The sequence below is a fragment of the Rhinolophus hipposideros genome (assembly GCF_964194185.1).
Source record: "Rhinolophus hipposideros genome assembly, chromosome: 18".
NCBI lineage: Eukaryota > Metazoa > Chordata > Mammalia > Chiroptera > Rhinolophidae > Rhinolophus > Rhinolophus hipposideros.
In genome coordinates, this window is record NC_138064.1 from 32884231 (window position 1) to 33172588 (window position 288358).

Consider the following 288358-nt stretch of genomic DNA (forward strand, 5'->3'; position numbering starts at 1 on the left):
TCATGCCCAAAATCTATGCTACCATCCTTTTTATCTAATCATGATCTCTCTTCATGGTCTCCTGAGGATGTAATCTAGGAGCTGAAAGAGCAAAAGAAGAGTCAAAGGAGAAAGAAGAGGCATTTGACCTTTAATAAGAAAAGCAAAAATCTATTTTAGTTTAAAAAAATGAAACAATATAAAAAAAACCATCAAAATGCCTAAAACTATAAGAGTCAAATTCATCTAATAATGGCTAAATACCATCCAAACAACACTTCAAATTGCCAATGTTGAAAACTCCTCTAATATGCTCAAAGGGATCAATAGAACTTCAATGATAAAGATCTTGCCTTTTCTCTACAAGATGGTTAGAAAAGCATTTAAGCTGGCTTCCAACAAGCGAACTTTTAAAGATGAAGACAAAGTATTTACTGAAAAAATGTATATCAGGTACTGCCAAATCTCAGTCCCTGGGTGAGCACTAATTAGAATCTCATTTAGAATTTTATTACTGACACACACTTAAATCTTAGAGACAATGCTGCAGTTAGTTTGCTTGCAACAAACCTGTCTCAAAGATTAATGACTCAGAAGACACAACCAATGGACCTGAGCCCAAATAAATTTCAAAATAACCATCCCGTTATCTGAAGGAACAGATACCAGGCAGTGCATTTGTTTCATTTGTTTGTTTAGTCATTGAAGTTGGGGTTGCTGGAAGATGCGTGAACATATGAGCCAGAAGAGGAAAATATCAGGTTTTTGCATTTATGAATTTATAAACTACAAGGAATTCTACTAAAAAAAATTGAGAATACTCTCCTGACAACCTTAAGATACTTATAAAAGACAGGGCTGTATCTCCTTTAATGCTCCTGTTCGTTTTCTGCGTATTTCCCTTTTTGTGTTTCTCACTAGCATCCAAGAGTCATTTTTCCTCCTTCAGTCCTTAAAGAAGCTGAAATAATGCATCTAAACAGTTGACCTAAGTGTGGGGGAAAAAACATGGTCACATCCAGAACTACTTCTGTCCCCCAAAACATAAGAGTGGGGCTAGAGAAAGGGGCTGCAGTGGGGTGGCTGGGAGGAAAGAGAAAGGCATGGAGAGACCAAGGCAGAAAAGTGGAAAAGGTGATTCCACCACGTGGGCAGGAGAGCAGAGGAGAGGGGACTCGGTGCCCCAAGTGTCAACATGTCTATTACTTGTGGGCCGCCTAACACTCAACAGCCTCAGACTTACGCCCCCTGAATAGAGATGGGGAGGACTGGAAATCTTGTTAGAGAAAGGAGGAGAAAGAGAAACCTTCCCCACCCCTGAGGAGGAAGGTAAAGTGGCAGCAGAAACACTAGCACTGTCACATGACTCATCCCTGAATTTCTTGATTTAAGAGTCAGAAGAGGGTCCCATGGGTGGTTTGTGTGATGGAAAAGACTCTTGAGCATTCACCGTCCCAATGGCACAAATAGGGATTCTCATGTCCCCAAATAGGGACACATCACTCACCTGCAATAGGCTCTGCTCTTCATTTGCAGGTGCTCGAAACGGGAGTCGCACTGAGGACCAGCATGCTTTGTGCAGGATGCCAACTAACCCCTTGAGAAGGGGGCACACGTACAGCCAGGAATTGACACTGGGATGCAATCCAGGCAGACTGGGTTCTGAAGGAATGCGATGCGGCCCATCAGTGACCAGTGCGTGGACCACACGGCTGCCAGAGTAGTGATGGGCAGAACGCTGGAGTCAAGTTCTGGTTCCGTCCCTCGCAGTGTGACCTAGGGAAAAGTGCTTCAGCCTCCTGTGAGGGTCCCAGTTACCGTCACCACAAAACAGGTTAATAATAATCACCACCATGTATTGAACTCTTACTGTACGCTAGGCCATGTTCTAAGAACTTTTTCTCACATTTTCTTTTATTCTTACACTAGCCCTATAAAGTAGGTACTATGAATCCCATCTTAGAGAAATAGAAATGTTTTTGGCGGCACAGAAAGGTAACTAGACACTAGGCAAGAATGAAAGAATATAGTTTTCTTTTTTTGGATGAAAGAAAAATTTTATGTGTAGAATGAAATATACTTTTCCTAAATTAATCAAACAAAAATTATTTGCTTGGGAAGGCTTACAGTGTAGAGTTAAATGTACCAGCTACGGAATCAGAGTGGATGCCTGTATATGAGTCAAATCTACCTCCTCCGTTTATTGGCTGACATTGAGTTATGCAGAAGTAAGGAGAACTTCTGACATTAACATTGAGTTATGCAGAAGTTAGGAGAACCATCCAATTGCCTCATCTATCGAATAGGGATGATAATAATAATGGTAGCTTCCACATAGAGATGTTAGGATTAAGTGGATACAGGAAAAGCATTTAAAACATGCTTTGGCCAAGATAGGGAAACAACCTAAGTGTCCATCCACGGATGAATGGATAAAGAAGGTGTGATATGGATATCTATATATATATAAATACTAGGGGTGCCAAAAAATATTTATACACATTTTAAGAGATGTTATCTATGCTCAAGCCATAGTTCACCATCATCAGAAGTGTCTGGACATTGATGGTAACCACTTTGAGCATCTTTTGTAATTGCAGAAGTCAAACATGACTTGTAGTCATGTTTTGTTACCGGTATATATTACTACAATTAATACATTTTTTCTTTTCTTAAAATGTGTATACATTTTTTGGCACCCTCTTTTGTGTGTGTGTGTATGTATATATCTGTGTATGTATATATATATATATGTGTGTGTGTGTGTGTGTGTGTGTGTGTGTATACATATATGTCTATATATGTATATATATGTGTGTATATAGATATATAGATATATAGATATATAATATGTTTCCCCGAAAATAAGACCTAGACGGACAATCAGCTCTAATGCGTCTTTTGGAGAAAAAGTTAACATAAGACCTAGTCTTATATTTTGTTAAATAAGACCCAGTCTTACATTATAGTAAAATAAGATCGGGTCTTATATTAATTTTTGCTCGAAAAGACACATTAGAGCTTATTGCCTGGCTAGGTCTTATTTTCGGGGAAACATGATAGATATATAAATATATATAATGGAATACTATTCAGCCATGAGAAAGAGGGAAGCACTGCCATTTGTGACAACTTGGATGGAACTTGAGGGTGTTATGCTAAATGAAATAAGTCAGACAAGGACAGATACTACATGATATCACTTACATGTGGAATCTAAAAAAGCTGAACTCACAGACGCAGAGTGGAATGATGATTACCAGGGGCTGGTGGGTGGGGGAAATCAAAGGGATGTTGGTCAAAGAGTGAAAACTTGCATTTATAAGATGAATGTGTTCTGGGGACATAATATACAGCATGGCGAGTATAGTTAATAATGCTGTACTGTATACTTGAAAGTTGCTGAAAGACCTGAAATGTTCTCACCACAGAAAAAAAATGGTACGAGGGAGGTGTTAGCTAATGCTATGGTGCTATCATTTTGCAATTTGTAAGTGCATCAAATCAACATGCTCTCTATACACCTTAAACTTCCACAATGTTATAGTCAATTATATCTCAATAAAACTGGGAGAAGAAACGTGCTTAGGGAATGTTATCTATTTAGATTGTTACAATTAACTGGTCAGTGCTGGCTGATTGTGTGAGATACACAAACGCAGTTTACAGCCCATCCCACAGGAGCCCAAGCCAATGTCATGTATTGAAGCTAATGCAGTAAAAGCGCTCAGAAGGTAGTATGGGGTGTAGGCTGGGAAGTGGAAGTGATGACAGCGGCTGAAGTAGCCAGGAAGGCATCACTGACATGATTCCTGAATGTGGATAGGGACACGGAAACCAATGAACTGCGGGAGAAGCTGACGAAGAATGTCGATACTGAAAGGGATGGGTCAGGGCAGGGTTGCTTTGCAGGCTGAGTGCAAGACAAAAATAAGTTGCATGCATATTCTTTTCAGAAAGGATATATCTTTTAAAGGTCTCAGAAAGTGTAGTTCTTTTATTTCACGGGAAACATACAAAAAAAACTATGTACTCTGTCCCATTATCCTCTCCCCCAATAATTCTGACTGGTCGTCCTAAAGTATTTCATCAGGAAACAAACGACGAGTCTCTGTTGTGTAGGTCTGCTTAGAAATCTCAGAATAACTCCAGTTTAATAACTCCATTTTCATTTTTAGCACTAAAAGAGATGTTCTCATATATTTCCTGTACAGAGTCCAGATATGGCTTTATAATAGTTCAGGGGGCCTCCACAAACCCTGAAATATCTGCAACCACAGTTATGCATTAACCCATCCATCAGATGTTTCACAACTTCCTAGATTTGGGGACTGTCAGCAAAGTGAAACTTGACAACAGGTGACTCGCCAACAAATAACCACCTGTCTGACTAGCTTTCCTTACATCATCAACTGGCTTCTCTCTGTGTCTGATTTAGTTAATTGCTAAGAATCAAAGACCACATCTCCGTAAAATATGATACATGATATTAGTTAGTCCTGAGTCCCACGTGTCTCACTGGTCATGACTCATGCACCAATTAAAGATCTCTTGGGAGAATCTTTCTCCATCCACTCAAGTCAGCGTGAGGGATTCCCACATGCCTCGTGACCTGTCCAAACATGAGTCACGCATAGAGGTTCATGGGGGAGGACCGTGCTCTAAGGTTTATTTCACGAAAAGGTAACAATTCTTATACTAACGGGAAAAAAAGAAGTCTTGTCTACAATCAGAAAGAAGGGCCTTTTCAGCTGTCTGGATAGCTATACTTTATAGTCCTTTCTGTGAGGAGAAAGAAAACTCCAGGGAGCCACTTTCCCAGGGGTCACTTACTTCCAGAGTGTGTGTGCTTGAAGGCAGTGGTTCTCAAACATTAGCATGCATCCGGGCTTATGAAAACACCGATTGCAGGGTCCCCCCTCCAGCATTTCTGGTTCCATAGGTCTGTGATGGGGCCTGAAAATTTGCTTATCTAACAAGTTCCCAGGTGACACGGAGGCTGCCTGTCTGGGAGCCACACTTTTGAGAACCACTGGTCTAGAGCAATCTATTAAAACAAGTTACGCTTCATATCAGGCAGCCTGCAGCTATTCAACACGTTTTAAGGAACTGAAGCAAGCTATTGTTCCTTTTCAAACTCCTGTTTCAGCTTCAATTGCTAAAGTGCAACTCTCTTCAACAATCCTTGAGTAATTCATCCTCTTTCCACAATACTGAGAGGTTAATAAACACCAGTTGTGTCTGACCCAGTACAAGGCACTCTGGACTGTAAAGTATACCCAGGACAGTCCTGCCCCAGAGAAACTGACTAGCTGTCAGGACACTTTAGGGGAGAATTATAGTTCAAGGGGCCCGAGTACTGGCATTTCATCCATCTACTGTGTGGTTTTGAGCTCAGTAAGGTTCTGTGCTAAGTGCTGCCAAGATGCACATGGGAACACACAGATGGCTGTCCTGGGTGGGCCACTGCCTCCTTATCCCCGTTGATGAGGGAGGCCACTGCCTCCTTACCCCGTTAGGACTCCCTCCTACCCCCGTTGATGGACCACTGGAGGTGACTCAGAGATTAAAATTGTAATCTGGGTGCCTGACTTGCATTGTTCACATCTCAAAACGCTTGTCACTCATTAACATCTGGTGCGTTTTTCATTGTCTCCTGCTCAGCCACACACGGCATCTAAGTTTGCCACGTCTCCTCTGTCTTCTCTGTGCCAGTCCTTGCCCTTCTGGGTGCCAACCACACTGGCCTTTCTGATCCTCATCACACTCTTCCCTTAGCCTCCTCACCCACCTCCTCCTCATCCTCAGTTTCCTCTTGCACGTTTCTACCTCAGTGGTGTCTTTCCTAATGCCCACTTCAGAGTTTTCCTTTGGAATGAAATGTATTTGTCTTACATCTGCTGCTAGATTGAAGCTCCCCGAGGAGAGGCATTATCTGCCCAATCCACTGGAGCCCAGCCAGTGTCTGACACAGGGGACACTGGTGTGACGCTGGAGCTCAGGCATGTTGCCTGGATGACAAGCTAGCGAGGGGGAGGGCTGCACTGGAACTCACCTTCCAGAAGGCAATGGCTTCCTCCTTCCAGCCAAAGGAAATACGACGTCCACAGGCCGCAGGTCACTAGGTGGTGAGCTGCTCTCGTATTTGCTAATAATAATAAAAATAAAAAAACCCACCATCCTCTGGTACTGTCTCTCTATTCTGCTAACCCTGTCTCATCTCTCATGGTGACAATGGCAAGGGAGTGGGTCCCAGGCTTGTAAGTTTCCCCAAGAAAGCCTATTCCTTAACCCATCCTGTGAGGTGGAAATTGTCCTGAGCCCAACTGCAAAGCAGATCGCAACTCTGAAAGGACGGAACCTGCATGACTAATACTCATTTACGGGCCAAGTATGATTTTTTTGTCCCCTAAAAAGAGCTTTGGCTTTATGTAATATACTGATGACCCACGTTTCCATCTGCAGCCCTGATCTCCTCTCCACACTCATGGGGGCAGCTGCCTCTTCTACACCCCCAACGCTGTATCTCAACGTCTGTCAAACTCACCTCTCTAAAACTGGTGTCTTGATCTTCACAAATCCAGTTCTCCCAAAGGTTTCTATCTCCTCAAGCAAAAGTCTTAGAATCATCTTTAATTCCTTTTTTCTCAAATCACAGCAATCAACAAATCCTATCATCTCTATCCAGAGTCTAACCACCTTCACCACACCCACCAACACGACTGCAAGCCAACCACCCATCATGCCTCTCTTGAGTTCCTGTATGACCGTGTATCCCAAAAGTAAGACCTAGCCGGACAATCAGCTCTAATATGTCTTTTGAAGCAAAAATTAAAACAAGACCGGGTCTTATATTAATTTTTGCTCCAAAAGACGCATTAAAGCTGATTGCCTGGCTAGGTCTTATTTTCGGGGAAACACAGTAGCTTCTTACTTTGTTCTTCTTACTTTGGCCTTTTCTCAAATGTACAGGTAGAGTGATTTTGCTAAAACCTGAGTCAGAAATCAGGTGTCTGCTCTGTTCTCAATCCTCCATGTGGTTCCTGTCTGAACGTGAAATTGAAGGTCCTCTCCATGGCTCACAGGCCTTCACTGTATGAGCCCTCCTGCCACGTCCACTCACTGCAGCAACACTGGTCCCTTATTGTTCCCAGAATGGTGGCCCTCACCCTAGGACCTTTGCACTCAGCCTGTAACACTCTACCCTAGATAACTGCATGGCTAGGCCCCACTCTTCCTGCCAAGTGAGACCTTTTCCAATCTCCCTTATTGAAATTGTATTACTAGCACAACTACCGTTCCCTATGGCCTTTTCTCCATAGCACCTACTCCTGGGAAGGATAAGTTTCATGGAAAGGATGCCATCTTGGCTGGATTCTTAAAGGTGGAGTTGTGATTAGGACATAGCGATAACAGAAGTAAGATAAAGTATTGATAGCAGGTAGTCAGCAAAAATTGTCTTCCAATGGTCACCTGAGGGTCACCTGAGGGTGTAATTACACTTTAGTATATACTCTAGAAGTGACCTCTGTTGAAAGGGAAATCCTGACCAAAATGCCCCTTCTGTTTAAGGCAAAGATTGGTATGCTGTTTGCAGGAGCTGGATAAAAATGCTCTCAGTATGGAAATGTCTTCTCTTTAAAACATAAATCTTTTTGGTTACTGATAGGCAGAATGAAGAGACCAGGGATTGTGAAAAAAACGAATAAAATATAGGTTGTTGATCAAGAAAATCCCTTTCTGGATTGAACAGCTCAGCTCTGTATGAAAAACTCTTTAAAGAGCAAATGTGGAAATCCTGAGCAGGACAGAGTCTTCTCAGTCTTGAGATCAAGAAGTGATTGCTGAAGTAATTTACAAAAATGGTTCTTCATCAAAACCAAAAAATGTTCCAAATAAATCATATCTTTAAAGTACAAAAATTGCAGAGGGACACTAGTTCTCCTTCTTCTCCAAGTTCCTGTTCCCTCCCCCAACATTCCTACCAAGTGAAGGTGAGTAATTATGGTTGTTTTCAAATTAAAAAAAAAAAAAATGAGGGAATCAAATATATGGTGATGGAAGGAGAATTGACTCTGGGTGGTGAAAACACAATGGGATTTATAGATGAGGTAATACAGAATTGTATACCTGAAGTCTATGTAACTTTACTAACAATTGTCACCCCAATAAATTTTAATTAAAAAAAAGAATATAGAATTAGGAGGATTCCTTTAAAACAAGTTTTAACTGTACATTCCCATAAAAGACAGAAAGTTGTTTTTCAGTTTTACATCTTGGTTTGGAATGCTTTTAATAGTTTATGGTATATTGAAAAAATAAAAGAATCTGAGAGAAAAAAATGATGCAGGTATACTTCACAATATTTACAAAAGGATGTCCTGATCAAGAAAAGTAGTATCAGAGCTATGAACTACTTTCATCTGCTCATTTTGAAAAGTTAAGAATTCTCATGTATAAAATCTGACATAGTTTTGTCCTTGGGAGAGTTGCACAGCTTACACTTTTTGATAGCCTTGAAAAAATTTGTGGGTGAAAAGAATTGAACAAATAGTTTTCATAAAAATAAAAAAAATCTGTAAAGAGCTGTGCTGGTCTTAACATTTAGCACGCTTACATGAAAGTATTAATAATTCTCATCATTAATCATTGTCAAGAGTTAAATATCATTTTGTAAACCACTAAGACTGTATTAAAATTACTCCAAAGGATAAACATCAAATATAAACATTTCTCCCCTAGACCACTTCTTTTTGCTCTGAGCACAACTTATAATTTGTCTTCAGATCCAATTTTTTATTACAAAAGATAACTATGCTTTCAAAGTTAATTGAAGTATAAGCCTTTTTTCATGCCTACATTTTCGTGAGTGGGTAAAAAAAAAAAACCTATTTAATTGAACTTAAAAGTTTTACTTTAACACTCAGCTAAATAGAAACCTCTCAAGGGAAATTCTGCTTAACAGTATGATAAAATACCACATGCCCGGCTTCAAGAGAAATTCTATATCAGTTTGTAAGTTCAGCACATGAGCTTGTTAGTCAAAGGAAACTGATAAGAACTCTATAGGTTTTATAAACTAGTTCACTTGAATTGCTATGTATCTCCTTAGCATTTTTTAATGTAAGACAATGTATTTGTACAAATAATCATTCTTTCTCAAGGGATAATTTACCATGCTCTCATATCAACTTAAAATCTTGAATTCTACGAGATACTTTCATATAAACTGTCAAAGTTAAGGAAAACAGACACAGAAAGACATTTTTTATAATAGTAAAGTTTTTGGAATATGCAGTGTTTCATTTATATTCTCAAGCTTTTCAATTCTATTCATCTTTAAAGTACTTTCACAAAATGTTACATGGTTATAATTCAATATCACTGCATAATGTATTTGAGACATGTCTGGTAACTCTTGTTATTAAATAATTTCATAATTCAAACCTATTATTGTTTTGATATTTTTAGCACTTATTAAACTATTTTTTAATGTAAAAAACCCCCCACTTTTTTTCAAAAAGCATCAAAAAGATTTACCACTTTTATTTTGAAGATGGAGAAAGCAAAAGATGGATATGTTAAAAGGTCTGACTGTATGGCTGAGGCTCTAAAAGGGTACGTAATTCCTTAGTATAAACTCCTAACCCTGGAAAACACTCTAACAGGCAGACAATTGCTGTTCATACTATCTAGAGTGAACTAAGCAGAAATTAAAGGAAGCCAATTATAAAATCCATGTAAAAAAGAAGAAATAGCAGTTCTAATCAACTGAGAAAGAAATGAGATTGATTAGCTCTTTATGTGCCAGTTGAATATGGCATTTAAACAGAAGGACCAAGCTTATCCCAGGTTTGCTTTCTTCTCGTGGCTGTGTATGGACAAATAATGGCTACTGGCAGAATCTACCATACAGGTGCACACTCTAGTTCCACAAATGGATCATAATGGCAACAAACCCATACCTTTTTACAAGAGAAAAGATTTACTCTCAACATTAAATTGACAGTCGATGAGCAGCGAAGTGAGAGGTTGAAAACAAAAAATTCATCCCACGGACCCAAACACGAACCCCCACATACAAGACACATTCTAACAGTGCTTCACATTGTACTGTGCTGGTCATGAATACCTACAGGGACTGATGGATAATGAGTGGCAGTCATCTCCTTATCACCTCCATGCCTGATCGTTTGCCACCGTTTGCCCATCACTTCAGCACCTCAGCTACCAGAAGACTCACAGGATACAAAGTACATTTCTCATGAGATGCTTCAGGATTCTGTGAGCTATTTATGTTATAGGTCATGTCCAGTAATCCTGGACCAACACTACACAAGCTTTGACGTCTTATACTCTTCAGTCAGAAACAACACGCAAAAAATTCCTTATCAGACAGTTGGCAGAAGTGCATGGGAAACTGATTTTCATGTTATGTATATTGGTAGAAAATTCCTGACTTCAAAGCAAAGTTTAAAGCAAGAGTACACATTTACTAAAGACTAACTGAGTTCTGAAGTTCATCATTGGCTAAACTCACATTATTTTACATCTGTGATACGAAATAGATATTTAAAAAAGGCAAACATATGATCCTAAACTTATGCTTGATTAACAGACAGTTCTTTCCTGAGTCAGCCAAAACAGGTTTTGCTGTCCAAAGACAAAAGTTGAATTCAAAGAGAACAAAACTTATATGAAAAAATCCCCATTTAAAAAAAAAAACCCACCATCACCATTCTGCATGTTATTCAGTGGGCCTTGAAAAGGTACACCCTATGAAATTACTTTTCACCACTGATTTCAAGATATAAGATGATTAAAATCAGAACACGCGAAGAAAATTTCACTACAGTTTTATGAAATCTTCCTGCCATGGGAAAATATCAAAATACAGTCTCAAAGGCTGGTCATGTTGGAGTATACCATTTATTACATTTTATCATTTATGATCACTATATTACAACCAAATTAACCCTGACATAAACTTTTGACACTGAAAAACAGAACATACTGATTTTTCAACTATTTTGCTTACAGGTACTTTTCAATTCTCATGCAGTGCTCATAATTAGAAGATACTGTACATTACCCCTCTCACATTATTCTTAAGAACCAACTTCAGAGCATAGATAAATGCCAACGTAAATTCATTCTCCAAAAACTGCCCATGTATTACTGTTCCATATAATTATACTTACAGTCCATTTTTCTATAAAATGTATAATGGTAATCATATAACAATAGTTATGACGAGGCAATAATATCATTTCAGGAAAGGAATACAACAAATGAGACTAAAAGTTGAGGAGAAGAGATCACAGCATATAAAAGTCATTTCAGAACAGCACACACAACTTCAGTGTTTCCCACTTTCCAGTTGGAAAAAACATGCAAAAAGTATTCTTAGCAGACAGTTGTCAGGAGTGCATGAAAAATTGCTTTTCATGTCATATACGTTGAAAGAAGACCAATGTCACTGAGGAAAAATAATTGTGTTCATTATCTTTTGGGTCTGTCTATATCATCTATAGCTGCTAGAAGTTTCTGTCTTGCTTTTTTATTGATATGGGAACCCAGGCAAACATTTACCAGATTGGTCAGCTGCTTCGTAGAATATTCCTGCTCGAAAAAAGAAGATCCAAATTTAGTACACTGAAAGACATGCATTTGATCAATGCAGTGAAAGGATAGGCACACATTCTGGTCTCAGTAGATAGTTACTGAGCATTACAAACCAGTGAAAAACAGTGGAAATTATAGCTCAGACATGAAAGACAAACTGTTTACTGAGATGTAATAACAGGGAATAAAAATACCATTTGAAACAGGAAGTACAAGAATCTTTTTAACATGGCACATAATCTGACATGCCTATGCTTTTTGTTAGTTTTAAGCTCACACACTTTATGACTGTTTCTGTGACAGTCTTTGTTATTAAGTTATCAAAACATACTGACATTTCAAATTTTTAAAATGCTACTAAGTATTTTCTGATACTCTACATTTTGCAAACATTTTATGTTAAAAGACAAAAATCTCCAACCACAGAACAACTCCTCTTCTGAGATATGATAAATGAATAAGGTAACAAAGATCAGAAAGTTACTGGTTTTTAAACCCTCATGTTGTAATTGGCAGCTACAGCAGTAAGTAAAATTGAGACCATACGTATTTTTTTGCAGTACAAATCTATTTGGTTCCTGAATTTCAGATAACGAGTTACTGGGATGAGAATGAAAAGGGACTCATCAGAAAGTTTTACATATTGATGAGGTTCTGGAGGTTGAATGGCAAGAGTTTGGACAGGGAGAGAGAGTTGTGTCTATCACCTAATAAGAGAAGAACACGTCTTCACTGGAGGTAACTACTAAAATATGAGAAAAAGATCATTTTAAAAACTCAGCCAACTACTCAGTTTGTGTACCTGACCTCTGGGAGCTCCTGTAAGCACCTGGTAATTCTCTTAAGTAAGTTAGTCTACACTTAGCGAGTACCATTGTCATCGAGCACTGGACTAGACATTGTGGGGAGTTCCCTTGAAGACAGGACAATCCCTGTTGCTGGGAAAATTTCACTGAATTACATATATCAGTTATCTAAAGCTTCCAAAACACTAAACTAAAAATTTCAGTCCACTATATTAAAAGAGGAAAACCTAACATGAGCATCATTCTTGCATCACATAATAGATCTAAGAGCTATGCTTTTTCTCTTCAACTACTTATACTCTTTTCCCAAACTCTTACTTCACTCAGTACCAAGCCCGAGTGTTTCCTGATTACTTTACTAAATGGATCCTACAACATTCAGCAGTCCTTCTGCACCTGGGTTAGCATTTTGGTTCTCAGCTGGCAGAGGTCAGGGGGACTACAAGTGGTGACATTTTTCTCCCTTCTGAAATCACTGAAAATAACATGTACATTTCTACCTTGCGCCCAAAGATCTGAAACTGACCTACAAGTAGGCACGTGTACGCAAAACTCAGGCTAATAATCATTTCATTTTTTGAGAGTGGTGAAACCAGAAAAGATGAGCCTGATAAAGTAAATAAAATTACTTATTTCATTACCCAGTCAAATAAAAATTTACCTGGATTTTACTGATGATGTTTATAGCATAAATAAATGTGAATGTTAAGAGTTACTGAAGAAATAAGATTCGGTGATAATTTTCACATTTCCTGTATTTTCTAAATTTGTCTTTACATGTTGCCTGTCTAGACAAATGATATATCATACAGAAAAGCTCCTGTATTAGGCATGCTCTAGTGATACATGTTGATTTGAACTGTGTCAATAATTCCACACCTTATATAGTACTTAATAAACAGCATTTTTCTCTACTTATCTATGTATCTATACACCCACAAAAATAATCTCATTGATACTTAAGGTAAAATCTCTAAAGACGGATGAAGCTACATTTGGCTATTTAAACATGAATATATTTAATCATCACTACTACATGTCAATGCGTTCAGGATGTCACCAATTCATTCATTGTTGAGGGCTGAAGGAAGATTTAAGTTACATAAAGACTTTAGCTTGTATTTCATTTCAATGTCACTGTATTCAATTTGTCTTGATGTTAACAACTTCAGCCTTTTCCTCCATCACAGTTGCAGGATAAATATAGCTAATGTTCAGACTGTGGCTATCTTTCCAGATAATTACTGTTACAGTTCACAAAGGTGTCAAAACGATTTGATTAAGCAAAAGGCATTGTACAGACATAGTGTGAACATGGTAAAGAAATGGTTTATGTGGTTCATGCTAGGACAGCAAATGTTTCTTTTTATTTCACACTCATGACTTTGAATTATATAGCAGACAAGAACAGAACAAAGGAAAAGAAATAAAAACTTAATTAACTGTTTTCCAGCTCTTACCCTGTGCTCTTTGATCCAGCGTTCCATGTCATTCTCAGTTAGGTAGTAGGCCTTAATATAGGTTTCCACAAATTCTTTATCAGGAATGGGTCTAATATCTGTTAGTTTTTCAAGTTTCATTAAAAACTGTTGAAAATCCAATTGCATCAAGGCACGACCCTCATTACTACACTTCTTAACATTGGCATATCTAAGATACAAAATAATAAAAAAAACACAAATGATGAGATGATTAGAAAAACAAACCTTTCGGTACTTAAGCTTTTCTCTAACCCCAGACTGGACAGATTCTCTAGAAGAGGGTTACATACAGGTAGAAGAACACAGGGGCCTCGAGTCAGAAAGACTAGGTTGTGTTTGGACCCTGTCACTTGGCAGTCATCTTACTGATCTGGGCCTCAGCTTCCTCACTTGTAAAGCATAGAGCTCAAGCAACTTCTAAGGTTCTTTGCTGCTCTAGAGACCATAGTTTGCCATACTAATTAACATAATCACCTGCAAGAAAGTTGAACTGGTATTCCAATTAATCTGCCTGCCAAGATTTATAAAACTAAGCTATATATACTGCAACGTAATCTTGGTTTCATAAAACTATGCAATATTGTAACTACTCAATAGAGAGAGAGCAAATGAAGTAATTCTCCCATGAACATTCGGCAAAACTAAAAACTACATGAGCATATAAGCATAGAAAGTACATATGTATTTTTCATCATAAAACACTTTATAGACTTATTCTGAAACCTCACACAATTGAAAACTGGTGTGTTCTGAGGTTGACTAGTTAATATTAAGGATGAATATATTAATCTCACATACACTCATAAGTCAGTGTCTCATTCTTTCAAGGATACAAAACGTGGGGAATCCAACCCTCGGGAAGGAGGCACTGCCCCTAAGAAAATTTGCAAGAAAACTAAAGCTTATATTACTTAAAGTCACCAAGCCTTTTTTAAAAGAGTGTTTTATACAGAAATATACATTTATTTTTCATTTTTCTACTTCATTAAACAAATTTATTACAAATGCTTTTCAGTCAGGACTGTGGACACAGTCACCTTGTGATTTGTAGCACTCCTGGTTTCAATATAGTGTAAAGACTGTTGTCAGCTTGTCATCGTCATCTTCCCACATTCTAATACATTCTTTTTTATAACTAATAGGAACTGAAGAGAAGTCTGATAACTGACGGCATGAAGATTCAATTGACGTGCAAGTCCAGATCACGCTGCACGGTCTTGGAAACAGTGATTTGCTTTCCAGGGATATTTTTAATGCATTACTGATTTTTATTTGTGTTCTAGATGTTATGGGCAGAGTAAGCATGGTCTCTGAGTCAGTGGGAAAATTACTATTGATAGATCTGTAGAGTCAACATGAAAGATTAATACAGGTTACAATGATCTAATCCTATTATTAACTGATGTCGTGGTTGGAGGACTGATTTTACCATCAGAAAATCAGTTCATAAGCCTTCTCTGCATTTAAAAACTGTGAACTTGGACAAGTTATTTAACCGCTTTAAGCCTCGATCTCCTGAGGCAAGGTTTTCTCTCTGATATAACAGAGAGAATAATAGCACTATCAAAGAGAGTTCAGGTTAGGATTTGATGATATAATCCTGCGAAGTCCTTGGTTCAGAAAATGACACATAGTGCTCAATAAATGTATGTATAAGCATTTCATAATAATTATATTTATTATTAGGTAACAATAATTATTATTAGTTTAACTTTCAGATAAGCATTTCATGCTGCATTCCTCTCTCCTCTACTAGCTGGTTCTGGTCACCAATAAGAAACAAAAGCATGGAGGCGGCACAGTGGGCTGTAAGGTTTCTTCTCTAATCATATCCCAAAGTCAAATTTGAGTTACTATGAGATTATCTGCTGTTTATCACTATCTCTACCTATTCTCTCCATCCATTAGTGTATTCATATATTATGATTTGTCATTGAAAAATCAGATAATGCATTCATGAAAAACTTACCCTTCCACAATAGTTCTATTAGCCAGTCGTATACAGTGCTCCCAAAGTATATTAGACACGGGCAAGGGTATCCGAACTCTCTTAGAAACCTCATTTAACCTTCTGTTAAACTGCTCAAATTCCTAAGAAGACAGAAATCATGGCTACATGTGAATACAATTAGAATGCCACACTGCGTTCCCATCTGAGTGGCAAAAAGGAAGACTTAGAAAGACTCAGAATCAAACCAAGTAAAAGAAAAAGAGATAATGCCAAACATAATATAAACTTAGTGTAGAGGTGAAGGTTCTTTTTAAGTATATCAAATTGAATAATAATACAATAATAATAGTAATACAGAGTATGCATACTACACTTCACATCAAAGGAAATTAAGTGTCATTAACTGATTTAACAATGCTAACACAGTTCAAATGTTTTTACATCTCAAATTTTTCTATGATTGTCAGTATGGATTAAGAGGGTTTCATAATCTTGGTCTTTAAAAATATTTTCAAGAAACCCAGTTTTAATAAATGCTTTAATAAACTTTCAACTCAAAGTTAACTAACTATTTGTAATTTGTGGCTATCCTCCTTAGAAAGCAATATGATAAATTATTCTTTCTTAAATAGTCTTTGAAAGTAAATAAATCATTATATAATTTGAAAGTCATGTAAATTTTTAGTACATAGGAGAAAATAAAACATAAAATACTTTCTACTACCTACAGAAAAACTAAACATTTTTATTACTTATTAGTAACTTTTTGATACCACTCTACTAAAAATAAAAATGTATGTAACTAATTTAGACAATTCTAACAATTACACGAAAGCAGCAGATAGTTCACACTTCAATAAATGTATTTCTGGTTTCTTTGGACTATTATCATTTAAATATGTTCACTTACAAAAGTAAATGTTGTTGATTCTTCCTTGATAATGTATTTCAAATAAATTTAATAAGGCTTAAAAGGATATTATTTTCTTCAGTTTCCTAAAGAGAGTAGCTACACAACGTTTAGCAAGTCACAACTGATATGTGTTCAAATTTTCTAATAACACACAGGAAAGAAAACTCTAATCTGACCGTCACCAGTCAAGATACCACATAATGATAATTGGCTTATCCTTTGGTACTTCCTAAACCATAGTTTTTTGGTTTAAGTTATTTTTGACAGTCAATGCTGTCACTCACCCCTTAGATCTCCCTTAATTATTTATGAAAAAAAGTGGATCTTCAATCCACTAAGTTCGCATTTGAAAATCAAAGTTAAATAAATAATTGACCTTCATCTTTTTCATCTTATGAATCTAGCAGAGCAGGAGCTTTTGCTACTGTATTTATGCTTCACTGCAGTAGGCTCTGCTTTGGTTTTCAAGAGTCATGATTCAATACTTTTCATTCGTATTTGAAAGATAAAAGTTTATGAATACTGTATAAAACATCATTCTACATATTGCTAAATTCAAGTTCAAAAATGCTTGTTGTTAAACGAATAGTAAAACTATTTCACTTATGATTCTTTTGAAGCAACAACGAAGACTGCTTTTACCTAAAGGTTTGGGCTTAGAAAATAGAACAAAAGTGATCTTAAAACTTTCTTTATGGAAGGTTTTAAATTGCTAAAAATTGGGTTCAGATTAATACTCTGAATAATGCTTCTTTTTCTTATAATATTGTTTCTTGGAATTAAGAATAACTATAGCAAGTAGCCTCCTTCTGATATGCATATTCAGAGTGCAGACCTCTCTTGTTTCTTGCGTCCCTAAGAGTACCATGGTTAGCACGTCATTAAAAAAGAATCAATTTTTCAAAAATGGAACTGTTCAAAAAAGAGAGAATGTGATTATTTGTAAATTACACATATCTTTTACATTCCAAATTAAAATTCCCAATTGAAATCTCCTGGGTGCTCTAGAAATCAAAGGTCTTTTAGGGTGGCAACTGCAGAGTGCCTTGTTGTCACTCACGCCTTAGGTCTCCCTCTAACTCCTAGACAGGGTGAACTTATCTTGGCAACTGTGCACCTTGATTGTGAGGACAACCTCTCAGTCTTCAACCCAGCCTTCCAGAAGGGCACCATACACTGCTGGGAATAGGCACATTAGAAGAATTCCGATCTTATCTCTGTTTCAATCTCTGGCTTTGTTTGCTGGTTCTCAAGTGTCCAAGGCTATTAGTTATTGCTTTGGAAGCAGGTAAGGATGTATAAATGACATACAAGTCAGGAGCTTAAGAAGGGCCAATTTTCTTTTCACGACAAATATGAAAAACAAAATTTTTCTGAAAGTTTTCTCAGATGCTCTTTCTTCAGCTCACACATTCCCCATGGCTCATTTCCTAACTTCCTTCAGACCTCTCTCTCCCCAATTCTCTCTTTATCAGAGTCCTTCTTTGAACACAAGTGAATAAATGGTATTCCTCCCCCACCCACACCCTGCCACTTTCTATCCCTCTTCTGCTGGCTATTTATTTTGTCACAGAACTACTCCTCACCTGACATATTATATCTTAATTTATCTATTTACTACCACCCTCCCTGCACTGACATGCAAGGTCCTTGAGGGCATGGAAGTTCCTTAATTCACAACTACATCGCCAGCACCTAGATCAGTGTATAGCACATGTTAGGTGATCTATAAATAGCTCTTGATGCATAAATTTAAAAAATAACTACAATTTTTTCCAGAAAACTTACAAATGTAAATCATTAAAGACGTAGGTGTTTGCATGACACATTGCAAAAGTACTGTGATTTCTGGAAAAAACAACTAAGAGTAATTCAGGGGCATGGTCACTTGCTAATGAATATACACAACTGTGGAAATATCTTATAATTAAACAGAAATATCTTCTTGTCAGGATCGCCATGGCTATGGAGGTTACATAACATGACTTACATAAAAGTCAGCCAACACAGGCCAGCCAAACTCTAACTCGATGTGGAAAATCAGTGAACAAAACAAAAAATCTACAAAGTATTCGTGGGTCTAAAAGAACACAAAATTCAGAGAGTAAGCCGAATCCAATTCAGGGACTTTAATATCATGATGCTAGACATGTGGTAATGCTGTAACGACAATCTCACGACTTCAGAGCAACTGCAATGATAGGAATCGTTCTCTTAGTAAAATCTCCTTTAACAAAGATGTTTCCCAGAGTTACTTGCCTTCAACAATGCATCTACATATATGTTGTGCTGTGACATAATTTCTTTTACATCCCATTTCACGTTAGCCATCAGGAGCAGCATCTGTTCATAGTCAATGGCTTTGCCAGCGACGATCCAATAAATTGGTTTGCGGAGTTCACTGGCAGTTGAAACTGTCTGAAATAAAGTTCACAGAAATGAAAACAAGTATTTTCTAAAAGAATCAAATTTATAAAGGATATTTTGCTCCTGTTTCTAGTATATATCATATCTAAAAACAAAACACCATTCAACATTTGGAGATTTAAATTATGAAAATACTTTGTAGGCAAAGGTCTACCTCAAAACATAATTTTGAAACACAGAATAAACTTGAGTCCACAAACAACTACAAAATAACTACAAACTTTCATGCAGTCTAGGAAATTCTTCTCAAATTCCTTCACTTCTCTCCATTTTGATGCCCACCACCCCACCTCAAGATTGCATCATGTCTCAAATGTATTTCTGCAACAGCCCTCGAGCTGGTCTCCATGCCTCAAGCCTTGTCATCTAAAGTCTATCCTTCACACTGTCCTCAAAGTACTCTTTCTGCAACGCACACCTGACCATGCCATTCACCTATTTCCAACCCTCCAGCAGCCTCAGAACTAAGTCCCAGTGAATACATCATGTGGCTCCTGCTTAGGACTCCACCATCGCCCTCCTCACTAGCCCTCCTCCCTGCTCTGACAATCAGAGTTGTCTTTAGTTGCTCACACGAAACCACACTCCCTCTCACGTGCTGGTCTTCCTATGAGCCGTTCCCTCAATTTGGAATATACTCCCCACTCACCTGACTGGTCACGTTTAAACATCACTTCGTCCAGACAGTCTTTCTAAACAACCCGCTTCCCACCCACCCCTTTCCTTCTGCCGTCAAGGTTAAATACCCTGCCACTGTTTCTTTCCCCTTCTCACACTTTACTCTAAACACAGTTTTATTTGGCTCTTTCTCTCACTAGACTAAAAGTTATATGAAGTACTCAAAAAAGTATTAGGTTGATGCAAAAGTAATTGTGGTTTTTGCAATTATTTTTAACCTCTTAAACCGCAATTACTTTTGCACCAACCTAATATTTTATACAGGAATTCAGGGGTGAATAAAGAAATATTCTAATCCAGCTCTCCTGGGATTTGGAGACAGACCACTGGTTAAACAAACAAACAAATAAACAAAAGCAAAAACAAAAACTAAATAACATGTGACATTCTTATCTTGCTCCCAGTTGTAATGATACCATTACGTGATGAGACCATCTCTGACCTGAGAATAAAACTGCTGAAGAAAGGGCTTTTTGACTGCGGGCATCACAGCATCCAGATGCGGCTGGAGGAACTCAAACTGTTCGGCCAAGAATACCCTAAAGGGAATAAATAACCCCTCGTGTAAACAAAGTGCAGGATTTAGAGCCTATCACTATTTTTTGTGTAAGTCAACTTTCCGATCTCTACACAAAAGTTCGACAATTAAAATTACTTTCCCCTGTAGGGAACCACCTTGTACTACCACTTGACACTCTCATTTACAATCTACACAAAAATTAATACTGCGCTTATCACTGAATGTGAGGTAAACTGGAAAAAGGGTGACTTCAGAAGAGCTCATCTGGATACCAAGGTACCAGAGCGCACCAAGATACGCTCCTTTGCATGTAAGATATGGGCACAAATGACACAAAGTACTAAAGAAAGAATACAACAGTATTTATTGAAAGGATGTCTTTTAAAGATCCCATTCCATTATACACAACCGACCCTTGAATTCACAGATTAAACATGTGACTTTTCAGAAGTCACTCAAACATTCATAACGTGCAACCCTCTAAGTTGGCTGAGACATTCATGTGAACTTCAGGGCAGGAGGCTGGCGTGCAGGAGCGGGAGTCACTCGGCAGGAAGACAGCCGCAGCTGCACTATTTGTTCTCTACCCGTGTTACGTACACATCCACTCTTAAAGTATAACTGGGTACACTTTATGGAAGAACTTACACATTTTAATTGTATTAAAAATCTGGGTATTTACAAGGGTGAGAAAGCATTCTTGCTGATGTCAAGGTCGACTATATTTAACACTAGACTGACAATGTAACTGTTTCTCTAGAATCACAATTCTATAGGAAAACAGAAAGTATACTATAACATGCTTTTTCAAAGTTGTACTTAAAGCAAGAACCATGTTGCTAAAGATGGAAACTTAAAAGATTTCTATTTACCTAACTGAAAAAGGACTGTGGAGTGTTAAAAACCATTTGGTAATCTATTTAAGGATATACTTCTCAGAAATACATAAATCATATTTAGAAGTAGAAGATACATACAGCTAGAAATATAATTATACAACGTTTACTTTCATAACCTTTCTTAAAGATTAAATGACAAAGCAACTGTTTGCAACAACTTACAAAGATTCTGTGGCCACCACTCTTTCTGCCAACCCATACAATGTGTCCCCAGATGTCAAAATCACTAGATGACTGAGGTGTGGGCTCGGTACCTTCTCCTTTCTCTCTTCTGCTGCTGTGAGTGTGGCAGTAGGATCAGCTGAAACTTCCTGAAAAGAACAACACACATATACACACAGCCTGAAACAACAAATCTAATAAACTGTGTGATGTGACAAAACTTGAACTATAAATTAAAATACTCTTTGGCATATGTTAATTACATTTAATAGCTAGTCTCTTCTTCCTCATTTATATTTTCTAACAACTGCAACGTTCCCTTGTATACTAATTGAAAATGATCCAACTCTACACGCTATTATCTGTGTGTGATCTAAAGTTGGCCAACACAAGGAATCTTTATGAACTGAGATTTTCACAGAGACAATAGTGAGATGCCCTTCAAGAACTTGTAAGGGAGGGAAAAGAGATTGCCCCTTGAGAACCAAACTCCCAAATTAGGGTGTTATTAACTATTTCACACCCAAACCTTAATTAAGGTAACCATGGTATAAGCTCAAGAAGACAGGGCTGGAATGTAGTTATAAACTGAAACAGAACCAACTATATTGTATATGTCTAGGGACAGTTTACTGATAAGAAGGAAGATGGTTAATGGGAATAAAAGAAAGGGATGCCCAAAAAGCAGAGTGTGTTGAGCTTTAAAAGATCCTCCAAGAAAATTATAGCACAAAAATTAGATTAAAAAAAATCTTAAGTGTACAAAATGTAAATCTAGATTACTTTTTAAATCAATTACATAGTCACAAATCGACAACATTTTCCTTATGAATGAAAGAGACATCAAATGCATAGGACTCTGGGAGTATAACTTAGGTTAATAAATTTAACAAAATGGAAATAAAACATTATAAAACCTTTCAGGTCAGCAAACTGTTTTATTCTTCTTTAGTTCTTTTATATATCCTATCTTCTACTAAACACATTATCTCTCTTCAATTTCTAATTACTCAATTAGCATTTAAAAGTTATTTGGGGAACAACTGTGCTTTCTCTAGGGAGAAACAGGATAAGGGAACTATGCACATTAATCAATATCACAGCTCCATTATTTATTGCCTTCTACTAAAAAGGAAAACAATCACCCCACTTCTGCCAAAACAAAAAACAACAAAATCACAAAATTACATACTGTTTGGTACCAGTTGGTTGCCTGTGCTATTTAATTCTAGTGGACATTTAATCACCATCTACCAGACTGCCTAGGTGAGGGGCCTTGCACTCGTTCATGACTCCCCTTCCTTCTCACCTCCATCCCCTTCCTTCTCACCTCCATCCCCTTCCTTCTCACCTCCATCCCCTTCCTTCTCACCTCCATCATGCCTAAGCAGACACCTCTCCTGTTTGTTTCTCCTCATGTCACTACTTCATCAGGACCCAGATCACAACATTCTTGACTGGACTATTTTTCAAGTCCCCTAATAGAGACCTCTCCCTCTAGCTTCTGTTTCTACTCCACCTTCCACACAATTAACTGGCTTATTTTTCTATAATACCCAGGTGATCTTTCTAAAATAAAGACATGATCAGACCACTCCCTAGTTTAAAACTCTCAAAAGACTATCCATTCCTTACAGGAAAAAGCCTAACCCTGTTACCCTGCTATTACTCCTTTACGATTGACACCAGTTACCTTGCCAGCGCCTTTCGAGGCAATCTCTGTCCCTGAGGTCTAACTACACTGGCCTACTTGCCATCCCTGTCCTGCCTACACTCTTTTCTTACCAGCTCTCTTCCCCTTGTCTGCCTAGTTCTCTCCACCTCATTTTTTAAGTCTGAGATCATAGTCACCTCCTTTCCCTAACTTTCTCAGTCTCCCAAGAAGAATTAGTACCTTACCTATGTTGATGTTATCAGCACATATACATTTGTCTGTGTGTGTGGCATCAAGTGTACTTTACCTGTTATCCCCGGCCTCACTGGGAGTTCTCAGCGGATAGGGACCAATTTCATCATTTTTGTATCTCAAGACCTTGGCTTGCCTTCTGGCATTAGCAGGCCCTCCATTAGCTGAATTGATGAACATGAGTGTCTTCATTTCCTCTCCTCTTGTTCTCTTTCATGCCCATTCCAGGCTTTCACTGACCCCACTCCAAAGAAACAGTTATCAAGGTCCCCAATTGCCTTCTTATGGCCAAATCCAATAGTCAATTCTGAATACCATTTTATTTAACCGATGTGCGGCATTCAATCTACAGGCCGATGCTGAAAAATCCTTCTTCACTTAGTTCCCAGGACACTACACCCTCCTGGTTTTTCTCCTATGCCACTGGCCACTTTGCAGACTCCTTCGCTAGTCTGTCCTCCTCTCCTGACCTTTAAACATGCAGTGCCCCATAATTCAGTCATCAGACGTCTCTCATTTACAGTCTACTCCCTAGATGATTCTATCCAGTCCCACAGTTTTAAATGCCATCCACATGCCAATAGCTCAACATTTACATACTATCCCTGACCGCTGTCTCACTTCTATAGTGTATTTAATATACCTGAAACCAAACTCCCCAAATGTGTCCTTTCTAAAAGTCTTATCCATCTCCAGTTATGCATCTCCATTCTCCAGAAGTTAGGTGTCATCCTTGATTCCTCTGTGTCATACCTCACTTACAATCCATCAATGAACCGTCATAGGTCCACCTTCAAAACAGATCCAGAATCTGACCATGTCTCGCTCCTTCTTCCACTAACTCTTTGGTATAAGCCAGCTCATCTCTCTCCTTAACTGTTACACACTGCAGTCAAAACAATTCTCTTTTGCTGCCTCCCAGATGGCTCAGTTGGTTGGAGCGCGGGTTCTCAACCACAAGGTTGCCAGTTCAATTCCTCGAGTCCTGCAAGGGATGGTGGGCAGCGCCCCTGCAACTAAGATTGAACACGGCACCTTGAGCTGAGCTGCCACTGATCTCCAGGATGGCTCAGTTGGTTGGAGAGCGTCCTCTCAACCACAAGGTTGCCAGTTCGACTCCCGCAAGAGATGGTGGGCTGTGTCCCCTGCAACTAGAAAACGGCAACTGGACCTGGAGCTGAGCTGTGCCCTCCACAACTAAGACTGAAAGGACAACAACTTGACTTGGAAAAAAGGCCTGGAAGTATACACTGTTCCCCAGTGAAGTCCTGTTCCCCTTCCCCAATAAAAATAAATAAATAAATAACTGTTAAAAAAAGAATTCTCTTGTAAATAATTAAGCAGATCATGTCAATTCTTCTGCTTAAAGCTCTCCTCAGAGTAAAATCCAAAGGCTCTACAAGAACTAGGCTCCGCCTACCTCTCTGGTTTCACCTTTCACTGACACTCTTGCTTACTCCATTCCCGTTTATTCGGGCCTCTTTGCTGTCCCGGAATAGGTCAATTTTTGTTCCAACTCAGGGTCTTTGCATTTTCTGTTCCCTCAGTTGAAACATTTCCCCCAAAGTATCTTCTCCCTACTAGAAAATAAGCCATACATGGGTAAGGAGTTTTGTCTGGTTCCCGCCTCCCCACCAAAATTGTGTCCTTAACTCCCAGAACAGTGCCTGGCATCACGTATAAAGTGTTCAATAAACAGGCACTAAATACATGTTTGTTGAATAAATGAATTCTCATCCAAATGGCTCCCTCTCCTGTTTCCTCCAGGGATTTACTTCAGTGTTAGCTTCTCAGAGGGCCTTCTCTGATCACCTAAACCAGGGGTGTCCAAACTTTTTTCAACGTTTTTTACCAAGGGCCATATGCGGTAAAATACACAAATAGCCGGGCCAGTCACTCGAGGTGAAGTACATATTGCCTCACCTGGTTTATTTAAGTAAACTAAATACATTTTTTGGAATTTGCTGCAGGCCAATTAATAATGGATTGCGGGCCGCAGTTGGCCGGCGGGCCGCAGTTTGGACACCCCTGACCTAAACAAAATTACGCACTTTCCCTCCTCTTCCCATCCTTCTTTCCTAGGTCTTCATTACTCTCAACACAATCCGACATGAAATGGGATATGCGTTTATTCTCTATCTGCCTCCTGCACTGGCGGGACCCTCAGTCTTCCACAAAGTACTGAGACACTCAATACATACTTGCTGAATGAACAATGAAGATTGCCATCCCACTACCGTGAGTCGCCACGTCTTGTCTGCTCAACGCAGAGTTCCTTGCCTTCTGCATTGCCGACACCTACTATGGCACTCTGTATCTTCTTAGTTCAGAGTTGTGAATATCCATCTCAGGTAATTAAACGAACACAAACTGACAAACTTCTGCCAACACTGTACAATCTCAAATTCAAAATAACTCCAGGATAACCATGAACACTACACGTTCATAATAGTAGAGCTACTTTTGAATTTCATTCTTTTATGATTATTAGTAGATATCACCATATATATAACTTATCAAATTAAAAGTTTCTTTGAAACCAGATACTAACTGGTTAATTTAGGATAGAAGAGGGAGGTGGGGCTAGAAGGTAAAGGAAGGCACAGAGGCACAGAGTATTATCTGCAGCCTGAGGGAAATGCGGTTTATCTCTGGGGTGACAGGAGAGGCCAAAGCACTTACCTAACTATCGTGTTTCCCCGAAAATAAGCCTTAGCTGGACCATGAGCCCTAATGCGTCTTTTGGAGCAAAAATTAATATAAGACCCGGTCTTATATTATATTAGACCCAATATTATATTATATTATATTATATTATATTATATTATATTATATTATATATTATATTGCCGGTATTATATTATACCCAGTCTTATATTAATATATATTTATATATATTAATATGTTTATATATGTTGTTATATAATAATATATATTATTATTATATATTATATAATATGTAATTTTTGAGCTATTGGAATGTGGACAGCATTTAAAACTGTGGGACTGGACGGAATCATCTAGGGAGTAGAATATAAATCAGAGAAGTCTAACGACTGAATTATGGGGCACTGCACTATTTAAAGGTCAGGAGAGGAGGACAGACTAGTGAAGGAGTCTGCAAAGTGGCCAGTGGCATAGGAGAAAAACCAGGAGGGTGTGGTGTCCTGGAAACGAAGTGAAGGAGTCTGAAAATGAAAATGAAGATCAGGATTAAATAAATAGCAAAGCCAAGAAAATAAGCCACAGTAAGCCCGGAGACATGAAACTCACAGATTGGATTTTATTCATTTACTATATGAACATTTACGGGTGAAATGCTGTTTGCCAAGGTAAGTGCTATGAAAAAAAAAATATATATATATAATACATAAGTAGTATATGTTATATAATATATAATATGTATTATATATATATACGTATATATAACACACACACACACACACACACAAAGGATGCCAAAAAGATGCATACACATTTTAAGAGAGGAAAAAACTGTATTAACATATACTGATAACAAAAGATGAATGCAAGTCACGCTTGGCTTCTGCAATTATAAGAGGTGCTCAAAGTGATTACCATCAGCATCCAGACACTTCTGATTATGGCAAACTACTGCTTGAGTAATGCTGACCAAAGTGTTAACCTGTCTTACAATGTGTATACATTTTTCTGGCACTCCTGACACACACACACACACACACACACACACACACACACACACACACACACACGGCAAAGGGATCTCTAAATGGTAAGGGAAATGGATACAGGTTACTTCCTGCACTTACTTGGGATATCAGCACATGCCTCTCACATTTTATTCACATCTCCGCTCAAAGATACACCTCCTATCATTCTCTGCATTTTCTTCTAGCACTTGTTAAGTGCTAGAAGTGTTAAGTGTCTGACACTATATTACACATTTGTTTATCTGTCTCTGTGTCTTAATAAAGTTCCAAGAAGAGAGGAATTACCTCTTGTTCACTGGTGAATTTCCAGTGCCACCACAACGTCTGGCATATAATAATTATTTCAGCAAGTATTTCTTAAAAGAACGATCACATTGAATTTATAAAAACTTCCATAACAGAAGTCTGCACATAATATAGAGCTTATGAGACAAGAGGAACATGATTGCTTGCTTGGGTAGGCGAAGGAACAAAGGAAAAGTCGGAGAATGCTGGGGTGAATGGAGATGCAGAGAAACACTGAACAACAAAAATCTCTGGCTATAGCGACCAACCACAAGAAAAGTATGTTTTTATTTTAAGTGCTTATCTTAGCTTAAACACTATAGAGGGTCAGCCCTGTTTTTCGACCAACCGGTCTTCTTAAAACATGCAGTTCGTCACGTGACACAGTCAAGAATCTAGACCTCCTACTGCACAGCCAACTAAACCCAAACTTCTTCAGTTTCAAGGCCATTCAAAAAGTGGTCCTAAACACTCTGCAACACAACTCTTCAGCATACACCAGTGCCCCATCACAAAGACTCACCAAACTCTGGGCCAGGCCTGTCCCACCTCAAGACCCTTGCTCAGCCTCTGAACCTTAATCTGAATGTCGTACTCTCTTCTTTTTGCCACGAACCCATCCACGCCTGTTCTTCAAAGTCTAGCATAAGTCTCACTTCCTCCTTCGGTCGTTCTCTGACATCAGGCCTGCACAGAAACCTTTCCTGTCTTTGAACGTGTACTGGATGGATAGGCAGTATCACATTCTTTCATGTATACTACTTTTCTCTCTCCAACCAGACTATAAGAAACCTCCATTTTACTTGCTACCAGCACATAGTGCAATACTAATACTCAGGCACTCGGGATACATATAGATATACATTTATACCCAAAAGAATTGATTCCCATTGATTACTTACCAGATCAATAAGGCTCTCTTGTATTCTGTTCAGAGTTGTTCTTAGTCTACTACTACTAAGGCCTAGTCCTGTTGATTCCAACTGAAAAAGAAAAAGAAAGGCATGTTAAATCGCTCTGGAGAGCACCTTGCAAATGTTTTAACTTCAAATTAACCAAAGTGAAGTATCTGATGAATTCTCACATTCAGATACTTAGCCTTCAGAGGTTTTCCAAACTGCATTAAAAATTTCAAAACATCAAGCAAAGAAGGCAAACCTTCGCCCTTTAGGGAACAAGAGAACTATTTATACATGTGCATATATAGGGCACAGTAACACCTATCAACCTAATGAATTTATCAGGAAAGAGTTCATCACAATTTCTTTACCACAAGTTACTATTTGTAGTTATAAAGCTTGAGATTTTAGATATTTAAAGATAGTATATTATGTTGTATTTATGTAGAAGCATAATAATACAGTGTTGCTAATTTTTTTAACACAAATTAGACACAGCCTAAATCCTCATTCAAATATTAATGAAATTTTTTGTTAGGCTCAGTAAACATTTCACACTATAGAATTCTCTTCACTACAACAAAGCCAAAGCATTTATAAAAATCTTCACAAAAGAAAATAAGTGGGAAGTGAGACTTGACTGTTAAGACATGAAAAGTTGGCTCTTTGTGTGATGATTCAATTGTCAAATATAAACTTAATTTAAAGGCAATCACAGATACACACAGACATCTGGAAAAATGTTTAAACAGCTTATATGAGCCAATAAGTTTAAAACTTTATTAATAGTAAACTACAAATTATATAACCACACTGATTCATAGAAATTATGTGTATATATACATAAATATGTTCATATATGTGTATATATTATATATACATATATATGTATATACATATGTACACACACACACACACACACACACACACACAGAAGCACACACACATATTATTGTTCCTTATCCTTTCCTGAGATACAAGAATGAGAAATTACTTACAAAACATGTGTTAGAAAGCCTCAAGCCAAAATAGTTGTGTGATGACATGGTGTAGTAAAACATGAACCAATTTTATATGGTAATTTTATAATACATTTTATTTTTGCTAGGTTTATAAATTTCATTAATTCATTTTCCTCTTTTTTTCACTAGGTGTTATTTATATATAAATTCCACCATTTCAAGTATACAGTTATGGTATAGTCTTGTAACCAGCACCACCATCAAGATAGAGAAGAGTTCCCTCATCTTTAAAAATGTTCTCATGTCTTTTACACTTGATCCCCTCCCCTATCCTTAACCCCTGATCTGCTTTCTGTCACTGCAGTTTTGCCTTTTCTAAAATTCCATATAAATGGAATCATGCAGCATGTCGTCTTTTGTGTTTGACTTCTTTCTTGTGTTTAGCATACTTCTGAGATTCATCCATGTTGTAAATCTAATTAATGAAGCTCATAAAACCTACTATTTCATGCTCTTTTATTGCTTAATAGTTAGTATTCCACAGTATGGACACAGCACTGTCTTTTACTTACTCACCACTCAATGAACATTTGGGTTCAGTTTGGGCTACGTGAGCAATGCCAATATGAATATCCATGTATAGTCTTTATGTGGACATACATTTTCCGCTTTCTTGGGTAAATTCCTAGAAGTGAAATTTCTGGTTCATATAATACATTTTTAACTTTACACAGTACTGCCATACTATTTTTCCAAAGTGGTTGTGCCATTCTGCATTTCCACAAGCAATGCATGCAAATTCTACCTACTCTCTATCTCAGAGACTGAATGTTTGTTGTTACTCCACCCAAATTCAGATGTTTAAGCCCTAACCCCTAATATAATGCTATTTGGAGATGGGTTTTGGGCAGTAATTGGGGTTAGATGAGGTCATGAGGGTGGGGCCCCATGATGGGATTAGCACACTTTTATAAGAAGACATACATGAGAACTTGTGCTCTTCCCCTATGAGAGCACAGAGGAAAGGCAATGTGAAGATACAGCTAAAAGGTAGATGATTTTCTGCTTGTTCTATTAGTTACTGTGTGATGTTAAAATCTACAGATATGAATCTATTTTTTCATTCTCTTGAATTCTGTCAATTATTGCTTCATCTATTTTGAAGCTCTGTGACTAGGCACATGCACATTTATGATCAATATGTCTTCCAGTTGAATTGACCCTTAGATCATTATGATTCCCTTTATCTCTGCTAATACATTTGTTTTCAAATTTATTTTATCTGATATTAATATAGCCACTTATGCTTACAGTTTGCATGACATATCTTTACAGTCCACTTGTTTTCAAACTAGACGTGTTTTTTTATTAAGTATGGGCTTTGTTTTTAATACATTCTGGCAATCTCTGTCTTCTAATTTGAGTGTTTAGTCCATTAACATTTAATGTGATTACTGGTTGGATTTACATCTACCATTGTATCTCTTTGTTGTTGTTCCTTGGTTCCTCCTTTCCTGCCTTTTCTGATTGCATGAATTTTTAAAAACTTCTACTTTAATTTTCCTGTTAGCAAAAGAGTTCAAGTTCTTTGTATTATTATTCATTGTTTTCCTGTGAATTACAATATACATTCTTAACATTTCACAGTCCATTTACTGTTAATGTACTGCTTTACATAATACATAGAAATCTTGCCATCTTATAGGTCCACATATCCCCCTACATACTTTGTTATAGTGGTTATATGTCATACATTTATATTTATTATGAACTTCAGAAAACAATGTTTTGATTTCAGTTTTAAACAACTATATGTTTTATAAAGAAATTAATGGGGATAAGAAAAAAATAATCTTTTGGATTTCCCCAAGTAGTTTCTATTACCAATGTTCTTCATCCTTTTCTGAGAATCCATGTTTTCATCTGGCATCATTTTCCTTCAGTCTGAAAAACTTCCTTCAGCATTTCTTATATTACATACATGTCTGTTGGTGACAAATTCCTATTTTTTTCATTTAAAAATGTCTTAATTTCACCTTCATCCTTGAATGGTGTTTTTGATGGATATAAAATTCTGGATAGACATTTTTTTTTTTCTTTTAGTATTTTAAAGGGGCCTCTAGCCTCCATAGTTTCTCATGAGAACTCAGCTGTTCCTCAGATTACTGGTCCCTTTTATATAAAATCATTCCTCAGTACCAGCAGGGGGTTAGTTCCAGGACCACCCACAGATACCAAAATCTGTAGATGCTCAAGCCCCTTATACAAATTGGTATAAGATTTGCATAATTGGTATAAGATTTGGTATAAATAACCTACATACATCCTCCCGTATACTTTAAATCAGTTCTAGAGTACTTATAAATCCTAATACAATGTAAATGCTACGTAAGTAGTTTTTATGAAGTATTGGTTAGGGAATGACAAGAAAAAAAGTGTACATGTTCAGTACAGACAAAACTATCATATGCCTAACTAGATAGTACACATCAGCAACAACATATTTGATATTTTTTGGAAAATTTTCAACCTGCACTTGGCTCTATGGATGCAGAACCTATGGATATGTAAGGCTATAAATCCACTGCAGTTTTCAAGAGACAGCTTTACCATGAGGTACTCCATTGTATGTTTCTTTGTGCTTATTCTGCATGATGTTTGTTTGGCATCTTGTGTAAGCAAATTTTTGGCCAATGTTTCTTCAAATGTTTTTTTCTACCTCATTCTATCCCTCGTCTCCATCTGGTATTCCAATTACATGTATGTTTGACCACTTGGTATAACTTAACATGTCCCTAAGGCTTTGATCATTTTTCTTTTCCAATTTTTCCCCCTCTATATTCTGAACCAGTTTGAAAGATTTTTATTGGTTTATCTTCAAACTCACATATTCTTTCTTCTGTCACATCTATTTGGCTGTTAAGCACATTCAGTATTTTTGTTTGTTTGTTTGTTTTTTAATTGCAAAATTGTGTTTCTCAGTTTTAGGATTTCCCTTTGGTTTTTTTATCACTGTTTCTACTGGACCTTCCTATTTCTCTGAGATATGTATGCACTTAGAACATGCTTTGTATTACTTTATTGATGACAGTTATAATAGTCCGTTTAAAATCCTTATCTGTTAGTTCCAAGATCTTGGAGTCAGACTACATTGATTTTCTTTTTACTTAAGGATGTGTTCCACTGTTTTGATTCTATGTATGCTAGATAAAGTTGGATTGCATCATTAATTTGATTCTGGATTGTTATTTTTCTCCTGTCAGTACTGTTTCGTTTGTTTTCAGCGTGTAATTTCGTGGCTGGGCTTAAACTACAAACTCTCTCTTCTGCAGCAGCTTCAGTCCTTGTTTATACCTTTTCTCTTCAACTGCAGTCAGTCTGTTCACATGAACATGTGTCATGGATTAGTCAGAGATGGGAGCAGACAGAATGGGGGGATCCCTTCTCTGACTTTCCCTTCTGAATTTCTTCCTACTCTTATCAGTTTCCTGGTTTTACTTTTCTGATTCCCCAATCCATAAAGACTGCTTCCACTTGTGTGCCATGTGGACTCCATTTAGTCCTAGTTTAAAGGCCATGGAGATGGAATTTATTTTTATAGCTTCACTTTCCCCAACCTGCACACTAGCATGAACTCCCCACCAGTCTTTAAGCTCTTGTTCACACTCCAATATCTTCGGGTAGTTGCCTTTTGTATAGCATCCAGGTTTTATAATTATTTTTTGCAGGAAATATCATCCAGAAAGGTCTGAGTCCATCATATCCAGAAGCAGAAGTTAATTCATTTTTAAAAGTTTGGATACTGAATCACAAATGCTGTGTAAAGAAACAGTTTCACTAATAAGTGTTAACTTTAAATGAGGCTCACAAACTCTTGTCAAGTAAAAGCCCTCATAAGATTTACTTGGATAAAAAGTAATTAGGACCATCAATCCACATGTTCTAAGAATGTATTACGTGTTTACTGCCGCTAAGATAAGCTACAGAATCGTCTTCACTACAGAATATGAATACAAAGAACCAAGGAAAATATAACTCAGGTGATGAACAATGGGAGGCTAGGGACAAGGCAAGATAAAGCAATCCTACGAGTTAACATCATTATAATAGAATTAAATGGGCTAGACATAGAACTGAGCATGACGTAGTAGGTTACTACCAGCTCAGAGTAGAGCAGGAACTTCTGGAGGAAACAGTATGAGGAGAAGGAGTACCTTGCCTAATGCATACACTGTGTCTCCCCAGCCAATGACTTTCTAGAAGTCCTGGGAAACAGATGCTTATTCTTCCACAAGCAGCATCTATCTAAATTCACTCATACAAGTGTCTTTTTTCTGGGAAAGAAAAACAGGAACAACCACATACCTGTTCTTATCATTCTACTATTACCTGATTCCCCTGCCACTCTCGCCCACCTAAAACTCAAGAGCTAACAAGACAATTTGGAATATTTATTTATTTATCCGAATATGGAAACTTCTAGGATTTCTAATGGGTTTGACAAGCTTATTTTCTTAGGAAATTAAAAGCTGCCTCTTCAATCTTAAATGCTTGCATAGGCATATTTAGGCCATTTATTTAGATTGTCTTGTTCCAAAGGAATTTAAAGTAGCAAATTAAGAAGAATATAAACTTGCAAGGTTAAAAAATACTTTAAATATATATAAAACTTAAGCAAAATATGGGTAGAAAGTAAAATGGACGGTTTATACCAATTTTACAGAAAAATCCCTTTTTAGAGAGACGCAAAGTCGTTGTTTAGCTTTAAATAGTGTTTCCTTCAATTTTGCAGAATCAAAAACAGTAGGATCTGAACTGTAAGTTGATCTATTTGAAGATGTGCATATTTTCAATATTTAATACATGAATACATTCAATATTTAATACATGTTAACTAAAAGCTAGGATTACTACGTATAATCTAATAATCAGAAAAGTCTTTGTTAAAAAGTGCAAGTAAGAGGCAGAGCAAATGCTGTATTTACTCATACATACTCATTCATATGCACATTTTGCATTGGTTCATATAATACAAACTTCTTCTAACGCAGTATATTGGTAGATACCCAACTTAAGGACAGAAACCTTGTATCTCACAGCTAGTTCTTTGAACACAGTGAATTCGCAGAATACAAACTGTTTCTAATATGACATGTGGTTAAGGACGGTAACCTTTTATCTTATAGCCAATTGTTTGTATACAATAACTTTTATTGAGTCTTAACAGGATTGAAATGCTTTTAATCTAAAATATCAGATTAACGTGTTCTTTAAAATATAGCAGATTTTAAATAAAATATGAAGCATATTTTAAGTCCCTAACTGTCTATACTTGCTAACTTTCTCAGGTTGTACTAATAGTGAACCTCACTGTAAAGAAATCTGTGCCAGTATATTATCAGCTGGAAAGTCACGTCTAAAAGCATTTAGTTCTCCAAAGTTTCCGAAGGACACTATTTTTTTTTCTTTTAATTGGGGAGCAGTGTGTTTTTCCAGGGCCCACCGGCTCCAAGTTGTTATCCTTCAATCTAGTTGTAGAGGGTGCAGCTCAGCTCCAAGTCCAGTCACCATTTTCTATCTTAGCTGCAGGGGGTACAACCCACCATCCCACGGGGGAATTGAACCGGCAACCTTGTTGTTAAGAGCTCGCACTTAACAGAGCCATCCAGCCGCCCGTCTGGCAACTAGATTGTGGAGGGTGCAGTTCACTGGCCCAGGTGGGAATCGAACTAGCAACCCTGTTGTTAAGGGCTCGCGCTCTAACCAACTGAGATAATCCGGATGCCCCGAACGTATTATTTAACACATCTGATAAATAATGTGGTGCAGAACTGTTTTATCCAATATGATAGTCACTAGCCATGGTTGGCTATTTATATTTAATGATAAATTAGGTAAAATTAAATACAATTAAGAATTTGGTTTCTTAGTCACACTAGTCACATTTCAAGTACTCAACAGCCACATGTGACTAGTGGCTACCATATTGGAAAGTACGAACACAGAACATTCCATTACTGTACAATTTCTCCTGGACAGCACTGGTCTAGAGGCACAGCCCGGAAGACAGTGCGAGGCTCATCTACAAGACTGAAAGATTAGCTAAAACTCTACAGACAATTAGCTGACAATTAGCTAAAACTCTAACATGTCTTCCTAAATATTTATTTATTGAGTTTCCAAATTCAGAGTGATAAATTAGTGCATATTTTAAAATAACAAATTCTGCAGCAGCACTTTGTCTCTGATTACATGTATTACTTCTAAGGAACATTTTGGAAAATTAATAACATGGGAAATTCAGATCCCATATTAAAAGATCAAGTCTTTGATATACTTGTAATCATAGCAAGGATATGAACATTTATTTACACAACGAATATAGCTATCCATTAAAATTCACACTTTTAAAGCATACGAAATATAGTGTACGGAAAGTTAGTGTTATATTTATAGGATCAAGCAGTATGCTTTTACTCAGAAAATTGTCAAATATCTAGAGGAACCACATAATAATTCCCAAATATCAGGTCATTACCTGCCTACTACTATGTTGTTCTCCTTAGGAGTAGAAAAAAAATAAACTCAATAAGAACTTCGGAAACACGAAGAGGAGGAGTATGAAACATTAATTCTGTGGCAGGCAGATGGTTCCATTCAAAGATTTTTCAATTATTTTAATAAATATTTACTATTATCTTCTGTGTGTAGTAGTGCCTGCTAAGGTTGCCATGCTAGCCAATATTTAAAATGTGTCACTTACTATTAGTAATTACACCTTGGGCCTGACCTAAACGAGGCGACCTGCACATTTTTCATTGCCAACATGTGTCAAGGTTAGCGACAGATGCTCTACTTTCTATGCCCAAAATCTGAATAACATACAATGTATTTATCATATCAAAGCTTAACATTAACATATAAATTAGGCCATTAGGCAGACAGAAGCTGATACCAATAATTTTGTTGGATTTTTGATGGATAATTTTCAAAATAATGCTATTTGTGTATTTTATACGGAGAGAATGAAGTGAACGTTACATTTAAAAAATAGACCTTAACAGAAACAGAGTTTCCCCCTGAAGGTTGACTTACCGAATCATTCCGACCAAAAAAGGTATATATTGCATACATGTAATAATCAAATAGCTGAGACATGAAATGGATAACATCAAAGGCAATCGGCTTAAGAATGTTCATCATCTGCATATATTTACCTGAAAAGAACAAAAAATAAAAATCAGGCAGAACAAAATGAACATCTGTTCATCTATAATCATAAAGTGGTAATAAAAATAGTCTACTAAAATATTTTTAACAAATGAAGTATTACATTCCTCATACTAGTTACATTACCAGTCCTCAATACTCATGTGTGGCTCGTGGCTACTGTATTAAACAGCACAGATAACAAAACAGTCACATCATCTTGGACAGTCCTATTGGACAACACTGACAGAAATAATCCCTACAAAGATTTTTTTTTTACATCATTATTTTTACTGTTTGTCAAATATTCATGGAACTCCTATACTGTGCTATCAATAACACTGTACAAATACAACACAGTTCCTCATTTTCTTGGAGATTCCATTTAAAATAATTTCTTCAAAAAAGTTTAGGTGTAGTAAAACAGAAGACAATGTGCTTGAGAAAAAGTGGGTTTTTTTTCAATAAGTGTGTACACACAGCAAAAGCAAAATATCAAGAAGAAAAAGGACCCATGGAAGGTACTTCCCATCCCCTGAATCCTAGCCCTGTGAAATCCTGCGTCAGAGGCCAAGAACATTTCTTTACCACTACATCACTCAAGAGCTCGATACTCTCAAAATGCCAAGAACATATCTTCCTCATTCTTTCTTTCAGGAGATGCCAATATTCCATTCTCTTTCCCCTAATCATATGGTATAGTTACAGAAAAAAAATTAAAACCCAAAATTTCTGCATTTATAAGCTTGTTAATGTATTTGAAAGGTGCCTGGGAGATGGACTCAATCAAATACCAGTAACAAGGCTCTAACCGTGTTTGTTTTTTATGGGAAATAATAGGGAAAGAAGCATATCTATAAAAAATGCTCTTTCACAGTAGGTACTAAAACAGACTATTTGCTTAATTTCTAAATGAGCAAATAATTCAGGTGCTGGCTCTACTTCATGTAACTGCTATACATTTTAATTGGTACTACCGAAGACACCATGACTTAAGAGAAAACACATTAATGGCAGTAGAAAAAAAATGACAAATATACTCTGATGGAAATGTCTACTGTCAAAACCATATCTTTATTACCTAAGAATTCAGTACATCTGTCTTAATTTATATGAGAGATGATTCTAAATAATAGTCAGGAAGAGAAACACACAGAAGAAAAAACCATTCAACTCAGATTTTATTCTTACAAGTCTTTAGTTTTAGAAGCATCTTTTGTAATTATTTCACACAATCAGACATTCTTTTTTTTAATTAAAACACAATTGAAAAATATTTGAAAAATATACTCCGAGAACATGCTGGACATATACAGATATTTTTACCAACTACAAACATATATCTGTTTAAACTGTAACTATTTACACATAAAAAAATGAGACGCTGAGAAGAAAAAATGGAAAAACATTATGTTACATTACTTTAACCTGTAAAACAAAAGAAAGGGAGATACACAGAATGGGGAAAAAGGCAAATATCTGAGTTGACACATATGCAAAATACAAAGCTCCTCTCTATTCCTAATAATAAGATTAAGCATTGTCCATATAACTAATCTTAAGGAAGAATAGAAAAATAAATTATTAGTAGGTAAAAGCTATTCTAAATGTACATTCAGAAAGGGGAAAAAAAAACTAATGTCCCCCACCCACTACATTGGAAAAAAAAAATTAAACATAAATTGTTATGTTTAAAAAATAAGCAAAATATTCATTTATTCAATAAAGTCTACAAATATTTTTTGAAGGCTTACTCTGTACTTGGCCTTATGTTAAGTCACAGGAATTACAGAATCCCTGCTCTTGCATCTTAAATGGTCATACATACAAGGCAGCCATTGATAAGCAGGCTGCCATTATAGTTAAATGTGAAAGAGTAAGAACTCTCGGGTTCAAGAGAGCAGAGTAGGCCTTTGGAGGCCTAAGGGGGCTTATGTATCTCTTCAGATCAGATTACCGAATTAAAAGAGACATTTACAACAAATTAAGCCTATATCTATGAAGTGAAGAGAGTGAGGAGGCAGAGATGAGTAGGTATGATTACCAGAAAATGAGAAATCTCAAAAAATTTCTAGATCAGGAATGGCAAACCTTCCCTTTAAAGACCAAAGAGTACACAGTGCACAGTGTAGGCTTTGCATGCCATACAGTCTCTGAGGTAACTATTCAGCTCTGCTGGTCTCTGTTTCAACTACTCAACTCTGCCTTTATAGCACAAAAGCAGCCACAGGCAACATGTAACAAATGAGCTGCCTGTATTCCAATAAAACTTTATTTACAAAAACAGGCAGCCAGACTGATTTGGCCTGCAGGTTAGTTTTTCAACCCCTGTACTAGATGACAGACAGTAAATGGGAGCAGGTTTATGGGAAAATGCAAAGATGTCAATAAACGAGAAGAGGACCACAGAGGAGGTAGAAGCTATTAGATAAGATGGTGACTGCTCAGAATCAGTAAGTACAGCAAAAAAGGAGGAGAAACGAGGTTAAAAAACAACAGATTAATTGAAGGTCCACATATGGAACAAACTGTACAAGTCCGCATGCCCCCTCTACCACTATTCCTTGCCAGCAATTAGAGTATAGGCTGCCAGACTTTTCCAGTAGACAAATAAAAAAAGAAAAAACTTTTACGATTCCTTTCTAAAAGGATTAAGCATGAGAATGAACCCAAGGAAGGATGTTCCTTATTCTTATTACAGTGCACTAAGTTGAGAGATCATCAATGAATATAAACAGCACAAAAAGGCACACTGGAAATGCTATAAATGAGGCATTAAGGAAGGAAAAGGTAGTTCAGTTCAATTTAGAAAAATGTATTTAGAATGTATTTAGAAAAATGTATTGAATAATGAAGTGAAGACCAGAGTGAAAAATTAATAGGTCTGTTATGTGGGCCCTGGCTACCAGTTTTTATTCTGTTGTTTGAATATTGTATCTTAGGCACACAAATCTCCAACATAATTTTGTTGTTCCATGTACTGAGAGATGATAACACTTCTTGGATTGTCTCAAAATGTCATGTAGTATATTAGAGCTATCAACTCAGAAAGTGTTTTAAAACTGTTAAAAATAAAAATTCATATAAATAACATATGACTATTTTTAGAGAAATAAATATTGGAATATAATCTAATTTAACGATAAATTTTTCCTTAAACATACAAAAATATTGTTTCTTAAAAAAACAGCTTTTAATTTCATCATAAAACAAGGTTTATGAAATGCAGTATGGGGAATATAATCAATCATGTTGTATGGGTTATGCAGGGTGCCAGATGGGTGCTGCACTTATCAGGGGGGTGGGTCACTTCATGGACGGTGTAGATGCCTGACCGCTGCGCTGTGCACCTGAGGCTGACGCTGAATAATACTGACTGTCCACTATATATATACATATATATGTGTGTGTGTTTGTGTGTGTGTATATATAGACATATATATATGCATACATATATACGTATGTGTATATACATACGTATATATACACATACATATATATACACATATATACATATATAAATATATGTGTATATACATACATATACATATGTGTATATACGTATATATGTATATGTATGTATACATGTACATATATATTGCATATATATACCTATGTGTATATATACATATATACGTATACATGTATACATACATATATATATTAGGTTGGTGCAAAGGTTATTGGGGTTTAAAAGGTTAAAAAAAACTGCAAAAACCGCAATTACTTTTGTACCAACCCAATATATATACACACACATATACACAAACAATTACATATATATGTATATATATGTGTGTGTACATATATACGTGTATATATATATATATATGTATATATATAAATGGGAAGTAAAGTACCGCATAGGGAATATAGTCAATGGAATTGTAACAGCTGTATACAATGTCAGAGTGGTAGTAAATTGGGGGGCTTATCACTTTGTGAAGGGTGTAAATGTCTATTATATTGTTTTGTATACCTGAAACCAATAAATAGAAAACAAAAAAAACCCAAGGTTTTAAAGTTTTAAAACAAACAAAAAAATATATTATGATACTTCTACATAAGATTGGACTTAAAATTTCATTGACTCTGTAACTTGATCCTAGTATTTGAAATAAGTATTTTGAAAACAATTGATATGATTACTTGTATTCATAAAAAACAAAGCAAGCTACCATATGAGTTGACTGTTATACAATTGAAAATGTTCCTGTTATTTAAACACACATTGTTTACATTTCAATTAGGACAAAACAGAAAGGAACCAATGGTTCTCAGAGTTTGTTCCTCAGATCAGTAGCATTAATATCACCTAGAAACTTGTTAAAGATGCACATTCTCAGCTTACAGCCCAGATCTACTGAATAGATATTCTAGGGTGGAATCCAACAATCTGTGTTTTAATAAGCCCTCCAATAAATTCTGATGCTGCTAAAATTTAAGAATCATTGGCTTAGATCATCATAAAAGATCAATCAAGAATGGCCTTCTTGACAGGCTTTTTTATCCATTGGTTTTCAAGGTCTCCACTTTACCTCCTCATTTGTCTCCTGCCTCTCTACCATTCATTCATGACCTCCTTCACTGGCTTCTCTTACTGTCTGTCCCTCCAATGCACCCACATAGCACCACAGTATATCCAATGGATGCGGATATATCTGGATTCTCTATGAACCCAAAAGGTTAAGATCCTCTGCCAAGATAAATGCATACACTACCAGGATTTAACTCATTTTATACCAACAACTCCAAGTATATATCCTGAAAGTGTTTAATTTCCTGACCTCCAAATCCATCTGTTGAAATGCCTATAAACCATTTCTATTTAAATGTCCCATAGGTACCTCCGTATGTCTAAAATCAAACCTATCATCAGCTCCCCAAACTTAGTCTTCCTCTCATCTTTCCTATTTCAGTTGTGACATTGTAACACACAGATCTAAAATTTAAGAATGATCTCCCATAATGATTCACCAATCCTGTCTACTGTATTTCCAAAATCTCTCAAATCTATCTTCACCTCTCTATTACAATGGCCACTGCTTTTAGCAGACTCAAAGCCTTCATGTCTTGTCTGGGAGATTTCAACAGCCTCCCATCTAGACTTTGACCTCCCCCAGCTTCTCCTTTACTCCAAGTTTCCATTCTTTACAATGTGGCCAGAGTAATCTTTTAAAAAACAAACAAACAAGCAAATCTACTTGTGTTTCTCTCCTGTTTAAAACCCTTAACAAATTCATGTCCCCAAAACATTACATTAGGTCCTGTGAAATCCACTTCTTCCCACTTTTCTTGCCAAGTCTCCCCTGCTCCCAAGTCCCATTTCCCATCATGCTTCTCATATGCAGCAACCTAAATTGCTGTGTTCTCTGAATACATCACTTCTTGCACACATTGCTCTTTGCACTCTGGCTAGAATGCCTTTACCAAATTATTCACATTTATTCATCTTTCAAAGTCAGGTGCGGTGTGAGCCTTCCAGTGAGTCAGCCCTTTTATTTGCTACCCAGAAGAGAAAGTTAATCATTATTTCTGCATCTTTTCTGTTTATTTATGCTTTTAACACTAAAATGTAATTTTTTTTTCTTTTGTAGGTTATTTCCCATATTGGGCTCCTTAACTATACAGACTATGTCCTGTGCATGGCTATGTTTCCAACAGCTGGCAGAGTGCCTGGATCAGAGCTGTAGCTTTAAAAAAAATCTGTTGGGATTGAAAAATGAATGAATACAACACACATGGCAGAAAAAGACTAACTTCCTTAATGTAGAAATTAAAACACATAATTTCCTTATTATAAAAATGGGCAATGAATACGAATAAGTAGTTCACAAACAGAAATATCTTTTAGAGCATACTAAAAGATGTTTAAACTCACTCATCATTAAATACATTTTGAATGAGATGACATTCTCATTCAAACCAGCAAATATTCTCATTCAAACGTGTCAGACTGGCAAGGATCTGAAGCTGGACAATGCTGCTGAGAAACTGGGAAAAGAGAGAACTCCCATATGTACACTGTTGGGTAAACTAACAGAAGCGCTTTAATAACTTTTTTGGTAAACTGAGAATGTCTCCCCAAACCAAAAGTGTATGTACTCTTTGATCCTGCTTGAGGAAACATTTGTAGGAATTTGTCCTACACCTGTATTTGTATATGGACAAAGGTATTTATTCAAGGGCATTTTTTGTGGCGTTGTTTAGGTAGCATCAAATGACTTAAACAACCTAAATGTTAAACAATAGAAGACTTACAAAAGAAATTGTGGTACATCTATACAACAGGATCATTAAAAAGAATGGAATCTATGCACACTAAGACATGGAAGTTTAACCTTAAGATAGTTGAAGTCAAAAAAGCCAGATGAAGAACAGTATATATATAGTGTGTGATCCAATTTTTGAAACAAAAACAGAAGAGAGGAGATTCACATAGCAATTTACTTGTAAAAGCATATTAACATTTCTCAAAGAAAGAGGGAAAATTGAGTAGTTTTCTCTGAGACTTGCAGTTCAGGGGGGGCTCTGTTTATACCCTGGGTTATTTTCATTTTTAACCATCTTTATGCATTACCTTTTCAATTTAAAACACTCCACAATAAAATGATAATATTAGTGTGCCACCTAAAAGAATGTACCAGTGAAGGGGTGGCTCTCTTCCCTCTTTCTGTGTTCCCTCCAACCCACAAACTACCTCTCAGCCACACTACGCCTCAAAATTCCTCAGAGGTTCCTAGTCTGGTTAAATCCCGATGCATGTACTGGTGTGTGTTTTTCCAGCTGCCAAGGTAATCATTTTGTTGTAAGGTCTGTAGTTTTTACAAGCACAGATTTTGGAAACGGATCTCCTGCCGCGTGGCCCTATCCGCCCTGCTGCAGTGACCGCTGCCTCCAGGAGAGACCCTGAATACCAAGGTTACTTCAGTGATGCCACACAATCCTTAAAATTTGTCAGCTTCTGTCTGTAAGAAATTGTCAGGCTGACAGAATTTTCTCTTTACACAAAAGCAAGGTTTGGATTAGTCCTCAGCACTTGTGAAGGACTCCCGGACGGAGCTTTTCTAACAGATCAGGCACTGACACTTTTGCTTAATCTCTCCTAATTATCTGCCGAATAAATACTCATTGAAAAGGCCATTTTGAATATGCCTTTAATGTTCTAAAGTGTGTCTCCCAACTAATGAATAATTAGTTCCTTCATCTTCCCGGGCACCAAAAATTAATCCATCTTATTTACACAATTGTACTTCTGTCTTTGTGTGTAAGAGACATTACCTTTGCCAGTTTATAATCTTTAAGCATTTTGTGCAAAACTACAGAGAATGGAATAGTGCATTTACTGGTTGGAGACCCCTTGGTGAGTGGATCCCTTAAAGCTCCATTTTATGAATATGTACAAACTGAAGATAAAGAGAAAGACATCTCAGGGAGGGAGAAAGTGGTCAGCATAAAAGCCTACTGGAGGAATAATGGCAGCACTTAATCCCAACCTGAAATGGGACATGAAAATTCAATTATCATACTAGGCACTGTTTCCTAACTTTAGGCAGCTTTAGTAAAAGATCTGGTGGGGGAGAAGGCTGAAGTTGCAAGGGTCAGAGTCTCTACGATGAGGAAGGGCTCATCCAGGGCTGCTCTGCTTTCCTTAGGGCCCAGGAGAATGCAGTTCCTCTCAGTTTCTATACATCCACGGTGAGAAAACAGGGCCCACTATGTCGATCAGTCATCCTTACAGAAGACTTTGTTGTTACTGTCTCCTAATTTCGCCCCAGCAGCACTTTTCTATCATTATTATATCCCTTTCTTAGATAATGAGAATAGCAGAATGCATTGTTTCTTCATTTCTTTATGACTACCAAGTGAAGATTTACATTTGTTGTTTGCATTTAACTGAATGATATACGATAACCTCCCTCCTCAATTTTGTTTTAGCCTTTGATTTGATTTGATTCTATTGAATATATGTCTTTTAGAGTAAAAAGCAACATGATGACCTCTAGTTCTTTTTGAACTAGGTAAATTAAAAATAAAAATGTAGTTGATTGCATTATTTCCCCCAATTATCTGCCCCCGCCCCAACCCCATTCACTGTAAAAGGATCACGCATCCTTGTCTCACTACCTGGAGTTGAAGTGCCTTCTTGGGGTAGAGGTATACTTCTCAACCCCAATGTCAAGCCTGACTTGCTAAGGTCGGTGACATGTCAGAGGAAGTCAGGGTGCCACATCAGAGTGGAAGCTTTAACTCATAACATGGTTCAGCTCTTACTCTCCTCTCCATGCTCAGATTGATGCTAACCTTTCAGCTTGCATGTGAGAATGAAGCACATGGAGCAGAACTAAGTTGATTAGGAGCCAATAGGTGTCATGATAAACCTTTGTGACTGAAAGCCACTGATGTGTTAGGGTGGTTGGTTACTTCAACATAATGAAGCAAAAGCTGCGTCCATTAAAGTACATGTGGAGCAGTGTGTTCAGACACTGAAAACTACAGTGAGTCCCGAAGGCTGAGGAAGATGATAAGAATTTTGGAATATCCATCAGTGAGGACCACTAAAGGGCACTGAGCACACTGACCCTGAAGAACGGACTGGGGGACAAGGGACTAAGGAAAGGAAGAACAGTATTAACCACCAGCACACATCCGAAAAGTGACCGCATGGAAGAATAGGAGTGTGGGGACAGAGCCCCAGAGAGCAGTTTCCAGGCTCTCGGCCTCACATGGAAAAGTGCTGGCTCAGGTAGTAAATGGCCATCAACTGTGATTGGATGGCCATCAGCTGTGGCTAACTGGCTGTAAGCTGTCAGCTTAATTGGCTGTGGCTGTCAGCTGTAACCAGTGAGCCATTGGCCACTAATATAACTGCCGTGGTTACGCTAGCAGAAAATGGGGGCTAGCAAGAAGATGGTGGCTGAGCCTGCAAGCGGAGCAGTGAGGGTTGCGAACAGTGTGGTTCCTGCTTCCTGTTTCTCCAACCAAGCCGCAAGTGAGAATATAATAGTAATGACTCCCCTACCTGTGGCTCCGTGGGTGTTCCTTTTTGGCCTCACCATGTCCTGCGTTCTTATGTGGGGAGTGGGACTAAAGACCCTGCAGGCCGCCCCGCATGACAAGGAGGAAAAAAGTAGACTTACTCTTTCTGCTTTTAAGGGCAGAACTAAGGCAACAGAGAATTACACACAGAGAGAGATTTTGGTATACCATAAAATAGAGATTCCTACCAATTAAATCAATCTAATAGGATGAGTAGTCGTGCAAAATAATATGCTTCCAGTGACTCAGACATAAAATGAAGGCTAGATGGCCACCACATATTAGGGGCATTAAAGAAAGAAATCCTTGCTTTATGGGCATTTATACCAGATGACCTCTCAGAGCCCTTCCAATTCTGATTCTATGAATTCTAGAGAGTACATCATGACTCTATGTTCAGTTAACTCTTTGATAAAGAAGAAAAGCTAATTTTTTTCTGGCAATAATCAGCCATAGAATAAATCTGTCAGTTTTCTGTGTGTCATGAAAATATATATCCATTCTTTTCCTCTCAATTCACTATTACTTTCCCACTTTTTTCCATAAAGAAAGTGAGACTTCTAAAAAATAGTTTGTCAACTTTATCCTATTCATTAATGAAACTTAGAAATTATCTTCAGGAACACAGGCCATTTTATCAGAGCAAAGTGTAATCAAACGAGGCAATAGGAAATGACCATCTCCATAAACAGAGTACAGTGATTTGTATAGAAAACCACTAAAATTCCTGACCAGCATTGATGACTTAGTGTGAGAAGACATTTCTGCAACTTATTTGTCAAATGTGAGGACTATTCATGAGATATAAGGGCTGAGACAGCATATAAAATGGTGAAATACTGACATTAAAAAATCCACATCATCTTCAAACCTAAACATTTTACATGACAATTCTTCATGTTTTTGCCTTCTACAAATTCATCAATAAAGGTCTTGTCTGTAATAATAACACTTCCTATGGCGTGAATATTTAGCTTGTAGAACTCTTGTGTCTGAAAATGCCAGAAAGTCACTATTCATAGTGCCTACCTGACAGAAAGATTGTGAAGATCAATGAAACAACTAAGTAAAAACTACAGTGTAAATGTGAAACTGGTACTATCATCATCCTACCCATACCACTAACTCACATAGAAAATTCTTCATTACATTTCAATTAATTGGGAGATTTTAGAAAAAGTGGAAGACACAAATACTTTTTAAGCAGTCAACTGAAAACAAAAAACTGACTAACATAAGCATTAGACTATTGGGAACAATTTAGATGAGAAAGCACTGGCATATGATAATCTTAAATCCCTCACTGCGATGGGCACTGGAGTGTACAATAAAAACCCCAAGTTAAAATCGTTTGGTAATAAAAGTAGACTAATTTAACTGCTAGAACAATTTTTTAAAAAGGTGTAGCTACTTACCAACAAGTCTTATTACATTCAGTGTTGTATTTGTTAAGATGGGTGCATTCACTTTATTTAGACTGTAATCTGATTTCTTCCTGCTCTTTAGGGTTTCCCGAGAAACGCTTAATTTAGAAAAGCAAAACAAAGTTGCAATTAGGGTTGTCAAGTAGTACATCAGTGAGTAATTCAGCTTACAATCTATCCTTCATTCACTAATTAGTTACTGAAAAATCTTACCATGTAGCAGGTGGGGATATAGAGATTATCCTCCAGTCCTTACAGTCCAGAGGGGAAGAGAAATTAGTAAGTAAAGAAATAAAGGGCTATAATGTAGTTTTTGATTCTAAGATATTAATTATCAACCATTAATAGAAGTTATGCCACTTTATAAAAACAAATGTTCTAAGGAAATTAATCATTAAATGTACCAAGCATCCTGATTTCAGACTTATAAATATAAAAATACCCTCCTTAGAATCTTAAATAAGTATAAGATATGATGGACAAGTCTGGGGTAGGGGGTGCACTAGATTTAAAGGAAAATAAGTTATATGGTAAGTACAGGAAAAGAGGGGCCAACTTGTACGAAGGTCAGAGGTAAGAGAACAGAGTATGCTCAGAAAAGCACAAGGAGTTCACGAGGCTAGCATGGAGAGTAAGTGGGCAGCAGGAAGTGACAAGAAGGGAGGTAAGTAAAGGGCAGATCACCAAAAGCAATCACACCTAAGGAGTATGAATCTTATCCTTCCTGCAGTGGTGAGCCATTAAAAATTTTTAACCAGGAAAAGGACATGATCAAATTTAAATATAAGAAAAAAAAAAACACCTAAATTTGTATCCAAGAATGAATTAGAAGAGGGTTAAGGAAGCCAAGGTAAGGGGGCTGATTCAATAATCTGGCACAGAGATGGTTTTTGCATGAACTAGGATGGTACAGTGAAGTACATGGAATTTTGATAAATTGAAGAGACACTTAGAAGTAGGAATTGATACTGTTAATGGATTGACTATAGTTGACAGTTCACATTATTCAGACATCTCAGGAGTAAGTTCAGACACTGTCGGAGGCTGCATAACCCACCAAAAATGCAAGTACATACACATACACTGGCAGCCACTCGGTTCAGTTTAATTAGAGCTTCCCTTCTGGACACAATACACCCTAAACATCTAATGAAGAAGTCCAACAGAATAGTTCTACTCAGTTCCTATAGATCACAGATGTAAATACTTAAACATCACACATATGTGAAAAGCATTGCAAACAAATTTTCCCAATTAAAATGTCTACAACTACATCGGACACTTACTTTTGAGGAGAGAAATTATATCAATCAGGATTTTGAATCAATCAAGTATTAACTAGGTACTTTGGGGGTAAAGGATAGAGGAGAGCACACTTAAATTTGTCATTAAAAATAAAGTATATTTGTGGTCATTAAATGTCTGATACTCATGAAATTAATTCACTCACATATTAACATCAGGCCCATTTACCTGGGAGAAGGTGACAAATAATTCTTATATAATTATCAAAGTTTTTGAAGAGAACAGTTTATCATAAAGCAAAACCCAAGTACAACAAGGGAGCCTATAACAGAAGGTTCAAACAGTGAACATAAATGACATTGGGAGGATAAATGGAGACCTTCTCTACTTACCAGATTGAGGCAGAAAGTCCACGTAGAAAACAAAGGACTATTTTCCTCCCTGAGGTTTTCTGATCTATGTGAAGCATAAACTGCCTCCAAAAGCAGCACTGATTTTATAACTCAAAGGTTCATTTTTCTGCAAACATCACTGATCTCTAAGTTAAGAGCTCTTTATGTCCAATATCAAAAGAACTTCATTTGTAGCCTTTCGGGAATCATTTTTTAAAACATATTAACTTCTGTCACGTGACATTATAACCAACAGAAAATTTTAATTTTTGATGTTTGTTTTTCTTTCACCTTTAAAGTAAATCCTATATGCTCAGCTCGCAATGTAAAATGCAAATCCCGTAAAAGCGAAGACCAAGTTTACCTTTTCACAGGCGCGTCGCCCGTCTGCTCATCCACATAATCGCGTTTCAGTTCTTCAGGGACATCGCTGTCACTGTCATACTCCTGATAGGCACTTTTTTCTGGTTCATCAGATTCATACTGAAGAGAACACAGCATATTTAACAATTGGTATGAAGAACCAAAACATTTCTTGAAGTCTCTCAACACAATCAAAGTATCTAATTTTATAAGTAGCTTATAAAAGAAAGTTCTTAATAACTTAGCTTTAATTTTGCCATCAAGAATCATATTACCCTTCCATTTTCCTCTTCATCATCCTCCCTTAACCAGCTCAACAGAAAAAAGGAAAACAAAATTCAAACATTATACCTCCAAAAGCTTGTACATGTCCCTTCAAAAATCAAATCTCCATATAAAAAATATAAACAAACAAACACACACACCCTGTTAGGTCTCAGGAGAAGAGTGTACATTTGACTAAAAAAAAAATAACAATAAATTAAAAAAAAAATTTCTTCTCTTCCTCCAAGTGGTTTCATCAGCATTTCCAACTTGCTAATTCATTGTAAGAAGGTTTATACAATTGTGGCACTCTGGAAGTGCTGATTCAGCTTAATCAACACATGCGACACACATGCTAATGTTCTAATTCACTATGATGAGATTTAATTCCAAAGGCAGCTTAGAAAATTAGGCTCAGCACCTAGGGCCTACTGAGAGCAAGGGTAAGAACGGTGGATTTACTCTTGAGAGGAAGGGTACCGTCCTAACATTTTCATCATCTGTATGGCACTATGGCCCAGTGCCCACATGGGAGAGAAATGAAGTCCACGCACAGCACAGGAAGCAGTGGCAGCAGCGTCATCGTCATCATCATCATCACCATCGATTAACATTACAAATTAATATGATTAAATAATGGCTAACATCTATTAAGTTTTAACCGAACACTGTGCTAAGTGTTTTATCCCCATTTGCCAGTTGAGGACACCAGGAAAGAAGTTAGCCTAATTCAACAACTATTTTTTGAGCCTCTAAAGCATTATGAGAGGCCACAGGAAGATGTGGACCCTGACTCCCAAGGACTTATTCTGTACCTGGAAAGGTCAGGCTACACATTAATACCTGCAAACGAGCACTGCAGGCAATCTCTCCCACTTGCACACTGTGTGATCCTGATACAGTCAGAAAGACGTGCTACACAGAATCAGGTCTCCTGGTTATAAGAACAAGGCTTCATGAATCAACAGCATAATCGATCCTCATTTTCCAGGATTCTGTATTTGCACATTTTCCTACTCCCTAAAATGTATCTGTAACCCCAACAACAATAATTCACGGCACTTTTGTGGCATTCATGGATATGTGCAGAGTGGCAAAAACTTTTGAGTCACCCAGTATGCATGTTCCCAGCTAATCATATCAGCTCTCCTACTGTAAATAAGTGTCCTTTTCACAGTCTATTTAATGCCACGTTTTAAAAATTTTTTGTGCATTTTGCTGTTAATTTCACTGCTTAGAAAGGCCACTAAATCTAGTACCAAAATGTTGTCCAGTGTTCCTAAGTGCACGAGGACAGGAATGTGCCTTGTGGCAAAAACACACGTGTTAGATAAGCTTCATTCAGGCACAAATTATAGTGCTGTCGGGTGTGAGTTTCATGTTAATGAATCAACACTATATATTAAATTGGGGGTCTTTAAGCAGAAACACACATAAAACAAGGTTGTGTATTGATCAGTTAATAAAAATGTGTTGACTAGAGGCTCGTAGGAACCTAATCCTGTATTTCGTCTAGGAACAGTGGTTCTGATTTGCTAATTCAGTGTTCATGGTGACTATAGAAAACCACTGCCACAAATAATGAAAATCAGATGTTATGTGAAATTTAAATTAACAAACCACCTGTACAGAGGAATATTATTTTAAAAATATTGGAATGACTTGTAATTCCTTTTGGTTTAGTCTACTTATAAAGGCAAAATTTCATAAAGAATCACTAAACTGTAATTTTAAATATGGCTTACCATAAAATAATTTCTACTGTATGATAAAATGTGATAATGGTATACTTTAATGGCAATGTTTTTTAAAATTATATCTTCACTAAACAGAAAAGGCCAAAAGTAAAATACAAAGGCAAATTCAACAGATTTTTGTCAAATCTAAACAGTTTTCAATTTCAGCTTCATCAAATCTAAAAGAAAAATCATACTGGGTCCCTCTGGAAATTATGAAGACCAGAAGGACCCATCCAAATTAAATACTGTGAAAAAACCCTGAAGGTAACTATGATGTAAGCATTTCCTCATTGTAAATATGGGGAAATTGAGGGCCACAAAATTAAAAATAATTAGCCAAGGGCCACACAGCTAATAAAAAGTTTGCCTTCAAACCCTTTCCATTAACTCACACTGCCTCTAGTTTATATCATTTTTTGAGCTGCTCAAAGTATTGTTAAAACATCATACATTTAAATCCAAAACAGCCCTGCCAGGTAACTAAGTAAGACATTATCCTCTCTCAGTAAAGGGACATGGAAAAAATGACACTTAGGTGCCCAAGAGTGGAGTTGAGAAAAAAGTACAGAGATCTAGTCCCTCATCCATCCATTCATCCATCCAACAAATCACATAAATATGTAGTAAAGAAACTAAAGTCCTACTCAATTAATAATCTAGTTAAGAATATAAAATAATATAGTAAGAATATAAAGTAAACATAAGGGAAAATTTTATCATTCAATAGGACAATGTCAACAAAGCATACTGTAAAACCATTACCTGTACAAGTAGTATCACAGGTACATAAGTAATAAGTGGGAAGACGGGTGGTGAATGGATAAACAAACCTAGCTGATTAACTTGCTCATTGGGTACAAAATTTTGCAGTAAGAAAATCTCACTTATGTTCCACAATATGTTTTAAAAACACCACATACGCCATTAGAAGCCAGGACATCTTCTGTTTCTTCATCTTTGTGGTTGGCCTGAATTTCAAACGGATTCCCACCACTACAGTACTGCTCAAACAAGGTCACTGTTTTTGAGGAAGCTGAGGTTTGCTGCTTACTAGGTGAAACTGATGGGGAACGAGACTGTTCCATGAATTTAAATTCCTAGACATTAAAAAACAGAAGCCAGGTAGTCAATGTAGTAGAGAGCTGGACCCTTTTAGCAACCTTTTAGCAACAAAAAAATTCAAATACATAAACATTCTATATGTAAATGTAGAGTTAGTGAAAAACAAATTAATCCTGATTCTTCTGGTTATTCACTTTTAAATCTTGAAAGCTGTCTGAAAGCACAAATTTAGAAATACATATTCAAAGCTTTTCCTAAAACAAACTCAGTTGCTGATATCACTTACAACAGTGTTATTTGCATCAAGCTACTTTTGACTTACTTTATGAAAGCGCACAGAAAACTTTAGAAAATAAATTTGAATGATAATTCCAAAAATTTTAACATAGCAGGAAAAGTACTAGTAGGATATGGCTTTAATCAATAGAGTTATTTATAAAAACTAATTGCTGTTAGGTCAAACACCTTGTGTACTTGTGTACTTATATGCTTGTACTATTTAAGATATTCTGTATGAAAGCATCAAAAACAAAGCATAAAGGATATATCTTTCTGTTATACTGCTGTCTATAAACTTTCATTTATTTTTCTTCATGTACCAAGAATCAGACAACACAAACACACAAACTGAGGTCAGATGATACATCTTATAATCCTAGCTTGCCATTAATCCATTATATTCCATTAACTTCCTATAAATTGTTGGGAATATCATTGGATTCTCTGTGTCTCAATTTCCTCATCTGTAAAATGAGAGTAAATCCTATCTACAATGAGCGAACAACAAATGCTAAAGCAAAAGAGTTGCAGCAACCAGTCCAAATCATGCATTTCCCAGATGAGGAAACTAAACCAGTCCAGAGAAATTCAGTACCAAGATCCAGATCATCATACAGCTTATTAGAGGAATAGATGGAAAAACTCTAAAGTTGCTTGGAATTACAAAACTATTGATTTGATGATTTTCTTACAAAAATTTATTATACATTTTTCTTATACCTTTTAATTTTTTTAAAATATTAATCTCAAATTAAAAATTTTTCACATTCAATTATAATCTTCTTAAAAATTACATTGGCTTGCTAATTTTCAAATGACATGCTTATTTTCTTTTTAAATTGCAACTATACATTAAATCAGATCCATCACACTGCTTAAAAATCATGCCATTGTTTTTATAATTCTAAATAAGGGGTGCTATATATTAATTAGAAAATTTTTTAAAAATCTACAGAAATACGTGTCAAGTTAGCACTATCTCAGTGGTGAATAGTTTCCAAGATAACTACTATTTTGTGTTTAGAACACTTAACATGGGATCTATCCTCTTAAAAATTTTTGAAGTCTACAAACAGTATTGTTAACTATAGGCAAAATCTTGTACAGTAGCTCTCTAGAACTTAGTCATCTTGCATAACTGAAATTTCAAGGTAATTACTTTAAAGGAGATAATGCTCACTTGGATGAAAATGTTTCGGTATACCTTGGAAAAAACTACACCAAGGATATGTGCATGTGAGCACACACACACACACACACACACACACACACACACTTTGATGGTTAAATATAAATTCAAATAAAATTACTTAAATAGGGATTCTGAAAATCAATGTTAGAATTCTAAATAATGTTAAGGAATCAACTTAATATAAGAATTCTAAAATAATATTCACATTAATGTTAATTTTGCTGTCTTTAAAACATCTATTAATCAACATGTTTCAGTGTAGTTAATATTTCCACATTAGGAAAGCAATACAATTTAATCAACTGGATAAGAAGCTATTATACAATATGAGCATAAAGACTATCCCTGTAAAAAAAAGTTTAATCATGTATTCTTTACATTTATACAGAATAAGAAAATTGTTTCTGGAAAACCATTTCTTCCAAAGGCAAAAGCTAGACATTCTAATTTAAACAGGAATCTAGGTTTATATATTGTATTTTACATTTGGTATTTGCAGGACACAATCTATCATAGAAGGAATATTTATCTACGATGTGTTTCAACTAAGGGAAAACTCAAATCAATTAAAGATAGTTTCACAGATTATATATTCTATAAAGATTAAACGAATAACTTAACTAACAAAAATTAGTTAAGACTACTTTTTATAAGTGTTTCTTTTATTTCTCAGGCATTTTCTCATTACGGGTAAATTTTTGAGTTACAGCATAAATTAAGAAATTAGTCCCTTTAAGAAATTATAAACATTCAGCAAATATAAGCATTTTCACTGAAGATCATCAAACTGTAACTAATTAATTTTCTACAAAATTTAAATAGAGCAGAAGACCCTCTTCTGAAATCATTAAAAAATTATTTTGTGATTCTTCTTAGGCAAAAGAGTTTTCCTGAAGTGTATAAACTGAATTTGTAAAAAGAGACAGATTTTGACATCCAAAAAGGATCACTCTTGTAAAAGAGGTTTGTTATTAATCACTTTTAAGAAAGGAAGGAAAGACACTATTCCTTAATTTAATTATTTTATAAATGCTCTCACATATTATTTTTTAAAGATGATTAAATAAAAGATTTATTTGCTCTTAAATACTTACATGAAGTTGCAAGATGCTGAAATTTGACTTAACAGGACAAAGTTCCCAGGTTTCATTCTCTAGAAACATTCTCAGTTCATCAAGCCGTGTTCTTAAAAAACAGACAAGCAAAAACAAGACATTCCAAAAAGTAAGAAGAAATGTACACTGTATACAAGAATTAAGAAAATGACAGTACAATTATAAGATTATCATCATGATCATAATATAACTTTGAGAACTCATTCAGATCAACAATGTAAACAAAAACATTTATAGTTAATATCTTATCCTTAAAGAGAAAAAACTCTCATATTTACTAAACTCAGAACACTTTTTACTATATAGCAAAAATAATGAACATGATGACATTTTTAATAAGGAACTTAAACTAAAAGCTACTCACCAACTCATGTACTTAAAATATCCTCATCTAATCATATATCAATGCCTAAAAATCAGAGAAAATATTTACAGGGTTCATGAGATTATAAATACTAATAAATGCTTTATGCTAAACAGCATAGATCTTAATCATGCTTACTAAACCATAATATCAGGATGATTACCACTCTCCAAATCTATTAGTTCAGTGCCTATCTCCACACAGCATTTAATTCACAGCAGGAATTAAATTAGCAAGTGTGGCACTTGTATATCCAACATTGCACTAATCACTTATGTCATATTGATTTCTTCTTTCTTTAATGTTATTGCTTTTATGTATATCCTGAATAATCAGTACCTTATATGGACAATTACAAAAAACAAATACTTCCTTTCAGTTAACCCAAGAAACAAAGGGCCAAAAAAGCTAAAACAACAACCAAAAAAAAAAAAAAAGTCAAAAGCAAAAACAACCCAAATGTCCATTAAATCTCCAGTTCCTGCCCTACTATTCCCATTCCTGTAAGAAGCCTCACACTAAAACAAAATTCTAGAATTTTTGTTTTTTAAATCCACAGGTTATAAAGAGACAATAAATTGATGAATCTGTGAAAAGCAGAAATAGCTCCAAACATTAGAGTTACCAGACAGGACTTTAAAATAATTATAATAATTAAGTTAAATAAAATTAAAGAGATATAAAAAATGAATAGAAAGGAGAATTTCAAAGAATTTCAATAACAAACCAAAAAAAAATCAAATAAACACTCTATAACTGAAAAATACCTCAAATTAAACATTTATTGGATAAGTAAAAGAAGACGGGACTAATGAACTCAAAGAGTCCAATAGAAAATATCCAAACTGAAGCACAAATTGAAAAGAAGTGGAAGAAACAAAAGATCATAAGAGATGTGAGACAAAGTCAAAACACCTAGTCTGCATACAATTGAGTGAGCAGAAGTAATATTTGAAGAGGTAATGATCAAAAATTTCCCAAGTGATTGTGCCCATACCTTTCACCATATACAAAAATTAACAAACATGGGCCACAGACCTATTGTAAGAACTAAAACTATAAAAGTTTACAACTCTTACAGTTCAATAATAAAAGGACAAATAACCCAGTTAAAAAATGGGCAAAAGCTTTGAACAGACATTTTTGCAGAGAAGATACATAACTGACCAGTAAGTACATAAAAAGATGCTGAGCATCGTCATTGATTGGGGAAATGTAAATCCAAACCGTAATAAGATACCACTTCACACCCACTAAGATAGCTATAATCAAAGAAACAGATAATAACATGCATTAGCAAGGATTTGGAGAAATGAGAAGCCTATACAGTGCTGGTAGAAATGTAAAATGGTGCAGCCACTTTGGAAAACAATGTGGCAGTTCCTCAAAATGTTAAACATAGAGTTACCACATGACCCAGCAGTTCCACTCTGTATTGGTTTCCTTCAGCTACTGTAACAAACTACCACAAACTGGGTGACTTAAAACAATAGAAATGTATTCTCTCACAGCTCTGGAGGCCACAGGTCTGAAACCACCAGGCAGAAATCAAGGTGTCAGGAGGGCCACACTCTCCAGAGCACTATGGGAGAATCTGTTGCTCTTGCCTCTTCCAGCTTCTGGTGGTTGCCACCATTCCTTGGCTTGTGGCTACAGCACCACAACGTCTGCCTCTGTCTTCACATTACTTTCTCCTGGAAGTGTATGTCTTTTCCTCTGTGTTGGTGACAAATCCCCGTCTCCATCTTTACTGTAATGCCATTTAGGGCCCACCCAGATGATCCAAGATAATCTCCTCATCAAAAGATCATTAATTTACTCACATCTAGAGAGACTCACTTCCAAATAAATTAACATTTACAGTTTCTAGGTATTAGGACTTGATTTATTTTTTTTGGAGGTGGGGGGGTTATGGGAGAATAGGGAGAATCACTTTTCAGCCTACTATACACTCTTAGATACATACCCAAAGAACTGTAAACATACTCTATGCAACAACTTTTACATGAATATTCACAGCATTATTCTTAATAATCCAAAATCAAAACCAACCTAAATGTCCATTAACTGAGAAATGGATAAAGAAAATATGGTATAGCTATACCATGGAGTATTAGTCAGCCATAAAAAGGAATGAAGTTCTGTTATATGCTACAATATAGAGGGACGGTGAAAACATGCTAAGTGAAAGCCAAATGCAAAAGACCACATAATGTATGATTCTATTTATAGAAATGTCGAGAATAGTCAAGTACATAGAGACAAAAAATAGATGATTTTCAGAGGCCGCAAGTGGAGAAAAGTGACTATGGGTACAGGGTTTCTTTTTGGAGTGATAAAAATATTCTGATGAAATGGCTCGGCGTGAGGTCGGGGTGGTGGTGGATGCGGGGAGGGGGGTTCACGGTGTGAAGGATGTAAAAATAAAATAAAATAAAATAAAACTATAAAAAAAATTCTGAAATTAGACAGTGGTGATGGTTGTTGCAGAATTATACACTTTAAAGGAATACATTTGGGGTATTTTTGGTATGTGTATTACATCTCAATAAAGCTATTATAAGAACAAAATATTGAGGTAGGCAGGATTCTAAAATGTCCCCCTCAAGATTCTCTGCCCCAGTCCCCAAGACTAAATATGATCATACCCATGATTATGTTACCATAGATGGCAAAAAAGGATTTTGCAAGATGCAATTAAGATTACTAAATCACCTGACTTTGAGTTATTCAAAATGGGGACTTATCAAGGTGAAACTAATGTAACTGAAGGATCCCTTTTGAAGCAAGAGTGTGTTTTTTTCTCCTCTGGATTGCAGAAGAGGAAATCAGAAAGAGTTGAAGCATGAGAAAAATTCAGCATGCCATTGCTGTTTTTTTAAGGAGAAGATTCAGGCACAAGGACTGGAGAGTAGCTTCTAGAAGCTGACAGCTAGCAAGAAAAATAGGGACCTAAAACAGGAAACTGCATCCTGCCAGCATCTTGAATGTGCAGATGTGGGCTCTCCCTCAAACTCTTCAGGTAAGTGCCCAGCCAAGCTAACACCTAGATTTTGGCTTTGTGTGAGACTCTAAGCTGAGAACCCAGACAAGCTGATCCAGACATCTAACCTATAGAACTATGAGATAATAAATGTGTGTTGTTTTAAGCTGCTAAATTCATGGTAATCTATTACACAATAATATAAAACTATCACAGTGATGAAAGATACCCACTTACAGACTGAAGAAGCTTAACTACACATAAAAATATAGAAAATAACATAAAAAGTAAAAGTATGTGACAAAAACACTAAAAAGGTAAAAGAAGGTAAAGGCAGCTACAAAGTTGGTTCTTGCATAATTCTGGAAGTATAACCTTAGGTTGTCCATAGTAAAACAGGAATGCATATCGAAATGTTGATGGTAACCATTAAAAGAACATATTTTTAAAAGCTGAGAAAAAGTGATATAAAAATTTAAAATACAAATGATCAATCCAAAAGAAAGCAGGAAGATAAAAACAAATGAAAAAGTTACACTTTTAGAACTCAAACAGCTATGATGAGTTTAAATTCAACCATGCCAACAAATACGTTAAATGGAAATGGAAAAAAACAGTTCAACCAAAAGACAAAAATCATCAGACTAGATTTAAAAACAAAAAGAAAACAAAACAAGACCAAACTATATGCCGTTTACAAGAGGCACATTTTAAATATAAGATTGAAAGGAAAGTTAAAGGGAAAATATCAAAGAATTAGAACTTGTGGGAGACTCAGATCTTTGACTTAACCTGATAAAACACTGTGGCAATAAAAGATAGGTTCCAAAAATGAATGACAAAATCACAGAGTTTAAAGAAGGTAGAGTGTTCAATATAAGCCTTTCACATTTATAAGAGAAGGAACTTGATGCTTGAAGTACAAAATTTGGTTAAAATCACATAGGGAGTAAAACTAGTGAGCAACACAACAGAGGTGGAAACCCAAGGCCACTGATAACCCCACTCTGCTCCAAACTCCTCACCAGTAGGAAGAAAAGTGGAAATCAGTAACATAGTATAAACTAAGAAGTTGAATATTGGTCTACCCACTATTATTGTGTGTGTGTGTGCACGCGCGCTGTGTATGTGTGCAATAATATAGTAAAGTGAGTAATCTAACATAAGATATACACTCATGAGAACATACTGTTCCTTTTGTTCTCATTTTAACTCCAAAATTTAAACCCTCTTGTATAGTTTAGACATGGAAAATAGTATTTTGACTTTTACACAATCTAATTTTCAGTAAGATCTTTTAAATATTATAAATAAATTAAATAGATTTATTGGTGCTATTGTCACCAAGTCCCCCCCAAAATTTGTTTTTTAAAAGTATTTGTCCCTATTTTCCCAAGAGAACTGCAACGGTATCTCCTATCCCCAACACATGTTCTTCTACAACATGACTTGACCAACTCCCCAGTCAAAAGATAAAGTCTAATTTTCCTCCTCTTGAATCTGGGCCAACCTTAGGACATGCTTATATTCAATGGAATTTGGTGGAAGGAATGCAAGACTTCTGAGCCCATATCAGAAAAGGCCATGCAGCCTCTGCCTGGTTCTCTTGGAAAGCTAGTTCTATGGGAAGCCATCTGCTATATAAAAAGTCCAACCACCTGAGATCACCACACCGGGGAGGCCACATGCAGGCACTCTAACTAACAAACCCAGCTGTGTACATCCTTCTAGCGAGCAACTCCAAGGGGCAAGGGAAGCCATCTTGGATCCTCTGGACACTTTGCCACTTCAGTCAGTGACATGAGCAGCAGAAGAATCTCTCAGTTCATCCCCACCTAAATTCCTGGCTCACAGAATACATGAAATCATGATAAAATGGTGGTTGTTTCAAACTTGTAAGTTTAGGATAGCTTGTTACACAACAAAAGGTAGCTAAAACATATGCTTGGACACTTGCAAATTGAAGCTATTGTATTTGTTAGTTATTGTTTCCATAAAAATAATCTCTTTCTGAGATCTAATATAAAACAACTAGAACTATTGCTGACTTATTTACTCCTCCCTCTGAAGCCTTAACCAAAACAACTTATTTGGCAGAGAATAAACAGGGGGCAATATGGAGGTTAGTTCTAGAAGACGTCAAGCCCAATAATCAAAACAGAAGAGATGATTACATCACTTGGTCCAGAAAGAAAACAAAGATAAGTATATGGATAATAAACTTGATCCTAGAAACACACATTTTCAAGATAATTAAAGAATAAACCCTTCTTACTTAGGCAAGGGGAATCTTTCTCCCTAAAAGACTAAGTGACCTCTCCCTTCTTCTAGTATCAAGACACCTTTAGGATCCTTGAAAACATTTTATAAACTTTGATTATCAAAGTAATTCCAAAATAAAATGCACTTGTTAAATAGAATGTTTTGGCAATTATACATTGCTACACAAGTTCTATTTCATTACTCTTTAGATTATTTGTGTTTTGGGGAATTCTGTAACATCTGGCAGAATAATAGCTTTGGGTATACACAAACTTAGAACTTAAACATAAAGGAATTTGGGGAAATAAAATTTATATTTTGGAAAGGTAACAGTTCAGATTATGGAGACTGTACTCCCTCTCATGTGCATACAATTTTGCCCAGAAAAAGATAACGGCAAGCAATCTTTAATATAACTACCACAAGCAACATGACTACACTTTATAAATAGATGTTCCAACAAAGAGTAAAATGCTTCTATTTTCACTTTTTATTATGCCTACATCTTCAAATCAATATCCTACACAGATTCCAAGTCAGAATAACTGGGTTCAAGAATTTCTTCATTCTCAAGACCTCTATTTGGCAATGGAGGATCATGAAACAAAGTATAAATATGTTTAAATAGTTTTATTAACAAAATTAAAGCACTTGATCTATATTTCACCACATTTCATACTGTTTTTCAGTATTTATGTATGATTTGATGAAGGGCATATTAAATTGGAATTTCGGAGATGTAGATTCATCTCTGGCTAATGTAATTACTTTCATTGATTTAATATATGCAACTGGCATCATTTTTAAACTCAAATTTATCTTGCTTTATAAAGAAACAGGTGTACTTCAAAACACGCTGATGGTTGGGGAAAAAAGAGTACTTAAAATTTTTAAATATTAATTTTTAACCTATTCATTTTTTTACAAATGTAGCAAGAAAAAAGGGCAAAAATCTATAGGCAACACTTATAGAGACCTTTTAGTCCAGCCACAGCATTTTACAATTGATGGAACCATAGCCCAGAAGGGTCAAATGATTTGTCCAATGTCAGAGAGCTGGCGAGCAACAAAAGTGGGATAAAAATCCAAGTCTACAATCTCCCAGTCCAGCTCTTCTTCTAACAATACACTACAGCCTCTACACTGGGAAACAAGTTTCACAAATGTTTCCAGGAGAAGTTCATTAAAATGTTGTGTTTGGGGAACATTTAGTAATTCATTTCCATATTCTCTAATTTCATCAGGGAGCAATTTTATGAGGAATCGCCATTATGGTTAGAGTCTAGAAATGCCCATGCCTGGTTGCCACAGATGACAGTAGAATACAGAATGGAAACCATTAAATAAGTCAGTTTTTGCATTACGCACATCTGGAACACCAAAAGTTCTCCCAGTTTTCCTGCTGAATATAAAGCCATCTTTGGAAAATGAACATCTGGCATGCCTTCCTTCTAACACAGTAAGTGAGGTTTCTGGATCCATAATAATTCCTTATTCTTTTCCATGTGATTAAGAAGCCTCTTTCCATATATGTGCTCCAATGTTCACTGAAGCTTTATTTATGGTGGCCAACACATGGAAATAACCCAAGTGTCCTTCAATAGATGATTGGATAAAGAAGATGTGGTATATATATACAATGGAATATTATTTTCTTCCATAAGAAAAGATGAAATCGTGCCATTTGCGACAATATGGATGGATCTTGAGATTATTATGCTAAGCGAAATAAGTCACACAGAAAAAGTCAAGAACCATATGATTTCACTGACATGTGGTATATAAAACTGAAAACAACAAAATAACACGACAAACAAATGAAGAAACAAAAACTCATAGACACAGACAATAGTTTAGTGGTTACCAGAGGGTAAGGGGGGTGGGGGTTGGCAGATGAGGGAAACGGGGATCAAATATATGGTGATGGAAAAAAACTGACTCTGGGTGGTGAACACACAATGTGATTTATAGATGATGTAATACAGAATTGTACACCTGAAATCTACGTAACTTTACTAACAATTGTAACCCCAATAAACTTTAATTAAAAAAGAAAAAGTAAAACATTAAGATAGAACTCAATTCAAATGATAAATGCATGTAAGGGATACAGCACAGGGTCCAGCTTCTATCAAGAAAGGTCTAGTAAATGTTAGCTCTCTCAATTTAATGCTGCTTTAAGCATACAATCACATTGCTATACGAACATTACTTCCCACCTTCCTCTACTCCACAAACCCTTTTAAAATTAGTAGTAATTGTTTCGCAAAGCAATGCAATACATAATCTTGGCTTTGTAGCAAGATTCTGAATATCATGCCCTCTTCTCTAGAAGGCTTACGCACCCTCCCTCACTGAGTGATGCCTCTACTGATTTAACTTCCTTACTAGCTCACACCGATACATGCAGGCATATAATAGTGGCCAATTCCTTTTAGTGAACCCTGATGTAACAATCATTTTTTTATATGTATAGAAATCAGTTCAATATTTAGTTCGATATTTTGAAACACTCAAGACAAAGCATATATTAAAATTGACGATGAATAAGTAATGAGAATATTTTATAAGATTTTTATTGACAAATCCTTAACCATACTAAAAAGAGCTATAAAGAACATATTCTTTCAAATTCAAAAGTAATTGTTTTAAAGCAATGAGTGCTAAAGCATTAGACAAAAGTATTCTCCGCACCTAAATAAATCTGTTCCTATTTTATTGGAGTTCTTACCTATGGTAGTTCTTAAAATAATTGACACTTTGTTTTCTAATAGACTCTTGCAAAACTTCAGACTTGCTACCACAAAATTCTTCTCCAACTTGCATCAACCTTTTTGGATAAAAAGATTTATATAAATTTCAGCAACATTCTTATTATAGCAAAAAAGAAGTCCAGATCATCTTTTTCAAAGATAACAGATCATAAAGTTTGGATGTTTGAAGAAATTCTAAAGATCACAAATCCATTATGGTTTATAAACATCCAAAGGGCAGAAATATTTGAACACAAACCCAGCAGAAATTAAATTATGAATTTTCAATTATCTTCATTTCCATGAAAAAGTCGTATGAGATAACTCACTGGTTTATTTCTTTGACCATCATGGTTGAATGAATCAAATTAGAGAATAAGACAAGATCTCAAACACTACCTGCTGATTATATCCAAAACGAAGATGAAGTCATCATATTTGAATATAGACAAATCAGTTCCAAGTAAGTAGGTTTTTACTTTTAGTTGAACATCCTGTAAAACAAAAAAATTTCAAGTAAACTCAAAATTTAGAAAAGAAGTTCTTAGAAATATTTATTCTATAGTTACACATTAAAATGAGACAAGAATACATTCTTAACTTGATAAAGAATATCTACTTACGCCAATAGCCAACATCACAGAGACAAATCCATGAACCAGACATAATATGGTAATTGTCATGACCATCATTGTTAATACAGACACCACATATGCAAGGTAAGAATTATATCCTCATACAGGATATGAAGATAAAAATCATTGTTATTTACGCATGGCTTCGTACGCTAGAAACTCCCCCAATAATCAATTCAAAAATAATCACATTTAACAAGATAACTATGTGATTATATACAACATAATGTAGAAAAATTGACAGTTTTCATGTATAACTTCTTAGTACTTTAAAATGGAAAGATTCCATTTAAAATATATTATACTTAGACATAACTTTAATAAGGAATATCAGACCCATAAAAAAACTAACAACTCTAATGGGATACAAGAGAAATTTCAATAAATTGAGAATCAAGGAACAGGATGGTGACCAAATAGTGTAAAGATGTCAGTTCTTCCAAATTAATGTAGAGGTTCAATGAAATTCTAACCAAATTCACAACCAAAACTTTTCTTCCAAATATCTATTCCAAAATTCACCAGAAATAATAAACTGGCAGGAACTGCTTTTTAAAAAATAAAGCTTTGAAAAGATGGAGTAAAAGTTAAGTGTAATATTGGAGGACTTGTACTACCTACCTGTATTAAATATATTAAAAACTAATAATAATAAAAAAAGAATGCTAGCAATCCACAGAGAAATCAACGTATCAGGACAAATAACTCAAATAGCACTAATGTATACATACTAGAGCTTAATAAAGAGCAGTATAAACCACTGTTTTCCCATTGTTAACTTTGTTTCAAGCATTTGGATAAGAACTTTACATATGATCCTTAATCCTACCACAGCCCTGTGGAGCAAGCATATAGTAATCCCGCTAAGGGAAGAGAAATTTAAACGAATGACAAAGCTAACACTTGAATCCAGGTCTGTCTTAAAAGTCTTCTCTTTTCACTGCACCTTTCTACAGAGAGGCGTCACACATAAAGAAGGAAGAAAAAGATTATCCAAAAGTAGTGAAGGAAAAACTGACTAGATTTTGGTGGGGTGAGGGGGTGTCCTCTCTTTATATCAGATGTTAAAAGGAATATAAAACAGATCTAATAAATATGTTTTTATATGTTTTCAAAAGATTAAAAATTAATTCCAAAAAGAAAAACATTACCTGAGTAGCTAGTAAGTTTTCTAGGCAGTACTCTAAGTATTAGAGATATAGCAATTAATACAAAGTTTAGATAAATATATTTATAATTACAAGTATCCGCCTGAGTTTTACACAGGAAAGAACATTTTAAGAATAAATGTAACATAAGTCACAAACAACAAGGGTCAATAGTTTGACCTCGTAATATTAACCATCTGCATATTGAAAGTATAAGTGAAAATAGACAAATGATATACAAAGAATTATCATTATCATATAAATTATTTAGAACCTATAAGCAAAACACATAAGCAAATAATTCACAAATCAATAATTAAGACTTTTAAATGTTTAATTTCTCTTACAATTAGAAATATGAATTAAAACACTAATAAAAATATAAACAGTTTCAAATGAAAGATCAAGTCTGTCTCTTGAAAAAAAAATGTTTACATGTACAGGAGACACAACTACAACCTGATCCAAAAACATTTAAAATAAAGGGATGGTCAAAGATTTACCAGAAAATATGAACAAAATAAACACAGCAATGGTAATAATAAAATCAATTAGAATTCATGGCAAAAATGCCTGAGGACAAAAGAGTTGCTTGTTTTTTTAATTAATGAAGGGAATTATGTACAAAGAAGGTAAGTAAAGTGGTTATTAGCATGGCAGTATCAATCAACATAGCATCCAAGTATAAAAAAGCAAAAGCTATTAGAAATAAAAGAAAAACCTGACAAACTACAATCATTCTGGAAGATTAAACCTCCTCCCTCAGAATTGCACAGACCAAGAAAACAAAAAACAAATAAGGATATAGATTAGAATAATACAATAATAAGCTTTCTTTAATATACATATAAAATCTAATTCTACACAAAAAGAAGAAATACAGGGTTAGTTCTCAAATGCCCAAAGAATATTTATTTATTTATTTATTTATTGAAAACAACTGTTTATTAGTTTTTAGAATGTCCAATCTACATGCCATCCTTACAGATGAATGCCAACTACCCAGTGGGCCAATGCTAAGTATTAACTTTTAAAGCACTAAAGAATTTTGTTTCTCTTAGTACAACATGGAGACTTAAAAACCTAGGACTCTATTGAGTCAAATTTTGGAAGTTTTCAATTTGCCTGTTCTGGGAAAATCCTCATTCTGTGTTCCACAATAAGCTAACAGAGTATTTGTACTTATAGAAAAATAACTAATTAAAAAGTGGGGAGGCAGCAGTTTCCCAAACCTGGAATTTCTCAATCAGGTGTCATTCTATGTACTTTCAAACGAGGTGGTGAGCTATGGAGGAATGAATTCCACATCAAATCATAACTTTGGATTTCCAAACTGAAAGTACAATTGGAGGAGATTTGACTTTAAAGAGCTAGCAAAACAGCTTCCTATTTGTTTAGAAGAGGAAGGAGGAGAAAGAGGAGGAGGAGGAGAAGAAAGGAAAAAGAAAAAGAAAAAAAAGTTGTTTAAAAAGCTTTCTTGGATGTCCGCTATTTCTGACAAACCAATTTTCTGATGATCTCTTTCTTTGCTATCAATCCAAAATACCTTGATTAAATTTCCTTTTAAGGATTTACTGGTTTAAATATTAAGTATTAGAAAAAGAAATGCTTGGTAAGAATGTACTGAACTCAAAAGGTTTAAAAATCATTGGAAATAAAATCAGTGAGGCTTTAGCTATCCTTTTTTGGATCCTGTGACTGGCCGCACAAGCACACGCACTGGGACCTTTCGTTTCAGCTTTGGGCCATGTTCCTCCCTAACTTCAAAGCAGCCTAAGACTCGCTTTAATGGCTGGTCTCACTGTTCTTAAGTCACTTCTTGACTTCATCCATGTCAACTGAGGACATGGATGGCTTGCCCAGGTGGCCACAGTTGACTCTCAGCAGATTCCAAAGGGTGGCCCTCTGGTTCTTATCTGCTAGAGAAATTACTGCAAACCCATTTTTTTCCCTCAGGCCATTGAGAACTGAGGCTGGCTGGAAGGGATGGCAGCTTCTGGGCGGCTATCGAATGGTCATTCTTCTCCAAGAGAATCGTAAGGTGCTGAGTGGAAGCACCAGTTGAGATTTGGGCAAATTGACAACCTAGATTCCTCTATCTTCCCAAAGAAGAATTTTCAAAGTGGGTGGGATACTAGGATGAAAAGAAAATGTCAAATTCACAATAAGTAGAAATATTACAACTCTAATTCTCTAAAATAAAAAGAAATTAACAAGTACTTTTAAATGTCATTTCTCACATATCAAATATTTAAAGATGAAAAGAAAATCTTGGAAGACTAAAACTTTCATATGTTGTAGATGTCATGAGGTCAAGGAGGAGGGGTTCACTACCAAGTTTTCAAATCCAGGAACAGTGTCTGCTCCACACAGTAGGACTGATACAGCCATTTTTTTTTTAGAAGATAATCTTTCTTAGACGATTCTGGTTGAGTCCAAATGCATGGGAAATTTGCAACAACATTCTAAAAACTTTTCATATCAAAAACCACGATGATTATCACTGACTTTAGTTTTATGTGAGAAAGTTTAAATATCTTCTTATGCTTTTTGATAATCATTTATCATTTTCTATAACTAATAAATATACGGTAAATGTCTCCAAATTGTCACATGCTCACTTATGCTTTGCAATTTGAGATTTCAGATGTTAGAAATGGATTATGGTACATATAGCATATATTATATGACACCCTGGGAGAGGTCTGGGGCAGTATCCCAAGATAAAACACATTAATATTCTTACAACATATGAATATTCACTCTAATGATATAAACAAATACTATAAAAAGCCTAATACTGGTCAGGTTCTGCTGCCAAATGAATTCAATTTAGGTCAGGTTTTGCCTGCTAACTGTGTTAGCAAAAAATTTGTTTTTTAGAGCTTTCGCTTTTTTCGATTGTCTTGTAATTTCAATTCAACAAACATTCAATGAGTTCCTAAAATATGCAAAGTCCTCTTCTATAGCTGCTTGAGAACTCAGGCTGGGGGTGAAGAAAGGTCTTAGGAGTGGTGGAGATGAAGATATTCTGAAGCTTAAAACCTACAATATAATAATCTAAACTCAAAAGAATGATGATGTCTATTAAATTGGTCAAAGGCTTAAACGAGAATAGCTTTACCAGTTGTATATTTAATAGAGTTTTCTATATCAGGAATGACATCAGGTTGCCAGACTAAATGGAAACTATCTATACAAAATGCCAAGTCAATATTTCAAAGTACATTGAATTATCAGAAAAATTATAGATTCTACAATTTCAACTAAGTACAATAAGAGTCTATTATGAGACTAAAAAACTCATATCTGACCCTGGATATATATTCAGTGAGTATGAGATTTCCCTTCCAATTATATATAATAGGAAAAAGACCAAATTCACAATTAATTGTAAATTAAAAATTACTTTAATATGGGCATATCAGAAAATGTAGAAGTCAAAGCTCTTATAACCATCACATGAACATATTTGAAATATTAAAGTAAAAATTCAAGTAACACATCCAACATAAAGTTATCAAAAGTTAGACAAGCACTAAATTATAACTGCTACTTGATTCTTAAGAAAGTTTATGTTTCAGTATATATTTATCTAAGCAATTTTTTCAAAAGAAACCCTATAAAAGATGGTCAAACTAAAAATTGGCCTCATTAGAAAAATCAAAAATACATTTTAAAAGACCATAACATGGTCAAAGGGTCTATATATAGTCTTCTAAGTTTCAAGTCCAAGGAAAAAAACAGTTATCTTCAAAGAAATTACACTTTTATCTAGGAAGTAACAAGTTTTAACAAATTAACAAATTTAATGTCTAATAATGACAATTGAGCTACTAAACTGGAAAATAAAACCTTAAGAAGAAGCATTCAGCCAATAAATGTGAAAGATTCCCTCAAGGCACAAAAATCATTGACTTAGAAAAAATTCTTCATTCTATACTAGATTCCAACCCAAGTATGTCAACTATTTAGTTATCCATTTAATTTACTTTAAAAATTAGAAAGAAAAGAAAACAAATAAAATAAAGACAGAATATCTTGATCAGAAAGCAATTTCTTGATGAAAGCATAAACTTGGTAGGACACTAAAAACTATAATCAAGGAAAATATAAATATCTTCAATGGAGATTTTCAAAATAAAAGACTTTTCTACTGCCATTTATAATCAACTATAATTGTCAACTAAATTACAGAAATTAAAATAAATGATATATTTATTCCAAAGAAAAATTAAGATGATTAAATATGCAAGAAATACAAATAAATACAGAAAATTTAAACACAGAATTTCTAAAACAACGTAGAAATGAAAGTTTCTATTGCTTTTATAAAAAAATAATTTTAAAAAAACCAAACCTGCCATATTCGTGTAAGTCCATGTTCTAATTTCTTTTTTATGTAGCCACGATCAAAATCAGTTTCTTCACTACCCATCATATTACTCACTTCTGAAAATAAAAGATGGTATAAGTTTTCAGATTTGCTTCGCAACATTTTTGTTTTCCTAAAAAATTCACTTGGACTCTCACGTATAGTAAGCCTATGTAAAATATAGAAAATACATTCAATATTTATACAGCCAAAACAATGTCAAAAAGTAGGTATTAGAATTAAACCCATTTGTTAAGACAGATAAACTTAGACCCTGAAATATTAAAATATTAAGTACTTTACACAGAAGACCACTCAGCTCATATATGATTGGAGCTGGGTGGGACTGCAGCTTGGGTAGTGTGATCCCAGAGACCAGGTTCGCAATGACCCATTCACTGCCTACTACCAGGGTATTGCAGGACCAATTAACACAATTATTAATTACTATGCATGTTAACAACAGTACAGATTGCAGAACTGCTCATGCAGTGGGGTAATGATGTATGTATTTTATATTTTTCACAATCCAGAATAGTTTTATCCATTCCAGACAATCAACAATGTCCAGTTCAACAGATCAAATCAATGACCTACCTCAAAACAAATATCCCTTTGAAAGTAACGGAAAAGACACATACACATTTATATTAACAGGAGTATGGCTTTTTGCTGATAAACTGTGTGGGACAGTGTGTCCACAGTAAGATTAGCAGGGTGTCCACTGGGAGCCATCCAAAGCCCTGGCATAGGCCAGGTCCCAGATACATGCATAATGTACGTATGACCACTTCTATAGCTTCAGCCTTATCTGTATGGTCTGGCTCTTAGGGCCCCAGAAGCTCAGGGCAGTGCACCTCAACTGCAGCTTTAGAGTTTGATTTGAGAATGGTAAAGTGTTAGGATACCAATAGTTAGAACTACAGAGCTACAGCAGAGGAACTCGAGAGATCCTTTCAGTTGTAAATTCCCCTCTCCCAACAATATTTCTAAAAGGATGAAAATGCTTCCACAGAATTTTCCTCTCTTCTTTTTTGCTATCTATATTTAGGAGCTTCTTATGAGTCAAGACAAATATTACACTTATGTCTTCTATACTACCAAAATCGTATGTTTAATCAAACGGTAAGATTTCGGTGTTCCTCCAACCAACCACAGAAATCAGGAAGCTCAGAAATTAGGAGTTACTAAAATAAACTTGATTAACTAGTTACATTAAATTTTATGTAGTACAAAAAAAGTGTACAGTGTAGTTTATTTTGCCCATATTAAACAAAATGCTCATAAAATCATTTATTACTTTTTAAAGTATTTTGAATACTTAATCTCAGTTATTGCTCAAGGATAATCATTTAAGATACATAATTATGCAAATGAAGTAATTTAAATATAATGCTTCATAAATACAATTTCTCAAAGATTTGTTCTTTATTTAACTGACTATACCATAGTCAGAGTTGCATTTTCCATTCAAAAACAAATATTTTAAAACATCATTTTTTATGAAATTTAAAGTCCTGCTAAATTTTCAGAAAGAAAAGTGTCAACATAATTAGTAATTCTTAGAATCTAGCTTCATTAGTATAACTTGAAATTTAGCAAAATAGGTTTAATATTGAATATTCAGCATTAATTTTACAGAAAATCTGGACAGACCATTGTCTTACCTCGTTTACAACTATTAGTACTTTTTTTTTTTTAAAGCCCTTTCTTAATAATCCAGTCTGAAAGCTATCAGCACATATTCCTGGAAACAGGTAATATCTGCCACTTCAGAACTCCTTTGACCCAGCTAATCCCCAAAAGTAATGGAGCTTTTATAGTAGCTGAATCACTTTCTTTGAACATTTAACCTAGTATGATCACTACAGTCCCTGAAATTCTATAAGAATGGCTAGTCCTTTTTCTCTCCTTACTCCAAAAATATAGCATATTTATAATTAAATTTAAAAAAAGATTTCAAAGTAATTTCCTACCAGAAGCAGAGGTAGTATCCTCATTGTCATGCTTTTCATGCCATTCCATAGTCCTGTAATAGCTGAGCATAACCTCCCACAATGCTTTGCACAGGTCAGCAAGGCAGGGAATATAGCTGTCTGGTGTAACGTGCTGAAGAAAATGACAAGAGCCAACTTTCAAATATTACATTTACTTTAACACGTAAAGTTAATAAAAATAAAATGGTATGTTATTAATCAAATTCATTAAAAAATTAGAGATAATTAAGAAAATTTCTTCTTCTGACATATCTAAAGAGAAAATTCAATGGCAAGAAAATTTTGTTCAAGTAATTCTCATTTCAACATGGCTTTTAGTAGTCATCAGGGATATCAGTCCATATACTAATTATCGAATTATAGTCAGAGAATCAAAAAGTCTACAAATAATTATTGAATTGGCAAGTGTTCCCATAAACAACAGTGTAGACTTCCCCAAATGTATTTTTTCAAAGACACGCTTCTTAGCATGCATGCACAGCTGTGTATTCATCCTTGGACCTGAGTCACAACTTATAAAAAAGAGGCCAGATTTACAATTCAGTTATGTCATTTGTATAAATTAAGTAAACACCTTTGATAATCTCTAAATCCTTTAAATAACATGGACACAGTTATTTCATATCTGACAATAACATTTTAAAATAATTTTTTATATATCATGGCTATGAAACAGTATGTGGTTCCTAATCTTCTCCCTAATGGAAATGCACAGATTCTGCCTCCCCCACTCTATTCTTTGTCATTCTGCCTGTTTTTCTTGCAGGTAGTGATGTCTCCATTCTATTTTGCAGGTTTCCGATGTGTTATAATGCAGCCTTTGCTCCATCATTTGAGGATTTCCTAGCATTTCTGCACTTTGTAATCAATTCACCACAACTGATCATGCTAACAAACACCGAAAGCTGCAGACTCTGGTTGGTGTATGCGCTCCGAGGTAAACAGCTAGGAGAAACAAGGTATACAGCCATTTAGGCACAGTGATGGCTGCGCAGGATACACAGTTGATAGGGATCCCCTCCCTTTCAAAAAGCTTTTTATCTGCATAATGGCCTCTCCCTCTTCTAACCTCATTTACTAATACATTCCTCTAGCAATTAATAAAAATACTAATTTGTATACTACGCACACTTTTGTGTAAGCATGCCAAATCTCGGAAAATCATGAGGAAGTAGTAAAATAAAGGAGTTGTTAAGCTCTGGAGTCAGGTTGTCCAAGTGGGGTTTATGCCAAGAATGGTGGCATAGTTCAACCTTATACAAATTTATTCATATAATCTGCCATATTAATAGGTCTATGGAGAAAAACCAGATGATTATCCCAATAGATGCTAAAGAAAACTTCTGAAACAGTCAACAGCCATTCCTAATAACAACTCATGAGAAAATAAAAAATGGACGGCTATTTCCTTAAATGAGGAAACTCGAAGGCACAGCCACTGTGTCAGGAAGAAGTTGAGGCTGCCCACTGTCTGCACTACTATTTACTAGCCAATGCGGCTCGACTAAGGAAGCCAATGGGAAGCAAAAGAACAGGAAAAGAAGAAATACAACTATTTCTATCTACAAATGACATAATAGTAATACACCTGGAAATTCCTGGAGAATCAGTGGTAAAGCTAACTAACTCGAACAACAAAAGAATCCTGCAAGGTAGCAGGTTATAAAGTTAATAAGCAAAAAACAACAGTATTCATATAGGCAAACAATAACTATTTAGAAGACACACTGAAGGAGAATTCTTCATTTATAGTAACGAGAAATGTAATTTTGGGGAGAATAAACTTAACAAGAAACGATTCAAAAGTCTATCAAGAAAACTGAAAGACATGAAGTAGACGTGAAAAATGGAAAGATATCCCTTATTCTTAGTTGCAATGTCTCAACATCATTAAGATGTCAGTTCTGCCTAACTTAATTTATGAATTACTGAAATACCAAAAGAGTCCAGAAATAGACCCAGCCTCATATAAATATCTAATATAAAGATAGCACCTCATATCCCTTAGGTGGAGATAGTCTTTTTCATAAATAGTGTTGGGAGTAGATAGTCAGTCAGACAAAAACAAAATTAGACTCATTCCTCACACCATACCCAAGAATGAACTCCAAATGAATAAGGAATCTAAATGTAAAAAACTAAAACTATACTATCCCTAAAAGAAAACACAGGTTAATTCTTCTCTCACTTTGATAGAGGGAAAGTCTTTTGAATTATGATTCAAAATTCAGAGGTAATAAAGGTAAAATTTGATAAATTTTACTATATAAAAATAAAAAAAGAACTTGCATGGCAAAAAAATACCATAAGTAAAGTCAAAAGACAAACTTGAAAAAGATATTCACAACATATCACAGTAAAGAGCTAATATCCCATATTTATAAAGAACCCTTAAAGTTTGAGGGTGGGAGTGGGGGAAGACCAAAAATCACACAGAAAAATGAGAAGGCAGAAACACACATCACAAACAGAGATATAAAAATAGCCCTTAAATATAGGAAAACATGCTCAACTTCACTGCAGTAAGACAAATGTAAATTAAAACTATAACAACATACTAATTCTCACCCACCCAACAGATTGGTGAAAATTGTAAAGCTAACCACTGACAAAGATTCTGTCCTTGACCAAACTCCAGCCAGGCTCCTCTGAGCTCTCTTCTCCACTAGGCCTCAACCTTGGCCTATAAAGATTTGAACAAAACTAATACAGTTTCTAACAGCTCAAGGCAGCATCCTTAGAATGACTCTAGCCCCCTTTAAATTGCTTGCCTGAGAAAATTCAAGGCTGCCAAAATAATTTACTGTTTGATCCAGCTAACACTTAAAGATAGGGCCCTGTCTCCCAGGCTCTAAGGGAGGGTAGGAGCCTAACTTGATAAGCCACAATTGGCAAATCCAGTTGGGTTTTACATGGACCAACCACCCCCTTCTTGTTTCTTGTAATTTTTCGCTTCCTGACTCCACTGAATCCCCACTCACACCCTTCTCTATTCCCTCACACTCCCTTTAAAATGTCCAGTCACCTCTGTACAAATAGAACTTGAGTTCTGCTAGATTCGCTTCCCTATTGCAATAATATATTACTAACTAAAATCTGTTCTTACTTTAATTAGTGTGTGTCCAGCTTTGCTTACCTTTGAAAGCATGTATACTCTGTTGCGAAGGCTGTGAAAAAAACTGGCACGCTCATATATTGCTGGTGGGAATGCAGAATGGTACATGGAGGGGAATGTGGCAATGTCTAACAAAACGACATGAGTATTTTCCCTTTGACCCAGTAATCCCACTTCTAGGAATTTACTCTTACGCTATATCTGAAACAATGGGAAAATAATATGCACAAGGTTATTCATTAAAAGATTATGTGTAACTGCAAAATATTGGAATCTATCTAAATGTCCAAATGCAAGAGAGTGGTCAAATAAACTATCGTTCTCACACATAAGAGCAGTGTGCAACAGTGAAAAATAATAATAGACTCACACATTTTTTAAACTTTAAAATAAAACAAAATCCCTTTCATATGACATATATCTATGAAAGCAAAATTTTTAAAAATTATATATATATATGTGTGTAATAATAGGAAAAATCTAATGTCTGTATCTTCTTATCACAAAAATAAACACAGGGAAAATCAACAAGGAAGCCTGAAGTTAGTTACTTACAAGAGGTGGGATGTGGGATGAAATGGAAGGGATGCAGAAAGGAGGGACACTTCTCTGAGGATACCAAATTGGCTGTAGGTACCTATTTACAGAAGAATTAGAATAGCTATCTCGATTTACACATGGCTTGCAGGGATCAATGTAAAATATTTTTGCATACTTATGCCATAATTTGGGATAACTTTTATCTTTACTTTCCATGTCTACTTTTATATTCTTATCTTTGCAATGAACCAGTGTTGATTTTTTTCCCTTGGTTCATCTTTACCATATTATTACATCTGACATATGTCCTATACCACACATGCCATGAAACCAATACTGCTGCACATGGTGAGGAAAAAGCTAAAAGCAGAGCACAAAGAAAAGCAAAACTCACAAAAAAGTTCTGGGCTGCAACTCAGCAATCATTCACCTGAATAAAGGTACTCTCTACAAGTCCATTTTTCTAACTTTCCTAAACTCAACTTTGCATAAATTTATATTTATATTAGGCAAATACATATAATCTAATTATATCCCAATAGTCTTCCTGGTAGATAAAAGAAAGGCAACATTAGTCTTAGTCTTATTTTTTCCTCAAGTAAAATTGTTACTATACAAATAATCGTATTATAGCCCACCAATTAATTTTTATTATACTTGTCACAGTTTAACAAACCAGAAAATTGAAACTTATAACTACTATCTTCTATTCTCCACCCAACCACTGTCTAGTTACAGTATTTCCTTATTTATTCCAGGAAAAAGGAAGTTCTTTACTATGTTACCTCTTGACGATTTGCTGAAACATATTGGGTTTGGATGAGATATATACACAGAAATGTATATGTGAATTTTTTTTTAAAAAAGTTGAACTTATGTAATGAAAGTATAGCAAGCTTTTTCTCACTAAACTGATTCCAGTCTAAATAATTCACAGATCTAGCTAAACTACTGCACATGCCTAAAAGTCTTCCAAAAGAATCCAAATTTCATTATCTTGAAATATGTTCATATGTACAAACATAAGACTATGACATACTGAGCCCCACATAAGATGATTCTTGCCTAAATTTATATTGTAAAATAGAAACAAATGTAGAGATCCATTGTACTAAATACCTATACAGTAAAAAGTTGAAGGAAATAAGGGAAGGTGGGAAAGAGAAAAAATATATTGTTTTTGACAGATTTAAGCCCTGGTTTGTTAATCTCTGTACTTGAAGACGATGCTGGCAATAAGTTAAAAGAGTCATTTCATTTTAAAACTGAACTCTAGAGACCACTTTCTGCTACCCCATGCAAAGCAACTGATGTCAATTCTCATAGCAACAAATGCTTCTGATGCTTTTAACACATTACTAAAATTATTCACAACATTCTCTCATTAATTTATAAAAATCACCTCCAACAGAGAATATTATTACACAGACATGGGTCGATCATATCTATAACAAAAGAGATTCAAAGAAACCAACAAAAAAAGCAAATAATTACATAAGTAATAACAAAATAAAGAGTAGATCGGGAAGAGTCTGAGTTTCTGAATGACTAGTGCATGCAACTTCCACTCAGACATCAATTCTTCTTCACATGGGTTAAATTTAATAGAAAGAGTCCCAGACAAGAAACTGGAAGCCCTAGTCCCACTCAGTTCCACAACTTAGTAGTCACGTGCCCTTGGACAGCGAGCCACCTGGATTTCAGTTTCACCTTTCACAAAACAGTGTTAGAGATCCCTGCTTCCTTCGTCATTGATTTAATCCATTCACTGGTCACTAAAAACGTAACGCTGCAATTCAGTCCCAATTAAGATGGGCTTCACTTAGTATAAGACCAAGAATACCAAGGCATGACCACAAGATGGCCTCGGGGTTTTTTGTTTGTTTGTTTGTTTGTTTGTTTTTTTGTTTGTTTTTGAAAATTAATTTGGGGAAGGTATTCTATAATGTTGTGGAGATTTTGTTGGGTATCCGATGGGCATGCGTCCTGTTTGGGAGACCACCTCAGGGATGCTGTGGATACCTGATCATGGCATTGGACACCAGAGGCTGGACATTAATGAATGCCAACTATAATTTTATATATATAATGTGATGGTTCGGTGTCGGAGGGATGGTGGATGGGGGGAGGGGGGTTCACAGTGTGAGGGATATGGATGATGAATGTCTAAGTATTACCTTGTTTTGTACACCTGAAACTAATAAATAAATAAATTTATGAAAAAAAAAAAAAAAAAAAAGAATACCAAGGCAGAGGAGCACCATATTATAATTCCAGTTCTATGTTCTTAGCAGATATCAATAATAGCAATGAAAAGTCTTGAATTAATCAATTTAGAAAGTATTCACACAGTGAGACACCCCAAAGAACTAAATAACATGTTTTGAATTATTTTTTAAAGTTAAGAATGTATGGGAAATAGAAATTTAATTGTCACCTATTTCTCTGTGTCCTAGAGATGTTTTCCACTGCCAATCTTTGACAGAAAGCTAGTAGCATCAATTTATTCAGCAAAGGTGGTGAGATGAGGGGAAAAAAAGAAAAAAACATATATAATGTTTTAGAACTATCTCAAAAAAACACGCAGAAAAGAAATATTTTAAGTATCTAAAATATTTTTTAAATCCATAACCTCTATACAGCAAACTTAACATCCCTAGTAATCGGTGATTATAAAAGTTAAGAAATATCCTATGGGGCAGGACTTGAAGAAGATTCACAAATCTGGATATTCTAAAACAAAAACTCAACAGAGCATTTTCACTATGCTTACTATTCAGACATCAAAATAGGATTCTTACACAAAGCCTGATGAACACTTGCACAAAATACACAGATCTCATTTCCCATCTCATCACTATCAGCTAAGAGTAATATTTTGCACCTTCCATTTCTATTAACCATCTCAACCAACCTACCTGATCAAAATAAAAATGATGAAACTAGCTTATTCATAACCAGCAACACCTCAGCCTTAATTCTAAACATAAGTCTAATAAGAATCTAGGGGCCATTTCAAAAAAACCATATAAATCTAGAAATGAATATAAACAGTCTTTCCAAATTTGAAACAAAATCATCTTTTGAAAGTTGCTTAAGTGCAAAGTTAAGTGGTAAATATAAAAAGAAGGATGCTGCTAGATTTCGTCTTTTAATTATTATTAATCTCCTTCTAGTTCCATCAGAAACCTCTACTACCAAATACCTACAAAAATCTCTGGAAGGTGACTTTTATATTAAAATATCAAAGTAAAAATTCTTAGGCGTATCTTTAAAGTATTATGTTGTTCTTGTTTCAGTTTGATTTAGCATTCTAATCACATCCTGACAAACATAAAGGGAATAGATGTTTTGACATCCTCACAGAGACCCAAACTCCCAGGGCTGCCTTCCACCTCACTCCACCCACCCACATACACACACTGATAGATGGATTACAGAAAGCAACAATCAGTTATCGGTATCTTTACATGAATGCTGTTAGCACTGTGAGCTCACATCACCAGAAGCTGCTATGAGGACTACTGCTTACCTGTGAGGCTTCTGGAAAGATGTTTCAGGTCAAAACAGCAGAGGCACAGGGAGCTGAAAATATTTCTGAGGAGGCTGAACTATGGACCAAAATAAGTGGCTGGGCCAACCAATTACAAGATCTCTCCAACCTCTGATTACTTCTGTAAGGACCAAACTGTGCAAAATATAAATATCTTACGTACTTCTAACCATTGGGAACCAGAGAGATGCATGGTACAGTGGACTGGATGGCACATGTTTGGGCTTGGGGCCCAACTCTGTGACTTACTTGGTCATGACTCCAGCATATCATTTCATCTATCTAAACCCCAAGAGATAAAGCAAATAACCTAGAGTCTCTCTAACGCTTTAAAAACGATGACTCTCCACAGATAAATATACTTACATGCATATGATGTAGCAAAACTTTCCTTGTACCAAACTGGATTCATTTGTTGATTTAAAAACACAACATCACGGTGAAAAAAGTCATTCTCATCTCCCATGCATTTTATCATTAATACTAAATATGCATACATACATGAAGACATATGCAATATTCTGATATAAATCATGCCAACTTGGAACTAAGAAACTTGCATTCTCTAAATTCTGAAATAGACGGGGGGGGGTCTCCTTTAATACATTCTCAGGTGTTTTTCTAATTGCTGTTAAATGGCTTTAATCAAATAGAAAGCTTAATACTACAAAATAAGCAAAGCATGGATAATCAGAATATATAATCTTTCAAAGTTTCAAGTGATAAAATGCTATGAATCCCGGTACTGAGATTATCACCAAAAAAGGGGCAGTACTGAAATGCTAAAACACTATCAAATCAAGAATAGGGTTTATTGGCAAGTTTCAAGAATGGTTTTCTACCAGTAAATTATTTTTTGTTTCTTCTGGTGGCTGTGTGCCACATTCTAAAAATAAGTTGGTTCTTTAACATCTATCCCCAATGCTCTCCCGCCCACACACGTCACCCAGCAATCTAAATTACATTGACAGTTTAAGGGTTCTTAGACTTGGGCAAGAGAAAGGCCTTGCCACACCTGAGCCAGTTTCAAATGACTAGAGAACCCCTCCAGTTCCAGCCAAGACAGGGAAGGTTGGTTACCCAAATAACTACAGCCCAAAGCATGCACTCCACAGGCACTTATTATTAGTCCCAGGGTACTTTAGAAACAACCAAATCACCACCCTGAAATGCAGTTAAGACAATTTGGACAACCTACTGTTCCTTTCACCTGCCCTATGCTGTCTTCCTCTCATGCCACTCTTCATGAGATTTCCTCTACCCCTGGATCCAGCCATACATATTGTGCTTGATGAAATCCAAAACCCGATTCAAAAGTTGCAGTCTCCTCTTAACAACAAGATACACTTTGTCTTCCTTAGAGTTGTTCCCTAAAGAACTGTGATCTCACTGACATTTTGTTGTTTGAACTTTTCTTATTCTACCTCTGATCATAATGTCATTTTACCTCTGATCATAATAATTAATATAACCTAGTAAGTTAGGTTATAAACTTTTTAAAGCCTTATTTATCCTTGCTGAGCTGATCTGATTATATGACTAACAAAATTTATACTTAGCAAGTCAGTGCTAAGGAAATGGAGTCTTTTGTCTTTACCAGCATCCATAAAATGGTAACAGGCTAGCTTGTTAGTTTACAAATAGAATAAAATTTCAGACCCTTCACAGTTCTTCACAATCCAGAGAATAAACGGCAGGGGGAGAAAAAAAAGAGAGATGGACAAACTTTCTTCACCTATCTTTTGAACATTAACTTTAGAATTTTAAAAATTACCAAAACTTACTTTTACTATTACCCTATATATTCAGAGATCAATCTATAATTCACATAGAAGACACTTAGCTGGGTGCTACATATAAGTGATAAGAATAAATCTGACAGTTGCATTCTTAGATTACAAAATTGACATGATAAAACACTCAAGTAAATAATATCATTCCTCTAACTGAAAAGGTGTCTGTCTTTGACCAAATGTTCAAATTTGTAGCTTCCAGTGGGAAAAGAAACATCCACTCACCTATCCAACCAAATCAACCAAACTAACCTCAACAATTAATGAAATGTCCCAGTTTAATTTCGTTCACATCCTAATTATGCCTGAATGATAAACAAATTATTCTTTTTTTTTTTAGTTTTATTTTATTTTATTTTATTTTTTACATCCCTCACACCGTGAACCCCCCTCCCCCCATCCACCACCACTCCGACCTCACACCGAGCCATCACATTATACACATAAAATTATAGTTGGCAATCATTAATGTCCAGTCTCTGGTGTACAATGCCATGACCAGGCATCCACAGCATCCCTGAGGTGGTCTCCCAAACAGGACACATGTCCATCGGACACCCAACAAAATCCCCAAACACTATTGAATAAGTTCCCCAAAGTAATTCTCAAAAAACCCTGAGGCCATCCTGTGGTCACCAGCCGCCCCCCAATCCCTTCACCCTTCCCCCCATCCCCAACCCCCTCCCCCCCGCCCATCTAACAACTCTCGGTTTTTTGTGTCCCCAAAACTGTTTCTGATTAGTTCATACACATATTTTTTTCTTTAGATTCTGCATATAAGTGAGATCATATGGTACTTGTCTTTCTCTTTCTGACTTATTTCACTTAACATAATGTTCTCTAGATCCATTCATGTTGTTGCAAATGATAAGATTTCTTTTTTCTTTTTGGCTGCGTAATAGTCCATTGTATAAATGTCCCACAGCTTCTTAATCCAGTCATCGACCTCAACTCAACTCCAAAAAAACAAACAACCCAATTAAAAAATGGGCAGAGGACTTGAGGAGACATTTTTCTAAAAAGGACATACAGAAGGCAAGAAGACATATGAAGAAATGCTCAACCTCACTAACCCTCAGAGAAATGCAAATAAAAACCACAATGAGATACCACCTCACCCCAGTCAAAATGGCTATTATCAATAAATCAACAAACAACAAATGCTGGCGCGGATGTGGAGAAAAGGGAACGCTAGTGCACTGTTGGTGGGACTGCAGATTAGTGCAGCCACTATGGAAAACAGTATGGAGGTATCTCAGGAATCTGAAGATAGAACTACCCTATGATCCAGTAATTCCACTCCTAGGCATCTACCCGGAGAAATCCAAAACAAATTATTCTTGATATGCTCTCTTGTAGTATCTGATAATCAAGCTAATAAAATACAAAACAATCAGCATGCACGTATACAGGGAAAGGATAAAAGCAGACACTGCTGATGAGGACTGTAAACTGAGACTATTTCTAGAAGGTAATTTTGGAAAAATGAACCAAAAACTTTAAAAATGCAAAGTCTTTTGCAATTTTATTTTCTTGTCATTTATCCTAAAGAGGTAGTTTAAAAATGTGTGCAAAGATTTAGCTTTAAGAATACTTACTACAGTTTTGTTCATAATGACAAAAGCTGGAAATAACATAAATATCTAAGAATGGAAAATTGGTTAATCCATGGGATCTCTCACTGAAATATTGTCAAGTCATTAAAAATTATGTGGATAGCATATTTATTGAAATGGAAAACTGCTTATAACATAGCAAATGAGAAAAATGTTATAAAACTGTATATGGCATAATCCTGTTTTTAAAGGCTATTTGCTTATACATACATTAAATGAACTAGCTTTGCATGCAGAAATACCAATTATTTTTGCTTATCTGTATTTTCCTACATTTAATGTTTTAGCTATATAATTTAAAATATGTGTACTTTAAGATTGCTTAATTTGAGCAACTGCTTACATAATCTATTTTCTATCTAAAGACTGAGTGATGTACAAACATAAATAACAGATTAGTTTAAGAAGTCGGAAAACAGAAAAAGGACAAAGAGGCAGTTAATTCTATAGAGAACCCAAAACAAGATGGTTAAAACACATGAACATTAAATTTAGCTCTGAACTTCCTGGCAGCTTATCATCTATACTAAAGAGAGTCTATACTCTCACACTATTTGATAAGAAAAACTATATTAATTCTTCATAACAGGAAGTATGCTGAGAATTTAGAAACAGAAACATATTTTTGACTCAAGACAGAAATTTGTCTTTAGGTTTCTATATGAACATCAAAATAAAATATATCTTCAACAGAGATCTTACTAAAAGGTATTTATTGACCCTCAAAAAACTAACATTAAATTATGATTCAATACCAGAAGATATTATGTATAAGAATGACTAGCCTTTAGTCTGACTTTCTAAGGTGTATGCATATAAAGAACCTGTAAAAGTTCATGGCACAGAGAAGGTGTTCCATGTTGGTTTTCTTTCCCAACCTTAATCAGACTTGAAATGTGTCATCATCCATCACACCAGTTAGAGAAAAGGAGGACAGTACAATTTACTCAAGAAACATTTACTTAACACCTGCAAGGTGCTAGACTCTAAGAAAACAAATATTGAAATGATTTCGGAAAGTTTTTTCTAAGAAAAACACTACATTCCCCCCCCAAAGTATTACTACATTATCAAGTTCATTTCAAAAATAATTCAAAACTTATGATATTTTGGAAATGAACAACTGAAAAATGGCACAGAATACTTCAGCCAGCTTAACCAGCTATGCTATCATAAAATTAATCAATAACATTCTAATAAACATCTTGAAATAAGCCCCCCAGGGAAACCTACCAGGCTGCCAAAAATAAATTTTTTTTTTAAATCAATGAATACTTCATAAACTTTCAAATAACCTACAAAGGGTTTCTCTACAAAACCACTACTTAGTATCTTTAAATCTCTGCAAAAACTGGTGTAAACATGTAAGGTACTTAAAAATGTAAAAATAATCACAAACAAGACTAAATGTTTAAAGTAAATAAAATGACAACCATGCCTCTTTACATTGTCCCTTCCCAGAAATGAATGTGGTTTAATTCTCATTTGAAAATTTTGCTACTATCAGTCATTTCTTTGTGCTTCAAAATAATGTACACATTTTTAAAAAGAACCTATATTACTGATCTGAAAACTATATAAGCCAACATATTCAAGAAAAAGGGAAATCAGACTGAAAGATAAACTATAAAAAGAAAAACTCTTTTAATTAAATCACTTAGAAAACACTATTAACTAAAGAAAGAAAAATAAGTGCATTCAATTGCACGATATTGCAGAAAGCTCAAAGCCAATTAAACTTTTAAACTCAGAACAATGTGACAGGACAGAAATGGCAGAAATTCCTAACAGGACAGGATATTGCTGGCCATAAGAACTTTGAAGTTCTCTCTTTACCAGAGTAAGTAAAAACAGAACACTAATTTTGCCCCAGATTTCTTCGTAAAAAGATATGAAAAATAAGTTCCATTTCATTCTAGCCCAGTTACTATTAGACTGCCATCTGCAAATGATTTAAAATAATACTATGGAATAAGAGCAAGCAGATTATCGTCTCTTTTCATTTCCAATCTCTTTCTATTTAAAGGAAACACAATTGTTCCCTGTTTACAAGAACTCCATCCCTCTCTCAATTCTGATCAGTGTAACATTTCATTTATTTCAGTTTTTCACGTTATTTTTAAACTCTATAATTAAAAACTTCCTTAAAAATACTGCTACTGGACAGAGAAAACCAACTGTCTAAATGTCTGGGATCTTTCTTTTCACTTCCAAAACCTGCCAGTCAACACCTTACACTTATTTCCTGAGTGCTCTGTTGCTTCTTTCTTACCTGACATTCCACTGCCATATACACTCTCACACTAGTACACCCTCAATAATTACTATCAGTTACTTCTAATCAGGGTGAGAATGATTCCCAATTGCCACATACTGAAAAATTAAGGCCCTTACATTTTAATACAAGGCTCTTTCATGAATTATCTCCCTTGCATGAGTTGTGCCATTCCAGATTCTTGAAAACATATTTAAATTTCCTTTTGTCAGTTTATTTATTAAACTTCTAAGGGTTCTCTCCATTTTTCCTCTCCTGAGATGACCACCTTCGTGTATGAGTATAGAACTCAGTTACTAAAAGTTCACATATTTTCATCAAACTAACTAAATAAATCTGATGTGAAATAATTTCTTCTTCATCTTACTCAGTTTAAATATATCAAATATGACTCAATATTACAAAATATGTAAAACTTAATTAGGTTTCAAACAGATGCCCACATCCCTGTCTGCCCGTAGCAGCACTGACTTAAATACTTACAAGAGTCCGGGGGCAATTTCTGAACTTCCTTACATTTTTACCGAGATTGGGCCGAAGAAAATGTACCACCTTAAAATGCATCACATTCTTCACCTCATTATTCATCTCCTCTAAGTCTGTTCTTTCAAAGAAACTGCTATACCGAATTCTGTTAAATCCTTTCCTCAAAAGAAATTCCTCCATGAAGCCATTGTTAATATTTGCTACTATTCTCACCACTTCCAATTAAAACTACTTCAAAGCTTGAATATAAACCAGAATTGTACAACTGTGTTAGAGGAAAAATAATATATGCACTTGCTCTTCTGAGTGTGTGAGTGAGTGTGTGTGTGTGTGTGTGTGTGTGTATGTGTGTTGGGGGGAGTGTTTTCTATGACTAGGTTCTAGTGCACCAATGAATCATTTAATTCCTTAATTATATATGTTATGTACAATATATATGAATATATAATATATATAATTTATATATATATATACACACATATATACACACACCTCACCTACTATATCACACATATTTGAGTAATTTTATATTTCTCAAGATATAATAATCACACATATTTCTTGGGAGTAATTTTAACAAGCATTTACTCAAGTTGAAATCAAGAAAGATAAGCCCTTTATTATATAATTTAAATATACACAGATATGTCAAAAGGTAATTTTACAGTAAGTTTTAATTTTAAAAAGTGAAACACCTTAACCACAAATTTTTCTTTATAAAAATGTATACACGAAGTACAATTTATATTTATAAATGCACAGAGGACTTTCTCAAGAAGAATGAGCACAACTATGTCTTTGACTTAAAAGTATATAAAAGTTTAATGATAACGAAATACACTACACACAAACTAAAACACACACACCAGGTTTAAACAAAGTCAAGACTGAAGGACAAAAGTCTGATTTGTTTAAAATGTTTGTTTTAATTATTAAAAGTTATTTTTTGCTTTAACAGAAAAATCACTCACTTGATAATTGCTTTATTATTTAAATCATCTATTAGTAGCAACAACACTAACAGAATCAAAAATAAAATTGATTGTTTGGATATTTAAAAATATAGGATCTTGAGATTATCTAGTTAAGTGAAATAAGTCAGATAGAAAAAGTCGAGAACCATACGACTCCACTCATATGTGGGATATAAAACTGAAAGCAACAAACAAACAAGACAAACAAAAAAATCATAGACATAGACAACAGTTTAGTGGTTACCAGAGGGTTAAAGGAGAAGCGGGTGGTAGAAGCGGGAAAAAGGAGTTAAACATATGGTGATGGTAGGAGAACTAACTCTGGGTGGTGGACACACAATGTGATATATAGATGATGTATTACAGAATTGTATACTTGAAACCTATGTAATTTTACTAACCAATGTCACCCCAATAAAAAATTTTTTTAAATGTATAATGGATGGATAGAGAAATGATATGTATATATTACAAAGTCTAATAAAATGTCAATGGTAGAATATAGGTGGTAGTTATATGAGTGTTTATTTGTAAATTTTTCAGCTTTTCTCTATGTTTTCTGTATGTTTGAAGCTTTTTTATAATAAAATGTTGGGGAAAAATACATACTATCAACTTAATAAAATAATAAAATAACACACTTCAAAATCATTGAAATTCATTAAGTGATGGCCGCACTTAAAAGTAGGTATTTAAAAATGTAACTATGCAACTATATCACACTTAATAATAATAAAATTTGTGAAACTGTCCTCATGATTTATGAAGTGATTTTAAAAAGACATTTTTTAGCTATATTAACAACTATTCACTGTCATTATTAACTTAATCCTTAATCTATCACATATAATAATATCCTTCTGGAATATTTGTTGTAGCTCAAGTAAGGATATTTCTCTAGTTCCCAAAGGACATAACCTGAACTTTTGACCACTAAACTCGCTGAAGAAGGAAGATGAGCTTAATTTCACATGAATTTTTGGACATAATTACAGTAGAGAATAGGTATCTACTTCCTAGAACTGTTACTTTCTAAGTTGACATTAGAGAAAACTCATGTAAGTCTCCAGTGAGAGACAGAGAAAAATCTTGAGCTAGAATTAGAGACCAAGGTCAACAATGACATCCATATTGTCAAATCAAGTATCAATTCTGTGATATCACCTTATTCAGACTCACAGAAGCATCTGAGATAGATTTACAGTCGATTCTTCTTGCAATACATCCTTCTGCAGGGCTGTTGTGACACCATCTCTTACTTTACCTCCTACTTGGCTAGCTGCTGTTTCTCAAACTCTTCTCCGGGTCCCTTCTCCCCCACCCAGTCCCTGAAGGTCACAGGCCGAGGACCTTCAGGTCTTCTTTATCTATACCCATTTCCCCAGTCTTCCTACCGTGTTTCCCCAAAAATAAGACCTAGCCAGACCATCAGCTCTAATGCATCTTTTGGAGCAAAAATTAATAAAAGACCCGGTATTATTTTAATATAATATAAGGCCCAGGTCTTATATAAGACCTAGGTCTTATATTAATTTTTGCTCCAAAAGACGCGTTAGAGCTGATGATCTGGCTAGGTCTCATTTTCAGAGAAACGCGGTATTTAGTATCATGATTTAAGCATAATTAGACACTGATGACTACCAAATCTGTAACTTCAACTCTGTCTCCAGAGGTTCTTTTTTCATTCAACTGCCTCTTCAACAAGTCTACTTAAATGTTAATAGTTATCAAACAGAATTCACGAATTTCTACTACAGACCAGTCTTCCTTGTAAAAGCAAATGACACCACCATTCTCCTAGATGTTCATTCTCTTTTCCTCACACTCTACATCAGTCCATCAGTAACACCAATTCTAAAACAGAGCCCTACGAAGTTAACTTCTTACCTGTGGGTTATATTACATATAGACCTAGGTTTCTTTAAGAATGAAAAAGAAAAATTGGTAACAGATGCAGACTGAAACAGCATTTATTCACCCAAAAAGACTGAGTCAAAGTGTGTATGAGAAACTGGCAAAGATGATTCCTTAGAAGCATCTTAGATGCAATCATAGAAGAGAATTAAGAGCCTGAGAGAGAAGGCTCTTAATAAAACAAAATTTTATTTTGTTATGAAAGGGTAAAGAGACCATTTATAAACAATTGCACTCCACAAATCGGTACCACCTTATCAACCTTTACCATGAGTGTGACCAAATCTTCCCAGTTTCTCTATGAGAAAAAGAATAATATGGGAGAAAAAGAACTTTTGGAAAACGTATTTGTTTCAAATTTAGTAGCATCTTCAAAAAATAGGTGATGAGGAAAATGGAAAGTGAATTTAAAAACTAAGAGAGACATATAAACAGCAATTAAGTTAATACATACTGTACAGAGATCTTTATATTGCAGCTTTTGGAATTTTGTATCTGTATTTCCTGCACAGAGTTCCACATAACCAAGAACAACTTGAAACACGGTATTATGAATGGCTTGAGTAAAGTGCATATGAAGTTGATCCATTGCTGTCTATGGGAAGAAAATATAATTTCGTGTTATTAAAATAAATAAATTTCAACAGATTTAAAAAACATAGGGAAAAGCCTTTATGATTATAGCTACAATACAAAGATCACAGAATTAAAATTGTAATGTTGATTATTTACAAATAACCCTTCAAATAACCAAAACATCACATTACTAAAAATAAATCTGAATTCTGAACGCTGTTCTGTTGCTCTGCACTTAGGATTGGTACCCATTCTGTTCTTTCTGAGACATGTCACGCATAATCACACCTTTGGATTCCCTCTGCCATCATTCCCTTACACTGTTCAGGATGCTTCTCAACGGTCACCTTTTCAGAGCAGCCTTTCTTGACTATCCTATATAAATCAGTACTTTACATCATTCTAGACACTTACCCAGATATATGTATGTATGTATGTATGTATGTATGTATGTATGTATGTATGTATATATATATATATTTCTCCACAGCACTTGTTATCACCTGACATCATATTTCTTTCTTTCTTTAACTTTTGTCTTCCTCACTAAAAGGTAAGACATGTGAGGCCCTATATCCAGGTGCCTGGAGCAACGCACACAGTAGGTACCAATACATATTTAATGAGTGAAAGAATTCCTCTAATGAGGAAAATTAGAAGTTAAAATCATATTTTCAAAGGTCTTCCAACATGTCCCTCAAAATTACTGAGTGTCTTCCTTCTTGAATTTTTTTCTAGGTAGAGCTTAAGACATGAAAATTAATAAAGTACAATAAACAACCAAATATCTTAATATTCAGATTTTAAAATGTTAGTAGTTTAAATGGTTTGCTAAAGTCTTAAAATATAAATAGAGTATAAATGGTTTTGTAAAGTCTTAAATTTCTAAGACAGGAGACCATCTAAGGGATGAAAACATATCTATAATGTCTAGATATTCCAAAGATATGTGTGTAATCCTGTATACACAGAAGGTACTTTTCAAACCACGGCCCATGTTTCAAAGAAGCTCTTCAGCAGTCAGAGTAGGTAAAGCCATGCATTGTGGGAGGACATTCTGGGGATAACAGAACCCTTTGAAAAACCTGATAAATGCCAATTTACCTGTTTTACAAATGTAGTACACAATGCACAAAAGTTTATATAGCACTCTGAGGGAGTCATGCTGGACCATCCAAGACCCATGAAGCTCCAAACTCAGAAGTTCTCGTTCAGAACCAAAAGCTGACGTAAAAGACACTACACATCCTCACCCATTGAACTATTTTACCATATACATACTTGTTTTAAAACCTACACAAAATGGTGGGAAAACCTGACAAACATTTCATAGTTCAAAACAAACTTCTGTAATGTTTTAATCCCACTTACATACATTCTGAGCCTATGTGAACAACTATCACAGTTTAAAATTTTATTTTGTTAAATGAAACTTTAAGGACACTACATTAGTAATATTCAGACTTAAGCAATCATAAAGATCAACAGATTCCTGATTTCAAAAAAAAGTAAATGTCCTTTCAAAACTAACCTGTGTTTTTCCAAGAAGTCGATAAGCTTGTTGAACCTTGGTATAATGGTTAATGTCAAAATTCTTGCAGATTTTAGAAAGAGCTACATCCAACTGTTCCTATGTGTTTAAAACAGGAGACAAGATGCAGTTAAAGAATTATGTTTCAAAATGAAAAGAAAATATTAAGACTAATCTCTCACTTTTAATTAATATCTAAACACACTTACTATCACACCAAATTTAATAGTCAAGAACAAATTTAAATACATTTGCAATAAATAAAAAAATAAAAATATAAATAATTCTCATTGAATACCAACTATAAAGAAGCTTACTGAGATGTCATTAATGTTTCTAAAAACCCATGCCTAGTGTTTCAAGGGACACAAAATAAGTATAATACTTCCTAAAGAATTTCTTTTATTTTTACTTCACTCTATGTTTCCTCAGACGCCTACTAAAATCTTACAATTATTTGAATTGAAATTGTAGGACTATTAAAAAATAATAAAACAATCCTTCTTTAATCACTGAAAAGTCATTCTCAACAAAATTACATTGACCTTAGAGGTATGTACTTTTATATCTCAATGCAACAATTTTTTTTTTCCTTTTTTATTGTTCATTTTTTTAAATTAGTTTCAGGTGCACAAAACGATGTTAATAGTTAGACATTTATCATTTATATCCCTCTCAAAGTGACAACCCCCATTTCCCCATCCATTATCCCTCTGACATCGCACAGAGCCATTACATTTCTACTGTCTCTGTTCCTAATGCTGTACTTCTTGTAACTATATATATATACATATATATATACATATATATATATACACATATATACACATATATGTAATTATGGTAGACATTCATTATTGTTCAACTTCAGCTTCAGGTGTACAGTACAGTGGTCAGGCATCGGATTTCCATTTCAATGATTTCATTTTAAAATAAGGATTTTTCTACATAAGTACAGAAAATATTGTATATTAAGAGTGAAGAAACACTAGGTTTTCAAAAGCAAGTCCTCATTAAAATATTCAAGTGATTGTTTACTTAAAGGATTTTCAAAGTAGTTATCTTTGTGTTTGTCAAATAAATTGTCATTCTTACAACTAGTAAGTAATTACATTTATGATCAAAAACTACTTTCACAAAAGGTCATTTGAAAGTCCAGCTGCAACTTTTATAAATACTGTTATCAAAAAACAATAACAAAATATTTAAAAAAACAAATAATTCTTATTAAATTTATTAACATGAATACCCTACTTTGCAAAGATTGCTAAGGAAAGAGATGAACTCTGAGTAAATGTAGGAAGAAAAGCAAGGCTTCATGCTCACAATGACATATCTTTTCCTTTCCAATTTCTACTTTTGTATGAAATATTAATATGAGGTTAGGAATTTAGGAGGGTTTTCATCAGCCAATAATTATTCTTAAATAAATTAATTCACTAAACTAAAAATGAGTAGTAGTTGATAATCAAAATATTCAATACATGCAAGTATTTTGGCATGAGGACATACTTATGACTAAAAGTTTGGGCATCTTTCTGGACATGGTGATATTTTCAAATACTGATTTCAAGTCTCATAATTCTGAAAGTATTACTGAGTTTACCAGCAGGTTAATATTAACTTGAAGATGAACAGATATTCCAAATGAAAAATAACAAAGTAGTGATCTGGAAACACTGATAGTAAGGAGTCAAAACATATAGTGCATCTACACTATTTAAAACCTCTAAAAATGAAAAGCCATTTAACTTGTGCTGTAATCCTTCTTACCTCAATTTGTTCTAAAGTATCTTGCAGCTTTGAATTCAGTTCACTGTTAAATAAAACAGAGAGTTAGATGTTTCTGTCTTTAAAAGAGACAAACTAAATGCTAAGTAAATACATGCTGGCTGAATAAATAATAAGTTTATAGATCTATAGTATGAGCAGTAAATACAATAAGGCAAAAAAAATAAAAGGAAATGAATTAGGAAGAAATAGGAGCCATCACTAGCAGCAACAGGATTGTGTAAGTAGAAAATACAAAAGAATATCTGTAGCTAAAACTAAGAACTTAAGAATTAAAAATTGATAGCAAGTTTTAAACATAAAATATATAATATAGATAAAAAGTAAAATTTCAAAAAAAATTAATTTCTATATATTAAGAAAAAGGAATTAGACAACAAAATTTTTTTAGAATCCCATTTCGAAAAAACCAAATACCTGGGAAAAAATCTAATAAAAAACATGTAATATAAAATTGAGCTAAAATAAAGATGACTTAAATATATGACTGTATATATTGTTCAAACAGACTAAAACCTTCAATATAGTTACGATATCAGTACTCACCAAAATCATCTCCTAGAATGTGAAATTCTAATCAGCAGCCTTTTAATTTATTTATTTATTCATAGAATCTGACAAACTGCTTCTAAAATTTATGTGGAAATTCAAAGGGCTAAGAACAGTCAAGAGTATCTTAAAGAACAATGTTGACGGACATACACTAAAATAGGTAAAGGCTTATGATAAAGTTACGATAGTGTGGTACTGACATAAGGATACATAAACAGACCAACAGAACAGAATTAACATAAAAAGCAAAATGCTTGAACAGATACTTGACAAAGGAGATATCCAATTGACCAATAAATATAAATAGGCACTCCAATTAGGCATTCAGAAAATGCAAACTAAAACTACCATAAGACACCATAATAACCAGAATGGCTGAAACTATTTCTTTAATTAAAAATACAAATAAAGGTACAACCAATAGGGTTATCATCATGGATTGAAGCTCAAGGGGACAATTAAATAGTAATAGAGTATAAGTGTAATTGAAACTATGGGCCAGAATTAAAAAAGTAATGACAGGCAATAATCTTTGGGGTGTTTGAAGAAGACTACACTATGGTTTATCTTTTGTCTATACTCTTTAGATTTTAATTCATACTGGGAAAAATTATAATGAAGTAACTCACTACATCTTAATTATTTAATGATATACTCTAACAGAAATATATTTGCTTTAAAAAGAACAATGAAGAGAAGGCAATGCTTAACACAGAAGTATAAGTCACAGGTAACATAATTCAGGCATCTTGATTTGCACCACTGTTTTCTTTAGCTATTATTTAAACTTAATGGAATGGAAGAATGGGGTTATTGTTTTTATTTTTTTTTATTTTTGTTTCTTTATTTTTTTAACCTGGTAGTAGTTCAAGATAGTTGATTATAGAGCAACAAACTTTCTCTTAAATTGAGAATTGGCATTTGATTTGGAGAATTACGGTAATGGAATTATTTGCTATCATGGTGTGTGAAAGGGGAGGTCCTTGTATACATTCGAGAATGAGAACTGCGATAACCACATCTGCATAAACTGTGCTGCATATTTAAGTAATAAATATTTGTAATATGTAAAATATGATATGATATCACATATGATAAATGCCCTGGTAGCTAAAGAGACAGAAAGCTAGTCAGATGTGGATGAGAGGAGAAGACATCTAACAACAACGGCTTTAACCAGAATCCTGATGTGAAAGATGACCAGTGAGAAATTCCCATGTCAGGGATAGATGAAGAATTTTTAAGAACAGTGATATATATTATTGACTGAGAATGCATATCTTTTTCAACTTCCATTTTTAATCTAAAATTTTTTGCACATTTCTAGCTTACTATATATGTGTCTTTTCTTTCTGCATTTGACCATTAAGCCAATGGCAAAATCGTTTTGTTATAATAATTCCCCATTTCCGAGTACTAAATACTTGTAACGTTTAGATTACAGAAAGCTATTATAATAAAAGACCTATGAGTACAGATTTGAAAAAAAAAATGACATCAACAAATGTTGGCAAGAATGTAGAGCAAATGGAACACTGAATTCAATGCCAGAGAAAGGGGAACTCTTTCGAACTGTAACATCCACTGAAACTCAATACACACTCTATATCGCAGAAGTCCTAGATATGTACCTGACAGAAATGCACACACAATCCTTGCATTATTATTTGTAATAGGCAAAAATACTGAAGAAATACAATTGTCTACGAACAATTAAATGGGTAAAGTGTGACATATTTATATAATGAAATACTATAGCAATGAAAATATATCACCTGAATCTCAAAAATATGATATTGGACCCAAAAAAGTCAGTTACAAAAGTAGATATTGTATGATTCCATTTCTATAAAGTTCAGAACAGGTAAAACTAACTTTAGTGACAAAAGCCAGAACAGTGATTACCTTGGGAGAATAATGACTGGGAGCACAAAGGAAGTTTCTGGGGTACTAGAAATGTTCTATTTCTAGGAGGTAATTACAAAACTATGTTAGCTTTGTAAAAACTGATTGAGTTACACACTTGGGATATGTGACTGAATCTGATTTCATTCCCTTTAATTCTCCCTAGGTTAGAAAAACAACAACAAAAAAAAAAACTAATACATTTTTTTTTTTTCCTAAGAGAAGTAAGCCTTCATTTCCTTGTTTCACAAATGAAGTTGGCTGTGCTGGTGCTTTAAAGCTAGAACTAACATTATTTGAATTATGTCATTGCTAAAAAAGACCTGTGATATGTAACAAAATAAATATAATCACAGAGAAAACATTTTAACAAAACGATTGAGGCAAAATTAATATAAAATATTAAGAACAAGTGAAAGATGTAGTCTTGTATACCAAAATCATACAAGGTTTTTTACAACTATTATCTGATTATAAGTTTGACTCTCAAAATCCTAGCAGCAAAAACAATAAGGAGGCCAAGTACACAATCCAGTATCCATAATGTCAAAACATACCAGTAACTCAAGGGGGAGAAAAAATCAAAACCAACACCAACAAACAAAAATAACTTTTGCTGGCATTAAGTTCTGAGAGAAAATTTTGCCAGTCTTGATAAAGGGGGCAATGACCTTTATCTCCTAAGGCACAACACCCTTGCCAAAGCCTTACAGAAAATACAATAATGGATTAATGATTCCTTGCATTTGCTTCCTATAGAGCCTTTTAATGTAAGTTGAGATAACACCAGAGTGATGTGATATATACAGATAAAAACAGATATTAAGCTATTTACCAAATAAGCAAAACCAATAATTCAAGTATCCTGTTTTTGATGACTTCAAGGATAAATTTCCAAACGTCTAGAGGAATTAGACCATTTTCTACAAATACTATTTATTATTAGCACACTTTTTATTAAAGTTGAGAATTGGAGATTATATTCTGAAAGTGAGCAAAACTACATCCTTTGACAACCAATGATGTAGCATTGATACCTTACCGTGTCTCCCCGAAAATAAGACCCAGCTGGACCATCAGCTCTAACGCGTCTTTTGGAGCAAAAATAAGACCGGGTCTTGTATTAATTTTTGCTCCAAAAGACGCGTTAGAGCTGATCATCTGTCTAGGTCTTATTTTGGGGGAAACACGGTATTAGAAAGATTATGGTCTCTAAACAGGATTTATGCCTAAAAAATAACCACAGATTCAGGTTAAGGGAATACCTGTAGATAGGACTGAGATTTCCTTAAAATTATCATCGTGGGACAATTTTTGCCCCCCCCCCAAAATATGAATGAATTAATGAAAATAAGAATGAGAGCTCTAAAGCCCTCAAAATAATACGCGTAAGAGTATAGTTATGACAGTTAGAACTTAGAAAGAAGTAAATAATTCTTCACTCTCCCTCCCAAATCAGTATCTTTTCCCAGAGTTGTTCCTTCTCCCATGTTCTCTCTCTTTTGATTCGTATCATCACCACCCATTCAATTCAAACTGGAAATTTCAAAGTCATCTTTAATTCTTCTCTCTCTTCATATGTAACTGGGTAATCAAATTTTGATGATTCTATCATTTCCCATATCCACTTACTCTTTCCCTTTCCCTTTCTCAATTTTGTGTCCTAACTCAAGCATTGTCACTTTGGCTTGAATTATCTTAATAGCCTCCTAAGGAATCTCTGCACACACACACACACACACACGCACACACCACCCTTCAATCCATCCATCCACTTATTTGACAAACACCACTGACCTACTATGTACCAAACATTGTACAACATTCTCCAAAAACTTTCTGGGCTGGCTCTGAGCAGGAGTCAGGATGGATTTTGTTTGATTTGGCAGACCAGTGTTTTCAAACAGCTTGTCTGTGAAAGACTTTCGGCAAGACCTAGGCCAGTGCTGTGGGCCTCACCATTTCCTGCTGTCTTATATCTGGCAGCTTCACATATATGTTACCTGCTTGGTCCCTAAAGACAGCTTGCAGCTCCTAAGCAAAGCAGAAATAAAATCACATCAATCCACTGCTTTAAACCCTTTGGTGGCTCCCCATTAAGCCAAGGATACTGCCCCAAATTCGTATGGCATGTAAGACTCTGAACAACTAACATGAAAAATTAACTTCCCATTCGCTTTCAGTGCCCATATTTTAGTCATATGGACTATGTGTAATTCTCCAAACAAAATCCAGACTTCCCCACCCTCTGTTCATGCAGGTATTGTTCACAATAACTAGAATACACCTTCTCCTTTTCTTACTCACCAATGTCCATCTATCTTTCCAAGCCCAATCCAACGTCGTCTTTTCTGAGAAGTCTTCCCCTGCTAACTGTTCCCTAAGTTTCACTACACTCTGTTTACAGCACCTTGTATTATTGTAAGGACTATCTGTGACTGTCTCTCTAAGACTGTGGTTTATTCCCCAGTGACTTCGCAGGACAAACTAAACTCACCCCTGACTCAGAGCAGATAATAAATATCTGCTGAGTCAAATTTTCAATTAGCAATAATCGCACTTCGGATAAACCTCATTGGCTACGATACTGCCACTGCGCAAAGCTAAATTTTCCATTCAAACAAAAATGGCAAAATTTTACTATCATTCTGTTAGCCCCTATTTTCTACCCCAATATTTTTTCTATCTCAAACATTTCTGTTGCATTAAAATGCTTTCAAAAGTTACAACTGTAGTTTGACAACAACTTACTACTAATTAAAATACATATATAAAATTATGTGATTAAGGAATAAATATATTAACTATACAGCCTTTAAAGAAACTCTTAGCCATCATTTAGAAACACGAATTCAAGCCATTTCAGTCAATTAATCAAAGTATGTTAAAAGGATCTATTCAGAAACATTTGGATAAATAAAAGCATGATTATTGTCAAAAAAAAATTACTAGTTCTAAGACGGAAGGCTAAAAAGCTATTAAAGGCTATTTGCAAGTTTAATGAATCAAACAACTTTGGGGGCATTTTTACCATGACTACAGAAAATATTAAAGATAACACATCCATAAATAACTAATTAATAGTGTTCTTTTAAATAGCTAATCTAAGATACACACTCTCACAAAATGAGTCCTAGAAAGGTTGTATATAAACCAAAATTTTGTATATAAATCAAATTTATACAAATTTGACAGTACAAAAAGACAAGATGGTACAGAGGTACTTAGCATCTTAATGAGCTTTCCCTGCTCTGCAGTTAATGAGTCATGTGATTTAAGTAAAGTCTCTTAATATCTCTGAACATCAGTTTCCTGGGATAGATCTAAAGGGTTGCTTCCAGCACTAAAGTTTCAAGATTTTATTAATATTATATTCTGAATACCAGTTACCCAATTATCACTGCTTTGTAACATGATTATACAGAGTTTTAAAACTGCTAGAATAAACTTAAGTAAAATTTATACTTGTAAGTTTATAGTGTATATCCATGGCCCACGAAAATTCCAGTCAGTTTCGAGCAGAAGTATATTCCAGTGGTTTCAATTCACTCACAGCTGACAGACAGTTTATCAACAGACGTCAGAGAAAATCTGATGTCCAAACACGGGGAAGCCAGACCAACAACCCTGAGGTACCATGAATGTTCACGTGACCCTGCAAACCATGAGCAGAGCTCCTACGATCACTTTGGATCAACCCAGATATCTGTCCTCACTCCGTTACTGGAACACAGCCACATGAATTTGTTTACATGTTGTCCGTGGCTGCTTTTGTTGTCCCCAGGCAGGGCTGAATAGCTGCAAACGAGACCTTATGGCCTGTAAAGCTTAAAATATTTATCATATGTCCCTTTAAAGACACAGTTTGCCAAGCCTGTGCTGGAGTTCAGCAGAAGACTTTTTACGTTGTCAACTGATCAAAGTTAAAACAGGAATATTTATATGTGTATGAGTTTGTGTTTACATGTATATTGACCGTATTAACTAAAACTGTATAAATGTACTTCATTCATCCATTTCTGATTCAGAGCCCAGTGTCTTTTCATTTGATTGGAGTTTTAACATCTTAGTCTCATAGGATCCAATCACAAATCAACTGTCTGTAATTTCAAGTGTTGGTTTCTCTACGGTGAAGTAGGAACTTACAGACAAATGCAAAACAATACAAATGCCAAATTCCATTTAGTTTCCTTCTATCCTCCAATTTTCATAGTCTCCTCTTCAACAAATTCAAAAGGAAATTTATTTTTTAACAGTATGCTTTCTTTTTCCAATGCGTTCAACTTAACCTTCAAAAACTCGTTTCGTTTCATTAGTTTACTTACTTAACGTTAAAACAGTAACCAACACAACCGGCAAAAAGGCTTAGGTAGAAACTACAATTACCTCTAGTAAGTACATAACTGGCCTACTAGGCATGAGCTTCCACTGTGCATACACATCACTGTGTGAAACAGCTAGCACATTAGCAGTTAGTACAGGGTGGTAGTGGTTCAAAGCAGCAAGTTCCAAATTCCAACAGACCTAAGTTTAATTCCTGGCTCTGCCACTTATTTTACAAAGTATCAATTCCTCATCTATAAAACAGAGACAGTAACAACATCTCTGAGGAATATTTTATCAATGCTCAATAAGAAAAGGTAAGGAAAATCATTAGCACAGTGCTTGACACATAGAAAGGCCAATTTCAAATATTATTATCATAACCATCACCACTATCACCATCGCCACGATTCAATTTTTAAAAGCTAAAAAGATAAAGCTCTAGTGAGAAAACTTTATTAAAATCTAATTTAGAATTACTGCACTGTCAGTGCTGCCTGAGCTAACAGTGCCTAGCTTCTACTGCTGCTCCTATAAATGTCAGTATTTCCCACTCCTGCAGGGTTGTAAGAAGTGAGCCATTCACAGCACGAACATCTCAGATGGTCTTTTGTTTGTATACTCTGCTCTTAACTAGCATATTATCCCACAGTCCTGCCTGTTAACTGCCTGTTACTTTAAACTCCTAGAGAACAAACTGTAAAAGCTCTTGGAATAACAACTCATATACATAGCCCCTCGTGCAGACAAGCATTAAGTAATACTTTATTCTTGTCTCATTATCTAAAGGCAGAGTTTTCTAGTCAACTGGTGAAATTTAGAACACCAAGTAAAAAGAGAAACATCCTAAACATGTCTAAAGGAAAGTCCCCATTTGTGATGAAATGAGAATGAGAATGACATCTGACTCTGTCCTACAAACAGGAAGCGAAAAGACAACTGAGTGATGTCTTCTATTTCCTGAGAAAAAAATTTTTTCTCTTTCAATCATGTTTATGGACTCAATTAATATCATTTCAAACGTGAAAATGTATCTCCCATATATCTGATACCAAAAAAAATAAAATAAAACCTCACAGATAACTGTAATGAAACAAAACAAAGCAATATAGAAAAAAAGAACATTATAAAAAAAATGATAGCAGGAGAATAGGACCTTAAAAAAAAAAATGTTCAACCGAACTTAAAAAAAAAAAAACAGTAATGGATTTTAATTTTCATTTAGAGACAAAGGATTACTTCTCCCGTTTTCTAAGTCCCGTATCACTCTACTTAGTTCTGCAGGTAATATTTATATAATCAAAATACAGTAAATATGATTTCTATTAGGCTAATTTTTTTAGAAGTAACCTATTGAAAAAACATAGATTTCATTATAGTTGCAAAAAGAATATATATTGACCAAGTAAAAATAAGTTCCACTAACAAAACCTGGAAGATGGAGAAAGGAAGAAAAGTAAAAGAAAGTATACCAAATTCCTATCGCTTACTGATATTTTATTACAGGGAGTGAACAGTCAGATCATCAACAACTATCAGTGATAAATCAGTGGGGGGAAGATATCTGAATGTATCAGTTTAAATTATAATTAAATCTAGGAAAACAACGCATCAACTGTAAAGTTAATTAATGAGCTGTGGAGTAGGGAAGGGAAAGGTGGGGGAGGCATGAAGAAAATTCTTTACCTTTTGTTTAAAATATTACATTTTTGCCATGTGATTTTACGTTAGATTATTTTTTAAATGCTGTGGCATAGAGGAGGGAGGCAGAAGAAAGCAAGCTAAAATAAAAGGGTTACAGGCGGCATGAGAATAGCATGGGACCAATAACTGGGCCCAAGCAGACCGAGCAACAAGGACCTCAGATCTACGCATGGGTACAGCTAAACAGGCCTGGTGACCCCACAGAAACACTCACTGCCTGAACACTACTCCAAGCAGGGCTCCTGGGCTTCCCTTGCCTGAGCCTAGAGAAAGAGATGGCAGGCACATCTTGCTCGAAAGGAACCAATGGGAAGAGGAGAAGAGCAGTCCCTAGTACTCCTCTATTGGTAACTAAAAGCTGTTTTCATTAGTCTATGATTTAAAGAAGTTCTACAACGTACAAGTTTCATTTAACTGTCAACATTATAAGAAAAAATAAGAGGATATTTTAAAGATTATGAGAAATACCACCCCTTGGTATCTGTGGAGGTTTGGTTCCAGGACCCCTGCAGAAAACAAAACCTGAGGACGTTCAAGTCCCTTATATAAAATGGTGTGGTATTTGCACATGACCTCTATTTGCACATAGGCTACAGCAGGGCATGCCTACATAGGATTTCATTCAGGCATGCCACTCGCGTTGCACATGGCAAATCCAAATTTCAGTTTTGGGAACTTTTTGGGGTTTCTTTTCTCAAATATTTTTGATCTGTGGTTGGTTGAATCTGTGGATGCAGAACCCACAGATATGGAGGGCTGATTCTGTATCTCTGTTCAAGCATAGCACTCAGCAAACTAAGTTATGAGGGTATGCAAACTTTTCAATGCATAATCCAGAATGCTTTCAGGTTCACTCAAGCAGTTTCTTTCTAATGAAATGAAAAATAATAAAGCAGTTTTGACTTTTTAAAATAACTTTCCTTGAAACTAATTTAGATAAATCTCAAGTGAAAAAGAAATTAAATTCTTCATTCAGATGTACTTTAACATAAATTCACTCTGATTCTTATTCCCAGTAAACCTCAACTATACAGCTTTCTGTCAATCAACTAAAAAATGTCAAATAATATAAAAATGTTCCCCATCAGTTATAAAAGTGAATAAAACTGGTGTTACAGTATCTTTTATTAAAGAAGCTGAAACACAGCACATCTCAAGGAAGACACAAGGTACTGAAGAGGTACCCATTTTCTTTCATTTTTCAATCAACTGGGTGCATCATATTACTTGGTATTTCATATATTAAACTATATAGTCATATAACCTGATACTTACTAGATATACAGTCAATGGATCTTTGTGCAAAAGCAAATCTGTGAATTCTGTTTTTCTTACTTTCAGAATCGTAAGAGACAGCCCTCAGTTGTTCCATGTAATGTACTCCTAAAACCACAGAGTCTCTAACGTTACCAAAAATTTTATTTCAATAGAGGAGGGATGTGACTAGGAAAGAAAAGAGGACTACATGATGTATGAAGGACAAGCAGGTACTTTATACATATTTACTTGCCTGCAATAAAAAAAAAAAAAATCACACCAGAATCCAGAAATGTTCTGAATCATGGTTTCCTTAATCGACATTTCTAAATGAAATAAATAAATAAATAAATATATATGTATATATATATATACATGTATATATATATGTGTATACATATATACATATACACTCAGCAATGATAGCAATTTATTCTATTTTTATAAATATATTTTGGAGGTTGTTTGTATTTGAAGACCAGACTATACTGTAACAGAACTGAATATGAAAATCTCTTTCAAAGTTTTTAAAAGTAATATAAATTAGGATAACACTTGATACATTAATTGAATGCTTACTTTGTGCCAGAGGGTGTTAAACAGTCTATATGTATTTATCTAATCCCCCAACTGCCCTGTAATATAAGGACTATTATTCACTTCATTGTACAAATGAGAAACCTGAGTGGTTAAGCAATTTCATGATTCTCTAGTCATCGACTAGAAATGAAAATAAATTTAAATGTTAAAGAAATTGAGAGTGCAAATTCAGTTGGAAATTAATTACTATTCCTATGATTATCGCAGTGTCCAATGATTTTTCACTCTGATTCACTCAGGTTCAAGCAAAGATTAAATTTTGCCTTTGGCTAAATTCTACAGACCCAGGTAAATCAAAGGAATAACGTGTTGATAAATCATGTGTGAATAGACTCAACTAAAGAGCTCAAGAACAGGTTCAATATTGGATTTAGATCAGAAAGAAAAGAGTAAAAGACAGAAAAATGCATAGGATAAAAAAATGCATCTAATTAACAAAGACAAAAAATAAAAGGAAGTTAGAATAAAATTCCTGTCATTTTTATGGACTCAACCTGTCCCGTGTATCAGCTAACTCTATAGCTATATCCCATGTCACGTTATCTGCAAGAAGTGAACAAACTTCTCATGCTCTCCCAACTAGGAACAAAAGGGTTAAAATATGAGTTGGGGAGAAAAGCAGATGGGGTTGGACAGGATGAATGGTGGCTGGCAAAGGCAACAGTGCTGCTATGTGAGGGAGAAAACTGCTGGGGGAGGGACTGTCATCACCACCAAACAATTCCAACTAATAGCTCCGCTCCCTGAGCCATCCTGAAATTGTCAGTAAATCACCAAGTTTAAAACACAACTCTATGTTTTCCCAGTCTTCAATCTCTCACTCTTTCCCATCAATTTTCAGTTATTGAGGGTTCTCCCTCTCAATTGCCTCTCTCTCCTCTTTGTAAAATTCCCTCATTCTACACTTATACTTCAACCAAATCTGTCCCCAACAAGGTCAACCCTGACTGCTTGGTTGCTATAAGGCCAATAGATAGACATTTTCAGTCCTCATGTTGCTTGGCGTCTCTGCAACAACCTCTGTAATCGCATACCCACAGCCCCGTCTCTTGGCTTAGCTAACTCCCCCTGCTCTCCCTTTAGGTCCTCCTCAGCCTTGAACCTCTAAGGAGGTTAAATCCCAATGCTCCCATTGGGTTCTCAACTTCTTCCTTCTCTCTAAGGCCCCATCCCACTTGCGCCTTCCTCAATTCTGGTTCTTCTGGATAGACTACGTTCTCTAGAAAACCAGGGATGGTATTAGTCATATTATGTATGGTTTATCACCCTATAGCCAACTCCAAAGCAAAGCACCCGGCACAGAATAAACGCTCAGTAAATATGTAACTGCCTGAATTATGTTCACCCCGTCATAAACAAGCTGTTCTCAATATAACAGATTTATCATCACAGAATGAACTAAATGTGTGCTTTGCTTTCTCAGGACCCCACAGCCCTTGTTAAAATTTTCAAATATAATCAATATACTAGAGCTTGTTCTCATTTCACTCAATGTAAAAAGTGTAAATGACATAATCAAGTTTTTAATAGTGATAGTTATTCACTGTCAAAATGGAAAAAACTAAAATGTCACTGGTATCACCCAACTATGTATTTCCTAACCCAATGAAAAGTGTGTTGCTTCAGTATGCATAATCCTAAAGAAAAAAATACCATAAATATTTAAATAGCATCTCAGTGTGGGGGGAAATATCTAGCCCTTATCCTATACCCAGCAGAGACCTATAATGTGAGAGTATATTAAAAGAAAAAATCTAATTCAAAGCTGTATTAATGTTTTGATGTACCATAATTTTTTTATTTTATAGTTACTAGCAATCAAACATCTATAATATCAGTATGCCATGCTGACTGTCAGAATTTCCATACAGGAGAAACTAAGGGGCTATATTCTAGGATAGGTATGAATTTAATTTGAAACGGGGTTTGCTTGACAAGCACACTATTTCACTTAGATTGTACGTTTATTTATGATGGTTTCAGAGGAATGATGGAAATTACACCTGGGAATTAGAGTCTCCCCAAGGTGCTGTCACCAGTAATACAAAACCTTCACTTTAAGTAGACCAAAAATCCATTAATAAAGTTAGAACTAATAGCAAAGAATGCAGTGGTTATTTTTACACTGTACATTTTATAAATAAACAAAAGATGTAACTTGCTTAAATGTTACAAACATGACTATCACATAAAGTGAGTTCATACTTAAATTTTCCAAAACAAATTCTTATCATGATGAGCCAAACACTTGAACCATGTGGATCTGAAAACCAAATTACTCTGAATATTTATAAACTGGGTGAAGTTAAGGAGGAAGAATTCCCAAAGCAATATAATGGAGTTGTGAACAGATAAATGTATTCTTCTCCACTACTCTATAAAATCAATCAGATTGGAAAGAACATGAGTTTTGGTGAGGTGACAAGAAAGGAGAGGACTGAAAAGTATCTGATCTTTCACATCTTAAGAATTATTATTTATAATTTTATTGTACTGCCCATTTATAGACAGAAATGCTAAAACACAGCACTTAATATGATATTTTTAATGTATATCAGGGTATGTTGCACAACTCCTACATTAAAAACAGGCAATAGAGTCAGCTTTTATATTTTTATATTAGCTTACCTTATGCAGCTGTAATGTTTAAAAGTGCTGGCAGCTTTCTGACATTCCAGGCACAACTGAATAGCTCCTGGGTAGTCTTCCTCCTTAAGATAACAACAAGAAGTTAATAGACTGGAAACATTTTTCTTAAAGCCCCTGAAGAAAACAAATCTCTATTCATACTCCATCCAAAAAATTACAGAACCAGAAAATTTTAATTCCTTTTAAATAAGGATTAGAATACCAACAACAGATAAATAATAAAACACAAAGAAGCAACTAGGTCCAGACCTAAAATATATGCACAGAAAAAATATTCTGTTCTCTGAAGTACACAGTAACATCTCTCTGAGACCATGACATAGATAAAGCCTATATAGAATTCTACTCATAACCTGCTTCACAGGAAAGTGTTCTTTAACTGTTAACATATCTTCTTTCAGTAATGTTTATATAAAACGTTCCAAAACAATATGCATTCTACTTGCAATCAACATTCAACAGTTCTACCTCCAAAAAAATCAATCAATATTTTTACACAAACAAATTTGGAAAAAAGTGCAATATTCATTAATAGCCTCAGAATATTTTTTATCACCTAAACAGTAATTTAATGCCAAATGAATTTCTCATACGGATTTCTCAAACCCTAGTTTAGCAGTTAATAGTTTAGAAGTAATACAGAGATTATACAGAAAACCCTAAAAACCATTCTCCTTAAGCTCTTATCTAAATTCAAACCACTGGGAATGCTGAGATGATGACCAAATACCTACACGAAGGAGCTCAGTATTAATGAGGAAACACAAATATAACACTAAACTTTCATGAACCTTATAACAGAAGTAGATCGAGAATGTTAACAAAGCATCAAAGAGAAAACACATGGCTCACTCAGAAAACCAATTAATATATGAGATGTACCAATTAATATCTCAATTAATATACCAAACATAATTAAAACATGACATGCACCTTAAATCACTACCATATATTAGATAAAAACAAAACAATTTATTGCTATTTGGGTGCAAATACAATCAAAAGATACTAAGGTTAACATTCCTATGTTGCTACAAACTAAACATTTCTCCAAACAAATTTTTGTAAATGAAGTATATAATGTCAATAGAAAAATGCTCTAGAGTAAGTACCTTTACATGTCTAAAAATGTTCTTTATACCATATACCAATTTGAGAAAAATGCTCATCTGTGTGTTTTCACTATAATTTTTCTATTTAATATTATCAGGATTACCAAACTTCTAAGCCTTGTTAACTTACCTCTAGCATTTCACTTAAGCGCACATCTGTTCTTTGCTGAAAAAAACAAAAATCAAAGGTAAAATCTGTTTCAACCACAAAATTAAGTTTTAATTTTTAAAAAGTAACCTGTATATACCAATGTTTTTATAGTTCGCAGAGATTTCAGAAGTCCAATCAGCAATTGACGTTTCCTTTGATTTGCAAGAAGGCCTAAACTAGCTTGAGTAAAACCTTCCTTTGCAATATTCAAGTGTCTGCAAAAGTGAACAATAAATAGTTAAAGTTTTCTACTATAATAAAAATACTATCCACAAGAAAAAATAGGCAACTAATGAGGTAGTATCCTGCATTATTCACTGTGATTACTACCACAAATTTATGTGACAAACTCATTCAACAATTCAATTTAAGCCAGCATTACTCTAAGTGTGATGTGTGGACTGGTGCCAATCCTCAAACTATTACTGGTCCATCACAAGAAAAGTACAGAAATTCAGAACAAGCATTTACAAATATGTAGAGCAACAGTGGACAATAATTTTATATTTGATGAATAATAAAAAAAATGGGAATGTCTTTTGCATGTCTTTGTTTTGTTTTTTCCCATTTCCCTAGTATTTTGCTTTTATTACATTTTACAAAACTAACAGTCTGTAACAAAAAGTTGGAAATTAAAAAAGAAAAACCGGTCTTTCACTGCAGAAAGTTTGAGAAGCATTAAGCAATACAAAAATAGTAATATTTTTAAGCCATAACTAGATCTATAGCCATTTCCCACATACCTTCTTAGATCAAAGCATAGGTTCCATTAATGAATGGTATTCTACAAACCACAGTCATAATAAAAAAACCAATTATCAATGACAGTTTCACAGTTTTTCTTGAAATGTTTTCCAGCTTAAAGAACAAAATAGCATCAAATGCTGTACCTCCTCCCATTTGTGCAGATAACAGCCGCTAACTGAAGACCTGTCTGTAATGAGGTAACTCTTTCAAGTTCCTATGGAAAGATGAAATATAGGTTATTGTTTGAGGCATTTTATTTTCTTTGCTATTTCTATGAGACTTTAACAAAAACTTTAGTGGGTTTCAAAGAAAAGGTTACTTGGAAAATAAAGTGGGAAAAAAACACCTGCACCTGAAAACTATTGGCATTTTTCAACAAAATTATTTAAAATGACAACCTTCAATTGATTTTCACAATGACCTATGACAAAACATTTAGTTAGTATTGCTTGTAAGGAAATTTAGACCCAACGTGCTTTTCAAAGGCATAAACAAATACTAATAATATATCCGTTTAAATGTTTCTACAAACAGAATTTCACAAGGCAATCAAGAATATGACAAATATGATTTCTGTTTGCTAAGATGCTTTGACAATGAATGTCTTCATTTGAACACTAGTAGGTACTTCAATGGACTTTGAAGTCTGATTTTCTAATGAAAAAATAGATTCAGTGAGAATTCCAATTTTATCATACTCTAAAGACAGACTGTTATATTGCCATTGAGTGTTTATTATTAATGATCTAAGTGTTACAAAGTACACAGATGCAATTTTTACTGGCCATTCTGAAGTTTGGAAAACCAAAGAGATTACTTTAGAATCAGTTATAAATATTCTTTCATTTCTTCAGTTTGGTAAATTCCCCCAAGTAAGTGAAACACACACACACACACACACACCAAATAGTTAATATATTGCTACAGAACTATAGACAAAATTATAAATTACAATATTTCAACAGTTTCAAGAGTAAGTCACTCAAACATTTTTTAAATTTCATTATTGAAAGTAACAAATATTATTCTACCTTTACGTAAGCAGGCTGCTTCTCAAGGATTAAATCTGCTACTTTTTTAGAGACCTGTAAGAACACACAATCAAACAAAAGAAGTGATAGGAAAAAAACCCTCACACTTCCTATTACAATTTACATTTAACATTTTTGCAAGAAAATGCCCAGGTCTACCCAGTAACTTCTACAGAAGATATTGGCAGGCATTGACCACACCTCTGGGCTATAAAATTAGTAAAAGATACAGCACAGAGCACAGGACTTGCTCCTTAACAGAAAGTCAGTAAATGGCCATTATGGCTGTGAATAATATGAGTATATATATAATATGAGTATACAATAACCACTATCTGATTTAACTAACATGCACAAAAGTGTAATCATTTTCAAGGGTACAGGATTTGCTTTTAAAGATGAACTTGTTAAGATAAATAAGTGTTTAATCAACTGCATTTATGGAGCCAATATCTGGAAAACAGAGAACATCCTCGTTCCCTTTAGGTCCTTTTTCACACCATAAGAAGACCAACAGTAATTTAGTCCTCTCCCTCTAAACAATTGAAAACACATATCGTTTTGAAATGCTATGGAGATAGCTCAGGTTTTCTCAGTTCATTCCATGAATAATGTTAACATATGCAAGCCAGAATTAATAATGATTTTGAACATGATACTTATTTTACAATTTCAGGAGCCCCTGCCAGATTACATACAAGGTATCATGTCCAGCACAAAGCATGGTGCATGCAAGGTATTTAGTGAATGTTTGTTCAAGAAACCAAATTAGGTCCCCTTCCACAGGCCACCTGAGAACAAAATGTCACACACATTCACTTATTGCATTAATCCTTTCGTGTTTTCTTAATCTGCTTTGATTTGTATATATGTATAGATTTGTATAGATATGAATTTGTACAGATAAACCCTGACAAAAACTCACCTAATTTTACCAAATTGGGTTTTTTAAAAAAATGGATGATGCAGACATTGTTAGTCTATCCTGTGCCAGGCAGTATACCTGGTGCTTTTCCTACATTATCTCAATTAGTACTCATGACAATCTATAGAAATGGGTTATATGCTTCCTCAGTTTCCAGCTGAGTAATCTTAAACATAGTAGTAACTCAACCATAGTCCCAGTTAGTAAATTGCAAAGCCAGAATTAAAACCGAGGTTTAGCAAATTCCAAAGGTCATGATGCTCTATGGCCCTTGTGATGTGGCTCATTCCCGAAAGAATATCACCACACAAAGCACAGAGGGAGGAGTATGTATTTAAACAGAAGGCAAAAGACGCCACCATTCATTAAAATCTAATTCTCTAAAAGCACATCATATTTTGACTCCACAACTCTCCACTGCTCAAATCCCTTCCCCACACACGGCTGCTACTCCCAGAGAGACGTCTGGGTGTAATACAAAAGCAAGAGAAGTATACAGTCACGGGCTGCTTAACAATACGTTAGCTTCAGCAGCTGGTTTTGGCATTATGCCAACACCATAGGGTGCACTGACACAAACCTCGTGGTCCCCCCCACCACACACCTAGGCTGTATGGTGTAGCCTATTGCTCCCAGGCTACAAGCCTGGGCAGCATGTTTCTGTGCTGAAGACTGTAGGCAACTCTGATACAATGCTATTTATGAATATAAACATATTTAAACATAGAAAAGGTAGTGTAAAAGTACGGTATAAAAGATAAAGTGTGTGTGTACACGCACCGCATGCATGTTGGTGGGGGCAAAGGAAGTGCTGTAGAGGTAGGCGTGGGGGGGGAGAGAAGATGTTAGAAGGAAGGGAGAGAGGGAAAGAAAAGATGGGGAGAGAAAGGTAGAGCAAAGATCAAAGGAAACTCAGAGAGATAAAGCCTGAATGGAGGAATACGAGAGGGGGGAGGCAGAGACAGAAGGGGAAAGAGATAGGGAGGAATGGGAAGAGAGATAAAGAGAAAGAAACAAAAGGAAGGGCAGTGAGTTTGGGGGAGGCGGTGCCCACGCTCCCTTCCCCCCAGGGCTCTCCTCCTCTCACCCCCACTTCCAGGCCCCAGCCTCCAGCAGGCACAAGGCAGGTGGACAAGCATGCTGAGCCTCCTCGTCTATTTAGCAGTAAATTCACATCTTGGATCCAGCCTTTCCTTCCAACATTGCGAACAAATCTTTGCTTATAATCCACATGGGATCTTTGCGTGTGCAATCAGTCTGACTGTAATGTCGTTCTACGGTGCATGACTGCGTCTTCCTTTATTTGTCAGATGTATTATTAAAACTTGTATCTTAGATTCAAATAAATTTATTACTACTGCTCCTTTAGTATTAAAAAATTAACAAGACCACATACTATCCCTATTTAATCTTCTACCGTATAATCTGAGTTTTACAAAAGGAGTTCAGCCTAAAATGAGGAAAATACAGAATCACAGAATTTTACGGCATTAGAGAAAATGCAGGCCTAACCCAACACTTCACTGATAAAAAGAGATTTAGCAAGGCTAAGTGAATTGCCAACGTCACATAATTAAACAGTGACTGGAATCCGACTTTCTGAATCTTAGCCCTAGATTCTCTTTAGACCTACTTATCTTTGAGATAAGAAAACTCAATCACAAAACTCCAGGTAGTTTTGCAAAACAAGAAACCTAGAGATACTTAGTAATCTGAAAAAAAAGTTCAAAATTATTTGATCACATTTAGGATACCAAAGAAAGAACTATAAGTTCTAGAAGCAAATCTATCAGGTACCAAATGTGAGGGAAAACTGAACAAGCATTAAATTTTAATATAAATGTATCATTTGAGTCAGTCATATTAAATAATAAGATTTGTTTAATATGTTAATATATTAGTTAAACCATAAAATCTGCAAACATCACACCTCTCTGCTCTGTCTCATTTAGTTTTGTCAGGAAAAAAATGTGTCTTTTTCACTTACTGCAGCTTGCTGTTGTTTCAACTTGTCTCTGTACTCCTCCAAGTCTTGCAAATTGAGAACAGGAGGGAGCTTCTAAAAAACAAATCCATAAAGGAAAAGTAAAAAATAAATTGTTTAACTTGGTTTCATTCACCGGCACACCTCTAACTTATGAACTATAATCTGTGTGTACAAAATACTGTCCCATCCCATTCCCGCCCATTTCTCCTCTCCTCCCACTTCCCCACTAGACTGCAGACATGAAAGCCTCCACACATACACATCTTTGTTACCCACCCCTATATCTCCCTCTGGAACTTGAGAGATGCTCAAGTTCCATCCCTCACCCCTATCTCTGCAGCCTACACCTCCAGAAAACAGCACTACCATTGGGACCCCTGGCCCTGGGTCCCAATGGGGAGACACTGCTTTCATGGCCTGTGACAGGAGAATATGAGAAAAGTCCCTCATGCCAATCCCCCACTCTACCAGCCATAGGTAGACCCCCACCTGTCTTATGACAGAACTCAAGACATACTTCCCCTCTAATACTATGAACGGTAACTAAACACTATGTTGTGACGATGACAGTTGTTGGAGTACATTTTAAATTATACATTGGCTTTCGGAGGATAGTGTGGGAAACTAACAAAAATGTACAGCATTTATGTGTAGATGTGAAACTCCAAGTTAAACTCCAAGTACCAGTCAACTGACTGATGAAACTTCAGGATGAACTGGGGAATGACTTTGTATATGCTGCATATGAAGTATTACATAGGTACTGTATTTGGTCTTGCCTAAAACCAAATTAACTATTCTGATTTTTTGAAGTTCCTATAAATTTAAAATGCCAATGTTGTAAACATTATGGCATAGGGGTATTTATTATGACTAAACATGATATAACTAATTATGTAAATATATATTTATCTTTAAAAGTCTTAGAGTTTTTCTAAACATATTTAGTCAACATAAAATAAGATATAGGCAGCATACTAACATATAGTTAAAAACCAAAAATACAGATATGTTTCCTGGGCCAATATTCTACAGATGCACTTAATTTTACATTTTTAAAAATGATGTCATCTTTAAACAATGCTAACAGCAACAATGCTGTTCATTTAATTACAATATGGTCATTATAGACCAATCCTGATATCAAAATACATAGCGTCCCTGAAAAGCATTCAAATCCCACTCACAAATTCAATCACTAGAAAAAAAATAGGCTTTAGATAGGTTTTAATGAATTTTTTTTTTACCTCTAGCTCATATTTAACAATATCAAATGAGTCTGTAGAAAAATATACTTGTTCAATACTATTAATTAGTTCTTGTTCAGCTTGAGGGTCACTAGGCTGTTCTTGAAGTTCTCGGAATTCCTCCTTTAAGAAAAAAAATCATAATTACAGGACTTATAGCTGTTATAATTCTATCTACACGGAAATAAATAATCATCTGTCTTAAATTTCCTGGGAACCATTCTGACCAAGGAGACAAACTTACAGAAAACAGGAAAGTTCATCGAAAATTAGGAAATAGCCAAATACTAGAAATTAAAAGAACCAGTCAGTTTGAAGATTCAGATTTTACTTTCAATTCCTTGTGTGTCAACTAGTTGAGAGAACTTAGATGTTTAACGAAATGAAAAAAAACAATGTAATCATCTAGTATCTGTCATACATACATATCACATATATACACGTTTTCATCATGTAACGTCATTCTAAAATCTGTTTCACCAAAGATTAAACAGGGAACATCTCAATGACTTTTGGGTCACAATCAGAATCGGAACCGTGAGCAGCAGACATCCTTTCTTCGGCTGAAAATCTCACTGCTCAGCTAAGAAACCCTGGCTCCAGAAAAGGTTCACAAAAGGTTCACTTAGCTGTGCTAAGTCTATGAGATTTCCTTCAAGTGTACTTACTAATACTGTAATTAATGATCGGATTATGAACCTAAAGCTCTGTATTTGATACAGATGCTTATTTCTAATGATACAGAATGGGGTTTCAGTGAATTTATATAAAGAGCTTGACAGACAAATCCCTACCCCTAATGTTAGCATCTTATCCTACACAATTTCACTGCATAATTGATAAACCTTCAGTTAACTGAGAAATTTCAGTAATCCAGATACCCACTGTCTGCCACACTAATTAATCAAGACATTATTATAGACATAACAATTTAGCCATTTGATTTTATATTCAAATTAATCTCAAATGCATTTAAGTACACAAAAAGAAACCAGTATTTTAAATCATTTTGCAGTTATTAAAAGAATACTTAAAAATTCTTAATGAATCATCACTAACTAAATATACAAAAATTATCTGGTCAACTAGAGGACATTATTTTTCCTCTAGAGGTACTCTAGATTATTTTATTGCAAGGCATATTTTTCATTTATAAAGAAAGCCTCATATTAAAAAGAGCCTTACAGCATACATATCCCTTACATTTTAATTTATATGTCAAATTTGTAAAATTATTAACTATGAAATTATCTCCTCTTAGTAGATTCAAACTAAAATATTAGAGCAATAAATCTGAAACTCAAGAGAATATTTAACTGCTTACATTTAAAATTGCAGTAAATTTAAAAGAGAATAAATACGACGTAAAAAAAATCAAAACTGCATATAAGTACATGAAATAGAGAATGCTACTTCAGTACTCAAACTCAATTTATAAAATACACTAACAAAAAAGGTCAAAGGTACAGCCACCACCGATTTCGCATCCAATTAGTTACTATGAGGACAGTAAGAAACCATCGTCCTATCAAGAGGAGCTGTATTCATTCCAGTGAGGTTTAGCTACAACACACTAATTTGAGTAGCATTGGACAACAGCACTGAGGAACAGATTTGGGTTAAACCTACACCACCTGCAGAAGGTTCCCACAGGCAATGCCTCCCTGCATCCGATGGAAATTTGAAATAACAGTGAGCCATGAAATAGAGATCAGAAATTCCTGGCAATTTCCCTCTCTAAAAGTCCACCAGAATTTGAAGTATCAGCTTCAAATGCTGCAAGCTGAGAGAATAAAGCCCAAATGAGGATACGGTAATGTTGCCTCACTGGGAATTCCACAGCTACTAGCAATAAATGTATTTGGCACCATTCAAAAAAAAAAAAAATGAAGATTATGAAACTGCTAAGATTGAAAACCATCAGGTATGGAGCTAAGGCAAAAATTCAAACAGACTGCAATGAATGAGCACTTTCATCTTAAATGTATAAATGCGAACATCCACAGAGATTCTCCATATACTTCCTAATCAATTGATCTAAAGGTAAAGACACTTAGGTTTTAGTTGCAACTCAGCTATTAACCTTGGGCAGCTTACTTAGTCTCTCCCTGCCTAGCTTTTCTCGCCCATAAAGGACACACGGACGGACGGACACACACACACACACACACACGTACACATGTACATGCACTCTCAAAATGACACTGAAACAAATATCCAAAGTTATAAGGATGCCAAATGGAAAACACCATTTCATTTATAAATATCTCACAAGCATACATTTCACAAATGTGATGAATCTGTAAAAAAGAATACAATCTGTGTATGTATCTAAAAGGTCAAATGCCATTCCTTCCTAGAGAACTAAGCAATTATATCACAGAGAACAGACAAACCCATATAATTTCAAAGAACTGAGATGTAACACTTGACACTCTAAGTAAACTGGAATAGGAGAGGAATAACACCAACAGAGACGGAAAAAGAAAGAGCACACAAAGTAGGAGTCAATCCATATCAAATGCCCAACACTATATTCCTAGAAAATATCCTCTCCTTTCAGACAACTTAGTATTAATAGCTGCTGTGTAAAAGCATAAATCTGAACTCATTCTGACAAACGTCATCTGCTCAGAATCCCGATCACCTTTTAATCTCACTGCACGAGGAGGCACTAAGACTGTTTCTCCTAATCATTCCTAAATGCTTCATTGCTGTTTGCTGAGATTTCTTCTTGTTCTCCATTATTACGCTCTGTAGTGCCAAGGCACACTGTAGATAATCACTCATCAAACTACAATTAATTACAGTGAATTACATTCTTTTTTTCAAAGGAATATAAGAAAAAGAAAGGAAACACAACATGTTCTTGTTCTGATAGTGAAATTTTTCCACAAACTCTGAATAAAAGGTTTATCTCTTCTAACTAGAGATAAAAATAAATGTTAGATGATTTTAGGGATATTTTATGTATGCAAATTAGAAAAAATTAACAGAGACATCTAGATTGCATATTCTTAACACAATTACTCCCTAATTTTGCCATTATGTAAACTGGTTACCTAGGACTGGAGATGCACAAAAATGTGTAATTCTTTATCTAAAACAGAAACAAATTTGCAAACCAATACATATGTATGAGGCAAAATTTTACATAAACAAAATGAACAAAAGATTTCCTACAAAACCGTTTAAAGGGCAAAATCAGGGGAATAGAAAAACAAATGAAACTCCTTATGCCATATTAAAATATGTCACTATATTTTTAAAGTTACAATACTATTAGGTACTTACGCTAAGTTGGGAATAAAATACTTCAGTCTTACTAAATATGACTAAAAATTTTCAAGGATTTTATTTTTATAGTAAATTTTATGTCACATAGTAACTAAAAAAATACATAGTATCATTAGTAGTGGTATAACTGCTCTGTAAAACTTGAAAATCCAAAAGCAATTTGTCAACAAATACAGACCATCAACTATGCCACAAATTGCCTGCTAATGGTAGTCAACTACACCTAAAATAAAAAGTACATCAATGTCAGCCCAGAATTAAAGCTGGAGAAAAACTACAATTGAAGTAATAAATTATAAAGGGGCTAAAACCAAAAGTTCCTTTAGCAAAGAAGTACAAATCAAATCTCTCTTCCATACCATCATTAGGAAATAACTTGCCTACCTTCAAAGCTCTATTACCTTACCTTTCCCAGTCAAGTCATATATTTCAATTTAACAATTTTTTTAAATTCCCAGAACATAAAAATTCTCCACACTAGGTCATACAGAAACAAAGATGAGTGAAATATAGCTTTTCCCTCAAATAGTTGCTAAAGTAATCAGGAGATCAGATGAATAAACAATAACAATGCAAAGCAGAACTTAAGGGAGATACAGACAAAACAAAGGGAATCAACGGATAGTTGAGTTCACATCTGAGGGAAGAGGTGGCATTTACAGAATATGGGAACAGGTAAATTTCAACTTTGAGAAACTGGGGGAACAAGGTTACAAATAAAATAAAGCATGAGTAAAAATATCATGGTGTGAAAGCATACAACAGGGTAAGCAACAGAGAGTAGCTTCTGGCAGGGTAGAAAAATTTCATGGGGGAGAGCATGCATGTACACTGAGAGGCAATAAAATGCAACAATTGAGATTTTTTTAATCTAATATGTTTTTATATACGCTAGAATTATATTTTTCCTTTACTAAAAATACAATATCTTTAACACTGTGACAGGTGGTATATCAAAAAAGCATAAATATACAATATATTCTTAACATAATAAACCAAGCAGGATTATTTTAGGAAAGTGGTGGACAACAAGAAAGTTATTCAATATTGCAGAGACTGTCTTTTACAGCAGTCACAATACACGATAAGGTTGCATATAATACTACCTAGCCTATTTTTCTATTTTGATCATCTCTGAGATAAAGCTACATGAACATACATATAAAAATGCACGTCATAAATGTAACTTGATGAAAAATGAAGAAAAACAATCAGAAATTTAAGTCAACATCTTTGATTCTAACCAAGCCTTTTTTCCTCTCAACATAACAAAAGGTTTTATGAGAACTGAGGACTCAAGTCTATAAAACAATTGGAGCCCTCGAGTATAAGGTGTTATATAAAACGTTTCCAGAATATTTATGATTTCTAAGAAACTAGGCTATAACTTTACAAAGCAATTTCCCACTTAAGAGCTTATATCTTAAGGGAATGTATTCAAGTTTAAGAGTGGGGGAAAAAAATGACTACCAATTTTGCATTTAACCACTTCTTTGAAATTACACAAAATACCACACTATTAAAAACACCAACCCAAGTTCAGGACATTCAATTCTATTCACTTCTATAAATGTAAAAAGTTAGCTATAACAACTTAACAGTTCTCCTTACCATTATTAAACACAATGCTCTCTTTAATTTTGAAAAGCAATTTAACCTAATTTTTAAACCCACAGAACAGCTTGGAAACTTAAAATTAGTAGCTTTTTATGCAAACAAAAAGATGTCTGCAAAAATCTTCATTTCACAGGTCAGGTTTTAAAAATCCCACGGAAAATTTATGGAATCAAATATGAAATGCAAACCAACTTACATTTCTGTGCTTAGCTTTATTAGACCACAGTTCAGATTACACACCTGAATAGAAGAATGAATTGTGTTTGGAGGAAGTAGGGGAGAAAAGGAAGAAATTTTACATTTGTATAATATGAATCTGGGTTTACCAAAATAAATTTTATCAGAAGCTTTTTTCTTTTCTGTTTGCATTTCTTCATCAGTCAACACAAAAAAAATCTGTTCTGTTGTAATAAATTCTAAAGATGGAAATCATAGTCTTATAAAAGTTAACATCATATTAGAGCTCTAATTAAGAGCAAAAGAAAGTTTAGCTACCAAAATCTATGCAGAACTAAAAGGAAGAACAGAAACATGAAGTTTTCAATACTCAATCAGCATTATAAAAATAATAAATCACTGAACAAAAATAGGTTTTCTGTTTCCAAATGAAATAAGGACTCAAGATCACAGATCCCCTAAAGCCATACATATACCATATAAGTTTGTAATGAATTGCCAGATGTCTGATTACGTGGGGAATTGGCAAATTTTCTTAAAATCCCACTAGAACGACAATAATAATCCATCAAAACAGCCGGTTCATCAGTTTGTTTGAGTGTTTTAAATAGCTTTTAAAGCTTACGCTGTTTTTCTTCAGGCTTTCAGTGCCATCTAGTGGAACACTGGTGAGGTTACAGTTTTTAAAAGTTTCAGCAAAGTGATTTATGAATTTTTATCTTTAAAAGATTAGGAAAGCGGCATTTTATTCCAGCTTTATAACATACATATGTGATAAAAATAATGCGTTTTAATAAATTCTATACAATAGTAGCATTCCAAATATACACAAATTTGTTTTTAAAGAAATAGATCATGAATAAAAACTGATTTTATTCATACAATTGTACTGAGTTAACATGTACTAAAAACACAAAATCAGAAAGCGAAAATTTCATATTTGATACTCTGCCAAATATTTTTTTAGTTACTTCTCTCATTCTATAATTACATTTTAACAAGTATTTTCCTAAATTCATTTCTATGAAAAGGAAAACATTAAAGATAATAGCTTTAGAGACATCAAATACATTTTTTTAAAAGCTGTCATTAAAAATGTCTCAGCTTCAGTGAACACCATCGTGTTCTTTGGCACGTGCCTGTCCATTTGGAAGTTAATGCTAAAGAAAAGCCAAATCACACACTGGCGTACAGAGAGAAAAATCCACTGTGTCCATCTTAATTTTGTTTTCCTTTTGGGATTCAAACGTCTCATCAGAACCTCTCTCTCAAAAAGAAATACCATTTAATTCTGAGAAAAGAAACATCACAGCACCGTCAATCCCACTGTCTAAAAACCAGTCTTCCAATTCTTTCACTTTTGACATCCAATAAAATCCTCAGTCCTAAATTCTGCTTTTAAAATGTCTCTCAAAAATTTGACCCTTCTCCCCTTCCTAAATTTCACGTTCTTATCTTCTTCTTAATCAGTATCCTAGTATCCGATCTTTCCACTCAAAAATCTACCTGTACACTAGTTATCCTTCTAAAACAAATGAATCGTCAACTCTAGAAGACCCTGCACTCACTTCTACATACTCCTCCTCCTCCCCTAGTTGTGCTCCCACTGTGCCTACGTTTATACAGACCTCTATTGTCCTTACACTACTCTGCAATTACCTATTTCTGCTTGTCACTCCCACATAGGTTGAGATATTACACCTCAACAATATTACACCTCTTTGCATCTTCAAAACTTAGTAACTACAGCTCAATACATGACTGCCCAATGCACTACATGAATGATCTTTTATGATTTGCTATAAAAAAAAAGGCTATCTTAAAGCATCTGAAGCCAAGAGAAGCATAATTTCATTAATGGTTAAAAACAACATAGCTGATAATTATAATCACAATTATAATTATAATCACAATTATAATTTGATAATTATGATTATAATCATAATTAGAAGTATTTATTGGTAGTCATGAGTGACTAAGAAAAAAACTAAACAATTTTGCAGATCCATAGTTACAGACACTCTTGATACCACCTTCGGAAGACATCTTTTTTAATGATACATAATCCTAAACTGAAAGTTTTTAATCCCAATTACTAAAATCAAAAGTCTCCAAATCATAAACGTCAATACTATTCTGTTTAATACAGATACCAATACGCAGACTCATCTCCTACAGAACTGCTCAGTATATTTTTTTGAATATATATTTTATATCATATCTCTCCTACAAATATTTCAATATAGAAAATATAAAATAGGGCTAAAAGGGCACTTAAAAATCATCTAGCCTAATCACATCTTTTCACAGATGAGGAGACTGAGTCAGAAAGCAATTAAAATGACTTCCCTTTAATAATTGAATATTTAAAGTCATTATTAGAACCTATTAGGTTGGTGCACAAGTAATTGCGGTTTAAAAAGTTAAAAATAATTGCAAAAATCGCAGTTACTTGTGCGCCAACCTAATAGCTCTTATTCCATCATGTGGCCATGCAGCAGCCTACCCATCTGTCTCCATGTATTTGCCCCTAAAGAAAGGAGAGTTTGTGGGACAGATCCTTTCAGAAACCTTGCTTCACCTTTGTGTTTGCACCTTATGTCTCTGTTTGGTCCCAAAAAGATGGCTGGTCAGCCAATGACGAGTAAGATTCCCCTGGGGGGGGTGGGGGGGGAGGAGACAACTCAATCGAGGCACAGCGAGTGGGGACCAACAGGAGTACCCATGGGGTTCATAGAGGTGGGCACAGCCCCCCACCTTCCTCTGGCTAAGGAGAGGCTCTGCCTCTGGCTGCATTCCTTCCCACAACCTGCACGGGAAGAGATCCAGTGGTGGGCTCTCCATCTATTCATATGCATGAAGGTTTTGTCCTTTGGGGGAGTACATACATCCTGAGACTTATGGTTCAGCCGCCTGCAGGCAAGGGTGACTGGCTTGAATCAGTTTCCTATTATGATGTATAGGATTCACGGATCTTGTGATTGACAAGCTTTATCCACACCTAACAAATTAATAAAAGTTAATGTGTAAGCCGATTAGGCACCCCAGCCCAGTCCTTGAGGCTGCAGGTCCCTTGGCCCCTCCTAAACTCTAATCATGGCTACTGTCTTTTCTTAACCCTGTGCTCCCCACAACCCTCTTCGCGGGGACACCATCACACTTTATTCACATCGTGGTAAAATTCTGAAAACAAAGCTCTGTAATTAATGTATGGTTTTAGGATTCTTTTCATAGATGCTAAGAAGTAAAGTCAAATCCATTTATCTTGGTTCACAGAAGTATTTTAAGTGCTAGAAAACATTCTGCCCAAACTCCCAGAATGTTATAAAGTAAAAATGCTACAGAATAGGCAAATACTAATAAATATTTGTAGAATGAATTAAGTCGACAAAAACACTTTCTTATATTTAGAAAAACATAGTTTCCAGTTTTGAATGCAAGACATGTCTTTTGTCCCTTTTCCCCTATACTTTTCTCTAATGAAAAAAAATCAAAGGCATAGCTAAACCAATCATATAATAGTAAACATAGCCCAGTCCTATTTGTATTTATAAGTTAATAAAGTCAAGGCTTTAAAAAGAAACCTTATCTTTAAAGAATAATATCAGGAGGCAGTATTTCAATAAAAATTCACAAAACAATATTAATGAGTACTTTCTTGAAATAGGTAACTATATGCTATACAACCACTATAGAAAGTGTTTAAAGATAGATGTAGAGTTAAAAGGTTATGAATACTGATATTTTTATGTTTTTAATCAAGATTTAACAAATACTCTCAAATACAGTTCTAGTAAGTTCTGTAACTACTAAACATGTGGCTACTGCTGTTGTTATATACTATAACAAATTTTGTTCATAATTCTTGTAGCTGATTAAGTAAAAACCTTTCACATATTTCAAAAAGTGTATATTTCTTTAAATGGTTAACAAATTTAGTCTGTAAATACTACCTAGATTAATTTCTTATACCCTTACCTCTGCATGAAAAATCTCCTTAATTTGAAATATAACAGAATCTATTTCCCAGGAATAAAATTTTAGGTCATCACTAACTAACTCTTCATTCTACTTTTCCCCACAAAAATTGTGGCTCTACATTTGAATAACGTGGGGATCTCTAAACACTAGAGACCTGGCTCCATCCCACACACTGTGATTTAATTAGAATGGGGTATGGCCTGGGTACTGGCAATTCTAATGTGCAGCAAATTTGGTCACCACCGACCTTGGCTCTGAACTATATAAGCTAAGTTTTTGAAATCTGTCACAAACTTTCCTACCCTATAGCAAGTTTTATATGGAATCCTAATTTTCTTTTTTACTTTTCTATATTATTTTTCTCTACCAAAATTCCAAATTTTCAATATATGGGTTATTTGAGTCACATCTCTTAAAATGGGATACCGTGTCATCTTGTCTATAAAAAAAACTAGATGATTTCTAAGGTTTCTTCCCACTCATAATTTATATACCATATTTCCCAGAAAATAAGACCTAGCCAGACCATCAGTTCTAATGCATCTTTGGGATCAAAAATTAATATAACACCCAATCTTACATTATATTATATAAGACCCAGTCTTATTTTACTATAATTATCACTATAATATATAAGACCCAGTCTTATTTTACTATAATTATTATTAATTTTTGCTCCAAAAGACGCATCAGAGCCCATGGTCCAACTAGGTCTTATTTTCGGGGAAACACGGTAGGTGCCATGCTGTACATCACATCCCATGACTTACTTATTTTATAACTGGCAGTTTGGACCTTTTCACTCCCTTTACCCATTTCCCATTTCAGCCCCCCACCCCTCACCTCTGACAACCACCAATTTGCAATCTGTATTTTTGAGCTTTGGTTTTTGGGGTTTTATTGTTGTTTTTATATTCCATGAATAAGTGAGATCATACAATATTTATCTTTCTCTGCCTGACTTATTTCACTAAGCATCATACCCTTGAGGTCCATCTGTGTTGCTGCAAATGGAAATATTTTATTCTTTTTTATGACTAAATAATATTCCATTGTGTATATATACCACATTTTTTAAATCCATTCATCCATAGATAGACAGGTTATTTCCATACGTTAGCAACTGTAAATGCTGCAAAGAACATAGGTGTGAATATACTTCCTTGAGTTAGTGTTTTCATTTTCTTCAGATAAATACCTAGAATTAAAATTGCTAGATCATATGGTAGCTCTATTTTTAATTTGGAAGGAACGTCCACACTGTTTTCCATAGCGGCTGCACCAATTTACATTGCCACCAACAGTGTATGAGGGCTCCCTATTCTCCACATTCTCCCCAACATTTGTTACCTCATGTCGTTTTGATAAAACCCATTAGAACAGGTGTGAGGTGTGAGGTGCTATCTCTCTGTGGTTTTCATTTGCATTTCTCTGATGATTAGTGATGATACATATTTTAAATGATTTATTTTTATATAATTGCTTTAAAATTAATGTTGCAGCTAGTTCTTGAGGACCTGAACTTTAATGGCTTCAGACACATGATGTTTATTTGTTTTTCAAATTATTAAACAATACTTCAACAAAATATAAAAGATTAATTTGAAATGATTATTTCAAAATAACCTTTACTTTAATAAAAAATATAGATTGTGAACAGAAAATATAAGCAGAAACAGGTACCAAACAGAATAAGTTACCAAAAACAACAACAACAACACAGTCAAGGTTAATACTACCTCTGGTCTCACACCTCATACACCTGCTAGAATGGCTACTTTCAAAAAGACAAGCGATAACAAGCCCTGGCTCGGGTGTGGAGAAAAGGGACCCCTTGAGCACTGCTGGCGGTGACGTAAACCAGCACAGCCAGTAGGGAAACAGCATGGAGGTCTCTCAAAAAATTAAAAATAGAACTACCATATGATCCAGCAATGCCATTTCTAAGTATTTATCCACAGGAGATAAAACGGGATCTTGAAGAGATATCTACACCCCCATTTTCAGTGTCAGTCAATTAATGAATGGATTTAAAAAAAAATTGCACACACACATACACACACAATGAATATTATTTAGCCATGAGATAGAAGGAAATCCTGCCATTTGCAACAACATGAATGGACGCTGAGTGCATGATATTAAGTAAAATAAGTCAGACAGAAAAAGACAAATACTGTATGATCTCATTTATATGTGGAATCTGCAAAAGCAACTCATGGAAACAAAGACCAGAATGGTGGCTAGGGGAAATGAGGAGATGTTGGTCAGAGAGTACAAACTTCTAGTTATAAGATGCGTAAGTTCAGAGAATCTAATAAAAAGTTTAAAATTAAAAATAAATACAATATGACCTAACTATAAGGTAATATCTGAGTTGTGAAGAATACTCAACATTCAAGATATACCAAGCTACTGAGGGGGAGCAGAATTTGCCACCCTAAAGTATGTCTCTCTGGGATACTGATTATTTTAAGCTGGTTATTTTTAAGAAATGAAAGACTCAGAAACTTTGACCTTCCCCCTAACTGCTGAAAAGAATTTAGATAGAGGACCTGCTTAAGGAAGGGAGCTGTCAATATATATGACTTAGTTTACTATGAATTAGTACATGACAGATAAGGAAGAAGCTAGCAAGGCCCAAAGTCCTCTCTGTGTCCCATTGTTAAAACGGCCAAACACCTATTTACCAAACATCTGCTTTTTCATCTCTAGGTGAACTGCCTTCCTGCCCTTTGAAGTCTCAAACCACTACTCCCCTTTCTGCTTGGCTCAAGATGCCATGTAAGCCTCAACTGCCCAATTTGTCCCCTGGTCCCATATTCTTACAGAACCTCGTGTGCACATACATCATAAATTTGGTTGTTTTCTCCCATTGATCTGTCTCATGTAAATTTGATAATTGGATGAGCTAGAAGAACCAAGAGGAAAGGGGAGAGATTTCCCCCTCCCCTACACTATGCGGTATTCGAAATTTCTGAACATGAGTCCTCTTAACTCTTAATTTCAGGACTGACTGCAAACTGCACCCATAGTAAACTTAGTCTGGAGCTTTGCCACTCTCTGGACCCAGCAACTCTGAAGTTCTCAAATTCACCCAGAGTAGGAGGAGCAACTCGGCTCACCCTGCAGCACTAGTGATTTACAGGAGAAAACAAATAGGCACAAGAAGCTTATAAAACTTTCTCACTATAAGGCTAAATTTAAGCTTAGAGCATTAATACTGATTTTACTTTTAACTTTCACAATTTAGCTAACTTAGCTTCTTAATGTGTCAACTCACTAAATAAGCAGCGAAAGCATAACTTAGACTAATTTGTAGCTATTTTAGACGCAGCCCAGGCTTAACCTTCACCTACCCATTTACATTTGCTGACACTGTGGTCCCAGACTTGTCTCTCTACCTGGAGCCAGTCATCTGAAAAGTACACACCACTGGTCACTGACGGAGCTAAGGTGGAGGCTCAGTAAGAACACCATCTAATGAGATCATCATAAATTTACAGCCAACCCACTACTGGAAAAACATCACGACTCATGGTGTAAAGATAAGAGAAAGGTCTTAGGCAATACATTCATGTATTACATTAAAGAGGCTCACTCATCAATTTTACAGTGCCTCTGAAACATCAAATGCAATCTAATTCAAGTCATGTTCATAAGGCACAATAAGCTTTTTTTCTTAAATCAAAGAAATAAAGAGAATTATTTGTCAATTAGGATGTACGGTTATCTCTTAGTTCCCAATTTTATCACATTCAATAATCTTTTATAACGTTATATAAAACTATTCAAAATGCCTCTTAAAAAGGCTTTTGTCTGAGCCATTTCCTGCAAAAGGGTTGGCTAGAATGTTATATTTGGAGGATATGTTTGGGTCTGACCTAAAATGAAGGCTAAGCAGTGAATATAAAATTCACTTAGGAGGTAAGGCACCTCAAAGAAATTCTCCTCCTAAGCAGCTGACACTGACGTGTGACAAGAGGCTTCCTGACTGCTGATCAAGAGAAACAAGCCCTATGTATTAAGATGCCAGCCACAGAAAACAAACAGCAGTTTCAAATCTGATCCTCAAAATGAAAATCACAAAAGCAGATATTCAGAAGAACAGGCTTTGATCTGCAATGGAGCTGCTATTCACAGATGCAGCTCCAGTGGCAAAGGCCCCAGTGAGAACCAGCAGGAATTTCTTTATTTAACAATGGTTAATAATTCTCCTGAGGGGAAGCCAGCTTGCTTTCAAACACCTATTAAATTTGTAAACTAAATTCACATGAATATCAGGGGATTAAAATCTAAGATATCTACAATTTAGCATAAGTTATGCTTTAGCTACTTATTCAAAAATCTCTGCTCCGTAACAAAAACAAAATTAAGTATGATTTTTGCCTCAGAGTATAAAATGCCTTACAGTATAAAAGTATTTTATTTGATTTCTCCAAATCACAGCAGATAAGTCAATACGTTTCATCTATATAACTGCTTTCAGGCTAAGAATTTGATGCAATAATAAACTCTAAATTTATCAATTTCATGTTTTCTGATTAACTATAATGAATTATACTGCATCCCAATAAGTAATGGAAGCAAAGACAAGTCCCAAACCTACTGTACTATACAAATTTACCCTGCTTATCGTAACAGCCATTTGCCTGTGGGAAGGAAAATCTTCTGTGAATCAATTGTTATCCAAAGACAATAATGTTTTCTTAAGGAAGTGAAAAGTGTGGCTCACACATGTAGATCAATACCTTTCCAGGGACGCGGAGATTCTCAATGGCACCAAGGTCACTGAGGCTCTCCGGAGGGCTTTTCAGACCCTTAAAAACAAAAAACAAAACATAGAAAGAACTTTAATTTTGCTGCAGAACCATAATATGACAGAACCTACTAAACCAGAAATCACCATTTTAAAAATAGAAATTTTCCTGCTTTAAAATACACAGAACATACACTGAAAACCTGTCACTCAATACTATTATTAAACCAAGTAAAGATGTACTTAAAATAAAAGTATCATATGGCACCTTCATAACTAATGGTTGAAGTCTAACTTAACCATGATTTAAAAATAACCAAAAATAACCAAAAGAAAAGAAACTTGAGTGACAAAAAGCATTCTATAAAAGCCCTTAATCTATTAATCATTACCAAATTCACCTGGTAAAAGCGTCCAAGTATTATGATTCAACTGAGCAAATCAAAGATTTCTAAATAATACTAATTGCTTAATTAATATGTAAGGAATCCCTTGATTTTACCTGATTATTTCTCACCAATGCACCTAATTTATACTGCATAATTGAGACTTGAGTCTCACATCTCACTGCTTCCCACAAGTTCTTTACCTCTTTGGTACCCGGTACTTTCTATAGTCACATCAACTGAGAGATTCGGACAGTCTCATTTGTGTCAGGGAAAGTTATCAAGACAAAAAGAAGTTAGCAATTTAAATTTTTCTTTAAAAGCGTCTTTTTAAAAATAGGCTATTCACAGCAGACACCTAAAGTCCCTACAATAATAGTCTGTAAGCAAAATTAGCTGGTACATGAATTTGAGGAGAAATTTATGCTACAGTCAAGTTTTCATCCTTTAGGTGCCCTATATTGGTCCTTTGGTGCCCTTAGGAATCAAAATATATGGTACACTTAGATTGAATACTTGAGGCTTAGAGCAGAACTTCCTCATTTTTAAATTTTAGAGGTGTTATTATATCTTTCCTATTATATAATACTACCAGTCAGATCTACAACTTTTATGACAAGTTACTCTGCATCACCCCCAAGTCTTCCATTACCCCCAGAATACTCCACCCAGTGTTCTCTCTCTCTCCCTCTCTCCCCTCACACCTCCCTCTAAAGAAGCCAATACCCTCCTTTCAGAATGAACTCCTTTATGCAGTCTTTCTAAATCCCTATGCTTCAAAGAACACACTATTTCTCAGTATTGTCCATGGATCGCCTCCATCAACCTCACCCGGAGAATTCTTTAAACAAGATTCCTGGGCCCCACCACGGATGTAATGAATAGGTAAATCTGGATTAGAACCAGGAACTGCACTTTAACAAGCAACCCAGGTGACTCATAACCACTAACGTTTTAGAAACCCACCAATACATTTTCCAACACAACACTTCCACCACAGTCGGGAAATTTTAAATGGTAAATGTCTCTTTCTCTCCTAGACTGGAAGTCCCAAGATAAGGGAGAAACCAAGTGTGATTTGCCACTAGCAACGTTCCAGGAACAGAGTAAACACCAAAGACATTAGAAAATTTTTCAGCAGAAGTCCAACTAATTAGAATATTGTTCCCATGGGAACTCGCAATTGCATTTAAAATGAAGTTTCCAGGGAATTCTGGTGGAATAAGAGAAGCTTAATGAGGTTTACTGCCTTACAATGAGTGAGGAAATAAAAGTATGTATCTACTCATGTGTGTTGGTTCTTCCTCGTCCCAATTTCTCACTAAGGGTCACCATGAAAGCAAAGTATCAAAAGTGGTAGAGAAGGCAAGGTTGGCTTAGAGAACTAAACTACATACATTACATACATACACATATATACACAGATACATATACATGGACAGGAGTAACACTTCCTCATTTGACTCACAATCACAACAACCCTTAAAATACCTTTTTAGATGACATCATGGGAATGGTGGCAGCGGGGCACACTTTTTGAGTTCTCCTCCGGATCTTATCACAAACGGGACATCTATAACCCATCAAAGGACTCTCTGCTCATCACACAAAACAGCTAAGAGACTCATGCAAGGATTACTTGAAGGTGGGCAAATTGGGCGAGCAGGGTAAAAGGGAAGGGAGCAGAGTGGAGTCTCGGCCCCCATCTGCGGCTGTGGGAACGTGGCCCGCATCCACAGCTGCAGAGACACAGGGGATCCCAGGACGGAACAGAGAATACAAAAGCCAGGAGGGCCCAGCTTAAGAGGCACAAGAGTCAACACACCCAGAGGCCAACTCCAGACCAAACCAGAGTACTACTGGGTTTGACCTACAAGTGACACACCCAGAGGGAATTCTCTGCAGGCACAAGAGCCCATGGAGGCCAAACCACATTTAAGTGGTCAACCCTCACACAGCAGAGCACCCTGCAGTGGGCAGAGCCAAGTCTCACAACTAATCAGGCTAGGAGTTAACCTCACCTGCTCACAAGAGAAAAGCAATTAAAGATCTTCTTTAACAGGACAATATACACAAGAGTCACCTTTCGAGCTTATGCAGAGAAGACCAACGAAGTAGTGCAAGTCAAATATAAAGGACACATACTACATAAGATAACCCAGCAAGAAATAAGAACTCTAGGGGATCTACCTAATACATCGAAGCAAACAGAGAGTCAGCTAGAATGGGGAAACAAAGAAACATGTCCCAAATAAAAGAACAGAAGAAACCTCCAGAATTGGAACCAAATGAAACAGAGGTAACCAACCTATCAGAGACAGAGTTCAGAACACGGATGATAAGAATGTTTAAAGAACTTAGAGACAACATAAAGAAGGATGTAGAAATCCTAATGAACAACCAGTTAGAACTAAAGAACACAATTACTGAAACAAAGAACTCACTTGAAGGAATTAACAACAGGTTAGATGAAGCAGAGGATCACCCAAACAGAATAACAGAAAGAAAAAAAAAGAAAAAACAATGAAGATGGTTTAAGAGACCTCTGAGATAACATGAAGCGCAACAACATGCGTGCGCATCATAGGAATACGAGAAGGTGACGAGAGGAAGCAAGGGATTGAGAACATATTTGAAGTAATAATGTCTGAAAACTTCCCTACCCTGATGAAGGAAACCAACATACAAGCCCAGGAAGTGCAGGGAGTTCCAACCAGGATAAACCCAAACAGGTCCACACCAAGACACATTATAGTTAAAATGGCAAAGCTTAAAGACAAAGAGAGAATCCTAAAAGCAGCAAAAAAAAGACAGTTAATACAAGGGTTAATACAAGGGAATTCCCATAAGACTATCAAATGACTTCTACAGAAACATTGAAGGCCAGGAGGGAGTGGCAGGAGATACTCAAAGTGATACCTCACAAAGGCCTACAACCTAGATTGCTTTATCCAGAAAGGCTACCATTTGAAATTGAAGGAGAGATAAAGAGCTTCCCAGAAAAGAATAAGCTAAAGGAATTTATTACCACCAAGCCAGCATTGCAGGAAATTGCTTCTGTAAACAGAAGAAAGATGAAAACAATCTAACTACAAATTTTAAAAATGGCAATAACTATGCACCTATCAATAATCACTTTAAATGTAAAAGGATTAAATGCTCCAATCAAAAGGCACAGGGTGGCTGAGTGGATAAGAAAGCAAGACCCTTGTATATGCTGTGTACAAGACTCTCACCTCAGATCAAAAGACACACACAGGCTGAAAGTGAAGGGTTGGAGTAAGATATTTCATGCAAATGGAAATGAGAAAAAAGCTGGAGTTGCAGTACATATATCTGACAAAATACACTTTAAAATGAAGAATATATTAAAAGACAAAGATGGGCACTATATAATAATAATAAAGGGATCGATCCGACAAGAGGATATAACCCTTGTAAACATCTATACACCCAACATGGGAGCACCTAAATACATAAAACAGATACTGACTGACATAAAGACAGAGATCAACAGTAACACTATCATAGTAGGGGACTTCAACACACCATCAACACACAAGGGACAGGTCTTCCAGACAGAAAATCAATATGGAAACAAGGGCCTTAAATGACACATTTGATCAGTTGGATTTAATCGATATTTTCAGAGCATTTCACCCCAAAGCTGCAGAATACACGTTCTTCTCAAGCACACGTGGAACATTTTCTAAGGTAGACCATATGTTAGGCCACAAAACAAGTCTTGATAAATTTAAGAAAATTGAAATCATACCAATTGTCTTCTCTGATCACAATGCTATGAAATCAGAAATGAACTACAGGAAAAAAACTGGAAGACACACAAACACATGGAGGCTGAATAACACATGACTAAATAATGAATGGGTCAACAATGAGATAAAGGAAAAAATCAAAAGATATCTCGAGACAAATGAAAATGGAAACACAACAACCCCAAATCTATGGGATACAGCGAAAGCAGTCCTAAGAGGGAAATTCATAGCAATGCAGGCCTGCCTAAAGAAAAAAGAAAAATCACAAATCAACAGTTTATTCTTACACTTAAGGGATCTGGACAAAGAACAGCAAAATAAGCCGAATGGGAGTACAAAGAGAGAGTTAGATCACAACAGAAATAAATGAAATAAAGACAAAAAAAAAAATGTAAAAGATCAATGAGTCCAAGATCCAGATTTTCGAGAAGATAAAATTGACATACCTTTAGACAAACTCATCAAAACAAAGAAAGAGAGGGCCCAAATTGATAAAATCAGAAATGAAAGAGAAGTGCCAACAGACACCACAAAAATACAAAAGAAAATTAAGAAATCACTATGAGCCAACAAATTAATCAATCTGGAAGAAACAGACAATTTTCTAGAAGCATACAACATTCCAACAACAGATAAAAGGAGGCTTTACAGTTGTAAGTTACTCTGCTTTCAGGAACCATGGCAGTCCAATTTGGTACCTTTGCAGGTATCAATTAGAATAGAAGTATTTTTCAGAATATCTCAGTATCAATGAGTGTCCCTATAAATCCTGAGTGTGTGGGGAGATGGGGAGGGGCATTCTGTAGGACCCAAAACACCACCGATAATAAAAGGCTCACGACAGATCAAAAACTAAAGGAAGAGGTGCATCAGAATTCACTAATGGAAAGATAATGGCGTCTGGGAGCTGGTGAGGAAGACAAAATTAAATGGATGAATTTTAAGAACAAAAACACACTTGAAATAAATATGGCACAAATAAGTTATCGAAGCGCATTGAATTATAATAATTCCAAGATGTTTCTTTCATTCCATTTTGTGTGCTGCTAAGGGAGAAAGATGGGAGGTATATTCCGAGAGACCTAATGGTTTAGTTTTAAAACGTTTCAGCTATGGAGCTTCAGTACAGTGGATCAGGCAGAGCTTAAAGAAAAAAAAGTATCTCTTCAAGAAAACTGAGATCAGATCCAATATATCAGTAAATATTCACGATTTTCCCATGATTTGAAGTAGATTATTTTAAACTGACACAAAAGTTGACAAAAAATCTGTTCTAAACAATGTATCAAACATTGACATATGGCAATTTACTAATTAGTGAAAAATAGCAACACTTACTTCTGGAATTGTGAAACTGAAATTATGCAAACAACTAACTGGATTGAATCAATAGTGAAAATTGGTAGAGTTTGTGTCCCTAGCATTATTCCAATCTGATTCCCTTGAGCCCAGCCAATTTTATGCCTATGAAGTAGCCACTTTTGGAAGCAAATTCACTTTTAACAAGGTTCCATTTATTTAAAAAAAAAAAAACAACAACAACAACAACAAACCTGAAGGTATCCAAAATGAATACACACCTGAAAGTATTTTCTGAGGGAACTACTCAGCTAAGCTTTGGTAATAACAAGCACAAGGTGGTTTTAAGAACAATTGCTTGTAGATACCTTTAAAATGATCATTTTACATAAAAACTTACTTTATTATACACCCAAGTAGTGCTTCTCAAAGGGCAGCACCATTTCTTGGCTGAGGGAGTGGAAACAAATCATCTTAAGGGCTTTTCAAAATGCAACACTATCCATCCCTGGAAAAACATTCTAATACACTTTTTTTTTTTCGTTTTAAAGCATCCTACAGAGTTTAAATTCTAATAAAGTAAATATCAGTCTTTAATATCCCACATACACAAAAATTTCTTCGGGGTCCCCCCTTTCTCAGAGTAAAGAGGTCTTGAAACCCAAAACTGAGAGAACTACTGTAGTTCATCCTTAGCCATATCTGGTCAGTTTCTGGCTCTGAGCTCATAAAGCACCAGTGTGATGAAATTACCCAGAGCTGCTATATAAGGCCCTGGCTGGGCTGAGCTTTCTGTCCGTTATAGCCCAGGAAGCTGATTTGTGGTGACCTGTTGGACTTGGACCTTGTAGCTTGTTTTCGCCTTGTTCCCCCCCACCCCCATTTTATTTTTTCCCTTCCCTCTTGTTTCCTTGGTCTCATTTGTTTAGTTAGTATTATTACTTAGTATTGTTAGTACAGTTATTACATTTAGTCAGTGTAGTTAGCATAGTTACTGTTTATTAGCACACTTAGTATATTGTCGATACAGTTAGTATATTTAGGCAGCGGAGTCAGTGCAGTTACTGCTCGTTGGCACCGTTGGAGAGAGTAGTTAGTGTCAGTGAGTGTAGCTCGCGGGTCACCATGTCACGTGACTTCACAGACATCCCCGTGGACCGGGAGCCCCACACGGCCCATTACGAGCTCAATGGATCCATCGGCGAGGGCACCTTTGCCAACATAGTGGCGGGCATGCACATCCTCACGCAGACGAAGGTGGCTGTGAAAATCATCAAAGAACGTGTCTCCGACGACAGGCGCAGCGCTCTCCTGCAAGAGGTCCGCTGCATGGCAGGCCTGCGCCATCCTAACATCGTCCAGCTCTTCCACGTCATCATCTCGGCGGATTGCCTCTACCTAGTCCTGGAGTTCGTGCCCGGAGGGGACCTGCTGGGCCACCTCCGCGAGCACGGCCGCATGGCGGAGCCCACGGCGCGCGGCGTCTTCCGGCAGCTGGTGTCGGCCGTGCACTACTGCCACGAGAAGGGCGTGGCGCACCGGGACCTGAAGCCGGAGAACGTGCTGCTGGACGCGCGCATGCACGCCACGCTGGCAGACTTTGGACTGGGCGCCCCCTCCAACATCCAGCAACTCCGCACCTTTTGTGGCAGTGTCTATTATATAGCCCCAGAGCTGTTCCTGGGCGAAACATACGACGGCCGAGCCGCGGACATCTGGAGCCTGGGCACACTGCTCTATGAGATGCTGACGAACACCGTGGCTTTCGATGGACCGAGCTGGCTACATGTGATGATGAAGATAGGCGGCGGGCGGTATGTGGTGCCAACCTACCTATCCACTCAGGTGGCAAACCTCCTCCAAAAGCTGCTGAACCTCAACCCTGAGCAGAGAAACAACCTGAAGGACATCATGCCAGACCCCTGGCTCAACATGGGCGAAGAGGAAGAACTGAAGCCGTACGTTGAGCCACCCAGTGAAGTAATAGACACCTCGGTGATAGAAGAAATGGTAAATATGGGCTTTTGTAGTGAAGACATCAAGAACACACTATCAAATAAAACCTACAATAACATCCTGGCCACATACTACATCTTATACAGAAAACACTTAAAATTCCAGCAGCGTACCATAAAGGTTAAGCCCTTCCATCCTCCTGAGATCCAGAGCAGCAGCCCCTCCCCAGCCCAGGAGGTTCAATCCGACTGGTCCGGTTGCCAGCAAGCAGAGCAGCAGCCTGTGGAGCCAGGGCAGAAGGCCCAAGAGTCTGCCGGTCCTACACACATCCAGGAGTACAGAATAACCATCTCTGAGTCCAGTGCCACCCCACCTCCATCCAGCCCAGGATCCAAGACCGCCATTCCTGAGCCCAGCCGGGAGTCTAGGAACGTCATCCCTAAGCCCTTCCCTCCCAAGTACTGCTGTGGCTCCAGGACCTCTACTCCCGAACACAGCCAGGACTCCAGGACCGCCACTCCTGAAGAAAGATCAGGCTCCAGGAACGCCATTCCTGAGCCCAGCCGGGAGTCTAGGAACGTCATCCCTAAGCCCTTCCCTCCCAAGTACTGCTGGGGCTCCAGGACCTCTACTCCCGAGCACAGCCAGGACTCCAGGACCGCCACTCCTGAAGAAAGATCAGGCTCCAGGAACGCCATTCCTGAGCCCAGCCGGGAGTCTAGGAACGCCACCCCTGAGCCCTCCCCTCCCAAGTACTGCTGGGGCTCCAGGACCTCTACTCCCGAGCACAGCCAGGACTCCAGGATCGCCACTCTCGAGCAAACGTCAGACTCCAGGACCGCCACTCCTGAGGAAAGATCAGACTCCAGGACCGCCACTCCTGAGCCCAGCCGAGGATCCAGCACTACCACTCCCGGGCCCTCCACACCCAAGCACTGCTGGGGCTCCAGGACCTCCATACTGGAGCACAGCTGGGGCTCCAAACCTGCCACTCCTGTGTCCTCCACTGTCGAGCCCAGCCAGGACTCCAGGACTGCCACTCCTGAGGAAAGATCAGGCTCCAGGACTGCCACTCCCGAGCACAGATCAGTTCCTGAGCACAGACCAGGGTCCAGGAACACCACCACCGAGCGCAGCCCTGTTTCCAGCACCATCCTTAGTCCAGGCCCCCAATGTCACCCTGGGGACTCTCTGTCCAGCCACAGCACCACCAGCAGCAGTGGAAACGCAGAAAAAATCAAACTGGGCCGGCGGCAGGTGTTTAGGGGGTGCTTGAATTTTTTTCGGAAGATGTTCTGTCTGCCGCCCAAGAAGGGGCACTGTAAACGGAGCCAGGAAAAGCCCCTTTAGACCCTGGACAGCAAAGTCAGGGTTATAACAAGACTCCGGGGAGCTCAAGCCTGGCTCCCTGCATTTTAAAGGCTGAACGGGGTGAAGCTGAGGACCAGGGAGCCTGAGCACGCGGTGGGGGAGATCGGCCAGAGGCTGGACGCAAACTGCAGGCGGCAGCAGTACAAGAAATGCACATGGTGCGTCCAAGGAGCCGTGGGAGAGAGGACTTGGTCCAGCAGACAATGGAGATGTAAACCGTGCCACGGCGTCTCTGCGTGGGATTCCCAGCCAGGGTATCTGGCATCGCGTGGCATCCGGCATGGCTGGGGCCTTCAGAAGGACCTCCTTGGAGGACAGCCTGGAGCTCCCTGGGAGACAGGAGGAGGGACCACCATTGCTGCAGGTCCACCACTTCGGCCCCCAGCTGGGTGAAACTTCAGAGACTGGGCTGTTTTTCCCGGGACCCTTCTTCCCTCCCCTGCTCTGTGTGGAGGGGATATTCTTATTAAAGTACTTGGTTTTCCAAACCTTTCAATAAATGTCTTGCTTCAGAAAGATGTATTGGGTCCTCTTGTTTTGCATCCTCCAGTTTGAGGAGCGTGTAGTGATGTAATACTTGGACTTCATTGGCACAACTCTGCACCTTTGCATGTTGTACCCTCTTGGTCTTCTGTTTCCTTGGCTTTGAACCCTCAGCTCCCTTGTCCATGTCTCCTTTGTGGCAGGATGGTGTTGCTTGCTCACATAGCACACATGCTGCCTACTTCCTGTGGATGCTCAAGTTGAAGGAATCACAGTTGGTCCAAACCGGTTATGGAAACCACTCCCTTCTCCCACCCCCCTGCTAGCTAATGGATGAGGCAAGGACTGATGACCCAGTTTTGGCCAATGAGATATTACAGGAAGTCCACAGGGGCTTCTGTGAGAGATTCTCCTTCCTGCGTGCTCAATGATGTCAACAGGAATCATCTGCCCTGACCTGTTGGCTTTGCCTCCTTCCCTCTGTGCTGCCTCATTCTCAGGTGGTCTTTCCCTTTATGAAAGCGAGATAGCCACCAACCGCCACAGGATGACATCATATCCCATCAGCACCGGGACGGAAATAGGACGTCTCTTTCCCATGATTCCAGCACTGTCGAAGGATGTGTATCTTCAAAGTGACATGAGCTCCCAACAGCCCCACATCCCATTCTTCTTAGAGGTCAGAGCATGGTTGGGTCACATTATTGGTGAGAATGGAACATTTCCCTGAAGTGTGCTGAAGCACGGAGTGGGAATAAACCCCATAGCTTAACACTCCATTCAGCACAATCCTCATCAAGCACTAGATTCTACCACCAGCTCAGCTGAATCAAAGAATGGAGTCTAGAGGAATGGCCACAGCAGGTGGTCTTCTTGAGTTCTCCTCTGGAACTTACCACAAATTGAACATGTATAACCCACCAAAGGACTCTATGCTCATCACACAGAACAGCTAAGAGGCTCGTACAAGGATTACTCAAACGTGGGTAAACTGGGCGAGCAGGGGAAGAAGGAAGGGAGCGGAGTGGAGACGCGGCCCACATCCACGGCTGCAGAGACGTGGGGGTCCCAGGACACAGAACAGAGATCACAAGAACCAGGAGATGGGCTCTTTCTCTGCGTCCCACAGCTGATCTCTCCTGCCAAGAGAGCAGCGCATCCCGTGTTTGAGGCAGTAACCTCAGCAGAGATCTCCAGCTGGGACCTAGGTCAAACAAAAAATCAAAAGCCATACCTGGGCCTTTTCCCCACTCTCCCACAGCAATCCTACCCCCGCCCTTCCAGAGTCTCAAGCTGGTCCCTGAACCAAAGAGTAGTGTCAGATGACAGAGGAGCTGTAGTGCTCAGGACCTGGAAAAAGCCACTTTGTAACTGTGACCTAGGGCAGAGGCTGGGAAGAATGTGACACTGATGGGCTGGGAGATGGCAGACACTTCCCTTCCCAGCCCCCAACCTTTTCTGGGCTGCTGTAACAAGACAATTACAGCTGCAGAGACACATGCAGGGTGAATAGCAGACGGCAGAGGCATCTCAGTGCCTTCGCAGCTCAGAAATCATGAGCCCTCCACTCCCCTTCCACCTCCCCCCAAACCTACAGAAGAGGTGCCTAAGACTCAGCAGACCTGGGCACAGGGCTGGCTGTGGTACGCATATGTACAGGCGAGAGCAGACTCTGCACTGACTTTGTAAACACTACCAACCACACCCCATAGCCCCACTCATTTAGAACTGCAGTGCCAGGATCACTGTGAGTGCCAGCTGGCCGGCTCAGCCTCCACAAGATGCAGAGGACTCTGTGCAAAAGAGAACAACCTGGAGATTGTTTGGTGGGCTTAAGCCAAGACTGGCACTGCTTTTTTTGTTGTTGTTGTATAACTATCATTTTTAGCATATATATATATATATATATATATATATATATATATATATATATATATATATGTATATATATATATATACATATATATACATATATACATATATATGCATTTTACCCCCTCTCTCTCTTCTTTACTTTTTTCTCTTCCCTGCCCTAAGTTTCCTACTTCTTTCCATTTTTCTGCGTTGCTTTTTCTGCATTTTTGACATTTTTGCTTGTGTTGAGTGTGGGTTATCAGTTGTTTTTACATATGAGTGTATTTGTTTTTGTCTTTGTTGTTGTTGTGGTTGTTGATTTGTTTTGTTCTGAAATTGCCCAGGGTACAACATGCAAAGGTGCAGAGTTGTGCCAATTAAGTTCAAGTATTACATCACTACATGCTCCTCCATCACTAGTGCCCTACAACATACCCCGAGGCCAACTCCAGACAAAACAAGAGTAATACCAGGTTTGACCTACAAGTGACACACCAGAGGGAATTCTCTATAATCACAAGAGCCTATAGGGAACAAGCCTCATCTGGGTGGTCAATCCTCATTCAGCAGCTCATCCAAGGTGGGCGGAGCCACTGCTCACAGCTAGACAGCTTAGGAGTCAATCCCACCTACTGACAAGCCAAAAGCAATTAAAACTCAACTTTAACGGGAGAATACATACAAAACAAGGGTCACCTTTGGAGAACACACACAGAATAGGGAAGTGGTGCAATTCAAATATAAAGGAAACATACTACATAAGATCACCCAGCAAAAACCAAGAACCCTCGGGGATTTACCTAACATCGAAGCAAACACAGAGAGTCAGCCAGAATGGAGAAACACAGAAACATGTCCCAAATAAAAGAACAGAAGAAACCTGCAGAATTGGAACCAAATGAAATAGAGGTAACCAATCTATCAGAGACAGAGTTCAGAACACTGTTTATAACAATGTTTAAGGAGCTTAGTGACGACCTAAGAAAAGATAGAGAAATCATAAAGAACAACCAGTTAGAACTAAAGAATACAATAATTGAAATAAAGAACACACTTGCAGGAATTATCAGCAGATTAAATGAGGCAGAGGATCGAATCAACGATTTAGAAGACAAGTTAGCAGAGATCACCCAAATGGAACAACAAAAAGAAAAAAGAATAGAAAACAATGAAAATGGTTTAAGAGATCTCTGGGATAACATAAAGCTCAATAACATGCGCATCAAAGGAATACCAGCAGGTGAAGAGAGAAAGCAAGGGATCGTGAACATATTTGAAGTAATAATGTCCAAAAACTTCCCTAACTGGTGAAGGAAACCAACATACAAGCACAGAAAGTGCAGAGAGTTCCAACCACAATAAACCGAAACAGGTCCACACCAAGACACATTATAGTTAAAATGGCAAAGCTTAAAGACAAAGAGAGAATCCTAAAAGCAGCAAGAGAAAGACAGCAGGTTACATACAAGGGAACTCCTATAAGACTACCAAATCACTTTTCTACAGAAACTTTGCAGGACAGAAGGAAGTGGCAGAGGTATTTAAAGTGATGAAAAACAAAGGCCTACAACCTAGATTGTGTTATCCAGCAAGGCTATCATTTAAAAGTGAAGGAGAGATAAAAAGTTTCCCAGAAAAGAATAAGCTAAAGGAATTTATTACCACCAAGCCAGCATTGCAGGAAATATTGAAATTGCTTCTGTAAACAGAAGAAAGATGAAAACAATCTAACTAAAAATTTTAAAAATGGCAATAACTATGCACCTATCAATAATCACTTTAAATGTAAACGGATTAAATGCTCCAATCAAAAGGCATAGGGTGGCTGACTGGATAAGAAAGCAAGACCCTTGTATATGCTGTGTACAAGAGACTCACCTCAGATCAAAAGACACACACAGGCTAAAACTGAAGGGTTGGAGTAAGATATTTCATGCAAATGGCAATGAGAAAAAAGCTGGAGTTGCAATACATTTTAAAATGAAGAATATACTAAAAGACAAAGATGGGCACTATATAATAATAAAGGGATCGATCCAACAAGAGGATATAACCCTAGTAAACATCTATACACCCAACATAGAAGCACCTAAATACATAAAACAGATACTGACTGACATAAAGACTGAGATCAACAGTAACACTATCATAGTAGATGACTTCAACACACCTCTGACAACAAGGGACAGGTCTTCCAGACAGAAAATCAATATGGAAACAAGGGCCTTAAATGACACATTGGACCACTTGGATTTAATTGATATATTCAGAGCATTTTACCCTAAAGCTGCAGAATACACGTTCTTCTCAAGCACACGTGGAACATTTTCTAAGGTAGACCATATGTTAGGCCACAAAACAAGTCTTGATAAATTTAAGAAAACTGAAATCATACCAATTGTCTTCTCTGACCACAGTGCTATGAAATCAGAAATGAACTACAGGAAAAAAAATGGAAGACACACCAATTCATGGAGACTGAATAACACGTGACTAAATAATGAATGGGTCAACCATGAGATAAAGGAAGAAATCAAAAGATATCTCGAGACAAACTGAAATGGAAACACAACAACCCAAAATCTATGGGATGCAGTGAAAGCAGTCCTACGAGGGAAATTCATAACATCGCAGGCCTATCTAAAGAAACAAGAAAAATCACTAATCAACAGTTTATCTTCACACTTAAGGGATCTGGAAAAAGAACAGCAAAATAAGCCCAAAGGGAGTACAAGGAAGAAGATAATAAATATCAGAGCAGAAATAAATGAAATACAAACCAGAAAAACAACACAAAAAATCAATGAATATTAAGAGTTGGTTTTTAGAGAAGACAAACGAAATCGACAAACCTTTAGCCAGACTCATGTAAAAAAAGAGAGTGAGGACCCAAATTAACAAAATCAGAAATGACAGAGGAGAAGTGACAAAAGATACCACAGAAATACAAAAAAAAATAAGAAATGACTATGAGCAACTATATGCCAACAAATCTGACAATCTGGAAGAAATGGACAATTTTCTAGAAGCATACAACCTACCAAAGCTAACTCAAGAAGAAATAGAAAACCTGAATAGACTTATTACTACCAGGGAAATTGAATCAGTAATCAACAATCTCCCAACAAACAAAAGCCCTGGACCAGATGGCTTTACAGGTGAATTTTACAAAACATTCAAAAAAGAATTATCACGTATTCTCCTCAAGCTCTTCCAAAAAAATCCAGAAGGAAGGAAGGCTCCCAAACACTTTTTACAAGGCCACTTTCACCCTGATCCCAAAATCAGACAAAAACACTACAAAAAAAGAAAACTAGAGGCAGATATCTCTAATAAACATAGATACAAAAATCCTGAACAAAATATTAGTGAACAAAATTTAGCAACACATTAAAAAGATCGTACACCATGATCAAGTGGAATTCATCCCTGGTATGCAAGGGTGGTTCAACATCCGCAAACCAATTAATGTGATACACCACATCAACAAAATGAAAAATAAAAATTATATGATCATATCAATAGATGCAGAAAAAGCATTTGACAAAATCTAGCAGCCATTTATGATGAAAACCCGTAAGAAAGTGGGAATAGAGGGATCATATCTCAACATAATAAAGGCCATATATGATAAACCAACAGCCAACATAACACTCAATGGGGAAAAGTTAAAACCATTCCCCTTAAGATCAGGAACAAGGCAAGGCTGTCCACTTTCTCCACTTCTATTCAACATAATGCTGTTCTAGTGTTCAACATAATGAAGTTCTAGTCACAGCAATCAAACAAGAAAAAAAAAATAAAAAGCAACCAAATTGGTAAGGAGGAAGTAAAATTTTCATTATATGCAGATGACATACTATATATAGAGAACCCAAAAGACTCAACCAAGAAACTATTAGAGCTGATAAATGAATTTAGTAAAGTAGCAGGATACAAAATTAATATTCAGAAATCAGTTGCATTTTTATATACCAATAATAAAACTTCAGAAGGAGAAATTTTAAAAAAAATCCCATTTGTAATTGCTCCAAAGACTATAAAATACCTGGGAATAAATTTAACCAAAGAAGTAAAAGATCTGTACTCAGAAAATTATAAGACACTGAAGAAAACAATGAAAGAAGATACAAATGTTCATGGATAGGAAGAATTAATATAGTTAAAATGTCCATACCACCTAAGGCAAAATACATATTCAATGCAATTCCTATCAAACTACCAACGACGTTTTTCACAGAAATAGAACATATAATCCTAAAATTTATATGGGACCATAAAAGACCCCAGATAGCCTTAGCAATCTTGAGAAATAAGAAAGCATTTCTTATATAAGAAATAAGAAATAAGAAAGAAATAAGAAAGTGGGAGATATAACAATACCTGATAGCAAATTATGCTACAAGGCTACAGTAATCGAAACAGCATAGTACTGGCATAAAAACAGACACATAGATCAATGGAACAGAATAGAGAGTCCAGAAATAAATCCATGGCTATATGGCCATTTAATCTATGACAATGGAAGCAAGAATGTACAGTGGGGTAAAGACAGTCTATTCAATATATGGTGCTGGGAAACATGGACAGACACATGCAGAAAAATGAAGCTGGACTACCTCCTGACACCATATACAAAAATAAATTCAAAATGGCTTAAAGACTTAAATGTAAGATCTGAAACCATAAAATTCCTAGAAGAAAATATAGGAAGAAACTTCACAGACATTACTGGAGTAAGATTGTTACTGATATATCCCCTCACTCAAGGGAAGAGAAAAAATAAACATGTGGTATGACATCAAACTAAAAAGTTTTTTCACAGCAAAGGAAACCATCAATAAAACAAAAAGGGATCCTACTGAATGGGAAAAGATATTTGCCAATGATATATCTGATAAGGGGTGAATATCACAAATTTATAAAAAACTCACTCAACTCAACTCCAAAAAAACAAACAACCCAATTAAAAAATGGGCAGAGGACATGAAGAGACATTTTTCTGAAAAGGACATACAGATGGCAGACATATGAAGAAATGCTCAACCTCACAAACCATCAGAGAAATGCAAATAAAAACCACAGTGAGATACCACCTTACCCCAGTCAAAATGGCTATCATCAATAAATCAACAAACAAGTGCTGGCGCAGATGTGGTGAAAAGGGAACGCTAGTGCACTGTTTTGTGCAATTGCAGATTGGTGCAGCCACTATGGAAAACAGTATGGAGGTATCTCAAAAATCTGAAAATGGAACTACCTTATGATCCAGCAATTCCACTCCTAGGTATCTATCCAGAGAAATCCAAAACTCTAATTCAAAAATCTTATGCACTCCTATGTTTATTGCAGCACTATACACAATAGCCAAGACATGGAAACAACCGAAATGCCCATCGGTAGATGACTGGATTAAGAAACTGTGGTGCATTTATACAATGGAGTATTACACAGCCATAAAGAAGAAAGAAATCTTATCATTTGCAACAACATGGATGGACCTAGAGACAATTATGTTAAATGAAATAAGTCAGACAGAGAAAGACAAATACCATATGATCTCACTTATATATGGAATCTAAAGAAAAGAATAAGTGAATGAACTACTCAGAAACAGTTTTGGAGACATAGAGGAAAAACTGAGGGTTGCTAGATGGGTGGGGGGGGTGGGGTAAGGGGGAAGGTGAGGGGATTAGAAAACAGTCGGTAACCACAAGATGGCCACAGGGTTTTGAAAATTAATTTGGGGAATGTAATCAATAATGTTGTAAAGATTTTGTAGGGTATCCGATGGACACGTGTCCCATTTGCGAGACCACCTCAGGGATGATGTAGATGCCTGATCACTGCACTGTACACCTGAAGCTGAACAATAATGAATGTCAACTATAATTATATATATATATATATGTATATATATGTATGTATATACTTACAAGAAGCGGACTACAGCATTAGGAATAGAGACAGTGGAAATGTAATGGCTGTGTGCGATGTCAGAGGGATAGTGGATGGGGGGAGGGGGATTCACACAGTGAGGGATATAAATGATAAACGTCTAACTATTACTTTGTCTTGTGTACCTGAAACTAATTAAAAAAAAGCTAAAAAAATACCTTTTTAAAAACATAATTGCCATGCCTTTTAAACTAACATTGTAAAGATTTGTTTAGCCCACCTAACAGAAATCCTGGGGGGAATACATCACGTGTAATTTTCTCTTTGCCCAGAGCTACTCAGTAAAGAAACTAGTGCCAGAAATGTAAACAAGTGATATACTCATATACCAATATCTAGAAAAAGGCCTTACCTCCAAATTAATCACCACACAAAATAACTGGCCATTAATACATGGCAACTTTCCACCAAATGTACAAATAAAAATAATAAAAACTGGAAACCCTATGCACATGTTAGGAAGCAGGGGAGTGCAGTGATCCAAGGAATGGGCTCTGCGGTCTTGAATAAGTCACATAACCTACCTGTCATTTTATTCTAATGATGGTATATAAGGAGTAAAGGCGATGATGTATGTGAAAGGCCAAACAGTGTCTGCTACAAGAATTCTTTAAGTGTTAATCATTATTCTATTTTACATGCTGTTATCACAGACAAATGCTTTTCTTTTATCTTATCAAAACAGAAGCAAAAAATTACATAAGTTTCTCAAAGCACAACATCTGACACTCACCTGCATTTTAGGATTATAGATGTTGAACTCTTTGATTTGCAATTTTATAAATTTCTGCTAATCAATATGAAGTCATCATTTTTATCTTCACCTCTTAAAGCAGGAAGTCATGATTATAACTAGTACTCTGCATTAATTAAATTGAAACTTTCACTGTAATCATTAACCATTAATGATTAATCATTAACCATTCATCATTTGGTTTTTGTTTTGATAATTTCCCATTTAAATTTATACAAAATTCAGCATAAATTAACACCTGCACTTTACTTATTTGCTCTTATCAGACTAACACTTCAGACTACTTCTGTTATGTCCATATGAATTCTCAATTTCCATTTATGAGACCAGCTCCTTACATCCCAATGATCAAAAGGAGCATGTGAGATGATTTGTTTTCCTCCCTTTTTAGCAAAACTCAGCAACAGACTGTTTGTACTCAGTCCTGTTTCTCGAACCCACTCTAATAGGCTTTCTTCCCACCACTTCACAAAAAGTACTGCTGTGGAGCACCACTAACCTCCACGTTGCTCACTCCAAAGGCTCATTCTCATTTTCACCTTCTACGGCCCCATTTGCAGCATTTAACCCAGCTCCCTCCTCTTTTAAATTCTTTACTTGGCCTCCAGGACCTGCTCTACTTGGCTGTCCTCTTAATGCAACATTCATCCAACAAGTATTTATTGAGCATCTGTTACAGGACAGACACTCTTCGGGACGCTGCAGATTTCTCACCTCACTGGCTGCTCCTTCAAAATCTGCCCTGCTAGCTCCAGCCTTACCCCGACCTTGTAACACTGAATTCTCAAAAGCTCCAACTGTGGACTCTCGTTGTATCTACACTCATTCCATTGATGATCTTAGCCAGTTTACATACCCTCTGTATGCTCGTAACTCCCAAATTTTTATCTGTACTCTGGATTTGTCCTCAGGAATTCAGACTCTTTTAGCCAACTGCTCATTTTCTCTCTCCACTTAAGTATATAAGAGGCTTTCAAATGAACAAGTCTAAAAACCTTCTCCCTTCCCTCAATCCGTCCCTCCCTCAGCCTTACCCACTTCATTAAATGGCAATTCCATTCTTCCAATTGCTGGGGCCAAACCATTTGGAGTCAAACTTGATGCTTCTCTTCCTCTCACAGCCAAAATCCAGTCTCTCAAGAAACCCTGTCAACTCTACATTTACAATACAGCCACAATCTCGCACCACTTGCACCCTGGTTATGGCCCACAGCCTCTCTCACTTGGATTACTGTAGTAACATCCCTACTGGCCTCCCTGGTTTTTGCTCTTTTTCCCTCTTTAATCCATAGGCAGACCGCAGAGATAGTGTGGGTTCGCAGAGATAGTGTGGGTTCGGCTCCAGACCACCGCAATAAAGCAAGTATCACAATAAAGCAAGCCGTAATCTTTTGCTGGTGGAGAGCCTGGCCTTTGCTTTGGAAAAAACACATCTGTGCAATAAAGCAAAACCCAATAAAATGAGGTATGCCTGTATTCTTAAAACATAGGCCAGAAATCTTTCTAAAGTATATGTAAAATTGCATTACTTCTCTGCTTGTTATTTCAATCAAAATAGAAGCAGGGCCTTCGTCTAAGTGAAAAGTGTAGGAGATCAGGTCATGATGAAGTTCTGTGTATTCTGCATTCCTGCTTCTCAGCTCTCCGACCTCTTCTCCTCACTCCCTTCACTCCACCCACACCAGCCTCTTGCTGTTCCTCAAACATGCACCTGCCTCAAGGGCTCTGCATTTGCTTTTCCTCCCTCCTGCAATGCTCCTTCCCAGACATCCACATAGTTCACTTCCTTCAGGTTTTTACTCAAACGACACCTTCTCAGGGAGGCCTTCCATAGCACCCTATCCAAAATAGAAATGGCCCAAATTGCCAACACCTCCCAGGACTCCCTAATCTCTTTCCCTCCAAAGCAGTTATCCCCATGTTTGCCTTAGCACTTGTCTGTTTTGTTCACTGCGGGATTCTTCCAAACTTACAATAGTGCCTGGCACATAGTACTCAATAAACATTTGTTGAATGAACTGAAAGAACAGAGGCCAGCATAATGGAGAAAGCAGACGAGCAGGTCTTGTATAAACAGAGCTAACAAAGCCTGTTCTCCCACTCTATTCCAAATCAAGGTCCCAAAAAAACTAAGTTTCATAGGCCTTGATTACACATCTCTCCATATTAACAATATAGTAGCATATTCTATAGCCTCACACACACACACACACACACACACACACACACACACAAAGAAACATCTTTCTGTGTATTTATTTGTACTACTACTACATAGAACCCAATAGTAAACAGCACTAAATAAAATCCCCAATGTAACTCTAGGTAGCACGCTACTTTCATACCTCATAGATTCAGGAACTGTGAATTCATAATGATCAAATATGTGGAAGCCAAGCTTTAAACAAACATAATTAGGGTGACTTTAAAAATCTGTATAAAAGTCCTAATTTTACCTCACTTTTTATATAGTGTAGTTGTGGCTTTTCATGTGTGTTCTCTAGCTTTTTTTTTTTTTTCCCACCCCGACTAAGCACAGATTTCACGAACTCATATCCAATAAGCAGCTGACTGAGGCTGCAGTTACCATTATCAGAACAACTTCACTACACTTAGGAGACATAAACTAATTATCACGGGTATCTAGACATTTGTATTTTTTTCTCTCCCACTCATCACAAAATTTGGTTAAAAAACAATAAACCAACCAAAGTTGTTGTACAATGACGACGATGTTGACTACACTGCTTTGCACGGCAAACAACATGAGAGAGCACCCACTTTAGCTGATACACAGAAGTCCAAATTCAGCATTCCAAAGGCAGTTCAGGATTATTAGTGGTATAACGTATAAAAGGTCATGTTGTTTTAAAAATCAAACAGATACCAAAGTCAGTCTGAAATCACTATTGTTTGGATTACTGCAACATTCTGCTTCCAGCTGTCCTGCTTTCCCACCATCAATGCAGCCACTAAGATGATCTCTGTGATCAAGCACTTCCTTGGAAGATGAGGCCCAGGAACTGTGTTTGCTCCTTTATTTACATGTTTACCTGCACCATATCATATAAATTTCACCACCAGGCTAACGCCATGAGGTTCATGTTATTATTGCTATTTTGAAGACGTGGTAACAGATGCTCAAAAAAGTTAGATCACTTGCTCTAGATCACACAGCTACTATAGGATGGGGCAGGACCTGAACTCATTCTCAAGTAAGAAACGGTATGAAGCATAACACCAGTACTCAACAAACGTGACGGATTACCAAATGTTACTACCCGCTTACTTAAATCTTTTCTTACTCACAGAACTTTTTATTTCTATGTTCATGACATTAACAATATTATTTGACAGAGGTAAAATAATCATGGAGGACTCATGAATTGTTCACCAGAAATCTACAAATTGTAACCTGTTCAGATATAAGAACAGCCAGTTCTAGTGAAACATTCCAGTTTAAATAAATAAAGCTATTTAAAACCAAGTCATGATCAATAAGTACATAAAGGGAAATTTCTCCAACATCTTGCTTGATGGAAGCTGAGGCATTATTAGGAAGTCCCTAATATTTATAAGATGGGATAGCAAATAGACAATTCATGGATTATCATTCTGGAAAAAAATGAGACTATTATTTTGCCATGACAAAGATAAAAAGTAGCATTTCACAAAGAATTTTCACATACATCAGCCTATGATGACTCTCATAACTGTGAGAATTAACAACAACAAAATTATTTTTTCAGAAACTTAAGCAGCAAAGTTTGGGGACCGGCCAAAAATCACACAGCTAGGTACCAATTCTGTCATCGAATCATCTCTATTGCAAAGACCTCACCTCCCTAACCAGGCCACCTGCTCAAAGAAAACAGACGGCTTGGATCCGGGAACCCTGCAAGGCAGGTGGGGCTGTCAGCCGAAAGATGGCACATAGAAGAGGAGGAGACACAGCTCTGATTCCCTTATCGACGTCGTCTAAAGGAATGTCGCTAGGACACTGCTACCCGCTCGAGGCTGCTTCGGATCGGGATGGCTCAGGTGAGTGTTTCAGGGTGAGCACTGCACTGTCTTCCCAGTACCCAGACACCTGCCACCACCTATAAATTAGGTCTCCTCCCGCCGCGGCCCAGGGACAGAACATCTTGGCTCCACAGCCAGTGGAGATGACGGAGGCCTTTACTTCAGCCCCCGCGACTTACCTGTCGGGTCATAAGAGATTTGATTTTTTGCATGTCGAAATCGGGACAGGGGTACCCTGCCGCAAAGAACTAACAAATCACACCAAACCACTACACAGCCGGCCCCGACACTGAGAAGCCATAGTGAGTGATCACGTGAAGCTGCCGGCCTTTCCTTTCCCTGGGCATGCTGGGAACTGTAGTGTTCCGCCTGTCGCCGGCTTCCGCTACGGAGGAGAGAGGACAGTCCAGGTACTACATTTCCCAGGAAGCAAAACAGCCGGCGCTTCGATTAAGCCTGAAATCGTCTGCACCACCCTGGCGACCGCTGGTCTTTACAAAGATATTTCCTCTCGGTACCTCTGGTTCGGCAAGGCGAAAACCTAACTCAGGTGACCAAGCATGGAGCGACAGGAACAAACACGGAGAAGACACTATATAAACCAGACTGATATGATACCCCCTAGGAGTGTGATGGAGGAAATCCCACCTGGTCTGGAAGGGCGGGGTAGGAGAACGTGAGCCTGACGCCAAGGAGCAGGAGCTCAGTGGAAGGCACTCTCCAAGAGGTTACCTGAGCGCTTAGGTGGCGCTGGGCTTGGAGAGAAAAGGTGTGGTCCAGCTTCAATAGGCGGCTGGCCAGAGTTAGGAGTTACTTCTCAATCTTGGCATCCACTGCAAAACGCCCTACAACTAAAAGATTTAACCCCACTTGCCAGTTTACTACCTCCGTAATCTAAGGCAAGTCAAGAGTGAAAATAACAATAATAAGTATACATTGTTATAACAATAACAAGTCACTTTAAAGTCCTCTTTTTAACTTTTAGCAGTTTGGTTAAATTGGGAAAATAGGGAAATCATTTGGGGTTTAAGAAAGGAAAAAAAACTTCCCAATTATGAGAATACCAGGAAAAAAGCGACCCAGAGCTAACAATAATACCTAACATTTATTGAAAGCTTTCTACATGTCAAGAACTCGGTAAATAGCTTTACATGTATTATCTGATTTATCCACACAAGCATCCTATGGGGTTGGTAACTATTATCCCCGTTTTAAAAATGAGAAAAATGTATGAAGAAATTAAGTAATTTGCCTAACGTTGCTGCAGATGTGCATGCAGAAACTAAAGGTCTGGTTATCCAGATGTTTTAAGTAATGGTTTTATGTATGGTTTTGAAAGTGAGTCCTGGAGCATGGTACCAATGATTTTTTTTTTTAATTTACTTTTAACGTTTATTAGGGAACAAAAAACAGACCCATGGTTTCAAAAATATTTCTTAAGACAACTGAAAAAATGTACCACACTAATGTACCACACTAATGTACCACACTAATGAAAAATATTAAAAATATTAGATAAACACTAATGAAAAATAGGTAAACAATAGGATGAGTGGTAGTCAATTATGGCAAAAATAATATAGATGGTTTGGAAATGACTGACGGTTGGGGGATATGAATATAGTTACTCTCAAATTCTAATATCTGACCTCTAAGAGTCTTGTCTTACTAATTTTTACAGATGAGGTTGTAATATTTGATGTAGGATTTCGTAAGAATAAAGGAGAAGAGGTAAGTGAATGTAATTTATAAACTGTAAAGCACCTTAGAATTATGAGGTATTACAGTCATGGTTCTGCCCAGTTCTCTGCTCCAATGGAAAACCCTGTACATATTTCTATCATTGTGCTTTAAAAATCCTTTTGAAATTGGGTTTACCTATATGTTTCTCTGATTCTGTTATTGCTAACCCTATAAAGAAATTCCAGTCACTTTAGGACAATCTTAGTTTAGTTCGTTTTTCACATGCTCTAATCTTAATTACCACACAGTTCTTAGTGTGTGAAAATCTTTAAAAATTAGAAATTTCTAAAGGCCTCAAAAGAAACAGAAACTGCCAGTCATATTAGTATTTAAACTGAAACCCAATTCAGTAAATATTTGTTCATTCTTCTTATTGTTCTGTTTTGGGTTCTTTGTTTAAAATCTTCAGTGATTCTTATAGGCAGCCAGCTCTCACATTTCAAATCCATCTATGAAATGAGAAAATTCACCCACCTAAGGTTTTGAGACCACACATTTTATTAGAGCTTGATCAAGGACTAGAACCCAGATCCAAATAAAACGAAAAAGTTGGGGGGCCAGCCCAGTAGCCCAGGCGGTTGGAGCTCCATGCTCCTAACTCCGAAGGCTGCTGATTCGATTCCCACATGTGCCAGTGATCTCTCAACCACAAGGTTGCCGGTTCAACTCCTCGAGTTCCGCAAGGAATGGTGGGCAGTGCCCCCTGCAACTAAAGATTGAACATGACACCTTGAGCTGAGCTGCCACTAGCTTCCAGATGGCTCAGTTGGTTGGAGCATGGGTTCTCAACCACAAGGTTGCCGGTTCGACTCCCACAAGGGATGGTGGGCTGCGCCCCCCCTGCAACTAGCAACAGCAACTGGAGCTGAGCTGCGCCCTTCACAACTAAGACTGAAAGGACAACAACTTGACTTGGAAAAAAAAATCCTGGCATTACACACTGTTCCCCAATAAAGTCCTGTTCCCCTTCCCCAATAAAATCTTTTAAAAAAAGGCTTTTGCGTCAGTCACTGAGCACCCCCATTCGGGACCCCTTCCTGCTCTGGAGATGCAACCTCTTCTCCTGCCTCTAATAAACTATACTCTTTTAAAAACAAAATACAACATTTTTTTTTAATTCAGTGGTTTTTGTTTTTTCTATCAGCCAAATTTGAGGAAATGAGTATTTTTCTCTACTTGACCCAGAAAAGGCAAGAAAGCATTAAAAATTTATTTTATTCTAATACTGTACATTTTAGTTTATTTCATATAAACTAAAAAGAAATGTACAACTCTACCTTCTAAAAGTTCAAAGGCTATAACTAATATTGAAAACGTAAATCAGTGTTATTATCTAAATAAACTGTATTTTCTAATCAGTGTACCCCCACACTATAGAAAGTAATTGAGCCATACATGATGCATTTTTAACTGCCAAAAAGAAAAAAAAGAAAAACAACAGCCTTAAAGAGCACTTTTTTAGAAGGTGAAACGTTATTTCATTTCCATTTTTCAAAAACACATGTAGTATAAGACTTATTTAGGACTTTCAGACTTGCCTGAAGGCAAGAGCAAAGTAGTGGAAAGTATGAAAGGCCTGCCAGCAAATCTTGATAAAAGCTTACCGGATGTTAGTCATTTTATAAAGGAGTGTTGGCCCCATTTTTGCAGATTGGAACATCAGGGCTAAGTTTACTTGATCTGATTCGGGGCAGTAGCATTAGCAGCAAAGTAAGAAGATACGGCATATTTCTGACAGCCTAAACAGGAGGAGCCTCTGGAAGCTTAAAGAGAAGCTGAGAGCCTGGTTTGATTAAGAAGATACAGTTCTAATCATCCTATAAATATCAAAGCAGTGGAAAGATGTGATTGCTCCAAGATGATGTAACTACACTTCCTGAGCAACCAGCAGCAGAAAACAGAACACTTTCTGAAGATAAAACAGTGACCTGAATAGGGATCCAGGAAGGAAGACATTGCTACATAGTCATTTGGCATCCGTATCAGTAGAGCTAGCCTTTGGGAGGCAGCTTGTAGACATAACTATGTAGAAGTGAACACCAGCACAGGCCGACGCGGTTGCAATGGCTTCCTCTAGCAGCCAGCTCTTCCCTGTAAATTGTAATCTTTCCTAGAATCCATCTAATTGCAACATAAGACAGTGTTCTCTTTCTCCAGTTCTTAGTCTCCACTGTTACAGGTTCACTTTGCATTGCACCACCTCTCCTTCCCAATTGTTTCTGCTATTGCAAAATACTCATATGCTACAAGTAAATAAAGAATATGGATGTTTGGAATGCATGTAGCAGACTGCTTTGTAAAGCAAGACCAGATTTACTTACAATTTATAAAAACTAGACAGTAAACTATAGTGTGACTTGAGACGTGACAAAAAACCCTGTACCTGCCTCCTAACCACCATCACACACTACTCCCAGTAGCTCCTTGCATTGCTTGAAACTTAATCATTATGAACATAGATTGCTTTAGCTTCATCAGCTTTTTCATTGTAAATGCAAATATAACTAAGATCAATAAACAGGCTCCTGAAAAGTAGGGTAGAGCAGAGCTCTCCAGAGGGTTACAGGTAAAATGTGAGATACTGACAGTGAAAAATTTCTTACAATGATAAAACACTTTAAACTATTTTTAACAATCATGTAAAAATTTACAACAGTTGAGGTTATATTTTAACATTACCTGTAAGGCTTCCTGTGTAAACATCCTGAATTCAGAAATTACTCCGGCAGGTAAGATTTTATGCCTACCACCTACCACTAGAGGGCGCTTTGTCATGGTTATGCCAGGTAGCTCTTTACCAAGATGTGCCATACAGGTATTATTTTTTAATGTGTGCCATGACGTGACAAGCTCACAACTATGATTCATTTTGTCATTTACTTACCAATTGTTTATTTATTGGTAACATTACTTATCTACTTACCAATTATTTATTCATAATTTATTTATGTAGCATCTGTTATAACCTATGTCAGAAAAGAGGATATTTTTAAATGTAACACCAAAGAAACATAAAACACTCAATAAAAATCACTCCTTTAAATTGAGTAAATTTAAAATTAGGAAAAACTACATTTTCTTTCTCTCATTTTGCACAGGACCCAAAAAACATCATCATGAGCCAGCATTGGGTTTGAAACTGGAAAGAGCTTATTTAATAAAGGCAATTGGAGATTAATATTGATTTCAGAGATATAAAGGGAGTCCATGTGGAATCTATAGAACTTCCACATTACTTTCCGAATTGAATTTTATCCAATCCAATATTAAAATTTACATGCAATTCTTAAGCATGAACTGAGAATCAGAAGACATGGGCCAAGGAGCATTTGGGGTTTATTTCTGGGGTGGGGGACAGAACTTAACAAAAATACTAGTTAAGCACTATGCTGGGTGCTAAGGATTCATAAATGAATAAGAGCTGTCTCTGTTTTCAAGAAGCCCAGAGGGAAAATAAACACGAAGTTAGAGTAATTGAGGTTAATGAGATAAGTGCTGCAATAGACATAAATACGATTTAGAGATAGCACAGAGAAAGTTATGGTATAGTAATTACCTGGGGGGAAGCTCTTGCCGTTTTTCTGAAGCATGGAGATCCCTGAAGAGGGCTCAGGTTTCCAGCAGGCACTCACTTTCTTTGCCTATAGAGGTACTTCTGGAAGAGTTGGGAGCTTTAATACAGAAAGTGTTTCCAAACCTGGATTCCAAAATAACTACCAATCCTTTTTTTGTCTTTAATTACACTAAAGGAATATTCTTCCTTCCCCTCTTATCATTGTACTTCTTCAGTGAGAATTTATTGTTAAAAATGATTAATGCAAGGAATTTTGCCTGATTGAATGCAGATTTAGTTATACACTTTTTATTTTATATAGCGGTAGGGTCGGACTAGAGCCTTGCAGTAAATGACATGAAATGAAATGAAATGGGGGTTAACCTATAACTTAGTAAATTAAGCAGAAGTGTTCAAAATGCCTGCTGCCGTGGCAGTGAAGAGGGCAAGCAAACTGAAAACCTGTGGCCCAGACACCACAGTAGAGGCGAGAGCTCCGGGCCATTGGTTCACTTCCTCTGTGCTTCAGCTGTGAAAATGCGGCCTCAGGTACTGTATTTCCCTGAAAATAAGACCTAGTCAGACAATCAGCTCTAATGCGTCTTTTGGAGCAAAAATTAATATAGGACGGGGTCTTATATCATATTACATTATAGTAAATTAAGACCAGGTCTTACATTAATTTTTGCTCAAAATAAAACACATTAGAGCTGATGGTCCAGCTAAGTCTTATTTTGGGGGAAACACGGTATTATCTGTTGGCATAGGCTTTTCATTATAACTATGCCAGCCCATGATTCAGTGTCACTTGGAAACCACCTGTGGTTTGCTTTTTAAAATAATATGAATCCATAGATTCAATAAAATCATTTCAGACATTTGTAAGAGGAAATACTACATAGAAAAACACATTTTTAAAGATACTCAGGTGCTGTGTTTTGATTTTTTGGTAGAACTTTCACATGCTACTTAATGACTTCATGATGATTTATAACTGTTTAGCAGATATGTGCATTACCTCAACTTTCACAGAAAATTTTTTTAAATTTCAAAATAATGCCATAGTTTAGCATGATAGGAAAACAGCTTTTGTTTTTCAGGAAATTTCACAACATGCTCTAGTTAGGAAAGCGTACTGTTTCTCAGAAAAGTCACCAAAAGGATGTTTTCCTTCATGTGATTATTAGTAACAAAGAATAATTCATGAAATATGCTGACAATTACTGATAATTGCTAAGAAGCTGTTCTGAAAGTCATAAGCCTGTGTTCTTGCAGAACATATAACAGGTGTTCCCACTCCCGGTGTGTCCTTTGTATACACATTCATTCTGTATTCAAATCACAGAAGCAAGAGGCAGGATAGGGTCTGTTACCTCACTGCTAATTTCCCTAGCAAATAAACCAGCAGCTGCTGGTCCATGAACCAAGTTGTCACTACAAACAGGGCACTGTATGCATGGGACAGGATGCTTTCATGGAGCCCGTCAGAAGCACCGTTGGGGTCTTTCAGTGCAAAATATACCTCCTTCTCTTAGGTAAGGCATGCATAAATCGTGTTTTAGCTGTTGTTGTTGTGTTTTTTTTAATTGCAGGCGTAAGGTAAATATTTGCTTTATTCTGTAGATTCACTCAGATAATTGAAGAACAGCTCAGAACCTTTTAAACAGTAACACACTTTGTCCCAGCAAAGAAACAGGAACATTAGGAGAAATAAGGTTCAATAAATAGATGGTTACTGTTTTCTTAGAACAACAGTCATTGTCAACAGGACTCCTTAAGAAGGTTAAAACATTCTAAGAACCTAATGAGTTTATTCTTTTTACAGACTTTACATATAGGTTCAGTAGTCTTTAGTATATTTCATTTTGGCAAATATTCTTATAGGCCATGAATTTGTGACTGCTTATAGTGAAAATCAAAACAACTTATGAAAATGTTTTTCTGCTGTTTTTATTAAAGATATTGTAGCAAACTGTTAGCTCTACTTCATTTTAAATTACCTATCTTATCAAATATGGAAAAAGGTAAGGTTCCAAACTGACAAAAAATATCTTATACACAATAGTAAGAAATGTGCTTTAAAAAGTATTATTTCTCCAAAATGACTTTAGCCTTTCTTTTTGCCCAGTGGCTATTAAAATGTTTTTCTGTACTTGAATATTTTTTCCTCATTCTCTCTATCCTTAGAGTTTAAAGGAGTCTTTCTCCAACATTAGCACTGTTTCTATGCCATCATTATTTTCACCAGATCTTCTCTTTTTCATTCTTTCTGTTTATCAGTTTTTAAAGTCAAGTTAGTCTCTTGTTTCTATTCAACAGATAAGAATTCAAAAATGATTTTATTTCTTAAATTTTAAGAACTTAGCTAAATAAGCAATTTAAGTTTTAGCCTTCTTCATTAGTTTAGACCCTTGCTTTCACTGGTGTATTTCATTATAGTTTTCATTCTAACTGGGATTGTTATTTATACCTAATGTACATATCCCACATATTTGAAATGTACAGTTTATAGAGTTTTTTAAAAAGTGTTTCAGTATTCCATAGTCGTAAAATTGCCCCAGTACTTTATGTTGTCAAATTCAAACCTACATAGATTTTTAGTTGGTTTTTTTTTTTAATTTTTAGAAAAATCAATTATCATAACTGGCTTTTTATCTTTGTGCATTTTTCTGTGACTTGAAACTATCATTTGTCAGTGCACTACTTATTTTTAATTTTATAACAACAAAACTGCTGTTGTTTTATAAGTAATGCTTTTGTAATTGGCTTTAAGAAAACCTTAGAGACAATTCACTTGATGAATTCAACTAAATTAAAATATACTTTAGAGAACTAACATGTTCATAAGTAGTTAAAGCAGTTATTATCCTTTAAGACTTTCTTTCTTACACAAATTTACTTTTTTCCATTGGTAGTGTGTTGTGAAGACCATAGGTAATGCGGAGATCTTTATAATTTTTTTGGAATATTGAATTATCTGTTTGTTTTCTCTTTAAAAAAAGAAAAAACCTTAAAAATTGGAAGCCCAATATGTAGTTTCTAAAGTCTATTCAAAGTAAAACTTCATAATTTCTATTTTCTATAAAGACGCAAGAGTTTATTTCCAGTCAACAATGGTTGTGTTATGGTTGTTAATATCATACATGATAATGGGGAAATAAATGCCAACTATTTTGAGCTACAGCTAGAGGTCACTTTGTGAAGTCTGATGTTTATATTCAACACAGTGAAACTCATCTAGGGAGTCATTTGTTGCTGGAATATACATAAATTTTACAATACGACTTTAGGTGTTCTTAACACTGGACATTCCTTTAAAATGCTGTTGTTTCATAGTTTAAGGGAGTCTCTACAGGGGAGATTATGGCTATGATTTTGATGTCAGATTATTAATGGTATTAGTGATGTTTCTCCAGATTAGTATAATGCCCTATATGCAGGATGTGTAAGAGTTTTTCTTTTTCATATTCAAAAAGTATTAGTTAATTTAATAATAACTTGTATTTAAGTCCAAATATTTGGAGTATCAAAAGGAAGTTAAAATATCATCAATCTAATATCATTCTATTGAAGTTTATTCACACAGAGGTTGACTTTCTAAAATCAATAGTTTGAGTTCTTTCGGTTTTCTCATTCAACTACAAAATAGCACTAGAAAAATTCTCAGAATGAAGCTAATTTTTTTAAGTTAATAAACTATTGTTTTGACAGCATGGAGTCATCACATCTGTAGTGGGAAACACAGCAATGGCAAGACAGTATGTGTTCCTAAAACGTAGAGGAAGCATCCAATTATCTGTCCAGTCCCCAGAGTTCACTACAAGTAAGGATTGCATCATATCAACAGGTTCATGTCTTTCCTGCAAAATGGCAAGATTTTAGGTGGCTTAGATAAGATACTGTGTAAAGAAAATTTTATTCCTTGATGACATTCTTATAACTTGCTACCTATAATTTATCTGATAAAAAATGGTGTAGGCAACCTAAGCACACAGCTGTTGTTAACAGCTGTGCCATCTCTCACGATCATATATATATTTGAAAAAAATTCAGATGACATGACTTTGTATCATTTAATGTGATAAGCATTGAATATATTCCCCGATATTAATGGCAATATATTATTTAAGGTGTGATGCAGTTTCTAAAATGGCCCGAAGAACTAGTTTACACTCTTTAAACAATATTGTAATTGCATATAAAATGTATTTTCTACTAAAGTAGTTTCATTTTTACCTGGCTGCAATATTCGTACTTAATATTTTATTAAATAGAATTTGTTTCCCGTAACTTCAGTGGTCGACTCTCTAATCAGTCTTTTCATACTTAAGATCCAGCATTCTGATTAAAGATCTGAAAGTCACCAACATTTCTATTCTAGTCATGCTAGCACTCCACAGTAATAAAGTGCTTTTTATTTCAGAATATTGCACCATTTCAGAATATTGCAATATCAGTTTATCTTTTTCAACCACAAGTACAAAAAAAAAGTAGATAAGAAATGGTTCTTATCCATTTCAAAAAAGGAAAAAAGTAAAGAAGGACGTTTGCAATGACATCCCCAAACAACAAGAACAGACTGGTCAGAATTGCGTTCAGGCCATCTAGCTCTACATCTCAGTCTAACAGTGGTTTCTAGGTTGGGCTGTGAAATGCATTAAATGGATGAATAAATCAATGACCAAACTGTTCACTATCAGAGGCAACTACTGAGTTTTATGTCAGCAACCATGCAGCTTTTTCCAGTGCATTTTCTCAAAGACAGTGATGTGGCTGCTCACCATCCCTTTTGATTCCTTGGTAGGAAACACAGACTTGCTGATTTATTAAAAGATATCCAGGGATTGACAACATAATAAGTGGACTAAAACCTGAGACTCGATACTTCAAAATTCTTTGGGCCCTCTCTGTTAAATATGGACCTTTCACCTTCAAATGTACGGTAGCTGCTACCCTGAGAAAAGCACCTCAGAATGTCAACAACATAAAGAGTAAGAGAGGCCTTAGACCTCATCTAATATTACCCCCCTGTTGCACAGGAGAAAACTGAGGTCTAGAGAATAAAGACTTACTAAGGTCACTTAACCAGTCCCCCTTCTGTCCCAAGCATGTGTCCTTTACTAACATCTCACATTTAATGAATTTTTAACTTTATCAAAGTATCAAACACAGTAATCTCGCTGCAAGTTTAGAAAATAAGCTCCTAAAATCCCTTATTTCAAGGCAATTAGCAAGTGATAGATTTAAGACTACACGGTGGAAGTAGGATAAGGGTGTCCAAGATCAGGAATGAATGATGAAACCCTCATAAATATTTTCATATGCACTGAAGTAAAAAAAGAAGACAGCAACACAAAAAATATCGTGGAAATTGCATTTTATATAAGTTACTAATAATGGGTACTAAATATCTAGTTTTTAATGTGTGGCTTACTAGGAACTTGTCAGGGCTTCCTATCACCAATTTCAATGAAAGGCATGTAAATGCATGTTGTTTTGCACAAATAACACATATACTGAGAGGAATCTTTTCCTGTACTGATCTCCCATCGAAATGCCCGGTGTCTTTATAAATCTATGACTTCGAGAACTTCATTTCGTTCTGTCAGCCTCTGCTTCCCATATCTCAGACATTACTAGTTTTAAGTCCTAGATTTACTCTCTCATCTTCCCTTCTCTCTCTTATGATTTCCTTGCAGAAACTACTACTCCTTTTCTGCAATCCACTTTACCTGCTCTTTAGAATTCCCAGCAACCAGTTCATTCTTTTTCTAATGATTCAAATTAGGAACAACTACAAATTTAACATTCCGCACTTGCCAGGAAAGAAAACAGAAGCAAATCCTCATACCTTTGTAACTCCTTTGTTATGGACCAAATCACTAAAATGAACATGCAGGTACAGCCCATTACCAGAGGGGGAAAAAAATCTTACAGGTCAATCACAAATACACACAGAGCCCAAGGAAACTGAAAGGCATATTTATTTTTCCCACAGAGTCACCTAACTTTCAGTCTATATAGTCAGTTTCAGTTAAGCATCTAGGAGCCCCTGCTCGCTCTCTGATCCTCCTCTCTGTGCTTTCTCCTCCTAAGTTATTCACTCTCACTTCCCTGCTAGCCCAACAGTCTCACTCCTCTAACAGTTAGTCAAAGACAAAAAACATGGAAATCTTTGGTTTGACCTGTCCACCTGGGAAGGGAGGAGAGAAATTTACTGTTGGTAGAACTTGATTCCTCATAGGAGCAGCCCTACACACATCTTGCAGTTTCTCCAAAGAAATCATCCTACAACAGGCCTTGCTACCTTTCCCTTCCTCATTTCAGTGGCTTTTCATAACAAGACTTTGATAGAGCTTAAAGATCCCCTTCCTAGTAGCGATGAAAAGGGGAAGCACTGAAAGAAACATTTTGTATATGAGAAAACTGAAATTGTGAAACCGAGGATCCTGATTTAATGTATGGTTTTCACTTAATATGTAGCCTCAACACTCTGTTCAGCTTCTTCCAAGCATGCCCTGTGAGCCTTAGCCCTTTCCCTCACTAGTCATTAACGCCCCAAGGCAACCAGAAACAATGGCCCTGCCATGACTAAGGGTCACAAGGTATGGGTTTCTGTTAAGCTAAAGATAATATCTTGATCTAAGTTACGTTTCAGCTCCTGAGCCCTAAGGTGGAACGAACCCCTGGCTACTTTTCCATAAAGCCAGACAGAGGGGCACCAGAGCAGACCTCAGAGCTGTCCTCAAGACCTGAAGAAATGATTTATTACCTTTACTTCGCCTCCAACCAATCCACTCCCAACATGACCTTGAGCCCCCTATCCCACGATGTCTTGTGATTTTTGCCCTACATAATCTGTAAACTACATGCCGTGGAAGAGTTCCGACCTTTGAGCCGTAGCTTCCTGTTCTCCTGGGTGGCACCATTCATAATAAACTAAGCCAGTCTTTCTCCACTGCAGTTCTCATTGTTGAGTACTTGGCTCTGCTAGCACCCAGTAGACAAACTCTTTCTGTGAGATAACAATTGCAAGATATTTCTGTTTGTGCCCAAATTTCCATCTCTTCTCACCCAGGATTTCACTCCATCTTCATCCATCTGTATTCTGCTTCATCAAGATTTGTCTTCCTAGTGAATCATTCCAGTAGCTACTAACATGCTGTTCAGCATCCATCCTAAGAAAAAAAGAAGAAAACAACGTTATTTTGCTCCCCTTCACAGCAAAATTCCCCAGAAGTGTTGTCTATACTCACTGTCTCCAACTTCCTTTCTTTTTTCCCTCACTGTTCAAAATCCTTCACATTTAAATTCCTTCCATTCCCTCCCCCGCTATTTCAATGTTTCTATGATGTGGGCACCATATTGCTACTTTTAAAATGAGGATTTTGAAGCAAAGAGATTTTAATTAGGATTTTAGAAATATGGTAGCCTAAACTAAGGAAGACTCTCTTCTCAACTGCAAATACATAGAAATGCTAGATAAAGTAAAACAATATATCCTGGCTCACGGTAAAGATGGGGAAATCTCAAAGTGCCAGCAACTAGAAAGAAACCTGCAGACATAACAGTGAGTACCTAGGCCCAAACAACCCAGGCCAGCAGGAGACCAGGAGCCAAGGATACACACTGTGCAGAGCTCCGCGGCCCAAGACCCTCCAGGACCCTCTCTCCCTCTTAAATCCACTTTAACCAGACTTTCGTGCCCAGTATACCCTTTTGGTGTTCCCCCTTGGATGTCCAATGGGCAGCTAAAAGGAACATGTCCAAAACGGATTCCTGATCTTCCCAGAAAACTTGTTCTGCCCACAGTCTTCCCCATGATGTAATTTACTAGTTGTCCATTGATAAAGGTCAACTTCATTCTTCCAGTTGATCAGGTCAACAACCTGAAATCATTCTTGACTCTGATTTCTTCTATCCCACCCTCCACGTGTCCTCAGATCCTCTTAGCACTACCAACCTTCTCTCACCTTCTCTTTCACTGTCATCCTGCTCTACAGCATGGTCATCTCTTGCCTACTTTATTGCAGTCACCTCCTGGGTGGTCTCCCACCCCGCCCTTGTCCCTATTTCAGTCTGTGCTCACAGCAGCTAGACTAGACCTAAAAAACAATAAATAAATAAGATCATTTATATTATTTATTTTGTCTGCTCACAAAACTCCAGTTACACCCCCATCTCACTCAAAGCAAAACTGCCGAAGTGTTTCCCGTGACCCTCCAGCCCTGCCTGATCTGGCCCCTGCCACCTTGCTGACCTCCTATCTTACCTGCTCCTCTTCGGGCACTCTGCACCATGGGCTCCTGCCTCTGGCTGTTTCTTAAACACTCCAATCAGATTCCTGCCTCTGCACAGGAATGCCTGATCATGACTGATAATGGTTTCATACCAACTTGCCTTGGGATATCTGCATTTGGCAAAGTGTTAGTTCAAAGGAAAAACTTCCAATAATGGAATATCAAGCCATTTCAAAAGACTTTGGAGAAAGTCTTAAAAGGAAGTAGCCCCTCAATGTTTCTCAAAGTCTAGTTTCATTAGGATATGCGATGACTCAGACATGAATACAATCACAATTTCAAAATATTTTAAATGTTTCATGGACTTTAGAACTAATACTCTTTCCCAGTTCTCCTTTTCCCATTATTCTTTAACAGTCATAGATAATAACTTCTGCTTTTCTTTTTCATCTTGCCTTTTAAGAAGTCATGCAGTCGACATAGACTTTGGGTGGGGAGTTTTTTAAATGCAGGTTTCAGAGACAAATATTTACTTCTTCAGGTGACCGGTACTAGAATGTTCAGTACCTAGAAGCGTTTCTTCTTTGAAAGGGATTATCGCCTGATCAGGTTCTCTCTGCACTGCCTCTTTAGGTTGTGAAATGTGGCTAAGGGTCTTGACTGCTTTCCTTTCCTTTGTGACAGGTGCTTGCTCAGGGCTGAAGGTGGCAGTGCCATCACACACCGTCCATGGCATCAGGGGTCAGGCCCTCTACCTCCCTGTGCACTACGGTTTCCACACTTCAGCATCAGACGTCCAGATCATATGGCTATTTGAGAGACCCCACACGATGCCTAAATATTTACTGGGCTCCGTGAACAAGTCTGTGGTTCCCGACTTGGAATACAGACACAAGTTCACCATGATGCCACCCAATGCATCTCTGCTCATCAACCCACTGCAGTTCACTGACGAAGGCAATTACATCGTGAAGGTCAACATTCATGGAAATAGAACTCTGTCAGCTCGTCAGAGGATACAAGTCACCGTTGATGGTGAGTCTACTATAAGTGACATGGGCAGCTGGGTAGCATGGCCGTTAGCAATGCCTCAGGAGATTAGACTGCTTGGGTTTTAGGTCCTGGCTCTGCAACTTTGGGCAAATTAATTAACCTTCAAAACTCCAGTGTCTCATCACGAATGACATTATCTACCTCAGGAGGCTTTCTGAGAATTAAATGAGACATGCACGTAAAGGATATGCACGATGCCCAGCTAAGGATAATCAAGCAATACGTAGAGCCTTTTGTTAGCCTGGAAACTATCAAGTATAAAGTTGCTGATATAATAAGATGGAGAAAATTTTATTTTCTCAGTAGCACAATGCATCCTGGGAAGAGCCCTCTTTTTGTCACAAAGATTTTTATTTTGGCACACTGGGGAAAGATGAGACTTGCTCAAGGACCATACTTAAGAAACAACAGAAGTTGCTAGTAATGTCCTCTGAGAGAGACTGGGGTCAGCTAACTTTCAGATACTTATTTCCCTTATTAAGGTATATAAGTGGCATACCTTAAATACACTATGTCCAAAGCCCCAAATCTCATTTTGCTCTCTAAACCTGTTTTTTAAACATTTCTCCATTTTAGTAAAGACCAACTCCATTCTGCCAATTGCTTATGCCAAGTCTGCCACCACCATGGACCCCCTCTTTCTTTCCCATCTCCCATCCAGTTCATGAGTTAATCCTGTCAGCTTCACCTTCAAAATATTCAAGAGTTCAGTCACTTCTCAGCAGCCCCACGACGGCCCCACTCCCTCCCACCATCAGCTCTGGCTTGGACTGTCTGCATAGCCTGCCTCCTCGCATCCGGGCTTCCACTCCTGCCCCCTGTAGCTTAGAATCCTCTCACAGCCTTCTTTTCATTCAGAATAAAAATCAAAGTACTAACAATGGCCTACAAGGTGATCTCCTCACCTACCCAACACCTATGTGATCCCACTTCCTACCTCTTTTCCCCTCACTCACTCTGTTCTGGCCACACTGGTCTCCTTGCTCTTCCTAGATCAGGCCAAAGACATTCACACCTCAGGCTTTGCTTGTTCCCTCTACCTAGATTGATTTTCTCCTAGATAATAGCATGGTCCCCTCCTGTTTCCTTTAGGTGTCAGCCCAAATGTCACTTCATCTGTGAAGCCTTTCCTGACCACCTTATATAAAGTATAAGCTCACTCCCCCTAATGCATTTTCTCTAACTTTTTTATTCTCTTCTTTAATTGCCTGAACTGTTTACATTTACAAAGTGTAAAACTATCAAATCATTTCCTCAGGATTTATTATTTGAGAGACCTCATAGACTTTCGTTGTAACTCGGTAGTGGCAAAATCATTTGTGTCTCTCTTGATATTGCAGACCCTGTCACAAAACCGGTGGTGCAGACTCAGCCTTCCTCTGGGGCTGTGGAGTATGTGGGGAACATGACCCTGACATGCCTCGTGGAAGGGGGCACCCGGCTGGTTTACCAGTGGCTGAAAAATGGGAGACCTGTCCATACCAGCCCCACCAACTCCTTTTCTTCCCAAAACAACACTCTTCATATTGCTCCAGTGACCAAAGAAGACATTGGGAATTACAGTTGCCTCGTGAAGAACCCTGTCAGTGAGATGGAAAGTGACATCGTTATGCCCACCATATATTGTAAGTTTTAAAAATATCATGAGTCTGCTTCTGGGAAGTTCTCACAAAGACTGTAAGCACCAGATGTCATCTGGTTTTCTCTATTATTGTAGGCAGTCGTAATCACACTTCCGGGGCACTGTCTTATCATGAAGTATATTAACTTACTCAACCCTATTTCTTGACGATCAAGTTGAGATACTGGCCAAGGGATTTTCAGGATATATTTTGTGGCTTAGTCAATTGTGTGACTTTACTTCTAGTGGCAAATAGAAACCTCAATTTCAAGAACCTGGAACCCTGTGGAAGGCACTAATGTACTCATCCCCAGGGGGAAAAGTTGGTAAACTAGGAGAGGGATGTGCTCTGTCGCTGATCATAGGGAAGAAGAATATTCCCAGGTTATGGGGAATGTGTGGGTAGTGTGTTCCAAAGCACGGCTGTTTTCTCTGCCCACTTTCGGCTTTTCAGAGTCAGGGTGTAGGGAGGATCATAGAGAAAACTTAATTATTCCACAGTTAAGTATTCAGTTTCCCAGGGAACAGTGATTATTTCAGATTTCGATTTTCTTTCAGATTTTCGATTATGTCCTTTTTTCTGTTGTTGTTACTTAACCTCACGTACAGAGTTAAGTTCATCTAACTCTTCAGTTCATGTCATAACATCATCACCAACCCAAACAAGATCCCTTTACTTATTGTATTTTTAACCCAGTCCTCTCTACTCCATAGCACCACCTCTAACATGTTTAATTTTGCATTCTAATTTCAGCTTTGCAGGTTCCCAACCTTCACACTAGTGATATTTTGGGCTGAACATCTCTTTGTTATGGGGGCTACCCTATGCATTATAGGATGTTTAACAGCATCCCTTGTAGCGGGCTTCTAACCACTACATACCACTAATATACCACTACATGCCTCTGGCTGTGACAACTGAAAAAGTCTCTGGACATTGCTGTATGTTTCCTGGGGTACGAGGAAGGGGAGAGGGGGCAAAATCTCCCCTGGTTGAGAACCAGCGGCCTATCCCACTGGAGAAGTCTTCCTATCAGTCACCATGTAGCTTAGAGCATAGCTACAACAGCAGCATAACAAGCAAAGTGAGCCACGGCAGAGGAAAACTTCTCACCCCGTGGTGTGAGGGGGGCAGGTTTCAGCTGGTTGAACCACAAGGGTAGAATTAAGCCTGGTAAATTCAGAATTCAGTGTCTTAAAGATGAACCAGTTCCTTTACTCGGAAACAAACAAACAAAAAAGTTATTAAAGAGTGGCAAACAAGAAGGAAATTACAGTTTTCACCAAGAAATACCCAAACACCACACACTGCAAGCAAATTATAAGATTTGTTACAGATACTAGTTATATTGTGTTAAAAATGGTATTATTTTTATAGCTGATCTTTTAGTTGTATTTTACAGTAGTTTTACATAAACTTTATTTAGACAACATTGTGAAATATTCTGTCTGCTCTAAAGCCTAGGCTGAGAAATAGATTCACAGAGAAAATATGGAGTGACGATCTGCATGAATAGCATTGAATTGGAGTGAAAAATTCAGATTTGGTACAGTCTATTTATTATGTGGTCACATTCTTGACTGAATAAGGTTATTCTGACATGAATTAAAACTTCCATTCAACTCCAAGTAGCACAGACCTAACCATTCAAGTTACTTAAACACAGTGCAAGAAAATGTGATCAAAGCGAATCAAATCTAGTGCTATGTAGACCAGCCTTCTTGTTTTGTCTACATGGTTTACATTCACATAAAAAGGTACAAAATGCAAAACAAGATATTAAACCAACCAAATATTACCTACTGAATATTCATCCTGAGGATTCAATGTGGTGAGACAACAGAAAGTGAGACTGTGTTGGAGCATTCCTTATTTATTGAAGAAAACCTGATCGATGTTTTTTGGGGACCATATGCTCTAGTTAATTCCATGTCATCTGAAGAATTCAATGGATAGCACAGTGGTTATGAGCCTGAGCTGTAAATTCAAACTGCCTGGGTTAAGGCCCTGGTTCTGCCATGACTAGTGTGTGCAAGTGACTCCTCCTTTATGGGGAGGATTAAGTGAAATCTTACATATAAAGAAGTCAATGAGTGGCACGTAGGAAGAACTCAATACTGTTAGCTCTTTTTTTCCCCTTTGAGCCAAAATTATGCTGACATAATTGGCAACATGGCAGCAAGAAGTTATGGAAAGTCTGGATAATTTAGAAGACACCTACAAAGAGAATATTGAAGGAATACTTTGAGAAGAACTTTTTCCTTCCCCAAGCATTACCATTCTTAAATTTAATATACTTTATTTTTCTACATGAAAATATTTTCTTTACATCATTCCTTTCTTATAATATCTATTTATCTCTCCATCTGTCTACCTATCTTTAAAGTCTAGTCATAGATTTAAGTGAAAAATTCCTGGGGTGGAGAAGTATATAAACAATTACAGGCACATGAAAATATCATTTGCATCTTTAATTGCACTATTGTTTTGCTGCAGTTTATTTTAATCTAACAAAGTGAGAATAAGATATTTCTTTCAATGTGTGCAAGTTTATGCCCCAATATCATTATCACAGAATATGTGAATACACAGTATGGAAAGTATAAAAATGGGGAGAAAACCCATACTCACACCTGTAAATGTTAAAAATTATGCTTTAAACTCTATATCTGTTTTCCTTTCCTGTGTTATTTGAAAGAATTAAAATATCCCAATTTGAATAAATTCAGATTTCACAAACATATCTTCTATTTACAGACTGAACTTCCTTCTTTACATTCTTTTAGACATAGTCTGGAAATTTCACAGAGAAACGTCTGTTATGAGTATGAACTAATGAAAGATAGTAGAAAGAAGAACATTGAGAAAATTTACAAATGTGGGTTCTATTTTCACATTGTAAAGATGAATAACTGCATGATTTAAGAAAGGCTTCTACTCTTACTAAGTAATAATTGTGAAAGTAGTATTATTTATTTTCTTAGTTTTACATTCAAATGCAAAAACCTTCACTTGTTCAACATCTCATCTTTGATATTCATTCATTCACTCATTCATTCATTTATCCACTCATTCACTTATAGTTTGATTTGATTCAAAAGTCAAACATCATGGTCTTGTTTGTGCCAAGTAATTATTACCTATAGAAACATGTATAGAACATATGTAACATATAGAAACACAACCCAGTCTTGTTAATTTATTGATTTTTTTTCACTATCATTATTTTAGCTTTATTTTATTGTTTTTGTTTTGTTTTGTTTTTTTGGTTTGGGGTTAAAAGAATCAAATAAAATATATAATCTGAAGATTTGTCAGTTATCCTTTTTGTCAATGTGGCATCAACATGTTTGCAATCGTTATCATTCCATGCAATCTGGGAATATGTGCCTTAGTTGATAGAGTTCCCACTTCTCTTTCTTCACCTAGTTACACACTCTTCTCCCTTCACATCTTCTCCAGTAAGGCTCACCTGCCACCTCTTCTGTGTCACTAGGATGTCTGCTGTGATCCTGCAGCACCTATGCCATCTCTCCCCTCATACTCACTGTCTCATTATTTTCCTTGAGTCTCTTATACTCATAAATGCCTCAACCTCAAATAGGAGCTCTGCATTATTCTTCTTCCTAGAGCAATACTTGACACAGATTAAGAACTCAGTAGAAGTTTCTGGAACTTGAATAAAGTGAAACAGATTATCTTTCTTCATATTCCTTTCAGATTCCAGTGTTACTTAATGATGATGTACAGGGGCTAAATTACCCTCTATAAGACAGTAGCTTCTTAAAGTGCTTTGGCCCTTCATTATTGGGGGTTTTTTCATCTGACCATAGCAAAATTCCTCAATAATCTAGTGAATGTCATATTCCAATATTTCTCCATACAGGTCCGCATCATAATTTAGAAGTTCAGCATGAATTCTGTTTTCTTAAGGCACTGTTTCTACGACAGTTTCCTTCATGAAAACAGGAATTATTTTTTACTTGGGCAGAAAAATATAACAAAATATATCAAGATTGACCATATATTTATGAAGTTATGATGTCATAATCCAGTACTGGTCTTAAAATGTCAAGCCATTAGTTCAGAAAAATATCTACAGGCAGTTCATTAAATGTATATGCCTTCCAGCTCCAGTTGTAAATAATAACCCAGTAACCACTGAACTTTGTGTGTAACTAACATATGGCACTGCTGCAGGGAAGTACTCTAAGTGATAAAAATTAAAGAAAAAAAAGGTCATTCACAGTAAATACTTACCATCTGCTCCCAAGCAGGGTGGTAAGCAGCATCAGGATGGAAATTTAGGTACTGTTCCCGCCCAGCCATAAATTGTTAAAGAGAACAGATGATACGTTATTTTACAAGTCATTTAGTAAACAGCCATTCCTGAGGCAAAGTGTTCATTTCTATTAGGAGTTCTCTGCCAAAGGCAAGAAACAGAACCACAATCCAGAGTCAAAAGAGAATTATCTCTCTGCTTTCATCTTCAATATCAGAGGCCACACTGGTTGAATCACTCCAAATGTCTTCAATTGGATTGCTCATTCCCATGAATAATGTACTGAGCTATTCCTCAAAGTAAAGGGATGGTCAGCCTGAAGTGCAAATGAAAAAGGAAATAACGTCATAGTGTGGTAAGAAGAAAACAGATTGCAAGCAGTGTGTAGAGTGTGCAAGATAGAAAGACAGATAGATCTGTGTGTGTGCAGGAGGGAGGAAGGGAGGGAAGATAGAAGAAAGACTTGAAGGGCATACAGTGAAATGTGGATATTTGTTCTCTGAGTAGTGGTAAATTACAAATGAGTTTTCTTTTCATCTTTGTTCTCTGAATTTTAAGGTTTTCTGCAATGAACATGTATTTCTTATATAATCAAATAAAATGTTACATTTTAAGAAATCATATCAGAAGCAAGCAGGTTAAATGCTTCAAGATGTTAGGTTCCAAGAACTGTGAGAGATGCTTTTGGGAGGCTGGGGGAGTTTGGGGGAGCTGACTCTTCAGAGCCAGATACAATACATAATTCAGACAGAAGACAAATGATGATGCCCATCATGAAACCCAACAAATGGGGAAGTAGCAAAAGAAACATGTGTAGGGAAGATAAGCTAAGATAATCAGATTCCTTTCTTTAGAAGCATGCTTTATTTTAAACTAGAGTGATGTTATTAAATTAGATCATCAAACTTATTCACCAGCCTTCTCTAAGTGACTGTGGGCTTTCTCTACAAATCGAACCCACTCTCCAAATGGAAGAATTCCTGTTTTTGAGAAAACTCCATGACACTGCAAGGTCCTAGGGCAATTCCAAATGAGGAGTATCAAAAAAAAAAAAAAGCTTTGAGTAATGTCAGCACACTTTGAATGAAATATCATTATTATATGTTAAATTATCAGACAATTTGTTTTTATAGTCACATTCTATAAACCCTGAAAAGCAGTAAAAAGGCAGAAACTGGATGGCTGTATTTTTCTGACCATACTTCTCTTCTTTATCAAGGTCGCCTTGTTCTGCTCTCAGACTTTAGGTTTGGTGCACAGACTCGGGTCTCGTTGTCCAAAACTCAGTTGATCCCCCAGGTTGGTTTTCTACTATGTGACTCATTACCACCAGTGCGCACTGGTTGGTGGCCTTTGCTTCCCTAATGTTCTGTCCGTGCTGACAACTTGAAGAGACCTTGCTGCCTTGGGCCTGAGATACCTGCCACAGGACCATGTCCATGACGCATCAGATTCCCTCACCATGCCTCGAACTGTGCCATGTGTGCAGTGACAGTTCAACACTGATTTTAGTTAAGTGAGTGAAAACAGCTTTTCATTCCTGTTATACAACTTGCTATTTGGTGGGATTCAGAATAAGAGGGTTCCATTTTACAGCACACAGTTCTAAAACAGCGGTTTTCCTGAGGCCAAATCACAGCCTGAAGCGAGAGAACAGGATGACAGGGTTCCAGCGCAGTCACCGGAAAAGGCATTCATTCCTCTTCACTTTAATACTCCACCTTCCCTTCTTGGTTACTTCAAACTTCTATGTTTACTTTATGAAAGTAGGTTCATCTCAGGAATATGCATTAGTATAAATCTATAGGTTTCGTATAGGGAGCAAATATGTGTAAAGTGTGTATTCCCTAGCTAAATCTAATTTATTGTTTTGCATCTTCAGCTTCTGTTATATCTTAGGAAATATGTTTCCTCAGTGCTAGGATTGGTCAGAAAATGCTGATATCACAGAAAGCTACTCTGGGAATCTGCAAGTTTGAGACTAGCTTGCCAGTATCCAAAATAGCTTTAGTGAGGTATGAATCATGATTCATAGGTTTCAAAGGTAAAAAGAACTTTGACAATTAGTCATCTAGTCAACCTTTTCTAGTAAAGATGATGAAAATGAGACCCAAAAAGTTTAAATGACTTCTGAAGAACACTTAACTAATCACTGACAAAATAAGGATAACCTAGTTAGTCTAGTCACTACATTATTCTACACAATGAGAAATGAAATAGTACTTTTTTTAAAAATCAGAACCATTGGGATTAGGGTACTGAGCAAACCATACATAGCTGTATGAGTCTCACAGACCCTGTAAGAAACAATGTTACTTTCTTGTATTTGTATACTTATCAATAAAAATCTCCAGTCGGCTTTATTCTGGGCTCCAGTCTTTCAGAACTGTGAGACCCCTGGCCTTCTGAGATTTAACTACATTAAGTCTCTGTTTATTTCTCTCTTAAAAACTTAACCCAAAGCCGCCCCTTCTCGCACCCTCACGGCCCATGTTGCGCTGGACGCGACACATGGCTTTATCTAGCTTATAAATTTCTTGAGACTAGGAATTGCATCTTACATTTTTTATCTCTCATATACTAAATATATTATCTAACACTTAGTACCTCTCAAACAAGTATTTATTGATTACTTGATTAACTAAGTACAAATTCATATATAATTAGACAATAATTTATTGTAGAACTAATAACATAATTAGACAACAAGAAACTATTGTGATATAGAAAGTTAAATCACACTTTTAGGTAATATAAATGATTAAATGCCTATATTTTAGAGTCCCAGCTCTGCTATATAATAGCTTTGTGACCATGGTAAATTAGTTTTTTAAATATCTCTAGCTTCATCTTATAGTGGGAATAATAACATCTACCCCATGCGGTTGCTTTAAAGATTAATTGTGGTTGTCTACATACGTACTTAAAAGACCTTCAGATAGCAAATATCTAATAAATGTTGGTTATGATCAGCTGAAAAATGAGCACAACCATGCCTAAAACTTGAAGTTTTTAGAATATAAGCCAGGATTTAGACTGAAGGAGAAAAGCCTGTCTAGCTAGGGGATATTTTTTAAATCCCTCTCTTTATTCTCTGATGAAAACAATGGGAAATGTGTCCTCATGTGAAGGCAAGCTAATGCTAAAGAAATAGCAAAATTCTACAGGAATATTGCAGTGTGAGGAAAAATACCATGGGATATCATGATTAAGTAGTTTATTGATGACCAATGAATATTTATTAATGATAATGGAGATGTATTTTTTTCAAATGGAATTCTAGGCTTAGCTTGTAGGGAGGAATTTTTTAATACTTTAACTGTGTGGGTTTTTTTTTTTTTTTTAAGATTTTATAGGGGAAAGGGAACAGGACTTTATTGGGAAATAGTGTGTACTTCCAGGATTTTTTTTTTCCAAGTCAAGTTGTCCTTTCAATCTTAGTTGTGGAGGGTGCCATTCAGCTTCAAGTTGTTGAACTTTCAGTCTTAGTTGTGAAGGGTGCAGCTCAGCTCCAGATCCAGTTGCCATTACTAGTTGCAGGGGGCGCAGCCCACCATCCCTTGCGGGAGTTGAACCGGCAACCTTGTGGTTGAGAGCCCATTAGCCTATGTGGGAATCGGACCAGCAGCCTTCAGAGTTAGGAGCATGCAGCTCTAACAGCCTGAGCCACCAGGCCGGCCCCTTAATACTTTAACTGGTAAAATGCCATGCAAATATGGAATACTCATTATCTATTTGCACAAATTTATGTTCCATGTGCAATTATGTATTTTATAAATATTTGCATGACATATCCTCGCACTGAGAAAAAGTATAATACTCAAAATATGATTGTCAAGAGAAAATAGTGGCCCTAATCTGTTCTTTTTTTTTCCTAATCTATTCTTAAAATGCTTTCAAGTGCAATTACTGTTTCAGAAAGTTTGAATTTGTCTAACAAGATTGCATATTTATCAGTATATTATTCAAAAGCTTAGCACAATTATGACACTGTCTATAAAATTGTGTATACTAGGTTTCAAGGCTTTCACTTTCAAATAAGTTCAATCACAGCTCAAATAATTACTGTTTCCATGGAGATCAGAATAAAACATTTTTAGGTCTTCATCATTAATTGGGAGTCTAAATGACGATCAATTTGCCCAAGTTGAACATGAAGACTTTCACAGAAAATAAAATGCTGTTAAGCTCTCCCAAATTGATAAACTATGTCATGGTTATTTACATGTTACCCCTTTATTTTTTCTTTTCAACTAATGTAGATGGACCTTATGGACTTCGAGTTAATTCTGATAAAGGACTAAAGGTAGGGGAAGTATTTACTGTTGACCTCGGAGAAGCCATTTTGTTTGATTGTTCTGCTGATTCGTATCCTCCCAACACCTACTCCTGGATTCAGAGGACTGACAATACAACATATGTCATTAAGCATGGGCCTCACTTGGAAGTTGCATCTGAGAAAGTAGCCCAGAAGACAACTGACTATGTGTGCTGCGCTTACAACAACGTAACTGGAAGGCAGGATGAAACTCGTTTCACAGTCATCATCACTTCTGTAGGTAAGCGTGATGTAAAAGGCAAGGATCCCACTGAAATACAAATGCATGCTGGCCTTGCTCTACCCCTATTTTATGCCTATGTGTATGTGGAAGAGAATATCATTGTGGAATCGTTGATATACTCTAAGAAACTCTCTTTCCTGAGTTAACTAAGCCATGGCTTCTATGAGTCAAAGAAAGACAACCCAAAACAGAATGGAGAAGGAATTCAATTGCTTACTCTGAGGCACTGAGAACAAAAACAGAATTCAATAAGTTATGTACTTCTAATTATGCATTCTTTCTTTCCTGATTTTACCAAGAGGAATATAAGACAAGCAGGCTACTGATTTAAAAGTCTAATATCTACTGTTGCATTAGGTCAGAGGAATAAATCTCCATGAATTAGAAATCTGGTTTTCCTACTACCCTGTTGCCCTGAAAATAAGACCTAGCCGAACAATCAGCTGTAATGCATCTTTTGGAACAAAAATTAATATAAGACCCAGTATTATATTATATTATATTATATTATATTATATTATATTATATTATATTATATTATATTATATTATGTTGTATTATACCCAGTCTTATATTATAATAAAATAAGACCAGATCCAATATTAATTTTTACTCCAAAAGATGCATTAGAGCTCATTGTCCGGCTAGATCTTGTTTTTGCCGAAACATGGTATTTGACTCCCCTTTTCGCTGTCCTTCATGGGCTTCCCTTCTTCTTTCATAATTTAAACACCTCAAATCTGTAGAAGTTCTCAGAAAGGGTCTCAATACCTTGGAAACTACAACATTTTGTAAGTTGTGAAATTTGACATTCTCTAGAAATCATCTGATATTTCATCATGTTCATGGACCCAAAAAAGGTTAAGAATCACTGTCTAAAATATTTACGTTCACCAAATTCCCATCCTTCTGAGCCTCCTCTTCTCTCTCTACAGTGTGATTTTATTCTCTTGTATGAGTTCCTTTACTCTCTTGGTTTCATTCAACATTGGTGCATCCTAAATCTCTGTCTTTAAAGCTCTAAAACTGTATACTCATGTGCTTTCTCGATGTCTTCATTATGAAGTACCAGAGGCAGAATACAGGTCCAACATATCAAAACTGAACCATCTTCTTTCCCCCAAAATTACGCTTCTTTCTGTATTCCCTGTTTAAGTGAATGGCCCTACTATCTACCAACCTGAGCCAGAAATTTAAATGCCATCTCAGACTCTCTCTTGTTTATTGCCCTGCCCAATATCCAATCACAAAGTTTGTCCATTCTTCTTCCTTCCCATCTCTCAAACCCATTCTCGCCTCTCCTTCTTGCTCCGTTTCTTTTTTTACTTCCCCTTTTCTCTCTCCCACTCCACCTCCTTCTCCCATTCCTTTTCTCCCTCTCCCTCTCCACCCCCTTCTCTTCCACCTTTTTTTTCTTTTTTAACTTCTTCTTATTTTACTCCTTCCTCTCCTACTATTAGTATACTTCTATTCTTACTATGAAGTCCTTCCCGGATGCACTGTAGCATACAGACAGAGACAAGCCAGATTCCACCTGGGGGACACCTGGGAGCAGGTCTGGACAGACAGTGGTGTTCAGGGGGCCTAGACTGGTGGAGGAACAAGTCTGCAAAAGGTACAGCCACTAATAAATACCTTCTCCACTGATGTCTTCTCTTTCTCTCTGTATAGCTCTGGTGCCTGGAATAGGGCCTATAACATAGAGTCATTACATTTTGTTGAATAAATGAGTCAAGGCTATAATTCTTGTAATTCTTAGGTGAAATTTTTCAATATGTGGCCCTTGGGTCATGTGCATCCAAGTCACCTGGGGCGGTCTAAGAACGTATTTTCATTAAGACACCTCAGACCTGGTGGATCAAGATCTCACAGCTAGGATCTGAGAAGCTGAATCATTAGCAAGCACATGTGTGACAACCACTTATTTAAGGTGGTTTTGCTCCCCCCTCTATTGCCTTTTAAATTGATAAGACTTTGACATTATAAGACTATCACAAATCTACAGAGTGATAAAGAAATATATGGTGGATGTGGTCCTGCTAGGACTCCTTAAAGTTGAGGTTATTCATATTTGCAAAATCATCTGAGTGTATTGGAATTTATGTAATGGCATGGTGGGCTTCTGGGTTTGTTTGTTTGTTTAATAGGAAGAAAATAGCACACTCTCTAGAAGAGTGCTATCCAGTAGAACTTTATGCAATGAAGGAAATGTCCAATATGGTAGCCACTAGTCTCAGTTGGTTTTTAAACACTTAAAATATGGCTCTGCAACTGAGGAACTAGAGATTTCCTCTTTATTGATTTTAATTTAAATATAAATAAGCACATGTGTCTAGTGGCGACCATATTGGACAATACAGCTCTAGAATTTTTACCTGAATTAAGTTTCATTTGGGCAGTAGATAATAATATACTGGGGGTGCCCAAAAAATGTATACACGACTTGTATTCATCTTTTGTTATCAGTATATATTATTACAATTTTAATACAGTTTTTTTCTTTCTTAAAATGTGTGTACATTTTTTTTGGCACCCTCTATATGTTCCTTATAGATCCCAATGCATATGTGTATGTAGGGCGATATATATCAGGTACTCATTCATTCATTATTTAATGTATTATGGGCCAAATACTGGGGTGTTAAATGGCATTAAGAATGTCATTTGAAAAAATAATTCCTGCTAACAACATGTTCATAACCCAATATGGGCAGCAGTTATGTAAGCAGCTAAAGTGCATCCTTTGCTTTCTATTTTACTAAATTTTAACAGGCATATGAAGCTTTTTACCTCAGTCAGTAACCAAAAAAAATTTTGAAGCAAGCCATAATTGAGCATATAAAATAGTTTATCAGCAATCTGGATGTCATCTTAGACTTGCTCTTCATGCTCACTTCAAGTGAAACATGGTTTTAATATGTAGACGCATGCTGCATCGAAGTCTTCACCATTACCTAAACTTTCTCCATTAATGTTTAGCCAAGGTATTTTCATAATATCAGATGCCCCCAATATTTGATTAAGATCTTATTACTCCGATTCAAAGGCAGCTACAGTCTTACTATCAAATAGTTGCCTTCTGCAAAATGTAAAAAACCCGTTTTACCTGTACAAAGACCAGGCATTTGTTATTATAGTAAATAAGAAGAGCAGGTGCTTATTTTTTCAGAGGGATTCAGGGCTGTCAACATTAGTAACCTCTTTGTGGTTTTTAGAGCTATATTTCAACCCCCAAACATCCACAGAACTTGAACTAAAACAGCGGCAGATGGCAAAGAAAATGAGTAGTATTGATGTGTTTTTAGTATTTGAGTTTTAAAAAGTTTTCCAAATGAATGAATCTCTGCAACATAGGTTAAGTGTATACCAGTCAACAGTAAAAAAAAAAAAAAAGAAGAAGAAGAAGAAGAAGAAGAAGAAGAAGAAGAAGAAGAAGAAGAAGAAGAAGAAGAAGAAATTAGCATTACTCGTACCTATCAATTGAACACTTACTGACCATCCATTCTGATGAGCAATCTGTATTAAGATCTTTGGAGAATTTGAAATAATTTTGAGGGATAACATACCTGCTTTTGGGATGTTATCAGAACCAAGCTGTGTTTGGCGTAACCAGAATTGAGTTATAATAGATGAACCTCTTTATTTTTAATGAGGCAAAGAATGTGGCCAAGTCTTAGCAATAAGATATGGAGGACAAAGGGAAAAGGAGTCAAAGATGTCTCCAAAGTCATGAATATGGAAAGAAAATAACAAGATCAGGAAACAATCAAAAGTTTTATTGGGGACTTTGAATTGGGGAGAGGAAGGCTGGAGAATGTGACAATTAGCTCTGTGTTTTCCTGCCCGTGTAGACTAAACCAACTGGTGTCTTCTACCTCTGTGGCCTATGATTCACGTCTAACTTGAGATAGTGATTGATCTTTCTGTATCTCAGCGCAGATATCTTTAAATACACACACACACTCACACACACAGATACACACAGACACACACACACACACACAAAAAAAAACCACAGAGCAATGGGCAAGGTCACACAGCTAGTAAGTGATAAAATAATATGTGAATTCAAAGCCACTACGTAAACTCTCTCCTTTGATGTTCTTGACTGAGAATATCAATAAGAGTATTCTCTTTCTAAAAGATATGTAAAATATACAGGGTAGTGTGCATTTTCTCATCACCTTAACTAATTTTATGCTATATAGAAAGACATACTCTGATTTGTCCATGATATGTATATAGTTTCATATTAATGAGAAATTATAAAATATCTTTAACTAAAAATAATACCTAGAATATAAGTTTCAAGGAAAGAATAACAATTAAAATAGTAAATTAGCATCTGTATTTTGAAAAAACAATGACTTTATTACCTTAATTGAATGCAGGTGTTCCTACTTCTAAATTTTAATGGGGTCTAAATACTATTGTGCCATCATATATATATATCCTGTTTATGATTAGAATTCAAGTGTTCACATTTAATGAAGACATTCAAATGTATAAATTATTAGAGTTCTCAAGGGCTACATGACTATAGTCTAAGATTTAGACTAATAGAAATGTTTTTAAATTGTATGTGATCCTGAGAAATCTTTCATTTTTGTATTTATTTCTATTGCACATCTTTTCATAAAAAAGGAAATAGGAAAATTACCCAAAGCAGGAAAATGAATTTACTAATTTCTTCCATCTACCTAGAAATATCCCAGGTTAAGATGTCCAGGAGATGTATTTCACTTTGGGCCACTGGAGATAACGACTGAGATAGAACTACAGCTCTGACATCCAGACCCTGAGGTGACATCCCCCATGATCATCTAGCACAGAATAACTGTGTCTGTCAGATGGTGCCATGGTGGAGTATGGAAATAGCACACCCCTCAATATGGCACCTTCATCTCTGCAGGGACACAATTCAGCTGCCATAATCAGCAAACAGATTGGACGGGAGCTATCTCAGAACTCTATTTTGATCTAGAAATAGGCATGCTGACTAGTAGCATATGGCTGTCCTGTTATGGGTGCAGTCTCTCAAACAGCCAGGTTGCGATACCATGGATACCACACCTCTCGCCCATATTTGCACTTAATATGTTATTTCATTTTATTTGTTTGCCTAAGGAGGGGGCAAATAGCATTTGCACTAGGGCTTTGGTAAATGAGTCAATCATGTTTACATAATGGGGAGAATGGCATGTTATATGCTAAAGAGTAGAAAGGAGACACACTGGGGCCTCTGCAAGTGTCCAGAACTGCATTCAGGATCCCGACACGTTCTCTGTGGCAATCGGGTCAGAATTTCCCTGCTGTCTTATTTTCAAGTTGTGCTTCTGGAAGTCCATCTCTCCTAAACACACTTGCCCAGAGCTGAGATGACAGCAACTATGCCCCTGGATTTGATCTTTGACATATTTGGCTCTTTTTATTTTGTGAAAGGGAGCAAATTTCAAATGCTGGACCAGGTAAATCTTATGTGTTCTGAGATAGAATGAAGCAGTGTTAGAGCAGAGAGCCCAGATGCTCTCCAGTTCTGAGAAGGGGGCCTAACAAGAAAGATCACGTGTGCTGAGAAAAGGACCACCCCTGTTTCTCAGCTCTAGGTGGGGACGCTTGGCCCTTGCCATAGCCAAGGTTTTGGGCTCATGGGCACTGTTCGCTACAAGATGGTTGGTTCTCTGATATAGAGCAAACAGAGGCCAAGGGGAAGAGAGGCAAGAGGACAATAAGGAAGGAGTCTAAAGAAATAAGGAAGTAATGGTAAACAGAATGAGAGGAGTGCTCTGTGGACAGAATGTGCAAGTCTGGTCATTTTAGGGAACACATATCAAAAGTGACAAGAAGTTAAACCTAAAGAACAGGGGAGAAGATGTGTCTTATGTCATGTAAGACATCCATTTGTTGTACATGAAACCTACTACCAGGCTGCACAATCCTGGAAGTGCGTGGCAGAGAGCCAACGTATGCCCCAGCGTAGCCTCACCACAGAATGAGAAGAGCTCTGAATACTAATTATTAGCATATTTTCAAGTTTCAGAGGGAGAAAATGCTGAGACTATACTAGAATGTTTTTCTCTGGTAAAACACATTGCAAAACTTGACTAAATTAGCATTGAATATTTTTTTGAGGGGTGAGAAGTTATTGAATTTTGGTGAAGGCGGTCTGGCTACCAAGAAGTGAGAGAGCTGAAGCACATCAAGTCTGGTGTTAGAAAAGGCTAAAAGAAAAACTGTATAGGAGCCTCCTGCCAATTACAAAACCATTCTTTGGCCACAGCCTAACAGGGAAAAATTGAACTTGCTGTCAGATAAAACTTATGTTCAAGTCTCAGTTCTAGGACTTACTGTGGCCAATATTTTACTTTCTCTGAGACTATTTCTTTATCTGTACCTAGAAATGGTCCTTTAACTTTTTTTCATTATTACTGATATGATTCATCTATACCAAATAAATGGGAAAAATGTATATTAGGTTTTATATACATATAATGGTCATATATTATGCTCAACAAAAGCATCCCATGAGAATCAATTAGCTATATGGAATTAAAAATAAAGAGTATTGTGTGTTTTATTGTTATTTCTAAATTATGAGCTATATACATCCTTTATATCAGTCAAAATTATAACTTTTGTATATGCATGTGCACAGTTTTTTTTTGAGACTTGGTTACTAGCATGCCGGTGAATATAATGTCCTCTTTATGTAATAAACTTCAGGTAAACCTCTCTGGCTGCCCCAATCATATAACATCAGAGTGACAAGAGATCTTAAAGGACAACCACTCTAACCTCCTTATTTTACTAATGTGAAAATACAGACCCTCAGAGTCCAGTAGGTCAGCAAAAGTTTTACATCAGCAGAAGTTTTATGGCAGAAGACAACAGGGTGCAGGCTGGGTATTTATTGCAGAGCTGAGTGGCCACCATGTGCTTCACCAAACCCAGATTCTCCAGGCTGTGCTTGCCACTGAGGAACTGAAGCGACATTCCACCCATGACTTTCACTACCACATTACACTAGACAGACAGGCAACTTCCACAATTCATTTCCACATCAATACTGATTCACACGATAATACAAAAGACACCTGTTACCCGCATTTGTTGGAGGTTCCAACTACTTCTCACTTTATAGATTTACTCTTTGACTAAACATATTATAGTCTGGAACTAGGGTTAACATTGCCCTGGTTAATAAGTTGTATTAAAATAACATTAAAGTGAGGCAGCACAAAGTGTCAAGAGCCTGGGGTTTCCTCTGGACTCTGTCACTTATTACCTGAGTGACTTTGGCAAACCTCAGCTTCATCATCTATAAGAGAGGATAAATAACAATAATAATGCCTCCCTAATAAGATTGTTGTGAGCATTTAATGGGTCAACATGTATTATGCACTCTTAGAACAGAGCCTGACATATTATAAGCACTTGGAAGATGTTAGCTATTAGCACTGTGTTTTATATAGGAATATTAATAAAAAGAATTCTTTGCAAAACAAAGTAAACTTTAATCACAAGGTGGGACTTTATGTATTTTGACAATCATACACACCTATTTTAGGGATTGAAAGCTCTTTATTCATCAAAAATTAGTACAATGTATTTGAAATAAACACCTCCCCTTCTGCACCTTTTATCACATACAACCTCCCTAGAGACTTCCCGTACCTGAATTATACTGAAAGAGTGAAATGGAAGAAGAGAAAACAACCTAACATCTGGGGATCTAGGCTACAATGAGATCAAACAGATCTAAGTTAAATGGTGGCGAACACTATTGAAAATGAGCTATTTGCTGTATCTAGTGCAACATATCAGTATTATCCTGGGCAGCTCATCACATTTCCAATGCCAGATATCCTTAGAGAGTTTGTGTGTGTTCTAAAATAAGTGTATTCCTTTCATTTCATCTCTTGCATTCATAGTTTCTCACATATATAATATATATAATGCATATGTTCCAGTCACATATATTTACATATATATATACATATATATATATATATATATATATATGTTTACAGTAGTGTCTCATTTAAGATAAACACAGAAACAAGTCAAACTATAATTAATTACTGATCTTTAATAAAATACTAAAAATATATTTGCTTTCCGTTAGGACTGGAGAAGCTTGCACAAAGAGGGAAATCATTGTCCCCTTTAGCAAGTATAACTGGAATATCACTCTTTCTGATCATATCCATGTGTCTGCTTCTCCTATGGAAAAAATATCAACCCTACAAAGGTAGGTTAAAATTTGAAAGAAAATTTAAATGGTGTTATATATGTACTAAAAAGTGTCTTACTGTGTTTTTTCTCTCTTGGTTTTAGTGATAAAACAGAAACTAGAAGGCAGGTAATGCGTATGTTTCTACGAAAATAATTTTTTTCTTGCATACTTTCCCCACGATTATTAAGAATGACAGAAATGCCAATTTGTCTTTTCAGGCCAGAAACAGAATACAGGAAAGCACAAACATTTTCAGGTAATGGCCAGGCTGAAAGGGGCTATTATCAATGTAATGTATATTCATTAATATTGTTGCTATTATTACATATAATGTACTATTGAGGTAATAGAATTCACATAAGCTAATATTGATGTAACACTAACAAACCCTTACCTTTGACTAGTGCCTTCCCTTTACAAAGTGCTATCACTTGTACTGGTTTTACGTAAGTCACACAAGTCTGTAAGATAAGCGCTCATAAGAGTGAAGAGCACTCAACTCCATTCTACAGGCAAGAGAACTAAGTAAGGTGAGACAGATTAGGTCACTTTCCCGCCTTCACTGAGTTCTGCTGACTCCTATTCCATTGATCTATTATTGTTATTTTGAAAATGCCCAGGGTTCTCTCCTTTTGTTAATTCCTAAGGCTGATACAATGCTGGCAGCTCCATCCCAGGGAGAAGACGAAAGGGTGCCTTGACAGGTTTGCAGCTTCTTTGTTCCCAGCATGCTTATCACTGCCATCACTACTGATTCCCTACGTTCTAAGTTCACCAGGGGACTTTTGCTCAGGCCTTGGAGTCACACAGAACTGGGTTTCAGTCCCATATATGCCACTTTCCTCCAATGTCACCTTGGGAAAATTATTTTTCCTGACCTCATCTTCCTCATCTATACAATAAAGATAATAATCCCCACCGCCACCCGGGGTTGCTATGCGAATTAAAAATGCTGATGTAGGTGGAAGGCCTAATATGATGCCTGGATGCTGAGCAGATGTAGGTCTTCGTCCTCTTATCTCGTCCTTTCTAACAAATGACAGAATGCTGGGGCTGGGAAAGGCCCCAGACAGACCATCTGGTTCCTCCCAGCCACCCCACTCCTGTCATTTTTCAGATGATAGTTTAGGTGATCTTGACATTATGCTGTATTATATTTTGTATGTCTGAGCAGCTATAGTTACTTATGTATTCTTAGGAGTCCTGGTGGTCTCTGTTAGACGTAGCAGGGTACAGTAGATATGATGGGTGGATTAAGGGCTGCTGTGACTGCCAGGCTAAAGCCTTGATGGCCATAAATCTCTGGTAACGGAGCATTACAAAGGACAGGCCAACCCGCATGTGTTTATCTGAATATGTAATATACTGTTCCCACATCAGACTTGAACAATAACTGTCCCAATTCAGTTTCAATTCTCAGCTTCAGAAGGAGTGATTTCCAGCACTCCTTAATGGCAATATGACTACAGGGGATTAGGAAATGTTACATTGGTTTTATACTCATACCACTTGAAGCAAACAATAAAGATAAGTTTTACAAAGGCTTAAAAACCATGGCAAGTTGAGGGATTTGGATTGTTAAGTAGTGTTTTTATTTTCCATTTCAGGCCATGAAGATGCTCTGGATGACTTCGGAATATATGAATTTGTTGCTTTTCCAGATGCTTCTGGCGTTCCCAGGGTTGGTATTCCTAGAAGCTGATTAGTGGTGTAAGCAGCACTCATTGAAGCACTCGGGCCGTGTGGTCATCTGGCTGCACGCCCTCCGCAGTGCTTACTTCCTCTGGGATGAATAATGATGCCAGATCAGGGGAGTGAAAGCATCTTTCTCAGACTATAAGTAAAGCTAACACAAATGAGGAAGATACACTCATTCATAAACATTCTTTACCGGGTAAGCTCAGTGAAAAGAGAACTAATGAGGTAGAAGGTCAAGACAACTGAGTACATAGGGAATCAGGAGACCCTGATTTAAATCACTCTGTATCACTTCAGTGACTGCAACCTGTTACTTCATTGAATTCTCTCTGTTCCTCAGTTTCGCCTTCATTTCCCCTTCGTATCTCTTGAGGACATTGCAAAAATAACCCATCATACCCCTGAGAGCACCTTATGCTCTTCAGAAGAAAGGTACCATATAAACCCAAGTACGCAGGTACATCTCTTTATTTTTATCCTAAAGGTGCAGGAGGTGTGAGAGAGGGAGCTTTTATACAGTTGAAGCCATTTTTTTTCAGTCTGCAAAGACAAGGTTTTTTAAAGCAATCAGTTGTGTTTCACAGACATGCAGAATGTTACTCTGAGCTACTCAGTTCATTACCATTTTTATAGATTTGTGTTGGACCAATTTTTTTCTCAGCTTCCTTATTCCCCTATGATAGTTTACTTAGGAAGGGGCCATAACAGACGACTGTGCATTTGAAAAACGATTGTTCGGGAGTCCCGAACAATCACAAGGGTTACCTCACTTGTTCAGAGAATTCTATCAATGTAAGGTTCATCCAGTTTAAGTTTTCTGGCCACAGACTTTATCTCACAAATGCCCTGTGAGTCATGGAGGGGGACCGATTGGATTTTACCCTCCTGATGGTGTGTCAGTAACACCAGCACCCACAGCATCATGGGTGAAGGGCAGAACTGCACTGCAAAAGCTTTGCAATGTCCTATTGCCCTATCCAGTCTCAGACCTGGTTGGCTCACCCTCACTTTCTACAACCAAAAGGACAAAAACGGGTATTTGGTGGATCAGTTATGTCAAACAGCTTCTCACCATGGCAGAAAGCACCCGTCTCTGGTGTGGCTTTTAAATGGGAGAGGAGAAAACTGAAGAGCTAATAAGACTTGGCACTGAATTCTTGAAGTCAGGAGTGTCTTTATTTAAAATCATGCACAGGTTTTATCCCTAGGAATTCATTAGAAAAGAGTGAGATCTATCTAAGAAACTTTAAGTTTAGCCTTGTGATTCGTCAGTACTCAGTTTGAAGATTTTTGTGGGGAGGACCTCTGTTTGCTGAAAATGCTACAGTCGTCAAGAACCGGAGGCAGAGAAATGAGTGCTTTGATTACAGAGCAGAAGCCTCGCTTATTTCTGCCATAAGGAGAAGAACTTGATTTGGAGCCGTGCCCATCTTCAGAGCTAAAACCCCTAAGAAATCAGAAGGTTCTTCATTGGTGGTGCCAGGTGCTTTGAGAAGAAGTGAGAAATCAGCACCAACAACCAAGGGAGGAGGATGAGAACTGGGATGTAGGAGAATATGTGTGAGAAGAAGCCAGAGTGGCAGCTGTGTGTGAAGATTAGCAGCCAAATGCAATGGCTTTGAGAAGAACAGTGGGGGGACAGGGCCCCAGAGAGCAGTTTCCAGGCTCTCGGCCTCATGTGGAGGGGTGCTGGCTCCGGTAGTAGATGGCCGTCAGCTGTGGCTGGTTGGCCATCAGCTGTAGCCATTGAGCCATTGGTCACTGATATTACTGCCGCGGCTACGGAGGGGAGCCGAGGAGAGTGAAGGAGGAGACTGAAGGAGAGTAAGGAGAGTCGAGGAGAGTCGGTCGGTTGGCAGCAAAGCGGACAGCAGGTCGCACGTCCTGTAAACCCAGCCTCCAGTGAGACCATAGTGGTATGACTTCCCTACCTATGGCTCCGTGGGTGTTCCTTTTTGGCCTCACCATGTCCTGCGTTCTTATGTGGGGAGCGGGAGCAGAGACCCTGCAGGCCGCCCCGCCAGACACCCCGCACGACAAATAGGAAAAATAATAAAATCAAGACCTGAAAATTGAAATTAAGGGAAATAAATTCAGTTACTAACTTTTTGAGTTTTTAAAAATCAGAGTCACCCTTGGTAGGGTATGTGTACAGATGGAATATTCTTCCTCCCTTCACTTGCTATGCGTTTCACTGTCCACTTAGCACCTCTTTCAGAAGGTGGACGGAAAGCAATGGCATGACATGAACAAATTTATTACTTGTTAACAGCTCTAATATTAGGGTAGGTGAGTGAGTTAGTTATCATCTATAGATTGCTTTATCATAGCCCCGGAACAACTCCATACCAGAGAAAATCAAGAGATGATCTCAAGTACAAACTGTAAACCAAAATCTCCTTGATACAAAAATGACAGGATGAATCACATATCCTGGGCTTCCCACGAGAGCTTTAGCAAGTGGAATGGAAACAGGAAATTTCCAGAAAAACATAAAGCTAAGATGTTCCAACCCAACATGTCAATTTGGGACGAGATAAAGAACTTTCAGATGGTTTATCCGGGACCAAGAGTTCTGTAGGTGAAGCTGTAGAAATATAGAGTACAGAAAGTGATCAGAAGTATGATGAAAATCGGAAGAGTTTGGGATAAGAGGAGGACCAGAGTTTAGCTAAATAATTGGAAGGCAGTATTTACAGAAAAAGAAAATTATAAAATACAAGTAACAGGAGTTAATAAAACATCAATTCTAGTTTCAAAAAAATACATGTTGGCTTTTACCAGACAGAAAACACTAGTATACTTTCCGCATTCATCGAAACCTTTAGCTTTTAAAACTCATTACTACCATCTTTCCCCAAAAATAAGACCTAACTGAAAAATAAGCCCTAGCATGACTTTTCAGGATGACATCCTCTGAACGTAAGCCCTGATGCGTCTTTTGGAGCAAAAATTAATATAAGACCTGGTCTTATTTTCCGGGAAACACGGTACATTCAAACAAAATCATCTCCTTTTCTGTGTTCTATATTTCTTGGTACTGTCTTTACTAACTGTCTTTACTAATGTGATGAGGGTTTTTCGCTCTACATTATTCTTTCTTTTCAACCATCCTTACTCATGTAATTGGCAAATAGTGTGAAAAAGGTAATCCAGATGTAATAGAAAAGATAATCCTGCTCTCTGATTCTAAGCTTTTCCTGATATCTTGTCTTTTGCTACTTTTTCTTTCTAGTATATTTCCTTTGCAGTACTGCCAGCTTTTTTCTTAAATGAAGAAAAAAGTGATAGCTTTGTCAAGCAATTCCTCGTCTGACCTCATAGCTATACTGCCGCACTAACCACCGCAGGGTAAGTGCAGGGAATTGCAGCAAAGAAGAAATGAGTATTGTAGGGAAGATAAACAGTTCTAATTCTCTACTCATCACTACTTCCAGTTGTTTTCAACAGTGCAGCATGCTGGAAATACTATTTACTTGTCTGCTAATTATTTTTTAATGTGCTATATTTTCTAGATGCCAAGTAGGTCTGTTTCAGCCTCTGATGGTGTATCAGGGCAAGATTTGCACAGTACAATTTACGAAGTTATTCAGCACATCCCTGCCCAACAGCAAGACCATCTGGAGTAAGTATGAACTTGCCTTTGGTGATCCTGCCTTGGTTGGGCTCAGCATTCAGCCCCTGCTTTCCCCAGAATTTATTGTAAGCCTCAGAAGAAAATATTAAAATGGGAAATTATGGCTTCTGTGCACCCTTCCCCACCTGAAAATAATCTAAAGAAACAAAAGAGGCAAACACACAGGTATCTGCTGGGGCTGTGCACTTGGGCCAGTGGAGAAAATGGAGAGCTCTGAATCTAGCATTCTCCCAGTGAATCCATATCTGGGCATGAAAAGGATCTTCAGGCCAGTTCTCATGCCATCTTGGTTCTCTTAACAATTCCAGTATTTACGGTCGTTTTAGAGCCAGTGATCTGTCACAAGAAATACGACCAGGAAAACAAAACAAAAAAAACCCTACAAAATGTGCTCAATACTGTTACCATCCAAATGCTCAACCTCTTACAGATTCAAAGCAGTCTACTCCCCCATGAATAGAACCTCCCACCGAGAGGATAAAACCTTAGCTGAGGCCAGTGCCAGGACTGACACTAAGGCTTCAGCAACCTTCCCAGCCTTGGAGAAACTAAACCTATAGCCTTTTGAAATAGTGAAATGAACTTCCCTTTTTTGTGGGCTATAGTTGCCTTCAGGCATAACTGCCACAAATCATCTTCCATCATTTCTTTATTTGTCATTTATTGACTTTGAAAAGAACATTAATAACCACACACAGGAACTTCCCCTCTGGCAAAAGAAACATTTCTAGCAAAGTAATTCATGCACACCTCTGAGTAAATAGCAAAAATAACAGATAGCAGTGGCTGAATGCATGGGAAATCACCTGATGCCCAGGAGACCCAGTCCTGGGAGGCTATGCAGTCATTTAAGGGCTAAATAAGTGGCAGGAGCCCCACAGAGGACCCCACCAGTGCATTCCTTCTTGTCCCAGGGAACCTGGAGAAAAGGGAGTCAGGTAAAGTACGAGCAGACCCTGATGGAGCTGGGAACTTCCGGTTTAAAAAGAAAATTGTTTTAAAGCATTATATTTATAATCTAGTAAAACACAAGAGTGGAATCTTATTCCATGACAGTTTAAAAAAAAAAAAAAACTCTCTAAAATTATACCTAACCCTCTTTACTTTCTGGAATAGAAAATTAAGGGATCTTTTTCTTTGTTAAATATAAGGAATGAAGAATTTTGAGAGTATGTCTGCTTCCTAATTTTAAGATTGTGTCTCATTAAAAATTTTGTCTGTTTTTCCCTATATGTCCTTTATTCTATATATCTATTTTTCCAATTAGAATGCAAACAAACCAAATGAAAATTTGAGATTTAACTTTTAAGGCTCCCAATAATGAAATAAATGCTGATTTTAAACTATGGCATATGGCAGCTACAATTTCAGAACACAAAATAAAGTGATTAGGTTGCTTTTGAATGCAAAAACACCGAATCTTTAAATTAAAAAAAAAAAAAAAAACCTCTGAAACTACAATGCTTTCAGATATGAGCGATGTCTTTACAACTTTTTGGAAATGCTTTGAAATTTGAAAACAAAGCAGAAATGCTCTTTTTTCAGCACGTAAAGAACTATTCAAAGCTGCTATTGACATGCTCCTTCGAGAGGCAGTCAACCCAAGAACCCAACTCAATCCCAGCCCCAGTGACCACCCCCATCTTCATGACCTCTTCCTCACCAACTTCTTGCCCATCTTCTGAGTCTTTCTTTGTGTGTCTTTGTCTTCCTGTGACTCTCTCTTCCTCTACCTGCATCTTTGATGTCCTCCCTCTCTGAATCTGCCCTTCTCTTTTCTTCTCTTTCTCTGTAAAACTGTCTCCCTTTTCTCTAATAACTCTTTTAAAAATTTCCTCCTCTGTCTCTCTTCCAATTCATCCCAAAGGGGAGCCAACATTTTAAAAAGTGTTATTTTCCTTGAATGCAGATTTATGTTACCTATTCTAAAAACAAATAAGTAAAATAAAATAAAAAAATACAAAATCTTTTTATTTCCGAAATAAAAAGAACATATTCTACTTGTTTTACATCAATCCACAAACATTTCCTGGACATTAACTATGTACTAGGGATAGAAATTAAATAAGACTCAGTCTTTTAAGGATTTCATACTTTAGTGGGTTCCTGTTTGCTTATTTTAACTAAAGACTAGTGGTCCTTAGGAGAATAAATATTCCTCAGTAGGATAAACATGGCCTAAACATACAGAGACCATTTTTCTCTCCTGATTGCCTGTGGTTTTATGTTCTAGGCCCAATTAAATTCAAAGATCAATTTCATGAATAATGCAGTATTACACGTGGTTAGTGAATCTCTCCCAACCACCATTCCCAAAGTAATGTGCCTGCTCTGGGTAAAGGATCCTAACACTGCTTTCTTTTACTTCTATTTGACAGTTGCTTCTGCTATAGGAAAGACAGCCAAATGTTTGTGTTTTTTTTCCTTTGGTTCTTAGACTATCCTAGCAGTGTTGTTTTCATTACTACATGTGTCTAGTGCCTAATTGGACTTATGTTTAACAAATTGGTAAGTTGCCCTGTGTTCATATTCTCGCACTCAGCCCAGTTATTTGTTATTTAAACCTATGGCTAGATTTATTTAAATAGTGTCTGTTGACCTCATTAAATGCTCTTGGCACAGTTTATTTTGAACCCAAGAATGGCTGTTCATATCTTAAAAAACAAGACATTCAAGTAAGTAAATCTTTCGTTGCAAAAGGAAATCACCTACAGAATTTAGTGATTGCTTACTCATTATACTTATTGGTTTATAAACGTAATTTTCTTGAAATAGTTCAAAACCCTGTTATTTGTAGCTATGGAAAGGAATAAAAGGGTTTAAGGTTCTTCTACCATTAGAACTGGAAATCTATAGAGTCGTTTACATATCTTATAACATTTCTTTGGCAGGTGAGCATTCATAGGCAAAGCAGTGCGTTAGAGTGAAATAATGAAAGAACGTTTAGAGGAAAAACTGTGGAAATGTGTATTCACCCGGAATCAGTGAAGAAATCAAGCCCAATACCTCTTACTCATTACAAATGCTTTTAAATGCAGACTAGAGTCATTTATAAAAATTGGACTGCAGGTTTTCCAGCATACACACAACACACTGTGCTACAGAGAAGCATGGCTGGAAAAAAAGTCTTTATCATGTTGACTCAGAAAGAAAAGGCTGGGAATTTCCAATCAGTCTTTCTGTATCAAGTTTCTCTAAAAGGCTCAATTAGTTCTAAATCTATACTTTCACTTTCGTCAATATTGACACTATCGTATCTAACCTACCAATGTAGAAACTTATTTTTGGAAAAATTTCAGCAGGCTTTGTTTTATTAAATTCTCATTACTGTGAAGATTGCTGTACTTATTTTTTTATTTCATCCCCAAATTTCTTTCTTGATATTTGTGCCACAGAAAATGATGGTTGTCTCAAAAACTGGAGAAGTCTATGCCTTCTCCTAGGTTGTCAATCACCAATGGTGTTTTTGAAAATATTTGTAAAATGCTAAAGGAAATGAGTCATTAAAGTCTTATTTTTATTTTTGTTCAAAGAAAGATGGATTCAAATAAATTATTCTGTTTTTTGCTTTTACATGGCCTTAATTCTCTGTCTTGTAGAGTAAAAATTTTACATAGAAGTCAGATTGTAGAATTAAGGTATTTTACCTTTATTTCTCATTGTACAATAAAGTGCAGATTATTGAGAACTACTGAAATAAGAATCTTGCTCTCGCACAGCTTTTTTTTTTCTTCCCCCAGGCTTACTACATTGAACTGTTGATTCTGGGAAAGATCTTGCTCCTTGTATATTTCTGAATTTAAAAAAATCATTGCAAGACCAAGTGGTAGAATTAGATAACACCATTTCACAAGCCCCAAAGAAATAACTGATTCCGGTAATAATTGTCATTAAGCCAGACGGCAAGATAAAAGATATGAGATAAAACTACTAGATAACCCAGGGTAAGCTTGCAGAACTCTGAAGGGAAGGTGGCCTGGGGCTTAGACAGAAGCAGGTCTGGGTGCAGTGAGGCTTAGGGCCTGGGGACAGAGTGATGATCATTGAGTCTTACAGAGGTCTTGAAGATGAAAGACGAATATTTACATTTAATCACATTGGCTGCAAACACTCTGACCTGGCAATGCCACCCTTTAGGATTTCATTCCAGCCGAATAAAGGTAGACACAACCTGAATACCCAACAATAGGGCATTCTGAAATGACCCTGATGACATTAGATCCATACAATGATTCACACTGCAATTATTTAAAAAGAAGACCAATGACTATATTGATACTGACTTTTAAACTATGTCTCATGGCCTACTATATTACACAGAAGAAAAAAATCAGGAAGAAAAAAATGGCATTTTCTGAAAAGAATAACATTTCTTTTTAAAAGTAAAGCCCATGTTTCAAATGAAGTACTATATTTACATTGTACCACCCACATTTTCATAGAAGCACATAGTGAAAAGAAAGTTAAGACCCACAACCCCTTCCTGGTTTTCTTTCTCTACCACTCATATATTTTTCTGCTGGAAAAATCCATCAGTCTTACCACAAATATTTCCTTCTGCAATTGGTAAAAAAAAAAAAAAAATTATCTAATTATAAAAGGAATTCATGCCCACTGTAAAAATATGAAACTATATACTTGGAAATGCAGAAGGCTAACCACAAGATAATTAAAATCACCCATAGAGAATAGATTTTAAATGTTCTAATGACAAAAAAAAAATTATAATTATGTGAGGTGATGGATGTCTTAACTAACCTTATTGTAATTATTCACAATATATACTTATGTGAAATCATTACTCCTTAAACTTACACGGTGTTATATGTCAATTGTATCTCAGTAAAGCTGGAAAAAAATATATTATTTGTAATCTCACCTCTCAGAAATAAACTATTAGCAACATTCTGAAATTAGTTATGCATATGTTTCTTCATATTCCTTCCAGTTTCAAAAAGGATTTATGGTAGCTCATATAAATGCATAATATAACAAGATAAAAGACACCCAAAAATACTAAGTTGATAAAGAAAACAGGATGGAGAACAATTGACAGTTTACAAAGGCCAGGTGAAAGCAGAAATCAGGTTAACAACCAGGATGGTGAATCCCCCTTTATCTTAAGTATGGTGTTATACCAGCTAGATCACTCAGAGTAGACAGGTGGATGCCTAACCTGAATGCAATTTGTAATTATTAGAGCCAAAGAAAGGTTGCAATCCCACTGCAGGACTAGGAGACAACAGGTCAGCTTTCCCAGTCAACCCCTTATCCCAGGTCCAGGTACCTCTCCCCTCCTTCCTCAGTCTTTTATCCCCTCCCTCCCTGAGGCCCTTCCATCTCCTGCCTGGAGAGCGGGTTCTAACTACAGTGAGCTACAGCTGCATATGTGTTCCCCTTCCTAGACCCGACCCTGGGACACTTTAAACCACAATCTCCAGTAACATTTTCTGGAATAGGTAATAATACATTCACATGATTAACAAGTCAACATCCTATAAAAAGTATAAGCCAAGGTAGCTGTTTTTATTAGTTTTCAGTTTGGCTATTTTTGTGTGTCCCTCCAGAGTTTCTTACCACAGACAAAGGAAATACAAACATAGTTTTATTTCTTCAAACTCACTTTCAATTACTTGTAATTCCTCTCATTTCTGTATCTCTCTCACGCACACAAAAATACACAGACTATCGGCGCATGGTTCCACTCAAGGCAGCAAGGAATTGCTGAAGGGAGAAATGTGAAAGGATCTAGAAACCAATTAACTTCTGCTGTCATTGGTGTGTAACACTGGATGACTCACTGCTTTTTTAGTAAATGAGGATGAAAATCTCATAAATTAATCAGGGTTTCCAAGGGAAGTGATGAACCAAACCCAGATGTTCACCTAATTAACAAATTAATCTTTACAAACCAGCCTAAAGTTCTTTCCTGATTACTAAACATAATCTTAGCTGTTAGTTTTTAACTTCATATTACTGCTTTTAACTTGGAATAGAATTATATTTCTAGTGAATATTATTTTTAAAGAGTATCTCCAACCAAGACTCTTAAGCAGGAAACTAAAATGCTACTTATGAATAAAACACAATTCCTTGTTTTTCTGACATTTGTGTACTACCAGGTTAATAAGACAATTTCAGTTAAAATAAACTGCGCACACACATTCAAAGAAGGTCCATATGATCCCTCAGTTCTATGCACCTTATAACGTTTTATTAAAATAATAAAATTGAATGATAAAGTACACGGCATATAAGTAGCTATTTTACTATGTATTATTAAAGGTTTATTTTTAGAAAGTTTTTATGTTCTGCTTCTATATTGCTGTGTATCCCTATGAAATCTCGTGTCATTCTTATATATTCCTCTAAACTTCATATTCAAATATATATGAATGTGTATGTTTTAGTTGAAAGGGAAGGTTTCTTTCTCATAAGCAGACATAGAAATCAAACACAGCACTTGGATTTAACACTGTTACTTTCCTTCCTTCTTAACTCCCAGATACACTGTTTATTGGGGTTACCATGTTAAGCTTAAAGTTTATAAACACTTTCACATCCATTATTTCCTTTGATCTTCACAAGAATCTTGTGGGCTAGAGCAAGCCCACTTTACAGATGACTGAACAAAGACTCAGGAATTTAACAGACTTTCCTACAGTCACCAAACCAGTGAAAGGCAGAGCTGACCCTTAAAGAGCACCTCTGGCTCCAAGTTCACAGTCAATTCCAATGCCCCACATGATTTCTCTGGACATGGAGTACATGCCAGTCTTATTTCTGTCAGCCTTACCTCGAGAACTTCACTAGTTTCAATTACAATCGGTCTCCCAGAAAATAGTTTACTTATTTGTTTTTCGTTTGTGTCTGAGACCTTTCTCATTTGAATATGCTCCTAGGGAAGATGACAGCTCAATTTCTCACCATACAGTAAGACATAAACAGGCAGATGGCTTCTTCTCTGCAGCAAAATTCCACTTTAGGTTTATGACCAAGGCTTTCGGAAGCTTCAGAGCAGTCAAGACCTTAAAGTCTACAAAACCAGTTGCCCCAGGAGGTAAGGACTTCACAGACCCTCCATGATAGCCAGCTCTTCTGATGTTCCAAATGGCATCCGTCCCATCATATGCACTTCAGGATAGAGACAATATTTTCTGAAATCTACTGAATTGTACCCGCCCTCTGTATATTTAATGAAGACACCATCTGTAGGAGGCAAATAAATGACTGCGTTCCCAATAACCAAGTTCCTTTGAGACTGACTCTCAGGGGCACTTGATAACTTTGGGTGCTCTTTTTCCTTGTAGTTCACTGAGACCCTATCAAACTATTCATCTTTCAGAAAGTAGAGTCGTGAGAGTGTGCTTGTATCTATAACATTTTATACTCATTATTTATAACTGCTAGTTTAAGACCCACACTTGTCAAGATTAGTTTAGCATTCCACATAAAATTGTCTGATAGGGGAGCCTACCTGGTGGCTCAAGCAATTGGTGCTCCATGCTCCTAACTCCGAAGGCTGCCAGTTCGATCCCCACGTGGGCCAGTGGGCTCTCAACCACAAGGTTGCCAGTTCAACTCCTTGAGTCCCTCAAGGGATGGTGGGCAGTGCCCCCTGCAACTAAGATTGAACACAGCACCTTGAGCTGAGCTGCCGCTGAGCTCCCAGATGGCTCAGTTGGTTGGAACACGTCCTCTCAACCACAGGTTGCTGATTCAACTCCTACAAGGGATGGTGGGCTGCGCCCCCTGCAACAAGCAATGGCAACTGGACCTGGAGCTGAGCTGCACCCTCCACAACTAAGACTGAAAAAACAACTTGAAGCTCAACGGCACCCTACACAACTAAGATTGAAAGGACAACAACTTGACTTGGAAAAAAGTCCTGGAAGTGCACACTGTTCCCCAATAAAGTCCTGTTCCCCTTCTACAATAAAATCTTTAAAAAAAAAAAAAATGTCTGATCGGCAGTTGCACATCCAAAATGAGAACTTCGAGGAAAAATCTGGGTTTAAGAAATAAAATTAATCATGTTACTTACAATGCCTTTGACAGCAAATAACAGAAAACTAGGACAAAAATTGGCTTAAAAATAATTTATTTCAAGTGACAGGAAGTTAAAAGGCAAGGTGGACTCTGGGATTGGTTGATTTAAGGACTCAAAAATAGCATTAAGAATCGAAGTTATTTTTCATTTCTCTGCTCTGCCCTCATGGCATGGCTGCAGCAATACCAAAAATTACATCCAGACACCACAAAATGCAGAATATGGAAATCTTCTGGATTTCCATCTTTTCTTATGTCATTTTCTTAGGTGTAAGGAAACCTTTCCCAGCAGCCTCCACCAGAATTCCAGTAGTGCTTCCTTGACCACACTATACATTCTTTCCTAAGGAATTACTCGCAAGAGGAATGAGATTACCTCGATTGATATGACACTCAGCATTTACCCTTCTGGGGATGGAGATGAAGCCAGCATCCCCAGAAGTACAGGGCTGGGTGAAGTAGATATCTGAATAAAACCGAAGTTTTTATGGAAGTGAGGAACATGAAGAAATGGATGCAAGAGAATGCAATTGAAAGCAAATAAAGAGGGAAATACCCTTGAAGACACCAACTTCAGGAATTTAAAGAAGAGCCGGGAAAGGTCAAGAAGCAGTAAAGGGAGTAAGAGAACTTCGAAAGAAACTTTAAGGATGTTGCGTGTAGGTTTAATATGATTTTGAATCCACTTGTTTATGACAAAGACAAAAAAAAAGTTGCCTTGATATAAATATGAAGTAAGTCGTGCCGAGATAGAGCATCATTCTACACCTGTTGTCAGTGATAGGCAATCATCAGCCTCACTTCTGAGGGGCCCATGGGGCTTATCAATAAGAACACGTGGTGAGGTGCAGCAACTATGGCAAGGGGATATTTAGGCTATAAACACTGAGAGTTTGTGAGGTCTATTTGAGAGTTTCGGTTTAGATGAGGTGACTCTTCACTAATCTAAAAAGTCTCTAAAGACCCTTGAGGCATTCACTACTGTCTTGGGGAGACACTCCTCATAGGCAGTGGTGATAAACCACTCAGCGGTCCTTCGAAAGAGATCAGCCGACCTACCAACACTGGCATCCTCATTCCCTAGCAACATGCTCTAGCAACATGGGACTTTTACATTTGCACCAGCAGCTGGAAATCAGCTCTTGGTTGGTCACCAACTCTACCCCGCAGCGCCTCCTGGTATAAAAAGGTGCACCCCATATTAAATTTGGATTTTATTCCTTCATCTCCCCTTGTCTGGAACAATAGTGTGATCAAGCTGTCATTTGTTTGGGGTATGTTATTTCTTTGACTTATTAAGAGATATTATCCTGTATGCTGTTGGCTTGTGAAATTATCACTCCCACAGCGAACCTGTGCTAAACAAATTGCTGGCAAAGACAGAGGCAGCCTCTCAGCATGACTTTGGCTGCCTCCCCAAAATAAACAGGACTAAACAAAGGATAATCTGGGCACACCTTAAAAAGGGAGGGAGAGAGAGAAACTGAACCGGAGTTTTATTGTTTTGTATCCACAGATATCTAAGAAGGAGGGTGGTCCTATATATTCTGGTTCCTGATGAGGGAGGTACCTCTGCTTACAATGACCACCACCCAAAACCACAATTTCTCAGACAGTTCTACGTTAGTGAAGCTTTATTAGTATAATTAACATACACTTAATGTAGCATTAAACTTAATTTTTACCAACTGGGAGTCCTGACTCTTAGTTTCCAACCCTCAATAGTGAAGACTGACCTGCAGAGCAATCGTAATAGGATGTCAATAGACAAATATATTTGTTTGATTCCATCATCAAACAACCTCTGACCTTGATTTAGTTTCCCGTTTCATGAGAATATCATTTCCCATTATCTCCCACACTGTTCCAACACACACTTAAAATGCATTCACTTCATATCTTCCATTCTCAAAAATGCCCCCGTTTGAACAATAAATTACATCTTGACCATACATAGAAAGACCTGATCTGCCTCCCTGCCCTTTTGGAAAATACCAGTTTACTCTTCAAAACTATCAGTGCCAGTACCAGCTGTGCTGTGCAGCTGCCCCAGTAATACCCAAGACTGCACAGTATGGCCCACAAAACTCTGATGGAGCCCTGGCCATTGACTGCTTTCCCCTACAAGACAATGGATGAAACGATCTTAAATAAATGAAATAGCATTTTGTCACCAGGTTACAAATGTAGAAATGATATTAGGAAAATATCAGTGTATATTTTGCAACATACATGCAAAACTAAACACTGTTTTTACTGCCCTGTCCTAGTTGTCTAATGTGTAGTATGAAAGGGTAGGACCAAACAAGATCTTTAATTTCTTTAAATTCCATAGCCTATAATTTTATTAATTTACTGCAAATATCTGTATCTTCTTTGTGGACAGATATTGTAGATCCAGCTTTTTTAATGAAGTTGCTGTCTTTGCTTAAATAACTGAACCAGGAGGTAGACATCATAGGGTTTTCTTTTCTCATTTGAGAACTCAGTGTGGCATCTCACTTGTACACTTATCATTTTTATGAAGCACTACTTAGCACCAATAAGTAATTACAGTGTAGCGGTATGTCGGTAAAATGTTCACACTTTTTCCAGTCAGTGTTTTTGAATATTTTTCTTTTTCAAATTATCTGCTTAAAGGAAGGGAACAAGAAATTCCTAGATAATACAGATAATAAGGATGACCGGTATTGCAATTACACAACACCAAAAACAAGATCCATGGAAAAAAATAAATAATGGACAAGCTGGACTTCATTAAAATCACAAACATTTGCCCTGAGAAAAACTATGTCAAGAGAATAAGACCTGCCACAGACAGAGGGAAAATATTTGCAAACAATCCATCTGATAAAGGACTATTATCCAAAATATACAAAGAACTCTGGAAATACAACAAGAAAACAAACAAACTGATTATAAAAGGGGCCAAAGACCTTAACAAATACCTCTCCAAAGGAGATATATAGATGGAAAACAAGTGTTATGAAAAGATGGTCTACAACCAATGTCATCAGGAAAATGAAAGTTGAAACAACAACGAGATACACCCCTATTAGAATGGCCAAACTCCGGAACACTGACAACACCAAATGCGTGACAGGAACTGGAACAACAGGAACTCTCATTTATTGTTAGTGGGCATGCAAAATGGTACAGCTACTTTGGAAGACATCTGGTGAGTGCTTATAAAACTAAACATATTATTACAATTTATTGTACAATATGTGCCAAATTCTGCTGGGTGCTTAAAATATATTCTCTCTTAACCCTCAGAATAACTATATGAAGCATTATCCCTCCTTTATACATGAAGAAATTGAGGTGAAGAGAAGTTTGTTCACCCCTTCAGTGTCACCAACTAATAAATAAACGTCTATGTCAGTCTCAGCCACCTCCTGGCCCAATCCAACAAAGATTGCTTTGTGAATTTACATGGGAGGCTTCATGAAGCCATGCATTTACTTACAATGTCTCTACTTAGGGCCTCTAAGCTTTCTGGAATCAAACATCTGTAGACTATCAACTATTCAACTTGTTCAGTGCTCAGATGGCTTCCACATTATAGACTAGAAAAAAATGGCGACGTTTGTTATGAAGCAGAATCAACAAACTAGACTCAAAAGGAGTATGTTTCTCTCTTAATATGTATATAATATATACTCATGTATACATAGATATGTATTTATTTCTAGATAGAAAAATCTATATAAATACGTACATATATATTCAGGCAATGTTTTCATTGTAGTGAGGCAGACTGCAAACTTTATCTACAGAGAAAGATAAGACAGTGTTCTTGACATTTCTAGAATTCGGTACCCAGAATTTCAACTCATATCTCTGATACCAAGCTGCTCCCAGAATGTTGTCCTGAGACCTTTATTTATATGGAAACAAAAAGGCCCAGATGAAGGGTGTGTGTTTAATGCCACGATGAAAATGGGTACTTGTTTAAACTACTGTAAACTAGTTTTAATGAGTAAACTTAATTCTCATGTCCTCTGTATCTATGGTATTTTTATTGTGAGTGGCAAGTAGTAAGGGTTAGCATTTTGTGACATAGCTTTGAAAAGACACTAATGTGAATACTTCCCATTGCTTCTCTCCCCTTCCTATATCTTCCAACCATAGATTGGGGGTGAAGAAACATTTTCTACCGTCATTAATGAAGTAGGTTACAGAGGGAAAGCTAACTCCCAGATTTTCACTTCAAGCTAAGTCAAGGCAAGCAGTATAAAGTACAAGTCCAGACAATTAAGTTTGTGAACTCATCCTAGAAATAGTGCTACATACCTCATTATTGAATATCACTACGGTCAACTTCGAAGTACTCCCCTTGGGAAGCTATGCACTGAGACCAGTGCCTAGTCCACCCTTCAAAGCAATTTTGGAACTCTTTTTCTGGAATGGCCATCAGAGCTGTCATTGTATTACCTTTGATGTCCTGAATGTCATAAAAATGTCTTCCTTTCAGTATTTCCTTTATCTTCGGTAAAGAAAGAGGTCATTGGGGACCAAACTAGGTGAGTAGGGAGGGTGTTCCAATACAGTTATTTGTTTACTGGCGAAACAATCCCTCACAGACAGTGCCGTGTGAGCTGGTGCATTGTCATGATACAACAGCCATGAATTGTTGGTGAAAAGTTCAGGTTGTCTTATTTTTTCACACAAACTTTTCAGCACTTCCAAATAGTAAATTTGGTTAACCGTTTGTCTAGTTGGTGCAAATTCATAATGAATAATCCCTCTGATATTAAAAAAAAAGGTTAGCAACATCGTTGCAACAAAGTTCGTGAATTTAATTGTAACACCTTTCATCTGTACCAGTAGGGGCTATTAAATCTTATAAGAAAAGCAGGCAACCTGCAAGCCTGTTTGCTTCTCAGTCACTGGACTATGAAATCCAGAAATGTTGAGTAAGAAGTCACTTGAACAGCAAGAAAAGCTGAGCAAATCCCACTAAGTTTGTAAACAGTGGACAGTAGGGGCATGCAAAAACCGTGTCTACCAGGACATGCCAGTTTGGTAGTTGTATATTTTGTTTAAAACACAATTTCACACTGAAAACTTAGAAAATCACTATACAACTTAGCAAACTAAGTATGTCACATAAATTTATATACACAGTGTTACAGTGCTAATTTTTATGATAAGATCATGCAAGAATTCTTTACCTTTCTGACTCATGACTGTTTCCTTCTTTAAAAAAGACAATCATTATAGAAGCAGAAGAATGAAAGATTCTGCATACGACAACTTGTATTGAGGAATAATTTGCACATGGCATGGTGAAGTATACTCCATGGTCTAGAAGACAAGATAAATGCAAATAGGTTTGCATTGTTACAGAATCTCAAGTGTGACAGACAATTAAGACGAAGAGTACACGATTAAGTGTGACCAAAGTGATATGTAGATGATGTTAAGAATGGAAACGGTTATTTTTTAGAGTTGTTTATAGCTTGGTTGCTATAAAAGCTGGTGGCTGAGATGGTCATTCAAAATCCTTCCAATTTAGGAGTCTGGACGTGATTCCATTCCTTGATCCTTTAGCGCCACCTATGGTTCCAAATTAGAAAGTGTCATTTTAAAATGTAAATTATAGATACTAGAATTTAAAACAGTATCCTGGTTTTAAATTAGCATATTTATTACTCAATTATATTTTGCCTTTTAGGTTTGACTAAATGAATGAAATATTGTTCTGGAGGGCATCTGACAATATCGATTAGGATATTGACTCTTTAACCCAGTAATCCATGTTTAGGAAATGATGAGCGACAAAGACAAGTGTATAAAAATATTTATTCCAGTATTATGTAAAGGAACGTAATGTTCAAATGATTATAACATATATATGGTATGGAATATGATGCAGCCATCTAAAATACGTCAAAAAATGAAAATTACCTTTCGTTACTTTCCATAATTTTTCTTTTATAAAAATTAGTTTATAAAAGATTTTAGGTCTTTTATAAACTGTCAAAACGCTAAAGAGATATATAACTCTACACTGTGCAATAGCACACCAAAAATAATATAATTTATAACCCACCAAACTAAAAAGCCATGTGCCTAGAAAATAGAATGTATAAATATGCTGGAAGAGATTATTGTCTTTTGCATATACATCAGTCAAGATAAACAAGATAAAATTCCTACTTAGAAAAAACACAAGTCACTAGAAGGAAACTCCATCTTTCTAAACTATAACACACTTCCCTTGGGCTTCCATCCTGGTCTGCATCTAATTGTCAGAGAAGCGCCTAATCTCCACCTCTGCTTTGGGATCTACTCAAAAACTTTTTATCATTCATTATCCCTTTTCTTCTCTTTTGTATATTCAACCATTCCTCTCAATTGAATGTGTTCCTCCAGCTCTAAAATATACTCAAGTGTCTGTTACCTAAAATAATAATAATGAATAATAATAATTCCTCACTCAAATACATGACCTCCACCTCCTCACTTCTAGCAAACAATACTCCGATCTCTAGCTCTCACTTCACAATCTTCTTAATTTTTATATGTGTTATCATAATTTTCACACCTCCTGTTCAACCTTACACTCACTCCAGTCTGGTATATGCTCCCATCACTCCATTAAAACAGCTGTCTGTAAAGTCACTAATGACCTCAACATTACTAAATTCATGGATTTTTTTTCCAGTATTCATTGCAGTGTTTCAGCAATAATCTTGACCAATGCCTCTTGGCCAACAATGTTGACTAATGACTCCTTCCTGAAACACTCACTACTGTTGGTTCCCTCCCTTCTCTAGCCACTCCTCTGTTATCTTGCTGCTCATCTTCTCCTTCACCATTAAATATCATAGCTCAGTCTTTGGCCTTCTTCTCACTCCTTAATCTCTTCCAAGGCAATTTCTTTATAGCTATGATTTCAATTACCACCTATATACAAATGATTCACAAACCTTAATTTCTAGCCCAGTGCCTTCCCCTGAGCTCCAGGAACACATGTAAAAAAAAAAAATAAACAAATATATGTATATATATTCACTTCTTAGAGGTCTCTAAGGCATCTCAATCTATTTGACCAAAACCTAATTCATGATTTTCCTTCCAAATTTACTCTTTTAGTCCCCTCTTTCAATTCTATAAATGGCCCTACCATCAGTTATGCAAACAAAATCCTAAGTCATTCTTGATGCTTCCCTCTCCTTCATCATGCATATTCAATCCATTTCCATACTCTGCTGCTTCTAATTCCTACCTCTTAAATCCATCTTCTCTCTGTCTCCACCACCATACCGAATGAGATCACCATTATCTTGTGTCTGCATTACTGAAACAGTCTGATTAATTTTAACAGTCATAATAGTTTTATTTCCTTTTTCCCAATCTGTATACTATTTATTTACTCTTTTGTCTAAATGCACTTGTCTAAATGCACTTGCTAGGAACTCCATACAATGGTAAGTAGGATTGGAGAGAGGACATCTTTGTCTTGTTCTTGATCTCAGGGGGAAACTATCCAGTTTCTCATTATTAAGTATGATGTTAGCTGTAGGATTTTTTGTAGATGTTCTTCATCAAGGAGAGAAATTTCTCCTCTCCTCCTAGTTTGCTGAGTTTTTATTATGAATGAGTGTTGAATTTTGCCAAATGCTTTTACTGTATCAATTAGTAAGATTGCATGATTTTTCTTCTCTGGCCCACTGATGTGGTGGATTACATGAATTAATTTTCAAATGTTGGAACAGGCTTCATATCTGGAATAAATCTCACTTGCTTATGATGAATAATTATTTTTAAACACTGTTGGAATCAATTTGCTAATACCATTTTGAGGATTTTTGCATCTACATTGTTGAAAGATCAGTCCATAGTTTTCCTTTCTTACAATGTCTTTGTTTGGTTTTTGTATCAGGGTAATACTAGCCTATAGAACAAGTTAGGATGTGTTCCCTTTGGCTTCTGTTTTCTACAAGCGATTGTATACAACCAGTATTGTTTCTTTTTTAAGTCTGGTAGAAATCACCAGTGAAACCATCTAGGCCTGATGCTTTCTTTTTTGGAAGGTTATTAATGACTGATTTTGTACCTTAAAAAATTAAGCCTGTTCAGATTAGCTATTTCTTCTTTTGTGTGTTTTAATAGTTTGTGTCTTACAAAGAACTGGTCTAGTTCACCAAAAATTCCAAATTTGTGAGCATAGAGTTGTTTGTGGTATTCCTCTATTATTTTTTTAATGTCAGTGGGATAAGTAGTGATGACCTCTCTTTCATTTCTGATATTATCATTTATGTTTGCTTTTTTTTCTTTGTTGGTCTGTGTTCTAGGTTGAATTGTGACACACACCCCCGCCCACCAAAAAGAAAATCATATGTTGACATCCTAACTCGTAGTAATTCCTAGTACCTAGGAATGTGAACTTATTGGGAAATAGTCATTGCAGATGTAATTAGTTGAGATAAGGTCATAATGGAATAAGGTGGGCCTCTAGTCCAATATGATTGCTGTCTTTATGAAAAGAACACCATGTGAAGAGTCAGAGACACATACAGGGAAGAAAGACCATGTGAAGACACAAGGGTTCTAATAACGACCTCCTTAACATATGCCCCAGGAAAAATGATGACAGTGGATCCCCTTTTCTCCACAGATCATGATTTGGCTAGGATAATGCAAGGAAGAAAAATATAACAGATATGTTTAGTTTTTCTAGTTATTTGTTTCTGCATAGTTGTTCTCTGCCATTTGAGTAAAACATGCAGAGAAGCTCACATGAAAAGTTTAAGACATGTCTAACCAAACACTGTGCTGCTCAGAACATTCAAGAATAATTCAGGAAGAATGATACCAAGTATTAATATGTAAAGAGCTGCAAAATTGAGAAGTATGGTCATTTAGAAGCCTCTGGTGCTCAGAGACTCTGTCCTTTGGAAGATATAGGTCAGATCTCCCAGGCTTACCGTTTGCTATGCATCTTGAATAAGATAGAACTTCAACCATGAACACTGAATCTCATGGGCTCATGACTTAGCCAATCAATTTCAGGCTCCAAAATACTTGAATCCCTAGGAAAATTTATTTATAACAGAAAGAGACAGCCTCCAAGATTGTTCTTTTTCAGGAAACTGGAAAGAGTTATTTAAGGTGTTCAGAGAAAACAAGGAGCACACCAACTTGGAATGATTACTATACATGGAAGTTAGTTGCCGGAGAAATGAAAGCAAAAATCGACCTCCATCTAGAATCTGCTCCCAAACACTTGAAACCCATATCAGGACCATATGAGCTACTATAGGCACATTTCCTTCCCTTATCAGATGGACAATCCCATAACGTGTAACATCTCTTCTCTCATAAACTACGCCTACAAACCACAGCTCCTCATCCAGAATTCACTCTAACATAATACCTGATGGTATCTAAAGGATGTTTTTTACATCATCTCATCATATGTTCTTTAGATCCCTGTCATACTCTTAATAAGATCCCTGTCATTAACCAAGGCAAAGAGGTTCAATGACTCAGCCAAGATAACGAAGCTAGTATATTATTAAGTGAGGACTTCCCCGATCCTTCCAGGACAATAAATCTTCCTTTGCCTTGAAATGGATCTCTTCAGTCCCATACATTTTTGTGCGGAATCCCACGTCAGTAAATCATACATCCTGTAATCACTCAGAGACTGTGCACTCCAGAGGCACTCTAGGCAGGAAGACAAACACATAGGCAGAGCAGGTGTCAGTTCCAGTAAGGAGACATTAGTCCGGGATAGAAGAAGTCTGATATAATCAACCTACCACTAAGTGCCTGGCTTGTATCCTCGAAAGATACGTAGTGTCATATTGAGACTCAGCATTAGTCTATGCGATGGGCAGGTGGGCTAACAAGCAGGAGCAGTAACGAGCTAGATCCAGCTTCGTGAGAAGGAGTCCGTGGGGCTGGTACATGAATAGCCTTCAAAACCTGTCATTCTGGCCACTCCATTCAAGATCCTACTGTGCAAGGACTGAGGTGGCCAAGAGCAGAGGGGCTGACATCTACATGATGAGCTGCCCTGTCTGGTAGACAGGTTCGTTTTTTAGTGCCTTCTCTTCAGTAGATGTTTTCTCATAGGCACAATATAAGGTAAAAAACATCCACAGTTTGCAATCACTCCCAAAGGTTCATTCATATTCCTGTTTCTCAAACTCCCTTGTTTCCAAGATTCCATTTTGTTCTTTCCAGGTCCCTAAACAGCTAGTGAAGCTATTTGCTGCTACTCATGGGTCCATGAATATCCATACTTCAGACAATTTCCCCATCCATACAAATGAATGACCAACTTAACTGCTTAGAGCTCTGCCTACTGGAAAGATTTCCCTTCACTATTTTTTGTCAAGGTTACTGTTGACAAACAGTTGTTGGCTGTAGTGGGGCAACAGTGGGTTTTTGGTTGCACCAATATATTGAGCTGACTCATCTGTGTGAACCAAGCCTTATTTTCTACCTCTTCTGTTAGTCGTGAGGAATCCCCATGATATATGTCATGCAGGGTGGCAGGCAGGGTCTCTGGTCCCCCTCCCCACATGAGAACGCAGGACATGGTGAGGCCAAAAAGGAACACCCACGGAGCCATAGATAGGGGAGTCATACCACTATATTCTTGCTGGCGGCTAAGTTGGAGACACAGAAAGCAGGAGCCACAGAATCCGCAATCCATACTCCGCCACACTCTGCTGTTGCCTCTTGCTAGCCCAGCCACCATCATCTTGCTAGCCCTCATTTTCTGCTAGCATAGCCATGGCAGTTATATTAGTGGCCGATGGCTCACTGGTTACAGCTGACGGCCATCCAATCACAGTTGATGGCCATTTACTAGCTTAACCAGCATCTTTCCACGTGAGGCCGAGAGCCTGGAAACTGCAATCCTCGTTCTGTCCCCACAATATCTTAAGGATAATTTGAGATTGATGATGTGGCATTCTGAGGCACTCTTCCTATAATTACTTGTGACCTCTGGACTTGCTCAGATCTGATCTGAATGTACCATTCCACCATTTCACAGGGTGCTGTTGCACTGCCTTGACTTTACAACTCATTGGATGTGATAACATGAAGTTTGTGTTGAGAATCTCTAGTCACATCATCATGTGATATCCCATGGTCAGGCACTCCATCTCTTCAAGGCTCCTTTTCAAACATCAAGTAGTTTTTTTGTCACAAAAGTCCTGTCATTACTCCAGAATCCTGGAGAATCTGCAACATGTCATTCATGTTAGGCCTTTCTAGGGACTCCATGAAGCATTTTTATTCCAATGGATACCTGAAATCTGGATAACAGAGCCGTGTGCACCACAGACTGGATCTTCTGCAAAGCTTCTCTTTCTTCTAGACTTCACAGACCATAATATTCCCTAAAAAATTAATTGATGTGACAGAACTCTGAATTTGTGTGGTGTACCTTCCACCCTCTGGTATGTGTTTGCCTTACTAAGGAATCCTGAGTACTTCCCATTTCCTGTAACTAAGTCCAATTAGCATGATGCTATCAAGTCTGATGATTTGTGGAGTATCGACACAATCCAGGTCCTTACAGACTATATTAAGAGACTAACTGTATCCCTGGAGCAATCACATGAATATGCACCGCTCTCCGTCCAATGTAAAAGCAAACTGTTTTTGATTGTCATTACCGACAGAGATTGAAAAGGAGTATATTAGCCAGATCAACAGCTGCATATCAAGTCCCAGAGGTTGTGTTGGTCAGTTGCAGTAGAGATACCAAATCTGGCAGGGCTGCTATGCTTGGGACTACCACTTAGTTAATCTTAGGGTAGTCCCCCACTGTATGTTTCATTCATCTGCTTTCGTATACAGGTGATTTGAATGGAGATATTGTAAGAACCACTACTCATTCTTCAAGTTTTCGATGGGAATGCTAATCTCTACAGTTCTCAGAATAAAGTACTACTTGGATTCACATTATTAGAAGGAGGACATATGGGCAACTTTAGGAGCTTCCGCTCCTAAAGAACCTCTACTGTAATGGCTCCTCTTCCACAGGTCATGAAAACAATGTAAAAGTTTTGCCAGCTGATAAGAATATTTATCACAATTACATACTCTGGGACTGGAGAAATAACCAGTGAGTTTAGAAATGCACTGGACCCACCTGTGAGATGGAGTTGTGCCAGGACTCTATCAATCTTCTCCTCCATGAGCCCCCACTCTCACCAGAGGACCACAATGGCATTTTGGATCTTTGGTATCGTGTCACCTCAGATCTTATATCCAACAACCCTCAAAAGATCTAGGTAATCCCCATTCTTCACTCAGCCAAATGAGTGCCAGGCCCTGTAGGGAAAGACTGGGAAAATATTTATCATATTCAGCTGCTGTGACATTGCAGGACATTTATCAAGAGAAAGTTCCCTCTGGGGTGGCCGGGTGGCTCCACTGGTTGGAGCGCAAGCTCTGAATATCTAGGGTGCTGGTTTGATTCTCACATGGGCCAGTGAGCTGCGCCCTCCACAACTAGATTGAAGACAAGGAGCTGCAGCTGAGCTTCCGGAGGGGCAGCCGAATGGCTCAATTGGTTAGAGCTTGAGCTCTCACAACAAGGTTGCTGGTTCAATTCCCGCATAGGATGGTGGGCTGTGCCCACTGCAACTAAAGATTGAAAATGGCAACTGGACTTGGTGCGGAGCTGTGCCCTCCACAACTAGATTGAAGGACAACTACTTGGAGCTTATGGGACCTGGAGAAACACACTGTCCCCCAATATTCCCCAATAAAAAAAAAATTTAAAAACAAACAAACAAAAAAAAAAACAGAATACCACTTGCTTAAAAAAATAGTTCCCTTTGATCATTGAGCTCTAGGTCTAAATTAGCTTTGATCTTGAAACTGGCTATCAGCACATAATTTTCTAATGTGGTGACTGACATCTGCTCTCCAGCTCTTGATGTTTTTGATTATGCAAGTTTAGTTACACTTGTAATACTTATCACAGTTTTTGACTGTCTGTGCGTCTTATTCCTAGAAACACACTGTGAACTCTTAGACAAACCACAAGCCCCTGGTTGCCATTTTGTTCTTGCTGGATACTTATTTTTATTTTTCCACTTTGCTTCTCCATGTAAGTGTTTCCCCTGGGACACTGCCATACCAGAATGCCATCATCCCTACTGAGCCCAGTTCTAAGGCCGTTATCTCCTACTATCAACGCTGGCCCTCAGCAGATAGCCACCACTGAGCTTTTCAAAGATGCTGGTACCACTTTATCAGTGCATTTCATATTGCCTTAAGCAAAGGAGTATCCTCTGGTGAGTTAGTTGCCAGGGAAAGTAAGCAAATAGTGAGTTCTCTGGGGTCATATAATAAATGTATTCTAAATTGCTCTCCTCCCTGAGCCTTGTGACCTCTTTTTCAATATTCTTCCAAGATTATTCCAGCATTTCCACCTATTTTATTATTAGACATTATAGAATACCATGGCCAGGACATTAAATCCAGAGTCAGGACATAGTACCACCTCGACAATAAATTTCCCCAATCAGACTTATATTCTGCCATTTTCACACCACCATGCAATGCTCTTAAGATCTACTATCACATGTGTTACCCTGGTTTCTGATGGTAAATGGGATAGGTATTATAATTCTGGGGATCTGTATTCTTAGGCTTTAATTTTCCTGCTCAGTCTATACTAAAACCTGATCCTACTTATTGGTCCTCAGTGTATTGTATTATTGTGTCTGAGTTTGGCCCATAATAATGTAAAACATGGAAACATCGTTAAAACTTCTCTCTTCACAGAAGCCATCAGCACTTTTATTCTCCTATATCTTCCCATATTTTAAAAGGCTTCATTGTACAAATCTCAACTTTTTCTGTATCATGTGTTCTTTTTTCTTCCTGCTTTTTACTGTGCCTGAAAAGCCTATTAGACCTGTAAACTCTGAAGTATACGAGTTAATTTTCATAGATTCCAGTTTCACTCAGGGAAATACATGGTTTTCTTTAGGAATCAGAATTGTGAATGGACTTCTGTGAAAGACATGGCTAATTGTCTCCCAATATCTCCTCTCCCTTCATATATAGAAACAAGATACTTAGCTACACTATTAGGTATGACCTTGTTTTTGTGCTTCTAGGTTATGCTCTCAAAATAAAGGAGTGCCTGCTATTTCCCTATCCCACCTACCATGCTGTAACACAACAGCTAGAGCAGCCCTCTTGAGCCACAAGATGGAAGCCATGTGTTGAGGATAGCAAAGCAATAAGATGAAAGAAGCTTGGAACATGATGGTTATGGAGTTTCCACACCAGCTTTGGTCTAACTACCTGGACTTTTATATGAAATAAAAATAAACTTCTATCTTCATTAAGCCACTGGTACTTTGGGTCACAGTTTCAGCAAATAAACTAATGTTCTAACTGACATAACAGCACTAATATACACTATTATCAATATTAAATTCTATACTTTCTGTCACAAAGTGTAGTGGGTAAAAAGTACCTCAATTTATTTCTCTGGTACTACTGCTGTGAAAAGATAAGCTAAAAGATAGATTTTTTTTCACTAGCGAATATTACATATAAAAGAAGCAATTTAAATAATTTCCTTAGAATTGTGTTAACTATTCAATTTAATGGATAAATGAAAGGTGCTGGCTTTAACAACAAATGAAAGGTGCTGGACAATTGCCATAGGCTTAACACAGTCTCGAAACTGAACTCAAAATCTCCTTTTGACTTCCCGCCTGCATCTCCTTCGTTGATTTGTTTGCTCACCATTCAACCTGTTTCTCAAATTTAAATATTTAAGAATGATGTGAGACTTCTCCCTTTCCCTCACACATCTGAATCTATATCCTATGGTCTAACAAGTCCAAATTTTTCATGAATAATATATAAATAAAAGTAATATATGGATATGGATGAAATCAAACAAAACCGAAAGAAATAAAAGAAATAAAATTCAAAGGAAATTAAGCCCAGTCTCTTTGCTCAGATATAACCATGTCCGTTTCCTGCTACCTTTAAAATAGTTTTTTTGTGTACATGTGTGTATGCAGAGTCTATGTTTATGTACTTTTATATATATATTTTTAAAATTTTACACAAAAGGGGTTATACAATATACTTGCTCTACCCCTGAATTATTTCCCTTGGATTCTAGAGATCATTCCATTTCAATAGGGATGTACTAAAATTATCATTAATGGCTGTATTTCAGTTGTATCGATATAGTACTAATTCTTATTTATGGTCAGTTAGGTTATTGCCAGATTTTCCTTGGTATTGCCAAAATGCTTCAGTAAATATCTCTGTATAAATATCTTGATATGTTTTTGAAATTTTTCCTAACATAAAGTCTTAGCAGGGAAATTACCAGAAATTTTCTAATATGAATTGAGCATCTTTAAGTAAACTTTTTTATAGAAATAGGATATAAACAGAAAGTGCACATATAAAAGGGTACAGCTTGATGAATTTTCATAAAGTGACCTGCACTTTATACAGCCAGCACCAGATCAATAAACAGCACACTACCAGCATCCCAGAATGTATCCTTGCACTCCCTCCATGTCCCTACTCATCTCTCAAGGGTAACCACTATCGTGAATTCTTCCACCACAGATTAATTTTTGTCTGTTTTTGACATTTATATAAATAGCAAATAATAATGTGTATTCTTCCCTCTTTGGCTTCTTTCACTCTACATTATGTTGCTTTAGGTGACAATAGTTTATTCATTCTCATCATAATATAGTATTTCATTATCTAACTACCACTATTTCTCCATTCTACTGTTGATGGATAAATCATGAATAAAGAGTCTATGAACATTCTTGCACATATCTTTTGGTAAACACATGCAGTCATCTTTCTTGGATATACCTAGATTTGTCAGCTTGAGTAGATAAAGCCCAACAGTTTTCCACAGTGGATTTACACTCCCATAATCAGTATAGAGGGCTCTCATTGCTTGATCTTTATATGTATATTTAATTCATCATTTTTTTCTTTATTGTTAGAACTTTTAATGTCCTGTTTGAAAAAATCTTCCCCTACTTTCATATTCCCCTATGATTTTTTTCTTCAAGCTTTCTTTTGGTTTTGCGTATTTATTGTTTTGATAGACACTGCTGAATTTTTCTCAAGATCATTCTCATGTATATCTCCAACTACATTTTATGAGTTAGCTTGTTTCCCCATGCCTTCCTCAACACCAGGTATTATTAAACTTTCATTTTAGCAACATGATATGAGAAAAATATTTTATAGTGTTTTGCTTTAAAACATTTGATTATGAGTGTGGTTGAGAATATTATTATGTTTGTTGATTATTTTTTTTTGAAAATCCTCTTCATATGCTTTTGCTTTTTTTTTTTTCCTACTTAAGTTACTGGGTTTTCTACACTGATTTGTACAGATTCTTTATAAATTAAGAAAATTCATTCTTTTTTTTTAAGGTGTTTTATTATAGGAATTATAGTTCCCCTGGTTAATCAGTGTTCTTTTGGCTTACTTTGTGATATATTTTGCAAAGTGATTTACATGTTTATGCAACTCAAATTTATTAGCCTTTTCTCTGTATGCCTTTTAGTGTTTATATTATGCTTTTCCCACTTGGACGTTATCTGTTTCCTTCTTTGGCTTTCATTGATGGAATATTTCACTTTAGGAAAATCTCTCTACTACCATCTCTCTACTACTTTCCTTCCATCGGAGTGACAAACAAAACATTGAGACACAAGAAAAGGTTTCTATTCTCAAGAGGTTTTTGCATCTCTCCTCATTGTTGCCTTCTGACCCATTTGGTTGGTTTCTCCACAGTCTTAGAGTTTTCGAAAACTTCCAGGATTTTGTTTACTCACTTTTCCCTCATTTTGAATTTTGAAAATAGATGCTACAAGTCAGTTCTTGAATTATTGTGTCTCGCTTTTCATGATCAACACCTTGTTTAAGTTTAAGGAATAAACTCGTACCCCTTCCTCTATTGGAATGTGACTGGAGGTTTTTACCTTCTGATTTTGATCTTCTCTTTTATTCATTTTATTAAGTTTTTGAGAAGGAAAATTCTTTAATTTGGTTTAATACAAAAGAATAAAAGTCCAAGGATAGCCAAGATAATTTTTAAAACCCCAAGATAGGGTGTTTTCCTTACCTGACATCAACTTAATTACAAAGCAATCATAATATAATAAATCAGTGTGGTTTTTTACGCAAGGGTAGTCAATATACAATGAAACTAACTATGGAGTCCAGAAGTAGGCCAACAAATATTTTGTTATTTGAAATATGCTACAGTTTTGCAGATCAGTATGAAAAAGATGGATTTTTAAAGATATGGTGCTGAGACAATTTGTTAACCATGAGGAACTAAATGAAATTGGACTCCTTATCTCATACCCTACACATAATCCACATAGAAGGCAAAATTAGAAAGCATTTACAAAACAATATGGAAGAATAGCTTGTGACCTCAAAGTAAGGATGTTCTAAATAAGGTACAAAAAGCAGAAACCACGTGGAAAAGACTCATACATGTAAACAACACCGAAATTAAGAACTTCTAATTACGCCACAAAGTGAAAAGACAAACTAAAAACTAGAAGATACTCACAAAATATACAATGAATACAGCATTAGAATATAGAGCATATTAAAACACCCTAAAACAAATGAGAAAAACATGATCAAGGGTGGCCAGTTTGCTCAGTGGTTAGAGTGCAGTGCTCATAACACCACGGTCGACAGTTTGATTCCCACGTGGGCCAGTGAGCTGCACTCTCCACAACTAAATTGAAAACGACGACTTGACTTGGAGGTTAGCTGCACCCCCCACAGCGAGACTGAAAACAATGACTTGACATGGGGCTGATGGGTCCTAGAAAAACACACTGTTCCCCACTATTCCTTAATAAAACTTTTAAAAAACTTTTAAAACTTTTAAAACTTTTAAAAACTTGAGACAAAATTCAGAAAAAAGAAGAAAAAAGAAAAAAATAATCCATCTGATAGAAAAAGAGTACAGAAGAAATGAACAGGAATTTCACAGAAGGAGAAGCAAAAATAGATTTAATAATATAAAAAGATTTTCAACCTCATTAGTAATGAGGAAAGCAGAAGTTGAAACCACAACCAGATACAATTTCATACTCACCTGAATGGCAAAAAAAATAGCAGTCTCATACTACCCAGAGGTGACAACAATGCAGAGTAAGGAGAACTTTACCCTACCACTCACAGCAGTGTAAGCTGGTATGACAACTTTGGGCAACACTTTAGCATTATTTAGGAATGTAGATGATCAACGAACAGCACTTGCTCTCCAGGCAATCTTCTCTAGAATTGCTGTTGCTCTTGTGCATCAGAAGACATGGAAAAGAATATTTAGAGCTGCATTATGCACAATACCCATCAATGGAAGCATAGATACCTCAGCTGTGGCAAGTTCATACAATGGATTATTAAACAGCAATGAAAAAAAACTAACTACAGTTACATCAACGTGGATGAATCTCAGAAAAAATGCTGAGTGCATGAATACCTACAATCCAGTTCCAATAGACAACACTAAGTAATAGATAGCTTAGAATCCAGGAGCTCTAAATCTGTTTGACCACTGATGGAAAAATGCCATGTAAAGTGGGAAATTGAAAGTGTAAAGATAAGAAAGGAAACTTTTGGAGTTAAGTCCCTGAGACTCAAGAAGAGAATGAGCTTCAGAAGATTACTTCTTTCTTTTATTGGGGGTTGGGAGTGCTGCTATACAGGGATTAATTTTATAATTCCTTTTCTATTTTTATAATCACAAGCTTGTAACCCACTAATCACTGACTTATAGATTAATAACAGGTGCAAGGACAAAACGTTTCAATGAATAATTTGAGTAAGCTGTCCAATCATCTTCCAATATTATAGTGTGTATTTTAACAAACAAGGAAATTCTAACCACAATGCAAGGAAACATAACCACAACACAACCATCAAAAACAGGCAGTTAAGGCTGATGTTTGTAAACTTAGATATTAATGCTGATTACATTCATCTATGCCTCACACTTCATTCTGATTTCACCAATTCTCTCACTACCGTCCTTTATAGTAAAAAAGAGCCAGTCTGGAATCACATGTTACATTTAGTTTCCTCCAGTCTGGATCGGTTCCTCAGTCCTTCTGTGATACTTATGACTTCGGCACTTTTTTCAGATTACAGACAACTTATTTTGTAGAGCAATCTTCAATTTAGGTTTGTCTGATGTTTCAAGGTTCTTAGACTTAAGCTATGCATGTTCGCAAGAAATATTACAGAGGTGTGTTGTGTTCTCATTGCATCCTCTCAGGTGGAACATGATTCTCATTTGACCCATACCAATGATGCTCACCTTGATGACTTGAAAATATCACTGAAAAGGGCATACTGACCAGGCTTCTCCACTGTGACGTTAGCCTTCTTCCCCTTCTCATTAGTAAGTGTTTTGTAGGGAGGTAATTTGAAAAGATCTAAATATGCTATTTCTCACGCAACTTTTCATTTATTTGTGTTATATTTATGTGGACTTATGGTTTTCCATTTCATTCAGTGGATTAAATATGTTACTACATTATTTATTTTAATGCTCAAATGGTCCCAGATTTGGCTCCTGGGGACCTTTGAAACCTTTTGACACGTCCACACCTTTCTTTATGCCCTTCTTTGCTTTCTGGCACAAACAATGTTCCAAGTTTATCTCATACTTTTCCTGTCCCATCCCTGGAATCAGCCATTTTTCCAAGGTTCCTTGGTTCTTTATAGAAAAAACAAACCAAAAAACAAAAACAGCAGCAGCATGTAGAAGCCAAGATCTGGTGTCACTTGGGTTCATTGTTATCGAGGTATCTCACCTCCTCTCTCAATGCACAGCTCTCAACAATACATTCACAGCTGTATTTATATCTATATCTAACTACATTGAAAACCATGAGTTCACAGGTATCTCCAATTGTTAATACCTTATCACAAGGTATTCTCTTTCCGTATTTGCAACCCACTTCTCCAATAATGAGAAATCGGCTTCATTTCTTTATGTAACTCCTTATTTGATCAATTCTGCTATGTGATCAACCTCCTACCTCAATGCTGCCATCCCGTCCAGTCCAGATGCCCTCCTCTCTTCACTCAGCTCTCACTCTTGACCAAGAAGATGGCCTTAATGATCTCCTCAGCTTGACTAAACTTCCTACAGGCTTCTTCCTAACCACAGACATCTGACTAAAAGCCTCCCTTTTCTTAGAACATTTACTTTAGAAAATATGTAATTGCAAATTCTTTCTCTGCTCCTTTAAAATGTATGTAAATATTCTCCCAGCCTGTTGCCAGTTTTACATCCCAGGATTGTGTGTCTCAAGCAGCAGAGAACCATGAATTCAGAATGTAAACATCAAAGACGAGAACAACCCTGTCTCCCAGTCTCTGTGGGAAGGTAGAGGTCTAACTTAGATGGGTGCCAGCTAGCACACCCAGATGGCCTAATGACAGAGAAAACACCAGCAAACTCAAGAGTAACTCAGTGTGCTCCACCCTCCCACTGACCAACCTTCCCTCCGTTGTTCACTATTTTTCCATTAGCTCACCCCAGGGCTTAGAACCTTCCTACCTTTTGCTTCAGTACTACTGAGTTCAGTCTCTCTCCCCTCTATTGCCATAGTCTTGAATAAAGCCTTCCTTGCCTATTTAACTTTGTCCAGTGAAATTTTTGTTTTGATACTATTCATTTCAGGTTACTCTCCCAGAGGGACACTTTCTTATTCTCCTTGGACTCAGATATGCCACACCAGGCCAACCCTCCCTTTAGACACTTTGCTCACCCAGCCTGAGCTCTGACACCGCATGGTGGGCTGTCCCTTACATGTGCACCCTCCTCACTCCACTCAGGCTCTGATTCCCCACACTGGGTCACGCCTGCAGGTGGATACGATTTTCACACTGTTCCGCTTCTGACTCCCCATCTGAGCTCACCCCTATAAAGGCCCAGCCTTCTGCTCTGGGCCACCTGAACTCCCCGTTATTCCATCAGATACCTCTGTCCATATAATGGTTTTGGGACTAAATGATTTGAAAATGGAAGACAAGGGAAGAGAAAGAAAAGGGAAGAGGAAGAGAAAGAATTCATTCGTTTTGTTCCAGATATTTTTGCTGTGCTGTACATGAGAACGCTTAGGAGCTTTTAAAAATGACTGATGCTTGACCCTTTTCCTAGAGATACATTATTGTCCGTCTGCTTTCTTGAAAACTCCCCAAATGAGGTTAATGCAGCGTGTGGGTTGAAACCACTGTTCTATCAGGGACAAGCAGGAGTGGAATGTAAGAGTGCAGGTGAGTTTGCAGATCTGGAGAATGGAGCATGGAGAAAACCCATCTGATGGATTCAATTTTGTCCACTAGGTAGAAAGAAATGTCATCAGGTGGGAGCGATGGAAGTCAAAACTGCAAGGGTGGGAAGCACAGAATTATGAAAATATGCTCATCCGGAGAAAGACAGACAAAGCTTATTAGAACTATAGATTACTGAGAAGTATACATTGCCAACCTGAAGTTATGTGCTTCAGGATCTGGTAAAATTTCTCAAATATTAAATTATGTATTTTAAAGGTATGTATAGAAAAAAATGAAAGAAAGTAAATAAAGGAAATCAGAGATTGTGTTTAGATTATATGGTATATTCTGTATGTCTTAAGTATGAAAATGAACTCATTATGTTTACATTCAAAAAATTAGAGGCTGGAAACTAAAAAATGGCTGCGTGAGGTGAGCCTCTGTAAAGCTCCCCTGGAATTTACAACTAATCGAACAACAATAACTCCACAAAGGACTCCCTGCACAGCAGACAGGCAAGACGAAGAGGCCCACTACTGAATTCACTTAAAGGTGAGAGAATCCCACGAGCAGGGGAGAAGTGCAGAGACGGAGTCACACGGGCGCAGGACACAGACCTAGCTCAGTGCTCCGAGCTCGCTGCATCCCGGAACTACCACAGCTGCGGGAGAGGGAAGAACTCGGACTGCTAGGGCTCTGCTTATGGCCCACAGTGCTGAGGGGGCAGCATATAACATGGCTGAACCCAACACTCACAGCAGAGACCTCGGAGAAAAGACTGAAGGAAGAAAGCAGAAAACAGTGGTTTAAGCCCTCACTGCCAAGCAGAGAACAGAAGCCTCAGGCACTGAGACTAGCCACCCCCTCTCTACCCTCCCAGAGCTCGCCGCCACCTGCAAGGTGCTAGAAGCGGAACAATAGCAGTATCAGATCAAAAGAACAGAATGTGCTGTTCTGAGAACTGTGGACCGCAGACACAGATTCGCAGCCCAATTAGTTCTGGCAAAGGGGAGGGAGCTGTGGAAGCGGGACGGCCGTGGTGGTGGTCGCCGCCACTGCTCTGGGCCACCTCTCACAACTCACCCCGCTCCTGGCCCCACCTATCTGGGTGGATCCCTGCAGGAGTAAACAGAACTACTAAAACATAGGGGCTCTGAATCTGGTGCAGAAAGAGCTTTGGAACTTCAAAAGCTCTCCGCATCTCCACAGGGACGTGGCGCCCTATGACCCAGGCGAACTGTTAACAGAGGAGAAGCCCGTCTCCCAGGGAATCCCCCCATTGTGTGAGAAGCTGGAATAGTGCAGAGAAAACATAGCACTACTGTGTGAGAGAGGGGAAAAAAGGCTGCAGTTGGAGAGAAAATAAAACATTCTACCAACAAGTACTGGAAAACAAAAGAAAGACCTCTTCCTATCAACCTGTTGCAGAAGCCACTCCTGTAGATGTCTAGGAAGAGGAATAATAAATCAGTAATTGCCATGAATAACCAAGGAAACAAGATGGCTCAGAAAGACAGTGAAAAGTCTCCAGAAAAGGAACTTAAAGATATGGAAATATGTAACTTAAATGACAGAGAATTCAAGACTGCAGTTCTGAAAAAACTCAACAAGATGCAAGAAAACACAGAAAGGCAATTTAATGAACTCAGAAACGCAATCAAAGAACATGAGCATTTTACGAAAGAGATTGAAATTTTAAAAAAGAACCAAATGGAATTTCTGGAGATTAAGAACTCAATAGAAGAAATTAAGAATGAAATAACCAGCTTAGGTAGTAGAGTTGACCAGATGGAGAAAAGAATCAGTGACATCGAAGATAGAAACCTGGAAATTACACAGATGGAAGAAGAAAGAGACTTGAGACTTAAAAGAAATGAAAGAACTCTACAAGAACTTTCTGACTCCATCAGAAAGAGCAATATAAGAATAATGGGCATACTGGAAGGAGGAGAAAGAGAGAAGGGAACAGAGAATATATTCAAACAAATTGTTGATGAGAACTTCCCAAACTTGTGGACAGAACTGGATCCTCGAATCCAAGAAGCAAATAGAACACCTAATTACCTCAATCCCAATAGGCCTTCTCCAAGGCACATTGTATTGAAGCTGTCTAAAATCAACGACAAAGAAAGAATTCTCAAGGCAGCCAGGGAAAAGAAGACGGTAACCTACAAAGGAAAGCCCATTAGATTATCATAAGATTTTCCAGCAGAAACTCTACAAGCCAGGAGGGAGTGGAACCAAATATTCAAACTATTGAAAGACAGAAATCATGAGCCAAGAATAATGTATCCAGCAAAGATCTCCTTTAGATATGAAGGAGGAATAAAGACCTTTCCAGACATACAGAAGCTGAGGGAATTATCTAATACACGACCTGCACTATAAGAAATACTAAAGGAGGCTATTCGACCACCATCAACAGGGACAATTTGTGGCAACCGAAACATAAAAGGGGGGAGCGTAAAGGCCTGAACCAGAATATGGGAATGGAGAAAGTAAGCATGCTGAAGAAAATGGAATACTCTAAATATCAAACTTTCTTTTACATAAACTTAAGGGTAACCACTCAAAAAAAAAAAAATCCAGAACTGAAACATATACTGTAATAAAAGAAGAAACAGAGGGAAACATCATAAAATACCACCACACAGAAATAATAGACAACAACAAAAAGGCAAAGAAACAATGGAGACACAGCCTTACCTGAAAACTAAGGATAGAATGACAGGAAATCCTCACGTATCAATAATCACCCTAAATGTAAATGGACTGAACTCACCAATAAAAAGGCACAGAGTAGCAGATTGGATCAAAAAACTAAACCCAACCATATGCTGTCTCCAAGAGACACATCTCAGCTACAAGGACACGCATAGACTCAAAGTGAAAGGGTGAAAATTGACACTCCAAGCAAATGGTACCCAGAGAAAATCAGGTGTAGCCATAATGATTTCCGATGAAACAGACTTCAGGGTGAAAAAGATAACAAGAGACAAAGATGGACATTTCATAATGGTAAAGGGGACTATACAACAAGAAGACATAAAAATCATCAATATTTATGCCCCCAATCAGGGAGCACCGAAATATACCAAGCAACTACTAACAGAACTAAATGGAGAAATTGACCAAAACACAATTATACTAGGGGACTTAAATACATCATTGACAGCTATGGATAGATCACCCAAACAGAAAATAAATAACGAAATAGCAGCCCTAAATGACACATTAGATGAAATGGACATAATTGACATATATAGAGTACTTCATCTTAACACATCAGACTATACATTCTTTTCGAGTGTTCATGGAACATTCTCAAGAATAGACCATATATTGGGACACAAAATCAGCCTCAGCAAATTTAAGAAGATTGAAATCATACCAAGCATATTCTCTGATCATAAGGCTTTGAAATTGGATATCAACTGCAAAAAGAAAGCAGGAAAGAACACAAATGCATGGAGATTAAACAACATACTTTTAAAGAACGACTGGGTCAAAGAAAAAATTAGAGGAGAGATCAAAACATACATAGAAACAAATGACAATGAAAATACATCCTACCAAAATTTTGGGGATGCAGCGAAAGCAGTTTTAAGGGGGAAATTTATATCATTGCAGGCCTATCTCAAGAAACAAGAAAAATCCCAAATAAATAACCTCATGTTACACCTTAAAGAACTAGGAAAAGAACAACAAGTGAAACCCACGGTCAGCAGAAGAAAGGAAATAACAAAAATCAGAGCAGAACTAAATGAAATAGAGAACAAAAAGACAATAGAAAAAATTAATGTGACAAAGAGCTGGTTCTTTGAAAAGATTAACAAAATTGACAAACCCTTGGCTAGACTCACTAAGATAATAAGAGAGAAGACACTAATTAACAAAATCAGAAATGAAAAAGGGGAAATTATCACAGACACCACAGAAATACAAAGGATCATCCAAGAATACTATGAAGGACTATATGCCACCAAATTCAATAACCTAGAAGAAATAGACAAGTTCTTAGAAACATATAGCCTTCCAAGGCTGAACCATGAAGAACTGGAAAATCTAAACAGACCAATCACGAGTAATGAAATTGAATCAGTCATCCAAAACCTTCCCAAAAGCAAAAGTCCTGGACCAGATGGCTTCACTAGTGAATTCTACCAAACCGTCAAAGAGAATCTAATACCAATCCTGCTCACACTCTTCCAAAAAATTGAAGAGACAGTACTCCCTAACTCATTTTATGAGGCCAACATTACCCTGATACCGAAACCTGGTAAGGACAACACAAAAAAAGAAAACTACAGACCAATATCTCTGATGAATACAGATGCAAAAATCCTAAACAAAATTCTAGCAAATCGAATACAACAATGAATTAAAAAGATTATTCATCATGACCAAGTGGGGTTCATCCCTGGGGCACAAGGATGGTTCAACATCCGCAAATCCATCAATGTGATACATCACATAAACAAAATAAAGGACAAAAATCATATGATTCTATCAATTGATGCAGAAAAAGCATTTGACAAGATACAACATACATTTATAATTAAAACACTTAATAAAATAGGTATAGAAGGAAAATACCTTAACATAATAAAGGCCATATATGACAAGCCCTCAGCTAATCTCATAATTAATGCTGAAAAACTGAAGCCCTTTGCTCTACGTTCAGGAACACGACAGGGCTGTCCCCTATCACCTCTGCTTTTCAACATAGTGTTGGAAGTCCTTGCCAGAGCAATCAGGCAAGAGAAAGAAATCAAAGGCATCCAAATTGGGAATGAAGAAGTAAAATTATCACTCTTTGCAGATGACATGATGCTATATATAGAAAACCCTAAAGACTCCACCAAAAAGCTGTTGGAAACAATCAACTAATACAGTAAAGTTGCTGGCTACAAAATCAACATACAAAATTCCATTGCATTCCTATATACTAACAATGAAATCTCAGAAAAAGAAATACAAAAAACAATTCCTTTTGCAACTGCAGCAAAAAGAATAAAATACCTAGGAATAAACTTAACCAAGGATGTGAAAGACCTATATGCTGAAAACTAAGACATTTTTGAAGGAAATTGAAGAAGACACAAAGAAATGGAAAGACATTCCATGCTCATGGATTGGAAGAATCAACATAGTTAAAATGGCCATATTACCCAAAGCAATATACAGATTTAATGCAATCCCCATCAAAATCCCAATGGCATTTTTTAAAGAAATAGAACAAAAATATCATCAGATTTGTTTGGAACCACAAAGACCCCAAATAGCCAAAGCAATCTTAAGAAAAAAGAACAATACTGGAGGTATCACACTCCCTGACTTTAGCTTGTACTACAGAGCTACAATAATCAAAACAGCATGGTATTGGCAGAAAAACAGACACATAGACCAATGGAATAGAATTGAGAACCCAGAAATAAAACCACATAAATATGTACAGATAATTTTTGACAAAGAAGCTAAAAACATACAATGGAGGAAAGAGAGCCTCTTCAATAAATGGTGCTGGGAGAACTGGATAGCCACGTGCAAACAATGAAACTGGACTGTTATCTGTCACCAAGTACCAAAATTAATTCAAAAATGGATCAAAGACTTAAGCATAAGACCTGACACAATAAACTGCATTGAAGAAAACATAGGTACTAAACTTATGAACCTTGGGTTCAAAGAGCATTTTATGAATTTGACTCCAAAGGCAATGGAAGTAAAAGCTAAAATAAATAAATGGGACTATATGAAACTTAAAAGCTTCTGCACAGCAGAAGAAACCATCAACAAAATAAAGAGGCAACCAACTGAATGGGAGAAGATTTTTGTAAACAGTGCCTCCGATAAGGGGCTAATATTCAAAATATACAAGGAACTCATGAAACTCAACACCAAAAAAACAAACAACACAATTGAAAAATGGGCAGAGGACCTAAAGAGACATTTCTCCAAAGAGGACATACAAATGGCAAATAAACATATGAAAAAATGCTCAACATCACTAATCATCAGAGAAATGCAAATAAAAACCACAATAAGATATCACCTCACCCCAGTCAGAATGGCTATCATCAACAAGACAAATAGTAACAAGTGTTGGAGAGGCTGTGAAGAAAAAGAAACCCTCATACACTGTTGGTGGGAATGCAGACTGGTGCAGGTGTTATGGAAGGCAGTGTAAAAAAAAAAAAAATTACGAATAGGACTGCAATATGACCCAACAATCCCTCTGCTGGGTCCCTACCCCAAAAATCTGAAAACATTTATCCATAAAGATACGTGTGCTCCAATGTTCATTGCAGCTTTGTTTACAGTGGCCAAGACATGGAAACAACCAAAATGTCCTTCAATAGATGAATGGAAAAGAAGTTGTGGTATATATACACAATGGAATACTACTTGGCGGTAAGAAAAGATGATATAGGAACATTTGTGACAACATGGATGGATCTTGAGAGTATAATGATAAGTGAAATAAGTCAGACAGAAAAAGCAGAGAACCATATGATTTCACTGATATGTGGTATAAGTGAACCAAAAACAACAAAAGAGCAAGACAAACAAATGAGAAACAAAAACTCATAGACACAGACAATAGTTTAGTGGTTACCAGAGGGTAACAGGTGGAAGGGGTGGAAATGAGGATAAGGGGGATCAAATATATGGTGGAAGGGTGATTCTGGGTGGTGAACACACAATGGGATTTATTCTGGGTGGTGAACACACAATGGGATTTATAGATGATGTAATACAGAATTGTACACCTGAAATCTATGTAATTTTACTAACAACTGTCACCCCAATAAATTATAAAAAAATTAAAGGCAAACTTATGAATATCAAAAAAAAATTGATGTTTTAATTTTTAAAAAATAATGAAATAAATGGTGACCCAGTGCACAGAAGACTTTAGGGGCACTGTATTAGTTTGCTGGGGCTATCATAACCAAGTACCAGAGACTAGGCAGCTTGAAAATCGGAAATTTATTTCCTCACAATTCTGGAGGCGAAGTCTGAGAGCCAGGGTTGTTTCTTCTGAGGCCTCTCTCCCTCGCGTGTAGGAGGCTTCCTCCACCTGTGCCCTCCCCTGGTCTTTCTGTGTGTATCTGTACCCTAATCTCCTCTTCTAACAAGGACAACAATCATATTGGATTAGAGTCCACCCTAATGACCTTATTTTATGTTGATTACAGTTTTGAGACCCTATGTCCAAATACAGTCCTATTCTGAGGTACAGAGGATTAGGGCTTCAACATATGAGTTTGGAGGGACACGATTCAGCCCATAACGGTCACTTAGATCACACTGAGATTTTCATTTTCTCCCAGTATTTCTATTTTTGTTTTTCTGTAGAGTGCCCCCTTCTCCCTTCATGATTTCTTATTCTTATGATTTAAAACTCTGGTGAATAGTTTCTAAGCAATTGTTTGACTTTATTTATAATTTTGGGGATGTCAATTTTTTTTAACATTCTACCTTCTTCCAAATTCAAACAAAGACATTCTCAAGCAAAACTGAAACTCTGCATTTCCACTTCCTCATTCTGCTTTTGCCCTGCCACTCGCTCTCACACACCCTCACGAGAGTCAGAGCATCAGGAGACCAGGAAACTTCACTACTTCATCGCTTAATTTTTTAAAAAGAATCCTTCTAATTACATGTCTCCTAGCCATCAGAAGAGGAATGAGACAGCAAAGGTTATAATCAACTGTTTCAAGTTCTTGATATTTAAAAAAACAAAGTTTTCAGGAAAATACTGGTAAGTTACTGAATCGAACTTTATTTTTATGCTTATGAGGGACAGCTATTTTTTAAAACACCAGATGTACTTTTTATATAATTGTATGTGTTTGTATACAAATCATTACTTGTAAAAATACTGCAATTAACTAGAAATATAAATGGATTAAATAGATATCAATATATATAACTGAGGCTAACTTTGTAAGTGTGTTTAGGGCGCTGAGAGTGTTTCTGGTTGGGTGGGGCAAGGGAAAGATGACAGAGAAACAATGCAAAGAAGTTCAGAAATTAAAGCATAAAAGATTGTAAAGGAATCAGGGGTCATGTGCAATTATGAAAAATTCTGTCTTCCGTAACGTAAGATGTTATTAATCGTTTTATATTTCATCAAAGATAACACTCGGTGGAGGTTAACTATTTTTCTTTGTAAGTGTTTCCTTCAAATCCATCTCATACAACAATCTGGTTAAAAACTAAAATGAAAGCTTAACTTCAGAAAACGAAACTTTAGTTGTTTGGCTGTAGCTTCAGCTCTTCAGATTAGAGTATGTATGTCGGCCTCCTGGGCAAAGGGTCAGGATTCCAAAGTGCCTTTCTCCTACAGTCAGCAAGAGGAGTCCTGCAGAGCAGAACAACTTCTCAAGGCATGGATATCTGGGTGCTCCTGAGAACTCCCCTGAGATGAGCGCTGGTAGGTACCAGTGCTTGTCCCTAAGAGTTCTGCTGATTTGGTACTTCCTGTTCAATATCAGAAGAGAGAGAGAAGTAATATCTGGAGTAGTCACTCAAGAATGGCACCCCACAGCTCCTTTGCCAATAATTAATGTTCCTGCTACTAGTAAGAAATTTTATGTTCATGATTGTTTCAGAACAGGAAGCTGAGGGCCCCTAAGAAGCCCAGAATTATGTCAAGTCATTCTCAAAATCTGTCCACACCAGTCACGGTTATTTTGATCTTTACTTAGCTCCAATAATATATATGGAGATGCTCTTAAAGTTGACAAAGCACAAACTATTTAAAAAGCATTACTGAAAATAATTAGGTTCAAATCATTATATGTTCATAACTGTTATCATGTGGGGGAAAGGAAGTTGAGAAACTTTTGACATGATTATCAGTCCACGGGCACTGCTGAAGAGGTTATTATATTGAGAGAAGATACTGTCAATTTTTCCATTTAATAGAAAAAAAAAGCGTTCCAGATTTGGGGAATAAATGTTACTGGCCTTATTAGAGAAGAGTATTTCTATCTCCCTGGTATCTATTAGCAGAATCTGAACAAAAGGAAGTAAGAGAATGATGCCCCCTATTAGGTGGCACAAAGTTGCCTTGCAACATTGTCCACACTAGACAGCACACCATGAGTCACCAGCTGTGTAGAGAGTCCAAAGAGCTGTAAGAAGAAGGGAAGGAACGCAGTGAAAATTTTCTGATGTGATGCTTCATTTCTAGAATGTTGAGCCCTATTTGAATATTGTGATCACTGGCTAAACCAAAGAGAAAATCTGGAGTCTGTCATCTCATTCTTTAGAATACCCAGTGAGAGGGTGGATGCCTAAATTACTAAAAGAGGACTCTGGCTAAGAGACAGCATTGCGTCAGACCTGAACAGAATGAGTGTGGAAGTGGGCAAGCCCCTCACCAGGAGGTCAGCTTCCCAGAGCAGAGGCAGCACATGAAAAGAGCAGCAGTACTGAGGATCTGGAGTAGGAAAGGACCTCCTGCGGGGAAAACCCTGTATAAGTAATGGCCTTGTTCGGGGACTGGGAATGACACAGCAGAGAACTGATACAGGGTATTATGAAACTGGGACTGCACGAGAAAACATGTATTAATTTTCCTTTCCTTTCCGTAAACTTCCTTTTTAGGCTTTGTTGCCAGATGATTGAAGCTGGAGTTAGTTCCAGCCTAATGGGTAGCACAGTAGAGATTTCCCCAGATTTCTATCTGGGATTTAAGCCCAATGAAACCATTCACCTAGCAAAGTGAGCAAAGTCCTTTGACCCACCGATATTACTAACTCAAGAGTTTTCAAAAATTCACTATTTTTAACTACTCTAAGAAAATATGTTGTCATTCAACAAATTTTGGTTAAGACACTACTGAGTGCTAGGACCTGTAAAACAGTGAACAAAATGCACACAAGTTCTTGTTCTCATGAAGCATACAGAGTAATGGATGGGAAAGAAAATAAACCAGATAAATAAGTAAAAATATACGGAATATTTGATTGTGATATGTCATAAGCAGATTTTTTTTTAAAGCTTGGAAGAGGAATAGGAAATGGTGGGAGATGGGATGAAGTTTTCAGGAGGCTGGGCAAGCAGTGCCTCCGTGAGAAGGTGACATTTGATAAAAGACCTGAGGGAAGTGTGGGGTGTGAAGGCTACAGGAATACAAGGCCAGTCCAGGGAGAAGAAATAAGTGCAGTGCCAGAAGCAGGAGCAGGTACCACCAGCAAGGAGCAGCAAGAAAGTCAGGGGACTGGGCCAGACCTACGGGGAGAAATAAAAGTAAAATGTAATATCAGAGAGTTAACAGGGTGCCAGGTCATGTGAGGACTTGGAGTTCATAATGCACTCAGCTTTCAGAGGAGTCAAATGGAAAGCCACTGGAGGGATTAAACAGAATATTGGTATGTTATTTACATTTGAACGGGGTCACTTTGGTTGCTATTTTGAGAAGTCCCCCAAAGGATCAGTAATAGAAAGAGGGAAACTAGTGAGGGAGCTACTCCTGTAATCCAGGACAGAGAAGATGGGGGCTTGGACCAGGTGGCAGTAGTGGCTGGTGGTCAGATGCTGGGCATGTTTTAAAGATAGAACCTATACAATTTGCTCCACAGTGAAGGTGGAAGATGAGAGGGAAAGTATGCCTACAACGTATTTGTGGTTGTGTATTTATTTTATTGAAAGTATTTAAATGTAGAAGAGATGCATGATGTGAAAGATGTTCCTTTTACTATTCTTTCAAATATTCTGTATGTTTGAAAATTTAAAAGTTAAGGGGAAAATATGTCCCCTAAATATTCCTAAGCCACAGTGCAATTAATTGCATTTTAATTTGCTGTGATAGTTTTTGATATAACGGATTCTCAACAAATACATCCTCAGGTGAAACTAGAAAAGGATCAGGTCTGTTCTGCCTACATCTCTACTTTCTCGTAGATGCTTTCCGGAAGATGACTTGCAAATTCACAAAAAAAGGCAACTAATCTAACAGCTTCAGATCAACCTCATGAAGACTTATTTCAAGTTGTTGATATAAAAAGTGGAAGTTTTCAGAAAAGCTCTAGTAAGTTTCTAATCCTTAAAGACAACTGTTTCATCAACTTTCTTTAAAAGCTACCTTTAAAAACTAATTCTAAAAACTAAAGCAGAACTTTGAAAATGAATATACTTTAAAGTGTACATAAGCTATTTCTAACAAAATGATTCTAAAAGTGAAGAGATATCTCACTGCTTTCATATACATATTGCTAGATGGGACTTGCACCGACTGCAGAATTCTTTAAAATAAACCTTCCCACAAGCATGGTGCAGAGTGTTTCTGAAGGTGGAAAGCTCTGGGGATGAAGCTGACAGACCTAAATAACACAGAGATCAGAAGATCAGGAATTGAAGCATACCAAACTGTGTAGAAAATTGTAGCCAAGTGCAGCTATGCCAAATCCTGTCCTGTATACCTCAAGATAATTTATCAAAAGTTTACATCTAGTTAAAGATTAAACTCTCTCAAGTTTAATTATTTCATTTAAGACTTTCCTTCACAACTAGCTTGTACAGAGACTGTGTGAAAAAAGTACCTAATTTTAACATACACATTGTAAAATGAAACCAACTTGCTTTGTAGGTAGTTTCAGTTCTGAAGAACATCAGAGCAGGGCGTGTGCCTGCTGGTCCCCAGCCAGGATTGCCAGCATTCTTTCCTGGAGGTAAGAGCACCTGCGGTCTGAAGAGGCCCAGCCTCCTAGAGATGGGGTTGGGCACCCTGCTTGCCCTCAAAGCTGTGGGTTTGCTCCTTCCTGATCAGCTCCCAGAGAGAAAATAAATCCTTGGGGAACAGATCCTGAAATGAAGTTTTCCATAAGGAAAACTTGGGGGTTCAAAATTTTCCCAGAATAGAATAAAGGAGATAAGGTTGAGGTCTTCTCCCCAGCTCCAACCAGAGCAACACCTTTACCAATTTGAAGATGCAGAACAAAAACAAACAACCACCACCGAGACAACACTGGCTGTGGTCCAGCTCCCTTACACCATGAAAGGGAAACCAGGTTGGCTGAGAGGAGACACAGTGTGGGGACAAAGCCCCAAAAAGCAGTTTCCAGGCTCTCGGCCTCACATAGAAAGGTGCTGGCTTGGGTAGTAAATGGCCATTAACTGTGATCAGATGGCCATCAGCTGTGGCTAGTTGGCCGTCAGCTGTAACCCGTAAGCCATTGGCCACTAATATAACTGCCGTGGCTACGCTAGCAGAAAAAGAATGGGAGCTAGCAAGAGCAGATTGCAGAGAGGCGGATGCTGCCGGTGAGAATATAGTGCTATGACTTCCCTAGTTATGGCTCCGTGGGTGTTCCTTTTTGGCCTCACCATGTCCTGCGTTCTTATGTGGGGAGCGGGAGCTGAGACACCTGACGCCCCGCACGACACACAGTTTAAGCATGATATTGTCTTCCTGATCACAACTTCTCCCCCTTTATTTACACCATGTAGCTTCTTGCCAAACATGAAGGTCCCTTGTATTTAAAAAATATGCCGATACTTCAGAATGTAAATCCAATCAGATAATGTTCATATCATAAAAGGAATTTGTAAGCGTCAGGACAGTTAACTACCCTAAAGTTCTATATAAATATTAACAAATCATCACCCAAAACTAGGCTGAAGACACTGATTGTGCCAAGGAATTATGTCAAGGCTTTATTAAAATCTCTTTGCCCAAATCATTGTCACCTTGAGTTAAATATATGGCTCCGGCTAAATATTGATCATAGAGCATACAAGATGCTCATATAATTGACATGGTACAAAATTCATGTGAAAGCATTACCAAATATATAATAGCTTCAAATTATTATGTATCTACTCAGGTCCCATCATAGGAGTGGACAACTGAGAAAGTTTTTTATTTGTAAAGAGTTTTCAACTTTGAACAACAAGTGAACCTATAAGATGAGGTAGAGATAAAAAGACTGGTTTGGGGAAGACAGATGTCATTCATCCTATTTCAGACAGAAGCTTCGATCTCCCTGGGGATTCCCAGCAGAATTCCAACAATAAAGGAAAAAATGAGGGGAAACACCTCTCTGTAAGGTGGCACAAAAACAAGCCCTTCCACCATCCCCACATCACACACACACACATATACACACACGTACACACACAGAGTCTCTCGGCACGCAGTGGCCAATTAGCAAGAACTCCTTCATTTGCTGCTTCTTGCGGAGTGCTGGAGCATAGTGCAATTGCTATTGCTTTAATCACTGCAATTGCTATAATCACTGGCTAAACCAGAAGAGAAAATCTAGAGCTTTTGCTTATAATCTTTGGGGTGTCCAAAGGAGAGGGTGCGTAGCTTGAATTCCACTCCTACTCCCTCAACCAGTTAAATCAGAGTCTCAGAATGTGGAGCCCCCAGTGATTCTGATGTTCAGCTAAGGTTGAGAACCCCTTCTCTAGTGTGTTCCAGGATATACAGCGCTTGTAATTCAGCAAAATACATGATTGTAGGACCATAGTTAGTCTCAGATCATTAGTTTTAATAATCTTAAAAATGCATACTATTTTCCTTATCTAATTTCAGTCAGGACAGGTAGTTTGAAATAAAGCTAACTCTTTTGGTACCTCCAAGGGCCACAAGAGTTAGCCAACCAAATTGATTATTCTAACATTTTGCTACAGCCCCTAAAGCTCCAGCCCTGGTGGCGTAACTGCTTGAGTTCCAAAAGAAAATAGGTGATGAGTTCACCAACTGGTTCATTACTGGATAACAAAGACGGCCAGCTTCCTACCTGCAAGTGGAGTTCCCTGTTCTCCAACTCACCTCCACTTATCCAGTTTCATATTTTAAAGTTCATCTGCAATATTCAGCTATGGGAACCAATTTCTGAATTACTTGATTATGGTTTTGAGTTACAAAAAAACAACTTTGACCAAGTTAAGCCTAAAAAAAAAAAATTATTATGAGAAAGGGGTGTGTCACCCGAGTTAGAAGCTACCACTTATTTCATAACCACAGTTATAAAATCACCTAGGAAATAAGGGCATTAATTGGGACTATACAACAGTTAAGATAAATAACAAGTAATTTTAAGAATCAACCTTGAACAATATTTAATATATGTTATTTATATGAGATTATATACATAGCTGATTATGTGATGTCAATGATAAAGTGTAATACTAAAATACTTATTGTATTACTCTTTCCAAGGAAGAAAGTTGCAGCTTTGATAATGAATGAACAAGTAAATCTACCCGAAATGACCAAAGACTGGACCAAAGAACATGTGAAACAATGGGTAACCAAAGACCTTAAGATTGATGAGAAATATGGGCAGATTCTGCTCAATGAAGAAGTGACAGGATTTGTCCTGCAGGAATTAACTGAAAAGGACCTTAGAGAAATGGGGCTACCAAAGGGTCCAGCACTTTTGATAAAACGTATGTACAACAGATTGAATAACAGTTCCTCTGAAAATAACAATCAGGATTCTGGACAATTAGATCACACAAAACTCTCCAAAAAAGAACACCAAAAAAAGCCACAACAGACAAAAAAGGAAGGGGAATATTCAGAGTCATCCAGTATCGATCATGATCTCAGAGATCCCAGCAATACCAAAGAACAAGATTTGGTTCCTACAGAAGAAAGTGCATTAAATGAAGTAGCAACCACTAAAAACAAAAAAGAGAAAAAACTAAAAACTCAACAGTTGACTTGTATGCCATATCCTTTTGATCAGTTCCATGAGAGCAAAAGTTACATAGAACATTATCTTCTTGCACCACCTGAAACAGGGCCACTCAATCTCATAGACCCTATACATGAGTTCAAAGCCCTCACAAATACAGAAACAGCTACAGAAAGAGACATTAAGATGAAATTTAGCAATGAAGTCTTCCGATTCGCATCGGCTTGTATGAATTCACGTACCAATGGTACCATCCATTTTGGAGTCAAAGACAAACCCCACGGAGAAATTGTCGGCGTGAAGGTAACCAATAAGAATGCCTTCATTGACCACTTCAATCTAATGATCAAACAGTATTTTGAAGAAAGTGAGATCAAGGAAGCCAAGAAGTGCATTAGGCAGCCAAGGTTTGTGAATGTCCTACTGCAGAACAATACACCGTCTGACAGATTTGTCATTGAGGTAGATGTGATTGCAAAACACTCTATATGTAAAGAAAAGTATTTCTACATTAAGATGCAAAATTGTAAAGATGAAACATGGAAACAAAACCAAGATAATTCACTATTTGTGAGAGAAGGGGCCAGCTCTAGGGATATCTTGGCCAATGTCAAGCAACGGGATGTGGATTTCAAAGCCTTTATAGAAAATTTAAAGCCACTAGCAGCATCTAGAAAAGAGGCCGAAGAAGAGTACGTGGTGAGGGCCAGTAAGAAGGAGAGTGAAGGACAAAAGCTGGTTAAACTTCTCATAGGAAACCGAGACTCACTGGATAATTCATACTACAACTGGTACATTCTTGTAACAAATAAATGTCATCCAAACCAAACGAAGAATTTAGATTTTCTAAAGGAAATTAAATGGTTTGCAGTGTTGGAGTTTGATCCTGAATCTGAGAACAAGGGGGTGGCCAAAGCTTACAAAAAAAGCCGAGTAGCAAACCTTCACTTTCCACATCAGTATGAGGAAAAGACGAGTACTGTAAGAGAGAAAATTTCTAGTCTGAATCTTTTCGATCAACCCAGCTGGATTTTCTGCAATGGCAGATCAGACATCAATGATGAGAGGTATAAGCCTCTAGAACCACCTTTATGGCAGAAAGAAAGAGCTTCTGAAGTCAGGAAACTGATTTTATTTCTCACAGATGAAAATCTAATGACAAGAGGGAAATTTTTGGTAGTGTTTCTATTACTCTCTCCAGTGGAAAACCCAGGAGATCCACTCATTGAAACTTTCAGTGCTTTCTACCAAACTCTAAATGGAATGGAAAATATACTGTGTATCTGTGTGAACTCACAGATTTATGAACAATGGAAAAGTCTGCTACAAGCAAGACAGACAATGGCAGATGAATTAGCAAACCACAGTATCTCCACTTTAAATTTAGAATTGATAAATAGTACCATCCTTAAACTAAAACCAGTGACTCAGTCACCAAGAAGGTTTTTGCCTGCCAGGGGATCATCTTCAGCTATCTTAGAGAAAAACGAAGAGGAAATCATGACTGCACTGGAAATTCTCTGTGAAAATGAGTGTGAAGACACAGACATTGAGAAAAATAAATCTAAATTCCAAGAATTCATGAAAACAAAAGAAGAGCACTTTTATCGAGGTGGCAAAGTATCCTGGTGGAACTTCTATTTTTCTTCTAAAAACTATTTTTCAGCCTTTGTCAAAAGGGAAGGTTATGAAAACCTTAAAGATCTGATAGAATGTTGCGCAAAGTCTCCTAAACCAATATTTGTAAAAATCATCAACCTGTATCACCATCCAGGTTGTGGGGGCACGACATTGGCTATGAATGTTCTCTGGGACCTAAAGAAAAACTACCGATGCGCTGTGTTGAAAAACAAAGCAACTGATTTTGCAGAAATTGGAGAGCAAGTAACCAATCTGATTATGCATAAGGCAGCCAACCACCAAGATTACTTCCCTGTGCTTCTACTAGTGGACGATTTTGAAGAACAAGAAAATGTCTACATTCTGCAGGACACCATCCACTCCATTTTAACAGAGAAGGGTTTGTGGTATGAAAAAACATTGGTAATTATCTTAAACTGCATGAGATCCCAGAATCCCGATGAAAGTGCAAAATCAGCAGACAGCATCGCACTGAAATACCAACTTTCCCCCAAGGAACAAAGAGCTTTTGAGGCCAAACTGGAGGAAATTGAAGATCAACACCAGAACTGTGAAAATTTTTATTCCTTTATGATTGTGAAAAAAAGTTTTGATAAAATGTACATAGAAAATGTAGTCAAGAATATTCTGAAAGGACAGAATATTGACAGAAAGGAAGCACAGCTCATTTCTTTCCTGGCTCTACTCAACTCTTATGTTACTGATTCTACAATATCTGTGTCACACTGTGAAATGTTTTTGGGAATCGCAAACGCTAGTACACCCTGGAAACCTGAAAGCGTGGAAGACAAGATGGGAACCTATTCAACACTTCTAATAAACACAGAAGTTGCAGAATATGGAAGATACACAGGAGTGCGTATCATTCACCCTCTGATTGCCATTTGCTGTCTAAAGGAACTGGAAAGAAGCTACCATTTGGATAAGTGTCAAATTGCATTGAGGATGTTAAAAGAGAACTTATTCTATGTTTCTGGAATAGGAAAAGACAAATTTCAACATGATGTGCAAACTCTTCTGCTTACAAGACAGCGCAAAGAGCATGGAGATGAAACAGACACTTTGTTTTCCCCATTAATCGAAGCTTTAAAGAATGACGAAGTGGAAAAGGTCTTGACTGAAGGAAGCATTCGATTCCCACAAAATGCATTTATATGTCAGGCCTTAGCAAGACATTTCTACATTAAAGAGAAGAACTTTAACACTGCTAGGTATTGGGCAAATGAGGCCCAAAAGAGAGCACCTGAAAATTCCTACATCTCAGATACACTTGGTCAGGTCTACAAAAGTAAAATCAAATGGTGGTTGGATGAAAACAAAAACTGTAATGATATCACCGTTAATGATCTAAAACATTTACTAGAAGCTGCTGAAAATGCTTCAAGCGCTTTCAAAAAATCCCAAGAGCAAACTGATAGGAAAGACTATGAAGGAGAGACCTGGTCAGCACAGAAATCCCAAAGAAAATATGGCATGTATAATACAGCTGGTTTCTTGGGTGAAATAGAAGTTGGTCTTTACATTATTCAGATTCTTCAGCTCACTCCCTGTTTCCACAAAGACAATGAATCATCTAAAAAAGCTATGGAAGAATTTTTATCAGGAAAGGGGAATATTCCTACAAATTCAAAAAATGAATATTATTTGGCTCTTAGCAAGTTCACATCCCACTTACAAAATTTACAATCAGATTTGAAAAAGTGCTTTGACTTTTTTGCTGATTATATGGGTCTTCTGAAAACAAGGAATATCCAAAAAGAAACAGCGGAGATCTTATTAAGCAAGAAAATCAGTCGCTGTTTCAGTAAATACGTGGACCATTTCTGCCATTTGGGTCCATTACACAGCAAAGAGAGTCTGTTACTCCAAGAGGAGCATTGCAGGAAAAGTCTAGAAGCTTTGAGGGCAGATAGGTTTTCTGGACTCCTAGAATATCTTAATCCAAATCACATAGAGGCTGGAACTAGTATGGAAAATATAGTGAACACATACAATACCCTCTTGCAGCAAAACCCAAATAAACGGCTGACAAAGGAGAAACAAAACTTCATTTTGGCCAACATTATTCTCAGTTGTCTAAAACCGAACTCCAGGTCCATTCAACCACTTCGCAGACTTAAAAAACAGCTCCGAGAAGTGCTGCAATTCGTAGAACAAAGTCATCAATATCCAGACCCTTATTTCTTGGCCTGCCTCCTGTTCTGGCCAGAAAATGATGAGCTAGATGAAGATGCCAAACTAATAGAAAAGTATGTTTCATCCTTAAATAGATCCTTCAAGAGACATTACAGGACCATGTGCAGGTCCAAGCAGGCAAGCACACTTTTCTACCTGGGGAAGAGGAAGGGTTTCAATAGTCTTGTTCACAAGGCCGAGATAGAGAAGTACTTCAGTAAAGTACAAAATACAAATTCCCTCTGGCAGAGTGGAGATGTGTGGAAAAAAAATGAAGTCAAAGATCTCCTGCGTCGTCTCAATGGTCTGGCTGAAGGCAAGAAAATCTCCATAGAATATGGAACAGATAAAAAAATAAAAGTACCAGTGACATCGGTTTATTCAGGTCCACTCAGAAGTGGTGGGAACATAGAAAGAGTGTCCTTCTACCTAGGGTTTTCCATTGAAGGCCCTCTAGCCTATGATATAGAAGTAATGAAGTAAGGTAAGAAGATACATTAGCTCAAATATGTTTATTTGTATCTCTCTCTGATTTGATTCCCTCTCTATTCTCATGGCATTTTGATGACATTATTGGCTTACCTTTAATCACAGATTTTGCTTTTGTCTCCCCAAATAAATTATAAGTCTGCAGGGCATGAAACAGGTCTACACAGAGAGCTGGGCACACAGTAGAGTCAATTATTCAATGTTTTAAATATGTACTTTCAGACTAACATATTTAATGAAGAAGTTTCAATTGGTATCCACTGGTCATATCGTTACTGGTTATAGATCAATAAAATCTGTTTTAATTCTATTGCTCTCATGAATTTTCTGAATTAATGAGTTATTTCTTTACTGTGAAAGCAGAAATTTAAATAAGATGAATATGGAAGAGAAGCCCCTCCTTAGTTTATTGAACTCAAACCCAGAGAGCCACTTACCTCATCTTGGGATCAATAAAAACATATGTGGAAGGTTAAACACACACACACACACACACACACACACACCCTTCTCTTAATACACTGCTTTGGGAGGTGGAAGGGAGTAGAAAACAAAGTAACCGAAGCTTGAACTCCGTCCATCCTCTTGCTCTCATTTACAGATGAATTTATGTCTTTGTCCATACTTGCCTCCTGTCAACACAGTCTTATCTACACCTATTCTTTAGTTCCCATCTCCTCTGGCTTCTTTTTTACATTTACTACCCTCTTTACTCTCTTTACTTCTCAGCCTGTGTTATATAAATGCTGTTCTCTCTGTCAATATTCCCTTATTTTCATCCAACGTTCTCAGAATACGGCTATTCTGCTTTCTCCATCACAACTCAGTTCAAGTAACCACCAGGAAGTCTTCCCTGACCACTGTCCCCGCCACCCCCACCACCACTGTATGACCTCCTCATGGCAATATGCGCTCTCAACATTCCAGCACCAGGAACGCCATCTCAGAAGCTTGCTCCTAGACATACACCAGCCAGAACAGCCGCAAACAGCAATCTGGAGCTTAGATTTTAAGATACTTACTGCCTATAAAGTTAAACACACACTAATATAAGTTACTTGACAAATATATGTTTATTTATCCATTTCTTTATCTCCTTATAATGTAACTTAGCTATTCCAGGCTTCAAATACAATTCCTCTTGTCATCAAGATAGCTATTTCCTATCAGGGTTCTTTTCACCAGTTTCTATGAATCTCTGGGGAATACTTACATGGTCCACGAACACGTCCCTGTTGTTAGAAGCCATATCTGCTGCTGATACGTCTCCAAAGCACTGCTTCCCTCTTCTGCAGTCCACCTGGCCATCTGCTGGCAGGCCCTCACAAGGAGCTACACTCCCAGAAGTGTTCATAGACCTGTCCCTTATCCTTCGCAACTCAGCTAAGACTGTGCTACAGTATTTAGCAAGACTTAACTAAAGGCTTGACATAAGAGAAAAAAAAGTTATAATAGAAGAAAGAAAAACTGGTATCCATGACTATCCTGTTTCCATCACTATCCTCAGAGTTTATAGGCCCAGCTCCTCCACAAGGTTCCTTAGGGGGTTTCTCTCTCCCCCGCACCCCTTTCAGCAGACATATTGTAGAGTGGCCCTTGCTTAACTCTCCCAGATGAGACAACCCCTAAACATGAATCCTTGATTCATAGATTAGGCTACAAACCCTCTAAAGTCCCGGAAATAATTGTGTGTTTTTTTTCTGAAAAGAAATATAAAATGTAGATATGTCACACACACACACACCCCTACAGTGAGGACAAGGTTTTATATTATTATGCAGCAAATTCAACTTCCCATTTCAGAAGAGATTCTTTGTTTTACTCTTCTAGAATCAAAGAACCCTAAAAATGCTTTTCCTAAAACAAATGCCTAGTCTTTCTTCCAAGGTGAACTCTTGTTCTACCTATGAGAAAACAGAAAACCTTAGCCTTAAATTCTAGTTGTTCCCATTTCTACCACCTGTATTTCAAAAACATTGGGATTCAATTTCTGCTCAGGGAAGTTCCCTAAAAAATAAAAACAATAATTTTTAACTGATTCTTTTCTTCAAATTCCCTCCCTTTTCTCTTATTTCCTAGTTGTCATCAGGGAAAACTGGAGGTAAGAAAATTAATTGTTGGATTGAATATTTGTAATACTACGTGTAAATTCTCCTACTTCCCTCAATGCCCTATTCATGAGGATTCAGTGCCTTTGTTATCTCTAGCCTGTTCAGGGCTCCACCTCGCCCATAAACCACCAGCTCTACCCACAGAGGTAAATTAACCCACAACTGATAGCAGTACAAATGGTTACCCCGGTAGGTCTTATGATTTGGAAACAAAGCGAACCAAGACAGCCAGTGAAAAAAGTTCGAAGTTCATACGTAGAAAATAGACAGGCTTACGATGCAAGCCTAACTGTGCCAGTCAATTATCAAGTTAGTGCATGCATTAAGTCAAAACCCTGGTTTTCCCATTTGTAAGATGAGGAAAAGAAACTTGATTTGCAAGCATCTGATGAGGACTAAGTTGGATAGTGTAAGTTACATGTCTGGCACTCCGTAGGCTCTTATTAGGAAGCCATCTTAAACACCTTGAGATAATTCGTATACCGTAAAATTCAGCCATTAAAAGTATACAATTCAATGGTTGTTAGCATATCCTCGTTGTGCAACCGTCAGCGTAATCATCACCCCAAAAGAAACCCTGTACCCACTAGCAGTCAGTCATCATTTACCCTTCCCCGAACCCCAAATAATCATGAATCTCCTGTCTCTGTGGATTTGCCTATTCTGGACAATTAGAGTCATACAATATGTGGTCTTTTGTGAGTAGTTTTTTTCACTTTGCATAGAGTTTTCAAGGTTCATTCATGTTGTATCACATATCACTACTTCATTCCTTTGTGTTGTCAAATAAAATTTCATTGTATAGGTATACCACATTTTGTTTATCCAAAAAGGCAATTTATTTTTACGAAGCACTAAATGAATATTGTTTTCTTGATCTAAGATGGGTGTATTTTACCAACTTTGCTTAGGCCTTCTTCAATTTAAACATGAGCTATCTTTGTTAGTCTGTTTCAGTCTTTGATTAAAGGAACTTATTCACCGATACTCTAATTCAGGCTCCTTCCCCTAACCACATAACCCTAGTTTTCTCGACATATTGTTTACCCCTTTTCCAGTACTCACCCTCACATGTAGGTATGTTACAGTATATCAATTTATATTAAATAAAAACAATATGCCTTCAATAGTTAAAAAACTAATTATCACAGGGAACTGAACAGTTAGATGAAAACAAAACAGAAAACAAACCCATAGTTTTATTTTTTTAGTTCATACTCATGCCCAAATTAAGTATGAACTGAGAAAAAAAACACCCCAGTATATTTCTTCAAACAATTTGAAATGTTTTATTTTTTCAATCTTATTTGAGAGAGAAAATATCATTCCTGAGTATCAAACATGCATGAGTGAGCTAAGAGCCAGAATATTTTTAAACGTCGTTGGTTTCTACCTCATTACAATATCTCCTAAAGGGTGGATAAATACAAGCCCTTCAGATCAGCAAATCCCTTGGGAAACAATCGTTCTATTTTCCCATATGAACAATATTCTCAATATTTCCTCAAAGCATAGGACTAAAGAGAGAGGTAAACCAAGAGACTGATTAGTGAAAATTAAACTTACATTAAGCTTGGTACCTTCTGAAGGGAAAACTGCTATATTAGTTTGGAAATACCTATGATATGAAATATACACCCAATGTGGGCATTATAATCATGTGAGTAGTAGTTAAAGTTACCAAACACACTCTTAACAAAGAGAAATGTAACAAGAAAATACATTTTTATTTTTTTTAATTTTTAAATTTTTTTATTAGTTTCATGTGCACAAAACAAAGTAATACTTTTAGACGTTTATCATTTATATCCCTCACACTGTGTCAACCCCCCTCACCCCATCCACTATCCCTCTGACATCGCACACAGCCATTACATTTCTACTGTCTCTATTCCTAATGCTGTACTCCGCTTCTTGTAAGTGTATATATATAAACTTATAGTTGATATTCATTATTGTTCAGCTTCAGCTTCAGGTGTACAGTGCAGTGATCAGGCATCTACATCATCCCTGAGGTGGTCTCCCTAATGAGACAAGTGTCCATCGGATACCCTATAAAATCTTTACAACATTATTGATTACATTCCCAAAATTAACTTTCGTAACCCCGTAGCAATCTTGTGGTTACTGACTGCTTTCTAATCCCCTCACCTTCTCCCCTATCCCCCCTCCCATCTAGCAACCCTCAGGTTTTCCTCCATGTCTCCGAAACTGTTTCTGATTATTTCATTCACTTATTCTCTTCTTTAGATTCCACATATAAGTGAGATCATATGGTATTTGAAGAAAAGACATTTTTAAAGAGATGCCAAAGGTCAAAGTTCTCTGCTTAAAACTGAATAACCCTCGGGTAAATAAAGCATACCTGTATGGTCTGAGTCTAACCGATCTTTTTTTTATATATATATATTCTGTGGAATAGAGACTGTTGTCCAAACATGCCTAGTCCTTGTGAGGAAGTTGGGCCTTCCAGGGTAGACAGTTGACAATGTTGTATCTGATGCTCATAAGGCACAAGCCAGTACCTGAAGGGAGCCAGCTCTTCAAGGAGCCTCATTAGTGTTAAAAAATTGAAGGTGTGTATTGGGCATAAATAGCCACAGGAAGATTCAACTTATTCTTATAGTGTTAGAAAAATGGAAAGTAGCACTCAAAGTGAGGCATGGCATAATATTTCTAGGTCCATCCAGAAATAAAAATTAGTTATAGCTAGAGAGTTTACAAGAAATATCCATGTGGTCCGCTGTTATTTAAAAGGTATCTCAATTGTGTGAAAAGGAGCAAGAGCTGGCTGATAGGAAACAATATCCATAGATTACCCTCATAATGTCACCTTACCACATTCTTTCAACCAATTGTATTAAATTTCTAACTGCCCACTCAATATGGATGAAGCAGATTCATTTTGCTGGTTCATCCTGGGAGTTCTGAAATAATATTCATTATAGATATGGTAAAAATATAAACATTTGCTAATGGCTGCCACGTCTGACCACTCCTAAGATGGTGAAAACATACTAGACATTCTAACACCAGTCCAGGTATTTATGGGTACCAATTAAACTAAATCACCTGTTCCTCACAGATGTGGGGAGAGGGGTAGAAATTGCGATGCCTAGGATCCTCAGACCATTGATACCTATGTGCTAAGTATCACTAATGTCTTATTCCTAAACAGGCAAAGCGAGATAACATCAGTTCCTGATTTCATTTTGACTCATACAGTGGCCTGACACAGAGACTCACCGCGACTTAAAGAGTATTGCTTCTGGTACAAATTCCAACAGAGCCTTGACAGTTTTTTATAAAGTTAAACACACACCTATTTGATCTAGCAATTCCATCCCAAGGTATTTATCTAAGAGAAATGAAGACATATGTCCACAAAAAGACTTGTACAAAAATAATCATAGCATCTTTATGCATGACTGCCAAACACTGAAATAACTGAGATGTCTATTTCAAGGAAACTGAATAGGTAAATTGTGTTATATTGACAAAACAGAACACTATTCAGCAACGAAAATTAACAAAACTACTGATACATGCAAAACTGGGACCAACCTCAATTACATTTTGTTGAATAAAAGAAGGCAGTCACAGAAGAGTATGTACGATATGACTCCATGTACACCTGGATGAGGTAAACCTGATCTGTGGTGCAAAAAAATCAGGAGGAAGTTAGGAGTGACTGGGGAGGGACATGTCATAACAGAAATGTTCTATATCTAGATTGGGGTGTGGGTTATTTAGGTCTGTCTAACCATTTCTTTCCTGGTCATATTAGTCAGGGTCCTCCAGAGAAACAGAACCAATAGGAAATACAAATAGAGATACATGTGTGTATATATACGTTTATATACATACACGTTTAAACATATATACAGTCACATTAACATCTCTCTGTGCCTCATCATCTCTGTGCCTCAGTTTCTTTAGCTGTAAAACGGAGTAATAATAGCATCTACCTCAGAGGACTGTTGTGAAGAGCAAAAAAAGTTAATATAAGGTACCTAGAACAGTGCCTGGTTCATATAAAGTGCCCAATACATGTTTAAAAACCAGATAAAAACCTGTGTGACTCAACTGTGGAATGCGAAAACCAAAAGCTAGCTGAGCACACACAATAAGTGTTAGCACTTACTGGTTGTTATTTTTTTTCAATGTTAACTATTTGTGTGGCTCTCACTGGGGCAGTTCTCTACCTGGCCCTGAGACTCACCTTAAAAAGATAAATCCCTGCAACGTGGCCATGGGGGGCCTCTAATCCCAGCCTGCCCTACAGAAGGAACCCAGAGGCCTGTACCATTTGCAGAGAGCTCGAAAGTATTCTCAGAAAGTCTTTCCTTTATATTTTAGGAAGACAGAGAGGGATGGTTAGTCCATCCTGGAAGGCCACCCTGAAATACCAATACAGGCTGCTTCCTACTGGGAGCTCCACAAGGCTCCCAGTAGGGTGAAAACCAGTATTCCCAAGGGAGCCACTTAGCCTATCCCAGAATTTGTCTGTAGCCAAGACGACAGGGCTCTCAGCAGTCCTCAAAACTCTCAAGCAAAGAACAGATGTGAAACCTTTGGATTTTAACCAAACAGACCAGACGTTGGCAGGGTAACGGCTTTCAAAAAAAAAAGCATTTCACAGAGAAAAAAAAATCACTTCTGTAAACTCAGATCCAGGAAAACGAAACTAAAAGCAGACTGCAGGCTTCCTCTCCCTACCAGTCTGTTTTCAACACACCCATTTCTGACACACCCTGCTGTTTCTAAGCCAGTTAGAGGGCAGACTGAGGTAAAAGCAGGAAATACATTCATAAAAACCATAAGAAACTTTTTTCTCTAACATCAGAGGAGGAAGAAAACACAGAATTGAGATATTTCCTGCACCAAAATACATGATTTTCCCCTTTTATGTAGAAGAAATTTGCAAGACAATTGGGTAAGTACAATATTATTGTTATTATTACAATCTATAGCAGCATTTTATTGAGTAGAAAAGAATCTACTTTTCAATTAGAAAATTGAAATATACCCCAAAACCAAAAATAATATTTTAAGCCTAGAAATTCTAGACTATTCATTGCTGTAACAGGAGTCTGCTTTTATATTAGTTGAAAAAATGAGTCACAACATTCCATAAAAAATGCAATTGTAAACTAAAGTCACTTTTATTGATGAAATCCCCCAAGGCACTAGCAGTATCTTCAGAAAAAAATACATAATGAAAATTTAAAGATGTACTTTACATCAATCAAAGATACCTTCCACCATCTACTCTAAGAAGTAGGCAACTGCCAGAAAATAAAACTCCAGCATAGTTTCTCAGGTATTCATGTCAGGTGATACATAGAGACAGACAGACAGACAGAGACAGAGGGACTGCTACAGGAAGTCCTTGAAATTAAGGCAGCTTTTTGTTCCTGCTCAGTATCACAGGTTTATGTCTGATTTCCTCCAAAGCAAGGAACAAGGCAATGCAAGATTACATTTCCAATAAAGACCTGACCTTCAACTCTCTTTAGAGAAGCTGACAAACCTTACAGTTAGTCAATATATGTGGGTTTGATCCTGTAACAAATTGTTTCATTTTTTGTATTAGTTGCTGAGCAACTCAGAACTGAATTTTCAGGCCACTTTTAGTAAAGTATATAGAATTGAAAAGAGTTATTGTAGGCACTAACTTTATTCCTGGCTTCATTTTCCCCTTCCTGTCATCCCCCTAATTAGCCTTCCCCCTGATTTCTTTACCGAAGGGTTTTTCATATATGTGTGATCCTGTATCATTTTCTGAATGATCTAAAAACCACTTTGGAACAAGGAGGGTATAAAGAAATCATCAATATATGAAATACCTCTGAACAGAGGTGTAAAGGGGGAAAACACAGATGTTAGATAAAAATCATGCCTCTTGTGTATATTCTCCCAGAATGGCATCTTCAACAATTTTTTTTAAAGTAAATTATTGAAAGGCACAGCTAAAGGCTTTAAAGGAAGCAGTGTGAAAGTGCAAACTGTTCAATCATCACTGAAAGATCCATAATCTGGTACAGACAATAGTCAAAAGTCATTCCTTTTTAATTTGCTCACATTCCCAACCAAACGTTCAGGCCCAGGTCCCCACCCACCTGGCTTTATGTTTTTATATGTATGTGGTATGCAGCTCAGGCGTAAATCAAATAATCCAACTAATTCACCACTCAGTGTCATAATCTGGTTTTTGAGGTATCACTGAGGAGGTAAGGGCTGAGTTTGCATAACTGTGACTGGAAGTCAGGGAGACCTCAGGAGAAGCGGCAAGAGATGTGGCATGAGGACTGCAGGTCTGAGGGCTCTGGAGCCTGAACACAGCCAGCGGCAGAATGATGGGGGCGCCCCTACTTCAGGTGTTACCACGATGAGGTGCAAGAGGAGTCAGTTGTACTTTGACAGGGTGGAGTAGATGTGGCTTAGCAGATGGAAACATAAAACTGACTCAGCAGAGTTACCAGAGGAAAGTGGAGTCAGGTTTTAGACAACTATGACACCAGTATGAATCAACAGTGGCGTATAAAACCAAACGCTAATCTGACAATCTGAGGCCACAATAATAAACCTCTAGTAAAATTTTCAGACTCCAATGCCCAGAATTGAATTAATCATTATTCTTGATTGGTAACATACATACCATCATCTCTTTCTATGCAAGTAACCTCTTTAGTTTTATTCATCTGTTTATCATGTATTTTGGAGGCATCCTTGGCTTTTTAAATGCAATACAATTTAAATGAAATGAACAAACCTTAAGGGTATGGCTCTATGAAATTTTTTTTAATTAAATTTATTGGAGTGACAATTGTTAGTAAATTTACATAGATTTCAGGTGTACAATTCTGTATTACATCGTCTATAAATCCCATCGTGTGATTTTTATGTGTTCATCAGTGTAACCCACTAACCAGATCAAGATAAAAAGTATCAATCTTAAAAATTAAACAATAAAGGTTATCAAGCACCAAATGAGTTTATTTGGGTAATGCAGATGAATTGCAATTCGGGACACGTGAACTATGGCAAACCCAAAGAGGTAAGTCTAAAGAGACAAAAGGGAGGTTATCTTTTGGGGGATTCTTGGAGGACATTGGGGAGGGAAAACAGAGCACGAGGTAGTGGCAGTTTCTTACTGGCAGTGAGCAAAAGGCAGTTGCTGTGGCTGAGACAAGCAGGGAAGAAATCTTCCTTCTTTCTAGTTATGTAAACTACAACAAGGGGTAGTGCATGAGAACTCTCTCTTCCTGGCTTCCCAACTCCATTTTGAATGAGGTTTCCTTTATTAATTTTCACAAAATATTTTTATCACACCCGAAGTTTTCCTGGTGTCACTTCCCAGAATGCATCTCCCTTTTCTAAAAGGTAACCACTCTTCTGACTTCTGCTACAATAGATTCATTTTGCTTGTTCTTGAACTTTATATAAATGGAATCCTACCATATGTTTTCTATTGTTACTAGCACATCTAACTTCATTAAAATTACCAAATAGTTTCCCAAGGTGACTGAAACAATTTATATTCCCACCAAAAATGCATGAGCGGTCTACTGACTCCACCACATCATCCACAGTTGGTACTGTCAGACTTTAATTTTAACCATTTTGCAAGCCATGCAGTATTATCTCGTAGTTTTACTTTGCATTTCCATGATAGTTAAAGATTTTGGATCACTTTCAGATTCCAATTGATCATTTCCACCCATGTGACTGTCAAAAGCCACACTGGTTTCTCTTCCCGCTAATAGGCCAAGTCTAGTCCTCAACCCAAGCCCAGAATCAGCAAATGCCTCAAAGCTTACCTACGAAGGGATCTTCCCTCTCTGGAATTTTAGTTCAACTAGTCTTTGTCATCAAGTCCATCTAAAACTCTGTGATAACTTCAAAAATATGTTTTGTAATTTATCTGACTTTTTTTAGTTGTTGAAGTGGGAGTATTGGTAGCCTGCTGTGATCTACTACATCACACCGGGAAGTGGGGCTCCTTCCATTTCTTCTTGAGTCGGTTTTTGTACGTACATTTTTCAAAGAATTTTGTCAGTTTCCTTCAGTCTTCAAATTTACAGCATCTGATAGAGTGTATTTTTGACATCTCTTTTATTTCTAGGTTACTCTTCCCACAGGTGTGTCAATTTTGTTACTCTTTTCAACAACTTTTGGATTTCTTTGATTCTCTCTGTTGTGACTTTGTTTTCCATTTCATAGATGTGGGGACAGAGCCCCAGAGAGCAGTTTCCAGGCTCTCAGTCTCATGTAGAAAGGTGCCGGCTCAGGTAGTAAATGGCCATCAACTATGATTGGATGGCCATCCGCTGTGGCTAGTTGGCCGTCAGCTGTAACCAGTGGGCCATTAGCCACTAACATAACTGCTGTGGTTACGCTAGCAGAAAATGGGGGCTAGCAAGAGAATGGTGGCTGAGTTGGCAAGCGCCGATTGCAGTTAGGATGGCGGGTTGTGGACAGTGTGGATCCAGCCTCCAGTGAGACTATAGTGCCGCCTACGAGAATATAGTGGTATGACTCCCCCATCTATGGCTCCGTGGGTGTTCCTTTTTGGCCTCACCATATTCTATGTTCTTATGTGGGGAGCGGGAGCAGAGACTCCGCAGGCCGCCCTGCGCGACAAATGGCACAGCGAGCAGGGTCCCCCGCATGACAAATGGCAAGGTCCTTGTACAATATGATAAAAAAGGGGACCTCATGGGATTGGACAGAGGCTATAGAACTAGACTTCGTTGCCACGAAACGGGCAGTGCAGCAGGCACAGGCTCTGCAAGTAGTGGACCCTGGCCGCCCAGTTGAACTTGATGTTCACCCAAGAGGGGTACGGATGGGGCCTCTGGCAATGGCAGGAGCAGCTCCAATTGCCAGTGGGATTTTGGTCCCAATTATGGAAAGGAGCGGAGGTCCGCTACTCCCTAATAAAGAAACAGCTGTGTATGCAGCCCTAGTGGCCACAGAAGCCATCACAGGAACGGCACGGGTGTTGGTTCGAACAACCTATCCTGTCCAGGGGTGGGTCCGTATGTGGACCCAGGAACCCAAAACGGGGGTGGCACAGACCACCACCCTTGCCAAGTGGGGTGCCTACTTGGAGCAACGTACACCCTTAGTTCAAGCCCTTTGAGCACAGAGCTATGGAGCTTGTAGCCCAGGCTGAGCCTAGCGCTCTGCCTAGAGGGGAGGACTTGAGCCCTCGCCCTACAAAGAAGGACAGTCCCCAGTACCCGAGGATGCCTGGTTTACCAATGGTTCTAGCCGAGGGGCTGCAGCTGTTTGGACGGCTATTGGTGTGCAGCCCCAAAACAGACACCATTTGGTTTGATACTGGGATAGGCCAGAGTAACCAATGGGCTGAATTACAGGCTGTGTGGATGGTATTCAGCCACAAGCCTGGGCCCCTAGTTATTTGTACTGACAGCTGGGCGGTGTTCTGGGGCCTAACATTATGGCTCCCTACATGGAAACACCAAAACTGGTTGGTAGGACACCGTCCACTGTGGGGTCAAGCCATGTGGCAGGACCTCTGGGACCTAGGGCAGAGAAAGGAGGTGATCCTAATGCATGTCACAGGTCACTCCCCCTTAGTGTCCCCAGGTAATGATGAAGCAGATGGCCTAGCATGGGTCCAATGGTTAGAACGGGCTCCTGCCACTGATGTGGCCCATTGCCTGCATAGGAAATTGCAGCACGCTGAAAGCCGAACCATGTGGTGGGTGAGCAGACGCTGGGTTCTGCCTTTGAAATGGCAGGAGATAGCAGATGCCTGCTATGACTGTGCCATCAGTGCCCAGGACAGCCCCCAAAGGCAGAGGCTCCCCTGGGAGACACAGCAGATTACGCAAGAGAGGGTGCCCCTCACTCGCTGGCAAGTGGATTACATTGGACCCCTGCCTAAGGCCCACAATGCGATATACGCATTTACAGCAGTGGACACTGCTACGGGGTTGATGTTTGCTTGGCCGTTCCCCGCTGAGGATCAGCGGCATACAGTGGTCGCTCTTACACAGCTGTGCGCCCTCTATAGGCGCCCCCAAGTCATTGAAAGTAACAGAGGTACCCATTTTACGGGGCAAGAAGTGCAGTGCTGGGCTGCCAGGATGGACGTGCAATGGTTGTTTCATGCTCCGTATAAGCCACAAGCAGCTGGCATGATTGAACGCTATAATGGCCTTTTGAAGCAAGGTCTCCGGGTGTCAAAATACCCTCCCATGATGCGTGACTGGGCCTCACGTCTATGGGACATCTTGAGAGTCCTGAATGAGAGGCCATGGAAGGGAGGGACTGCACCAGTAGAAGCTCTGCTCCATCAAACCGCCGCTCCCATTCAATTACAAGTTACCACCAGTGAGACTCTGTTAAAGCCAGGCTACGGCAGAAATGGAAACATTTTGCTGACAGCACCCACATGCTTGAAAGCTGGGGAACGACAACAATGGACTTGGCCCTGGCAGGTCAAAAGCCCCCACTGTCAATGGTTGGGCCTGATAGCCCCAGGGGGGGCTGGTTTAACTCATGATTTGCAAGTGATGCCAGGGGTGGTGGCTGAGTGGCCACCGCAAGTGACTGTAGTATACTGAGATCCCGATACCGGGATGATTTTGCGGGGAACCTATGTGTTCTCACTATGGCCTATTATGGGGTCCCCTGTTCTGTTACATGTTGAAACTATGCAAGGGATCCCAAGCACTGCCATAAAGGTCTGGTACCACAAACCGGGAAAGGTGCCAGTGGCAGCGACCCTCCTTTCCCAGGACAAAAAGCTAGCGTGTATCCTCCCAGATGGAAGGGATTTGCCATTATTGGTTCCTAAGACTACCGTTTCTTTTCGTCCGTAGGTGTCAATAGGCTAAAATGGCACAGGGAACCTCGTGGAAGATGCTTGTCATGTAGATTATGAGGCGAGAAACTGTAGGGGTGGAGTGTGGGGACAGAGCCCCAGAGAGCAGTTTCCAGGCTCTCGGCCTCATGTGGAGAAGTGCTGGCTAGGGTAGTAGATGGCCGTCAGCTGTGGCTGGTTGGCCGTCAGCTGTAACCGTTGAGACATTGGCCACTGATATAACTGCCGCGGCTACAGAGGGAAGCCGAGGAGAGGAGAGTGGAGGAGAGGGAAGGAAAGTTGAGGAGAGGGAAGGAAAGTTGAGGAGAGTCGGTCGGTTGGCAGCAAAGCGGACAGCAGGTCGCCCGTTGTGTAAACCCATCTTCCAGTGAGACCATAGTGGTGTGACTTCCCTACCTATGGTTCCGTGGGTGTTCCTTTTGGCCTCACCATGTCCTGCGTTCTTATGTGGGGAGCGGGAGCTGAGACACCGTATCACACCCCGTATGACAAATGGCGCAGCGAGCAGGGTCCCCCGCACGACAGATATGTACACAACTTTTTGAAATGCAAAACAAGTATGCTACACTTTCCACTAAAAAGGAGGAAAATATATACAGTTGTATGTATATTACATATATTGGTTTGTATATGGGTAAAATAGCTCTGAAAAGACAAATCAGAAATTGGTAAGATTGGTTGTATCTTGGGAAGGGACCTGGACAGATCAAGAACAGGGTTTGAAGAGAAACTTTTCACTAAATGTAATTTAGTGTTTTTTGAGTTTTGAACAATGTAAATACTAGTTTGCCATTTGTCATGCGGGGGACCCTGCTCACTGCGCCATTTGTCGCACAGGGCGGCCTGCAGAGTCTCTGGTCCCGCTCCTCACATAAGAACACAGGACATGGTGAGGCCAAAAAGGAACACGCACGGAGCCATCGGTAGAGGAGTCATACCACTATATTCTCGCTGGCGGCACTGTAGTCTCACTGGAGGCTGGATCCACACTGTCCACAACCTACCATCCTAACAGCAGTCCGCGCTTGCCAGCTCAGCCACCATCTTCTTGCTAGCCCCCATCTTTCTCTCTGCTAGCGTAGCGACGGCAGTTATATTAGTGGCCAATGGCTCACTGTTTACAGCTGACGGCCAACTAGCCACAGCTGACCGCCATCCAATCACAGTTGATGGCCATGTACTACCTGAGCCAGCACCTTTCTACATGAGGTCAAGAGCCTGGAAACTGCATTCCTGGCTCTGTCCCCACACTCCACCCCTACAGGGTCTCGCCTCACAATCTACGTGACAAGCATCTTCTGCGAGGGGCCCTATGCGAGGAGCCTGGAGGTGGATGCAGTATCCTGGACACAGCCAGGGCTCTCAGGGCACTGCCACTCTCTCTGGGCCTCTCAGGGTACCGTGCTGGAACAACAGCAGCTCACAGTCAAGGTGCTTACATATTCTCGATGGCGGCCAGTCAAGACACAAAAGCAAACATCCACCAGTCCCACTACATGGTGGTATGTTCCCAAACAGTCAAGCGGTCCATTAAATTAGGGATGGAAGGCAATTCCCCATAGTCCATAGTCATTCGCCAGGGCTGTCCTGGGGGTGAGGGACGACCTTGACCTCACCCTCATCTCCCAAGGAGGTCTCAGCAAGCGTTTCCTCCTGGGACAAGTCCCGCATTCGGGGTGAGTCAGCAAGAACTTCCCAGCCCACAGGGCCACAACAACCTTTGCTTTCTCTGGCCTCTGCTGGTTGGGGACCCGTCCACATCTTCCTACCCCTCCATGGGGGTCCAGCTCTCCGGCAGCGGCTCCTCCGGGTCTTCCTGTGACTGAGTGTTCATACGCACAAACTGTTCCACTGCACTTCGGAGAGTTTCGGCCAGCACCGTACCCTGCTCGCTGTGCCATTTGTCATGCGGGGTGTGATACGGGCTCTCATCTCCCGCTCCCCACATAACAATGCAGAATATGGCTAGGCCAGAAAGGAACACCCACGGAGCCATACATACCACTATGGTCTCACTGGAGGCTGGGTTTACACGTCGTACTACCTGCTGTCCTCTTTGCTACCAACCGACTGGCTCTCCTCCACTCTCCTCCACTCTCCTCCACTCTCCTCCACTCTCCTCCACTCTCCTCCACTCTCCTCTCCTCTCCTCCCCTCCCCTCCCCTCCCCTCCCCTCCCCTCCCCTCCCCTCCTCTTCCCTCTCCTCTCCTCCTCTCCTCGGCTTCCCTCCGTAGCCGCGGCAGTTATATCAGTGGCAAATGGCTCAACGGTTACAGCTGACAGCCAACCAGCCACAGCTGACAGCCATCTACTACCCGAGCCAGCACCTCTCCACATGAGGCCGAGCCTGGAAACTGCTCTCTGGGTCTCTGTCCCCACAATAGATTTCTGCTTTTATCTTTATTTTCCTCTTCCCTTACTTCCTTCTTTCCTTCCTTTCTTCCTTCCTTCTTTCCTTCCTTCCTTCCTTCCTTCCTTCCTTCCTTCCTTCCTTCCTTCCTTCCTTCCTTCCTTCCTTCTTTCCTTCCTACTACTTAATGCTGCTTTATTCTGTTGTTCTTTGAACTTATTAAATTGACATTTAGTTTATGCTTTTCAGTCATTCTTCTAGTTTTATAAAAGCATTTAAGGCTATAGTACATTCTCCAAGTATTGTTGACACTGTATCCTACAAGTTTTCAAATGTAGCATTTTTAAATAAAAATTGTATATATTTAAGGTATAGAACATAATGATTTAATACACATAAACATATAAAATGACTACTATGGTCAGGCTAATTAACATATCATTCCTCATATAGTTACCATTTATTTTTATGATGAGTATTCCTGAAACCTATTTTCTTAGCATATTTCCAGTGTTTGAGGCAGTATTGTTAAGTATAATCATTATGCTTATACGTTAGGTCTCTAGACATTCATACTACATAACTGCAAATCTGTAGAGTTTGACCAGTATCTGCTCATCCCTTCCCTCTCCAGCCCCTGATAGCCACTGTCCCATGAGTTTGACTTTTGGGGTTTTTTTTGTTTTTTAGAAACAAAAAAATACATATAAATGAGATCATGTAGTATTTGTCTTTCTCTTTCTGACTTATTTCACTTAGTATAATATCATTCAGTTCCATCCATGTTGTTACCAGTGGCAGGATTTCCTTCTTTCTCATGGCTGAATAATACTCCATTGTATATACTAGGTTGGTGCAAGAATAATTGCGGTTTTTGCAATTATTTGTAACCTTGTAAACCGCAATTACTTTTGCACCAACCTAATATATCACATCTTCTTTATCTGTTCTTTTTCTGACGGACACTTAGGTTGTTTCCATATCTTGCTATTGTGAAAATGCTACAACAAACATGGGAGTGCAGATAGCTCTTTGAAATACGGATTTCATTTCCTTCTGATATAGTCCCGTAAGTGGGATTGCTGGATCACATATAGTTCTATTTTTAATTTTGGGGGTAATCTCCATACTCTTTTCCATAACGGCTGTATAAATTTACGTTCCCACCAACAGCGTACGAGGGTTCCCTTTTCTCCATATCCTCACCAACACTTGTTATCTGTTGTCTTTTGTTATTATTATCATTATTATTATTCAGCCTGGTGCTGGGCGGGCCTAGGTCCTTGGAAGCCAGCCCGAGGCTGGGGCAGACTGGAAGCCTTAGGCCATAAGAGCCAGTCTGGAGTCTGAGTCCATGGGGCCCAGCCCAGCACTGGGGTAAGTAGAAAGTCTGGGTCTGCAGGAGCTGGCCTGGCAATGAGGTGCTGTGGGAGCCTGGATCTGCAGGAGCCTGCCTGGAGCCAGGGTCCTTAGGGACTGGCCTGGCACTGGGGTGGGCAGAGCCTGGGTCCGTGGGAGTCCACGGGGAGGCTGGGTCTGCAAGGGTTTTGCTATCAGGATAATACTAGATTCATAAAATGAATTGGAGAGTATTCTCTCTTTCACTATTTTTTCAGAAGACATTGTATAGAATCAGTGTTAATTCTTTAAATGTTTGGTAGCATGCTCCAGTGAATCTGTCTGGGCCTGGAGATGTGGGGGGAGATTTTTTTTTTTTAATTAAAAAATCCAGTTTTCTTTCAAGTTATGGGACTATTCAAATGATCTGTTTCTTACTGAGTGAGTTGTGGACATTTGTATTTTTTGAGGAATTGGTCCATTTCATTTGAGTTGTCAAATTTATGTGCATGAAGTTGTTCATCATACTCCCTTATTGTCCTTTTGATGTCTGAAAGGTTTAAAATTATACTCAGATCCACTGTTTCATTTCTGACTTTGGTAAATGTGTCTTCTCTTTTTTTATTCTTTTTCAGTCTTGCTAGAGGTTTGTGAATTTTACTGATTTTTTTCAAGGAATGAAATCTTTGTTTCATTGGCTTTCTCCAATATATTTCTCTTTTCTATTTAATTAATTTCTGCTCTTTATTATTTCCTTCCTTCTGCTTGCTTTTGGCATACTTTGCTTTTCTTTTTCAATGTTTTCTAGGTTTTTGAGGTAAGAGCTTAGATTACTGTTTTGAGACTTTTCTTCATTTCTAATATATGCACTTAAATACCACTTTTTGTTTCTGTTTGTTCTCTATTTTTAATTTCTCTATCTTATTTTCCTGATTTCCTGTGCATTAACAAAAACTTCTAACAATTCCATTTTTATCTAGTGTTTTGAGTGTATTACTTTTTCTACTGGTTGCTCTAAATGTTACATTATATACATATAATTTATAACAGTCTAATAGTGTTATTTTACTAGTTTGAGTGAAGTGTAGAAATCTCTCTTCCCATATATCCCATTATCCTATCCACTTATAATATACTTATTTTAAATATTTCTACTACATATATTTAGAACCATATCACACAGTACTTCAACAATCAAACATAATTTAGAAAAACCAAAGAGGAGAAAGTCTATCATATTTACCAATATTTTTGCCTATATTTTTTTCTTCCTAATATTCCAAGGTTCCTTCTCTGATCATTTCTTTTCTATTTAGAGAACTACTTTTAACCATTATTTTAGAGTAAGTCATGTAGGTTGCACCATTTTACATTTCAACAGTGCACAAGAATTTCCTTCCGATTTCTCCACATCCTCGCCAATACTTGTTATTTTCAGCGTGGTTTTTGTTTTTGTTTTTAGTAGTCAGCATAAGAGATGTGAAATGATGTATCATTGTAGTTTCAGTGTGAGTTTCTCTACTGATTAGTGATGTTAAGCATCTTTTCATATGTTTGTTGGTCATTTGTATGTCCTCTTTGGAGAAATGGCTATTCAAGTCTATTGCCCCTTTTTTTTTAATTCGGTTATTTGTTTTGTTGTAGAGTTGTAAGAGTTTTTACTATATTCTGGATATTATCATATCAGTGATATGATTTGTAAATATTTTCTTCCATTCCATAGCTTGCCTTTTAATTCTGTTAATTGTGTCCTCTGATGCACAGTTTTAAGTTTGATGTAGTCCCACAAAAAGGGCTTACTTTATTTATTTGTTCTTTCTTCCAAACTCTCCTTTTAACAAGTCCCGCAGTTTAGTATCAGAATTTCAGCCAATCCCCTGCTAATTATCTCCAAAATTTGTGACATATATTTTTTCCTTTTAAAAGATCACATGACATTGAGTATCATAAACATACTGAACATGTGGATCCCCTTTAATTTTTGAACTCTAGCCATGAGAGGATAATCGTCAGGTGCCGATGAGCAATTGTTGACAGCATGCTCCTCTAGCCACTCCTTTTGGTTCTTTTCCTGAAACTTGTTAAATTTTTTAGTTACAGTTGACATACAATATTATATTAGTTTCAGGTATACAACATAGTGATTAGACATTTATATAACTTATGAAATAATCACCCCGATAAGTTCCATACTCATCTGACACTACACAGAGTTACCACATTATTGACTATATTCCCTATGCTGTACTTTATATTCCTGGGACTATTTTTATAATTGGCAATTTGTACAATGTAATTCCCTCCCTTTTTGAACCTATCCTCCCAACCCCCCTCCTATCTGGCAACCATCAGTTTGCTCTTTTATCTATGTATAAGACTGTTTGTTTTGTTTGTTCCTTTATTTTGTTTTTTAGATTACACGTATAAGTGAAATCATATGGTATTTGTCTTTCTCTGTCTGATTCATTTCACTTAGCATAACACCCTCTAGGTCCATCCATGTTGTCACAAATGGCAAGATTTCATTCTTTTCACGACCGAGTAATATTCCATTATATATCTGTACCACATCTTCTTTATCCATTTGTCTATCAATGGACAATTAGGTTGCCTCCATATCTTGGCTATTGTAAATAATGCTGCAATAAATATAAGGGTGCATATGTCTTTTTGAATTAGTGTTTTTGGGTTTTTGTGGATAAATACCCAAAAGTGGAATTGCTTGATCATATGGTAGTTCTATTTTGAATTTTTTGAGGAACCTCCATATTGCTTTCCATAATGGCTGCACCAACTTATAATCACACTAACAGTACACCAGGGTTCCCTTTTCTCCACATCTTCGCCAAGACTTGTTGTTTGTTGACATTGATGATAGGGATTCTGACAGGAGTGAGGTCATATCTCATTGTGGTTTTAATTTGCATTTCTCTAATGATTAGTGACATTGAGCATCTTTTCATATATCTATTGGCCATCTGTATGTCCTCTTTGGAGAAATAGCTATTCAGGTCCTCTGCTCATTTTTTAATTGGATTATTTATTTTTTTAGTGTTAGGTTATATGAGTTCCTTATATTTTTTGGATATTAACCCCTTATCAGATGTATCATTAGCAAATATCTTCTCCCATTCAACAGGTTATCTTTTCATTTTGTTGATGGCTTCCTTCACTGTGCAAAAGCTCTAGTTTGAAGTACACCCATTGCTTTATTTTTCTTGTTTCCCTTGCCTGAGGAGACATAGCCAAAAAAATATTACTAAGAGCAATGTCAAAGAGTTTACTTCCTATGTTTTCTTCTAGGAGTTTTATGGTTTGGGGTCTTACATTTAAGTCTTTAACCCATTTTGAGCTTATTCTTGTATATAGTGTAAGAAAGTGATCCAGTTTCATTCTTTTGCATGTGTCTGTTCAGTTTTCCCAGCACCATTTATTAAGTAGTCTTTACCTCGTTGTATATTCTTGCCTTCTTTGTCATAGATTAATTGACTATGTAGGTGTGGATTTATTTCTGGGTTCTCTATTCTGTCCCATTGATCTATGTGTCTCTTTTTAAAGGTTATTTTGTCTGCTATAAGTATTGTTACTCCAGCTTTTTTTTTTTCATTTCAATTTGCACGAAATATCTTTTTTCATCCCTTTACTTTCAGTCTACGTGTGTCTTTTGATCTGAAGTGGGTGTCTTGTTGGCAGCATATGTATAGTTTTTGTTTTCTTATCCATTCAGTAACCCTATGTCTTTTAATTGGAGCATTTAATCCATTTACATTTAAGTAATTACTGATATGTAGTTACTGGCATTTTATTGTTCATATTTTTTACCTTTCTTTTTCTTCTTAAAGAAGTCCCTATAACATTTTTTGTAATACTGGTTCAACGGTGATGAATTCCTTTAGATTTTTCTTGTCTGGGAAGCTCTTTATGTCTCATTCAATTCTAAATGATAGCCTTCCTGGGTAGTTGCCGGTCCTTGCTTTTCATCACTTTGAATATTTCCTACCAATCCCTTCTGGTCTGCAAATTTCTGTTGAGATATCAGCTGACATTCTTATGGAGCTACCTTGTTGGTAAATAACTGCTTTTAAGATTCTCTATCTTTAACCTTTGGCATTTTAATTATATGTCCTGATATGGGCCTCTTAGGGTTTATCTTGTTTGGGACTCTCTGTGCTTCTTGGACTTGTATGTCTATTTCCCTCACCAGGCTAGCAAAGTTTCCTGTCATTATTTCTTCAAATAGGTTTTCAATTCCTTGCTATTTCTCCTCTTCTTCTGTCACCTCTATGATACAAATATTGGGAGGCTTGATGTTCCCCCAGAGGTCCCTTAAACAATCTTCATTTTTTTGAATTATTTTTTTTCTTTTTGTTCTGATTGGGTGTTTTCTGCTACATTTTCTTCCAAATTGCTGATTTGATCCTCTGCTTCATCTAATCTACTGTTGATTCCTTCTAATGTATTCTTCATTTCAGCTATTGTATTTTTCATTTCTGCCTGGTTCTTTTTTATGTTTCTTATCTCTTTGTTGAAGTTCTCACTGACACCATATTCTCTTTGCCTAAGTTCATTGAGCATCCTTATAACCAGTGTTTTGAACTCTGTATCTAGTGGATTGCTTGTTTCCATTTTTCACACTTATTTTTCGAGGGTTTTATCCTGTTTTTTAATTTGGGAAATGTTCCTTTTTCTCCTCATTTTGGCTGCCTCCCTGTGTTTGTTTCTATGTGTTAGGTAGTTCTCGGTCTTGACAGAGTGGCCTTATGTAGTAGATGTCCTGTGGAATCCAGTAGTAGTCTCCCTGGTCACCTGAGCCGGGTGCTCCAAGGGTGTCCCTTGTGTGGGTTGTGTATCCTCTTGTAGTTGAGCCTTGACTGCTGTTGTGGTGTCAGTGAGAGGGACTGACCCTCAGGCTCACTGGCTGACGAATGGTCATGACAACAGCAGACAAACTGTTGTGCAAGGTCTGACCCCACGCATCAGGATTCACTTTAGTAGGGCACTGGTGTGTGCCAGATCCACCCTTTGAATGTGTTGTTTGTGGAGCTAGTTGGGTGGTGCTCTGGTGTGGTCTAAAGCCTGCCACCTGGTATATTGGTTCTGCAGCCTCCTGGGAGGGGATTCTGGTGCAGGCCAAAGTCAGCTACTGCCTGTGCCCAGTCCTGGGCCACCTAATAGGAGCTATAAAGTGATCTGCATGTGGTTACCACCTGTTCTTGGCTTAGAGGAACCTGGGAGAGGCTCAGCTGTGAACTGAGGCCACTGCTACTAGTGCAGGGCTTGGAGCCTCTTAGCAAGAAGTATGGGGCACACCAACACCTGATGCTGCTTGTTTGGGGTTTGTGAATCTTTGAGAGATTTTAGGAAAGTCTGCAGGGTGAGCTGAGTGGACTTGCCGCTGAAAAAGATTCTGGCTGGTCATGAGTTGGGTGGGATTTGGGTCTCAGACCACCAGTGCAGGGTTATGGTGTTAGCCATGTTGATGGAGCATTCAGATTTGGCACCTACCTGTGCCTGCAGGCTGGGTGGGCGAAGGGCTTCACAAAGAAACAGTGTTGCCTGCCAGCACTTCAAAAAGAGGCTTAAAGATTGGTACACCTAAAGCAATTTTACCCCCTCCACTCTTTTTTCTCTTCCCAGATCCCTTTAAATTTGAGCTTCTTAATTTCTGTAGGCCAAATTACTGAAATTAAATCTAATTCACTTTTTCAGAAGGCATTAAATCTTCTAGGTTTCTCATTGCCATAGTGTTGTAACAGAGTAAAATTTCCATCAATTTTGCATATCCTTGCCTATTTTGTATTAACATAGCTGTAAGATGTATATTTTTATTCAATTTCTATGCATATAGAAGTTACTAACAAGAACAGCAAAATAATAGCTTTAACCTTGAACCATTGCTCTGGCTTCTTTGTGTTTGGAAGGGGAGGTAAATCCTAATCCTGAATTTGTGTCTACCACTGGGAGGTAACATTTACATATATTATTTTATGGAAGTGGGTCTACATAATCTATGTGCTATAATTCCTCAGGCATATCTCCTCTGTTAATTTCATTTGTCCCATGATAGAGTCATTGGAATGGCTCACATTTTAAAGACATTTTTGAATTGTACTTAAAACTGACTATCATTATTTGGATTTTGTTTTTTCTAACCATTGCTATATTTCTGTAACCCAGATTGCCATTAATTTACCAGAGAGTACTCTGCCAATTTGCAGACCAAATAATAATGCCATTTTTTTAACTGCCCAAGAATAAGCTATTACTAATTATTATATGAAAAATTACTTTAATATAATAGTAGCCTCCAAGTTCACTACCTAGCACGCTGTCCAAGAAGTCATGGAACAGAACTGTTCACACATTAAATTAAGATGTTTAAGGCACATGCCTTATTAAATCAACAAAAATGCACAACAAAAAATGGGGAAAGAGATGAGTAACACACTCTGAAGTCTGTCCATGGAGAATCAACTGATAAAAGATGCCCTGAGTCAACGGCATACACATGCTCTAATCAGAGATGCAGAGTTACACATATGTCTGACCACAGCTATAGCTCATCAATTAGCCTGAGAAGCTGTACTGGATTTTATTTACGTTTCTTAAGTAGAGGATACAAAGGATCAGAATGGTGTCACTAATGAGTGACCCAATTAAGACCTCAACGATATCAAGTGCTTCAAGTGTCTCATGAATATTTAATACCTATTTAGCCCTCCTATTCCATTCTCATGTGTAACACTCATCTGCTCTGTTTACTTTATCTACACCTATCATAAAATGTTTCACAAGCTACTTGCTTCTATACTTAGATTCATATATTCTCCTTATTTCATACATCTTTCTGTATTTAGTTTCATAAGTTTCATATATCCTTTGTTTCTGTTATTTTCTATAACAACATTGAATATGATAAAATAATATAGCTAACAGACATTACAGCATACAACCATTAGTGAGGAAACTTTTAAAACTGTGTAAGACATACATAGTACCTATTGAAAAATTGAGTATTTAAAATTTACTTATAAAAATACTAAATTGTTTTTCTTTTTCTGTATACAGGTATCAGAATGGCGGTGCAACCGAACCTGCCAAAAAACACAGATGACTGGACGAAAGAGGATGTAAATCGGTGGTTAGAAAGTCATGAAATTGACCAAAAGCACAGGGAAATCTTGACTGCACAAGATGTAACTGGAAAAATCTTGAAGTTGTTAACTAAAAGTCACCTCGTTGATATGGGCATAACACATGGACCAGCTATCCAAATAGAACATCTATTCAAAGAATTGCAGAAAACATCCTCTGAAGATCCTGTTCAGGCATGTAAGAGGAAAAAAGACAGTAAAAATGTTCCTAAAACCCTAACTTCGATGCAAGAGGAAAATGAAGAAGCTTCACAGCAAAAACAAAAGAATAAACGGGAATCAGATATGGCTAACGCCTCTACCATGAGTACAGTTACTAAAGATTCTAAGTCACTAAAAAATGAGTCCATGGAAGATGAAATAGATGATGCAAAAGAAAAGCAGCCAGCCACAGAACTGACATGTGTACCATACCCTTTTGATGAATTCAGTGATCCATATCGTTACAAACTGAATTTTTGTCTACAGCCTGAAACAGGACCACTCAATCTCATCGATCCAATACATGAATTCAAAGCCTTCACAAATACAAAAACAGAAGAGGATGCTAAGATGAAATTTAGCAATGAAGTTTTCCGATTTGCCTCAGCTTGTATGAATTCACGGACCAATGGCACCATTCATCTTGGAGTCAAAGACAAACCCCATGGAAAAATTGTTGGTGTGGAACTCACCCATGTCACCAAGGAAGCCCTCATCAATCACTTCAATGAGATGATCCACAAGTATTTTGAAGACCATCAGGTCCAGAAAGCAAAAAAATGCATTCGGGAGCCAAGATTTGTAGAAGTTTTATTTCCAAACAGTATTCCATCTGACAGATTTGTTATTGAAGTGGATGTCATTCCAAAATACTCTGAATGTGAAGATGATTATTTCCAGATTAAAATGCAAAATTACAACAAAAAATGGGAACAAGGATCAAAATTCTCAGTCTTTGTGCGGGATGGAGCCAGTTCTACAGACATCAGGAAAAAAAGTGCAGATTTCAAAGAATTTAAATTAAATTTAAAAACACTTGCACTGTCTAGAAAAGAAGCAGAAGAAAAATGCAGAGTGAAAACAAAGAAAAAAGAGAGAGAGGGACCAAAACTTATTAAATTGTTGACAGGAAATCAGGATTTGTTAGATAATTCATACTATGAATGGTACATTCTTGTAACAAATAAATGTCACCCAAATCAAATAAAACATTTAGATTTCCTAAAGGAAATTAAATGGTTTGCTGTGTTGGAGTTTGATCCTGAATCAGTGAGCAAGGGGGTAGTCAATGTTTACAAAGAAAGCCGAGTAGCAAACCTTCACTTGCCAAGTCAGTATCTGGACGGGACAACCACAACAAATGAGAAGATTTCTAGTCTGAATCTTTATCAACAACCCAGCTGGATTTTCTGCAATGGCAGGTTAGACCTCGGCAGTGAAAAATATAAACCCTTAGATCCAAGTTCCTGGCAAAGAGAAAAAGCATCTGAAGTCAGGAAATTGATTTCATTTCTTACACATGAAGACATAATGCCAAGAGGGAAGTTTTTAGTGGTATTTCTATTACTTTCCTCCGTGGACGACCCAAGAGACCCCCTCATCGAGACCTTCTGTGCTTTCTATCAAGATCTCAAAGGAATGGAAAATATATTATGCATTTGTGTTAACTCACGCATATGTCAGGGATGGAAAGATCTACTTGAAGCAAGATTAACAAAACAGCAAGATGAATTATCAGGCCAATGTATTTCTGCTTTAAGTCTTGAAGAGATAAATGGTACCATTCTTAAAGTAAAATCTGTGACTAAATCTTTAAAGAGATTTTTGCCATCTATTTGTTCATCTACTGTCCTTCTGAAAAGGGAAGAAGATACTATGACTGCTCTGGAAATTCTTTGTGAAAATGAATGTGAAGGTACACTCTTAGAGAAGGACAAAGATAAATTTCGTGAATTCATAGCATCCAAAGAGGAAGACTTCTATCGAGGTGGTAAAGTATCCTGGTGGAACTTCTACTTTTCTTCTGAAAACTATTCTTCGCCTTTTGTCAAAAGGGAAAAATATGAAAGTCTTGAAGCAATGATTCAAAACTGGGGAGATTCTTGTAAGCCAACATGTGTCAAAATTTTTCATCTGTATCATCATCCAGGCTGTGGTGGGACTACCTTGGCTATGCATGTTCTCTGGGAACTAAGGAAGAAATTCAGATGTGCTGTGCTGAAAAATAAGACAACGGATTTTTCTGACATTGGAAAACAAGTGACTGATTTAATCACCTATGGGACAACAAACCATCAGGAATATTTACCTGTACTGCTTCTTGTTGATGATTTTGAAGAACAAGATAATGTCTATCTTCTGCAGGCCTCTATTCAAACAGCTGTAGCTAATAAATACATTCGATATGAGAAACCGTTAGTGATCATCCTAAATTGTGTAAGATCACAGAATCCTGAAAAATGTGCAAAGACCTCAGACAGTGTCGCCCTAATACAACAACTATCTGACAAAGACCAGAGAGCTTTTGAGCTTAAACTGAAAGAAATTGAAGAGCAACATAAAAACTTTAAAGATTTTTATTCTTTCATGATCATGAAAACCAATTTTGATAAAAAATACATAGAAAATGTGGTCAGAAATATCCTGAAAGGACAAAATATTTCCACCAAGGAAGCAAAGCTCTTTTCTTTTCTGGCTCTTCTTAATTCATATGTACCTGACACCACCATTTCACTATCACAGTGCGAAAATTTCTTAGGAATCGCAAATAAGAAGGCTTTCTGGGGAACAGAAAGATTTGAAGACAAGATGGGCACCTACTCTACAATTCTGATAAAAACAGAGGTGGTGGAATGCGGAAACTACAAGGGAGTGCGCATCATTCACCGCCTGATTGCTATGCGCTCCCTGGAAGAATTGAAGAGAAGCTATAATTTGGATAAAAGTCAAATTATGCTGGATATGCTCAAAGAAAATTTGTTCTATGATAGTGGTATGGGAAGAAGCAAATTTGTCCAAGATATGCAGACACTGCTGCTCACAAGGCAGCGCAATGAACATGAAGGTGAAACAGGAACTTGGTTTTCCCCATTCATTGAAGCATTACATAAAGATGAAGGGAACCTGGCAGTTGAAACAGTATTGCTTGAAGGTATTCATCGGTTCAACTCAAATGCATTCATTTGCCAAGCCTTAGCAAGACATTTCTACATTAAAAAGAAGGACTTTGCCAGTGCCCTATCTTGGGCAAATAAAGCAAAAAAGATAGAACCTAGCAATTCTTACATCTCAGATACACTGGGTCAAGTCTACAAAAGTAAAATAAGATGGTGGCTAGAGGGTAATGGAAGAAACAGGAACATTTCAGTTGATGATTTAACTGATCTTTTGGATTTAGCAGTACATGCCTCAAATGCGTTCAAAGAATCTCAACAGCAAAGTGAAGATAGGGAGGATGAAGCGACAGAAAGGTTTTATCAGAAATCAAAAAGGCGGTATGATACTTACAATATTGCTGGTTATCAAGGGGAGATAGAAGTTGGGTTCTACACGATCCAGATTCTCCAGCTCATTCCTTTTTTTGACAATCAAAATGAACTATCTAAAAGAGATATGATTAATTTTATATCAGGAACTAGTGATATTCCTGGGGATTCAAATAATGAATTTAAATTGGCCCTCAAAAACTTTATTCCTTATTTAACTAATTTGCAATTTTCTTTGAAAAAGTGCTTTGATTTTTTTGATGATTATTTTGTTCTTCTAAAACCCAGGAACAACATTAAGCAAAATGAAGAGTCCAAAACTCGGAGAAAGGTGGCTGTATATTTTAAGAAGTATGCAGATATATTTGGTCCCTTAGAGGAATCACAAAACAGAGATCTCAGATCAAAGCTTAGCTTGCCACTTCAAGCAGAGCTGTATAGGAGAAGCTTAGCAGTTTTAAAAGCAGACAAGTTTTCTGGGCTCTTGGAATATCTTATCAAAAGTCAAGAAGATGCTGTTAGCACCATGGAAGATATAGTGAGCAAATATACTTTTCTCTTTGAACAATGCACTGTCAGAATCCAGACAAAGGACAAACAAAATTTCATCTTGGCTAACATGGTTCTCTACTGTATTAAACCTACGTCCAAAATAGTAAAGCCAATTAAAAAACTGAAAGATCAGCTTCGAGAAGTCTTACAACAAGTGGGACTGACTTATCGATTTTCAGAACCTTATTTCCTAGCTTCCCTCTTATTCTGGCCAGAAAACCAACAACTAAATCAAGATTCTAAACAAATGGAAAAGTATGCTCAGTCACTGCAAACTTCTTTCAGGGGGCAATATAAACATATGTATCGTACAAAGCAGCCAATTGCATATTTCTTTCTCGGGAAAGGTAACAATATGAACAGACTTGTTCACAAAGGGAAAATTGATCAATGCTTCAAAAAGACACCTGACATTAATTCCTTGTGGCAGAGTGGAGAGGTATGGAAAGAAGAAAAAGTCAAAGAACTTTTGCTTCGTTTAAAGGGACGAGCTGAAAATAATTGTTTATACGTAGAATATGGAATCAATGAAAAAATCACAATCCCCATCACACCTGCTTTCTTTGGTCAACTAAGAAGTGGCAGAAGCATAGAAAAGGTGTCTTTTTACCTGGGATTTTCTATTGGAGGCCCACTTGCTTATGACATTGAAGTGATTTAGGAGCTTGATCTTTTCCCTCTAGGTGGTCTCAGTACCACCTAAATTTTTTTAGACCCAAGACCTATACTTTAAATTTCCTCTTAAGTATGTTATGAGCCCTACACAGATTGTGGTGAAAAAGAATGGAGTGAGAAATGTGGAAAGTATCAAATATCTTCCTTGGTTTGGATAACACCATGAAGCACAAGATACCACCAAAAAGGAGCTTGGATGGAATTAGGAGAGGTGAATGTATTAATAGTCAGTCAGCCACACAAAACGCTACCAGTTCCCCCATTACCCAACCAAGACATGAATTAAGGAATATTGTCTCCTTTCTTCTCAATTTAAAACATTTTTCAGAACAGGAAAAGAAAAAATATTTATGATACCAAGACATTACGATATCTGGGAAACCATTTCACAAAAAAAGCCAAATCCTCTCAGGTGGAGGAGCAACATTTATTCTTACCAAGCAGATCAGAAATGTACCATGTGCTTGGCACTCAAAGATATTTCAAAGCAGGACCAACTAATTCTCTGAAGATCATACCCCCAGAAGTCACCAGATCTTACCAAAGCAGGCTAGAGAATTAATAGACTGCCTCTTCACACTGTAGGAGGCAGTTGAGCAAAAGTGAAACTTGTGTCTACAGCTAATGAGCATACAGACCTACAAAAAAAAAAAAAAATACACCGAAACTCCAAAGCTAATGAATGATAAGGACTCTTGTGAAAAAAGACTAATTTGTCCGCCATCCAGAGGATCCCAACTTACTGGAAAGATATACATATAACCTACATGTTGAACAAGCACAACGAGTGAGATGTAATCAAAATGTTATTTTCCGCTAATAACATTATGAACATGGACAGTCACCAATGGTTGCCAAAACTGATATAAAGCTGATTAAGACTTTATACCAGATGAATCAGACTTTCCTAAATCCTGATCAATATTAACACTGCAGAGAGAACCAGATGTTACAGGCCTTGAGGTAGTGTCAGAGTGCACATGTCACCCATGAGATGGTCTTGCCAAATAATTGAACCTGCATCTGATCAAGCCTCTGGATCTTTCTCTAAAATGAAAGGACATACAGATGTTGGATATGCTTCAAAGTAATTCCATGTATGGGGCATGGGGATGGTGAAAGAAAGGAGATAAGCAGTACCGCTGCAATAAGATGAGACCTGAGTTAACAATTGCTGGTGTGATGCATACATGGGAGTTCATTATACTCTTCTCTTCTTTGAACTTTCTTTTGGAATTTTCTGCTTTTGGAATTTTCTGTTATTATGCTTTTGGAATTTTCTGCTTTTGGAATTTTCTGTTATTAAAAAAAAGAAAAAAACAGAAACAGACTCATAGGTAACAGAGGACAAACTGATGGTTGCCAGAGAGGCGAGGGGTGGGAAAGCTGGGTTAAAAAGGTGAAAGGATTAAAAAATATAAATTTCCTTGAGAGAAATCCAGCCTGTGAGAGAAATCCAGCCTGTCTTTTAAACAAAGTTTTATTGGAACACAACCACACTCATTTGTCTATAAAATAGAAACAGGGATGGAAAGTACAGCATAGAGAATATAGTTAATAATGTTACAACAACTATGTATAGTGCAAAGACGATATTAGACTAATGGGGGGTTCATTGCATAATAAATTATTTAAGTGTCAAACCACCATGCTGTACACCTGAAACTTATATTAAATGTCAACTGTAACTGAAAAAAAAAGAAAATATATTTCTGTTATAAAAAGTTTCTAAAACAAAAAAAGCAATTTGTTTTTGTCTTCACAATTCCATTCAAATTTTTTCACTAGGGGAGGTTTTTCCCTCGCTCCTACATGAAATTTCAGCTCCATATTATCAGTTCATTCTTGATTAAAAAAAGAAAAAGAAAAACTCCTCTCATCAAACACAGTCTCAATTCAGAAAATGAGAATGTCCCATCACATTTTTCTATGGGGCCACTTCCTACTCTGCCCCAGGTTTCAGTCTACTCTACACCAAACTGTCTCTATTGAAGTCCTCTTGTCTTTGCAGGTGGTTCTTTGGAACTTAAATCAGCCTCGGCAGATATTCTCTCCCCCATAACCTACCTTGGGTGCACAGGAAACACTCATGGATGATTGTTCTACCATGAGTAGGAAGTGCAACAGATTTCTAGTCTTGGGAACAACATGCCCCATAAAAGTCAGGACGACACAGGTCAAGCACACCAAGTAAACCTCTTGAAGCACCCCCACACACCCCACTCTCGCTCTCTGGGCTCAAGATGAGATTCTCATGATGGTTGGGAGAACTTTTGCCAAAAGAATCTCTTCACAAACCCTCTTTTCCTCAATGCCGGTAGAGGGCAAACTACGGCCTGTGAGAGAAATCTAGCCTGTCCTTTAAACAAAGTTGTATTGGAACACAGCCACACTCATTTGTCTAAGTTAAGGCTTTGGCTGCTTTTGCACTGCAACAACAGAATCGAGTAGTTGCAACAGAAACCATATAGCCCACAAACCTAAAATATTTATTATTTGGCTCTTTACAGAAAAGGTTTGCCAACCCCTGCTCTATGTTATCAACTCGTATGTCTTTATTTTAAGTCAGCTGTCTAATTGGTTCTTGCATATATACTTAGAAAATATGCATTTTGGTTATCACTTAATTTTGGTATCTGATTTCTATCATTTTAGGGCCAAAGCTAAAATTTTAACAACCGTTTAACACAAAATTTATTTTTCACATTATAATAATCCGAGTCCACTTTTCCAAGGAAGAGCAAAGTAATAAATGTATATGAGTTTTCCTTTTGCAAATAAAAAAACATTCATATTATGCTGGATAAATTTGACAAGCACATTAATCTATCATAATTCTCTTTACCCATTCAGCCATCTACATTCCTTTGGTCTATGGAATTTAGTCTTGAAAAATAGAAATTTGTACAGGTAAGATTTAAATATTAATAACTACTCTTCCATAGGCCAGCACTGCTCAGTTGAAAAGAACTCCTCAATAGATCTTTCCAAATTGCATATTCATCTCCCTATTTAGACAGAACCTAGAGTGAGAAGGCATCAGAATTTTTTTTAATTGTCCCCTTGAAAATCATTGATTAGGTCATTATAATACAGCGGTTTCCTAATTTAGCGTTCAAAAGGAAATGTTTATTAACATTCCCAAAACAAATGGTGGCCTGCACAAATGAGCTTTGGAAACTACAAAATTCTATTCCTGGCTATTTCGAATGTGGATTAGCAAAAAAGCTCTCAGAAAGTAATACCAAAGGGAAATCATTTATTAAACAAACTAATTTCTCTTAATAAAATAATTTCTCACTTATTTCTATATTATTTTTATATTGCTTGCTCCTCCAAGGATATCCCTGCTGCATGATTTAGAATGTACTAAAAAGAGTTCATATGCACTGAAATATTTATAGATGTTTTTCTTCTTCTCTATTGTCAAGAATTACAATATGTGTACTATTATTCCTTGTTATTTACTGTGTTTTTAAACTTAAACATGTACGTACACCATCATTCTAATATTGTAGCCAAGTTTCCAATTCTAAGGCAGGCTTTATAGCCTGACAGTCCTACATTTCCACTGAAAACTTCCACATAAGTAAAAATGTGAATTTCCTTTCATTAGTGGAAGAAGGAAATCATTAATTCTGAAATCTAGAAATCTACCCTAAAATGAGATGCAATCATCATCTCTTCCTAGATGCAGGAAATAGAGTTCAAGTCCATATTTTAGTGATTCACTTAAGATGATGATCTACAAATATAAATCCTGACAGGAAGCAGATGGCACATTCAAAAGGAGACATTTAATGAGATTTTAATAAAATTACTATTTACACAAGTGTAGGGGGTTTATACAGGGATAAAGGGTTGATTGAATACTCAAAAATTAATCAACTATCAAAAATTAATTAACAATTAATCAACTATATTAACAGTGTAAAGTAGAAAAATCACAAATATATCAACTGATCAGGAAAAAAAGCATGAGAATATTCAACATCCATTTCTGGTAAAATCTCATAGAAAACTAGGAATAGAGGGGGCCTTCCTGAACTTAAGAAAGCATCGGCAGAAAAAACCTACAGTCAGCATCGTACTTAATGGTATAAGACTGAATGCTTTTCCCATAAGACTGAGAAAAATGTAAAGATATCTGGTCTTACCATTCTTATTCAGCACTGTACTGGAAGTTCAAGCTAATACAATAAGGCAAGAAAAGGAAATGAAAACAGATCAGAAAGGAAGAAATAAAACTTCCCATTTGAAAATGACATAATTTTCTAGGTACAAAATCCAATGGACTCTACAAAACAGCCTGCTTAGAACTAATACGTGAGTTCAGCAAGGTCACAGGATACAAAATAAACATACGAAAGTCAATTTTTTTCTACAAATGAGCAACAAACGTACAAACTCTAAAATATCAATACCATTTATAATCACTAAAAACTGAATATGTGCATAACTGTTATGCTGACAATTACAAAATGCTAATGAAAGAAATCAATGATCTCAAAAAATGGACAGACTCATCATGTTCATGGGTTAGAAGACTCAACACAGTAAAGGTATCTATTCTCCCCAAATTGGTATATAGTCTTAATGCAATTTCTATCAAGATCCCAGCAAGATTCTTGTAGCTTAAACAAGATTATTGTAAAATTCATATGGAAAAGCAAAGGAAGTAGAATAGCTAAAACAATTTTTTAAAAGAAGAATAAAATGGAGGAATTAATACCTGATTTCAAGACTTAAACAGTGACCAACACTGTGTGGTATTGGGCAGAGAGAGACACAGAGATTAATGGGGCAGAATAGTTTATACATAGACCCAGATAAATATGGTCAACTAATTTTTGACAAAGTTGTAAAAGTAATTCAATGGAGGAAGGAATTAAATGGTTGAAAAGCCTTTTCTAAAAACGGTGCTGGCAAGGTTGCCAGTTCGATTCCTCTACTCCCACAAGGGATGGGGGGGCAGCACCCCCTGCAACTAAGATTGAACACCGCACCTTGAGCTGAGCTGCTGCTGAGCTTCAGGATTGCTCAGTTGGTTGGAGCGCATCCTCTCAACCACAAGGTTGCCGGTTCAACTCCCGCAAGGGATGGTGGGCAGCGCCCCCTGCAATTAGAAACGGCAACTGGATCTGGAGCTGAGCTGCACCCTGCACAACTAAGATTGAAAGGACAACAACTTGACTTGGAAAAAATCCTGGAAGTACACACTGTTCCCCAATAAAGTCCTGTTCCCCTTCCCCAATAAAATCTTAAAAAAAAAAAAAAGTGGTGCTGGAGTAAATGGACATCCATAGATTAAGAAATAAGCCACATCCTAAACCTCACATTTTTAATGCAAAAATGAACTAAAAATGGGCCTCGGGTTTGGTTTAATTATATATTTTTAACATTATAAAATTATAAAACTATTAGAAAAACAACAGGAGAAAGTCTTTGGCATCTAGGGCAAGGCAAAGAATTCTTAGATTTAACATCAAAAGTGCCATCCACAGAAAGAAAATTTGATAAACCAGACTTACTCAAAATGAAAAACTTTTGCCCTGTGAAAGATCCTATTATGGAGGTGAAAAGACAAGATACAGAAATGGAAAAAAAAATATTTGCAAACCACGTCTGATAAAAGATTAATATCTAGAATATATAAAGAACCTTCAAAACTCAACTGTTAAAAAAAAAAGAAAAGAAACACCCAATCCACTTAGAAAGAAGCAAAGGACATGAAAAGACATTGAGACATTTCATCCAGGAGGATATACACTTGGCAACTAAGCACAAGAAAATTTCCCTCATTAGGCATTAGAGAAATGCAGACTAAAACCACCACAACATGTTATCACTCACACCTATTAAAATGGCTAACATAAAAAAATAATGCCAATACCAAATTCTGGTAAGATGCAGAGAAACTCATGAATGCAGATAGGGCATAAAATGAGATTCATGCCCTTAGGCTGTTTGTTTTGCTATTGAGTTGTAAGAGTTCCTTATATTTTTTGGATATTAACTCCTTATCAGATAGATAGTTTGCCAATATTTTCTCCCATTATGTAGCTTGCCCTTTCATTCTGTTGATTGTTTCTTTTGCTGTGCAGAGGCTTTTTAGTTTGATGTAGTCCCACTTGTTTATTTTAGCTTTTGCTGTTTGTGTTTTTGGTACCATATCTAAAAAATTGGCAAGACCACTGATAAAGAGCTTTTTTTCTGTTTTCTTATAGGAGTTTTATAGTTTCAAGTCATATATTTAAGTCTGCAATCCATTTGAGGTAATTTTTATAAGTGGTGTGAGATTGGGGTTCAATTTCATTCTTTTGCATGTGATTATTCAGTTTTCCCAGTACCATTTCTTGAAGAGACTATCTTCTTCCCATTGAATATTCTTGGCTCTTCTGTTAAATATTAGTTGACCTTATATTGTGGGTTTATTTCTAGGCTGTCAATTCTGTTCCATTGGTCTATGTGTCTATCTTTATGCCAGTACCATACTGTTTTGATTACTATAACTTTGTAATATAGTTTGAAATCAGAAAGCATGATGCCTCCAGTTTTTATTTTTCTTTCTCAGAATTATTTTGGCTATTCAGGGTCTTTTGTGGTGCCATACAGATTTTAGGATTTTTTTTTCTTTTTCTGTGAAACATGACATTGGAATTTTGATAAGGGTTGCCTTGAATCTATTAGATAGCGTTGGGTAGTATGGACACTTCAACATTAACTTTTCCAATCCATGAACACAAGATATCTTTCCATTTATTTGGATCTTCTTTAATTTCTTTCATCAATGTCTTACAGATTTCAGTATACAGATCTTTCACCTCTTTGGTTAAATTTATTCCTAAGTATTTTTGATGATATTGTAAATTGAATTGTTTATTTCTTTTTTCAGATATTTCATTGTTAGTGTATAGAAACACAACTGATTTTGGTATGTTGATTTTACATCCTGCAACTTCACTAAATTTGCTTATTGGTTCTAATGGCTTTTTTGGTGGAGTCTTTAGGGTTTGCATATATAATACCACCTGCAAATAGAGCCAATTTACTTCTCCCTTTCTTATTTGAATGCCTTTTATTTCTTTTTCTTGACTAATTTATCTGGCTAGGACTTCCACTACTATGGTGAATAGTAGTGGTGAGAGTGGGCACCCTTGTCTTGTTCCTGATATTAGAGGGAACATTTTCACCCTTAGTGTGTCTTATGTGTGGGCCTGTCATTAATGTCCTTTATTATATTGAGGTATATTCCTTCTATACTTGATTTGTTGATAGTATTTATCATTAAATGATGCTAAATTTTGTGTAATGTATCCTCTTCTGTAGCTATTGATATGGTCATATGATTTTTATCTTATATTATTGTGATGTATTATGTTATTGATTTGTGTATGTTGAATCATCCTTTTATTCCAGGAATAACTCCCCCTTGATAATGATGTATAATCCTTTTAATGTGCCGTTGAATTTGGTGTGCTAGTATTTTGTTGAGAACTTTTGCATCTATATTCATTAAAAATATTGACCCATAGTGTTCTTTTCTTGTAGTGTCCCTATATGGCTTTGTTATCAGGGTAATATGGGCCTTGTAAAATGAGTTTAGGAGTGTTCCCTCCTCTTCAGTTTTTTGGAAGAGTTTGAGAAAGATTGGCACTCATTTTATACAAATGTTTGTAGAATTTGCCAGTGAAGCTATCTGGTCCTAGACTTTTCATTGTTGGGAGGTTTTTGATCACTGATTCAATTTCCTTACTGATTACTAGTCTATTCAGATTATCTATTCCTTCATGGTTCAGTTTTAATAGGTTATATGTTTCCAGGAATTTATACATTGTTTTTTAGGTTATCCAATTTGTTGGCTTATAATTGTTCATGGTAGTTATTTATGGTCCTTTGTATTTCTGTGGTATCAGTTGTAATGTCTCCTCTTTATTATTTTATCTGAGTTTTCCTTTTTTCTTAGTCTAGCTAAAGGTTTGTCAATTGTGTTTTCCTTTCAAAGAAAAGAAAAGCTCTTAGTTTCATTGATCTTTTCTATTATTCTTCTGATCTCTATTTTATTTATCTCTACCCTGATCTTTGTTATTTCCTTCTACTAACTTTGAGCTCAATTTGTTCGTTTTGCAGTTTCCTGAGGTATAAAATTATATTGTTTATTTGAGATATTTATTTTTTCTTAATGTAGACATTTATCACTATAAACTTCCCACTTAGAACTGCTCTTGCTGCATATCATGAGTTTTAGCATGTTATGCTTCCCTTTTTGTCTCAAGATATTTTTTTATTTCTCTTTTGCTTTCTTCTTTAATCTCTTGGTTGTTCAGGAGTATGTTAATTTCCACATATTTGTGAATTTCCCCACTTTCCTCCTGTTATTGATTTCTAGTTTCATTAACACTGTGGTTGGAAAAGATGCTTGGTATGATTCCACTTTTCTTAAATTTGCTAAGACTTGTTTCATGACTTAACATATGATCTATCCTCAAGAATTCTCCATGTGAACTTGGAAAGAATGTATATCCTGCTACTGTTGAATGGAATGTTCTGTATGTATCTGTTAGGCCTATTTAGCCTAATGTACAGTTCAAGTTCAATGTTTCTTTATTGATTACTTATATACATGAAATAAATAATATACTTATAACATAATGATATATTTAGCTATATACTATAAAGACGAATATGTGCATCTTCTAATCCAGCAATTCCACTTCTAATTATATTCCCCTGAATTGTCCATCTTCAAACCAGAATACTTGTTTTTTGAGATTATGTGAAAGTATTCCAGTGAATACCTGGGTATGGAAAAACAAATCAGTTTTAGAGTTTCAATTCTCATATCTATTCTTTCCTAAAAGTGATCTACCTTAAAAAGTGCCTCCTGCATCCACTATGGTTCACATAGTTTGTCTCTCCCTCCTCCCTTTTTACAAATACTCTTCTGACTTTCCAATGCTGAAAGCACTGAAGAAAGTGCTCTGGTTTTCTTTACCAGAGAAAACTACTCCAGAATTCTTTTTCCCTTTGCTACAACGACTGGCAACACCATGGATGGCAGCTGCTGTATCAGCCTGGATTCCATAATGGGGATAATGTATAGCAGAGCCCCAGCTAATCCAAGATGGCATGTAAGGTGACATAATTAAAACTTATTGCTTTTAAGCCACTGAAATGTGGGGGTTGTTTGTTATTACAACAGTTTGTTATTACAACAGGATAAATTGCTTATCCTGACTAATACAAAGACAAGCACTTGGTCATTCTAAACTATATTATGGTGATTTGCCCTCAGTGTAAAAACTATTTTTTAATTAAGGGAGCATTTCTCATTGGCTTTCACACTGAAATGTGTATTAACACATGTTTGAATTTTTTAAAAAACGAGGTCACATAACAAAAAGATTAATTTGGCTGATAGCTTTACAAATTAAATTTCAGGTTGCCACTTTTAATGAATTGAATTAAAATAAATCTATGGTTCTAAGATTTTGATGATAATGTCTTTAAAACATGAGAGTATAGCAATTTTGTCAAATTATACTAGCAAAACTATATTGAAATTAATAACATATATATTTTCCCAAACCTTTTTATTATATTTGGTTAAACAAGATGCTTCCAAGTAAAACGCAACTTTAATTAATAGTTTTCCTATTGGACTGTTAAAATCTTGTTAGTGTATTTCCCAGAAACTGAGAAAGTGGTGACTATAATATCTGTATAACAAAATATTTTGCAAGTCAGGCTGTTTCTAAATCTTTGTTTTCAATAAAATTGAAGGCAGATCTAATTGAGTTGTCAGATGACAGTTCATTAATATTTATGATAATTATATTTTTTAAGTATAACATAAGTTCAAATAATTCATATAGTTTTAGCAAAATATTCCATTCCCATCCACTTTTTTATGTAAATAAGATTCTCAACAGCTTCAGCATAAAAAGCAGGAATAGAATTGATGCTAATGCATATCTTTCTAGTAATAACTATTATTTTTCCATGGATATATAAACTTAAGAAAACACTCAAATATATTGTATCAAATGTTTCTAATAAAATTTTTATATTTATGTTTAATAACTATTCACAAAATAATTATGTTGCCTTGGCCAATTTTGTACTACTAATAATAGTGCTAATAACAATTCAGAATAAAATGTTTTAACATTTAGAGTCTTTTGGTCATGAAGAAAACAATCTTTTTAAAATTTTGATTTATATTTAGTTGTGGAGAAATATGATACGATGATTGAGAAAATATTTTCAAACATCAAAAAAATGTATTAGGGTAAAACTCTGTGGAGTAGAATGGAAATGTGAGTTCAAGGAGGAAACAAAAACAATGTGAAATTTCAGGCTGACATGACAGAGTTTCTTACGTTTCTTTTTTTTTTTCTTATGTTTCTTTACATTGACAATGATGGTGCCTATCAACCTGTTTTGATATTTGATCAGCTGTACTTTGTGATATCAATATTTACAAAAAAAATCATTTTTGCCACTATTCAAATGTGAAATTAAAAAATTTACATGTTATCTTAAAATTGTGCAAGGAATCACAGTTTGTCAAGATTATTTTAGGGGGTACGTAAACAAAAGAGTTTCTTTAAAGAAATTCTCATGCATGTGTACTTGGAGAAATGTAAAAGAATATCATTCTAACATTGCTTGAAGTAACAAAAACAGTATCAATCAAAATATCCATCAACAGGAGAATGAGTAGGAAAAAAACATACATATGTGCTATATTACTATACAAGAACTAAAATGATGAGCCAGATATATATAAATAAACATGAATGAATGTCAAAACCATGTTGATAAGATACATATTTGTGATTTTTATTTACTTATGAAATTTACTGGGGTGACATTGGTTAGTAAAATTATATGGGTTTCGAGTATACATATCTATAATATATCATTTATATATTGTATTGTAACCAGCCCAATATTTAAAGCTATTGACATATAATTGTTTAACTAGAAAACATAGAATAAAATTTAAAAATATACATAGAATTAATAAACATCAAATTCATAACAGGTTAACTCAAAAGGAAGAGAAGGAAAAATGAGACTGAAGAGGTTGTACACAGGGGCATCAACTGAAACGTTATTTTTTTCTTGTTTAATAAATCTTAAGCAGTTACATCTAAATGTTAGGACTATTAAAATTTTGGAAAGCTGGTAGGTTGGCACATGAGTTGTCATATACTTATCTGTAGAGTTGAATGACTTCTTAATAAAAATAGCTAATAGTAAAAGATAACATATAAAAGAAAAAATAGTAATATAATGTATCCTAATATGGCAGAGGGAAATTTATTTTTAAATTATCAATCCAACAGATCATAGGAAAAAAGAAAAGTAAAAGACAAAGAAAAACATGAATTAAAAAAAACAAAAAAAGCAGGAGTTTAAATAATCAATAATCACAACATATGTAAAGAGAATAGTGTCACTATGAAAAGACAGAGATCCTCCAACTTTTTTTAAGCCAGCCATGTAAGGCTTACAAAATACAGCTTAAACAAAATGATACACAAAGGTTAAAGATTAAGAGATTTAAGAAATACAAGTCCAATTTTTTCCTAAGAAAAGCTATTGTAGCTGTATTAATACTAGATGAAATGGAATTTAATGTAAAAGGCAATAATGAGGATAAAGAGGGAAACTTCATGATTAAAAAAGAATGTTTCACTAAGAAGACTGAACAGTCATGAATTTTTCTTAATTAATTTCAGGTGTACAAAACAACATAACGATTAGACATTTATACCCTTCACAAAGTGATAACCTCAACAAGTCTACTACCCATCTGACACTGTAGGTAATAACTATTACAATACGATTGATTATATTCCCTATGCTGTGTTTCACATCCCGTGACTATATAAATAGAGGGTGCCAAAAAAATGTATACGCATTTTAAGAAAGAAAAAAATTGTATTAAAATTGTAATACTCAATATATACCGATAACAAAAGATGAATACCAGTCCTATGTGTACATTTTTTGGCACCCACGCTATGTATTTAATTATAGTTGACATTTAATACTATATTAGTTTCAGGTATACAGTGCAGTGGACAGGCATCCATACAACTTATGGAGTGATACCCCCTCCCCACGCTAAGTCCAGTACCCATCCGACACCATACACAGTTTTACAACATTTTTTACTGCATTCCCCATTCTGCACTTCACATCCCCGTGACTATTTTGTAATTACCAATTTGTGCTTCCTAATCCCTCAGCTTTCTCACTCATCCCCCAACCCCCTCCCACCTAGTAACCATCAGTTTGTTCTCTGTGTCTGAGTCTATTTCTGATTTGTTCGTTTATTCTGTTCTTTAGAAGCCATGAATTTATGTGCATTTAACAATGTATAAGATATTGACAACCCACAATCAAGAGGTAGATTTTTCTCATTTATGTCACAGTATGATAAATTGAGTAATTTCTCCATCCCCCAAATCTATAGGATATAGAAAACTTGAACAATCAAATTAGTATTTAGACTTCACAGGTATATATAGAACAATGCAAGAAACAAAACAGAATAAAAGTACAGTATCCCCCCCTTACCCATAGGGAATACGTTCAAAGATTGCCCAGTGGATGCTTGAAACTGTAAATATTACCAAACCCCATAAATATTATGTTTTTTCCCATACATACGATAAAGTTGTTGTTTTGTTTTGTTTTTAAGAGTTTTTCCAGGACCCATCAACTTCAAGTCAAGTAGTTGTTTCAGTCTAGTTGTGGAGGGCGCAGCTCACAGTGGCCCATGTGGGGACTGAATCGACAACCTTGGTGTTAATGAGCATCACACTCTAACCAACTGAGCTAACCGGCCACACCTATGATAAAGTTTAATTGTAAAACTGGGCACAGTAAGAGGTTTACCACAATAACTAATAACAGAACAATTATAACAATATAATGTAACAAAAGTCATGCAAATGTGGTCTCCCCCTGCACCTCCATCCCCCCCCCCACGCACCTCTCTCTCTCCAAATATCTTATTGAACTCTATTCACTTTTTCACTTAAAGAAGCACTTTCCAACTTCTCTTTGGCATATTCGAATTGCCGGCATCACTACTCTTGTGCTTTGGGACCATTCTTAAGTAAAATAAGGATTATTTGAACACAGCACTGTCAACCTGATAACCAGACTAACAGGCGGGGAGTGTACATGGAACGGAAGCACTGGACAAAGGGATGAGTCACATCCTGGGCAGGAAGGAGCAGGTAGGCTTGAGGTTGTATCATGCCATTCGGAACTATGCACAACTTAAAATTTGTGAATTGTTTATTTCTAGAATTTTCCATTTAATATTTTTGGACCACAGCTGACTACCGGTAACTGAAACCCAAGGAAATTGAAACCGCGAATAAGGGGGGGACTACTGTATATGTTTTTTTTCAAATGCACATAGAACAATGACAAAAAACTAACACAGGTTAGCTTTCCAAAGAGGTCTTAACAAATCCCAAGTCATCATCACAAAGATCACATTCTGTTACCACAATAAAAGTAAATTAGAAAACAACAAAATGGTAATTTTAAACACTAACATGAGTTTGAAAACTTTTGTTTAAATGTACTCTTAAAATAAGAAGAGATTCCCAGGTCCTGTCCAGATCTATTTGTAGAGTATGTACTGGAATTAGACCTGAGTTTAAGCGCCAGCTCGAACAGTGGTGGCAACACAGGAAATCCACTAGATGTCAGTGTTACTTTATATTTATTCTCATTTGCCTAACCGGTGTGGTGCTCGGAAGACTATCCAGTTCAACCAATGAGATTTCAGACTCAGCCCTATAAACCCCTTTAGATTTGACTCAAATACCTAATGAGAAAATATTTTATGCTATGAAAATAAAAATTTTTATTACACAAAAGTTTCCATATATTTTCTCTGAATTATCTACTAGCCTGCTAAAGCAGTTTTGCATGATTGTGTAGGCCTTTTAAGAGAAAAAGGCAAAACAAACATATCTCCTGTTGCTTTCGGGGAAAATATCCTTCTAAATTGTCTTCAATTCATATATGTACATAAAGTGAGTTCCTTTTAGAAATACAGCTCTATAACAAAGTAATACCAGTATTAGAAAAGATCTTGAGAAACCATCTATGTATTCTAACTCCCTGCATCTTAAAAACTGACAAATTGGGAACTATTCTATTTTTAAAGACTGCAGGGAAGGAAATCATCACTCAGGAAGTTCTTCTTCCCCTCTAATCTAAATCCCTCCTGGTGAAGTTTAATGCCATTTCCTCTAGTGTGAACCCTTCCATTGAGGATGAAGGAATAAACTGCGCGCCATCCTCATGCAGAGAATAACCCTTTACATCCTGGAATACACATACAAGGCTCTCATGAACTACAAAGTGGATCTTAACAAGAGAGGCAGCAATGAGCAACTATCAGATCAGTAAAAACTGCCCCAAAATTAATGTGCTAAAAGAGACTAATAAAAGCTTTTTGTAATGTACAGACCTGACCTTGAATTGAAGTAGAGATATGGGTTCTTATCTTCACTTTACCCCACTAGCATTTCAGTTACCTTAGGGTGTTGGATTAAATATAATCACGATTGAGCACTTACTATCAGCAAGGTGCTGTGATTCTTATAATCCTTACAACTGTCCTGCAAGGTAGGAGGCATTATTATTATCACTGTTACCATTATGATTACAGCTATTTCCAAATAAGGAAATGGAGGCTCAGAAAGGTTAATTACTTTGCCCAATGGCACACAGCTGGTAGGAGACCAAGCTGGGCTTTCAGTTCTCTCAGAACTCCAAGTCTGGGCTAGTACATTACACCTCTATTCCTCAGGTTCTTCAAGCTTTACAGAGGTGGGCTCTAAAAAAGGAAACATAAAAACAGAAGGCAGGTGGGTTTCCTCATCCAAGTCACTGCTCCTCCCTTAACCTTAACACAGGTAATGCAGAGTTAACCCTGTGTGACTTAATGGGTGTTTCTATAAGGGACAGAGGTACTCAAATGTAAGACAGTACTTCACAATAGGGATCTTTACACATGAAAATAGTTACCAAGAGAAGTTGTGGACACTAATACTCTCTCTAAAAATAAAAAATATTCACAATCATCTGTGGTGGTCAAATCTAGCCCTACCTGAAGTCAGGGCATGGGCTAGAAAGAATCATTCATCCAATACCTTAAACTCTGATGATTTGGTTATCCTTGGCCCCTGCAATACAAACACCTGTTCTCTCTCTCTCTCGCTCTGTCTCTCTCTCTCTGTCTCTCTCTCTCTCTCTCTCTCTCCCCCTTCCTACTTTCCCTTCCTTTTTCTTCCTTTCTGTTTGTCTTTTTCTCTTTTTCCTTTCTTTTTTGAAACAACCAGAGGTGGGGGCTGAAGGGGGGGGAGGTGATGGGGACATAAGAGAAAGGTACAAAAAGTTCTGGGGACATAATGTACAGCATAACTATAATTAATAATACTGTATTTCATGTTTGAATGTTGCTAAGGAAGTAGATCTTTGAAGTTCTCATCACAAGAAAAAAATAACTGTGAGCTTAATTTATAGAGATAATCATTTTGCAATATAAACATATATCAAATCATTATGTTGTGTACCTTAAACTTATACAATGTTATACGTCAATTACATCTCAGTAAAACTGGGAAAAATTTAATAACAAAACCATACATTCATTGAGAAGAAAAATTAAACAGTATAGGCACATAGAAAGTAAAAAAGTGAAGTTCTCACTTGCTGTCTCTCCATCCTGTCTCCAGGTGATAACCACTGATAATAGTTTGATGCATATCCTTCAGGGCATATTCTATGCATTTACAAAGAAAAAGGAAGGAAAGGAGCAGAGAGAAGGAAGAGAAAGAAGGGAGGGAGTTATTTTTACAGAACTGGGATAATATTGTTCATATTGTTCTGTAAACTCTTTCTTTCACACAAAACTATTAGTATCTCACAGACATCTAATGTTTATACTTTCTTTTAATTGCTGCACAGTATTTGTTAACATTGATGTGCCATAATTTGTTAACCATTGCAAACTGTCTCCAATTTGTTCCCTGCCCATTTATCTTTTTGCACTTAATGTATTTCTAGGGACAGGTTTCTACCTGGGGATTGCTGGGTCAAAGGTATATCAACTAGAATTTTGATAGGCCCTGTGAAATTCTCCTTCAAGAGTTTCTAGGAAGTTACAGTTTAGTTTCGCTTTTATTTTTAACTCTTTACATGAATTAGAAACCATTCTTATGCCACAAAACGGGAAGACAGGAATGACAAACAGAATAAGGACCAAAAAGCTTAAGGATCATCATTTAAGGATACTTTCTGCATCCTTCTATAAAAATTTTGTGAAATGTTTGCTTTATCTCATGGGGAAAACGTAGCAAGCAGGGGGTTGGTTTGTTTCTTGGCTTTTTCTTTAAGACTATTTTTTTAGAGCAATTTTAGGTTCACAACAAAATTAAAAGGTGCAAAGGTTTTTCATAGACTCCCTGCCCCACTACATGCATAGCCTCCCCATTATCCTCATCCCCATCAGGGCGATACATTTGTCACAACTGATGAACTTTCATTGACATATCACAATCACCCAAAGTCCACAGTTTACACTAAAGCTCTAGAGTGGCATACATTCTATGGGTTTGGGCAAATGTATAATGACATGTGTCCATTATTATAGGATCACACAGAGTATTTCACAGCCCTGAAAATCCTCTGCGCTTCACTGATTCATCCCCAATCCGCCCAACCCCTGGCAACCACTGATCTTTTTACTATCTCCCTCGTTTTGCTTTTTTTAGAATGTCATATGGTTGAACCATACAGTATGTAGCCTCTCAGATTGGTTTCTTTCACTTAGTATTATACATTTAAGTTTCCTTCATGTACTTTCAGGACTCAACAGCCCATTTCTTCTTAGCAGTCAATAATATCCCGTTTTCTGGATGGACCAGAGTTGATTTATCTGTTCACCAAGGACATCATGGTTGCTTCCAAGTTCTGGCACTTACAAATAAGGCTGCTAGAAATATGTGTGCAGGTTGCTGTGTGGACATAAGTTTTCAACTCCTTTGGGTGAATCACACTACCAAGGAATGTGATTGCTGGGTCATATTTATGTTTATGTTTATAACATAAATTTATTTTAGTTTTGAAAGGAACCACCACACTGTCTTCCAAAGTGACCGTACCATTTTGCATTTCCACCAGCAATGAATGAGAATTCCTGTTGCTCCACATCTTTGACAGCATTTGGTGTTGTCAGTGTTCTGGCTATTGGCCATTCTAATAGATGTTATCGCATTATTGTTTTCATTTGCGTTTACCTCACTGTTGTTTCAATTTGACATTTGTTGTGAAGCACCTTTTCATACACTTATTTATCCATGAGAATGTCTTCTTTGGTAAAGTGTTTGTTATGGTCTTTATAATCAGGTTGTTTTCTTACTGTTGAGTTTTAAGTATTCTTTGTATATTTTGGATAACAGTTCTTTCCCACTTGTGTCCTTTGCAAATAATATTTTCTCCCAGCCTGTAGCCGGTCTTATTCTCGACATTGTCTTTCTCAAAGTTTTTAATTTTAATGAAGTTGAGTTTATCCATTATTTTTTCATGGATTGTGATTTTGGTATTGTATGAGAAAGTCATTGCTGAGGGTGGCCAGTTAGCTCAGTTGGTTAGAGCGTGGAGCTAATAACACCAAGGTTGCTCGATCCCCATCATGGGCCACTGTGAGCTGCGCCCTCCTTAAAAGGGAAACAAAAAAAGTCATTTCTATACCCAAGTTCATCCTGTATTACCTTCTACTTTTATAGTTTTGCATTTTTACATGTAGGTCTATGATCCACTTTGAATTAATTTTTGTGAAGGGTATAAAAATCTATACCTAGATTCTTTTTTTTTTTTCATGTGGATGTCAAGTTGTTCTCTTTGTTGAAGAGATTGTTTTTTCTCCATTGTATTGCCTTTGCACTTTTATCAAAGATCAGTTCACTCTATTTTTATAGGTCTACTTCTGGGATCTCTAATCTATTCCATTGATCTATATGTCTATTCTTTTGCCAGTACCACAATCTTGATTACTGTAGCTTTAGGGTAACTCTTTAAGTTAGGTAGCATCCATTTTTGTTCTTCTTCACTACTACCGTGTTTCCCCAAAAATAAGACCTAGCCGGACAGTCAGCTCTAATGGGTCTTTTGGAGCAAAAATTAATATAAGACCCGGTCTTATTTTACTATAAGACAGGGTTTAATATAATATACAATATAAATACCGGGTCTTATATTAATTTTTTCTCAAAAGACGCATTAGAGCTGATGGTCTAGCTAGGTCTTATTTTCAGGGAAACACGGTATGTTTGCTATTCTGGGTCTTTTGCCTTTCCATATAAACTTTAGAATCAGTTTGTCAATATCCACAAAATAATTTGCTGGAGTTTTGACTGGTATTGCATTGAATCTATAGATCAAACTGGGAATAACTGACATCTTGACAATAATGGTTTTTCCTTTTAATTTTTTGAGGTAAATTCACATACAGTGAAGCTCACATATCTAAACTGTACAATTCAATGAGTTTGGGTAAATGTAATAGAGAATGTTTATATCACCACAGAAAGTTCCCTTATACCCAAATTCCATGAATATTTCTACACACATCTGTTTATGGACATATTTTCAGTTCCTTTGAATAAGTACCTAGGAATAGAATTACTGAGTGATAGGGTAGTTTTAACTTCATAAAAATCTTGCATATAGATGGTACCATTTTATATTGCCACTAATACTGTATAAAAGTTTTAGGTATTCCACAGTCATACCAAGATTTGGTATGAAATGATATATTATTATGGTTTTAATTTGCAATTTTCTGACAATTAATGATATTTGAGCATTTATTCTTGTACAAATGTTTCTTTTGTGAAGCATCTATTCAAGTGTTTTTTCCATTTTTCAATTCTTGTTTGGCTTTTAATTCTTGATTTGTAGAAGTTCTTCACGTATTCCCCATATAAGTCCTTTCTCAGATATGTGTATTATATTTTCTCACAGTCTATAGCTTATTATTTTATTTTATTAATGGGTCCTTTAGATAAGAATTGTTTAAATTTTTATAAAGTCCAAATTATAAATTTTCCTTTTATGTTTAGTGTTTTCTCTCATCTCTAAGAAATCTTTGCCAACCTATGATCTTGAAGATATTCTCCTATGCTTTCTTTTAGAAACTTTCTAATTTTAGTTTTTAGGTTCATATATAAAATGTATCTCAATTTCTGTGTATGGTAAGAAGTAGAAGCTAAGGCTTATACTTTTCTATATGTTTATCCAATTGTTTTAGTACTATTTGTTGGCATAAAGGTATAATGCTTACTTTCTTTTATCTATAGTATTATTCTGTTTTATTCCTGATATAGTTAATCTGTGCTTCTCTTTTTTTCTTGATTAACCCTGCTAGTAGTTTGTAAATTTTATTAGTATTTTCAAAGAAATAACTTTTGGCTTTTAAAATTTTTCTGTTATTTCCTATTTTACTGATATCTGCTCTTACCGTTTTTATTTCCTTCCATATAATTTAATTTAAAAATTAATTAAATTTAATAATTTTTAATTTTAAAATTAAATTCCTTCCATATAATTTAATAATTTCATAATTTAATTAAATTATATATGTATATATGGTTTAATTTGTTCTTTCTATAGCAATTTAAAGTGAAAACTTACATCATTGATTTTGTCTTTCCTTTATTAAAATATAAACATTTAAAGTTTATTCTCTCTAAGTACTGATTTAACTACAATCCACAAATTTTGATTTGTTGTATGTTCATTATCATTTATTTTAAAGTAGTTTCTAATTTCCCTTTTTCATTTCTTCTTTGACCCCAGTTCATCAAGCAGTCTTCAGGATATCTTATTGTTAAGTTCTAATTTAACTCCACTATGTAAGAAAATAACTTTGTAAAATTTCAATTCTTTGAAATTCGAGACTTATTTTATGCTCCAGCATATGGTCTATCTTGATGTATGTTCTATGTGTACTTGAAAAAAATATGTATCCTGAAATTGTTTGGTATAGTATTCTATAGATACCAATTAGGTTGAGGTAGGTGATAATGTTCAAATATCCTTAATTTTTCATCTAGTTTTTCTATCAGTTACTGGGAGAGTGATGTTAAAGTCTCTGTGATTGCGGATTTATTTCTCTTTCAGTTTTTGCTTCATGTATTTTGAAGCACTTTTACTAACTGCATACACATGTATGATTATTATGTCTTCCTGTTGAATTGATCTTTTTATCATATGAAATGTTTTTAAATTTTAGTAATATTCCTTTGCTCAAAGTCCATATTATCATATTCCTTTGGCTCACAGTTTACATGATTGTTTCACTTTTATTTTCTATCTGTCTGTTTATATTTAAAGTGCACCTCTTATAGGCTGCATATGGTTGAATCTTGCTTTTTTATGCTGTTTGGCAGTATATGTCTTTTAATTAGTGTTCACTTTATAGTTGAATTTAGGTTTACCATTTGATATAGTAAATTTAGGTTTACTATTTTGCTATTTGTTTTCTATTTATCCCATCTTTTCCCCTTGTTTCTTTTTCCCCAGTTATTTTGGTTTAATCACATTTTTTAAATATTCATTTTAATTTCCCTGTGGATTTAACTCTACTTTTTTGTATTTTAAGTGATTGCTCTAGGTATTATAATATGTATTCTTAACTTACCACACCCTACTTGAGTGAATATTTTACTCCTTCATGCAAAATGTAAAATCCAGCAACAATAAAATTCCATTAATGCCCAATCACATATTATATACCCACTATATTATAAATACCTAAATACAATGTTATAAGTTTTGCTTTAAACAGTGAATTATTTGTTTTAATTGGAAGAAAAATATTTTACACTTACCCACTTTTAAAATTCTATTTCTGGTGCTCTTTATTCCTTCTATTAGTCTGAGTTTATACCTGCTATCATTTTCTTTCAGCCTTAAGAGTTTCCTTTAATATTATCTTTAGCAAGTCAGCCTTTACCTTCATTTTTGAAGGATATTTTTGCTACATGTAAAATTCAGAATTGACTGAATTTATCATTCAGCACTTTAAAGATGTTATTATATTGTCTCTGCCCCCAATGTCTGTTGAAAAGTCAGTAATTATCTGTGTCATTGTCCCTTTATGATATCTTTTTCCAGTAACAATTTTTCAGGACTTTCTCTTTATCATTGGTTTTCAGAAACTTGGATAAACTGTACCTAGATGTGGTTTTCTTTGTACTTATCTTGCAAGGGGTTTTCTGAGATGCTTGGATCTGTAACTTAATATTTTCCATCAAATTTGGGAAATTTTCATCTATTTTTTTTTTTCAATTGATTTCTTTCTCTTTTATTTTCTCCCTCTTCTTCTAGGAACCTAATTACATGTATGGTATACTGTTTGATATTTTCTCACTGGCACTAAAATTATTTTCACATACTTGTAAACCTTTTTTTCTGTCTGTTCATTAGATTGGATAGTTTCTATTGATGCCTTCAAATTTCCTGATCCTTTACATTGCTCTTAAGTCTATCTGGTGAATTTTATTTCAAATATTAAAATTTTCAGTTCTAGAATTTCCATTTGGTCCATTCATATAGATTCCATTTATTTGCTGTAATTTCCCATCTGTCTGCTCATTATAATTATCTCATCCTTTAAACAAATGTAAGTGTTAAACAGTATATTTAAACAAATATAGTTGCATTAAAGTCTTTGTAACATCTGGGTCATCTTGTATCATTTACTATTTGGTCACATTTTTCTGTTTCATTATGTCTAATACTTTTTTATTGTATACTGGTCATTGTAGAGGATACATTATAGACACTGGTTTCTGGTTGTTTTTTCTCTGAGCTGTATTGAATTTTTTTCTAGCTGACAGTTAAATTAGTGGCTGATCACTCTGAACTTGGAGAGGCTTGGTTGATGCTTTGATGGGTTCTGTTTCAATTGTGTCATTAGCCCTAGGGCAAATCCTTTAATTATAATATCTAGTCTTTATACCTAAGGCATGACTTTTCTAAAGTTTAAGTGAAAATCTTGAAAAATTACCAAGACTCTCAAACTTAGCAGGACTCAAACTCTAAATTCTGCCTCCATTCAGTGGACAAGAGTTGAAATCTCTGTTCTGTTCTTTCAGTCTCCCAGCCATAGTTTTCCATTGGGCTCTTAGGAGTCTTTCCTGCTCATGTGCTATTCAGGGGTCAGCCCAGGATTTAAGAGGACGATACAAGCAGATTTGGGGCCTACTTCCTCTGTGATCCCTTTTTCTGGGATTTTTACCACTCAATTTCCAGTTACTGTGATAGCCCCCAAACTCCATTCTCCAAATCCTCAGGCCAATAAGACTGTGGCTTTCTACTTGAGTTCTAGATGTCCTGAACCAGGTAGACTACAAAATACCCCTGGGAAAATCCATAAACGTATTGATCTTATCCAATGTGGTTCCTCGTATTGAGGATCAAGTTCCTTCCAGTTTCTGCCTACTTTGGTCTCTCTCCAATACATTTACATAGTTGTCTTTTAATATTCTGCCTAGACTTTATAATTGCTCTCTATAGGAAGGATCGTCTGATACAGTCTATTCCACCATGACCAGAACCAGAACATACATAGTAACTTTTTCAGTTGATTTCACCTAAATGAGAGCTGCTTTCTTCACCAGCAGCAAATACTGCAACAGTTCAAAATTTGGGGACAAGCCTTTCATTTTTTAATCATTGGTTTCCACTTTAATCATTGTTTTATTAAAAGGTAGATGCTCCTAAGAGAGAGACAAATGTTGCCTTCCCTTAGATAATCTCAAATAAAATACCATGTCTACTTTTGTTTAATTTTGTATTTGTAATAGAAACTTGGGACCTCAGACTTCTAAAATTCTTCAACCTGAAAGATGTGAGTTCACTGTTTATGTGGTGTTGCAGTTTTACAAATATTCCCTTGAAAACATCCCCATTACTGGCTGTTCATGTAAATAAGGGAAACAGTTGTCTTAATTAGTTTACTGAATATACTAGACAAATTAAAGGAAGGAGAGCCAGGTAAAAGAATTTAGTGAGCTGGGAAATGTGAGGAGTTTATTTTGTTAGGATGTAGTTTAGAGATTCCTGGTTGGAATGGCCCATACCATAAGAGTTCCGGGTGGGTGCCATGCCACACAGGAAACAATTGTAGCCTGCCTCTGGGAGTAAGCCAGAGAGCTAACAAATTCAGTGTGCATTGAATGCTTCATCAACACGCCTTCTGCAGGGCCTGCCCTCTCTGCTGGGTCACTGACCTTTATAAGTGCACAGTCATGGCCACCGCCTGACAGGCATGAAAAGAAGACAGACAATGGACAAGAAGGAGACATGCACAGAAGGAGAAAATGCACTCATTCAAGGGATTTACTGGTCAGGGATGTCATGTCCCATGTCCAACTCCAGAATACAAGTGACTGTGTTTAACCCACGTATATCAGACGGAATAAATATAATAAATGATTACTATCAACATAAAAATATCCCTGAAAATAATGATTGAGTTTTGTGACATCACAAAACAATGTGGAAAGTTGCTCTTTGCTATAAAAATTTTCATCAATGTCTAAAAGCTTTAGATCATTAAAATTGGTTAGAGTGTCATACAGCTTGATTTCAAAGGCATTCCAGACTCCAAAGACAGCATCACATAGTGGTTTGCAAGTCCGGGGGGGCGGGGGGTGGGGGGAATGAATTTGGATCCTGAGTTTGTCACAAAGTAGCTGTGCAACCTTTGTCCACTTGCTGCAAACCATCATTCTCTGTCTATATGTCAAGTATGTGCTCTCAGAGTACAATGATTCCATTTCCCTGATATTTTAGGACATCTGTGTTTGTACTGTCCCTTTGCATTCTCAGGTGATTTGTATAGCTTCTTGTTCGGGGAATTTAAAAACCACGTTAACACAGTGATATTCAAAATGAGCTCCTGGAACTATAAATGTTCCCTCAATTCAATACGATGCCCTAGTATTTTTTTAACATATTGGCTTTTATTTAATTTTATTTTTAAAAGGAGTCCATTACTAGAGGAAAAAAGCATTTGGAAACCCTTTATCAAGGATGTTCCTTCTACCTCCAAAGGTCTATAATTCTTGTAATGAAAAAGGAATGCATAAATTTATACCATTTATTGATAAACATTTTTCAGAGGCTCCTATCAGTGGTATTACATATTTCTCCTATTGATTATTGACCAAAACACTACTCTGATACAAAAATAATGTACTACAGATGCATATGGAAAGACACTTATGTTCTGTACAGCCTAGTCTGGAATGGAGCACTGTCCTAGATTGCATACACAGCCCTCCCCAGCACGGAGGTAGTCCAGCTGAGTGATGTTGTCAGCTGATTCTGTCCACAGTTCGTGGTCTCTGAGTCTTACCACCCTCAACTGCTTACATCAGCCTAAAGGCATCTCAAAAATGGCTTATTGCCTGCCATTCCATCCTTAAGTGCCTAACAACCCGTTTTGCTTTTGGGGGAACCACTCCTGATTATCAGCTGTTCAGGGAAAGTAATCTAATTTTAACACTAACTGAACCCAAATATAATTATGTACATAAATCTACAAAAAGAATAATCATATGACGCATTCAAAGCCAAACACAATTAGCTTCTACAACTGATCATTGAGAAGTAATCTTTATCACTAACTCTTTCTTTAAATACAAGGTAACTAGAGATGTGTGTGAACAATCTGCGAGTTCCTAAATTCACAACACATATGGTATATTTATAGTAACTTTCACTGGAGAACCTACTCCCATATGTGTTCGTAATTATTTTTATCCCCAATTTGCAAAAGTAAAAAAATTTAATCCTGCAGAGGATGACATCAAATTTCATTTTAAGAGGGAGGTAACTGTCCTTCACTGCTAACCAGAGTGGCTCTCTATGAGAACAGAAGTGTCTGATTAGTTAACGTGAAAGCCTTGTCCATCTTCTGGAAGAGAGAATACTTCCTTGTTTCTTCCTAAGCTTGTATGATTGGAATACCCATCCCAGGGGCTTCATGATAAAAATGGAAGAGTAATCACTGTTTATATATTTATTCCCCAGATACAAAGGTGCTAGACTACCCTCTAGGAGTTTTTACTCTGTTGCATAAAAATTCATTTATCATTGATATAGCCACAATTTAACATAATCATATGCTGAACATTTTGCACAGTTAAGCTTTTTAGATATATTTTTAGTATGTTCTTGATTTCTCTGTTCCCTTTTAAAGTTTTTTCTTGCTGGAGGGTGGGGGAGCCACATCTAAATGTAATAGAGACAATTGTTAGAGTTCTGAGGGAAGTGAGTGTACTCACCCCACCCACATCAGGAGAAGCTTCCTGTGTGAGGTGGGATTTGAGTCATATTAATTTGTCCCAGACCACACCAAAATTAAGCTGTTCAAGACTGAAACATTCCATGAATTCAGTTACGAGGAGGAATTTGTTCAGCCATGTTATGGATTCATATTTCTCTTCTCTCCCAAGAAGTTCTGGCTATCCTTTTAAGGGAGGACGTCTCTGTTTCCCACAGTGTGAAGAGCTAAATAAATATTCTCTCACAGTCAATGCAGAGGTAACTTTTTTTAATGGATTAAAAAAAAAAAAGCAGTTCTGAGAGTCCATCACTGTTTCAGCATCCCCATTCAGAAAAGGGGCTTTTGTCTCTCTCTCAGTGGGAGCTGCCATTTTAATGGGGCCTCCAGCGGGGCCT

At 36.8% G+C, this 288358-nt stretch overlaps 4 protein-coding genes across 7 annotated transcripts; 3 read left to right on the top strand and 1 right to left on the bottom strand.

Moving 5' to 3' along the window:
- Positions 1-9951: 9951 nt before the first annotated feature.
- Positions 9952-147432, bottom strand: VPS50 (VPS50 subunit of EARP/GARPII complex). Its single transcript, XM_081079868.1, has 28 exons — positions 147250-147432; positions 125203-125271; positions 111380-111502; positions 110133-110204; positions 107221-107274; positions 106333-106403; positions 105540-105657; positions 105422-105457; positions 104159-104241; positions 91172-91214; positions 89399-89497; positions 87746-87886; positions 71005-71137; positions 69014-69105; positions 63270-63364; positions 62849-62947; positions 54488-54578; positions 51781-51957; positions 48859-48977; positions 46849-46955; positions 36281-36402; positions 28227-28307; positions 21442-21590; positions 20303-20399; positions 19015-19173; positions 15861-15982; positions 13871-14060; positions 9952-11601 (listed from the first exon to the last, which is right to left on the bottom strand). The coding sequence occupies exons 1-28, from the start codon at positions 147280-147282 to the stop codon at positions 11482-11484; spliced, it is 2895 nt and encodes a 964-aa protein (XP_080935994.1). The 5' UTR covers positions 147283-147432; the 3' UTR covers positions 9952-11481.
- Positions 147433-153707: 6275 nt separating this feature from the next.
- Positions 153708-193642, top strand: HEPACAM2 (HEPACAM family member 2; the record flags this gene model as incomplete). Of its 3 annotated transcripts, none has more annotated exons than XM_081079869.1 (10): positions 153708-153901; positions 161291-161641; positions 163000-163284; positions 171826-172122; positions 180251-180376; positions 180463-180487; positions 180580-180617; positions 181969-182042; positions 185575-185684; positions 193407-193642. In XM_081079869.1, exons 1-10 carry the CDS (start codon positions 153823-153825, stop codon positions 193501-193503), a joined length of 1482 nt encoding a protein of 493 aa, XP_080935995.1. In that variant the 5' UTR covers positions 153708-153822. The 3 variants fall into 3 exon arrangements, with proteins under 3 accessions (XP_080935995.1, XP_080935996.1, XP_080935997.1); XM_081079870.1 differs by lacking the exon at positions 193407-193642 and adding an exon at positions 188588-190263; XM_081079871.1 differs by lacking the exon at positions 193407-193642 and having other exon boundaries at positions 185575-185688.
- Positions 193643-222649: 29007 nt separating this feature from the next.
- Positions 222650-234358, top strand: SAMD9L (sterile alpha motif domain containing 9 like). 2 transcript variants are annotated; one of them, XM_081080333.1, is made up of 5 exons: positions 222655-222840; positions 223429-223515; positions 225993-226119; positions 226678-226759; positions 229258-234358. In XM_081080333.1, the coding sequence occupies exon 5, from the start codon at positions 229280-229282 to the stop codon at positions 234035-234037; it is 4758 nt and encodes a 1585-aa protein (XP_080936459.1). In that variant the 5' UTR covers positions 222655-222840; positions 223429-223515; positions 225993-226119; positions 226678-226759; positions 229258-229279; the 3' UTR covers positions 234038-234358. The 2 variants fall into 2 exon arrangements, with proteins under 2 accessions (XP_080936460.1, XP_080936459.1); XM_081080334.1 differs by lacking the exon at positions 223429-223515 and having other exon boundaries at positions 222650-222840.
- A 6634-nt stretch (positions 234359-240992) lies between these two features.
- On the top strand, positions 240993-264265 carry SAMD9 (sterile alpha motif domain containing 9). The gene is made up of 2 exons (XM_081080335.1): positions 240993-241090; positions 257773-264265. Exon 2 carries the CDS (start codon positions 257781-257783, stop codon positions 262536-262538), a length of 4758 nt encoding a protein of 1585 aa, XP_080936461.1. The 5' UTR covers positions 240993-241090; positions 257773-257780; the 3' UTR covers positions 262539-264265.
- Positions 264266-288358: the final 24093 nt, after the last annotated feature.

Excerpts from the sequence above, each read along its gene's own strand:
- SAMD9L (XM_081080334.1), top strand. The coding sequence starts at position 229,280 with ATGAATGAACAAGTAAATCTACCCGAAATGACCAAAGACTGGACCAAA.
- SAMD9 (XM_081080335.1), top strand. The coding sequence starts at position 257,781 with ATGGCGGTGCAACCGAACCTGCCAAAAAACACAGATGACTGGACGAAA.
- VPS50 (XM_081079868.1), bottom strand. The coding sequence starts at position 147,282 with ATGCAAAAAATCAAATCTCTTATGACCCGACAG. Across the intron at positions 125,272-147,249 it reads AATCTCTTATGACCCGACAG|GGTCTGAAAAGCCCTCCGGA; the intron begins GTAAGTCGCGGG and ends TTTGTTTTTAAG. Across the intron at positions 111,503-125,202 it reads ATCTCCGCGTCCCTGGAAAG|GAGGAATTCCGAGAACTTCA; the intron begins GTATTGATCTAC and ends TTTTTCTTAAAG.